Here is a 288,358-nt window from a genome sequence, read left to right as displayed (position 1 = left end):
GGTTACCGATTAAATTCAAATATATTGTGCTGATCTCTGTTGCTTTTGTCCTGTGCGAAGTATTCTTATCGCGTGATTAATATATTATAGATGTCGTTAATGGTGGGAGATGTTCTCTCCGTAATTGTTTTTAATCGTGTTGTAGCCAATACAGTCAAACAAATGTGCAGCAGAACACACGACAAAATTCAAGGCAGAGTGTAAAACGGACCGACATACGGAACCGCCAAAACCATAAATATTTTATCCGCACTATGTCGGATTTACGAATTTGGTCGGTATAGCTTGGAGATTAATTATCGCGCGCGATATCGATGTGTACTTCTCCTTATAAATATGTAATTGTATCACGATAAATTATTTCCTGTATGTTAAGTTGTTTCTTAATAATTTATCCAATCTATTTTTTACTCCATGTGCAATAATAAGCATTGTTCACGTATAACAAAATTAGTTATATCAAGAAATATGACAAGATCTTATAAGAATATTTAGCGATAATCTCACGAAAAAGATATTATAATACATCTTTTATATAGAGGAAAAAGGCCTATTTAAGAAACAATTTTGATTATACTTTAAATAAAAGCAAACATTTTCATAAAAAATATATTAGATTTTTTTGAATGCAACAATGTGTGTGTCATCATGAAGGAAATAAATACATTTTTAGTAGTTTGTCTTTATTGAAGGATTGATTCATTTATACATAATGTGTATGTGATTTAAATAGGATTACATTTTTATCTACAATTCGCGCGAACTTAATTATTTAATTACTACTAAATAACACTTCTATATTACACTTAATTATTATTAAGTGTAATACGAAATAATTACTTTTATTAATCCTGAAAAGTAACGATAGTTATTTGGCAGCTCGAGTTGTGCGTCTTTCAATATTCTATAATATTGTCGCTTATTGATGTAGCACGCCTACATATTTTTCATAATTATTTTCTAGCTTCCATTGTTTATGTCGCGAAAATATTAAAAACGCATTATAGCCGAAGTATTTTATAGTACATTCTGTCATATATCGATAAACTTTACACGAGTCTTCGCAGTGAGATGATATATTTATCCTAATAAATATTAATGAATATTTTATGAAGTACGTATTGAAACTTGATCTAAGAAAATTCGCAGAAAAATCTTCCCAGTCCATCATAAATTCGCATTATGATATGATAAAACATGATAAATATATACATGTGCTCTAAAAAGTATGGAATTGTTGTTTAATAGATAATTATTATGCTATTATATCACAGTTGCCTGCGCAACTCATTCATCCTAATGAGACTATTGTGTTTGCAGCAAACACCCTGACTAAATAAATAAGATTGCATATATTAAATATACCACTTATCTAGACTATCGGTCCTTGTCTTGAATTAAAAAGAAATGTTCTTGTACTCGCATATAACTATACGTTACATAACTATTCATCAATTAAAATGATCCCAAAAGGCAGTGTAATGATTTCGGTTTTTTCAAATCTCCAGTCTTAGAGTTACGTTAAAATGACATTTCGTCTAAAAATCGAAATAATTAAAATTGCACAAGTTTTCGATATTCTAAAAATACATTTAGCATGCGACACATTGCAATTATTATTTTTCTACTATATATTATTGAGATGTATTAATGTATTGATTCGATAATTTGCATTTCAAGAGATAGCAAACATTATTAGCATATAGTATAATAGATGAGGAATGACAACTATTATATTGAAAATCTTTTGTAAAATGTAAATTCCTGCCTACATGAATGCATCATTCGCAAAGTCTGACTCGTACGTACCTTAATTAAATTTCGCGCGCGCAATCGTAAGTGTTCTATTCTGTTATATGGTGTGTATTTTATTTGATTGATTTTCACAGACTTCATTATCGGATGATTGTTATGTGCGCAGTTCGGAAAACTTCGACAGAAGCTCAAGCACCGATCTAACTTAGCCCATAAATTGATAACTAGCCGACACCGGTTGTGGTGCCCTCGGTTGCGTGTGCGATATGCGTTGGATGTGACACGCACGACACATAAGCCTGCCATCGAGTGGGTAGCACCGTTTATCCGGCTCGTCGGTCAACTGCATACCGCAATCCTCGCAAACATAACAATCCACGTGGAAGTCTTTGTCCATGGAAACTACCCTGACCGTTTCCTCGGTTCCCTAAACAAACACAGAAAAGAATATAATTTATTGACTGTAATTAATATTGGTAAAAATGAGGTATGTCGATGCGTCAACATTTTTCTCTCGTAAATAATTACAATAGTGGAATATATCTATCAGAATTTTATATTCACTCTAATATATTTCAATACATATTATTATATAAGCGATGTTTTTTACAAACATCGCTCATATAATAATATGTATTGAAATATATTAGAGTGAATATAAAATTCTGATTATCGTTAGAACGTTAGAACACAATAATCTAATTAAATGGATTGATATTGCTAAGAGATAAGAATTTCCTGTTACATTTTGATAATATAATAAGTGAGTTAATTTTGAACGCGTATACCTCGACTGGTGTGATTCCTTTTCCACAAGACGCGCACTTAGGCGCGAACATTCTATGATAATCGTTTACGCAGTAGATCTTATTGTCGACATCGACCGTGAAGGGAACGCCATCAAGACATTCATTGCAAACGCAACACCTGAAGCAACCCGGGTGATATGACTTGCCCATCGCTTGCAATATCTGTGGAAGACAAAAGACGATGTTATTGAATTTACGGTGAGGTTCTTACACATGATAACGATTGAGCCTCGTCGCTTACCATTTCCATAATGAGATGACCACAAATCGCACATTTCTCGGCCGTCTGTTGGAAACCAGAATACTGCGAATACACAATGATTTTTAGCTAAATGAACGATTGGTCATTATTTCGATCATTGGCATTTGAATCGACTCACATACCAGGTAATCCTCCTCGCAATAAACCCTCCCGTGAACGTTGTAGAAAGCTTTGCCGCGTAGCGCCCTTCCGCAGGAACAGCATATGAAGCAATTGGTATGATAGAGATTGCCCATTGCTTGACAAGCTTGTCCGGCGCCGGTCACTTTCTCACCGCATGTGTGACAGATACCTATCATCAAAAGATGTCTCATGTGAAATTTTCATTACATCGCGCGAAATAATTCAGCGATTAATTCTTCCGTTTTAACATACAATACGTATCTAACATATGTATCTTTATAGAATAATGAATTACAAATTTGTAAATTAAAAATTGTTAATTTATATTGAAGTAGCGATAACGCAGACTAATTAGACTAACATTTTTATTTAAAATATAAATTACATTATAAAATCGCATATTATTTTATGGAATTGGAAGCTCATTCGTCGCGCGAGATACAAGCACGGAGTTCAAGAACACGAGATTCGAGGTTCATCGAAGGGTTAAAAATACACGCGTCGACAGATGCAAGAATGCACATTCACCAGGGGTCGATCGCTGTCAAAAACTACTCGAATCGTTGTGGAGGAACGTGAACAAATAAATAAACTCACATCTTTCGATGGGCAATCGCGATCCTGCCATCCCTTAACGGATGCTCTTCCTGTAATTCGCATGCACCACGCTGATAGTTTCAATTTCGCGATTTGATTTTGTTAGACTAGTTCTAGCCGAACTAGAATCCGACCAACGAGTCGAACTGGTCTATCTATAACGAGATTACTAGTTGCACGTATAGGACATATGTAACGGAGAACGCTGTCCGTCTGCAAGTACGAGTGCGACCAGGGCGACATTTACGTTCGCCTAAACGCCTGCCACTTCTCGACTGACATTACTTCACTCGACCGAGGTTCCTGTCCGCTCGGTTCCTTATTGTGCGCGTTAGGCTGCGTCCACATTTATTTTCCAAGAGCAAGTCGTATATTATTCTTTTTCGCTTTTCTTTACATTGTTTGTCATTTCAGAAAATAGCGAGACAAAGTATCTCTTTAAATATAAATATTAAATTTTTGAAGGAACACAAGAAGATGCAATGAAAAGCAGACGAGAAATTGCATAGACGTATACTAAATTGATTTATCATAGAATATTCTTGTTTTTCATGACGCAGTTAACATGATTAAGTGATAGGGAAAGAGAAAGAAAAAGATGAAAGACAATTTAATTTTCTCATTTAAGCATAATCCTGCAAGTTATATAATTGTTGAGTCTATCTCTTATTATCGTCCTCGACACGAAGCCAGGGAAATGATTATGTCAGTAAGATCATCGCGTCTATTGGCTTAGTATGAGCGTTACTTTAATGCTTTTAAAGAGCTGTATGTGACTGAAGAGAGGAAGAGAGAGGAGCGGCCTATTCGTTTATATATACACCTATGCATACGCGTGCATAGCGTATATTCGTCCCTTTACATAGGAGAGATGCCAAGAGATACGTGGGTGGAAGCTAACGTGGCGCGTGAGAGTGAATGCCAACGAAGTGTCGCGCTAAAAAGTACCCGAAACTCGACTCCGTTTTCCGAAACCGGTCTAACGCGGACTCGTTACCGTGGGAATTGGCACGAAAGTGTCACGTGTGCCCGCGTTCTTTTTATCGTTTCCCAGAAATATCTAAAATTATGGATTCGCTCGTGTTGATTATCGTGTCGTGCGAACCTGCGCACGATGATGACGTTCCGCTAATCTCTTTTTTTGTCACCACAGGATACATGGGAAACATAAAAACGAAATAAAAATATAGATAACGCCGAAGAATGAAAAATAGTCCAGTCCAAATAACCCTTGCGTCAGGATCGTTCGTTATCGCTCAGAAATATGGAATACCAAGTGCACCGATAAGCCTTTTCAAAGTGAAGCACGAGCAATCTTTTCTTACCGAAGTACTCTCCTTCCTCTTCCTGTTTTTCCATTTCCTCTTCGAGTTGCCTCGTCAATTCCTCTATCTTTCTCTCCGCCTCCGTTGGTCCCTGAAAAGTAATTTACATATAGAGAACATATTAATCAATAACGAGTACAAACAGTATCAAATGTTTTCAAGACTATTATTTTATATGTTATTTAATTAATATTGCAAAAATTGGTATTGTAAAAATTTAATTAATATTGAAAATTTTTAAATTTAATTAATATTGAAAAAATTAATATTGTAAAAAGCAGCGGCTACTATTACTTCTCTTATTTAGATTTATAAAGTAATAATATGTTTATGCACACGAACTTCTTAAACATTTAACATAATGTTTCATGCAAATATTGCGAAATGTTTTTACGCATTTGTTAATTTCCTGACAATAGATGGACAGAAAGGAAAAAACAAAGATAAAAAAAATAACAGAGATAAAAAGTGTGTTAAAGTAACACGCAGAAATACGAATGTCTCATGAATAAAATATCATTCAGCAAATGCAAGTTGCTTGTCAGCGGCAAACAATTTACTGACTATGATTCACCGAATGCGTGAAGAAAAGAATTCTTCGGACGGAATAGTAAGTGGTTATCGAAATTTTGTGGATTAGAGATTGTGGGCGGCAATGAAGAAAGGCACAAGCAAGAAAAATATTTATAAGTCGTTCAAAATGCGCATTAATCTTATCGTTACATAGGTCAAGTATGATGTAAAACGGGCGATTAATGAGATCATCGCTGGTACAACGCAAAAGAAGCATGTATAAAATTTATTCATAATTTTCGAGAAATGACTTTAAACAGTTAACATTGACGAGTATCAATAATTCATGTAAATCAGTTGCATTGTTTGCGATGAGAATGTAATTCAAGCGGGATAAGATTACGCTTCGATGAATTTGGGACGCGTCAGCGCATTGTTTATCCCGCTTGTACGAATTTTATATATAGTCTTTATGGCATTCAGCCAAGGTACAGCTTCACGTACATTATGGTCAATGCGTCTCCTTAACCCACTTAACGCGATGCATTAATTACGTTATTTTCGATTATTTTCTTAGCACGCAATAGCAAAAGAATGCGATATAAGTATAAGAGGTAGGAGACGAGAAAAGCATGTACTGGATTTTTGAGATAAGGTTTCTAGGAGATATAAAATTTTTAATAAAAGCATAAAATTTTTCAATAGAAATTTTACATACAATAGCGACAGACTTACCGAAGGTCTAGAAATAACATTGTAGGGAAGCAATCCCTTCCCAGATGCAGGTTTGATCGGCGGACTAACGGATTTTCTCTCTTCTGCCTCCGAATTGGAAGGTCTTTGTAGTACAGGTACACCGGCATTCAAAAGTACGGGCCCTGCAACTCCGCTAGTAACGCCAGGAGGGAGACTAGTGATCCTAGGACCAGTGTTGATGTCAGTTTCACCGGCTGTAGTCAAAGCACTAGTGACAGGAGCTTGTACTTGTCCACGCATAGGACTTCCAATGGAACTGTTGAATGAAGGATGCAATCCATGTCTAGGTGAATTGGTCATATTCTGTGAGGTAATATCTGATGACATCTGACCATGTGTTGGACTTGTTTTTGGAGATTCTCTTATCGCATTGTTGTTAGCAATAATGGCCCTAGTAGGATCACGATTCGGAGAATATAAAGGTGAATTCTTTGTAGCTGGCAGGTCCGATACATCTGAGACATAATTCCTATCATTTTGTTGCAGCGTACCTAATCTCAAGTGTTCCGTGGAGCGATTTGAAGAGTAAACAGGAGAATTTCTAGCAGGAAAATCTGGTCGATTTTCTTGGTGATGATAGTTCCTCTCATTCTGAGGCATTGTACGATTTGGAGAGTAACATGGAGAATTATGACATGCTGTCTGTTCCCCTGGGCGAATTCCATACACTGGCGAGTTTCTGGCTTGCGAATCCCCTGTGAAATTTGCATTTGCAGTTCTCGAAGAAGGATCAACATATTGCTTATAATTCTGTGGATTGTCCTGTCGAAATTGAGAAGATTGACCACTATCAATTTGATTCGTGGCACGAAATCCTTGTTGTCCACTTATAGTACTTTCCAATAAACCACGATAATGATGAGGTTCCGGTGGTAAACGTATCGGAGGAGATTCACTGTGGTACGGTAAACCAGATCTAGGAGATTGTTGTTGCTGTTGATCAGAGCTGTAACTATAGTTTCTATTTGGTTGTTGCAGTTCAGATGGAGGTACATAAGCGCTTCTTCCAGTCTGATGGTCTGAGGATGCAGAGGATGAGCTCTGTAAGTACCTAGAAGTAGATGAATCTATTGACCGCTGTAAACTTGAAGCATCATAACTTTGACCGCGTATACTTCCACTCCTTTGTTGATTATATGATAAATTTTGAGTCATCCCGCGTTGATTCTGAGATTGACCTACCTTTCCAGTCATAACAACGTAATCACCACCATTTATATTTGCTGGATGATAATAATTTGGCGGAACCTGGGGTCCTGGCTTATTTTGTAAATTCTCAGAGAAATGTACTTCCTGTATATTTTCATATACTGGTGGTGCTTCATATGGCGGTAATTCTTTCGCTGGCGATGTACTTTGATAGCGATTGCCAGTTGGCACTTGTGGTTGAGCTTTTCTATAATTTCCTTCATAGGTATCACCAACCAAGGAAGCTCTAGGGCTACTTTTTGGACTTTTCCGCGACTCTATTGGATGATAATAAGGAGGATGTGACTGACTCTGCTGCGGATAATAATCAATATTTTCATAAACAGGAGCTTGTTGATGACTTCCACGAGTTTGATTCTGTTGCTGCTGCTGCTGTAGCGCGTTAATTTGTTCCACTGGCTTGGGAGTAGCAAATCGTGAAGCAGCTATTATATTTTCACGCTCATATTTATAATCGGTGGTGGCTGCCTGTCTAGAAATGTCCGAGGAATTGCCTTCAATGAAGCTCTCGATAGCACCGACCGGTCTACCAGACGCTCTGGCGTCGTTTCTATTGATCACGTTCCTGGATACAGGTACCTGGGCCTCGGGCCTGGAACCCGAGACCCTGGTCGCACTCGTCGCCCCACCGGTGTCAGCGGAATCATCCCCGAGATGCAGATAACCTAACTTTTGCACGTACGAAGTGTCCGCCGAATTGCACATTGGCAGCGATTCTCGTTGGCACGTCGATCACACCGATCAGAATGTCGTCTAATTCCTCGCGTGCCCTCCAATTTCCAATTTCCAGACTCAAGATACCGTCGACGAGTTTGACTCGGAGCGATCTGACATCGTATACGTCAAACTGTGTCCTCGAACTCGCTCCTTCTTCCTCCTTGTCTTCCTTCTCCGTTGCTCCCTTTAAACGTGCGCGTCTCGTAATCTTCTCACGGGATAGCACTGACTCAACGCGAGATACGTATCGCGGGCCCTTTTTCCCTCCTGCGATTTCGGGGACTACGCCCCTCGACCAAGGCGCCTTGGACTTTACTTCTCGGGTCCTGACCGGCGCAGACCTCGGGGCTCGGGGCTCCTCTCGTTGCAACACCGAAAAATCACCACCTGCGAAAATTTATGCGACGACGCACACGCACGCAGCACGCACGAACGGGTCAGCGAACGGTGCATCGTCTTATGTCAAAACAGGGATCTACAGTATTATTATTCTGGCGGTAAGTCGTCGCGGCGCTAGAAGCGAGTTCATTCAGCAAGACGTCACTATCTGTCAATGGCAGATGTCTGTAGTAATCAATGGAGACTACCCATATGATAATCAGTGAATGGGATAGTACGTAACATGTGACAGTTGCCAGTGACTAGTGGTGCCATCAGTGGACGAAAGCTACAGTAGCTTGGTCCCATCGCTTGGTCGATTGTATAGAATATCGCGGATACCGACTAGACATTTTGCGTCCGGATTCGGCGAAGAAAGAATCTGTCTTCGGATATTTTTAAATTAATCGAGGTGAATATAATTATTATATTCTTTCTTTCATCGATGTCCGTAGCATTTTTTGGATACTTTATTCTTAAATTTTGGTAGTAATATATATGTGTATGTCTCGTATATGACCGCATATCTTATGTATAAAATATTTTATATTATATGAAAAAGTGTTTTTTTTAAACAGTTGATAATATTTTAAAACAGGAAAAATGTAGGCATTTTATCCGTATTTTTATTATCTCGAGTGATGCTTTATTATAATTCTTATCATTTGAACGTGTATGCATATGAATTATATGATAGTTTTTTCTAACAAGTAGATCCAGTTGTTTTTACTCCGAAAATATCGGGCGCAGGTAAGAGGTTAGGCTATTTTTTTCGACGCAACGATATCAGATAGACGAAATGCAAATGATGATAGTTTGAAACAGGTTTCTTAAACCTTGCCTAAGGTCGGAATGAGCCGGCGAAGACGGTATCTGGTACCTCGCGTGTCTTCGTGCAGTTCTAACTACTGTGCACGGAATAATAATGCGATGTAATTCCATGACGTTCTATGTATTGTATTTCACACTCAGTTTAATACAAGATTGCCTTGGCGAGAAAAAAACAGTGTATTTAAAAAAATGTTTCACCGAGTAAATTAAAAAAAAATGCTTCAACAAATATCATTTTCAATTAATTAATATGACACACAAGCAATTCTGTAAGTTCTGCCACATATTTTGCAAATGATTTATATCACAAATGTATCTTATATTTTAATCTCGGAAAGATTAATTTTATCTCATCCCTCTCATAAATCTGCTTTCATTCTAATTAAATTTAATTAGCTTTCGCGCATGACCTATAAAGATCGTGATTTCCAATGCAATGGGATTCGAGATTCAGGATAATCAGGGGTTTGTATGCAATAGCGCGGCTCATCTCATGATCGATGAATTCTGAGAAATGGGTCGGCGATGAAATTAATTGCACCTAATGTATGTGTGTATTTTATTCTTTATCTTCTTCTTTTCTTTACATTAAACTGTAACATTTTCAGATGAATGGATTACTTGTATCGCTCGCAATTCATTTATATCAATCGAATATGATCTACATAGCTCGTCGATTTCTCAAACTAGTTGCAGAGAAAATCGAATATTCTCTTTCTCTTTTGATAAATAGATAGCTAATAGATCCATGTAACTTGTACATAAATTAATGCGTATAGTTCATTGTATTTATTACATTCTTTTATCTGTGCATAAATCATAATAGTACATATGTCGTTGCAGGCTGTCATCCACTCGTGCCAAACTAGCGGCGAGAATTAACAATCGCGGTGGTGATTAAAAAATCTCGTCTACATCTGATCCGATCCGACGACGTCGCCGGTGTTACTTGCTGTAATCGCGTCTCACTGTCGTCCTACGCAGGAAAGGAATCAACTTTTCACCCATCGCAGATCGCAGCTGTTCGCCGTGCGGCGCGATAAGCGTGGGTGTCGTGACCTCGCTCAACGAAAACCTTATATTTCCGAAAGGTGAGTAAAAAACACGGGCCTCAAGCCCTCTCGTACCACCCACGAGACAGTCGGAACCCACGTTTCGCCAGGCACCTGCCTGCCTGGGCGACTAGCCGACTACGTTGGCCAATACCGGTTGATCGATCGATCGATATCGATGACGCAATTCCGCGTATTCAGAGTTCGATTCCTGATTAATTCGCGAATCTCGTAGAGGCATCTATCGCTGTCCATATGCTCCCTTCCTTTGTGTTGTGCCTACAGACAAATAAGTATCTTATTTTATAAAAAATATTAAATTATGTAAAATATACTAATGCTCTTCATTTCAATGATAGAATTTTAATATCGATCGATCGATAAAATATTATGTTCATATTATTTTAATTTTATTATTGAAAATTTTGAAAATTGTAGACAGATATCGCGAATTATAAATTATGTCCGCTAGATATCCTAATTTTTGGAGACGGAGACATATACGTGTGAGACATTTGCGTGTATGCAAATGCACTGCAAGACGCATTGCGTCTCGAACGGAAGTTCAGTGACCAACACGCACATCACGGCAGCGCATTCTTGTCGCGCGAAGCCTTGTATGTATGACATAAGATCTGATATACGTGTCACGTCGATGTGACAATAAATGAGACGAACACGCGTTGTATCGCGCGCAGATATAATGATTTAGGCAGGAAATACATCTTCATTCATACTTCGAACGTATATGGGATAGTCATTGTAGACAAGTGAAACAAATCGTATACTTCCAATTGCAAACACATACACGTATGTGTAATGTCTCATATAAATATTTGCTTTTATATATGACATTTATCTCTGGATATATGTAGATATTTTTTATGTACATATATAATGTATGTCGTATGCACGTGCATATATTTATTGAATTCCACTTGTGCGTTTACGCGTCAGACAAGTCACGGTATCTATACAACGCTACTACTTGTTTTTTTGATGCTGACTAAGCAAGGGGATTTCTATCACAGAAGGATATAAAGTTGGTATCGTGATGCAAAGATTACTTAATTTGCGTAATTACGTGAAAGATCAATGTTACTTGAAATTGAACTGATTAGCATCATTTCTCGATATCTTGCAATTACGAAAGATGAAAGATACATACATAAATATTTTCGATGGTAATAAATTAATGAGAATATCAAGAGTGTTTTAATATAGCTAAAAATCTAAAAACAATTATGAATATTTAATGAAAAATTGTAATAGAAAGGAAAGAAAAAGAATTATATCAAAATGCAAATATTTCTTAATTATTGCAATAAATCGCGAGCATACAAATTATGCAAAACAATATTATTAAATTGTTTAAACGAAAAAACAGAATGTAACGAAAAATAAAAAACTGTGAAGGACGTGCAATCTTAAAGCATGAATTATTTATCAGTTATACACGAAAAGTGCGCGATTTTTATTGGTAGGTCTTCCGCATCTGATAATCCATTTCCTCACTTGCAACGACGTTACATTCCACCGTCACTACTTTTTGTGCTGTCGAATCGAATTCCTGTACCTTGCAGGTTGTCCCGAGCAACGGAAGTGTCTGCGTATCAATAGTATATACATATATAATGTATATATGTATACTGTATAATGTGCATGTGCACACGTTTACTTTCCGCACTCATGAATATCTATATTGGTATTGTTTGACACATGTATGTCGATATATGTATAATCTAACCGTATCTTGGTTACCACCTTGACAAGAATTTGGCCCGAAAACCGGTTTACGTTCGTGAAACGCATTCCTCTTAGCGATCTCTTACGGGCTTCCGTTCTAGATTTTTTAATGCAATGAATGCAATCGACATTAAACCGTAAAGTAACTTCGAAAGTTACTTCAAAGATTCGATAATTGGGAGACAATATTGAGTTTCTTTTGATTGCGACAATAAAAAAAAATCCATCACATATTTGTGAAGATATATGAGAGGAAGGAAATGGTAAAATTGAATTTAATGGATATAATGATTGATAATGTGGCGAAATCTGCGTTTCCCTCCGGCTAAAAAAACGCTTAGTATGACAAGTCATATCTAGAATAGTTTTCTTGTAGAATGAATTGAAGGAAGAAGAAGGAAGAAAAATGAGAAATAACTCAAATATAGAAATCAATTATTAAAATGATATTAATTCTAATTCAAAAAATTATTCATTAAAGTTAAATTATTTAATTCGCAATTTATGTACGCGTTATTACATAATTTTCTCAGCCACAAGAAATATTTCTCCGCTTATTAAGGACTTATGCAAGCGGAAGGATATGCGCTTGAACTTTTGACCAAGTCAGTCAAGTGGCTTTAAATATAAAAAGGTGTGAACATATTTGAATGTGAGTGGTGAAATTTGCGACATGTTATTCATATTGCGAATAATGCGCAAAATAGCTTAGTCTTATGAGGAGATAGATGTAGCAATGTGTAAAAAGCAAAGTTTATGTATCCTGACTCTTTATAAATTTTTATTGATAAATCTCCCGCTACAAGTACCTGAAGAAATAATTCCAGTATCCGCGATCATGCTGTTCCCATCCATCCCCAGAAGGACAATAGACTCTCTTGACAAAGAGAGAAGGCCGCTTTCCTTTCTCAGAGTTTCTGTACGAACTAGAACCACGACCGGCTTGCTGGCTTTCGATCGCCGCGGTCTTGAAATCAAGAGCAATTCGGAGCAAAATATATAAAGAACAAGAAAAATAAAACGAGTGTTATCATCGATTTCTGTACCACAGAAAAATAATACTTTTGGAATACTATTTTAGATATTATTATATTTTGGATAAATTTTATAAAAAGTTATAATTTAGTTTAATGATTAAATATTGTAGACGAATTTATATAAAATCTGATATCTTGAAAATTTATTCCTTTAGAGTCGTTCGATTGTCATTTAAAATTAACAAACAACCCGGATGGCATAAAGAATAACAGAATCGGGAATTGTTTGAGAACGCGGAAAATAAAGAGAACATAACTTCGCGCTTCCAGAAAGACGCTGCATATATGCTACGAAGACTTAATTCGGTTCTCTCACGCGACTCAGGAAGGCCGTTATACGCGAAGGACGCTTCCCACGTTATATCGTGTGGCAGATGTGCGGTACCGTCTGCTTATTTCGTACGGGCGTGTGCATCGCACAAATACGGTCAAAATAGTACCGTACAAATATAAGCGAATCTTGATTTCATCAGCGAGAATGAATTGTTTCGCGTATGTGTGCTAAATTTTCTAGATATATTACACGAGATTGTTAACACATTAAGAAAATTAATTACGTATTAGGAATTTTTTATAATCCCGTTCTTCAAACACGGTAACCGTTAAAGAGTTCCGCGATGCAAGATAACTATTATCAACTTTCATCTGACTTACTTTTGACTATCACGATAAAAACTAGTTATTAAAAATCGGGATCTATTGGCGAGCGATATCGACAAATTTTGCATAGACATTCATGATACAGCGATAAAATCGTTGAAAATGGAATCACACAATTTGTAAGATTGGAAGAATGTCGGGGAATGAGAATCGATGAGACCAGTCTCGGTTCGTTGAGGTCACACGAGACAGTCACGCACCACCAACTCTACGGTATGAGTGTCGAAACACTCTTGGAAAGTCTGATATCTGTCGGCGACAGATTTGAGTTTTTGGATGTAACATAAAAGAAAAGTGAATATAATAAGAGTGTCATGAAATTAAATATAATTTTAGCATATTAAACTTATAGAAGAGAGAAAGAGTTTTTCTGTTTATTTAGTATTTAAGAAATTAAAAATTAAGAAATATATTATCTGTAATAATTTTTTAACAGTAGATGTGTGTGTGAAATATAAAGCAGTCGCATATTTATCCTAATAATGCATATCTTATATCTAGGTGCATTCTAATAAGCAGTCAAAAATGGTCTCACGGCGCTCTGCTTTCTCTTATCACGTATATATCATTACTAGGTAACAGGAACATTTAATGTCTTTTGATCGTTTTGCTGGAATATAAATCATAGGTCGCGTACGAAAGAAAATGCGTTAGAAAACTCACGTCCTGTCCACCGGAAATATTAACTTTATATGAAATGCACACAGGTGCGATATTTTCAGAATGCCGAGCAAATACTTTCGCCGGTTACTGTGTAATTGTACCATGATGAAAACTTGATCGTGGTATCCTGAAATTAAACGGCAGCAATTAATACATTCTCGCGAAAAATGCGGAGAACATATTTCAGAACCGCTTTAATACAGTCTGGAAATATCGATGCTCGATATCGATCGTTTATTATATTAGTTATGTCATGATTACATGTTACTCTGTGAAATAAATATCGAGTAATTACTTGCTCCCAAATGACGTAATGAGTAAAAAATGTATATTATCTTTCTTTTTTATATTAAGAAAATATTTTTAATATTTTCTTAATATTAAAAAGAAAAATAATATAAATAGCTACAAATTGTTACAAACTGTCAGACTTTCCACGAATTTATGAAAGAAGACCAACCATTCTGTAAAGAAAGATGAAAGTGGTAGCAATATTAGGAAGAAGAAAACCATTCTGTAAAGAAAGATAAAAGTGTCAGCAATATTAAAAGATACAATTTTAGAGATGTTAGAAACAGCAAAATTGTGATAAATTAATATTTGTGAAATATAATAATGAAATATAATTCCTGATCAATTTTGCAAATATATTTTAGATAATATTATTAAGAAAACAGTAAAAAAATAAAGGATGAATAAACAATTGATAATACAATAAAATAGAACACAGTAAAGTCGTAAAATATAAAAATATTATATTATTTAAATATATTTGGCCCAATAGAACGTTTTAAAATTTGATATAACTGTTTATAGATAAAAAAATTTTATTTAGATTTTCCTGTTTTCTTCCTCCCCTTCTTTCTTCCATCGGAAGGGACTGAATTAGTTCATTTACATGGAGATATCAAACGGAACTTGTTTTACGGGAACGAATCATCAAAGTGACTTTACACGCGATCGAGGCTTTAATCGAGGCCAACCTGAAAAATGTTTGATTCATCCCGAGAAAACAAGAATTTCCTGTACTTCCAACTTGTTGCACGGAATTGCTCAGTTTCAAACGTAAGATGTCAATGATGATTAAAGCTTTCCGGGAAGTTAGATGATACTAATACCTGCAAGTGAACATTATTACATTAAAAGTTAATTGTTATACGAATGTTGAAGTTTTGGTTTTCGAAATGTCTATCTACTATTTAATTAGAGTTATTACTTCTGTATGTGATTAATCTAGATATAACTGCAACTGATTCCCACGATTATGTAGATACACAATTTGCACGATTAAGTTTTAAATTGTGAAATACGAGATAAAAATCTTTCGATTATTTTGCGTTACTATCATAGAGACAAGCAAATTGCGGAAGTGAAACATGTCGATGATTAGATAATTTATATGCACTTATATACAGACATTTTTTTGTAACACATGTGTCGGAAGATTTGATGTTCTTCTGCTAGCATGTCTAATCTGTCACAAATTGCGCAAATTGTTCTGTGAGAAAATGAAATCTCTCGTCCTATGTCTTTAGAAACTTGCAAAGAGGTATACATTATTCACGATAGAAACCTTGTGATTCAGATTTAAATTATATTAACGTGATATAGAATAAATTAATGACACATAAGTCCTAGAAATTATTATAATATAATATGTTCTATTTATATATGTGTTATTTATTTATTATCATGTATATCTATATGTTCATATTTATTGCTGTATCGCTTTCGTCAATGAGGAAAGACCAAGTCCACTCATAGTATATTGCTGACAAGCGCGCGAAGACTTTAATCACTTGCAAAACAATGCTTCAGGATCTTGGAACAGTGATTTAAACAAGAGATTAGTTGAGAACTGCCCCGTGATTTATTGTCTATCAATGCATGTCCATTGTCCGTGGAGACACGATTAGAACGTTTATCAATCAATGATTGGATGTCCCTGAACGTGACAAAACTGCAACTTGACGCGATTCCGAATGTCGTCATACAAATCTAGCTCGTAAATCTAGCTTTGCAATGGATCGCCGATATTTGCTTTCCATTAGTTTTTACAAGCTACATAATTGTCCAGCAATAAATCGCAGCTATAACACTTATTTCGATGTTTATAACGTGTGAAACTCATGTTACCATTAATTCTTATATAATATTTTCCGTCCAAAATAAACGAAACGTGATGCATAAGGCAATTACGAATACCAAGCGTTAAATCGTTTTAATTAGCATACCGGTTCTTCATTTTCGACTTTCTCTTTGCAATTATCGCGATGAAAATTTTCTCACCGTTAATGTTAGATTAAATTAAGTTGAAATCGTAGATTGCTGCTCGGCAACGAAAAGTGCATTGTTCTAGTGCGTTTCTTCTTATTAATGTGCATCTTACATCAAGAGCGGATCATTAGTAGTGAACAATTATAATAACTGTATCTGCTAGCGTATTCGTTGTTGCAATTATTTCATTTGTCATTAGGTATGTATTATGTATCATGTATCAATTTTATCGATTGCTATTTTAATGTATTCCAAAACAATATTAATAACATTTTATCGACATTAGTTTCACTTTATTTGATAGATTTGGTAGAATAAAATTATTATAATATATATAATATTTCTTTTGACGTGAAATAGCAAGAATGATTTATGAGATTCATGTAGGATCTGAAAGGATGAAGAGAGAAAGAAAGGCGGAAAGAGAAAGAGAGAGATTCGCGGAAAATTGTATCATTGATTTGATTGCAAACCTGATTTCGCAACCCATGCTTTATGCAATTGAAATCGTTTTAATTGTTAATGCAATTTTTTAAGCTGTATTTGCTCAAGAAACGCACAATAGTATGCGTTAATTTATTTGCTTTTATTGTTTCATGTATTTCTTCTTATTATATCGTACCGTTACCTTTGGAAGTGATACAGCGCATCGCATGTTTTTTGGCTGTGAGTAACGCTACCGTTGCTAAAATTGTTTTTCCTTCTGCGGAAATTATGCTCCCGTTCGATGATATATACACGCGAGCCTCGCCTCGTACGTTGCACAATATTTCGTATCCTGCAGCCGTGTCGTTTGGCGCGGGCTATTACAATCGTGCGTGGGTACGCGAATACAATCCAGTAACGCAAGTGCGTAGACGCAACTCAGACGCTAGCGCAATTCTTGGTAGAGTATGAAACGACAGTAGGAAGTTGCGGCAACTCGTTGCGGTTCTGAGATTTGCGCTTTTTCGCATTAGCTGCAAGTGGAAATTATTTAGAATAAACTTGATGAATTTTTATTTCATTAATTTCTATCATACTTTTGAATTAGATTACTTAGATCGATTAAAAATATATTTTGTCTATTACGATTGAATTATTTTGATTATTTGAAGGACGCGAGTAAAATGATGTAGGCTACGTAATTGCACGTCGCGAAACTAGATCGAAGTCGTTCGAGAAAATAGCGAATTTCCATTTATTTCGTTACGGTTTGATAGGTGTGGTTCCGCCGGAAGTCGAAGTGAATTAAGCGTCGTCGTGCCGGAAATGCACGGCAAGACTACATGAAGCAGATCAGGCCGTCATTGTTTGCCACGAAATTGTAGCCGCGTTGCCCCGGAAGTAGCGGATCGTTTCCGGAAACGGGTGAAAATGTTTGACAAGAAGGCTCCAATCTTAATGAGATAGAAAGTAACTTTGTAAGATTATTCAATTAAAATTAAAACTCATTCGCGCTAATTAGATTGTTATACTAGATAATTTGTTCTTTCTATTCTTCTTCACATCTGATATTACATTTGTTGCTCTAGGAAGTAAAACTAGAAATCAAACATCTTTGGATATAATATAGTTATCTCAATAGAATACAATTATATATAGATATATATCAGGCATACAAACAAAGCAAAATCAGTACTTTCTTAATAAGAGGTAGATCTCGATAAGATTGAAAGATAAATTCACGCAGAAATAGATTAAAATTAAAATATTTCTACAGAGAGAAAGCGTATATTAAAAAAATTATAACTGCATCTTGGCAATCAAGCAAGACGTTCTAAGTTGAATTAAATGGGAGCGTATCAATGAACGAGTTTTACGCTAAAATCCAGTTGAATTCCATACACTGTTCTTACCGTAATATGCGTATAAAAGCAAAATGCAATGTAGCTATAAGTATGATATGTAATTAGCTTTATGGTTGATTATGTCACAAAATACGACACATTTATATGACTTTGCATGTTCTGCCTATGATACGCGATTCCGCTATTATTTCTTCTCTCTCATGAAGCTACAACTTTTTCCACGAACGTGACTATCAAATCATCGCTTCGTCTTTCATATAGCGGCTCGTTCCGTATAATCATATTGATGTGCTTTATCACGTGAAAATACAGATTAATGGTTCGTGTGTCGTTTGTAAGGGTGGAAAGTGCAATGTTCGGCCGCGCCTGGATAAGGGCGCGGCTTTTGAGGGTGTGGTGTTTGCTGCACGTGCAAGGCACCCTTATTCTTCATCTCTATGACAGCACGCGGTGAAGCTATTTAATTTAACGTCATTTCCTTAATAACTACCGACCGAAAATATTTCAGCCATGGAGCTTCTAATTATTAGCAGCCTATCCAAATTAGCTTTTATGTGCGCTCTTAAACGCTATTTCTAAAAGTGAAATTCTCAATTATTTTTTTATAATATATAATATATTATTTTATAATATATTATTAATCTTAGTATATAATATATTATATAATATATTATTAATCTTCTATTTATTGAAATATAATACAGTAGTGATTTATTTTTTTTCTTAATCTTTTTATTTATTATATTTATGTTTTACAGTATTATTTGTTACGAATGTATATGTATAAAATATTATGTGTGTGTGTAGAACGGATAAACTATATAAATCACTATATGTATAATGAAATATATGTATTGTAAAATCTATAAACTGCCATGATATACGACTCTTGACAATGATAGACTTCTATACGTAGATGATTTATGTTTCGCAGCATTCATTGTCTGAGAACACTTCGCGACTTGGGCACTCTGAACAGTTTACAATATGACTTCTCGTACTGTCATACTGTTAGTCATAACTTATTCGTCATCTCAGAACTGAAATATGTTTCCATGAGATATTTTTTCTTATTTTACGCATTTTTTTATGATTTGTAAATATTAAAAAATGCGGTCAACACATCTTATTTATAATTATATAATTATATAATAAATTGCAATAAAGTAGAATAAAACATACAATTACAACAATAATATTGAAATTAATTAAGAGAATAGAATGATATATAAGACAGTATTTAAAATTTTGTCTAGGAAATTTTATTTAGGAATAGGAAGTAATTTTTGAAATTTTAGTAAAAAACGCATTAGTATTTTCTTCAAGATATGATTTTTCCGACCTGCTAAGGATATCATCTGCTAGTTCGTTATCCCTCGTTGCCCTCTGTGTCTTAAGAAATTCAAAAGTTCACGAAGCGTGTAATGTAAGTCAATCATTCTAAAGATTATAAGAGCTGACCTACATGTGCCGAACCACTCCTAAATCACCAATTCGCTGTCAGAACGCGAAATAGGAAATAATTAATCAATTGCATAACCAAGAGGGAGAAGTAAGATATAACATTGTAAATTTTATACGGCTACAACAATTTACACAATATAATTTACATTTAGTTGTATTGTATTATGTTATATAATATTATTATCTATTTATATAATATAATTATGTTACATATTTAGTAAAAATAAGAAATAATTATATTATTTTAATTATATTATTTATAAATAACTTTTCAATTAAGCTTATACGATAATGTAATAATAAAATTATCGAATAATCTCTCGATATATATCGAAATGTTTTACATAGAAACGTTTTATATAAAAATATTAATACCAATAATTGCCAATTGACTGATAATTTTAATTAAAATCTTTAATTAAATTTCTAATGATGTGACAGGAATAATTTTTCATCTGTAATAAAATCAATCAATGCAGATAGTTAGGTTTTTGTGATGGCCTGAATATATCCAATAGCATCCGGTGACTTGAAAGAGTATCTCCAAAAAAATACATTTAACATTGTTACTTTTTTTATGCAACAGGCGCGGACTATACTCTTTATATTTTCTTTTTTTTTTTAAAAAGAGATTAGTGTTTAAAGTTATCGGAAATCAATAATTGATAGAGAACATCTGAGATGACTGTGCTATTTTTATCAGATGCGGAAGACCCTACCCTAAAACATAATGGAAATATAATTTAGCTAATAATGCACACCTGACGCATGTATGGTTCTACTTCGCTCTTCTTAAAAATTTGTAAATATAAAAGTAGACTCATAATCGAGATATATATGTGTCGAATTAATGTAAAATTTTTCGTTCTATTATATTATTTTTCTTTTTAAGAAACTATTTTAAATTTTAAAATAATGAAACACATATTTTATTAATATTTTATCTATATTATATCTATAATACTATTATATTTTAAAAATGTGATGATATTATGTACTTAATATATCACTTACTTATGTACTTGCTGGTTTTAGTACTAAAAAAAAGTATGATAGATAAATCCTTCATATAAAAGAGCCCTATATGTCCTAAGGAAAACAAGATAAATATCTATTTACAGTGTGATTAAGGTTTCATACAAGCGACTGTCGTACAAATTTGATTCTCAGGTTCCATAACGCTCCTTGTTGCCAGTTCTCGTGTTATCACATATGCAACGTGAGAAATCATAAGATTAGTTTTCATATTTATTTTTCTTTTCACCCAACAGAACGAGAGAAGGATTTTTTTGGATTCTCTTATTGCTTGCTAAATTTCAGCATAATAAATTTTAAATATAATTTTAGTGCTAGTATAAACATTATTAAACTTTTGTTTAAATATTATTTTATCATTTTATATGTGAATAATTTATATCTTCCATATTTTTCATCTGAATATATATCAACATTTTGACTTTATTATTAATTACTTAATCTTCAGAGATATATAAAAAAGACTTAAGAAGAGTGAATAATACCGAGGATTGAGATGCACTGTTTTATAGAGAATAGCTATTATTCTTCTTTGCAGAAATTGAAGTTACATTTTGGTTATGATTGATGTATATTTTAATGACAATTCATGATATGGCAAGGTTCAGCTTCCGCTTTGCGTGACGGAGCTCATTTCCAGGACTATTTCATGTTTCGTGTATATATTTGGAGGGGAATTCTAAACACATATTTTTTCCTTCCATGGTCATCGACGATTTTACCATGGATTTTACTATGGATATTATTTTTCATTAAGACGTAATTATATCAAAATATTCGCACAATAAAAGAATGCATTACTTATTATGTATTGTGATATTTAGGTAATTTTAATGTTAATAATCATTATGTTTATAAAATAATATTAATTAATATTAATTTATCTTACATATATACACACTTAACAATATTATTAATTTCAATTCTAATTATATTTTACATTTAAATTTACATTATATTTATTATTAAATTTTTTGCATTCTTTTTGTGCAATTAATTATTTTTTCTCCCAAAAATTTCAAGCACAACGAAACCTGTCAATATAACAATATAAATTCCGCTGTCGTTGCACGCATCGAAATTTGCAGTTATAGTAATACCATCTTTTCTCTTCCGGTTTGTTCATTTTCCTCCGTGAGACGTTTCGTTCCCAGCTTCCTACATCGTTGAAATTGATGGCTCCAGAAGGTGGAAATTATTTTTCAAGCGGTAACACTCGGTTACGTCCATCTTCAGATTCGGCGAACTGAGGGACAACAGGTTCGTCTCGCAAAAGATACATGTCCCTTTTCGTGTCCCCCTCGCTTCGTGCACTCATACACGCAAATCGGCGTGTGCAGGTGCATGATAGATGCATATGACTGGGAAGAATCGCACATACACAGAGGAAGAGCCTCGCCTGTGGGAAAGTAACGCTACACCATGGGATTCACCGGACTGGACCGTGCATCGTGCGCTCCACTAAAGTCTCATAGTATCCTGCGCATACTATAGTCCGTCATGCTCGTCCGTCGCTGCTCGATATACACGGTTAAACTGACCACCATGGTTCCGATTACTCCTCTCACACTTCCTCTCCTGTCGTCGGTGCCGGGTAACAAATTGACTTCGTGGAATTTGCATAGACGCTGATTTCCCTATTGTCGATCGTTTAATTCCTCGTAAATCAAAATTCATTAAATAATTACATACAATAGCAAAATCAAGAATAGCAGGTGATGCGAAAATTTTATAATACAAATTATAATCGTGAAACGAATGTCAGTGTTTTCAGAAGAACGTTTCGCTCATGTATTTTTGATTATTTTTAAATCTAAATGATGTAACGCAGATAAATTGTATAGCATTATCAGCGAGTACTTGTAAGCAGATTTCATAGGCTAAACTGGTAAACGCTAGGCACTTAACGATAATGCTATGTAATTTATTTAACTTTGTTACATCATACGTTGAAAATGATGAAAAATATGATTGCAGCTTTTCACTGAAACATCGTTGCAATGATTATACTTCCAGAATCCATCTTTAACGTTATAATCATTTAATTTATATACGATAATCATTTAATTTAATCTTGAATTTATGTGGAAACATTATTATATATTGAAATTAAATTTGAAAAAATTGAATGTTAAAAATAAATATGATTGAAAAACGATCAAGTACGAGAGAAAGAGAAAGAGATCGATTAATTTTTTGCAATATTTAAATATTATATATGTGCAAACGATCTTATATTATTTAACAGATATCGATATTCAAAATTTTTTCATTTTATAGATAGTTATAGATTTTTATATCAAATAATCAATCAAAATTAATTTCAATATAAATATTATTTTAAATATAAATATCCTATTTTGCACAACAGAAGGTAGTTCATGACGTATGAAAATTATTCGTCACAAAAGCTGCTCGACGCGCAAGATCGAGGGTCATAAGGTACGTACCTTTCGCGCGATAAATCTGTGCTGACTTAACGAGACTTAACATATATATGTGCGCACACGTTTCGCATTGTCGGCCGTGCACGCGTGCATTCACGAGACTTATCTACTGATTGCAGCTGCACCAGCGGCGATCTAGCTTGGCGCGGTTAATTGAATTTTCTCCTCGAGATCGTCGCGGACGAAGCTAGAGCTGATGGTGGAAAGACCTTTCACAGTGAGGTCCCTTGTGTTCGCGACAAAAGGCGTGTTGCACGACCGAATCGCGATAGTACGCGTGGCTGCAGCCGTGGAACTCTCTCATGCCGCCTCGAGACCAAAGTCATTCGCGCTTCTTACAAACATGCCGCCGTTAGATACGAGCAATGTTTTTTTACGACTGTCGGTCCTCGACCCCAGTAGAATCGAAGGAAAAAATTCGAAGAATTGAGCGCGGCGCGTGCGATGCGTAAGTCTTCGGAAAAATCGTTTACGAGTCAGATGCATTAAAAAAAATGATCTTGCAATTGCAACAGCAATTTTTTAATTTAAAAAAAATTAATTGAGATAAATAAAAGATTAGCAAATATTGTGATATTGCACATGAAAAGTTTAATTCATTAAATGAAAATTTAATAGAGAGATAAATTTTAGATAATCTGTACAATTTCAGTCCAGATTTATTATTTTCGAAGACATCCCTTATTTTCGGCGCGCCTACGCATTTGAGATTGGCCTCGAATTACATGTGTCGACCACCCCACATTGTACTTGGCTACATCGTGAATGCCACCCAGGTGCCTAATCGCGAGCTCCTTCCTTTCGAAACCTACACATTCACTATCTGTAGACTGATCGGCAAGTGCTTCTTTCAGATGGTTCTATTATAAATCACTTCAAAGGACCACTATCGGAAAGTGCAACGTATTTGTTATATTGGTTGGAAAATTCAATCGTGAGACGCAACACACCGGAAGATGAGGATTTATTTGTCCTTCCGGTGCGAGAATAAGCACGATTGCATCTAGACTGACGTAAATGCAAATGCAAACGATCGCGGAATATAATGGTGACTATGGTCCATATTCTGAATCCTCTTTTATCGATAAAAGTGTCTCTAAAAGTGGCTTATAGCCAATCAGAAGGCTTATAAGCCACTTTTAGAGGCACTTTTATCGATAAAAGAGGATTCAGAATATGGACCTATAAATATAAAGCTTCCACGAAATGACGAATTTCTCAGGTCACGAGTCATTGTTTTTCCTGGCGGGCGCCTGTATCGCGCGATATAACAAGTTTATTAAAAGGAATCGGGGAAGCGCACACGTATTACCATTCAGTGAATCGAGCCAACTCCCACGTATGTTTCTCGCTTTTCCCTCGCCGAGACGTAAACCTCTCTTTCCTCGGCATGAACTCGACGCCCATGCAGTCGGGCGATCACGTAGGACGCACCTCTCGCGTTTTATTTTTTTTCTTCTTCTTTTCGAATGTGGCAGGTACAGGCGTGTATGTAAAATATCGTCGTGAGGAGGTAGGGACGAAGATTTGTTGGTCGAGCACCAACCAGTCAAAGAGATAAGCAGTCTCTAACTCCACGAATGGCCCGATCGCTTGAATATCAGCTAGTTGGCCTTGTCGCGGAATCTGAATTTAACCTTTCTACGAACAGCACAAGAAAACGATCGATCAATTTTGTGCTGCACTGCGTGCGAGCGAGAAAATGGTATTTCATTCATTATTTCGCGGGATTTCCCGTTTCACGATTGCAGATAAAAAAGTAGGCAAGTTGTTGGCGAAAAAATGATTGCTGACAGGTGAAAGACTTATGTGTGGCGGATGTTAAATCGCAATCGCGACATTCTCGGATCCTGTGATGATGATTATCTTGACGAGAACGCGCTACCGCCATCACGTAATAGCTTCTTACACATGTCTCTTACCTCAGTTTCGAATCCGTGGGGTATTTTTGCGCGGAATTACTAATAAAATTGCCGGACGTGCTTATCCGTAACGACCGAGGGGTCTGTCGGATTCTTTCCCCACGATGCGAGACTCTGCGATATATTCTGTTTCAACAATACAACGCGGAACTTGCTATGTGTATCACGTAATATCTGAATCCTAATTTATTTTTATAGTAAGGACCATAAAGAATCATAAGGCAGGTCACGCTTTCGAACGCTTTCTCTTAGAGATCCTCGTCCTCGCAAATTATTTCGTGTGATAGCAATTAATAGTAATTTGCATATATGACATGATGATTTATAAACATATAAATACAATAAATATAATATATAAAAAAATCTCAAAATATATAAAAAAAGAATTATCAAAGATGTTGCATAATCTGATTTAGTAAAATAAAAATTTTATAAAAAATTAATACTTTTTTCAGTATCGTATCAGGTTTATATATTCAAAATATATAAACCTATAAATAATATAAATAATTAATATAAATAATTATATAATATAAATAAAATAATTAATATAATAATATAATATAAATAATATTAATAAATCAGACTATTATTAAAATTATATAATATTGTTGTATATATCCAAATTATTATAAAAATTGCAATTTAAAATCTTGCATAAAGATATTCAATTTACCATTGTCATTCATCTTTCTTCTTCATATTCTAGAGGGACGTTTTATATTCTCGCCGTGACAAGGAAGAGTCTTGGAGCTGAGAGTACGGCCTGGACCTCCTCAGGAGCGACTGGTTCCGTGGACATACGCCCTTCTCGTCGTCATGAACAACGCGAATAACGTCGTCACCCCCGCAATTTCTCGGCGCACATACAGATACACGAATGCACAGCGGCGTTACACAAACAAGAAGGTCGTTCTCTTTCCTCCACCTCATCCGCCGGCGCGCGGCTTACTATGTTGGCTTACTCGTGCGTTCTCGCCAGTCGCGTCAGAACGCTCGACGAGGGCACATCGTGGTGCATTCGCCGTGTTTCAAGCAAATCGACTTGGAACTCTGTTCGAATTCTCCTCGAGGGAAGGAGGAGACGTCTCGTTACATTCGATCATTCGATGACTCTCTGAATAACGATGTTTCGGTCGAAATGTGCGGAGCGATTTGCGCGAAACTGAATGTCATCGCGCGAAATGCCGGAAGTCTCTCCTCGTATAATCTCGCCGTCGAGATTGTGGTGAATTCGTTGGTGTATTGTGACTATCGCGTAAATTGCTTTCTAATTTAATTGTAAGACAGTGAACTTAGATGATCTCGATGTCGTATATTTATCGATTTTAAATTTCCGCCGCGTGTTGAGTGCGCGGGTCGCTAAGCTGATTAAATTCAGTCAAAGTAAGTATATAACTCATAGAAACTAACAACATTTGTATTTGATATTTTACAAAATCTTTCTCTTTCTTGAAAAATCGAAAGTATATATGCACAGTCTTCTTTTCTCCCACGACGCTCATATCCTTCGGATGCACGTGACCAAAACACGTCGATTTGTTGATGACGCATCCGGAAAGCATTAATATTTCCTATTACGATTACATGCAATTAAGAAATTCCATGGGGTGTATAATTAGAGTTTACTTAATATATGTTTGAAAATTGAATAGAAAAACTCAGCTTCTGAATTTTTGTTAAAAGTAATATTTGTGTGTAAAAATTAATATTTTTCCTACTTATTAACTCGCTTTTTAAGGGAAAAAATTCCTCAAAGGAATAAAAAATAATCGGTAATAATAGTATTAATAACGAAAGCGAAGGATGAGATTTTTTCTTCAGAGATTTAGTTTCATCTCAACATCTTTTTGGTGAGAACGTATGTATATATTTTGCATATGTGATTTGCGAGCTTCTGGCTTCCATCTGCGAATTTCTAGTATTTACCTCTATGTAGGGTTTCCTCGCTTTCGAAAAGGTAGGCGTATGTAAACGTCAGTTTGGATATTGCAACTGTCTGGTTTCACTCCGACATCAAATTACACGGACGCGTTTAAAATGTAACCGCCCGGTTTTTCTACCAGCGGGCTTCTCGCCACTTTCCACATTTGTTCAGTCCAGCAATCACAGTCGTTGGACACTACTTATCGAAAGGTCTCCGGACCAATTATAGTTTTTCTACGACCTTGCGAGAGGAAACGCACAAAGAGATTAATTGAAACGTTCTGCTATGCGACTTCCAGCAACCGCTGTTACGAATACATTGCCGGAAATCCATACCAAAGTGAAACTCACAATGGACAATTTCACTCGTGTTCTTTTTCAATGCTCTTCCAAAGTAGTTTTAAATTCAAATTTGCGATAAAAATCGTGAAATTATTATTGTCAATACGATCTTTTTACATTATAAAGTCAGTCTCTACAAGTCAGTGTCCGCTTGACCATAATTTTATTATTATTATAAGAGATTTCTGCGTAATTTCAATATAAATCAGCTGAGCATAATTATAAGTAAAAAAATAAAAAACATATATGCAGATAAATAGATTCTTGATACATGGGAACAAATAATTGATCGAATAGACAATTATAATTATATGTCCTTTCTCGCAGTTCAATGTTTGCGATTTAATGCGATTTAAACGATCCATGAATCCTGATTTCAGATAAGAATAAGGAGGAATGTTGAAACACGTGTCGGTCTCACCGTGGAGAGGACGGGCGGATAGCGTGAGCCTCTCATCCAGCGGCGGCGCGAGTAGTTGCGGAAGCGGAAGTCCTACCCCCGGTCACACACCACCACCCTCGAGAGCATCCTCATGCGCCTCCCTGGTACCCTTAACCGCCCTGTCGAGCTTCTCCCCGGCTGATACCGCACCCCAACAGGTGAGTACTTTGTGATTAGTTTCCCACATCCGCTTATAAAAGTTGTCGTTTACGGCGAACTCTTCCGCAAAATCATTTATCCGGAAATGGGAACAGAGGATTCCAGACCCCCAGCAATTTACGTGTTACAAAGAAAATCGATTCGAAATTAATATTTCCGCGACAAGTTTTTTATTTATTTTACATGGCAATATAAAATATTGCTTATATAAGACACAGTTATTTAGTAAATGAAGATTATTTAGAATTTTTTATATTTAATGACAAATGTATTTTAATTGTTATATAATGTGGTATAATAATGAAGGCATGATAGAGCTATTATTGTGGCAAAACGAGCGGGTGGTTTCGTGTTGTTCGCGGGAGATGATTAAGAACAACGCGGGAGAGTATAAAAAGTAGCGATGCTGCGTTTAATAAAGTAAAATAGGATAAAAAACGCTTTACAGCAGTTCACTGAGTGACGTAAAGCGGTTTAGCAAGAACGGGAGCAACACGTTTCCCGAGCACTTATTAACAGCTGTACCACGTGTGTATCTGCATGATGGCATTTGATGGATTTATCACATATTTAATCTATGATTATTCGTTGTAATTAACAATATATCGTATTTTTGTTTTATGCATGATCATAAAAATTAATATAATTATAAGAAATAATGCGATAGCGAGATTTTCTTTGAATTTTATAACTGTAAAATATTAAAGGAAATGTTTTATTGTAAATTTATTTAAGATTGTAATAATTAATGTGTTATCGAAGTAATAACTGTTCGACTTTGCGAGATAAGTATTTCAAATATTTATGACTTGTGCAACTGGGACCAGTTTTAATGACGGCCGCATAATTTCTCACGGCTTCTAAAGTCTGTGCTATAGTGTAACTGCACGACGTACTGTGTGGTTTCGCGTCTCTTTTTGCGCGGACAGAAACATGATTCTCTCTCTGAGGGCCTTCGTCCCAGGATGGCATTTAGGTAGGGCATATTTTTCTTCGCCATCTGCACAGACCGTAGCCAAACACATGGCACAAACGAATGACTTACTGTCATTCGAAATCTTGGCTTTTCAGAAACACTGGACATCCTTGAAAATGATTTCGTTGCTTTGAATTAATTTTTTTTTATCCAACATAATTCTTTTGGAGTCTAATGACGAATTTAATAAAAATGTATTACATATATATGTGTGTTAAAAAAATTATTTACGGTGATAAAGTAATATAATGGATTGCAAGTGGCAAATTGAAAGAATTTTCTAGGGTGAATAAGTGTTTTTGCAATTTCACACGCCTGATTACGATCAGGGTCGGTGTATTTAAAAATGTTATTGCACTCACACAAACACTATCCTCGTTTCCACTTGAGCTCTAGATATCACATTCGCGCGATTCTCCTCGATGCCTACACAACGAAGAATTTTCATTGTATTTGTGCTTGTCTGACCTGTTTCGCACGCGGGTTGCAAAGGTCGTTCGCAAAACGTATAATCGCTTCCGTTAGCCCGTCCGAGATATATCGACAATGTTCGTCTCTAGGATCAGATATTGTACGGATATTTTTGTAATTGGTAGAATATGCAAAATAGATATTTAATGAACACACATTCCGATTATAATTGCAATGATTCTATTTAATCCAAAAAGTATTGTAGGCAATGTTGAATACAATTTTATACATTGCCTGAGAATAAACTTTTAATTACGACATGTATAAATGTTGCGATAAATTTTGAAAGTGTCTTCATCGCGATAAGAAGTAGTTTTTTTATAGATAAGTAATAGAAAGCAGCGACGAGACCCTCGTTTTCAAAGCACAAGATACAAGCAGTCCCATAGTTTTTGTCGACGGGACGAGAATCCTCTGTAAGAACCCCGCATACTGAGATGTCACTCGTTGCAATCGCGTTCACAATACGCAATGAAAAACTAAATGCCGTGGTAACCATGGCGGATCCACTTAATCGCGCTGCCGATCTACGCAAGACTTTTTTGTCGTTCGTTCAGGATTAAGCGGTACGTTTTCAGAGAAGCTTCGGAGCCAATTACCGACTCGCGCGTGAGTTCCATATTTTTCGCAATTAACACTGTAATACTAGACACGTGAGAGATGACTTAAAAATCGTATATTTTATATTTTTTTTTATATCTTTTTTCAATATTTTTTTCAATATTTTTTATACTCTTTATTTGTTTAATTTTTGATATAATTATAATGATTATGATAATCAGAAAAATGACCGAATATATAATATATTATATTAAAACAACGAGCTGTGTACTTGTATGTAACACGAGATGAATTTTATATCTCGTTACGCCTTTGGTCCCACAGACCTGTCCTGACCCTTGCAATATCCGGCGCGGTAGGCCGTGTTTCCGGTTTCTTTACGATTCTACAATGCGCCGTTCGAATCCGATAAACCACATTTTATTGTCTCAGTTAAATGTCAAGTTTCCCTCTATCAAATTTTATATACATATATATTTGTTGCAATGCTGCAATGAATTTTTTATTAGTTATGTCTTTGCATCTATCATATATATTTAATTAATATTTGCGTTGCTTTTGCCATATTTTTTATCAATTTTATTTCTATGAATTGTTTTATAAAATAAATTTGTGTATTGTGTAAAGATGACAATCAGAAGTGACGAAATTATCATTGACGCGACATATATGATAGTGTTAGATTTCGAAACGTTCATTGTCCTGCGATTCCCTCGGAGCAAAAACGTTTCTCGCATCGGTGACTCGAGGAAGGTCGAATTCACGACATATCGGACCTTTCAGATTCGCATGGAGATGCTTGTGATCCAAGGACATGTGGTTACGGATTTTACTGCATGTCATATACCATCTCATACTTATTTTAAAGTGTCAAATGTGTCCATTTATAAAAATAGCGGTCAAAAATTTCAATAATTTATGTGTATAGCCTTTTTATTCATCTATATTTATGTAATAGTAATAACTTATGCAGCAAAAGTATTTTTTTCTTATGGTTAAGTACTTTGATTAATGTTGTTGCACTTTGTCCAAGACACGCAATTATATATATATATATATATATATATATATATATATATATATATATATATATATTTATTCGAGAATCATTAATCATTACTTTGCCATTTATATAACCAAATTAATGCTATCTTTATAGTATTTAAATATAATATAACAGTATTTAAATACGCATGACATTAAACACACAAATGCGTAAATTAGAACATTCATTTAGTACAGTTTCTGCCAATGTAAATTCACGGCCGACATTATTTGTTTTCTTCTCGCTCCGGTTTTCTTTATTCACGGAAGGCAGGATGGAAAGAACACACAATAAATTGTGCGTTGCGTTAATTAATACGTGTCGTCTCACCCGCATGATTGCGCGACACGAGGAAGAGATAGAAAAAAGCGGGCACGAAGCAACGTCTTCGTCAAGGCTTTTTCACCGTGGAAGAGACCCCGCATGATGACGAACGGCGGATACACAATAGCCCATAATCAGGATACAACTCATCCAAGATCTTTGCCCATATTCAAGGATATGTTCTTTTAATACAGAACGTGCGACAGAATACAATGGCCAAGGAAAAGACGGTCTTTCGAGTGGAAAATGAGAAGTCCATTTGTACTTCGATCCGATCGATCGCATATTCGGATACCTTCCATCAACTTGCCGATCCGGTTCTGCTCCCATTTTTAATAACTATTTACGAAGCACCGAATGCGCAGCGTGGCGTTCCTTCTGTTACGCCTAAGATAATTATAGATTATTATCCGCTTGCGTTCGGGGGGACGCAAGAGATGGACTCTTCTTCTCGGATGGATCGAAGGGAGGCTTGAGAGTCTTTACCGAATGGACGATCTTAAGCAAACATACTGTCGTCGTAACGAAAACACTTCGGCCATGTAAAAAGTAGAAACCTACCACTCCGTTTTTCATCATCGGTAGTATGGAATTCTTCATCGTTGACGTAACTGAAATGACGGACTCCGTAATCTTTTCGGATCAAGATCGACCTCGTTTACGCATGAAAACACATGCTGCCGAAATGACACTGCATGTGAGAGATTAAAACTTATTGAAAAAATATATTTCAGATAAATAATTTTGTTAAAGAATACATATCGCAATTACCTCTTTTTCGAAAACATGAAAATATTATCGTGCATACGAGATTTTATCGCAATCTCTTATCACAGACATTAGACAAAGAAACGGATGAGTGTGTGTTAAGTTCAAGATTACAGCCGGAAGTGTGGTATGTTAACTAGTAAGAACAACAGCTCAGTTGCAATCGTTGTGAACGTGATAAGCGCAAATCACATCGAATCAGGAAATGTCACTGTTAGAGTTGAAACGAGCTTACCTTCTTACAAAGAACAGTTAGGGAAGAGTTCGTGTGAATATGAAAAAATCTGTTTTATCAAATTCACACATACGCATATATTATATATATATTAAATATAATATTAATAAAGTACATAATAATAAAAAATTATAAATTAATTAATAAATATAGAGGAATTAGTAAAATATAAAATGGTGAATGAAGACATTTATTATCATCTATAAAAATTATTTTCTAACATCTAAAAATTTGGTATATTTGATATTCTTCAATACAATGACGTTGTTTTGACACAATACACTTTCTCAAGTTGGCAATTTAATCTTTCGTGGACGCAACGCCTGCGAGTACATCAATCGTTTCATTCATGTTTTGTAGATATCTATGAACGAAGAAAAAGATCGACGTCGCTTATCTTGTTCGACACGTGAATCTCGTTCTATTCTTACGAGCAACGCGCCAATCACTAGTTTTCTTTCTTCATGGATATGAAGATGATTCGTAGAAAAACGGACAAACGGATAAAATGGAGGAAAACCGTCGATATGTTTAAAACGCGGTAGATAAACAAAAAGAAGCATTTTACAATTTTATTTATAGAAGGATCAATGCTTGTCGCAACGAGCCGGACTACAAATTCTATTAATTGATGACCACCGGAAATCTCTAAAAACAATCATGATTTGACACTCTCTAAAATAAATTTAAATAAATGAAAATTATAAAAATAGCGAAAATAATAACAGAAAGAAATGCCATTTACTGTTTAAAACTGAAAATGTAGAATAAATGTAAGAAAAGTAAATAAAAGTAAAATTTTAGTTAAATTTACTTTAAAAGTAAATTTTATAAATCATGATCCATCTCTCAGATTTAATGGATATCAATCAGATATATTAGGTGCTTTCCATTTACATCAAAACTCAGATAAATCTCACTTCTGTCTTTCTTTAACATGAATGTTGAAGAAAGACAGAAGTGAGATTTATCTGAGTTTTGATGTAAATGGAAAGCACCTATTGACAGTTTGAAGTCTGCTAATTCTTCAGATGGAATTTTTCCACTTTGTGAAACTGATCCGACTTGTCCGATAAAGCATCGTCCTGCTCAATGCCACCGAATGATAATTCCTAATTGAAATGCTTGACCATTATCACGCGGGAATGGCGTAGCGCTACATCCGCGATTTAACACTCGAGTCGGCAGTGAACCGGAATTTGTTGCTTAACGCTCGAGATAATCGACGTATTACGCAATATAACGTTTATACACCTTCTAAGTACGTTTCAACAATTGCGTTTTACATGATCGAATTTCACATTGTTGCCTTGAAGGTGTGTGCAATGTACGAAAATATCGATATGTTTCACGAACAGATGATAAATGATTCATCGTGTGATCTGTCACGGATGAAATCATCATGTCGTAGAACAAACTCTCTCGGTTTCGTAAGAAAAAAATATATTAATGATTTGCATATTTAGATAGAATTTTTGTGATTTTTATTTTGTCTTTGAATTATTTTAATAGGCAATATCAGTGAAGAACTAATAAAAATGATAAGGAAATAATTTTATCCTTATTAATGTTTCAAGCATAAAATTTTAAGACGGAATTCTTGAGTTAATTACGAGTCGTATATAGCAAATCGAAAGCGAGTGGATTTCATTCATGAGTATTATCGTAAGAATTCCTGAGCTGTGAATGTCTTCGGGGATCGCTCACGGGCTACTGGTGAAAGCGCTCGCGAAGCCGGCTTCTCGCACACGCGAAAGTACTCATTCGCGAGTATACTCATTCACGCTTTACCGTGAATTATTACTTGGTTAAACTTGGACGATCCGAAAACGCAGTCCATGCACCGTTAAAGTCGATGCTTTACACGCTCGTAAAATGAACGAAGCTTCCATAACATGCAAGGACAAGAGAAACGGTGGAAACGATTGAATCGTAAATTATATAAGAGGGATGCAAAATTATAAAAGTTTTTCAATAAAGATTATAATCCTGTAAAAGCAAAATTATATTTCATTCATATATAATTTTACTATATTATTATTTATAGTAATTTATATATATATAAATATTTTTAGTATTTATTTTTAATATTTATTTATTTATTTATTTTTTATTTACTTTTTAGATTTGAAGATATCAATAATACTTTATATTTTCGTTATTTATTAATGAGCGCTCAGTGACTTTAAAATTTTAATAATTTTTTCTTATTTCTTTACAATTCTGGTAATAAATTGAACATCATATATACATTGTTTTTTTTAAGAATATTAATAAAATTAACAAATATTTATGATGTTATTTAGATTACTAATATATAACAAATTTATTTTAGAAGATTTATACTAATTTCAGAACTCAGTTGTTATAACATATTAATATTAATAACCGAACATAATAATATTAATAATCGGACACGGATGCGGACTGTCTACTTCGAAGAATATTCTTCAAGCTGTAACGTTGGCGTCTCCAGTATTGCATAGGATTACGTGCAAACACGTGCTAATGCAATTATAATACCATTGGCTATTTACCAATCAAGCGTCAAAGAGCTTTATGTCACTAGGAGTCTATGAAATATTCAATTGTGTTATTATGTGGGACGAGAAATTGCATTCTGGGAATCTGCTCGAACGTCCTTGATTGTTCATACAGAGAAAAAAAGATCGGAACCTGTCATATCTCGAAACGTTATCATTTATTTAATTATGCAGAAATATGTGTCATATACTCCAAACATGTATAATTATTTTTGGAGCACACTGTTTTTTGTAGGAGATTTAATACATTTCCCAACTTTCTAAATTTGCTTTTGAAAGCTAAAGAAATATAAAATATAAAAAAATATTAAATAAAGTTAATCAGAAATTATAATTTTATCAAAATATATAAAATTTCAAAACATACTCCTTTTCACCAGATTATAATCATTTCTTAAATAGGCGATGCATTGCAAGTCGCATTATGCAACAATTCATGAGTCACTCGTATCTGTGTCTTTGTTTCTATGACTATCGAGAATCCTTTCTTGGGTTTTTCCTGTTCAATGTACTTTCAACATCTGGCCGATCGACAATTGTGGTCCAGGTCTCCGGCGCAGATGGTCGAGTTTGTACGTTGCCAAATGATAATGATTGTTACACTTTACATTCTGCCATTTATAGACTTTTATAATGACGACTTAATATTGCGATACAATATCGTATAAATCGGAAGGGTTGGTACAAGGATTTTGAAGGAGTTAAAAAACATTTAAATTAAAAAAAAAAAATTAATAAATATAAGACTCGAAATATAAAATTAACAAAACAGTTATAATGGCAATACGAGTCTAGTGTCGATGTTATAACACATTTATTTATATTACAATCAAATAAATATTGATATTAAAGCATACAAAGAGAGGATAGCGAACGTTTCGACCCTATTTTTGGGTCATCTTCAGCGCGAAAGTATATAACAAAAGATAATATAATAACAATGTGTTTTATATCGGAGTCTGTTACAAAGGTTGCTGTTTAAAGCGATAATAAATGTCTCGGTATCTCATTATCTTGACGATGCCTACGTAAAAACAAAGGACAAAAGTAAAATAAGTTAAATAAATAATGTAATTAATATGAACAAAGAAAGAAAAAGTACTAAATTAAACATGAAATTCTGAGATTGGAATGTTAATTTATTAAAATTGATCTAAATATAAACTGAACATAAAGTCAAAGAAATAAATAAATAAGTTATAAATAAGTTAAATAAATAATATGACTAATATGAACATAGAAAGAACAAAGTACTAAGAATTACATGAAAATTACGAGATTGAAATTATTTTAATGTCAATTTATTAAAAATGATCTAAGTCAAGAAATAAAAATTAAAAGGTTAAACAGATAAGAAGTTAAAACTACGGAAATAAGACTTACTTCCAGGCATCGAAGATAATGACGCGCCGAGGAGATGAATAAAGAGAACTTAACATCCCCGAAGACAAAGATCGACTCGTCTTTAACGGATAAATGTGACTTATATATAAACGGTAAAGAGAGTCAAATAATGTATAAATATACACATACGCAAAGTCGCAGACCTATTTGTTATGATAGAAACTGTGTTAAATTTTTGGCAAGTTGTTGACAATATTTAAATAAATTTCTGGTAAACGTTCAGTATCCGTTTGCAAATTGAAAATAGGGTCGAAACGTTCGCTATCCTCTCTTTGTATGCTTTAATATCAATATTTATTTGATTGTAATATAAATAAATGTGTTATAACATCGACACTAGACTCGTATTGCCATTATAACTGTTTTGTTAATTTAAATTTTATTTTTCATATTTGAAACCCCCAATCTTTGCCCTCAGATATTCCAATTAGCAATTAATACTACCTTGGCGGTGCTAAAAATTAATTATTTTACATGTTTTATATATGTATATCATTTCTTCATTAGTAATAATTACATAATACATAAAACTTGTTATCTAGAAATTTTTAGATAAATTTCAGATACATTTCAGTACATTTACCCTATTTACAACCAGAAAGTGTGTTTTTAAAAGTCCAAGCGATTTCATAACGGTACATTTTTTCTCGCAATACACGAAAGAGAAAGAGAATACAACTGCGGACAGGTCTGTCGAAAGAAAAATTACACAGAGCGACGGGATGCAAGAAGAGATGATTAATTCCTGCGGTCGCGAGGAAGTAATGTGAGATCTCGGGATCGGATCCTCTCTCGCTTCGGCCAAAAGCATAATGATGTGCGAACAGGTTTCCCTCGTGACTCTGGGAAGTTGGCGCCCAGGACGAGCGGACGCGTGCGTGCATCTCGGCCACAGTGTGAAACCGCAGAAAGATCCTTCTTCTGTCGACGATACACGGCATAATGTGTCGCAGTGAAAGCGAACAATTGCAAATGCCGAATTGTACGAGCCATCGCGTGAGGAGGCGATATTAATCGGCGATCGACAAGGGCGTGAAAATTTGAGAATAGAGGGAACGTTCGGTATTGTCTCCCTCGAGTTTCGTGCGACTCCAGCCATCATCTTTTCAAGTCATTTATTTCGTTACAAATTCTCGTACCCGAGTTTGTGGTATTTCTTTATTCTGCTGCCTTATATCAAGAATCCATTAGTACTCTGCGTTACTTATGTGAGAGAACATTTTTACCTTTTACATTTCGACACTTTCCAAACGTGGTGCTTTGACCTAAACTTGGATTATACCTTCCACGTGCGCTTTAACTAGGAAACCAGGTAGCACAGAATTTTTTCACGTACTTGTATACTTCATATTTACATCTATATTCGCAACTCAGTATCCAACATTTTCATGCAAATAAAAGATTTGAAGCAAACGAAAGCTGCCTCACCTTTCGGTGTCTTTTATCGATCGCCTCTTCTCGCGCTGCGAGGGCCTAAACTTGGGTTATACCTTCCACGTGCGCTTTAACTAGGAAATCAGATAGCACAGAATTTTTTCACGTACTTGTATACTTCATATTTACATTTATATTTGCAACTCGGTATCCAACATTTTCATGCAAATAAAAGATTTGAAGCAAACGAAAGCTGCCTCACCTTTCGGTGTCTTTTATCGATCGTCTCTTCTCGCGCTGCGAGGGCCTAAACTTGGGTTATACCTTCCACGTGCGCTTTAACTAGGAAACCAGGTAGCACAGAATTTTTTCACGTACTTGTATACTTCATATTTACATTTATATTTGCAACTCAGTATCCAACATTTTCATGCAAATAAAAGATTTGAAGCAAACGAAAGCTGTTTCACCTTTCGGTGTCTTTTATCGATCGCCTCTTCTCGCGCTGCGAGGGCCTAAACTTGGGTTATACCTTCCACGTGCGCTTTAACTAGGAAATCAGGTAGCACAGAATTTTTTCACGTACTTGTACACTTTATATTTACATTTATATTTGCAACTCAGTATCTAACATTTTCATGCAAATAAAAGATTTGAAGCAAACGAAAGCTGCCTCACCTTTCGGTGTCTTTTATCGATCGTCTCTTCTTGCGAGGGGCAGCGTATGAAAACACCCCGAGAGACGTAAAGTTCTGCTCGCAATAATTCAACGCGACCGAGCGCAAACATGGTTATCGCCGGCGAGCGTTGATATCGTGCTGCGATATACGTACCGCGGTCGGCGCGTCGGCGAACGAGAAAGGGGAATCGGAATGAAGAAACTTACTACAACGAGAGAGAGCGGCGAGAGAGGGATGGTGTGCGTCGAAGAAAGAGTGAATGGGAGCACTGTGCGCCAGATGGCTCGGCTTCGTCGCCGCATCTCGACGCTATACCGCCGAGAGATCCGGTCCCATTGCTATTTCATAACCGGGAGGGACTGTATAATACGAAAGGCACGACGATAACTGTCATGCGACTGACCTCTGACAATTCACGGCGTTTTATGGACTCGGTCGGGTTTATCGCCATGAGATTTCGTAGAAATCTGAGGGAATTGGAAGCGTGGGCGTCATTTATTCCTTGATGATGTTGAAAATATTTTGAAGTTAGTTAAGTCCTGAGGAGGACAATGCATAATGAAGTGAGGGAAACGACAGAAACAATAATTTTTATTTGAACATTCGAAAAGTTGATATTAATAAGCAATAAAATGGAAGATTCATAGTCGAATAATTAAAAAAAAAAATCTATTTTAATAAAATATTCCTTATTCAAGTTTATAAGGGAACTTCTTGTGCGATTAATTGATACATAAATAAATGTAATAAAATTCTTTGTGAATTTAAATACAGCTGTGAAATGTATCCTTTCGAAGGTGATGAGGTGCACGTCAATGATCAAGCTGAATAGGATGTAAAGGGTTGATCCGGAGAACAGATCGGCTATTCGATGTTCAAAAGCTGACCGGATGAGACTCATACAAGGGCTTGAAACAACCGGAAGTTTTGCGTGTCTCGTACAAATATGATAGTACGCGAGTCCAAAGGATCAGCCGGAAGAGATGAGAATTGATAACTATATGATTTTTGTCGAAGAACTCAGAATATTTTCACATGTATCGTATAAAAATTTTAATCAAATTTTAAATTACAATTTTAAAAAATGGAGAAAGAAAAAAGCATGCATAAAAGAAATATAAGACATACACATCACATATCTTTTAAATTAATCAGTCATATTTAATTTGCAATGATTCATATTTAATTAATTCATATAATTTACGCTTTGTATTTATATATGTAACAAATAATTTAAAAAAATATAGTTATAATTACAATAATCAAAGAAGTAAACTCTTTGATCAGCTCTTGAGACAATTAAAGCGTCGATGCATTTAACGCATTACCCGGCATCAGACGGTCAGCGTACCGTGTCTCGTGCACACATGTGCACGTGTCGGCTTTATATGTACACGCACACGTGTAAGTTGGGTCGTTGAAACGCGTAAACGGTTGTAGTACACGGCGCGGTAGCGTACGTGTTACGGCGTATTACGAGTTAAACAACGTAATGATAGCCACGGCGCCAGTACCACAGTATCTGCGTCTGTGAACCCATATACATATATCACGAGGAGAAGATAAAGCATTCATAATACCTTGCAATATTAAACAACAAAATTATAAAAAAATTTTTAAATAAAATTATATATCTTTATATTTTCTTTTTCTAAAATTAAATCTCCTTTTTAAGAGTAATTCTTTATTCAAATTCTTTCTATATTCTTTCTATATTCTTTCATATTCTTTGAAAATCTTAATGATTTTAATGACAATTGTGTTGTATTGAGAGATATAAGCGACATAAAGTAATATTTTAATTATGGATGTGGCGCCAATATCACTTATTCCTTCTAATAACTATGAATAGGACGTTTAAACTTAATTAATGCAATCTCGCGGACTTGTAGGGGTGAATGAAAAGTGCGTTTGTTAAGTGCATTGTGATCAATGAAAGAATTAAAATAATATGACTAATGCGACGTCAGAACAATGTCGTGCATTGTCCTCTTAAGATGTAACGGATGATGTAACATAGATTACATTTATCAAATTACAGAGCGTATAACGAAGTGATCAATGAATTCGGCTCAATTGTAAATTTAAATACTAATGTTTCTATCGATTTTGAATACTTTGAGAAAGAAACAGGCTTTTATTATCCGTAACATTCAATGTTATAGAATATTATATATTTTTCAAGTAATAATCTTATCTATACCATTCATGATTAGACAATAGTAATGATAACGACTTTATGTGTAAAAGAATAAAGATTTCTTTAAGTGTGGCTTTTTTATCGTTGACGGATAAGCTGTTTCAATTCCAAAGTTCCCAATGATTTCACGACGAAAGAGTTAAAGCACGAACACGACGCTTCCGGTGCAACGAACTCGAAACACTCGCACTTCATTACGACACCAATATTAGTTTTACGACCTCTGGAAATAGTTCGGTAAGATATACGTCATCGAAGTCTTGCGCGGCGTTCGACAGCCTATACATAGGCTCTATTGCTATAACTGCACAAAAGGAATGCATCGAGCACAGGTACATGTTGCACCTGCATTTTCCGAACTGCAACTCCCAGTGACGACAAAACAGACGGGAAGTGATTATTCTCGTTTTTTACCAATAAACGTCTCGAATAATTGTCTATGATTCATAGGAAAGAAGTTTTATTTTGTTTCAGTTTGAAAAAAAAATCAAAGATAATGAATTTTTTATTTGTTTCGATTTTATTTATCGAACTGGAGGAAGAGATCATTACAATTTAAAAGATTAAATTTCTCGTGATGAATTTCGTTCTTCTCATAGCATACGACTTATTGACACTTGGTCAAGTGAAGTCAAGAGGATGGGTTAAATGAGACAGTGCTCCTCTGCTTCCTTATTTTTGACTTACAAGTAATAATCTCGAATTGCAATGATTTTTTGCAGAAAGGAAAATAGTTTCATTTGCATATAAATCAATATTTAAAATTTTTATTTAAAAACAGACTTGTAATCTCGGTTGTGGTCTAATAATCTCATGCAGTAACGATAATATTAAATACAATTAATCATATTTAAATATGCATAAATTTCTTTATGATAAATAATATTATTTCATCAGTATTATTTATTTTACTGTAGAACTGGGATGTGGAAGAGATTATGTTGCTGCCAAAAAGTGATATATTTCCTTGTATAAATTTCATGGCGTGCGGCTCTTCTGGGTACGATGTTGCATTATTCATGAAAACTCCCGTACCTTAACTCGCGATAATCCACCCTTGTCGGTGTTATCGTCGCCGGTTACGCCGCGCCAGTCGTCGTAGTCAGGTGTGCGTTCAACGGAAGACCTGGTCGGTGCATTGACTGGGAACAAGGGCGAATTGGCGTCCGAGATACGAAGCGTGGCGACGTGATTGTCGGGACGAAAGCCGAAGGAGTGCAGGACAAAGGAAAACGGTGACCATGACTGTGCGCGCGGATGCAAGACCGTGTTCCCTTTGAGCCCTTTCGTGACTCCCGCGAATTATCTCGCGCGTCCGTATCACTGCAAAAATGATATATCGCAAGTAAATTATATATCGTGGGGTTGAATATCGCTCCGAGATGTATATCGTAAGAAACAAATGAAGTTTCATTTTTTTCGCAACTAGTTATGCATACGTTTTGTTGATTTAATAGCAGTTTTTTTGCATTTCTAGCAAGTATATCTTCAATAAAAATGATGAAATTTTGTATATTCCAATTAATTTTGAGTATGCATTTGTATTACAAAGCGTTGTAATACGTTGTTATATTATAATATTTAATATTTAATAATTTTTAATATTATAATATAATAATTAATAGGATATATTATAATATTTAATATTTAATAATATTTAATATTATAATATAATATTTAATAGGATATATTATGCTTGTATCACTGCAAAAAATGATATATCGCGAATAAATTATACATCATGGGGTTGAATATCGAGATGTATATCGTAAGAAACAAATGAAGTTTCATTTTTTTGCAACTAGTTCTGCATATGCTTTGTTGATTTAATAGCAATTTCTTTGCATTTCTAGCAAATATATCTTCAATATTATAATATTTAATAGGATATATTATAAAGCAATAAATTGCAGAAGATTCTTCATGTCAACCACAAAATCTGCTACTGCTACTTTATGTTTTCAATACTTAAGAGTAGGCGGGAAGCTTTAATGGATGTTTCGGCACGCGTGTCGTGTACGTGAAGAACGCACCCGTTCAATAACGGGTGTCAGTCTGTACTGCTTTGCACACACATTATACACTTCAGAAGATATATTATCATTCAGCTGTCGGCGCCAAATAGAACAGAAAAACAGACCATCTAGGCTAGATTTAAGTAATGACGCAGCGTAGATAAATCAATGTCATAAAATGCTTATAAAATTCGCGATGCTAGTTTGTCGACGAGTCAACGAGTTTAATTTATTTTTTTTGTTCTCAAGGAAAATAAATTTAAAAAACCTTATCTTATAGGCAATTTATATGAAAAATAATATTAGCAATATGATATTTACGATAGAGAGTTTTACGAGAATTAAAAATGATTTTATCGTATATAAACATTTCTGATGATACCAACTAAATACTCTTAATTAACAAATTTAATAGTACGCCAACTTCCGTTCGTATAAACTAGGACCAATTATGAATCTAAATTTAAGCCATTAAATTGATTTATGTAACTGAGTGAGCCTAATTCGATTTAAACGAAACTTATATTTATATTGATTGAAGCCAAGCTTATGCTGCATAACGCATTTATTTTATATACATACATATATATAATTTTATAAATATATTATTAAAAATATTAAAATTAAGAATAAATATAGTAATGTTATTTGTCGAAAATGTTGTAGTAAAATTGTTTTCTTATAAAAATTTGTAATATATAAAGACCTCTTGATATAAAGAAAATTCAAGAGCAGAATGTATTATTTTAACAGAGATTATGCAATTTTAATAAATTAAAAAATATATATCTGATGACGCGCATCGATCGATCAAAGGTTAAATATGATGTAAACAGTACATAAGCCTCAAACAAGATATTACGCGATCTCCAATTACGCTTTAATTTGTCTTCCGCTCGGAAGGGCGTCAGATGAGTTGCAAGTACGATAACTATGCTCGTTTCCCTATTTCGAGAGATCGCTAGAATGACACGCTTGATGAGATTAGAGCCGTATCTACGTCCCCGGACCCCGGCATAGGATGTTTTGTCGCTCTTCCACACTCTACGAACCGGATGCGAGCGTTCCACGCACGGCTGTGTCGCTAATAATCGCGCGCGTGTTGGTGGTAACGGGGGACTTAAAGTTGGTCGAGTTGTTCTCGTTTAAAACAATCAGCAGGAGAGGAAGGACCAATTATACGGACCTGTGACTGTCTGTCACCGACCTCCTGTGGGCTCCTTAACATTACCGCACCGGGTTACAAGTATAAGCAATCAAAACAACATGTTTAAATGTGTATATAAATAATTCATTGTAATTGACAATCTATAGTAATTAATTTCATTTCTTGAAAAAAATCGGAAAAAAAGAAAGAATGATTTTGAACGTTTGAAATAATCATGGACCACTTCATGATACAAATATAATGTTGAATAAGGAATAAAAATATCAAGATCAAGTTAATTATATTTTATAATTGTTTAATATCTCATAATATTAATTATGTAATTTCTAATAAATAATATTTTGTAGATTTTCCTTTTTTAATTTTGGAGGGTGATTAGCCTCTTCCAGATTCTTGTAGGCAAACGAATTTTTAAAAAATACTTTCAATGGACTTTTGATGATACTCATTGTCAGTAGACTTGAACTTTTTTGCAGTTAATGAATGCAATAACGGTAATTGCGGCACATTTTCAATTCCGTTCATGTTAGATACAATTGAGTACGTACGCTATAAACGATCTTTTATCTAACTCGTTAATTATACGGACAATTCAGCCACGGATAACTGCACTGAGCTCGCTTTAAATATCCGTTTTAAGAAAGTTGCTAGGTTGCTGGGTTATTACATTAAGTGTATATAAAGCAACATTACATGTTCGCATAATTGTGCCGCTGGCAACATAGCGTTTCTCCAGGGAAGTGCCGCTTTCGCGCATCCTGTAAAAAGAAGCTATTCCGGTGCGCATACGTAATTATTTTTTATCGCAAGCTAATGATTTGAAGATCGCGATGGTGCTAATGTTTTTGTGAGTAATAACATATAAACTACGTTATAAAATGGAACATATTTTCTCGATAGGCCTTTCTTTTTTCTTTATATTCTAAGTCTTTATATCCTTCATAATTTTTTTTAATTTCTTTAATCACATATCTTTTTTATCTCTTGTGACAAAATATAAAATTGCTACCTTCCCGAAAAGGACATCCGTTTTCTCTGTAATAAAATACTTTTGGAATACTTTTCGAGGAGTGCTTTACATAAGAGTGGGCGGTATTTTCCTCGCAAAAGGGAGACTTCGCCAGCTGTCTTATTCTTTTAAAAACGCAAAGCCGGCACGCGCGACACCACGTCCGTTCCGCCTTTCGAGAGGCGACAGGATGTAAACTCGAAAACGATCCATATCCTGACGGACTACACAGTCTGTCCCCTGTAAAAAGTGATGGAAATAAAACGATTATCTCTGTTTCATTGGTCACGCTTACTCGACGGATGTCCTGTGTGAACAAATGCATTATATTGTATATATTTTCTTGACCAATAACATATTAATTTCTTCAAAAAAATATTAATGAAACTTTCTCATACGTTTTAGAAAAAAATTGTATCAAATCTTACATAATAAAATTCCACGAGTGGGAGACGGAAATTTCTTGCACTCGAAGAAATGTGCGTAATAATCCTTAACACGACCATTTGCGCTTCCGTGTAACTCATTGCATAACGCATTTATCCGATTTATCCACTGCATAATGCAGTTATTACGTCATTACCATCAATTCACTAAAGTAAATAATGACTTTTGTCATTATTGAAATAAATACGCCTCGGTATATATAGAAGTATCTTGTAGATTTTTAATATACCAATTAATTAATATATATCTTGGCATACGTGGAATTTAAATCATGTCTAATCTCTCATCGAGTGTATCAGAGGTATTAATGTAAATGTAATTGGTTGTCATATCTGGCAATCATCTGGCAACATAATAATTAAATTTGCGTGTCCTAATAACCGATATACGACGGAAGACAGTAACCAATGAAAGATTCGGTAATTACTAAAGAAAAAAATTGAAAAAAAATTGAAAAAAAATATTTAAATACAAGCATCTTTGTCTTTCCCTTTCTCTCGGGTAGTGTAAAGGGACGACTATTTGCGGCACGTCTATCACGCGAATTGCATCCTCGCAATGGCACGCGTATGCACTCGCCCGTGCAACGAGTAGTAACAACATGCGGTTTCGCTTTCATCTCGCGCGTAGAGAAAGAGAAGCCCCGATACCATATGGCTCCAGAAGAAGTTTACACACGGGGTGAAGTGTTCGCAGGAAGGAAGCTTTCCAGCATGACCGTGCGTATTATGTTCCATGTACTGAGAACACATCGCGAGGGACACGGGCCGCTGTGTAAAAGCGGGGCACGCGATGAGAGCACGTGCCCCCCTTTTCTTCTTTAGGCTGCTCCTTTGTATTGCTCGAAGGACCGGAAGCGGGTGTCAATTGTCAGCTACTCGAACGTCCGTGGCCGGACACGGGACGGATCCTCCCGAGGTAGCGTCTCCTCGCTCCTGTGTGGTCCTTCGCGAGAGGCTTCTTATCGAGTGTACGCGAGTGTAGTTTGCTGTCAGAGATGCAGCGCGTGCATAAATATGATATCGATGGGTATTGTCATATTTTATGCGTATCTTAGCTTCGCAGTGGTAATTTAAGGCCGCAGACTTCGATCAACAATTTTTAATCTCTATTGCATTTCAAATATATTTCTTTGTTTGCCACTTTATGATAAGATATGCTTGAATTGTCTTCAATTACTTATTGTGTTAATAATTTAAAAATAGAAAAATTATTATATATTTTCTTAAAATCGCGAGTGTAAGGAATTATTTAAACAAAGGTTGGCACGTAAGAAATAATAATTTCGATACTGGGTTATTATATAATATCAATATTGTCAGAGGCATATATTATCATGCAACTGTTGTTAATTAATACAAATATGACGTATAATTTAGATTAGTCATTCTCACCAGTTGTATTCTTTCCGGTTGCATGCAATCTTTTTAACAAATTTTTTCGAATATAAAAAAATAATGAAAGCATTATTATAAAATAAAAGTAGATAAATCTGCCGTTACAACGGTAAGCCACAAAAGAGGATCGCAAGATAATCTTGACCCACACTACATGTAGCATTGCCTCGTCATCATTATTACCGCCATCAATTTCATGCGATCTAGCATCCTCAATTTTATAACCCAAATGTAACAGTTTACTGTTCCGTGGAAATAGAACATAATTACGCACAACGTTACAATAACATCCTGGTTTTACTGGTTCTATTTCATGTAAATGATGAGTGTTAGACTACAAATGGAAGAGAAAAAAAATATCTTTTTAATAAAATCTTTTAATTTTCACAAAACATTCTAGCTTGAATAATATTACAAAATCGGTATCGAATGTATGGCACTACGCTTGTTGCAACTACATTTGATCAAGTTTAACGATACTTCTAAGAAATTGCGATCGGCTTGTTCAAAATATTTGATTCCGACAATGCAAACGAAAGTGATTGACCCTCGCGTGAAATTCCTGACCCCAGAACGATAGGTTCAAAGACTCGACACGCTCGATTTAACATCGTTTTCTTTCTGACAAGAGGAACCGTGAAAACTGGCGCTTTCATGCTAGCAGCAGATAGGGTGCCCTCAGTACAAGAAATAAGACATAAGAGTCCGTTATACGCAGCTTAAACTGCATATGCTAATTAAGATTAGGAAAAGGAAAAGAGCACTATTTTTAAATTAATTTCATGTGAATCCACGATAAAATAAAATATAAATCTCAACGCTCCTTTCCTAGAAAGAAATTAATATTTTTTAATTTTATGTAACATAATTTATATGAAACACAACGCACATACACGTATGAAACAATGCACATGCAATATGTAATATAATATAAAATTAAACAATATTAATAGAGAGATATTCTTTCTCTCTCTCTTTCTCTATTTAAGCAAATTACAAATTTAATATATTGTAATAGATAAAATAATCTTTTATTTAACAAAATCATATTTAACAAAAGTTCTTATGGAATAATTACTTTTCCAGATAAGATTATTTAAAACTTTTTGATTAGTAAGTAAACGTGTTCATTTCAAAACTCTTTGTTTGATAATGAATCAGCCGTGACAGAAATGATGTTCTGCGATCCGTTTTTCTCGCAGTAAAACGTCTCGCAATTTCCCATGAAATTTTTTTTCCCAGAACAATATAATTTCGCGTATACTCGTAGAAACTCCTTACCTAATCCGCGCGACAGTTATTCCTGTTATAGATTGACATTATGTAAACCGGGTCGTGTGACGATTTGCAGCAAAGGAAGGAGTCGCACGAACGACGTTCTGCCAGCCACCACGTCGAATTCTCATCTCGCGGTTTCCAGTCACATGGTGCTCTTTCATCGAGCGTGTGAAGTGTGCTCCGTTCGGCAACAATTAATTATCCCATGGCTTTCATTGTCTCGCGTCGGGAAAGTGGCGCGAAAGTAAGAATCCGCAGGAGATATCTGTCGAGAGGTTTCTCAACGGACCCACGTCGGGTCTTTTAATCTCGATCGCTAATCTGGATCGGCGAGCGATCCTGAAAGGACGAGGGATCACGTGGGATCCGGAGAGAGTGACGATTGTACGCGGATCAATCGCAAAGTACTGAATTTAATGACTGCATTCTGGATACATTGTGCGAGATTAATTAACATAACGAGCAGTTTGTCGAGACGTCGCAATTATAAGAAATTCTATGGCAACCGTTGATTTTAATTATAGTCTAATTAACTGTTTAATTAAATGTTATTATGACGATTACTGTGCACCGGGCAATGATTTCAATTATAATTATAATCGTCAACTGTCTCAGAACAGTGCCATCGATATCCCGCTCGCATGCTAACAACAGCGAAAGATCAGTCCGTTATCACTATGTCGAGTGTCGCATGATTGATATAAATTAATTAAAGTCGATGACACTTGAAATCCTATATTATCTGCTGACAATGTTCGAGGTGGCCGATGATGATTCCACGCGGCATACTGATCAAATTATATGCGATCAGCAAAGTCTTTGTTACTACGTGTCGCAGGTGTTGATGGATACCGTTTTCGTAAGTAATCGTGAAACTAAAAAGTTTAACAAAAATAAATTTTATAATTTTATAGATAAAAACTTCATAAACCTACGTGTGAGATTAGTTCTCCTTTATTTAATTATCTGCGAGAAATTAAATCGAATTTTTTACCAACGTATCAAAGAGAGCCTTAGAGATAATAAGAAAAATAAAATGAATAAAAAGAATTAGGAGAAAAACACCACATGAAACGAGACCATAATAGAACGCCCTATATAATAATTCTAAAAATGTTGATTGTACGCTTTTGAAACGCTATGATGTTCAATGGACCTTTTGCGGGGGGAGGATATAATTACTCCTGCAATATTCAGGATCTTTAAGCGAAGTATATGAGAGCAGAGCGTTTTTCTCTTCGTTAGAAACGAGTTTTTGTTTTACGCTATCCTCGAGGCCCTTCTCCGACCGGAAGCTGAGAAGAGGGAACACGTGCTCGAGCAACGATGGTACCTGAAGACTCCGTGAGGAAAAATGGTGATTGAGGGCCGAACAGCACGTGCCACGCATGTAAGAGGAGATGCAGGATTCAATGGAGTGTCAGGATAAGAAATTTATTATGCGGAGACTTCTTACCTGGGACTTCTCACCAATATATGACTGATTACCATTGGAACTACTGTTCACGTGGGGTAGCATGAAAATGAACGAACATATTGTCTCGAATATATCGAATCTACGTAGCCTGCGAGATATCCTAATATTTTTCATTTATGAGTAATATAAGTAAAATTTTTTTACTTGTTAAAAAAATCTGAAAATTATGATGGCTAATCTTTCAGTGAAGCTTTATAATCAAAATGTATTGTGGGAACAACACGCAAATTTTTTTCTGTTGTTTAAGCAATTAAATCTTATGTTATATTCGGTATCATGAAAAATTTAATGCGTAATAATATGTAATTAGTTGCATATAATTAATGAATTAATTTTTAAATAAAACACACGGCGGGTCTATTATCTTTGTATACAATTTTTTTCGCTATTTGACTTGATTGCCGCTCATGCGATATAGCGTCGACGTCGCCCATCTTATCAATTGGAGAATAAATATTATAAATAGACGGCGCCATGCAAGAGAAAACACGTATCAAGAATAATAAAACTTAGTGAGTCAATCCAGACTCACTCTCCCCTAGTTATATTTAATATGATATTTCACAGAATATAAATGGAAATTTACTTTAAAAAAATAATGCTTAAATTATCACAGATCACATATTAAAATTGATTACAAATAATTTATATGATTATAATTATATGATTATTGAGACAGATTAGTTGCAATTTTTTCGACATTTATAAGCATTTAAAGTAACTCTTCCTTTCAATATTTCCTTCGATGTAAAATGAATTTCAAAATGTTCATTATGCAAAAATGAGATTATTTATTAATTAGAAAAAAAGCGAACTAGTTTAAAAGAGCATTTCCGTTGAAAGGTGTCGCTTACCTTGTTCTGCAATGTTACATATATCAAGAAGCATATGATACATATACCGGGTGTCGTTTCGGAACAAGCGCTAGGAACCGAGCCATCGATAACGATAAGTTCGCGATAAAGGCGACTATATTTAGAACGCCAATGGGCTACTGGTAGAGTAGGACGAATAAATAGCAAGAGGCAAAAGTAGAAAAAAACAAGGCTGATTTAAATGTACAATTAATAACATAGAATCTGAAGAATCCTGAAGAGACTGTGCCTTGCTGTTCCGCTTCGCGAAGAGTAAGTTTGGGATTTTTATGGATTCCAGCTAAATTGGACCCCTCATTACGAGGGCATCCCGTGACATATGGCACCCACCATCCCATTTTACGTTTCATTTTTTTGCCGCATTGTGAGCTCGATATGGCGTATTAGCGGCTAGATTTTAAGACTTCTTCGAATTCCTCAATGTGGCTTCTTCATTAAAGCTTCGATTTACAGAACCAGTCTTTAGGGCGATATAAAAATACAACTACTTTTCCCATTTGGAATCAGCTATAAATTGTGTAATTAACGAATATATATAAAAAGCGAAGTCGTCGAACAATTCTTCCGACACAATTATAATTTATTATAAGAAGCAATGATAATATCATAAATCGAATGAATCTTTGACTAGTGAGACTGCTGAAATAATTATAATTTAAAAAATATCATGTTTTTCTATGAAATTTTATATAAATTATGCTGTTAAATAAATTATATAATTTATTGGTAAATTATTTGGTGTGCTAATTAATAATTTTATATTGTATATTGATATGGTGAAATTTTTCATTTACATTATTACCTGATCAATATCTGAAAACAAAAAACTATGCATAATATTAGTAAAAAATACAATATTTTTTTATCATTTTAATATATTTCTTATTGTATATATAGCATGTGATGCATACTGTAACAGCTGCTATCATCTCGATAGCAAAGAATCTTTCTGCAGCACTTTAATAATTGACTGTAACGTAAGATCAAGGGCACGAAAATCAGTCCGCATGTTATCAGAATCTCCTTTCTGTGCGCTTTTATAAATAGCGGCGGTGATATCATGTACATTATGCAAGGTGAGGTGTACGTCGATAACTTCGTTCGAGGTATGAATACATTTCGCAGAACAATGCATTCCGTCTAAAGTCCAATACATAAGTTGAGACATAACAAAACAGCTTAAGAAAAATAAGAAGATATTTAATAGTTTCGATTTTCTCAGTTTCTTTTCGATATTAAGTATCGATGTTGGATTTGCTTTATAGTTATTAAAATAGAGATAAAAATCATCGATGCTACGTTTTTGACAGTGATATCGATCGCACGTGCGCAAGTCAAACAATATTTTTAACTCGAAAAAAAAGTCGCACCGAAATATCCCAAGGTGTATTTCTGTTCTATATAACCGGGTGCGAGATATTGGAGCTTACCGTTCGTAACCGAGTGTCGTACGTCCTTTCTTGATCCTGACGAAGCGCAGACCTTGCTTTGACATTCGCATGCCTTCTAACTCCCGCATTTTCACTTTCATTAGCCGTTAGTCGGACGAAAGGTCGATCGTTTATACTCACGAGATGTGTGCTACTCCTGAAATGTGTGTTGGAAAATGGAGTAGCTCATAGGAGTTGTACAAATACAATATATATGTAAAGGTAGAAGAATGATTTACACATTCTTGTGTCGTTTTATTAATTTTTCTTATTATTTTATGAGTTTATTTTTTTAAATATAATTTTTTTTAAATTTACACTTTAATATGATTTACTTTGTTATTAGCGGATTAAAAAATTACTTATAAAGGATGAAAAATTATCTATGATGTGTTATTAAACTGCATACTAATTCCATACGCGTGATTTAATTATATTTAATTATATTTATTTTATTTCGAGATTTATTTTATAGTAAGATATAAATATCGATAAGAATAATATAAATACCTTAAGATATAGATACCTTATTTCTTCATTAACTTTACATACCATTTATTTAAGTAATATTAGAGAAAAAGTACTATTAAAAGTAATATTAGAGAAGAAGTAATTGATAAGATCAATGATTCATAATGATCTTTACACTTTGTCCGGTTGTGGTATAATTAAGGAAAAAATCTGTTCAAAAGATTGGTGCACACACACTAAAGCAACTTGCGTAAATGCCATTACGTAAGCGCATTGGAATTCCAATAGCTGAATCAGAAATTTCTCTGTATCCATGTACATAAAGATGCACTTCTGTGAAAACTTCTGCGAAGGCTCCACTTATCAAATAAAGTTCGATATTTTCTTCTCTCTCAATCGACTCTTAATTGTCATAAAATTCCGAAAATTTTACGGTAGGTTTATACGTTCAATTCGTGTGATTCTTTTATGAGAATATCTAGTTCATTAATTAACAATATAAATCGACATAAAAAAGTATTTATATCATTACACTTGATTAATAATAAGATATTTAATAATTTTCTTTTTAAAATGTAGCACTATGTTAAATTATAAATATTCAATTCTTTTTTATTTCCTTCCGATTCATTTCCTTTCAGCTTCGGAATTGTAAATTAGCATTTTGGTGTTTTTTCTCAAAAGACCCCTGACATTGCACAATAAGACGAAATGTAAGAATAATCTCGACGAATCTAACTTACATGCGATTGCGTCAGTACAGCAACGGATTCCATTGTTGATATTGTAATAAGCGTATTGAAGATATAATCCCATGATTGTCGTCGAAACGTGTTTATTTCACATGATAGGGGCTTGTCAGCCGGATCCGGACGGAGTCAACTGGATTTCGTAACACAGGTTCCGGTTTCACGCGATGATTTCAATTTATACTGGCTTTGGCGAAATCACCACGCGTGAATGAATGTGCAAGCACGTTCGAATCGTATGTCCGTATGTTTGTACCGGATCTGCATCAGAAAAACTTTCGACAAAGCTATAAAAGCGTACGACTGACTCGTAAAATCTCATCAACGATAACTCACGTCGAGAAGACATTGCATGGGAAACGAACACGTGTTTGCAACACCAAATTTGACGTTCCCTTTATTTGTGACACTGGTATACAAATGTTCTTAATATTGAAAATGTGTGAAAATTGCGAATTCTGGTTGCTACGAAGATAAAAGTGTGTATTATGACTTAAGAATAAGAATATTAATATTTTTATGCTTAAAAGTTAAAAAAATTTTTTAATGTTTTATAATCTAAAAATATATATATTCCGATAAGTTTTCTGCTTTGCATAAAATTACATCCATTAGCTCAAATCCGCATATATACAATAAGTCCAGAAAACGGATGTTAGCGTATGCATGAGTGAGGTGGCATCTGTGAAAGGGCGATCTGGTGTCTGGTTTATTTTCGGTGCACGCATCCCCTCATAACCAGTCGTATCGGAAGGGTTGATAGTGTTTTATGCCGCGTGCGTGGGCAACGCCTGTCTCCGAGTTAATTATGGACTAATTGTCAAGGCCCGCTCTTTGGAGGTTTTTGCCGCGCTGCAAAACAGGACGTCGTCTTCCTCTCTCTCTTTGTTGTTGCTGAAATTAACTTAAACTGAAAAGGAGATTTCTCTACTTATTCTCACATACTTTTCGACGAATGTCATTATGACTGATTAGACTAGTTTTATACCGTGACTAATTCGAATACTTAAACCTGTAATTCTTGTTGCAGACCACCATCAAGGTCTATGCCAATTGCTTGCGACCGGACATCGAATATAAGACCCTGAGTATCACTTACGAGACGACCTGTCGCGAGGTCGTGCAAAACCTTCTGAACAAATATCGCATGAGACATCGCGATCCTCGATTGTTTTACCTGATCATGGAGGTGACCGTAAGAAGAGCCAACGTGCGCACCGTTTTGCCGCTCGACGAGGATGCGCGGCCAGCTGTCCTGCAATCCTGCCATCCTCGCGGTGATTCCAGGTACGCTTGCTTGCCCTCCACTTTCGTACTTTATTCCCGACCCTTTCGGTTTCGGTCGGTTACGTGACGTAATTTCAGGGCTCGTGACCGTAAACACGTCTCGTGGACTACTGAGCATGAGTTATAACAACAGTCGACGTTCTTCACGTCGCTCGCCAATATAATTCTCGGGTACAAATGATCGCGTGGGTCGCTGCACATTCGCGGGGAATGTAAAATCGGCTATTCGGTTGCGAAACCGAATGGAATTCTTGATATTTTACGGTGGTCTCAGTCGTAAATGCTATGTGGATTAAGTTTTAAGGAAAACACGAGGATATTTTTAAGATTCCATGCGAACGTTTATGTTAAATGTATCTGTAATCCAGAAATTATGACACATTATTTTGATATGATACAATATTTTATCTGAAAAATGCTATGCACACTTTTGCATAACTTGACCAAAAAGAAGCTGTAGTTGTTTGACGATTAGAACGGTTTTCCGACACGGCTAATGTTTTCTTGGTAGTATAAGACTTCCGGTGCGACTTATACGTAATACAGGACGAGAGCGTTTGTCTTCCCGGCACAAACCGGTGCTTTAATACAGGAGTAATGCTTGTTCGTGTCCTTTGAACTCACCGACTTCTACCAGAGTCGCGGAATCTTCGGCACGTAAACTTGTATGCTTACATATGCCTCCTCCTTGTTTGCAGGTTCTCGTTGCAGACGCGTCGTGGCGGACTTGTCAAAATATACGACAGCGCACTCATGTCCGGGGTAAATAAATTTTCAGTCTTCTAAGCAAACAGAGATACATTTTAATATTAAGTATAATATTCAAGAATAAAAATATTTTTTCCTATACAAGAAACTTTTTAATGTTTCAATGTATTGTGAATTTTACAATTATATCATATAGTTTTTTTTAAACTAAATATATATTTTGCCATAAGAATTAAATACCATTAAGATGTAAATAATAAAAGACATTTCATCATTAAAAATAATTTAAAATATAAAGTTCATTCAGTTGTATTATATAGTTTGCTAAGTATTTTATGATAAAAAATTATATTCTTTTAAAAACAATTTTAATCTTTTGCAATAATTGGGGACTTAATATTCACAGTCGAAATACAAGAGCCTTTTGGTCTCGGAGCAGACCACCGTAGACGAGTTGATCCAGATGCTATTGAGTTGCTACAGCTCCAAGGAACCAGTGGAGCAGTTCTCTCTCTACGAGGTCTGTGAAGGTGAAGAGTACCAAAGGAAATTACACCCTGACGATTCTCCGCTTAAAGTCACACAACGGTGGACCAGCACAGATCGACACCTTCGCATTAGGCGTAATCCAGATTACAGGCGGAAGGTATTGTATTTGATTTATTGTGATATTCCGATAGAGCTCAGTTCGTTTAAATTTGTGCTTTATGAGCAAAAGTAATTATTATGATATTTATTTTAAAAAAATTGTTTTCTATCTTTTAAATTTTCTATTCTATAACTAGTGAAAATTTTTGAAAGTGCTTCTAAATAAAATATAACATATTTAATATAATAATCTTTTGAAAAATTTTTAAAAAAATTATATTACGAAGAAAACGTGTGAATAGTAGTTTATGATTGTTTTATTTATAAAGAGGAGACATCCATCTCGTGTAATAAATTAGATTCAATGAATCATCGATCTTTGAAGAATAGAGATTATGAAACATGTATACGCTCAAACAAAGATACTGTCGTCAAATTCAATCCGTATATAATTATGCTATTATCGGAATTATTCATAAGAGCTTAATAGAAAGTCAAATCTCTTACACAATCCGACATCGTCGTCGTTTCAGAGCATGTGGGCGTCGGACTCGAGTATCCTGGCAATGTCGAGGCTGGATCTCCACGACAGTCCTCCTATCCATTACAGTTCGAGAATCGACAACAACAATCATTTGAGTTTGCATCATCTCGCTGGAAAAACCGTTAATATTGCCACTAACAACAATAACAACATCATTCATCGAGATCAGCATCACTCGTCCTTAGGTTCCATTAATCAGGCGCCGCGAATCGTCGTACCTCATAGCGCGGATCTTCCGCAGGTACAGTTACCGCGAATGCAGCAACTTCCACAAAGCGTTCCGTCGACGCCGATCTCGGCAAAACATGTGACTGCCTCTTCTTATGCCGATTACGAGAATTATCTCTTTATATAAGAGCAAATCGCACACACGAGCTTGCGTAAACGTCATCGAAGTTGAGAGAAATTGCGTCAATCGCGAAAATTCGACTCGCGAAACGGTCAGAGTTACCAGAGACTTATTGGGGATACTAGAAAACATGCGTTGCGGCTATTCGATAGCACGATTGTCTTCGTATGTAATATGTAGACTTCAAATACTAAGAGCACTATGAGGCGTCAACAAATATGTACCTTCGAATTGTGTTAGAAAATTATTAATGCATCTTCTCGATGCAATTTGGATTTATTTAGTTCTTACTTGGGCTAATATATTATGATTTGACGAAGCTCGTTTCCTTGTTGAGGGAATTTAATTTGCATCAAAACAGATGTGATAATTTCTGACGGATATTGTGATGTTTAATTAATATTTCAACGAGCACATGAAAAATATTTGCAATAAAAAAATTATATTTTTAGCTTTATTTCTTTATATTTATATAAAAAAGTCATGGTTTTTTAAAGAAGTTCAAGAACAAGAAAATCGCAATGATTAAACGCTCGTTTGCTGCCTGTATTTCAGCTGATCGAAGGTTGATAACAAAGAGAATTTATTATTATATTAGTTATATATTAGTAGTGAGGGAAATTGTACCAAAGGTAGACGTATAAAATTATAGTGTATTTATATATGTACGTATAAATAATATATGCTGCATTCGTAAAATTATATGCGGCACTCATCAAGTCTGACACATACACTTAAGATTTTGATAATTTTTATAAATATTTGTTTATATAATTTCTTGCACATTCGAAAAAAAATATTGACTTGATGTCCGAAAAAATTTTTATATCTTTTTTTATTATAAATATAAAATTGTCAGATAAATTTTTTATCGGGTCAATATAAGATTATCAGATTAGTTTAATAATAAAATCATGTAACCGCATAGTTCAAAAATGAAACTCGTTTCGAGTGATTTAAAACGCGAGAAAAATTTCCGAAATGTATTATTATTTATTTATGTAAAATGTAAAAAGCGTTTAATTAAGCGTTCACCTGAAAGTAATTTTAAATTATTGTTATAAACCTCTCTCGTCTATCCAAAATTTCGTACGAGTCGGCCGAAACAGAACACATCTCCTACGTGTAAATATTACAGGCGGGAGAGAAAAATGTGTTCAAGTAACATTCATTGTTATCGCATTATTTAGCGAATTACCCCGTATAAGAATTTGTAACAATCATTTCTCTCTAGTTGCGTATATACATATATACATATCGTTCTTTCTAATCGCGTATAATTACGGAAATGTAATTTACAAAACGTCAGACTGCAGATTGCAAACATATTGCTCCCGTTATCGCAAAGGCAAACAACTTTATCGCATTGAAACTAATCAGCTGTCAAGCATTAATGCAACATCTGAGAAATTGCGCGAAACACTTCGAGAATTATTACACAAGATTAATGGCGATTTACGCGACTTCATTATTTCCATACCGTGGAAATGAATAAATGAAGGTCCGTTTTCTCGCCGCAGAGTACGTTCTAGATTTTATTGCCAAAGAGTCGATACAAGGCAGAGAGAGAAATACATATATAAAAACATATATAAAATAATCACGCGCGTCGAATACGGCAGCCGAATGTGCATTTATGTCTATACAAGAATCTTTGATGTATGTATGTCGTCCGTAGTAATGTGCGTCGATGGGACATGGTTTCATGTCGCACTTATATGTCGAATTAATGTATTTACGTAGAGTGTAAATATCTTTTTGTATTGTCCGTTTATGTTTTATAGGAGAGAATATCGAATAATATGATTTATGTGTCTTAAAACATTCTCCGTGTTTTTATTTCACTTTACGATTGAATTTTTCGCCATCGTGTTGCATTTTAAATATGCCCTTTCTTACATGTATCTATAATATTATAATATATCACATAAGGATTCATCGAATATGCATAGTCAAAATATGTAATTTCTGGGTAATTTGCAAAAGGGAACAATACAACGCGTCGATGTGTCATGTGATGATAAAAATTTTATTTACAAATGCGACAAATGTAGGAATTCGGGCACCAGTGACATGCGGGAGAGAATCGATGCGTTATCGTGACACTTCTTCGCGATAATCCTTCTTATTTTCGCTTTTCGTCTCTCCAAGACATCACCAGCGAAGGAGAGAATCACTGAGAGATGTAACAATAATAATCTTTACATTAAATATATACGATTAAAATCTAGTTATTTTAAGGGCTATGCGGGAGGGAATTACAATAATAGAAATATTTGGTTTCTCAAGGGGAAAAGTTGTCCTGTTATAGGATCTCTCAAGGGAGGAAGGGAGCAAGGGTAGGTAAATAGATGGGATGTGTCAAGGGGGAAAGGGGGGGCCTGGGAATATACTCCTCTCTTGCTTAAGTTTCAAAGGATAACATCACAGCATTGACATATCAACATCGAAACGATCAGAGCATCTCGTCCCTCGAAAGTCAGCTCGAGACTTTCGTTCGCTCGGAAAATGTTTCAATTTGATATCCAGAGAGCTAGATATCCTCGCTGAGCTCGCTCAAGGACTCACGAGGAGCGCGCTGCAACGATCGTAGCGCTTTTCATTTGCTATAGAACAATGTACAATATCTCATTAATTAGACGTCTCAATTCCGTCTCCAAACAACTGCGCGCATCATATGCAAGCTGTGTTCTCTCATTTGCTCGTTCGCTCGCTCACGCACGCACGCATACTCTCTCTCTCTTTCTCTCTTCTTTTCTTAATTCGCCTTGCACCCATCTTGCGATCATTACAATTAGATAATCGAATAGTAGCAATGTGATTGATACAATTCAACGCATAGCTTACAAATATTCTATCTTTCTCTCTCATTCTCTCTCTTTCTCTCTCTCTCTCGCTTCCTTCATTATCAGTGCAACAATAGTGAAATAAAGCTCTCTTCTCAAGGAAAACGAATGGATCGCGAGTGGATCACGTGGAACATATTGCCACATGCTGAAATATTTTTCGCGATACTGATCGCGCGCTTGTATGGTGTGTGACAGTAATATAGATAATATACAGAGAAAATCTTTGATCCGACGAACCAGCCACGAAAGGGAATTTTATCGAGGACGCTCGCGCGTGCACGAAAAGTCTATCATTTCTTTGACACAATTCCTACACACGCGACAGAATTGCGTCTAAGCGTTCATCGGCCCGAATTGACGATTGTCGCGTTACATGCATGATAAGTTTGAGCTTCCGCTAGAATACTTACTGACACTGAAGAAATTACAGTCTTGCCCTATCGATATTTATCGAAAAACGTTTTACTTTTTTAATGAACAACGTAGGTTTATGAAAAAATTATACCGCATTTTTAAATACTTATAGAAACATACGTCGTTGGACTATTTTTAATTACGGCTTAATAAAATTTATTATTGTAATTAGACATAATGCATATTTATTTAAGAGTAAAAACACATCGATTCGGGCCGATACATGACGCCGCAACAATCTTACATCGCATTTCCTCTCTTTTCGCTATACAGATATACTTTCGAAACCGCATTACATCGCCAACAATATTATTGCGAAAGCCATAAGCCTCGATACAAGGACAGGCATTTCGCAGATAGTTTAAGCATACCGAGGGGATTCGCATTGGCCGAATGTCTCCCTTGCGTCATATTCAATCGCTAGGGCACGTAAGGCCTGTGCTTTAATCCTCGTTTGGACCTTCCAACCATGTGGGGTTGCATTCAGTGAACACGTCGATGGGACGAACGAGGGAAATCGTCGTCGACGACTCGGCGCATTACTAGCATTGCAAGCGACTAATAAAAATTTACTACCCCAGCCAAGTTATCCTATCTTAAAAGGTACTTATAAAGACTTGCAATCCGTATAATGAAATCTTATTTTATGACTATCAGTTGTGTTCGGCATTAGAATTATTTTACAAATACGCTCTACGAGATTAATCAAATAATGAAGCAATTCAGAGTTACCTTCAAGCGTAATCTATCGGTAAAAATAATTTGTCATCCCGAAGAGATCGCTCGATCGATGAATCATCGTTTCGATAATGAAAGCTATCGTCGTCGACGATTTCGCTACAGCAAATTTGTTAAAATTTTACACTTCTTCGCACACGTTGTATAATGTCAAATTAGATCCGCGGGTAGCTTCGAGATTTTCGATCCGATCGCATTCGAAGCTAGACGTGGTCTCTTAACCCTATCATTTTATATCTTTCGCGTGCACACGGTGCGACAAAATACTTAATTAAACAAGTAATCATCGATAATTATCGATATAATCAAACAGCATCGTTCAATCTCGTTAGACTCTCTTCTCGTTTCAACAAATAAATATCTAAATCCGAAATGTCGCGAGTGAACGCATCGTTTGCGCGAGAGCGATCAAAGGCACCCGTCGACGATGCCGGAATCAATTAACAATTAAGCGAACAATTATCATTACGTGCACACAGTGCGAGCCAACGAATCAAATTCCATACAATTATCAGGTCAGTTCGCACCTTACACGCGCACAGTTCGTACAATATCGAAGGTTTATCCTCGTGACTCCTGCCTTCGTTTCACACGTCGATACTCGTTAGAATCATTTTAGTCTTCAGAAAATTCGTATGTTCCCAATTGGACTTTCAGTGTTTCGCCTTGCTTATGATCATCCACGATTAGTCAAAGCTTCTTATCTAGCATAACGCCTAGACGACGGGGCTCTCTATACATAAACTTATTCTGTACAAAATCGTCCAATCGAGTCGCCGAATTTCGAAAGAAATTGTGATAGATAAACATATGTTCTGTTTATGGAGAATAGTGTGCATTCAAGTTTAAATTGTTTCAAAATATAAACGGCTCTTGAATTGATTCGAAATAAATTTTATCGCGAAATGAAAGACATTCGAAATTTATTCTAAATACAATTCAGGAGAATGTTTTATAATTCATACTTTCGATGTGTCTTCGAAGGTGTTTGTATCAAAATTCGACAACGCGATTTTCCATTTCAACGAGCTTCTGAGTCAATCGTGTAGCTACAACGCAGAAACTATGAGCGTCGATTTAAGCACTTGTGATCGAAGGATATGGGTATTTTTAGGATCGCTTCCATCAAGCTATATACTGAATTTTTGACGCTACTTGAGCGCTATGTAGATCAAACATTACCAACGATACGGAAAATAAGAGCTGGATCAAAGCCACTCAAATCCTATAAGATATTTTCACCGCAGGTGAAATCCACTTCCTCCAAAGGAACATTTTCGTACGTGTATATGTATACATGTACTGAATAGGTGTACGCGAATGAGTCGATACACTCATGAATGTGTATGAATTTCCATCATTTCTTATCCCGAGGAGTTATAAAATATTATAAAAATTTCCATATATATCTCGACGATTATAAATTATTTATAAGATATACTTTGCACAACTATAACCATAGCGTACGGCTTTGCTCGGATCTGTGATCCACAAACAAGCAGACTGTTCAATTAATCAACAAAACGATATTCTCGATGTGCAGAAAAACGCTTCATTGATTTTTATTATAATATAAATTAGCGTTGCAATTAAATTTTCAAAATAATATTGAATATATTTTAAACTTATTTCGTGCATAACAACTTGCATATCTTTGTAACTAAAAAAAGAAAGTAACTATCAAATAAATGTAGATTTTGCGAAATTTCATTAAATCACTTTTCGCTTACAGGCATAAATTTGAAGATTAATGAAACGGATTTCTTTATATCGAGAATATCGTATTTACACTTCCTCGGACTGATCTCATTCGATGCGAATAGACGCGAATAAACGAACTTGTCGTACGGAAGCAAAAATAGCGTGAATATCTCTTATGTGGATTCACAGCGATCATGACGAAACCTATATTTACCTAATATGTACAAATCTGGGCTGCGCAAGGACCTCATGATTAATCATCTCCAAATGTATGAAAATTTCACGTTGAGATGACTCAGCGATGACTTTCAATCGATCGATTTGCTAAAGAACGAGACTTCCGCCGCTTTTGACTTTCTTATTCAAATGCGCAACATTAGAGATATTTATATCTATATCTCTTTTACAAAATTCTCCTCCCTAAAAGATAAAATTTATGTTTTCAACATTGATAAGCGATATTGGCGCGATAGTTCGCGTCGGCACGAAACCTCATGTGAAGCTTCAAGATGCTTCAGAGAGGATAATCAATAATATAAATATACCTATCTAAGGTTTAAACATTATAAAAGATAAACGAATGTTGCATACATGATCATAGCATGCACAAACCAATCATGTTTCACGATACGCTTTTTCCAACAAACAAATTCTTAATTAGTACCAATCATCGAATTTATAAAGTGTAATGCTTCAAAGAAATAAATTTTTTATACTGATAGCTTTCAAATTCATTTGTTCTCTCTGTCTTTCTGATTATGATTCAATCTCGTCTCGTGATTGAAATTAATTTCTGATTAATCTAATTATCTAGTGTTGCAATTTAAACTTTCAATAGATTTATAATGAAAGAAAAATTGAAATTCTTTATTGATATAACTCTATATTCTTTTCTAATAAATTAATTTATTTGATTATAAAAAATAATTTAGCGAGAAATGGGTACCAATTAAGGAAATGTATATTACATATTACCTAACCGTAAAAATCAGTTGCATTTTTTGCCCATCATATATGTCTATCTAATAGCGAACAATCAAACAAACAAATTGATCTATATGAGCTCAAATCACGACCTGACATTTCACAATCTTTGTAAATGCATCGAGATTCAATCGCAAAAGTGCAAAATGTACTCATACTTTAGATTAGATTATTAGAATATTATTATTATTACAATAAAATAAATAATTAATTCCAGATGACCAATGTTTCGAAAAAGAATAGCCGATTATGTTACTTGGTATTCGAAAAAAATAGGACGAAGAAAAAGATTGCGCTCGGAAACGTATAAAATTTTATAAAGAATAAAAACCCGAGATATTTTTGCCCGCCGCTTAGTTTATACTAGTTTATACAGCGACATACATTTAGTTTAGAACATCGCTAATTAAGAGCGCCTCAGCGCATACATTATTTCCTGCATGTAGGAAAAGTTTCCAATTAATTATATCCTAAATGATGGTTTATGCCCGATAGTCGTGATCTATTCCAAGCTACTTGGCTGCGAGAACGTCTTAAGATTTTCGTAAATTTTATATTTTTTGTTAAGTGTTACACATTTATTTCTTTTGCAAGGTGGATATATCGTTCTAGGCGGGAAATGTTTTGCGTATGTAATTGTAAAAAAGAGAGAAAATGATTCAACACGATCAATCTTTTCCTATTTTTTTTACCACAGTCGAATCATCCCACAGATTATAAAGTCAACAGATATTCGCAATGAGCATGTCACATACTAAGAGATTCCCGTAACATGATATATTTTTCGTATTTTATAATTTTAGAGAGAGCATAAAAACAAATCAAAAATCTAATTACACAAGTATCTTTTAGCTGAGTACCGATCCATGCGTTATCCATAGCATGTCGAAGTTGTATGAGTGAGTACTTGAACGGTACTCGTTAAAGGCTTCTTACAGTATTTACATAACGTTATAGGCGAGAAATGTGAATAAAAATAAGATCATTCCATGCCACAAACAATGTGAAATTTTTACAATTATTTCATTAAATATTTAAAAAGTGAATAAAATGTTTTAATATATATTGAAACGATAAATAACATATATTGAAAATTTCTCTATAATGAAAGTCATATAATTATTATATATTGAAAAATAGAGCTATATATGTATAACGATAGAGCGAGAACTAAAATTATATTTAAATTTAGCCTAGAATTTTTTGTGGGAAATTAAAATATTATAGATTTTATTCACATCTCCGCTGAACAGTTATATTCTTTAATGTTCTCATGTCTCGATTAAAATTCATCGAGCGATATAGATGGAATTCATTATATCATTTGCGTGTACAATTTATATGTATGTATGTATACTATGTACACAGAGCGTTTTCTTTGATGTAGAGTGTGTATCGGTGTGTATAGTCCTAATAAAACGTATAAACACATTACAGCGGGACGCGACCGGATGCGCCCGATCAGAATCGAAAACTTTCAAAGGATTTAATATCAACATCGATATTTTCTGGTTTCGAGTCATACTGTTCGTGCGTTTTCTCATAAATCAAAAACTCTCTCAAGAGAGTTCTATGTTACTTTGTCTAATTTAATTACGTGATTGATGGTAAGTATCACTACATTGATCGTTAAGTCATTGTCCAGCTACTTCTGCCGTCGCGATCGACGATGGATTTCAATTTCTACGATCAAATTCGAGATGGAGAGTCGCATCAATTGCAGATCGCTCCTAAGTAATCGCAAAATTATGATGGCTAATGGCTACATTCATTTTCATGATCGACGATCGAATTGAAATCTCTATAATTAGCTACGAAATTTCATTAAAGCTCTTCTGTTTCGGTTACTAGCAGAATTAGTTGTTAAAATTAGCTATTAAGATTAGCTGGTCATTTTTCTAAACGATCATAAACTTTCTTCAATTACGATTAATCATCATTATCACTTTCCCTATAATTAAACTCTAGAATAGAAGTCAAATGTACCTCTCTTAGATCTCAGTTTTTCTCGATCACAAGAAATATTCAGTTCTGCGTCGATCGTCGATCGTTATTCGACATAAAGGTTCGATTATGGGGCCCGGGAGAAGTCGGTGCAGGGATTAAGGCCCCAGGGCTCTCTTCACTCTCTTTCAAGTGCACTTTCTGTCTTGGTCTCCTCGTCCCACGCGATTATCTCGCGCGTCTACTAGTGTTGTTGAGCTGATTCCGCGAATGGAATTTGTCCTGCGTGTACTGCGATGGACAAGGAAGATTATTTCGATTCGATTAGAACTCTTGTTAGAAAGATCGTTTAATTAAACGATCGTTAAAATACGCTCGAACTCTTAACTAAGCATTCATGATGAATTTTTCCGACAATTGAAAAAGCGCGTGCAGATATCGAAGAGAAAAGTCCATCCTTATTGCGATAAATTTTGGAATTTGACAAACAATTCGTGTCCAAAAATAGAATTCATGCACATCAAATGTGGGAAATATCGTATGATGTAAAATGTACACATATGAAGATTTTCGATAATTACAATAATTGATTGATTCCGATAAATTTTAATAATTAATGTAGATAATATCATATAAGATTGAAATTGTTCAGATAATTTCTCGTACCATTTTTTGTTATCGTATATTTGTATTCAGTAATATATGTATATTTGTTCGAAAGTGAACATTTCGCATGAAAAATGTGTAGGGTCAATTTGATTATGCGAACGATTTTGTGTACTTAACGAGGAGTACCGGATGTAGTGTCAAGTATATATTTTTAAAAGATTATTTCACAACGCGTGTCATGTTTTCTTTGTGTAAAATAGCATAAGAGATGTCTCGAGAGAAGATGCCATGTATCGTGTGCATCTCGTCATGACCAACAATTATTATGGTGAGTGGTTGACACATTTGGCATAGTACATATGTTATATAATCGTTATGAGATGGACGTGTACGCTTTACGCAATAGCAGAGCTCTTAAGCATAACGTCATCGGACCAGTACATTTCAATGATGTTTGTGCGTGTAGATAGTTCGGTAATTGGTATTGTGGTTAACGATATAGCGTAACTCTGCAATCGCGTGGATGACATCACTAGAGTAGTACGCGACATTGAAACTGGGACATTGATCGGTGAGGCAAGACGCGACATACAAAGATGAAAATATGTTTCTAGATTTATATGTGTACGAATTGTGTGGAATTAGTATCATTCTGACGAAATTCCAGCAATGCCCAAGAACGGTGATTTTGGCATCGAATCATTGCTCGATAAAAGATATAAGTTATCGGTGTGAAGGGTCTTGATAATCACGTGCACGCTGCTGGTGATTGATGGCATATCAGAAGAAGAAGAAGAAGCAGAAGAAGAAAACATTGTCAATGCTTTATCATTAATCGTCTTTGATCCATTATTAATGAAGCGTAACCATACAATTGAGCTGAGATTGCAAATGCTATCGAAATCTCTGATGGTGCAAAAGAAGTAGTAGTCATGGTGAACATTATAATGCATTGTTATAGATGCAAGAGCTTTCGGAAGATAAGGATTCACGTTTCGATTGTGTTACAAAATTTCCCGGTTACAACACAACTGAATCGCATTCCCCAATTAAACAGCAATGAAATCTGACATTACTTTCTCTTGCAAGCAGCGCGAATGTAAAAAATGCAAGCCGGAATTATAGCGTGCACGCTGCTGGCGACTGATAGCGCATCAATAGCGAGGTTTTCTAGTTGTGAACAGGTACGCGAAGATAAATCGTCTCGAGAGATCGTCTCGAAAATGCGCCCGGATAGAATCGATATATGGTTAGCGTCTTTTAAACTTGATCGGTGGCGCGTGTCGATCTGCGGATTCCTATTCTCTTCTTTTTTTTTCATTCCCCTTTTTTTTAGCGCAACAGAAAACAGCCCCACTAACAGAGCGCAGCGATCTTATCGCGAGGTAGCGCACTTCCTAGCGTTCGGTAGCGTTACCGGGAGGCGAGCCCGCTATAGGGCGGTGGTGCGCAGATGGGGACAGCGCTGTAGCGACAGGCCCCGGGGCCCCAGCTCCTAAATAGCATTAAGAGCGCGCGAGTCCTGCTGCTGGCGACGTCTCGAGGCACTACCGTAATCGACGCCGTGCTCCTCCTCACCGTAATCGTGATCCATGCGATCGCCCCGATCGCGATCCATCCGCTCCAGCCGCGATCTTCTTGTTCCGCCGCTGACATCCCCGGCACCGTAACTGGTTCCTAAATTAGATACAGAAAGATTAAAAAGCTACTCGTAGAAAATTATGCTAAAATGCTCAAGCAGTTTCCGATTTTCACAAATTGTACAGTTTTATTATCACTCATTATTTAATTATTTTTAGTAAACTATCAATATTTTATTGATAAGAACGAAAAATCGATTATGCAAATGAGAATTTTTGTAGATATCTTTATGAATTATTTAGATAATAAAAGAAGAAATTATACATATATAATTATAGACTTTGAATTTTCGGAGTAAAATGGAATTTGATATATCAAAAAATAATTAATTATGACAATTACAAATTTTATTGCCAAGAAGCTATCTATATACTATATAATCACATTGTTGAAAACTCTATTCTAAAGAAAGAACGCCACTCGGAAGTAATTATTGTTATGAACCAGGATGAGATCAATTCCAGTCAATATTCATTCCAACATTCCACGCTACCTAGTCCATGCAAGCTCTAGAAGCAAAAAAAAAATTAAATAAAAAACGAGATACATCGCAAAGACTCCGACGTTCGAACTACCATTGCGCAGGTGCGCAGAAATCGAGAAGTAGAAGAGTGTACTGGTCGCAACGGTTAATGTAACCTCGGACATAAATTCTGCGAGATGATAGATCGCGTATGATCCGCGACGAGAATAAGGAAATTTCATAACTTCTGCCCTCTCGACTCACGCGGCTATGTCGTTAATATATTTCTTTCTACCGTTAGATAATGTCTAATCTATAATCCTATTCTATGTAAAGGGTTGGTGAAGGGCTTGCGAAACATATTAAGATGAAACAGAGGTGTTTGGCGGAAATAACGACTGAACTTCTGATTGTGATATGTTAGAATTTAAAAAATTTTTTTCATAATTAAAGAAATGAAAATGAAAATTATGTTATTAATTATAAATTATATCTAATTTTAATAATATACTTTTATTTTAGAATGAAAAAAATGTAAGGTATATCGAAGTCAAATTTCATAGTATAAAAAATAAAATGATCTTAACTGATATTTAGAAACATAAAATATATGATTTTATTAGTTTTACATAAAAATATATTTATCTATAATCTATATAGTATAGTAGTAAATAATATATATAGTAAAATATTATATATATTTTTTTAATAATTAAAAAGAATATTGAGTAATATGCATCTAAATAACAAGCAGATCGTAAATAGAAGTTCAACCGAAATAAAATTCTAAGTATTAGGACAAGGGAGCTGTTATCATAGGCAAGAAATGGAATTGAATAACAGTGGCGTAATTGCGCCAATACGTAATTGCAACAATAAAAAAATTTTTATAATATTCTAATAACATGTAAACTATGTTAAAAAAATATCTTGACACTAAAAAGAAATAAAATGACTTATGAATAAAATAAAATTGTGTGTAAAAATTTCGAAATTTTTTTAAAAGTAAATTGTGTATTCTTTGATGAAACTCGAGAATATGTATGATTTTAAAAATATTATTGCATAGGTACAAATCTATGTAAATAGCCACATCACAATTTTACGTTTGGAAATAATTTTTCAAGGTTTTCAATTTTTCAATTTTCAAGCAGAATGAAATTCATATATATATGTATAATAATTTATAAGTCGAAGAATTTTATAATATTTTAGAAAATCCCTGATTGTTTTTGGCGAACTTATAGTTACCCCACTGCTTACAAAGGAATATAATGATAGAGGAAATATAAATCATTTTTCTCTGCTCGAGAGAGACAAAATCGGGTCGGTTCCGTGTTTCCAGGCCCATGCACCAAACCCATTTGTACTTACTACGCGCGCTCTCACAAAGGTATTCCTATTACACAGTCTCTAATTCTCTCAATTTTATCCACACCCGGAATTAATATTCACAGGTCGGATGGCGTGTAAAATTCTCGGCCGCTTTTATGCCGCATAAAATTGCATCCGCGCGATGGAAGGAGGAAGTAGAAGCGACCGCACAACAGATAGATACGTCCCGCGTTCCGACCCTCTTAATTCGAGTGTTTCGTCTTGGTCTCTTGGTCACCATGACCATAGTTGTACTGGCTCTGTTTTCGGATGATGCCCGTGGCAGCCACCGCCTCCACTTTTACACGTAAACAAAGAGAACATCGGAGTCAAAGCTCGTTGCTGATAATAAAAGGGCCTATAATTTGGGCATAGTTTGCGACATCCTCGCAGATCAAACAATTCTCGCAGACTTTTTTTTGCACATTGATCTTTGTTACTGCAACGTAGAGAATTTAGAAATTGATGAGTATAATTGTGAAGGAGATATGTAAGAGATAACTCACAAATGGAGTATAGCTATCATTGCCTTGCGCAATTGCGCAATAATTTGGTTAATTTGGCGTAGCTTGAAAGCACCCGTGGATTTTGCAACTTCTTTCGAGTAATTATGATTTACGTAAAATACGAAGAATACATTTTAAAATGACTCGGAAAAATTAGTAAGTTCCATTTTATGTAATATATTTATAAAAAGAAAAGATAAAAAAATATTACAATTTTTTTACAATATTAAATTTTACAAATTGCAAATTTTGTATTTTTAAAAATTTTAAGGATCTCATATATATATATATATATATATCTAAAGAAAAAAAAATCTCTCTCATTGTTTACGAAAATTCGTATTGACTTATTCTCTCATATTTTCAATAAAATTTAAATAAGAGATCCATTTATAATCAACAAAATACAACATATACGAAATAAGTTGCAAATAAAGGTAATATTAAGATAAGCATGTATATTTAATAATTATTAAATATATTAAATTTATTATAGGAAAAGAAATTTTCTGATGACTGTACGAAAAGAGTTAGGGGAGTGATTGCACAAATAAAAAACGAAACGCAGAATTGTCCGCACTAACAGGGAAATAAACGCGCCCGGTCTTACTGCACTGGATACAAGTTCGTATCAATCCCTATGTTCGATCCGTACATTCCCGCTGAAAAGAAATATAATGTCAGGATAAGGTGGTATCAATTCGATGATAAGCGAATACGCGATAAATGCAGAGCAGCTTTAGCTGTCACTGAATTATTCTTGTAAAAGATAAATTGAGACAGAAAGTTGAAGTTGGAAGATTATTAGTTGTACGGTACTTTGATCAATAGAATCCTCTGCGATTTTTAAATTAATACATAATAAAACAAATTAATTTAAAATCAAATTATACTTAACATCAAAATGTCTCCATGTACATGCCTAAAGTATTTTACATAACTGTTTGTGCAATAAATACTTATTGATACATAAATAATTAATTCTCTCTTATATAATTAAAAGAAATTATGTCATAAAAGATAATATAAGAGAAAAATGTTACATAATTTTTTTACTACAACAATAATCTGGAATATCGATATAACAATTGTGTAAGATAAATTGCTATATTTTGTGTGTAGAATAGCATGCAACAATAAGATAATAAAAATTCTGAATATGTAATATATAAATCAATAATACCAGAAAGTATAAAAATATGTATAGATTTTGACAAAATGCAACGCCTATCTTTTAGCAGGTCTTTATAAAGATGGGATTCTATTTTCTAAGACGAATCCATATAATACGTCTACATGCAATTAACGATCCATATGCTAAATAAAGATAAAAACAAGAAGTACAAAAGTATGTGGAGATACATGCTCGAAGAGAATATTGATTTACCTCTTCGATGATAATAAGGCTCATGAGGGGCACCTGAGAGGACAAGAAGAAAGTATCGAGTGTTAATGGCGAAATTGGGTCTCGTTAAATTTTTGAGTGGGCTAGAAGGCACGAGCGAGGATCAGGATATCGAAAGAGGATATCACGAAACAATCAAGACAAAAAACGGCGCTTATGCTATATTAAATATTACTCGAGATATTTGAATAAATAGTTAATAACGTCTTCAAAATTATTTTCTCCGAGTAACATAATAAATCATTTCCGCGAAGTCAGTATTTCGGTCACTAGCCAGCTTTGTGCATTGCCAAATATGTTCATAAACGAGTCCTATTTCCGGTCGGCAGTGCCAAAGACGTCAATCGACGTATTACGCGTCGATTTGTGCTATGTATCACTGCCAAAAGCGATATATCGTTGTAAATTGTGTTGGTTGTACTTTGTTTCCTGTGCTTAACAATCTTGGATGGTTTCCACAGAACCATTACCAAATGACCGAAGTATTGGCTTTCGAGTAAATCTCTGCCTCCGCGCGCATGCTATTTAAAATCTTCCTACTATCTCAAGATCTGTTCGAAAAACATTCTTGCTCGACTAGAGATTTTCTGTATTTATCATCTTTTGAGAGGAAAATATTTCGTTATGATTTCCACAACTTAATAATGATGTTGAGAGAATCGTGGGCGGAAATCGATCGTCTTATTAAATCGAAGTATATGAAATATTTGAGTCTAGAATTTTTTTAAAATGATTTACAACTGAATGACTTAATGATCTTCGCCTGGTCTCGTGAAATAATGGCGTGTTACCTGATGGCACGCGTTGCGTGTATGTATCCGTCGGTGCATCAGGTGCAGGCACGGCGCGTGGCACCGAGGTAAAATCTGGCGGATGCGTCGCCCTCCAATATGCTTCCAGATACTCGGCCACGTGTTCGCACGCCTCCTCTAATTGATTTTCATCCAGGATGACGTCGAACATATCTGGCGGACATTGCGCCAGTTTTTCCGCGGCCACCATCTGCACATTGAGGTGACGTATCTGCGACTTTCCTCGGGTTTTAATCAGCCTTTGCAGAACTTTCGGCGAAGAAATTTTCAAGTAAACGATTGTGGGCGCCAGGCTGGTTTTTGCCAACTGCGATGGGTGGTTTATGGTATCGCAGTCCAAAACAACTAGCTAAAAGCGTATATTCAATTGATCGATTAATTATTTATTCTTAATTATTTATTCTTAATTTATTATTATTAATTTATTTATAATTAATTAATTTATTCTCCCGAAATGGATTAATTTTATTATCTAACTTACTTGCGTAAAAACTTTGTCTTTTATGAGTTCTCTCAATATCAGAATAAATATAATAAAAGAAAAAAAGATTTATACAGAAAAGTTGGTTTAAAATATTTGTTTACAAACCTGAAGAGTTCTGGCAAGCTCGAAGATCCTCTCGATCTCTTGCTGAACTTCCGCTAAACAGCTGCTCCTGCTAGTTGAGCGTTCCATGATTGCTCTTTTAGTTGGATTGTTCAGCAAGGATCTTTTCGCTAATGAAATATCTGCCATTACCCTCGTGATAATAATTCTGTAATAATTAACACTTTTTATGCAATTTATAATATAAGGGAAATACAAGTGAAATATTAACTTTTTATTGCTTAATAATTTGCATGGCACGTTAGTAATATACATGTTTTTACTTAAACTTAATTATGAAAGCGAATATAGAGAGCAAGCGATGTTTGTTTAAAAAATCGAGACAGACCTTCCTTCGAAGCGATGTTTGAGAAAATCGAAGAGCGCCTTCTGCATCATATCTGTCACTTGATAACCCTTGAGCGATGGCCCGACCAGTACCACAGGCCTCATGGATGGTACCACGTCGTAGGGGGTCGTAGTTTCCTGAAAATTCAAGTAAATGATCAGTCCAGCCAATCAAGACGAGCCCCGTTCGCCGGTATCGGCCCCAGGATAGTCTCACTTACGTAGGACTGCGTGTGAGCACGGTATGCAACATTGAAACATTGAAATCAGTTAATGGCCATGTCGATTTGACACATGCGACCTCCTGCACGACCAAAGCCCTTCCTTGAACGTCCGTTTACGGGACATCCTCTTCGAACACCGAAGGTACTTTGGCCAAGCAGCATGTTAGTAACTACTATATCGAACTAAGGTATTAACGGCCTCCTAATCGCATCGACTAAATCCTATCCTACGGCGGTGAACAATTTTCATCACGATGCGCGATTTCGAACAAAGATGATCATTGGACGCTGTATACGTGGCGAAAAAATTGACTAACACTTTCTTAAATGGAACCAATGTATTGTTACTGATAAGCAGTTATTTCAGTTATAAGTATAGCACTGCAAATAATGAAATCTCACTGAGAAGAATCAGTGGTATTGCCTGATGTTTTAGTAAAATTTTTCTTATACTGCAGTGAATTAAAAAGAGCAAAATGTGTTTTCACTGAAGATCAGTGAAATATTTATTAATTTTTGATAAAATCTTGTTACTGCTTTAATCAGTGACATTTTCATTAATTCAATTTAAGAGAGCAGAGTGTTATATATGTGAGTAAGAGTGTTATGTATGTGATAAAGTTTTTACCAGTCGTTCTCGGATTGTATACATTAAATGTATATTGATATAATATGTGACGTACTGTGAAGGAAAAGTATATGCGTATGATAATTCATGTGTATACTATAACAATAATAATTTAAATATAATGCATTTAATCTGTAGAAAGATTATAAAATATACGCGCTGAAAATACTTTAACGATATTTTTAAAATTGAATGCAAGATTTCAAAATATAATTGCAAATATATACTTATAGATACATAGAAGGATGTAATATTTTTTCAGCGTCGACTGGTAAATTCATTATCTTATTGTTAGAGGAACATTCTCTATATGAAAGCGTGTACTCATTAACCGAATGCTTAGTACTAACGTTATAACTTCAAATATATATGCGTCAAGCAGTGAAACTTAATGTTTCTTATCCAATATAATTATTTTCGCTAAAGAAATAAATATCTGACAATGTTATAAAATAATACTAGAGACAAAACGTTTCAATATGGACACAGTATAGATTTGCAAAATCGAGCAATTAGATAGGAATATTATTTGTACGCCTAACTAGTGTGAGAAAGAAATTGATGCATCGTGGCGTCTATCAGATATCTTCATTGTATAAAAATAATGTTAAATAAAAAGAATTAAATAATCTATTCTAAGGCAATAATTAGTATCGGAGCAAACAAACCTAAAGTTGTCGAATTTTCAGATTTTCTAACATCACAGGATGATATTCATTATTACTCATGATGCATCATTGAACATCACGCCAGTGTGCGTACATTTTATCTAAGTGTAAAAGCTCAAAAAGCGGCAAGATGTGCATGGTGCGTAGATAAATGTGACAATATGATCCGCCGAATGTTTACCGGCTTCTTGAAGAAGTTCTTCCGCTTTTCCTTAGCAGGTGGTGTCGTCAGGGTCGCCTTGCCGGGTCGTACGTTGCCGACACTGTCACTGTCGTCACCTGTTAAAAGAATATATTCGCAGTTATTCAAGATTTCATTTGATTCTCGAGTGAACGACAAGTCCCTCTTTCTCTCAAAGAAGCTATCAAGAAGCATTCAATTGATGTGATGCAGCGTAGATATAATTCACTAACTTATGCTCGTGTTTTGCTTATAGTAGCGGCTATCGAAGATCAGCAGCTAGCTACAGCAGTACTAAGAATCGCAAATGTGCTAACATGAGTGGCACGAATAAAGTGACTTACCTTAACAATTTTAGCAATGTAATAAAAACTAACTAGGGCGTGTAGATAATGAAGAGAAAGCGGTGAGCGATCTCTTCCGCGAGAGAGCAGAAATAAAGAAGCTCGCATCTCCGTGTAAACCGCAAGGAAAAAAAAATATTATACATTTAATAAGATTGAATTAAAGAAATAGCATATAAGAGCCAGCGCAATAATTGGAGCGCATATTTTTTAAGTAAACAATATTTTAACATGTAACGAATGTTTCGGTCTCTTTTTTTGGGCCATCCTCAGCATAATTCAAAACAATAAAAGAGAATGACTACAAAACGCAAATATTGTCACAATAGAAATGATTATATAAATTGTAAAATCAATGGGAATTATTAAATCAAAAACGGGCACGATATAATCTTTAAATCAAGTGTTGGTCAAACCTTCATCTCTCACATCATCAAGAGGTGCATAAAAACTTGTTATGTCCAGCATGAACCGCGCTCCTTCCCAGCTGACAGATCAGGAAATTTTTTAGTAGAAGTACATATGGTATATATGTGTATGTTTATGTATATAATAGTGCTACAAAGCATTTATATCAATATTTCCCAGAATTGGCTAGGTCGAAATAATGTAAATCACAAAATTAAAAATAGCTTGTGAATATAGATATTAAAAAGATGTAGGAAATTATATAAAAATTTTTATACATATCTAAATGTCCGTTCAATAATTATCGCAAAAAATTTGTCAAGCGTATAAGATAGATTAATCACTTCCTGACAAGGTAAAACAATTTAAAAGATATAATAAATATAAATATGTTATTTTTATAGTTGACATTTAAAATTTTGCCAACTTTTATCGATTATAATCATATAAGTATTGTTTAGGCATTCTATATTCTGATTTAATAAATTATAACGAAGAGATGTTTTTATGAACTTTGATATGAATGATTTGTCATGTTCCTGATATGACTATGATGTTTAGAAATCCTAGTAAATAACTGTCTTTAAGTCTGTCTTACATAGGATGCATCGCAGTTCATGCAGTTAATTTTATATAAAATATTATTGCAAACAGATTTAGGGATGTTTTTATGAATTTTGTGGTGAACTTAGGGATGAAATGTGGTAAAATTAGATGTCTTTATGAATTTTGATATATTTACGTAATTTATTAAAATAAGTTAATTTAATATTAAAGTCTTTAATAATATTAATAAATTGTTCAGCAAGAAAGGAATATACGTAATGGAAGAAATGTATGCAAAGTAAAGTGAGAGGATGCTTTTTCGTTGTGTTCAATAATATTCTTGGTATCTTTAAATTTGTTATATAATATTTTAAGACATTGGTGGAAATTTTGAAAAATGAAATTCAATAGATGACAATTGACCATTAAAATTATCTATCTTGGTTTATCACAATGTCTTTTTTGATAAGGTGAATATTAAGATAAACAGTTAAGATATCTGTCTGAAAAAATATTGTTTTATGAAATGAGTCACATAAATTATATTTTATAAAATCATAAGGATATCAAAAAAGTTTAATCTATTATTTGTCAAACTTTTACACTAAAGTTTTGCAATCGAGAGTAGAAAGAAATAAAGATATCTGATGCGTAATTTATCAAATCAGAAAGGATAGCAAGAACCATGTCATCTATATATATCTAAAACAAATGGAGGAAGTGAACTTTAACATTTCAAGGACTTCTTTTTCTACAAATTTTTGTAATACTATATTCATAATGTTGGGGAACAAAGGAGAGCTCACGAGAATACGTAAATTTATTGGTAAAGAATCCTATTGAGTATGAAAAATGTAGAATTTAAAACATAAAACTAACAACCGAAAGAAATTCCGCCTTAGGAATGTAATAATGATCAAAAATGTGACTCAGAATGTTTCATAATTATCAGATAAGTAATTATATTTCTCGGATATGTTATCTAGCGCATTTTTAAGGAAAGTATAATTTACAAGATAATTTATAAACAAAGAAATAATATTAAGTGAAATTAAATTAGATTTTTTTTTTATTATTAATGTGTATATATTTTTGAGTGTTTCTTACTAATTGAAAACTATTTCTCTGACGTGGCAATATATAAAAATTTTTAAATATAATTTACTGTAAATGAGAGACTAAGTAATAAAGGACTGTTTTAGGAAAAGAAACTATTATTCTAAATGGACAATTTAATTTATATATTTTTAAGAATCTGTGAGCCCTCGATAGCAACTCATCATTATAAAGTAACGATGTATAGATGAAAATGGAAATAAAATTTGAGTTCTTTCATCGTATTAGTATGTTTCTTAAGTATTTTTAAGGATTTTTCTTGAGGACAGTGTTTGTCTCCATATTATTAAGCAAATTCTCTTTCATGAGATTATTCAAAGTGATGTTGTCTTTATAAACTCGTGTAAAAATTAAATTGGGATTTTAGTTTAGAGATGTTTGTGTAATAATGGGTAAATGTTTTATATTATTATTGAAATTGTCACGAAAAGATGTGAATAGGAAGGAAGATGATTGATAATATGTGACAACCGGTTTTCAATGATTATTTGTATTTTAATAGATAATTTTCTTAGATTGTTCTCAAAGTTTTTCATAAAATCCATAGTTAATTTATCTGTGTTTGTCACAGGCAAACTAAAATTCTCACCCAATCGTATTAAACAGGGGTGTATGTAGTGGAGAGTGGCACAAACCCAGATACACCTGTAGGAATATATCCATGGCAGACGTAGTGACGTATCTGTGTGGGGCATTTACACATTTTTCAGCCCAATAAATGATTGCTAGAAATATGATTTAATATCGAGATCTGACAAAAATTGTAATAATATTAAAGAAAATCTACATGTTTCATTAAATGTTATAATATTAAATTAACATGATTTGCGTATGCGTTAGTACGCGTAGTTTTATTCACTTGCGGACTACACAGAAATTGCTTCGATCTAAAATTCGGGGCGATATAAGCGCTGAAAGCTGGTGTATGTGTATCTGAAATAGTGGGATACTTAGAATTTTTCAAGCGAACGTTTATTCGTCACATTTTTTTACTACCGGCCTGTGGCAATAATTCGTCCGCCTGTAATGCACTGTAATACACGTCGAGGATCAAGCTGAGAAATTTCCCGATCAGGTACATCGAATTGAGTACATCGTGAATTTTGGGGGAAAGAAAGAAGGACGTGCTAGGATACCTGGCGTAGGTGGTGTGGAACCACGTGAGGGCATACCACTCTCGCCAAGGTTCCCTGAAGACCCTCCTCGCGTGGAGTACAGGCCTTTCGTACCACGCGCGGCGCTCGCCTGTAACCTTAAGGCCTCCAGCTTCACCGGTGACGGGATGAAACCCACGTCGCAGTTTTCTTTCACGAGCCTGCCAATCCACCAGTTGTTGTCGTACTTCTCCTGGATGAAAGCGCATCATTCATGAGCGAAAAAAATTTCGGAATGCGTTGCGAGAAAAGATCTAAACATGCCCTGCTACCTTGATGTGAAGAAAGTCGCGGATGTCAAAGCTGACGGCGGAGCCGTGAACGGGTGAATCATCGTCGACGGATCCGTCATAGCTCACGTTGGTCCGCACTGCAAACGCTACCGGCTTTGACTGAAACGTAAATTGGAAAATTGTATAAAGAATTCATAAATACACTCCACATTATATTCGTTTAATCAATGTTACGGTATTTTTGACGTAAATCATAAAAAATATAAAAAGAAGATATATTTTATTTAACTAAATCAATTTCGTTTACATGATTTTTTTTGAATCCATCTGCTTTATAATGTAATCTGTAATCCATTTGCGATTACTCAGAGGAAAGAAAGCTGGGCTATGATTATCAACTTGGATGGCAAACAACGCGGTGTCGTCGCGTACCACCGCATTTAGTTACGTATCATCGCCCTCTTTCCGTGTTATCGACTTTTCTATCGGGTCACGGTGCAGCTTCTATATCGCGATATGTACACAAACACGGATAGCTATATCGCTTGTATGAAGTGGAAAATAAAAGCCGACTACATCGTCGCGTCGCGTCGGCAAGCTTCACGGCCGATCGACAACATTGTCAGCTTATGCGTGGACGCATTGCCAGTGACAACGTCGTCTCTTCAATAAAGAATAAAAGACTATTATAGCGATGTGAAAGAGCTTTTCATTTTTATTGCGACGAACTATCCCTCGAAGGTCGTCTCTCGCCAATCAATATCCGTTCATTGCTAAGCCGAAGAAGACTGAGTCGATCAGATCTTCATATTTGATGTTGCTATATTTCCTAGCTTTACTTGAAATGACGTTTGTCAGCTGATTCTACCATCTTCGTTCACTCAGTCACTTGTGTCTGCCTAGATATTTCCAAATGTAAAATTACAATTCACACAGAAAAGATATATTGTATTCTGAATATTTTATTTTACACTTCATAATTAAATTTAAATTGAGAGTATTTTTTTAGCAAGTTAATATATTTGTGATTATTTCATATTATTCTTTTTTATATTTGTTTCTATAAAAATTTTATCAGAAAAAAATAAAATAGAAATACAGGAAACATAACAGCATTTCAACAAATATTTGCCACGCATGTTTTTCTCTGTAAAATATCTCTCGAGCGACGTGAGTACCGACGTTATTGCCGCATGTAAGACATTCGCAGCACTCGTATGATTCTTAGATCGGATCATATTTTTCCATAAATTTTTCTTCATAACTTGGAGTATAAGCGCGAAAAGAAGTTGCGCGAAGCGTCTGATTGGTACTTCACTGAGCTGCGTTTTATTTCATTTTTTCTCATTTCCTATCTCGACACTGCGTTCCGTCGCGGACGGAATTTCACCTCCGTCGCTTTCCATGCAAATTCTCGATGTTTATGATGCCGTGATGAAATACGATGGATGTGATAAGATACGCCCGCTCAATCGATATGCGATGATCCAGCGTGAGAAGAGAAAAAAAAAAGATAAAACGTGTAGCTGTAAATGAACGAGGCAAACTGGAGCACGCGGGGGATTAATGACTTACTCTGGCTTTTTCGAGTTGATTGAGGGCCTGCCTCTCCTTCTCGCGTCGCAAGCTTTCCTTCTCTTCGTCCAGCGAGAGATCTGAGCTCGGCTGCGAGTAATTCGAGTCCGCCGAACCCTAAAATCAGACAAGTTATTCGTGAGATTCGTGTAATTTCACAGACAATTAAGTTTTAGGAAACATAGGAAAATTCTGTTATTGTATTTGTATTGAGTGTTAACTAAATAAATTTTATATATATCTCTTTTTCCATTTATGGCGAATTAATATTTTTTAGGGATAATATCTATAATATTGTTTTAAATCATCCCGCACAACATTTTTTATTGATATTGCCTTTCAACATGCAATTTAAAATTCTTTTTGATCGAGACTTAAATAAAGTTATCCAAGGAATAATCTTAAGAGAGAGAAAGAGAGAAATTAATTTCAAATATCAATTTATCTCTATTGCAATATATATAGTATTTTCAGGCAAATCGATTATAAGTATATGTGATACAAGTTTTTATTATAAATACATTATCACGCACATTAATTGCAATATTCTTTGATTAATTTGAAATTGCGTTCTTAAGATTATTTATAACAAAAATATATTAACATTAACACCACCTACGAACCCTTTCTAGGATAATTCAATAAATAAGGTAACATTGGCAACTATACGCATATAGCACATGTTTTGTTACTTTATTTATTAAATCGCCCTCATATATCGATATTTAAAGAGGAGTTTTATTCCTTGAATTCTGTATATTTAAGCAACATCTATTTATTCTGTGTAATCATGTAACGCTAACTATGACTTTGTCCGCGAGACCGTGACTGATAAAGTGCTGTGCGACGCAGTTCATTACGTCTATCACACCCTACAAGCATCGGCGTAGATTACCTTATAACAAAGGAAAGCAGTCTAGCAAGCGTTAATTAGTTCCTGTTAAAATTAAAAGAATCGATCGGGTATAGGGAAGAAGACCTACGTATATTTGATATTTGTCGTTGTAAACAAGAGATTGAGGCCAGCATGAACTTTAATTAGTGTATTAAGGGGATATGGAATATCAGTTATTTTATTAATTATCTCGATAAATTTAGTGCCATCTATGGATCCACGGATATTTAAATGCCAAACTCACTTATATGTATTACAAATTCATGTATTATATATGACAATTATATTATAGATATAAATATTACTTGGGGAGACATCTTTCTATGCATCTGTTAAACTCACTTTTCCCCCTATTAAAGAATAATTTACATGCTTTATTTAACATAATTGTTGGGGCGTATTTTCTAAATTAATTTTATTAATAGAAATTGTTTATCTTTTATAGATATGTTTACCTTAATAAATAATTATTATTTTAAAATAAAAATAGTAATAAATTTTTATATACTTAAGATAGAATTTGTATAGAACAAAGATTTCACTCAAAACCAGTAAAGGTCAGCTTTGCTCTTATTTTCAGGTAAAATCATAATGAGAATTTTTATGTTATAATAATATTATTTATTTATATATTTCAATTTTATTTTTATTTTATTATATTTCAATTTAATTATATCCAGCATTGGATTATCTTTCAAAATTTATCATATTTGATTTGCATCAATAAATTATAAAATCGTCAAGATTGTTTTTATAGGAGAAATTATCAGAATCATCTTTCTTTTAGAAAGACTTGTTGAAGAATAAATGTATTTATCCGGCAGGTCGTGGTCATGCTAACAATTTTTATTGGATGTATTATATCTTCAACACTTTTTTTTATAAATATATAAATACATGGATGCTTACGGTAAGAATATTTCGAGTGCCTGCAATTTGCATGATAAAAGCAAGAGAGAAAATTTAATCGATTCGAAATGTATATTATAATAATGTTCTAAAAATACTTAATAAATAATCCTTTAAAAAAAGTATTATTATTTCTATATTTTCTACTTCATTTTTTTCCTGAAAATCTGTATATAGAATGTATATATATTGTATATATTATATACTATCTATACCTGCAAATTGTAAGTGGTCAAGATAAAATATGTATGCATTTATATATTTATAGAAAGCATTTATATGTATAAATATATACTTCTAATTTAACATAGATATAATTATGATAGAATTTTAAATTTATCAGCTTAATTTCTTGAAATAATTGAAATTTTAATTAAAATTATTTGGAATAATTTAATTTTAGTTGAGAACTACAATTTTCTAGTAGTATTTATTTTTTCATTTATTTTTATTTCGAGCACATAAGTGACTGCAATGTATATATTTGTTTTGATTGCTTATTGAATCTGTGTGTGTGTGTGTTTATTCGATCTTTTCAAATCATATAAATAGACATTTGATGCTTCTTGTTATTTTGTGGAAAATGTCATGCAATGATCGCGAACTCTTCTGATAACTGATACTTTGAAAATTTTTTAAAAGCTTGCTACGTTTTCATTACTAAACAATGTCAGTTATCAGAAGAGCTTGTGATTATTGCATGACATTTTCCACAAAAAAAAAACAAGAAACTTCAATAATATCTATTTATATGATTTGAAACAACCGAGTAAATACTAGTTCAATAAACAATCAAAACAATCATGTTAAATATGTGCATTTCAGTCACTTATGTATTCAACATAAAAATAAATAAAAAATAATTACCTGTAATTAGAATTATAACTCATATAAAATTAAATTCCAAATATCAATTAAAATTTCAATTATTTCGAAACAAAGTTGATCAATTTAAAATTCTATCATAATTATATATAAAAATATTAATAATATTTAATAATATTAATAATACTACTAAAATGATGTTTACTATATATTTATCGATAAAACAAATTGTAAACTGTCAATCAAAATGAGATTGATTTAGAGTCCAATACTGGAGACTTTTGTACAGAATCTCAGTAGTAATGTCTTGGAAAATGTATAAAATGAGAAAAATATCAAGGACACAAAATCTGCAGTTCAAGGTCAATAAAGCATACCGTCCAAGCACGAAGCTCATGTTAAAAGAAAAGTTGACTTCGATCAAGCGCGCGATTGGCGTAAATTATTGCTGCAATGATGGCACGGATGATTGCTTTTGCTTTACGCCACGTTGCCTAATACGGACCTTAAACGATATGTTGTAGAAAATCCTATACGTCTACGAAGTGGCGCGTCTTTGATGTGATCGAACGTTTTTTCTTGCGCCTCCTTGCTCAAAGTGCGATTCCGATATAATCAGTTATTTTTATACGGAAACCTCTTTCACAATATGTAGACTCCTTTGTGTTTAATTACAATTATTTTTTGATAAGAAAAATAAAAAGGTAAACAATTTTGTATAAATATATTCTTGTTTATTACAGCTTGCGAAACGTGATCGGGGGGAAAAAGAAATGACCAACAATAAGATGAGAACAAATTTTAAAGAAAGATAAATTATATCGAAACAGTAAAACAAAATTCGTTATTAATGACAGATAAATAATGACGTTTAACGATGATGTTTGATTGATAACATTTTGTCAAAAAATAATAAAACATTTTCGATACTTTTTATGTTTGTTGAGTAAATGGAAGTTAAAGAAATTCGTGGTTCTCCTAATATACCTGGGTAAATAGCTTGTTGTAGCCAGAATTGTGTTGATTGTACCCGATCATCGCCGGGAATCATCACCATGGATGCCAGGGTTGTTGTTCTGATGGTGCTTAATCTGCCTTCGCCCCAATTCGGAGCCGAAATTTATCGGGTTGATACTCTAAGAGCTCTCGTTTAGTCCATGCTACCGCATGACTATTTTCATTCTCGTTAAAATGCTTGGTCTCTATGTTGCACAGATATTCGAGCTTGTGCCGCTACGCCATGTTGAATGGCGCAGTGGCACAGGATTTCAGAGAGCTTTCCTCAGACACGTGGTATCTCAATCATCTTTTTTCGTTTTCGTTTGCAAGCCATCCAAACATAAATTTTGATCTATTTTTGTGCAATCATTATCATCATCATTCCACGATGACAGGTTACGGTGCGTTTCGCGTTCATAGCGAATAATTAGGTCCGATTCAAAATATTAATTTCTTTAATATAGTAATCTGCAAGATACAGTAGAACTTCGATTTGAATCGACTGCAAAAAAGCACGTCATTGAAAAAGATAATTCTATAAAAAATTGTATGCGTATAAATTATATTGGACGAACGCAGTAATTTATTAATCTAATTGTGTATTAAATTTAGCACAATATTGATTTTCATGAACTAAATACACAGAATTGCGAAGTTTTAGGTTCTGTTAGTTACAAAAAGCAGAGTAGATGAATCTGATAGGTTTTCTGACGTTGAAAACAAATCTGGCTGCAGAATTTTTCCAGCACGTCAGATTTTTGAGTAAAATTTATGGTTAAATAATGCAAAAAATCCTTAAAATTTCAAGATGACGGATGTCATATGGCTCTGCCACATTGATGCTTAAAATTTTCTTTAACGTAAATTTTCCTATAACTTCATACTTAAATATCTCAGCGAAAAAAATCGTGCGACAATCGAAAATGGATTTGAAAGGTGAAGACTAGTACTATATGATGCCATTGACAGAAATTTCAAAAAATTAGGTTTCCCAAAATAAATTCATGAAATTGGCCGAATTAGCCATTTTTGAATTATTTGGTTAGATTCGTTTTTAGCATCAAAAAATCTGTCAGATCCACCTACTCTGCTTTTTGCAACTGACCCTCGTAGGCTTGTGATATCGTCGTGCTATTTTAAGAATGTATATAATATTATTTATATCATTATTTATATCATCATTATATAATATTATACAATTAAAATAAAAATAAAGATAGAAAAATAGAATGAAATTGAACCATTTCCTAAATCTATTCGTTCCATAATTGACCTGATTAAATTTGCGTGTATAAAAATATAAAGGAACTACGAAGAAGTTAATACCACTCCCTAAAATTGTCTGCCCCACATTGCCGAAAATGTACATGTAAGCACGAAGCATCAATAAATTATAAAGCAACGATACGAGATAAAGGATAAAAATATCTCATACGTCAACGCTGGTAATAATGAATAATGGATTCTACCACTAGCTTTTACACACATTTAGAACTAGATATTCTAGAGAATATAGAAGGTCCTAATTTTCTAATTATATATATACTCTCTGATAAATTGTAATTATTATCGAAAATTATACTTGCAACATTCTGCATTAAAGAGAAAAATTAAAGGTAACTGACGATAGAATAATCTTTATCAATTTCGTACGATCTTTATAAGGATTGATAAAACCATTACGTCTACTAAAATAATATCACATTACTAGCAGGCTTTCAATCATGAAATGCACGTAACAAATTTTCAATCCGCCACTTTCTGATTCATGACTCGATTGATATAAAGTTACGTTACTTGCACGCGATCTGTTCCACTAATCATTTGAAATATTCACCGCAATCACAGTTGATTGGAAATTTCATTGGCTATGCAATCCGATAATTCTATTAGATGTGACATGCGAGCATTGTGCTAATATAAATGTCGCAATGGATTTTATATAACGATCTCATTAGAATGTATTTTATTCTCCGCTCTCTTGTAAGAACCGTTTTCTTTCACTACAAAATATATTAAAGACATTGATAATGTACTGCTAGAAATGAAAAAGTAGAGTGTAAAAATTTCCAATCAACTAGAATATCTTTCATATTTTGTTTTTATACATATACTGCATATATTGTTTCCTTTGCTATATAATTCAAATTTAAATTTTCTTCCCTATAAAAATAATAAATAACTAAAAGCAACTTTTGAATAATCCTTTCATTTATTGAAAATAAAAACCATTAGTAATTAAGAGAAAACGCTTTTATTCATGGAAACTTATGATTTTGTAAATTTATTTGTCTGTTTTACTTTTTAAAGATTATGAATCGCCGAATTTTAGAACAATCGTGATAAGAATAAAGATTCCTTTTTCCATATCATATCGGTAACTTCTAATTAATTGAAAATCAGTAGTTCTATTTTATCTGACTCGTACGTCTATAGCTTTAACGACAAAACTTTTCTATTGATTATCCCCGTTATTAAAGAATTCTTGAATTAGAAAAGATCGGAAGTCACTATCGATAATCCTACTTATGTAAATTGAGTATGTTTACAAGCGTCGGATGCAATCTACGTTTTTCCAAAATCAATTTATTGGAAAATTTCGATCAATGCGATCAAAGGAAAACTATGCGCAATTAACGTTTGCTATAAGTAATAAAGAAGACAAACAATTTTCAAATTTCGCATTAATCAATAATCATTCAATATAATTTTCTAATCTTCTCTTAAAATTTTGCAAATCATAAAAATAAATTTTTCTTTATAATGTAAAAAATAAATTTTTTAAACAGAATTAAAGCACAAAATTTTTTTATAATGCAAAATTTTCCTGCCTTTAAAAATATTATAGAATTTAATATGTAAGATTAAAATTGAAGTTCTATTTAAGTAATTTGTAGTCGAGAAATAAATAATATGTAATATTCTTACGGTATTTAAAAAATTTTTTTTCTACCCGACATATGAAGTGCAGTAAAGTATATTGCAGAGCTAGGAATTTAATTCCCACTAGTAATATTCCAAAGGGAGAGACTCTCATTTACCTAACCTGTTCCGTCTCTGAAAAAAAGGGAAACTAAAAATGCTGATACGCGGTAAGAATGAAAAAGTAGAAATTGGACTAGAATACCAAAGTGAATTGAAATAGAGTAGAAAAGAATTACATGTCGACACGCAATTCCCTGATCACCTCATCTATCTGGATAATTAATTAATTCATTGCAGATATAACTTCACAAATAAGCTCGTTATTGGCCTCGGTAATCAATCGAAAGTACAGCAATTCGAAGAAACGCGAAATCGACTCTTGAATTATCAATTTCATTTCTGGATAATCGATATTGTTGACCCTTTTCAACGGAGAGATTACTTCGAACCTCGTTGCCTGAATTATCGAAATTTTGATATGCATTCAAAATTAAAATATCTAAGTAGCAAATTAATATGTGATTAATAAGAATCTTATAGTCAAGAAAAAAAATGAAATATGAGAGTAAAAGTTTTTTGTAAACATCAGAGAAGTTTGTTCTTTGTAAAAAAAAAACCTTGAAAAATATCGCAGAACTTATAAAGTCATTTTCATCAGCATGAGTGGTTTTAAAAGTATTAAATGCATGATGCATTATATATTTAATATAGATATCTCTTTTTCATAAAATTAATCTTTAATTAAACAAATAGGGGCAAATAATAATCTTTACGTTTGCTCATCTAATTCTTAGCTTTCTTTTATTGATGAACATTGCGCGAAATAGATCAGAATCAATAGGTCAGAATCAATCACAAAAAATCAATTAGCTTTTTCTATCATACTTTTACAGACTCATCCTTTCTGCAAAAGGATAATTCTCAAAAATAATTCCAAAAAGCGTCAATAAGTCAAGAAGTGTTAACAATATTGTATACATTCCTAATTATACCATAAATTGAATTCATTCGATAAATTAAAATTCTTCTTCGTAACCCATGCCAAAGCCGCTAAACCGATGGTACACCGCAGAATCGTGACGCCCGGAAGGAGGTCAACGACATCATGCAACCTCGAGTGCAGTTTCCACGTTCCAGCTCGCTAGTCGATCGACAAATAGCTTCGGCCGGTCTTACCAATTTTTCCCTACAAAAAACCTGCGTTCGTCCTATTATTCTCATCCACCGTACCTTTTTTCTCTTTCTCTCTCTCTCTTTTATACTAAAAAAAATCTCCTTCCAAGCACCAAATTATTCACGCTTTCATCTTGGAAACTTTCTTTTTCTCAACATGAGAGAGCATCTTGCTTTAGAGGTACCGAACGCCTTCCGTTTTCCCCACGTGCGTCACGTTTCTCCGACATAATCACTCGAAAATCCCACAGAGTATGCTCGAAAGATCGATATATCGATGTAGCGGCGATATCGAGGAAAAAAATCTGCTTTCAAGAGTCCTCTCGATCACGTTGTAATCGTCTCCGGGACGATCGTGATTCGCGTAGCGTCACGCATGTCCGCGATATGCGAGCTCTCACCACTACAAACTTTCACCCCTGCAAGCCCGCACAGGTGCAACGGTGAATGCACGGCCCGTAAGAGCGATTTGGCCGGCGGTGTCTCTGCGCGCACTGACACGACATGATCCTGGCAAATCACTGGCTGGGTCACCGTTACTCTGGCAATAGTGCCGTTTTCTGACTCGTCCGTATGCGGGCGCCACTGCGATGGTCGGTGGACGACACCCCCGTGACTATATCGATCCGAGGGGTGTTTCATTCCCGGCTCCTCTCCACCGCGTCCTCCTCTGCAAACCACCCGGAGCATGCGACCTGCACGACAACGGCAGGCCACTGCTCCCTGACGGCAACGTGTCCTATCAACCACTCGGTGTACACGTATATTCAGATACAACCGCCCGATCATGGGGAGAGGGCAGCGAAATTGTCGAAGAACTATGGGGATACAATTGCAAGAGACAAGCGAAAGTTATATAATATATATGAAGAAAATATGCAATTTTCTATTTTTTTTTTCCGAATATGTAAACATGTGGTGATTTTTTAACCTTTGCATATAAATTATTTTTATTGAAAATATTATTTTTTTTACTTAAATTAATTAAATTACTTTAAACATTAGTAAGTAATTATATAAGTCAATGAAAATGTGAACTATAATGTAAATCAGATTTATACTGCGTATAATTGCTGGATGATATAATTTTGAATTCCTTTTTATATAAAAAAGTATATGTGTATTTAGTATAAATATGAAATTTGCGCTGATAGAGTATATAAACATCATTGTAATGAGAATAACAGAATTCTCTTATCCAGGTCGATCCTAATATGTTGTCCTAATAAGTTGATTGCTTTTATCGTTAGCAATACAGTAAAATGAGACAACGCTGATTTCGTTTTAAATTCAGTCCACTTTTATTTACGATATGATTGTGTGAGTGTCCCATATGTCATAAATATAAGTAGAATCGCAGATAAAAAAAGTTGCCATTTTTACTTCAGGAGTACTGATTCAAAGCATTTTTTACATGTATTGCATATATGTATTGCTTATTATATTATTATTTGGCCATGATATATTATTTTATGTTATGATTTTTAAAAACAAATTTCGAATAAATATTATCGTTTCTATTATAAACTTTGGAAAATCAAATAAATTTTAAATAATAATTATTTTCGCCTTTTTATATATTGTTTATATATATTGTTTTTATGTTATTTATTTTATATTTTATATTTTTATTAAACTGTGTGATAAATAATTCTGTGATAACTTTGCCAAATAATAACAATAATTTTGATTGATTAAACTAAATTAAATAGAATTTATTAATGACAAGGTAATACAAAGGACTTAGTTATTTTCTGCAATTAGTTTCATCTTGAAATCTAGGTCACTTATGTAGGTCACGCAGGGTGCGTGCGCGTATCGTCTTCCACTCTTTCAATCTGTCACCTTTAGGTTCTGCAGTTTAAAATTGTAGTTTCTAAAGATTAAATATTACTTTATATTTCTTTATCATTATCTTTTATTAATTTAATAAATCTTTTATTAATTTATTCAAAGTTGGCTCTTTTGAGATCTTTATATATATATATATATATATATATATATATATATATATATATATTTACAAATTTTGATAAATTTAAAAATATTGAGTTCTATAGATTTATTATGTTATAAGAAGAGATATGTGAATGTATACAAAATCATTCGAATATTTTGCAGATACATCAAGTCAGAAATGTGAAAACTCTGGAATACGCTGTAGATATATAGAGATACCAGCTTCGATCTCAAGATCGCATCTCATAAATAAATGATTGGTGAACTATACGAGCATGACGGCAGCTTCTTTCATCGCGGTCACGTGGCGCAAAAATAAAATTTAAGAGCATTGTGCTCGTAAAGACAGAATGCGCATGCTCGAGATATATTATATAGTAGATTGCGGACGCAGATGATCGAATTGAAACTCGCTTTTATAAGCATATCTATTTTACAAGCGAATTTGTAAACCAATCTTACGAATAAGACATTTCGTCAATTGAAATATTATTATGAGTATGAAATAAAATACATTTTAGACAATATCGATCTGTTTCACATACATACACATCTCTTTTCTCTCCATATATATTTTATTATTATATAAAACCTTTAAACAGATATATTTATTAATGAGCTCAGCGATGTAGTAAATATTCCGGTCTCGATATTTTCGAGATGCAAGAAATCTGTCGCAGCCAAGGCGTTTGGCAGTTATTGCCAGGATTCTTAGTGGCCGAAGGACATAGTTATTATTTCGGTAAAGATTTTCGTTGCAACGGATCTATGACTGGTTATATTTTCGCAATTTGTCAGAGTTTTGTTAATTTATAACAAATGACATTATTTGGAAATGTTTGGATTTACCCTTCTTCCGAAAGATTTGTAGTCCCGCTTCACTGCCCGCCGTAGATGTGCCATATCGGAAAACGGAAGTTGATGTACGGAAGAGCAAGATAAATCAAAGATGATGCTCGTTGACACTGAGAATAGCAAATGGATCTAACGTCGATCAGTTCAGTTTTCGTCAGCTTTGCAAATCCGTCAACTTCCGGCTCGAAATATGTCGAGTTCTGGTTCGAAGCCACATTTATTACGTTCTACTGTTCTATTTTCTTTTAATCCGTCCGGCACAAATACACAGCATGCACATGTTTCACACGGAAAAGGAGCATCGAAACATTCAATTCATATATTCTAGAGTAAAGATTAAAAAAAACATACTATCACTTTTTGCAATGATCGAAAGCAGTTTCTGCAATTGTTGATTGCAGGTTTATCGTTTACTAGAATTGTTTACTGAATCCATAAATTTATTATGCATATATATATCAACAAAAGCTTGTGTATTCAAAATTGTAATAATATTTGCTTTTTTTTTATAAAATATATAAACAATTATTTTTATTTCTTTTTTCCTATATGATTTACATATGGCATATAATATTTTAAGCTCACATATAATATGATTTAGATAGATCCTGAGATAATCAGATTTCCTTTATTCTGCACCAAGTGCTAATTTTGACATTTAAAGATGATCCTGATTTTTACATTTTGATTTGATGTAAATTAACCAATTATATATTGTCTCACATGGCGCAATTATCCACATTTAATGATTTTATTGAATGATATTAACAAAAATTTGACAAAATAGATAATATCAAATATTACTATATCTTGTGAAAATTTGGAACTGCTGTTTCATCGTCCGATCTTTGGATCAATGCCGACAAGTTAATGTAACAGTCCGTGACGTCTTTAAGAGTATATCAGACGCATAAATCTCTAGCCCTGACCTTGACTCATCAGTATAATTTTTAGCATCAGGGATGAGATACGTTAAATGAAACAAATTTCATGATTATTATTGAAAAATTTTTCAAATAGTTCAATCAATTTTGGACATTTAATTGTATGAAACACAATATAATGTAAGATTAAATTAAATTAAGATGAGATATTATATATATATAGTTACATATGTAGTTATGTGTTCCAAATTATCTACTACATTATATTATTATATTATTATTAAATTATTATTATTATTATATATATATTTTTACATCAAATTTATTTAAAAATTATTTTGCTAAACAAGGCACTTAAAATTAAAAAGTATGCTTTTATAACAATTATCTCTCGGTTTCTAATTCTTAAAGAAGCTTGACCGTAAAATTAGTACGATCCAGTAAACAATCGCAAGAAACGTTAACTCTAACAAACGCGGTGATTAATCACCACGTTTCACACACCTGCAACCGGTTCGATTAATGTTCCTATCAATAAACCATAAAAACTTCACTATATTAACACCAAATCGATCACTTTGCTATCAAGCTGTGACGAATACAAAAGTCACGTGTTCGTTTCCCAAAGGGTTCTAGAACCCTGATCGCGAGACAACGAATTCAAATTATCGCATCGATGGAGAATCGGTTCGCTATTTTTAACAGAAGTTTTCTTTCCAAGTTACAAATCTATTGATGAATGAGGATTTCTAGGATTCGATGCGAGACGAGCTCGGTGTGGATGTGCTGGTGATACTGGTGAGTCGAGGAGCTTTTGGAACGCACCGCGACCTCCTCTGCTATAAATAAAACGGCGGCCGCCACATCGAAAAGTCTGCCAGCGAGACGTTTAGCGTCGATTCATCGTAAATTTCTTCGTAAAATTCGCAAATCGGAAAATTTTCCGAGTGACGAAAGTTAGTTGGAATAGATCGCGTCGATGTCCTCGAATTTATCGATTCACATGCCAAATGACGCTGATCAGCTTCTCTTTATTCAGAATCTTTTCCGTGCAAAATATCGACTTATAGACCGATTCAAAGAATCAACACTCACAATTCTTGCAAATCCTGTTTAATAATTTTATTTCTTTAGATATTTGTGAATGTGAACGTATTCCGACAAGTTCCGGGCATCGGAATATCAATTTGTTTCAAGCTTTGCTGAAAATTCCCAACAAATCTATTTTTAGAAGTTACATAGCTTGTTTTAGAGTTTTATTATTATTTTTGTCAAAAAAGTGAAATCTAAAACTCACATTTCCTAAAATTGTTTTAAATGATTTATTGTTAGCTGATTTATATATAACTGGCATTATTGGTTAATTTATATAGATATTTATACGTTTTGAATTATTTATAATTTATAAATTTTAATTTAATAAATTTTGTTCATGTACAAGTTTTAATAAATTTTATTAATATATTTTTTATTATATTTTTTTTATGTTTATTTATTATATTTTTGTATTATATTTTTTATTATATTATTAAAAGATATACCTATTAATGATTAAATAGTTATAGCTTTTTTCATTTTTAATGTTTTGAAATTGTAACTTGATGTATATATTATTTTGAAATATTATTTTAAAATATGATCTTAGATGGATAAATATAAAAAATTTTTAAGATAACAACGTACTAACAGTTAATAGTGTATGAAATGTAATCCAATCGTTATTCTTGTACTAAAAACGATGTAGAACCTTCTGTTTTATCGACGAACAGCAATACATAATATTCTCTTGAAACAGAGCTTTTCAGTGTATATGCCATAGATGTCCATACTATGGTTTTACAGCAGTTTAAATCAATATAAATTATTTACGTCAATAATAAATAAAATGTCTCATTATAAAGTGATTTTTAATGTAATTTTTTTAAATGAATCCAATTAGCAAAATAATATAATCGAATTACATTAATTTATTGTAAAGTAAGACTAAACTTTTAAACTAAGAAGAAAACAAATAATCTTCTTTTAATTATTCTCAAGATGCAAAACCTTTGTGATTAATAGAAGGGACAAGTTTTGCATTTTTTAAAACCAGTCAAGAAAGATTGTCATCGTTTATGCATGCAGTTCTATAAAGTCAGATGAAGGATAGCAATAGGAAACAGCTTCGTTAGTATTGTAAATTCGATACAATTTAAAAATACTGTTTTTTTTTATCGCGTATGCTTATTGAACCTGTCTCGTAAATAATAATTTCCTCTTTTCCTCATTTAAACCGCAAAGGAATCGTCTAGTTTTTCTTTCCGAGAAAACTTTGGATCTGTTTCAAAGAGGAGATCTGCTTCTGCACCGTGTTGTTTGAATAATGGGCGCTGTCGTCATGCAGGATGTCTCTCTTTAGGAAGAATCGATGTCGCGCTAAATATACAGAGGCAAAAGTCTTTGCTTAACAACCGAATGAACGGCCGCGCGTTCCTCTTAAGCGCGCTGTTACGTTTTCCCGCTTTAATTATTCAGCGCCTCGGCATTTCCGCTGGTATTTTCGTAGTCGTACACCAGCCTCATCGTGCGCGCACATTAAGCAAGACGCCGGGTATTATAGCGATAAGATTTACTGGTAACGCGGCGTCGTACTACACGAGCACGTCGGAATGTTCACGGCAAGTACCTGAGAAGATACCGTCGAGCAAGTGTAGGCAAAATGGACTCGCATTCCTCTTTATTATCAAACTTATACTTTAGCGTTCCTTCTATTTGCAGACGCAGATAAATTGCCTGAAAAAGATTTCAAACGAGAGAGACAGAGCTATACTTTTGATTTAAAATATAAATTCGATGTAATTAATATTTATTTTCAATATAATTAATAGTTGCCTATTAATAAGGCGAGAAAAAATGTTCAATTTCAAAAACTCGCGAATAGACATTTGACTACTGAATTTTTTGAATTTCTTTTTTATCATGGATCTCGTATCTAAGATTTATGAGTCCGAGGGAAAAAAGTCTGGGACTAATGAGCTTGTTCGTCTTCTCGCTGCACATGCTATTTGATCGCATGGCGAGCGTGCACCTGCTTCCCCGCTTCTTTCGCTTTTGCATCATCGTCGTCGTCGTCGTCGCTTCCGGAAATGTAGGCCGCTTTGACAAGTCGCTCGCGAGAGGACGGATTTAGAATCCTGTTTAGCCCTCCAACGCGCGTTTCGCACGTGCTTGTAAGCTCGTATTCTTTTCGAGTTTTTCCAAGACAAACGTACGCTTCGCACTTTCGTGACGCCCGCAGCTGCAGCAACACGCGTTAAGCGCCGCGCGAGAAAAAGGTCGAGCTGCAAATTGTTCTCTATTACCGCAAATTAGCGGACGATCACTATCGAGAACCTGGAATTATTTCTTTTATAATACTGACGGCTGCGTGTCTCTCTGGCGGCCGACAATGCGCGAATGACTCTGAGTTTTCTAGACCAAGGGAAATATATCTAACTCAATATCTATCTGTCCCACATTTGAGTTCTTATTGCTTAAAATTATAGGAATTAACGTACGTAAGGAATGATGCTTGTGACGATAAATTTCACTTGTTGTGTACCACAATTGCCGTATCTAGCTTCTTAATCTCCGCCCGAATGCAGCTTTAACGATAATCTACGATTGCCTTTGAAAGATTAAATCATAAAATAGAGGAATCAAAGAACGCGATGTCTTGTCTGCAACTTTTGTTTTATAATCGTTTTATAGCTAGAAAATACTGTGATATTTATAGTTCCATTTTTTGACATAAAGAAGAAATCAAATAAGCCAATGGTGAAGCGAAGAGTAAACTCATTCTTATGGTGAACCCAAGTAACGTAAAGTGCTAAGATCGCCGTAGGGCGGTGTATAGACGGCAGATGGTGGACACCTGAGTACTCCATGAAAATTTCGGCAGAGAGCCGATAAGATCGAGGGAATCTTCTTGGTATATTATGGGTTCAAAGAAAGATAGAAAGAGAGAGAGAGAAAGCCACACCATTATTACTTTACTTATGGTTCGGTCAAAGGATACACCGCGCGTAGAGAGGCGAATTAGACGCGCCTCGATATGATGGCCTTGAACCGACAACGAAGACGATGACATAGATAATCATGAAGGCGAATTAGATCCAATCGAACGATTAAGGACGATCGACGACTGCTCGAGGACTCGGTTACCTCGGAGATAGAGTAACTCGAGTCGGCAATACTCGACAAAATTGTAATCGGAGATGATCAGAACTCGATTATCGTTTCAAGCACGATGGTGAAATTAAAGGAGAGCTTGTCGTGTTTGCGGGAGGATCAGAAATGCATTGTGATGTAAATGAAACGACACGAGAGGACGCACGTTAATATTAAATTGCGCTGTGACTTCCATCGAGGAAATATTTCATATTCCATTCGTATTTCATATTCAGTACATAAAGCTAGAAAAATATGTGGAAAAGAGTTGGAGTATATTTTATACATGCGTTCAGAAAATTTGGAAAAGTAAATTAAAAGCTTGACAAATATGAGTAAAATAATCGCAGATGTCGATGCATCGAAATCAAATGGAGCTATTGTAATTATCCAATACTCCAGAAATAACTCATGATTTCATCAAGTAAATTTATGACTTCGATCAAAAGATAATATTCCAATTTTCTTCTTGGTTCATAGTCCTCACACCAAGCAGTTTAAATTCTTCTCGTAGTTTTAAAAATCTTGCTACAATATAAGATAAATGATCATGTTCTTCCAATATCCGTAACATATTATCACGAATGAGGAAATGATAGAAGTCAATTATTCATGATCACAGATCTCACGCCGTAGTTCGCTACGAGAGAAGTTATCTAGATAATTTCTCTTCCTCGCTAAGGCCCAATTTGTAGGTCACTGTTCATGCTATCGATGTATGGAGCCATGGTTTCGGCGTGGCATTGCCGTGGATAATGAAACTCGTGGAATCGAGGAAAGGTGAATGTGAACCCAATAATTACGTTGGTCGTTGCTTTAGGCGCAAGGTATGCCGGCCTGTTTAAAAGCGACGTGTGCACGCTCTTAGAAAAAAACGTGCCGTACATTAGCAGCTTTTTTTCTCCTTCTCTCTCTCATGATTCACCATTTACACGGCTCTAATAACATAATTTCGACAAAATAAGCGCGTGCATCAATTTCTGAAAAATCGTCCAATTCTTTTGCGACTTTCCTCGAAAAAGTTTGGCGATTTTTGCGAATTTTTAACATCATCAAATGAAGCGCAAAGCATTTTAAATCAATTTCCCTAAAATTATTATGCTAAACATGCAATTGAAAGGCTTTTCTTCAACTCTTTAAAAGAAGGAAATGCATGGGAACTAACATATAGTTAATATTACGCAACTGTAACATTACGATATGGAATTGAAAGAATCGTTTAGTTAAAGAGAGTGAAAATATCAAGACGGTTCATGCGTTTTACACGCCGCATTTATGCGCCAGTCGGCACTCCTCAGGTATACGCATGAAAGGTACATACGTGTAGTAGGATACCGTCCAGCTTTCTCTTTTTATAGCCCTCTAAGCACCGATCCCGCCTCCATGCGAGCTTCACACAAAAGCGAAGTCGTGAACCGCTGCTGCACGTATTGCGTACGTGCGTGGGTGTATAACGTTGACGCACTAATGCGACGCACACATAAATGTTTAGGTACAACCTCTGCTAGGATATTCGAAGATACGGACTCTCCTAAGAGGTTTGCCTGAATGTACCACGTTGATTAGATCTAAAAATATCGTCGACTAAGAAGTAGATTGTTTCTTAAATAAAATCTACCTGATTACTTTTTTTAATGTAGATATAAAAAATAATAGAATTAATAACTGTTGCTTTTATGCCGATTGATATTGGTAGCAGTAGATGCAAGTCAATAATTTTGTTTAAAAAATATCAATTAAAATTTATCAGTTATTAAAAAATTTATAATTGTGACCCTCGATAATACTTCAAAGATTTATTTCGTTTAATTCGAGAGAAGAGAATCTTTTTATATTTCATTAATTTAGCTTTAGACTCCAATCACCGAAGTTTTCACCGTGGAACACAAATCAGCACCTAAATTACACTAGTTGTCTAAGTTACCTAAGTTACGAATAGCACCGGTATATAATGATAAGTAGCAACTATTTCACTGGTCCTGACAGTATAATTAGGCAATGTTTCTATAACTTAAATGCTTACTTAATCAAATTTCGTTATTTTTGAAATAGTTCCTTCGTTTAAAACGCAATATTAAAGATTATATGGAAAATTACATAAAGGAACAAGTAATGGCAACGTTTCCCTTTTAACTTTCTTGGCATCCATAAAAAAAAGCATGACGCCCAATAATAATATTATTACCGGCACATCGAGCCTAAAAGCCACGTATGCGAAAAGCCATTCGGATATTCGGGATTCGTTCGATATCCGTTACTGTAAGCGATGCGAGAGTACTCGGACACGCGCACGATACAAATTACTCCGGTAACCGCCCCGGGTGTTTACAGTCATTGACACGTAAGTGCTCTACACGTGCCCGATCCGCTGCGTGTACGCATATATACGTACACGACGATTGCGTACATACATGTGTATGTACATACATGGGGCAGTTGCCGTTAGTACTCGCGTTGCGCAAGCGAAAACTTCGACTGTAATGCCTTTTAGGTTTTCCTTTTATCTCCTAGACGTTTCACTTCATATTCTCTATGATTAAAAATTCCCTTGATTAGAAAGTCAGTTCGAGAAAACGTCATTTGTTGCTCCAGATCATTTTGAATTTTTTCGTTTGTGATTAAAATTATGCGTAAAATTGTTTACCGACTTGTTGTAATAAAAAAGAGACATTGATCGAGCATATTTAAATTATTATTATGGCATCAGCTCAACATTTCATGAACGTCAATAAGGTGAAAAAATTTGTTTACGACGAGCAGTAAGAATATTAGCGCTGCTAATATTGCGCGTGTGCGATTATACGATAATAACATTTGCACTACTCATTCTTTTTTATAGCGATAGTATTTTTTACGAGTGAAGATTAATTTACATTATCTCGAAACGTATGCAAATCAAGTTCAAAAACACGACGCAAGACTTAAGTATATAGCGAAAAATATTTAATAAAAGATACGTCTCTCCTCATGACGCATACATAGACATACACATGATGTAATGGCATTAAAATATTTCTCTCTTTTGATTATTAATTGTGAAATTAAACAACTTCAAAATTTTTAAACTCTTTCCTTGAGTACAGATTTATTTTTATGAATCTTGATTGCTCGTCCACATTAACTATGCGACAACGTTATTTTCTACGTTTATTTCGCCGATCGACCGTAAATTCATTCGTATAGCGTGCGCAAATACGCGAATCAACCTTTAATAATAATTTAATCGAACGTCGCGTCCGCCTCTCGCGCACAAACGAACCTTGTTTGTCTGTCCGCCGTCATTATGCGCAACCTAATTACCGGCCAATGATTTCATGGAACGCCATTCGAAATCCAATTGACGAGATGTCCGCGCGATTGCCGATTCACCGACGAATTAAACGGTCGCGTTGCCGATCTCGCCTAGCATTTACATATTTAATGCCAAGGACTTGTTTTGAATTATGCTTGAAATGTGGGCAACGCCTACGGGTATGTTTTACATATTTTCTCGTAAAATTCAATCCGCCAAGTATAACTAAATAGACGAATCTAACAGTATTTTTCTGGAAAGTAGACACATACTCTGCTAAAATTTCGCGCTTCATGTTTCAGATGATTAATCGTTCAATATAATAATTTAATAATTAAGAGTAACTTTTTCATTTTGATGCAAGAAACATAAATTTTCATTACATTAAATTGCAGAATGCAATTAACAATATAAAGTTGCCGTGATTGAATGGGAGATCAACGACTTGAAAATCCTTGAGTGTATCATAAAAACATCGCACACGCGATGATACTAGTCAATGACGCCGGCAAAATCATTCTATCGTTAAGAATGATTAGGCGTTTTATCGATTCTATTTACAGGTTGACGAGCGTCAATCGATCTGTCCAACAATGCGGTTCGACTCTATCGTTTGTCAACAGAGCTGTCTCGATAACGTGACAGCTTCATTGGACAGACGCGAAATTTGTTAGATTTATTTTCGATAGCTGTTCATTACACGAGAAATCTGAAACAAAAGTTTCAGAGACAATTTGTTGCTTCGAATGCGTTGTAAAAATAGAAAAAGAATAGAATTTTCTTCTTATAATTAACTATTTTCTGAAACTTTTGTTAAAGAAAGAACCATCTGTATTCGCGGTGAAATCTATCGGTAATACATTGCGCGACAATGATTAGATACTTTCCACCTACTTACATCAGGTATGGAATACGTCGAGTATACGAGATACAACTTTCACGAGACGAATTACAGATACAGAGGTTGAGTGTGCCACCATATACAGAAAGTAAAAAATCGTTAACTTCTTCCTGGCATTTTTTCTTCTGGCATAAACTGCTCTACTTCTAAAGAATATAATTAATTATTATTGTATCAAATACATATGTGATGTATTATATATGTCATACGTGTTTCTTTTAAAGAAAAATTTTAATATTGTTAGATAAACACGAAATGGTTGTCATCGCTAAAGCAAAAAGATTTCGTATCATGCTATGTGTAAAATTATTATAAATATTTTGCACTCCAAAAAAATACTTATATTACCAATACATTTTTAATCTTTTAAATTATGAAATTTTTAAATAATTAGAAAGAAATATATCTAATTTCTAGTATACTTTTAAATAATTAGGAAGAAATAGTATATATACATATTATAATTTTATTATATAAAACAAATTGAAAAAAATGGCATTCCATTTTTCCGAAGAAAGAAAATACATATTTATATTCACGATGCAGTGCGCTACTTTTGATTTTAATGTATTCTATTTGGTCTTTGTAAATTGTAATATACACGAAATTACATTATGCGTTGCGCGTGTCGAGCAAGCTTACTGAATTACTCGGAAATATAAAGATGTATCAGGCCGCGTCATGAAGGTAACATTGGCGCGACGATGGACCGCCCATGTGCGATACAACATCAAGGTGGATAATAAATCTGTTGAGTCGCGCACAGAGAGATGATGCAAAGCATGTATAACTGCATCGGGTGGACTATGTACGTCGCAATCGCTGAGGTTTAATGGTCGCTTTGGAGAAAGCTTTAAGCGAGAACCAAACTCGGTGCCGTTTCCGTTGGTAAACGCGACGCTGCATCTCATCAAAATTACCGTGAATTACCCGTTACATGCGTTTAGATTTGTAAACGAGCGCGTTGCTCTACCTTTCAGATCTGAACATGATGATAAAGTGCGAAGAGAAACTGCAAATTATTCGCTCGTTTGCGAGGAATTAACGCGGCAAAACGTCAAACGTCAGAACGACTAAATGATTATGCGTTAATTTACAGGAGTCCTTTTTGATAAAGAGATGTTGCAATTTTTAAGAGGGCAGACGATTTTTAGGTAATTTAACATGGATAAAAATGTTGATCAATAATCTAGTATATTTTAATAATTTTTTTAATAAAGTATTCGCTCCTGCTTCTTCAAAAGATAAGTGTTAAAAGATAATTGGATGCTGCTTCTCAAAGTCAATAAATATGATTAAAATTTTCAGGATAATAATGATTGCATATTTAACGACGTAATAATGCATTGCATTACGAATCACGATTTTTACATTACTATTTTGTATATGTGTACGTGTGTACGTGTGTACGTGTGTATGTGTGTATGTGTGTACACACATGAAATTACGTGCTAAAATATATATTATGCACGTGGTTTGCGCACGATGCTTTTACTTTAGGCTCTAGTGTATGTGTCGGAGAGCGAGAAACGTAGCGGATAACGAAGAAAAGGTACGTCGCTTAAAGAGTCCAGTCATCTCTCGAGAGCTGACCTTGATCTTGAGAGAGTGAGTGGTGAGGTGCACTGTGAGGGTCAGAAGTAAAGGCGATAGTTAAGGCGCGTTTCGTCATCTTGTAATTTTCTAATTATGAATTAAATGCACGCCAATAGATTGTAAATGTATAATGTTGTAAATGCTGTGTTTTTATTATTTATATCCTGATAACATTTTTTGTTTTAAATTTTAATTCAAAGTTGAATTTAATCTAAAAAGTGATAAAATTTCTTTCGATAATTATTATAATAAAAAGAAATCTTTCTGATTTTGAGAGGAATCGGTTTGCTAGCTTACATATGAAGAATTTTTTACTCCTTCTTTTATCGCAAGTGAATCTCAACTTTCAAGGTTTGTACGGTCACCAACTATATACCTGACTCGCATGCCTATAATTTTATGTCTCTCGCGCGTAAATTTCGTCCCAACTTTATCTGGCATTGAATTTATGATTCCTCATTAATCAATATTTTGTATAATAACCGAAAAAACTAGCCAAATGATTGCGTCATAAAATAATATCAATTTCAATTTCTCATTTTACAATATTTATCTGCTTTATGTACGTGATGATTTATACACGCTAACATAATGAAATAAAGTATCAATAACATTACTATTAACAATAAATTATTCCATATTCAAAACGCAATACCACATCCGTTATTGATCAATCAATTTAATTTTTTAGACAAGATTAACTCTTCGCTTTGTCACAATTGCTCAATACATAATTTTCGCGTCTTTTAATCTTTATAAAAAAGATCCTACAAAAACTCTGATTGCACGAAGTAAATCTGGTTATCAGACTCGCCGTTCCTACTCGTTGATTTTGTGTGAAAATAACGCATCGGAGTCGCAAGCGCGACCTAATGCAGGCGTAGTCGTCGAGAGACAGGGGAGATGTCCGTGGGCCCCTTTTTGGCGGTGTTGCGGGGGCCCGAATGGCGGGCCGTCAGGCCTGCAGTGTCGGTGCACACCGGCCTTAGCAGACATAGCGTTTTCGCTCTCCTCTCTCGCGGTACGCCGCGGTATAATGGCAACGTGTTTTCGTCTAATGTACTTTTTGTGATGTCCTTGATGGAGGAGTCTGCGAATGCAGAACTACAGGGCAGACCCGGTGGGGCCCGCCGGTGCGCGCGGAGTGCCGCGGGGCACAGAAGGTAGAACCTCGGAAGGGCACGATGGCGATGAAGGAGGGGGTGAGGGGGAGCAAGAGGGGCGCGACAAGAGGGTCCGGCAGCATCTCAACCCACCTCAACTTCGGGTCTAGTCAAGGTCAGTACGGCAGGACCACCCGTCCCCCTCCGTCCACCTCTCTCCGTCACCTCGTCCGGTTTCTTTTTTTCTTGTTCGCGCATTCGATTCTCTCCGTCTCTCTTTTTCTCACCAGTTCGAGCCCCCCTTTTCCCCTTCGCCGCTTCCTCGACGGTGTTCGTACCGCATTATCGCGTCATACCGTGCTAGGACCCACGCCCTCTCCAGTGTGCCGCCGTATAAATGATTCTTTTCTTTTTTTCACGGACCATCTTGCGATCCTGCGAAATCCCAATTAGTGGAGATACCCGTGTGATAGGACGCCAGCGAGTAGCGTAGCGGGTTATCGTAGGACACGTGATAATTCGCACGACGAAGATTGAATCGCGCGAAAAGTGTGACTGACCGACGTAATGATCGCGAGAGTTTCGAGCGATCGCATGAAAATCCGCATAAATCGTCATGCGGTATCGCCATTCGACATCGAGCTCGACGAATTGTCGCGTGCACGAGATTATCGTTATCCTGCACACGACATATGTGCATGCTTTGCAGGCAGGAAAATTGCACTTTTTTTCTAAACCATTGCATTTTCTCATGTTTTAAACATTTATATAATTAACCCGCGATAAGGAAAGTATATCGTCAAAATGGCGCCGACTCCAAATGGTATTATTGTGTGTTTATTTATTGTATTATTAACAATTTTTCCAATCATGCAATTAGAATTTTAAAAAATACTTAATATTTTATAATTTTTAATATTTTTAATATTTTTTTTATTATTTTAATAATTTTTCATAATATATGAAAATTGTGTACTACTCGAATTCTCTGCTTTCATCATAATTTTCAAATAAAATTATTTTTCAATATTTTTTAATTGAACGAAAATTATCTCTTCAAGCTTGAGATCTCTCGAAAGCAAAGTCAAGGTCAGATATCATGTACCGATTTCGGCTGAAAGTTCGACTCCTTTGGAGGATCCAAAAGCGCACTCAACCCGGCCGTTCGATCTGGGCATATACCGGAGGCCGAATAACTGCCTCCGGTATATCAGGCGAAATAAAAAGGAGGATCTATTTATCTTGACGCCCGCGATCGTAAAGAAAGGCCTTTCGAGGATATCTGATTCATCAGCTTCATTCATCAACGTCGGCCGCTTCTGTTTCTTTCATTTCTTTGAAACCGTACACGGCTTCTCTAGTGCATGAGCAACGGTGCATCGGAAGCATCGATGTTGTTAGACGAGGCGGGCGGATAGAGCACTTCGAGTCGGCGATGATGAGGCCAGTCGGGAGTTCATTTTCAATCGATTTCGTTAGCACGGCCTGAGCGCAGCGCGAAGGATCATCTCGATCGAGACGATCGATCAACAATGACAGTAACGCCGAAAATTCACGGAACATTATTTTTTCGTATTCTTTCATGAATATATTAAGCAGTTTATAGTAGTCATGTGCGAAGTACATATGCAGGAAAAAAAGAAATGATGTCATGTTCATAAAATCCTTCATGAGGCAAAAAGAGAAATAAAATTTAATTATTGTGTACGTGTGAAAATTCATCAATTTTTATGTAAAATATTTCTTATTGTTATCTCTCTTTCTTTGTAGAATGAAATTTATTCGAAATTATCGTGAACGTTACTGCAATCAAATAAGAGAAGCGTCGATTCTCTCGAAGAAGTTGCAACCTTTCAACAGTAACAATCATTCGAGACTGCTTTTATTCGTATTGTTCTATTCTTTTTCAAATTACAAACGCTGATGCGAGATTGTTGCATTTAGTAATGCTGCATTTGCACTACGAAAGCACCTCGGAATGTCTGGCGATAATGATCAACGTCGAAGAGTGGGATGAGTATTAGGGAGAGACGGCTCTACGGAGCTGGGATGCTACAGGGACGAGAAATAGATAGAGAGACAGAGAGGGAGACAGGGAAAGAGAGAAAGAAGGCAGTAATTCGAGGCCCGGGAGGTGAGTGAGCAAGGCATGCTAGTACCAAATGAGATTGGATCCTCTGACCAAGACGACTTTCGGGTCCTGCTCACAAGACCCGCCTAAGTCCTTTACGCTCGGTAAGGCCCGTTCCACCGCAATCCCCCTTCTCCTTAACGTCACAGTCGACCTCGACGTTGTCCAAGTTCTATTACTGGCAACGCCCGATTCCGGGCCCTTCTCGCGCGAGTTTGAGAAGTTCGGCGATTCACATTTACTCCCCCGAGGTAAAATAAATTTTTATGCCTGCGGCGCGTCGCGGATAATCGTCATCGTTACGACAGGTGTGACCGTAAAGATTCGTTGGCTCGCGTTCTTTTACGCGACCACGATTTTAGTTAGATGCGACAAACGCGATTTTGAAATATTTAAGACAATTCGTTTATTATTACAAAATTGATTTAATTGGATTAAACTCTCAAAGGCGAAGATCAGATGGATGATCTATGAATTATTTGATTTATTGTTACTTGAAGATTTTTTTGTTCTAAAAGAAAGAAAAATAGTTTTCGATTTTACAGAAATAATTACGAGAAAGAAATTAAAAATGATTGATTATTTTTGAATATGTAGTGTTGGTTGGCCTATCTTACAAATACATGTAACGTAGAGACGAAATCTTTCTCACTTTACGACTTCAAATAAAATGGTTGCCAGATTTGCTATCAATAGCCAAATCGAGTTACCGATTTTCTTTTGATCTGTAAAAGAGTCCTACTTTAAATGTGCCAAATGTATTTCTTATTTGGCCAGAATATAAAAGTTATCTAACTGGTCACTTTTTTGTCTATCAGCGTAAAAACATTCTGTTGATTTTTATAAAATTACAAATATTTAACTCTATTCGCGTTTGTATCGAAAGTATTATATGCAATATATAATTATTTTATTAAAAAAATAATTAGCAGTAGATTCGTTTTCAAAAACTACATCTATTACTTATAATTGCTAAACAATTTTTATGTTATGTGCTAGTTATTATTCTGCAAAGTAAATTACATTTTATACAAGACACTTTTTCTTAATCGAAAAATTACTTTTTATTAATCCATTACATCGTTCATATTTTAATAAAAATTATTTTTAATAAAAAATAAAATTTTAATAAAATTTTTGAAACATCCTGCTGCATTTATTACTCGTTATTATTTTATAATCATAAAAGTAGCCTCGTGCTTTGATTTGGATCGCAAGATTCGCGACGCGATGTCCGCTCCTTCAGGACGTATCTAATTGCCCGCAATTCCCGTCTTCCGGGTACGACGTACGTGAGTCCGCATTAATTGCCCCTGGGCGACGCGCATCTGCGTTCGTCGTTGCGACGTGCGTGATACACCAAGCCCGAGTTGTCACAGCTGCAGGTACCGAGAAGAACGGTGTGCAACGGTTTCAATTGTTCGCATTATGGCCGCCGGCTTAGCTTCTCGACTAAGCTTCATAGTTGTTATCCTTGAGAGCGCGCCATGCATCTCCTTCGTTTTGTTTTAGCGTATGCGGACAGAGCGGGCGGAAAGGCGACGAAGAGAGAACGCGCGGAAGGAGAGACGGAAAGACGCGGTGGGAGAAAAAGAGAGACGAAAAGGAGAGGCCGAGGAACCACGCCACAATGAGGGTTCCGAATGTTGCAAAACCGCCTGTGACGATACGGTCGGCTCCTATAAGAAATGATAATTGCCCGGTATTCCCGTCCCACGTACCGCGCAGTTCGTCCCGGTCTATCTATTCCTCCTTTCATCGTATCAACCCCCCCTCTCCCCTGCTCGCTATTGCGGGAGCTACCCCTTTCCGCGAGAGCCACCGATTATTAAAAGGGAGTCCTTCCATAAGGGCATCCTTGAGGACTTGCCGTTCAACTATTCGGAAATGCAGACCGTTTTATTTCGTTTCGAGATGTTTTCATGTGTGATTATTGGTTTTGTTTCTCTCGTCTCGTCTTAACCCGGTTTAGTATTCAAACGAGAATCGCGTGAGGACGAACCAGCATTAGAAGAAGATGATTGAGATAGAAGAAAGATGGACTTGGATTTATGGACGCCATTGAGGAACCGTGAAGATAATAGGTAGTTGATTGGGGCGTAACTCGAATTTACTTGTTATTTGATTTTTTCTTTAAAAAAATAAATTTTTAAACAAAGTAAATTTCATTGCTGTATAAGAAAATATTAAAATATATTTAAAAAATAATCAACGAATGAAGAATCCCCCAAAAACATTGAAAGCTCAGATCATGCAGTCATTAGTTGCAGCGATTCCACGGCTTAGCTCGCTCTGAATTGAGCAGCCAGTTTTTGTGCGGTCCAGACCTAATTGCGGAACGGCGGTACATTTTTTGACATACCGCGCTCCCATGAAAAATCACTCGTCAGTTATACAATACTGCTCTCTGTAGAGCTCAGTCATCATGAATCAACGGGCAGAAGCATATGGTTTCTGGCCGACTTTGCTATGGAGTCATTGAGAAAACGGTTGCAATAAGAGACCACCCAATAAGAGCTTCGTGCCGATCGGCAAATCAACGAAAACTCGAGCCGAAAGCCCCTCATTATACATTTCATTATTTCGCAGGTGCAATCTACTCGCGTATAATCAATTCTATCGTATTTTTCCTCTTCAGGTATTCAGACACGCGCTGTTTGCACATCATATTTCTTTAAAGTCACTCTGACGTGTGAATTTCGTATACGTAATGTGTATACATATATGTAAAATTAATGGACAAAAATACAATTCAAATTGCTTACAATAATATGCTAATGAATATTTAATTGTATCTTTTCACATTAGATATTTAATGAAAAGAATACTCTTCCTTCAATTCGATTTTTTATTGTTTTTCAAAACCTTCAATCTGGTCTAGGATCTACTAGTCAAATTAGCGAAATTGTGTTGTGAAAGTGAAATAATTTATAAATTATTATCTTACATAAATATTATACGTGAATATAATTTTTGACAAGAGCACTTATACTTGCACTAGCATAGCTTTTTAAGTTACATAGGTCGGGCATGGAATTTTTACCTGACAGAAAAGAAGGTATATATAACTGAGCTATAAAGCACTAAAGTAAAACAACCGAATAGTTCTAAGGGCCCTACAGTCCCCGCACTGTAAGTGGACATTAGCGCTCGTATTGTGGATCGCCTTTAGGTACTAGTGGAGGCGCGAACAAAGAAAATATATATTGCTGGCCATTTTAAAATTGCAACATTATATATATATATATATATCTTGCAATTTTAATAATATTATTTACGTATTATAGACGAGTTACATGTATAAATTTTATGCACGTCATAATTGAGAATAATTCATTAAAATATGAATAGTATAATTATTGTATCTATGTGCACATACGCACTCAATGCACTCATACGTACTCACACATGCGCAATTTAACACACACTTATGTATTATAAATTATTATTATATACATATACATATATGTATATACATATATAAATTATTATTAATTATTTAGTTATTGAATATATAAATACTTTAATGATGTATATATACCTATATAGCATTAAGGATATATTTACATATTCAATAACTAGATAATTAATAATAATTTATTTTTAAATTAATATTTGACGGTTAATGCACGGTTTTTTATAACACTAACTACATAAATAATTAAAAATAAATACTAAATATAAATAATATAATTAATATAAATAATATAATAAATAATATAAATAATATAAATATTATAATGTACAATAACGAATATAATAAATATAATAAATAAAAAATAGAGAATTTTTATAAACAAATCGCGATCGTTAAAACTAGACATTCCGACCACTGAATTACTAACAATCAAACACATTCTGCATACCTCGACGCCTATGTTCTCAAGTATGTGTATGTAGAAGCCGCGTTTTATGTTTCGTGGATATTTTCGGGCCTTCTTAGCTCGTTGCCCCATTCGGTCTATAGTGGGGAGATCACCCGTCGACCAACAACGCTATTGGTTACTGAGATTGCGTTACTGCGTCTCTCGATGGGCGAAGGCATGAGAGGAATTTATCGTTGGTTTATTGAAGAAACGAAGAACTTCGAAATCTCGCGAGATCATGCTAGAGCACAAATAGAATCGAAATATGTAGGCAGTAATTCATGCACACAATTTTGGATTTTGATGCAAGAAAATAGTAGGTAAATCTCAATTTTAATTATATGTTTATCTTTAAATATTTTCTGAAAACAAAGCGTGACTTTTTTCCGAGAAATTTTATCTTAAATTTTTATTCGTCTAAAACTATTAAATCTAGTTTGCAATATATTTATTATTTTTTTGAAAAAAGTTTCAAAATGATGCAGCAGTGTTTATAATAACATACTTGCATAAAGACATATAAATAAAAAAAGTTGATGTCAAACAATCGCTATATATTATAAATTTAAGTACTATATTTTAATTAAAACACTATTTTAAATTTGTTGAAAAACTAAAAAATATACATATTTCTTACAAATATATGTATTATTCACATCCTTTGCTTACAAGTCTACGATCCGAAATTTCTACCCTTCACAAGAAAAGCAATTCACTTTCGTTTTCTTCGGAAAAGGAACAATAATTCTAACTGAATAATTTTCATGCATCGAATCCTCGGGCATCTTTCTCACGCTGATCCTACGTAAGGGTGGCACGTGATCGAGCGAGAGACTTGCGCGTTCACAGATCAAACAAGTGTAAAGAGGCAGCGAGAGAAAAAGATTCGTTGCACATTCATGCCGCACGCCCTGTCGCCCCTCGTCAAACATCGCCATGTTCGACGCGCGCGGGTGAGAGATCCTTATCTTGAATCAAAGATGCAAAATCTTAGCTCGAGAGGCGAAGAAGGATTTCTCAGGTAAGACGCGTTATTTTAAAAGATTTCAAGATTTATAACAATGTGATCAGCCCCTTGAAATGTCGAAAATTAACTTTACTAATCTAAGGCTATTGATCAATATCTCGACGATTCATGCATTTAAATTAATGTATAATTTAAAAAACAGAAAAAATTATTCCTCTCCCCATTTCGAGGATGGTCATGCGTGTAGTTAAAAAACAGAGAGGAAAAAAAAAGACAAAGAATAAAAGAATAAAAGAAAAATAAAGATTTTCAAGTAATCAAAAATTTGAGATCATTTACATATCGGTGGTTAAGAATCTATTCAATTGAATTAATAATGACAATTATTAATAGAGATTAAAAACGAAAACCATATTTTTTTGGTGAAAACTATGATCTAAAAACAGTTTTTAAACTAAGAAAGAATTTTGATATTAATTTCGAAAATAATTTTAGATTTTTTGAGAATAATTTCAGGGAAAGGATGAATTAATTATTTAATTATTTAATAATCACTTGTGGACATAGCAATATTAATCTAAAAAGAGAAAAGGAAAATATTGTAATATTAAGTAATTTCTCTCTTAACATAATAAAATAAACACATTTCTTTGTTTCACTCGCACAGAACCGAGATGGACGATAAAATTAATTAAAAATTTCACTTGTTCATTAATTGCGCAACATGTTCAAATAGAATCCAATATTTCACACGTCGCTTGTCATATGCCGAAAATCTGGCGGCGAAAGGCGTTCTAAAAAAGAAACATCGATCGATAATTTGGAAATAAGTAAGTTTTGCGCAGATACACTGACCGATCACATCGCGCAGTCGCATATGCGTTACCTACGATCCCTCTAAAAAACAGGTTCTAAAAGAACCTGACCGAAAGTAAGTGACTATTAACGGCGGAATAGCTTTATAAAAATTTATCATCCCCGAGCTTAATAGTCCGCTCGAAGAACGGAGTATCTCGGTTGACTACGATGCCGATAATAAAATACCAATGAACGGAGTGAAAGAGGTTCTCCCCTTCTTTACCCCAGACCCTCTCTGCCTAACTCGCGCTCGCGGCCCTGTAAAGAAGCGGCATACATGTTCTGATTTTACACGCTAATCCCTCCTACGTAGGAGGACGCGCGTTGGTACCTGTCAAAAAATAGCAATGGGGTGTAACAATACTTCAAGAGACGGAGTCGGAATCTGGCAGAAGTTAACCGCCACGCAGCGGGGCTGCGAGTGGCTAGTTCACCAGTTTCAAAGAGCAATGGCGTAAAATCGTTCTCATTTCTTTAAAATAAATTCGGGGAATTTTATATTAAGAAAAATGTGTGTATTCTTGAAATTAAAATGGAAATAAATAATAGATATTACGTGTTGTTAAATATTTGTTAATGTTGTAAATAAATGTCATATTTCGACTACCACAATTTATAATGGTATAAAATCAATTTAGTTGTACTTAAAAATTTTTATTTCGCTTTTGATTGTTATTGATATGATGCTTCTTTTATACATTATTGCGAATTTATTGATTAATATAAGTTTAGCAGCAAATAAGTCTAATTCAAACTAAAATTATTTTTCAAAAAATACTTATAATTATGATTATTTACATATAACTTTCTTTTCTATAAATTACTTTTGATTTTATATAAATGTTACATTATGAATAAATTTTATGCTACTATCTAAGGAGATAACAATAATTTGGTCGATCTCCTACGCCAATGAAAAATACTTTGCTGTAAGGATGTTGATGAGGACAAAGAGATCCTTTCCCTTTCTCATTCTTCTCTCTTACTTCAGGAACCTCCCCTTCTGCCATACCGTGGCAGCCCGTCATTGCACTAATGCAAGTCGCAGCCGTCCCACCACCGAACAACGGCGAACTGCAGCTGTCGGGGATACTCGGCCTTCACGTAGCTAATGCTTCTCCAAATACAACTCGGGGTACTTCGAGATACCATCAAAAAATTAACTTTAACGTAAGTTTAAATCTCAAATCTATCTGACTTGTATTCTTTCCAGATATTTGAAATAAATTATTTATTCGAAGACGAAATTTATAAATATGCAGCCATATATTTACTATTCCTTCAAATAAAAATTTAAATTTGTATTAGGACATTGAATTTTATATAATATTGCAAATTTTTTTTTGTAAAAATTTATTAATACATAAAATTGTAAAATTTATTGCAAAATTTATTAATAATAATAATTTTCCTTTGTCATTAGAGTTTAATTTATAATTTCCATTTCCTTTGAATAAAAAAAAATTTGTTAAAAATTAATACTTTATGCTTTACATGACAATAACATTATCGTTTCATATGACAATTGTTATTGCTTCATATGACATAAAAAAATGATTAATAAATTAAAAATATTCGATATGAAGAAATTGAAAATATTGCACAGTGAATTCTATAATATACTAAAAAAGAATTATTATAAAAATGACTGATTCAATAATTTGTAGTTCGAATCTTTTTGAACTACATAATGTACTTTCTGTCTTTCTAACGGTTACTATTTATTATCTGAGTGTCCTCCATTATGCACATAATAAATTATAAAACATTAGAGAGACAAAGAGAATCTCTTGCCACAATACACTAGATTGGCTATCTCCTTTCCATGTTATATTGCAATACTGAAAAGAAAACAGAATTTTCTTTATACTAAACTTTTTGTATTTTTTGTTTTTCCTTTTTCTCTTTTTAAATATGTATCTATCTTATTTTTACTACAGTGCAAGTCAAGAATAGGTAGAGATAAAGAATAAGGAACAAAAGAATAACTATTATCTGAAATATGCTATTTGTCCGTACGGTTTACTGTTCTTTTAGTTTAGACTTAGACTTCGGATTGTCTAGCACAGTCTAGCACGAGCTATCGAACTGTGAACAACGATCGGTTCTGCATAGAATTCGTGAATTTTAGTATCATAGAATACGTGAATTTCAGTATCATATGTGGCGCTTTAGTAATTCTTTCAGTTTTTATTTAAAGTGCTGTCATAGTGAACCAATCATTTGTATATTTTTTATTTAGCGTGCACCATTGGCAATTAAAATGCATTCTGTTAACAAGAAATAGCCATCAAGTTACTAAAAGCGAATTAAATCAATCAATTACATATAAGATGTTCGATAACAATCGCGACGGGTGAGACGATTATTACCGGACACCTTGCAAAATAATACAGTGTTTAATATAGTGTTTTTATTCACTGTGATATAAAGATTAATATGCAGAGTGAAATAAAAAGTTAAGAATGGCAAGACATGTGCTGCGTGATTTAATATTTTTACGAACATGTGTAACAATCTACAATGGTGAGTACAACATAAAGATAAATTCAAATATTGATTGACGCAGAGAGAGTGTGCAATTGCACATAAGAAATATGTGGATTTTTGTTATTTTGAAGCTTCAATTGCTTGTATCGAGCAGCATCACGATTGATCTACTTACAACAATCGCCGATCTTGTAGGTACGCACAAATTCACTAATTGTAGATCATTGCGACTCTCATGCAGCGTGACTCTTCCATTCAATCTTCCCTGAAAAGCCCATCAAATTTTTAATTCGAGAGAAAATGGTTAAACTGATAGCTAGCCATTAGCACTGAGAATTTTAATTGATAATGGCTTATTATGATAATTTATAAGTATTATATATTAAAATTAATTTATTCATATTGTAATTTATTCATATTGTAATTTAATTATTGCTCTTTCTACTCGCACAAATATAAGTCAATTAACAATATTAGTTTAGCTCTATATATTTTGTTATAAATGTTCCTTAATTATTTCACCATCATTTCACCAATAATTTTGATATGTGTATATTTCATTGAGGTTCACTTTTCTTTTTTTTTTTACTATGTATTCTGAATAAATCGGATAAGTTCTATAGATATGAGTGTCTACTGTGATCTACTTAATTTTAGACAAATTCTCGTCAAAAGACAGTAGAATAGTCACAGACCAAGTCGTCAATTAAAATTTCGATAATTATTTGCCATCAGTTGATTTGTGATACGAATAGAATAGAGACTATATACAATAACGAAAGAAAACTTGAATAAAGAATATTATCAATCAATTAAATATCAATTAAATATGAATATTATCAATCTTAAAAATACAAATGTAATTAATTTCCATTTAATAGGTTCCGATGTTGTCATCGGCATTGCGACAAAACATGAAATGAATTTTGTTAAATATAAAATAAATTAATTATATTTACAATTTCAGAGAATAGAATAATTTATTTATTGTTATGCCAAAAAATGTTTTGTAGAGAATATGTTTACATCACTTTTCAAGAATCATTTCTGAATACGTTTTAAACAATATATGTTTAGAAATAACAAATTATTTCAATTCCTTTGTTATATTGCTTTAAAAACTTAATTATTATTCATAAAAAAATTCTAATATCTAATATGAAAGTAAGAAGATTTTCTCGTAAGTAATATTTTTTAGATCAACATTATAATCACAGATAAAATTTAATGTAGATACGTGAATTTGACTAATTGTAAGTGAAAATGCGCAATTTTTTGGAGATACAAGCCTTATATTCCATTTCGTCCTTGTACAGTCCAAGTCTGTGAGAATACTAACTTAACATAATCCTTCAGGACCTGCCATAGATACACAATGTCCCATGTTTGCTCACAAGCGTCATCTACTTCACTACCTACCTGCGTTATAAAGAATGATTCAAAAATTCATAGATCGAAATACTACACACGGAAAAATTCTTTAACAATTAATATCTAATAAAATCTAATAAAATTAATTCTTTAAAAATTAAAATTTTGTGATTTTTTTCCAAGTAGAAATTTTGGAATACGGTTATAATTATTTAATTTCTATTTATATAGAAGTTTAAAGTTGAATAAACTCATATGTATATGCTTATTTATTCAAATAATTGTAGTTAATTGTATCTATGATAATGTTAAAGATCACATATTTTAAATAAAATATCATATTATCATAGTATCTTCTTATGCAATTCGTGATTAATTTGTAATTACATTTGAATAGATAGTACATTTTATTTTATAATAAGGTAGTTTACAATTACCTAGCTTTGAAAAACGGTCATTCAAAAATTAAAGTTGCAAAAATATATTTTTATTATATTTACTTTCATCGAAAGCTTTTATCATTATTTTGATTTATAAGTTTTAGGACATTTTCTACAGAAAATAAGCAAAATTCATAGCATTTTTAAGTTGTATAGTATGTCTAATCTTATTCCTGCTAACGTCTATAGGTTGCACATGATGAATAAAGATCTTCTATATTATTTGTAAGCAGCCAATTATATGAACGCAATAGTATTAATATTGCTTGCGTTTATGTGATTGGCTGCTTGCGTTCATGTGATTGGCTGCTTACGACTAATTCAAAACGATCTTAAAAGATGGTAGTCGCCAGGATTCTAGTGAGTATTTTATTTGAGCTAGCTGTGAGTGTATGTGTATGTGTATCTGTGTATATGTGTATATGTGTCTGCTATTCATTTATTTATTTACGATCATTACTAGCTTGTCCCTTTTCTGTGTAATATTGAGGTGGATACAAGGATATTTTCTCGAGCCGTTTTATGAAGAGTAATTTGGGGAAAAAGAAGTTTTATACCGATATCTCGGTTTCCTTCTCATCTTTTCTCATAATTCATAATTACGTAACAAACTCAATTCTTTCTTTTGATAAGAGCAAAAGATTTCATTGCAAGTACGAAATATAAATTTCTTATTTAATATAAAATATAAATATATTAAAGTTTAATATTTTAATTCTCTAAATTCTTAAGAAAATAATTCTATAAAAATTATTAAATTATGTATAGATATAAAAATTATATATTTATATAGTAAGAAATTTGAGGAAATATATTTGTAATAGCAATCACAAATATCGTCATAGATTCTAATTATTGTTTATAAAATGCAAAATAATTTAAAATCATTGTGTATCTTAGCCATGAGAATTAAGCGGATTATTGCTCTTAAACAGCAAGACAAAATAATGACACATTGTAATATCTTGAAAAGAAAAATTTCCGGATTTTGCGTAACATAGCATTTTCCTACTCTTTTCATATTTATGTTTTATGTCGACATCTCATAAATAAATTCTGAAAATAATAAGTTTTCTAAAAAGAATCCATTATAATTTCTTTAAGAAAAGACTCAAAGAATATAAATGAAACACAGTTACATGTACCTGAATATATTTAAAGGCGAATATATTATTAAAGAAGAAACCTTTGTAATTTTCTATTTTCCTTTCGACTTTCCTTTACATGTCTAATCGCTTTCCTTTTTCTCAAATTCCCTGCTGATTTTTACTTTCTTTTTCTGTTTTTTGGATATTCAATAGTTACATACAATAGATACAATAGTTATATTACTCTTTACATATATCTGATTTAAATGACTTTGAATTTTTATGCTGTATTTCATAGAATAGGACAAATACATACAATAGAACAAATTTCTTTTCAGATGCTTAATGAAATATTTTTATTCGTTTTTTTAAAAAAAATATATATTTAATATATATATTTTTCTATGAATATACATACATATATATGTATATATAGCTACAGATTATAATATAATATCTCTAAAACGTTAAAAAATTGGCTTATTAGAATATTAATCTCTTTGAATCGAACAATTTTCGATTCAAAGCTCTTTGATCTTTTTCGTATCGCTAAAGGAAATAGAAATATTCTAAGTGCTCTAGTTAGAAGAAACACTCTAAAGAATAAACTTGCAGAAATATTTTTTACTAAATAGTAAGAAAGAAAATACTACGAAAATGTAAGGAATTTTACCTGAGAAGCTTAGACGATTAAATCAAATATGAAAAGTAAAATCTGTTTAGAATATTTCCTTTCATCTTTCACTTTCATCTTTCATTTTTTTTTTGCTATTTATGGACAAATCCGTCTTCGGAAAATATCAAGTGCTTTGTAGAATAGTCGAACCAACTATTTTGAGTGAGGAAGATTTTTCTTTGATTGCAGATATTTATTTTTTAAACTGATGCGATAATGTAAATAATCTTTCACTAAGTTATAGTTTTGCAAAGTGGACTGTGAAACTGCGTTAAGCTGCATTAAAAAAATATTCCATTTGAGGACAAAAATACAGTCATAATTAAACTGTAGAAGTTTTGAATTTTGAAACTATGTTCATTATATTAAAAATAAATTATAAAAGAATCTGAATAACAAATGTTTCTATGTAAGAATACAAAAATAAAATTCTTTTTTTACGTAATATATAAAATAAAATTAACTGAAAAATATAGCTGTGTTAATTTTGTAACTTTTTACAAAATTCGCGAAAAATCTTTTTTTTAATCGTTTATAACATGACAATTATTGATATGTCAATATTTTTGCTGAGAAAAAATCGTCTCCAAATTCGCTAAAGAATTCGTTTAAAAAAATTCAGAGATTTTAGGGTGTTCTACTATATATCTTTCTATGTGCAAGATTAATATACGGTAATTACAATACAATCACACAATAGATTGCATCACGATGGACTCTTCAAATTACAATAGGGTGAGATGGAACACGTTTCGATTGCAGTCGCGCTCGCGGCCTAATCTCGCGTCCAATTAGTTTACTATAAGCATCGAAGTCACCAAAATAGCTCACGCCGCATCGCGTTAACTATGTTATCGTCAGCGAATGCTAGGTTCGTGAAACTTGTGCTTGAAATTTGTTGTCACTCGGTTGCATTTCAGTAATTCGACGACGTTTCAGTAATTGCACGTCTGCCTCATTACGATAATTGCCGCTGCAATCTGAGTCGCGGGATTCTCTGGTCAGCCAAGATCGGTTAACCGTATGTGCTGCGCATTCAATTTGGAAAATGTAATCGCCAACAGAGATACAAAGTACACAGTGAAAAGTAGTCAGTGAAAAGGGAACAAGTGGACGCGGCGTACAAGCCTAACACAGAAAGTAGGGCACAAAAGAGGAGTTCTGCACAGGTATCGCAAAGTTGCCTCATAGTAATAACAAGACTCATTCTCACATCACCCTCCGTTTCTTTTAATCTCCCTAGAAAGTTACAACATGTGGTGAACGGCGCACCTTTTTATGGTTTTCAAATTCCGCTATTTAAGGGCGTGTTTTGGTTTTCGACTTATTTCTATATTGACACTACAATGGATTTCATAATTAAAGATAAATTATTTAAAAGGAATTTGGGACAAAGCCGCAAATAGATTAAAGCGATATATCGATTGTAGTTTAAAGATTTTGCAGATTAAAATTGTTTTAATTTAAACAAGTTTATAATTTTTTATTTAAAGTTAGAATGGAATAAGGAGAGTTATTTTGGCAAAAATTTGTTAATATTATGCTAATCAATGCCATACGTACATGCACACATCTGTCTCCTTTCGAGATTTTATCTCAGTCAATCGTGGCATGATGATGTGTGCGTGACGTAACGTGCGCGTGCTCTTATATTTTTTTTTCGATACCTCTACCAGATGCGCACGTGCGTATGCACGTTTTCTTTGCATTTCACGTTGCACAAGTAAGCGTGAATCTAAGGGGTGATCAACAAAAAGAAAGAAAAGAGAAGAAGAGAGGAAGAGGAGAAAGAGAGAAGAAGTCACGCAACGAGTATGAATGTATCTACGTGACGCACAACCCCTGTCAGTAGATTATCACGATCAGATCGTACGTTCTTTCGAGAAAAATGAGATCATGCAAGCCGCAAAATAAAGTTTCGGCTATGGCAGTGGCTGAATAAAAGCGAAACGTGACTATGAAAGAAAGTTAGTGTATTGAAACGGAGTAACAGTGTATAAGATGACACATCGTTTGTATGAAATTTTCGCGAGATCTTTCCGAATACTTTTTTTTAGAATATTTCATTTTTGAAATATGCATTTATTCATAATTTTTGAATATGAAACACTTTTTATCACATATTTTTTTCATGTATTTTATTTATGAAACATTTATAAAATTTGACTTTAAGGTATAACGCCATAAAATATACTATTTAAGATTACAAAGAGATTATCTAAGAGAGTAATTTTAGAGAAAAGGCAATGCAGTGCTTTTTCAAGTTTTTTAAAAAATAATTTTTCTTCTAAATGTATTTTATTTCCACTGTCTTATAAAATTATTCCTAAATTTTAAAATTAAAGTTTACGCATTATTATCGCCGAAAAAAATTGAATATCAAAGTATGTATCTCTAATGAATTACCAAATAAAATTTGAAAAAGAGAAAAACTTGTTTGTTGCGTAAAAATGTGATGTTTTATACTCGCTCATATAATCCGCTGAGTGGTTAATTATAAAGTGGCAAGTGTGCAATATTTTACTATGATTAACTTAAAAGTGAAACAAGTTTCACACTTGGTGAATATCAACGTAACACGGCAACGTATCGTCGCAGATAACGCAAAATCGCGCTGAACGTCGATATATCAGTAACGAATGACGAAACTCGTTCTTCCGCGCTCAGACATATGTACTTAATTTAATTGACCCATAATTACACCTACCGATAAGACTCACTTCCCAAATGCCTCCGGCGATTCTCCGTACATTCGTGCAACTTGATTAAAGCTACGCCCCAATCGATATTATATACGTATTCAGTTATGGTCTTTGGACACATTAATTTCACCACTAAACATTTTAAATCAAAATAATATTTTAAAAATTGTAAAATATTTTTTCACCTTTCTTTTTTATTTCTCATGCTTCTTGAATTTATTAAAAAATATGCATCTCTTAGAAATTATTTCAGTCAACATATTATTACGAATCTTTCACTACAAAAATTAGCATGTAAATATAAAGACGCAAAATTAAAATAAATAGTCGCAATAATGTAGCTTACAATTAGATGTAATCTCTTGATATAGGCAATTTGGTCGGGCGGCCTGATTTATCATCGCAATATGTTTGAGAAAAATCAGCAAACAACGGCGACGGAAAAAGGAATTAAACGGGCGACGAATCGATGCGAAAGAAGCATTTAGTCGCGTTAGCAACGCAATGAAATCGCGACTCGCACGTTGGACCGCGTCACAATCAGCTGCGATCGGCGCAACAGTCCAATGCGCTCGCGCCCGCGCTGATCTTAATTACAATCGCAAATGAGACGGGGAGAGGATAATTGCCGCGCATGTCGCAAGTCGCTCTACAATGTCGTTCAGCGGGTGTCCCCTCTCACCACCTCCTTAATATAACCGTACACATGAAGAATATTATGTGTGTGCAGTTGGAAAGTGCATTCCAACGGAAACTTCGGCTGCTTGTTGGACCGATAACGATTTAATTGTGTACGGTATAATTAATTAGCACGCCGGTTTCCCTGCGTCTGGACATTAGAAATGTATTAGGAACATTGGTATGAATGTTGAATTTAAAAATTATATATATTATATAAATATTATATATATATATATATATATATATATATATATATATATATATTATATAAATTTTATTCGTCCCGACATAAGACATGTGAGGATATCGTAGCAATTTAAGTGAAATATGTTTATTTTAAATTCATTGCATCAATATCTTTATATACATATATTTATTTATTTATTTATTTATATAGCTTTTATATAAGTTATAAAGCTTTTTCTTATACTATATATAAATGTTTGTGCTTTATATATAATGTAATATATTATTAGCAAAGCAACCCTTCTCGTCTGGCACGGTATTATTTCTTAATTGGTTATAAGCAGTATAATATTTTTATATTATAGGTAATGAGAATATCTTCTTATAGCTTTCTATTGATCTATGAAACAAGATCCATTGACATTTCTTACAGTTTAGATAAATATACATTTAAAAAAAGTATATATACATGTTTATAATTATATCAAATATTGACCAAATACAATTAACAATATTTTGGCTTATTTGAAATATGAAAATGTCAGAAATTTTTGATTTTTAAAGTTAAAAAAAGTATTTGTTATCATTGCCTGACATATTCAGTCTTTAAACAGAAGTGAAGAATTGAAGATATGAGCTTTCTATAACACTAACGAGTTGCGGAAGTGAAATAAAGCAGAACTATATGAATAAATGTGGAATATTGTATCAGTTTTAGAATTTTATATTGGTAAATAAAAATTGCTGTTTTATTAAAATAATTTTCCCCCTTTTTCTTTTCTTTATAGCATTATTGAGAAAATAAATATAGCACTAATGGCCTATATATCGTGCAAATATTCAATGTTGATTCAATATACCGTTAACTTTTATTCTTAACAATCGCAAAATGCGTCACGTAGAAATTATGTAGGATCGAGCATAAACTTTTTACGGTCACATTTTATTATCACTTATGCGAGGTAGAGTTGCTACACGTAAAGTGCATTCTCGTTGTAGCCCATCGATCAATGCGTTTCCGTGGATACTCTGAGCGATGCTCTGTGTGTGTATGTGTGTAACTTCCGCGCTTAACTAGCATTTATATTTAGACATTTACCATGTTGTAAAGATTTCTCTTAGGCCGCCATAAATTTTATATAAACCGTAATTAGACACGCACGGCATTCGCGCAGCGATTTCACTCGCGACTGGATATTTGTACATTAATGTGCTCTCGATATTTGCATTTCGTTCCGCTAAATCTTTCGTCCTATTATATCGGTTTTTATTATTATCGCTGTTATTTATATTTAGATGCGACCGAACTAGATAAAATTTCGATATTTCACGTCATCGCTTACAATTCCTAATTAATCTCGAATACTTTGTGCTTTAGAATACCGACGTTCAATCGATCGCGTCGTAATGGATTTCTGTTAGCGCTTTTCTTCGCCATACAACTGCACTTGCATTTAATGTCTGTCGATATCTATTTCTATAGAATGACATGCTACAGCTTCTATAAAACACTATATACAAGATTTTTAAAGAATGTATTTACTTTGGAGCACAGTTATTGTAAAATTATATGTAAAACATGACGACAATTATAATAGAATAATTTAAAGTACAATATAAATTCCAATAATATAATTATAATTAATATTTAATTTATCATAATGATTTCTCCTGTAATGAGTCAACTAATGCATATATATACATATTTATATATGTATATATACACACATGCTTTATTTTTATCTTCATCTACATTTCTTCAATAGAAAAAGAAGAAAGAGGAAATAATAAATCGATTATATTATTTTCTGTTTTTTAATAGAGAAATAAAAATAATTAGTATATAGCCATTTCCCAGTAATCTTTTCCATATCATAAATTAAATACTTCTAATTAAATTGTTTATGAAATTATGCTATAATTGCACCTTTCATTATTTCATCATCATCGTTTTATCATTATTTTCTATATTGTCTAAAAGAGAGGAAGAAAGAAATTTAGGTTTTATATGATAAACGTATAAGAGAGTAAAAAAATAATATTGGCTTTGCAATTATCTGTTATTACAGAATAATTTAATAATATAAAAAATCCATCAATTGCATTTTAAATAAGTTTTAATGCAGTTTTAATTATCCATTTATGTGATCGAGATATGCGAATAATTGACTGATAATTTACTGATACTAATTTCTGTTAATATCTTTCTTCGGGATAAATTACTTCTGTATAGTATGCATACATATATTTATATTTTTATTAGAAATATTTTACTTGTCAGAATACTATATATCATTTCTGTAAAGTATATTTTTCTTTTCGTACTTTATCGCGTTTGCGTTGTCGAAATAATATTGATTTATTCGTATATTCTTAAATTAAGAAATATGCAGTGTTATGTGTTTTAAAAAATTTGATTTATAAAAACAGAAAAAATTATTTTGTAATTAACAGTATTCGATTATATAATATTATATTTTTTGGCTGCATATTATCAGGTATAATGTATGAACTTGAATAAAAAAAAATAAAAAAGGAAACTTATTCGTATATTTTTTATGCATATTTGCAAAATCACTCCATTCGTATTTATTGTGCGATGTTGTATAAGTTAGACATCTTCTGGCAAATTGAGATCACTAAAAAAAGCCGGAGTAAAGATGCGGCCAAATAATCCATCGGTTTTTACGCAGATACCTTCTGATGTCTACCATCATAAATCCTAAAGAGTTACACACGCACATGTATGGCCTATCAAAAACGATCCATGATTTCCGGGAATAACAGAAGACGAAGGTCTGGTCGTCTCGACCATTTTAAAACGAGGTTTATAGGAAGAGGAGCCGAAACTAGAGCAAGAGAAACGGAGAAGAAAAAGAGAGAAAAAGGATGAGAGAGCGACAAAGAGAGAGAGAAAGAGACCGAGCTTAGGTAGGGCCCGGGTAATGAGTATAATCAAAATGGTTTAGTAGAAAGGCAGCCGCGAGCTATACCTCACCTTACCTAAGTGTACGCGGCCGTGCATTTGAATTTGAATTTTGAGCCAACTTTTGCCATAATGTTCATTGGTCACGAGACGCCATCTGGTGGATGAACAAATTAGGGGTTACTATATCTGCCCTTTTCTCTATTCGTCTCTAGCTGCGTTATTGTTCGAAATAGGATCACGCTCTGGTCTAGCCGTTCTTATGTGTGTACACTGGGCGGACGGATAGCTATCTCTACCGGCATAAACCCGCGAACGTCCTCTTCGCAGATGTTTTGCCAACGTCTGTTGCTTTTCGATGGTCCTTTTGTTTCAGCTACCGGCAGACTTCCTTCCTTCTTGACGTGCCGATGTTGGCGGCGTCCTGCTTGACCTTCCGTCTCCGCAAGGTTCGACCCTTTTGAGGCCGCGGAGATTCATATGAAACTTGAAGCTTAAAGTAGTCCCCTTATTTAAAATAAAGAAGGTAAGTAGAAAGTATATTTTTCTTTTTGATTTTATTATATATATATTTCATTCAAATGTTGTTTGCTGGATTTGATACAAAGATTCTTCAACTTCGAAAGTTTATATTTATCAATGATAGCATCATATTAAACATTGCATCTTTAAACAAATAATTTTATTAAAAAAATATAAATTTGATGAAATTTTTTTCCATTATAAGATATATATATAAATACATAAGTTAATTATTATATTTATAGCAACACTTTAGGAAACTATTTATATACAATTATAACTATTGTATAATAAGTATTAAATTTTTGCAATATTAATTATTGTAATTTAATTATGTCCAAAAGTTTATTAATTGATGAGAATATTGAGCATATAATGATACATGATATTGATTAATTTAATTGTGTTTCATAACATCATATTTTATATAATGTAACATGGTTATATAGCATAATGTTTATCAATTAATAACAGATATTAAAATTATATTGTATTTATTTAAAATAAAATATATATATATAAATAAATCTTTATTTTAATTAAATTAATTCAAATTATTAATTATATATTTTAATATATGATACAGTTGCAGGGTATTCATATTACTCTAAGATACATTAAAATTTATGCCTGGGAAATAATCGTGTATAGAAAAGAATACGCAAAAAAATATTGTCAAGGAGGGACGCAGCGTCCCTTTATTTATTGTAAGCACCAATTCATAGTAGAATCTAAAAGAATACATTCCCGAGGAAAAAAAAATTATGGTGCATGCTGTGAATTTGAGAATAATGTCACAAAGCTTTTCCAAGTCAGTGGCGTATGCCCCATATGCTTGATCATCTCTTTTTTATTTTATTATACTAACGCAACTCTTTTAATCGCGTTAAAATTCTTGCAGCAATATCTATATCTATACTGTTTCTCAAACGTTAAAGATTTGATACTTTAAAAAATTATCTTGAATTAAAATTTAATCGTTCTTCTCTTTGATTATGATCGAAATTAACTCGCAGCATCTATAAGTAATTATATATTGTTTAGTCAAGCTTATACGAGTAATACATTTTTTTATTGAAAAGTATTAAAAATACGACACTTTTTCATGTATTTTATAACATGTACTCTAGATATGCTCCGCTATTATCAAATGAAGCGGATTTATCTTTTCAAGTTTTTTCCAACAATTTGCTTTGTAGTTCATCGAGGGTGAAAATGAGACGATAAGTAAGAAAGAATAATTGTCACAAAACTGGACCAGATAAAGTTAAATGATTAACTAAAAATAAAAAGTTTTCTTCTCTTTGAATTAACGTTCTGATTTTAGGACGCAGCATATATTCTTTACAATTCCTAATAAGAATTTATATTTTTTGTTTCCAGGATTTTTGTTCCAATTAAAATGAAATATGAATCCTGATCCTTATTTTCCGCTTATCAATTTTTCCACGGTGATTTTCTTTCGCAAGTACCCGACATTTTTCTTTATCACGGAAGGGACAGCGAAGTAATTCGAGCAGATGGTTAAACAACATCCATAGAGCGAGCCCTTATGCTCTTTCTAAATACTTAATAAGGCTCAACAAGCCCCCATAACCGCATGTTCCTTCGTACGGATTAAGACGCTTGACATGATGGAGAGAAAGGAAAAGTATGCTTGTTCCATCGAATGTCTTCGCTCTCTCTAGTAAATTCAAGTGGAAACATCAAATGGATGAGTGCATCAAAATAAAAATAAATATTCCATTATACGACAGTAATGCAAATTTAAATCAAATTTTTTTATTAAGAGTTAATGTTTCTAAAGATAAATTACAAAAATTGAATTTACTTTTTGCATAATCTCTCCGTACTCTCGACGTGTGTGTGTGTGTATGCGCGCGAAACGCTTTTAACTTAAGAATATCAAAATTATAAAAGTTTTCAAACTGTGATTCAATCTATTTTGCGCAACTTAAAAGAGCCAAGTGATGGAAGTGATTTTTTTTCTGTATTATTATTCTTCCTTTTTTGAAATGTTTTGTTCATTTGAGTTTTTGAAAGAATTTCTTTATAAAATTTATTTACTATCAGTACAAAATTTTTGTAGAATGAGTTTTTATTAATTAGACTGCATCGCTTTTAATATTGTAAATGTTACACTATCTATTACAATATGTAGTTTTTTTACTGACTTATTTTCATTTAATTGAATTAAATAATGATTAATTTAAGATAAAGATATATATTTTCTCTCTAATTTATTAAACATTCTTACAAATGATATTTTTAAATTTACATTTATAATAAGATTGTATTTTTTATCGTCCAGGTTTATTCATTGGATTAAATTTCTATAATCCATGAGTAATGAGCAAGAAGTACAATCTGATGGCCGTCGTTTACGGCGAATATTTTAATCGCATCGCCTCTTGGACCAATACTTCTAAAACTATCGTATCCCATCCGGACTGACCGCATTCTCATCCACGTGACGTCAGCATCGAAAAGTCTTTTTACCGCGTGTAGAGGAAGCTCATGAATTTGCGCCTGGCTACATGTCGGCGCGACGGCCTTAAAAATTCCCGGTGTTCGTTTATGGCTGGCTAATTAGATTTTTATCTTCATTAACGATCCGCCCGGCAAATCCAGTCCCATGAATCGCCGCGATTCACGCGTTACTCTCGCCCATCTATGTGTACCGGGTGTCTCGGAGATGGACCCGCATCATCAAGCGCGTCCTATGTGATGAGTATATATGCCCATTCGTTCGACCTTGAAACGCGAACGCGAAACGCGGTATCACATGTTGGATTTCCATTTTCGAGAAAAGGTTACGATTACGTCGGAGTCCCGGACATCTCGATTCTTTTATTGTCCGTCGTACTCGACTGCGTTCGCTGAATAGCGTTTGTCGACATAAAAGAAATGTAAGCACGAGGCGCTACATTCCACGTGTTTCTCAGCGTTGAATATTTCGTATATTTCGCAATTAATTTCCCTTCGAACTATAAATACATGTGGGCGCTAAATGAAGAGAACCAGTTATCCCCCTTTCGTTTCTCCGCGGTCGCTCCATTTCAAATCCTGGTTAATGCCATGGAGTGAACATAAGAAAAAAGATGAAGAAAAAAAAGGAAGTGGTTGCGTTTGAAATGTTTTACGATCGTTTGAGAGAAATCCAATTTTCGACCTTCTTGCGTGATTTATGTCACATGGCGCCGCGTTCTACAATTCTGCACGCAGTGCTTTACAATTAATTCGCATTAAAAATCATATTAAAAGACGCTCTTTTTGTCCAGTGGATTTTAGTAAAAAAAAAAGAAATATGACTATGGTTTCCTAACTTCCACTTTTTCTGCTCTAACACTGGAACAATAGAAACAGTAGCTCTTTATTCTAAAAAGAACCTGCAACTACAAAGAAAAAAACTAACCGAGACTTACGTAAAATTACAGGTAGCTGAAAAGAATAGAATTTGAAAAATTCCTTTAGTACTGAAAAGCATATATATATCATAAAGCATATATATATATATATATATATATATATATATATATATATATATATAGAACAGTAATAATGATATAGAATTATTATTCTAATTTATAAAAAGAATAAATAAATTTAAATTGTCATTAGATATTATTGTAATGTACATAAATCGAGAAAGAGTTTACAAAATTATTGTGTAAAAATCTTATGAAATTATATATCCAAATAGACAACGAGAACAATAAATTAAAAGAATATATTAAATTAGAATAATCAAAATTATGATAAGTTTTCTCTCTTTATACAAAAATTAAAATAATATATTAAGTACAAATTTTACATCAAACGAAAAAAGAATACGCTTGTCTATTTCTCTTATTCTTTCTCTCAGCACATGATATATAAATAGAAACATATAATATAAGCTAGCAAAACATCAAGATCCGGATCAGCTGTTTTGCGCTTGATGCGCTCAATATAAAATCAATTTCGAAAAATTAGTCTCATTACTTTTAACCCTTTCGCTCCTAACGCCGGCTATAGCCGGCATCCACGAAGTAGTTCGCGGAGACGAACGCCGGCTATAGCCGACATCCACGATGTGACCCGCAATAAAATTTCTCAGTTTCCTTAATTTTTATTTGCAGCATTACAGTTCGCGATAAGAATAATTTCAAATCGAAAGACTCAGATTCGATTCCTGATCCAGCCACTTGCACCTTGCACCTCGTATATTTTTCTAGTCCACGAATATTGTTTTCTAACAATTATTCGTTGGACTGAAAAGTGTCTGAATGCTCTCTTCACAGGATATGCGTCAGCGCCGCTGCCACGGATGGATTCTGCCGCTCGTTGACAGAAAAAAAAGCGTATAGACACGCCTGACCTCCTCCCTCACATACGTCTTTATCTTTACTGTACAAGTAAAGCATCAAGCAATCTTCAACAACCAGTTTGCAATTTTGATCCCACTAATTCTGTTGGCAGCCGTGAAGAAATTGATTACATTAGCTACAGTAAAATCAATCTTCAGCTATCATTTTCTGATACGAATATCAGAAAAATACTTCTTATATTATTATATTTTACTGTAGCTAATGTAGCTATCAATTCCTTGACGGCTGCCAACCGGAGCATTGGGATCAAAACTGTAAAATGGCTGTTGAAGATTGCTTGATGCGTTCAAGTAAAGACAGGGATGTGAGAGAGGAAGTCACAGGCATATCTATATGTTCATTTGGTCAACGAGCGGCAGAATCCGTGACAGCGGCACTGATGCATATCTTGTGACAAGAGCATTCAGACACTTTTCAGCCCAACGAATAATTAATAATTGCTAGAAAACAATATTCGTGGACTAGAAAAATATGTAAGGTGCAAGTGGCTAGATCGGGAATCGAACTCAAGTCTTTCCTTTTACGAGCAACTGCTCTAAACCATTGAGCTATCCAGATCTCACACCTAATGTCGCTATTTAATACAGTTATATGCGACTCCAGAACGATGTTGGAATCTCGATAGATAAATGCAATGCCAATTGCCAGGACCCCTAAATGGTCGCTCGCTGACCAAATAAGCTGACAATTAGCTAAAGTTAACATTACGCCAACGCTAAAACACTGTCCATAATTGTACTAGAAAAGTCAGATATAAGAAACTAACTAAAAAGGTCAGATACAATATCTCTTATCGTATAATTGCATCATGTCCAGCGATTATGCTTAAGGACCAGTCGATATCGCGTAAATCACCTTTTGAAACATCCATAAAACGTTAAATCTCTCTTTTGTATATGTCATGTAGCATATAAGTGTCTAAATAAAATGGAGCTCCCGAGACGATTCTCGCGGCTGTACTAAGGCGTGGTCGCCTGATTTTACGACTTTCATTTAATTTCTGTACGCGCGTTTTACAAGCAAATTAAAAGGATCCTATACGACGTCGTTGCCGTCGCCCAAGGGGATTTAAATGCGGGAGATTTTTCGAAATTTTGGAATTTAATTAACTTTTGTGCCTAACATATCTTGTAAATTTATTACAAAGCTAAAGGCAAGATAATTTTACTGTCTAAAAGTAGACAGTTTTGTGTCAATAAGAAGATCTATGAAATATAATATAGTATGTATGAAACGAACAGGTAATATATGATAATTCATTTTGATATTTACAAACATATACTCAGACACACACATACACACAGACACACATATACACACGTATGCACATACACGCGCGCGAACACACACACACACACACACATGCATTCACAGTTTATCTAATTACATAAATCGATATGTAAATAAATAATTTTAAAAGTAAAAGATATTTTTTAAAATGCCAAATGTGTGTGTTAAATGTCTATGCAGTAAATTTATTTTGGAAAAAGAATAATATTTTGTTCCATTTACTTGATATTTAATTCTGTATGTAATTACTATCATTTTTTTAGCTTTCATGTTCTTAATTAAAAAATGATGATCAATTTATATTTCGAAATATAAAGAGTTTTAGATCTGCACTTTATCTTGTTGTCCCGCGATATTATTTTACGTGGTGCAAGCTTTTTTTATAGGGATGTAATATCTAAGAAGTACCCTCATCACGCATTTCCATCAAATTTCAACATCAACGTTGTCAGTTTCGTCTAAATGAGTACATTACGAGGCCGGTACGAGCGACCCCAAAACTGTCACGTAGCCTGAGTAAGGAGATTAAGAAAGGAAGGAGAGAAGGGGGGGAGGCAGGTGTGTGTGAAATGTTCTTAAGTTATTCATGAATTCCTTTAATCGGTTTCTGCGCGTACCAAGCGTATCTCGTTTTCTGGGTTTTTACCACGCGGTGCGCGGCCAGGCCGATAATTAACGTTAATTCGTAGAAAACTATACTAGTAACAAGGACTATAAATTCTTTATTAGCCGGGAGCACTAAGACCCTCCTTCTTCATCTCTGTTACCTTCTTGTTATTTCCACGATTCCTCCGTTTCCTGCCTTGCGAATCCTCGATGCTCTCCGCGACAAATAGATACGGTATCTCCAAGCTTGAGATTTATACAGCGGATTTTGTGATCTACCGTAGAAGTTTATCTTGTTTCGGATTTCGAAGCGTGGGTGATTTATTTGCATTATCTGAGATAAAATTGATTCTTTTATTTAATTAATCACCTAAATTTCAGATGGGTACTAGTAAAACAACGCAGCAATATAATTGTCATTTGTTTGCATCTTGTATCAAATAGATCAATTGATAATATAACGTGCAGTTTTTTGACATTTAATTTGTGACGTTAAAACTAGATCACTTGCATAAAGGATTAGATTATATTTATATATTTATATCGCGATTATATATTTATATTTTTTTTATGTATAATTGTAGATTAATATAAAATCGCGAGATAATTTCAATAAATTTAACGTTACGGAGATACACGAAAATGATTTTTATTAATTAATTTTATTATTTTATATTTGATAATGAAAACTCAATGATTTAGATATTATTATATTTTTCCATTTTATCATTTAGGTAAAATTGAGTCGATTCAAATCTCCAAGATGCAATTAATATACTGCTGTTCGTAAGATAGATGAGGAGGAAGAAACAATAATCTAAGCTAACATTCAATAAAGCAACTGCGCTGGGAACGAACTGGATAATAATCAAGGCGGAGGGAACCAAATTTGAATCTTCGGTATTTGGCCGAATTCCATTAGTTCCGTAGAGAACTTGGTTACCGGTTTTCGGAGTAGGCTTTATGTGGGTCGGACTCGACGGAAGCGAGCTTGCGAGTGCAATCTGCCATCTAAACGGCCTGAAGGGGCGAATCCGTCCGCTCTTAGACCACGACCTACGCCAATATCCCGATAAGAAGCAATGTTGCTGTTCTGCATGGATATATATGACACATTCAATCGATAGACGGAAGGAAGTTATCGGTTTATATCACCGCACGCTCTCTATTTGGCGCATATATTTCTTTTAATCACGATACGATAGACAAAAATATATTTTCTCTACTAGCGTATGTTAAAATATATGTGTATATATATATTTGTTTAAATACAAATTTCACGTGTAATTTTCCCACATGTAATTATCAGAAAATGTTTGCAAAATCAGCTAGCAATCATTCAGTCTCAACTCCAATCAAAATTGGAATTGCTAATAATTTTCGATCTGACAATCGCGTAGTATCCTGCAGCGAGATACGTAACAAATGTATGTAACTTGTTATCCTGATAGCGGTTGTTGATTGAAAATATCGAAGAGAATTTGATATGATTTGAGATTTGATATGATGTGAAATAAGTTATATATTACAAATAAAAGTATGCAATAACTTGTATAGTAGTAACGATAAATAACAAATATATATACATATACATATTGTCATTCGCTAGTAAAACAGATGCATTTTTACTTGTTGTATGGTGAAAAAAAAGATTATATTGTGTCCAATAAGTTATACATAAATTATTTATGTATGTATTACATATGCTACTGCACAATATGTATTAAGAAAAAATTAATACTTTTATTTTAATTATTACGTAAGGAAATATAATTTTTACAGAGAGAATTTTTAAGATTAAGATTAATCCGAATGTACCGTACATTGTAAAATCATTGACAAAGGGACTAGAGAAACATCTTTCCAAAAAGGCAATGACGACAGTTTGTTGAAAAAAAATCAAGATAGGATGTCATCAACAATTAATCGTGGACCCTTTATACTCTAATTTATCGGTGCGTCTTTCAAGCGTTTCCTGGAAAGGGGAATATCTATCTCCTTGACAGCCTTCTGCGTGCAAAGTGCAGCTGCAACATAGACTAGTATCCACCCATAATTGTTAATTATTCCTTGGGTCTATATGCACGAGGAAGACAAGATCGCGATAGCGCGAGGAAGATAGGTGCTGTCTGTGTCCGAAATTGGTCGGTGACTAGCCGACGATGTGGATAGCTCGCGAGCAATTTGGCGGCCGGTAACGAAGGGCCTGCGAAAACAAAGGCTCTCCGACCAATTGTTGCATTATTCATGCGTTTCTAGTAAGAAGCGGTCGTAAGTCGGCCTCGAGACTCGTTCTCTTCCTTGGCCTTTCGAAGCCAGCGCTTAGCGCATCTCTGCTGATTCCGCCCTTCTTCAAAATTCATTTTGTGCGCCTTGAGCGTCTTAGACGCACCATTAGTGACCCGAGAGTGATCTTGATTATTGAGAAACCAGAGAATTGTGTCTACAATTCAGCTATTTTGATACGTTTAGTTTTACCAGATTTTAAAATATCGATTATCTTTTTCTAAACATTTAAATAAATTAGTAAAAATATTAAATAAGTTTTTGAGAGAAAAGAATATAATTGGTCTCTTTAACGAATCATAAACGGCAACAACGTTGCATGCTAAATATGAATCTATTTTTGTGCGGAAATATAAGCATCACGTTTTATCTCACGTATTGCTCCAATAAGTTTTTTCTTTCTCATTTAATCACAAGACTATTTAGTCACGGACTATTTATTCGAAAACCTGACGTGCTGGGAAATTCTGCGACCAGATTTTTAACTGACTGTGTAATTATCCATTTATTCTTTGATTAAAAATTTCTTAATCAAATAATTGCTCGATAACATTTTTGTTTATTTGCCAATCTTATTCCAATCTCTTAAATGTATAATTTTAGAAAAAATTTTGGTTAAATATATGCTTTGTAGAGTCAACAAACGTGTAAAGAGAATCTTAGGATTTCATGAGTCTCTCTGATAAAATGTGCGATCGTTACGTATATTTTTAGCACAGGTAGAATGTACAGGTAGAATATATAATCCATTTTCAAGAACGGTAAACAACCCGTAAAAAATAGACGTAGAAAACCGAAAATACCTTCATATCCTTCACATCCTGAAATTCTTCTACCTCATCATTTTCTATCCCTTCGACATTACTTAAAATGTTGATGGTTGGCTTTTACCTGTGAAGGATCTTACCTGTGCGTACAGAGAGAAGGTGTATATAGAAATATAGGGAATGTAGGAGGAGGAGAAGTTTTGGATGAGAGAGGTCAGCCCGGTTTTCGATCCCTTGTCATTTATTCGAAGTTTGAAACGCATATACTCAAGTACACAAACATACACCATCTACAGTCCACTCATACAGCTATATTTTTAATGGTGTGTCCATAAAGCACTGGCATACCTAAGGTAAAATACCTGCTTTCGTTTCTCCTCCTCTCGTCCCACCTTAATCTCCGCGCGCCACCCTACTTACTTTTATACCTGCCGTGCACCAGAGATACACACGTCATTAAATAATCCTGGTCCCGTGCTCTCATCAGAATCTTTACGAGGCGAAATAATATTCGACCGTCTCGCCGGATACCACTGCGATATTTTACGTAAGGATCCCTGGACCGACTTGATCCTTGTGGTCTCGTTGCGACCACCGCGTCGGCCACAAGAACAATATATTGTTTCGCTAGGTTCGCAGAATTGTTTTGAAACCTTTGGTCCTTAGTAAATAAAGAGCACATTAAATGTTTATAAAAAAATTTTTGAATTTAAAATTGTAGTCTTAAAAAATATTTTCTTTTAAAATTTTTAGATTTTCCTCAAATTTTTTAGAATTTTCCTATCCTTAACAGACAGTTAAAACCTGTGGTAAACTTGTGATTAATAATTTATAATGCAGTAACACGATTAAATAGAAATTCAACGAAATGTGACGATTATTTATAGCACGCGTCTTATTTGTGTATGGGACACGTATTTAGATAGGAAATTATTAAGCTCTTAAAAAGATAAAGTTGCAATAAATAGTTTCTTCATTAAATTTAAAATGCATATATATAACCGGCTCGTAAAGTGTGCATATGTGTTCATTGAATTGCAAAATACGATATTCAAACTTCAAAATCATTGCTTATATTTTGTCTATAATTGCAGTTGCGCATGATGAAATCGTAGATTCGCAAAAAAAGGAAAAAAAAGCCAAATTAGCTAAAAGTTCAACAATATGTGAAATGAATGACTTTGTTTATTTCAGCAAGAATTCTAAAAAATGAATAAATGTTGCGTTTATCACACATATATTTTCTTAATTTTAAATTTATAATTTAGCAATTAAGATTATATGAAAGAGAAAGAGGAAGAGAGAAAGAGAATGAGCAAGATAAATTAAGTTTTTTAAAACGAGGGAAGAAGAAAAAAGGAATGCGAAGAAAACATTGTGAACATTTAAAGAAATTGCAGAGAATGTTTGGTATGTTATTAAAGATATGTTATTAAAGATTGTACTGGATATTATACGGAAAAATAGTATGTTAACAACTAAACAAATATAATTCTACACTATAGGATTCGTAAAAAAAATAAAAAAGATTTCTCATGCAAAGAAAAAAAATTCAAACCAAAAGTGAAACTAATGTTTAATATAGATCGTAATTAGCACCTTTTCGCTAAAGTAATAAAATTTTAGATATCGTGCCAGAAACGCGGGAGAAATTCTGTCAATGAAATAAACTGTTAAAACAGATTTATAAAATACACACACACACACACACACACACACACACACACACACACACACATACACATACATACTTATAAAGCACATTTAAAAAGACAAACGAAAAACCGCTAGGTTTTAAATTATAAGCAGCTCAAACATTTTACATATGACGAAGTTATTATTCCAAAGTTTAGACGAGCGCGTTTAATTTCAACTAAATTATCATGCCAATACCATATATCACTATGGATTATTAAATACTAAGCAGCTACAAGCTTAATGAGAAAATATATTTATAGATGTATATATAAATGTATTTATATATGATATTCGGAAAGTAGATATACCTATTATTGTATAACTGTATTTAATAATATAAGAGCGTAAAATCTTTTTGCTATCAGAGATTTCATCAGAGAAATATCACCAGAAAAGTTAAAAACGGTTTTTAATAATTAAGATTTGTTTGATTGCTTGTAGAAGTAACTTGCAACATTTTTTATGAAGAAAGATTAATTTGTTAAATAATGTTTGATAAATATTTTTTTTTCAATATTTGAAATAGATGTATAGTTATATACTTTCTAAACACTTGTATGATGTATCGAGTTTAAAAAAAATTAAAAAGATAAAAAAAGCAAAAGTCATAGAAATATAATATCAAAATTGAAATATTGAGCTCTTATAGACAAACAGTCATTCATTACGCGATATTTCTAACCAATTAATATAAGACACAATCATTACAACCAATACATCAAAGATAAATCTTTATAAATTGATTCAATATGTTTTATTACTCGGTGTTGTTAGTAAGGTCACTGAAGATTTCAAAATTTTAGTAATTTATGATTGTAGCAAGGAATGAATAAAAAAATGATGTGTATATATATATATATATATATATATATATATATATGAAATAACAAATCTCTGATCACATAATTACTTGGAAAAGATTTTGTTAAAATTAAAAAAAAGTTGAATTAGAAAAATTATTAGCAATCAATAACTTTGCGTTTTATATTACTCTATGTAAAAAAATATAATTTTATAATATCTGCACGTAATTTTTCGAGATAACAACGTCATGATCATAAACATTATACGACTCGGTACTATCGAAAACAGTTAATCGTCTTGTAACCACGTGCTTCTCGGAGGCAACAAGAACAACTGGCGTGCGTTTAATCCTCTTAGGGGGCGGGTAAAGATGCAAAGAGTGTCTGATTGCCCGCGGATGCGGAAAAAAAGAATGTTACAACCTCTTCCATGGTATTAACTCATTACATAACACGCTTTGCCCACGAACGAGACAACTCTGGCAGTTAACGACCAAGCTAACGACCCGATGCACCTTGCGCCCCCGTCCGCTTATCGCGCCGCGAAAACCCCTCATCTCCCTGTCGAGCGTAGCGCTTCTATCAAGCTTAAGGCCGCGATCGTGCCACTTCCTTGCGTGTTTCACGCGACTCTTGTCCACGAACAATGCCCGATCCTCCTCGTGGATCTTTCCAATTAAGCGGCAGGAGCCCGATCAGGTGCATAAGAGGGTGCACGTTTGATTGTTCGCTCGTGCCCGTCTACTTGGCCACGAGGCATAACGCGATCACGTGAAAAGGGAAGTCCTAAGGCTCCCGTTGAGTCCGCTTCAATTCTCTTCTCCTTCCATCCTCGATTCGTCTCGCCCAACGTGTTTTCTCCCTTTCCCTCTCATCGTTCACCTTGTTCTCGGCGTCCTCTTTAATGCAACCAGGCGACACTCATGTCAGGGCATTCCGAGAAGAATAATAATTCCGCAATTTCGGAGGCACGCGGCCCACCGAAGGCTTTTTTTCGCGGCTAATTCCGCAGGTGTACCGGACAGAAGCGGCATCAGCCGCCGCCGTCGTGGTCGATGGCGACGACGTTTTGCGCGATGCTTAAAACGGCCTCTCGTCGATTTCTTGTTGAAAGTAGAGTTGGCTTTAAACCGCTACACGATATTTAAAACGCGACTCGAATAATATAATATTGACTAGTGCGTTTTGAAAAGATATTTTGTGCTACGATAGGGAAAAGAACGGACTGCGTTAGCAAAAATTAAAATGATAATAAGATAATAAATGAATAATTGTAAAATAATAATTGTAATTCGCAATTTTACAATTTCTTGAATATTCTTATTGAAACGATTTATCTATTCGACAACGATAAAATAATAATAATATAAATTATAATGTAACTTATTAATTGGGTAAACTTTAAAAAGTTTCTGTATCTTTTTAGATCTTTCCTTAATCCCATCACTGGCTGCGCACAACGCAGCGCATAATGCGTGCATAGACGCAGAGAGGATTGTATGTGTAAGTCTGGGGTGGCGCGGAGCGAAAGGATATGTGGCTTGAAACGTGTTTTAAGAACTGCAAGTCGAAAGAAGGAAAGAAAGAGTGTAACTATTGTGTGTGGTTGTGTGGGTGTGTGTATCTGTATGTGCTGTAACAAAACACAATCTAAATGAGCCGCGTGTAGCCAGACTAGGACAACAAAGACCCTGGGTGTTGCCTCGCGATCACGCCTGCTTTTTTTTATCTTTTCAAATTTTTTTTTCTTTTGCATCCTCCTTGCCGTAATCAATGTACAATCTATTATCTTATTTTATTTATTTGTGATATAGCTTGAATTCTTCATATTTATTTATATTTATAAAATTTATTTGTATTTTTTTATTAATTTATTATACTTTATATATTTATTATATTTATTATACATTATTTATATACACATTCATATTTTTTTATTTTTTTATACTTATAAAATTTACTTACATTTTTTAATATATATAATAAAAAATATAAGTAAATTTTATTTATCTACATATTTATTGCTTAATTAACCTTGTGTGCGATATGCAATAAAAAAATAATTAATTGAATCGATTAGGCAATTGGAACTCGGCTGAAAATATTGATGTTCATCTGGCGGTTGGATAATGAGAAATATTGCCATCATGAACTATATGGTCGGGATTGCTAATTTGAAAGTAGTGAGTTCTATAAATATGTTGCTAAGCGCTTCGGTTCCGCGTTGCGCCTACTGTCGACTTGATCGATTCTATTTATTGAAAACGTGTTATCGGCTGGAGCGCCCTGCTCCGAATCGAAAGCAGGAAATGCGAAGCATTAAATCAGTTATACCTTGGTATTTATACCAGTTGACGTGTGAAACGATACGCACTTTCTCATCATTTACACACTCGCAATCTCGGAATCTATACGCGCAAATAAGTCATGAATTAAATTATGCATAAAAGTGGATAGGATATAAAACGACGAGCTATTCTAGAGAGAATTCAAGATTTGTGAAATAAAAAAATCGCAGAAATCTTGCTTTAATTGCTCACCATGAAATTTCTATATAATTAGCGCATATTCTGTTTTTCCATAAATCTGATGATTTATTAAGCATTTCTATTCAAGTATTTTAATTTAAAAAAGTCAGAATTATGTCAAGTGTTTTACTAGTGTTGAGAAATAATGAATATAATTGCAATATTTTTCTACAATTTACGCGATAATAATTTTCATTATTTCATTATAACAAAAGACACATTGCTTTTGCAGATGTATCACGCACCTGAGGAATCAGAATGAAGGATCAGAATGCAACTGCGAATTCCAAATCTGGATTCATAGTCACAGAGGAGAAGGAGATGAGCATGATACAATCGAAGATCGATATACCGTTCTGACTTGATTCTTATTGGCCAACAAGTACTCAAGTGCTACGTCGCACCTTAATAGTATAGATTGCCTTTTGCCATTTAACAAGACGTGATATATTCGAAATCGCATTAATGTGACTTTGGATATTATAATGTTAAAATTAAATTATGATAAAAACTTGTTTTTAATCTTCGGTCAGCATCATAAGCTATTAATCACAATACATGCCATCCGTACTTGAAATTATTGTTCTCCTTCTCTCTCTCTTTCTTTCTCTCTCTTCTTATAATACATAGATTTCATTGCAGACAGTTAAAAATAATAGTGCAGATATTTATAAAAATGAATATCATATGAGAAAAAAACATATCGAAAGATCACAAGGACAGCACGGTAAAATTTGTAATGATAAATTTATAGTCAATCTTCTCGATTCGTCTACATCATTATTGGTCGTCGCAATCTTTGTTCGCCAGACAATCCATTTGAAACAAGATACGACACGAACGCGATCGAGAGCAATAAGTATTTAATTACTAAAGGCATTAAGATACAACACATTAGACGGATTCTTCGGGGTTCACAGATAGCCAGAGGCTCATGATATATCCGCGATACACTCGCAGCGACCTATTAACAGTAATTTCGATGGTGATCCCGTCGGTCCCGAGAGACACGGTTCTCTCGGAATCTTTTCTCGGTAGAAGAAAACGAGGGGAGTAGAGAGCCGGAAAGAAGGAAGGGAACGCTGGTGCAAACCCGTTTGGCCGTTAGCAGTCCCCGACACTAAACCAGACTTGGTCCAGAAGGATCGAGACATGCTCGCGGGCAAAAATCCAGCCGTTTTGCTCCTGCCCACTTGTACACTGACCTATATTCGCTGGAACCGGGTCCGGAGACCTGCCACAGCCACACAGAGACCCACTACCCTGAAGAACTCTTTGCTGGAGACGATGAAAGACTGTCTACCTACGGTTCTTTATCCGCTTTTTATCGATTTCTACTCGTTCTTTCGTCCATGATGTTTTTCACGCATACGCTTATCACGATTTTTAATTGCTGTAGAACCTATTCTTACAAAAATATTTTTATTTTTTTTATAGATACATATATTTTTAGTTTTGAGTTATACTATCCATATGATATATATTTGACATCTAAATAAATGCTCGATCACTAGTAATAATAAATTGCAAATCATCTTCTCGACAAATAACTTATTTTATGGACTTAAATTATTGTTTCATACATACATATATCTTTCATCGCATTTTTATTTTGATGTAACGCTAAGAAATGTGCTATCGGATGTTTGTGATCAAGAATCATGCTATTTTTCCTCTTCCTTTTCCATTACATTAAGTATAAAGAATGAATGTTGAAATATCAAGGTATTATCATCTTATAAATTTACAGGTATATACGACGATTGGATTATTCTCGCCAGAGAAAGAAACGAGCGTGAGTAGCTCGATACTTTAAAATCTTCGGCACGCTGCTGGTACATGTTTCGGGGCATTGAAGCTATTATAGGAGTAATAGCTCGCTTTTTAGCATGCAGATCAAAAGATATTAATTGCGTGCGGTAGCAGTAACAACGTTCTACTTTCGAGTTATACGTGCGCGCATTGCGCCAATTTGATGTTAATGTTAACGCAACCCTACATCAATCGAAATTTTTCACTGCGGACTTCATCATCATATTCCAGGTAAGTTTTATAAATTACATAACTCGCTAAAAATCTATGCAAAAAATACTTATTTAATTATAATCGTTGCAATACATTGTAGGCAAATTTGCACGAAAATATCCCTCAAATACAGTGCTGCATATCGCCAATTAATTTTGACACAGTTGAAAGTTTAAACTTTACAGTTACATTATTTCTGGGATTGTTCTATTTTAATTTTTGTATAATGTTTATATTTTATTTACAAGTTTATACTTTCACAATATAATATCTCGTAATGTATACAAACATATATAAAGTATATGTGTCTTAATAAACTTTCTTTTTTCGATACATAAAAATAATGAAAAACATTTCTAAAAATCTATATAAAAATTCTTATTTTATTATAATCGTTGCAACAAATTGTAAGCAAATTTGCACGAAAATATCCCTCAAATACAGTGCAAGACAAAATATCGCCAATTAATTTTGACACAGTTGAAAGTTTAAACTTTATGGTTACATTGTTTCTGAGTTTGTTCTATTTTAATTTTTATATAATGTTTATATTTTATTTTTTTACAAGTTTATACTTTCACAATATATCTCGTAATGTATGCAAACATATATAAAGTATATGTGTCTTAATAAACTTTCTTTTCTCGATACATGAAAATAATGAAAAACATTTCTAAAAATCTATGCAAAAAATACTTTAATTATAATCGTTGCAACAAATTATAGGCAAATTTGCACAAAAATATCCCTCAAATACAGTGCTGCATATCGCCAATTAATTTTGACACAGTTGAAAGTTTAAACTTTACAGTTACATTATTCTGAGATTGTTCTATTTTAATTTTTGTATAATGTTTATATTTTATTTACAAGTTTATACTTTCACAATATAATATCTCGTAATGTATGCAAACATATATAAAGTATATGTGTCTTAATCAACTTTCTTTTCTCGATACATAAAAATAATGAAAAATTTCTGATTGTTGTCTGTATACAACAAAGTTAGAAATATCTAACGTGATGAAATATCCAACTTTATAAAGTTTCTAGAGCACGACAGTATCATTAGTAGAAGGGTCATAGATTCGATTTCCGCTCGCTGCAGTGCAGTATATATGTCGCATAAACACACATTGTCACGTACACATATGTACACCGGTGTGCGCGCGCGTGATACACCGGAAACTTTGACAGTACACCAACAATCGAGCGCACGCGCAGGTATAATTACACATTCGGTATGATTTTCTGATGTTACGCACCGCCCTCACTCTCTTTCCCGACTGTGCGATTTTCACTTTCGAATGTGTTTATTGAATATCGCGCATTAATTGCCAGTCACGGTAATTCGAAAAGACAGCTGATCCAACTGATAAGCGATGACGATCGATCGTTTATCGCGGATCCGCGATCTCGTTTAAGTTCACGCACAATTATCACGATTATGCAGTGGTTATACGTTTCAAGTGTAATGCGTGTGCGGCCGGCATTTGCATAATTACAGACATACGATTATGAAGCATGCGGGATTCTTGAATCAGTGTAAGTGAGGGGTTTAATGATAAATGCGCGCAGTGATGGATGCGAACACGCCCGTGCCGTTACCTAACGATATCGATTAAAGGAGGCGCACGACTCTCGCGAATGGTCACGAGCGGAAGGCGTTACTGCAATTCGACAAGCTGATGCAGCGTAACATCTCAATAAGATGATCGAAGCGACTGGACTCTGACCATCTGATATCGGCATCAATAGAATTTTCTAAACGAGACATTATTAATGAATACATGTGAGCAATGAATATTTTGATTATGAACGTATAAGTTTCAAATAGTATCATCTCCGGAACATCTGAAATGTAGCATCACACATTTAAAAGAATCAAAGAACATGATTTATTAATTAAATATTAAATATTAATTAAATATTAAATATTAATTAAATATTAAGTATTAATTAAATATTAAATATTAAATATTAAAAAAAATAAAATTCTTAGTACAAAATTTATTTCAATTTTATCCATGAAGAAAAATGTAGCAATATTACATATATAAAAAGACTGAGCTACAAGTCAAATCTTCCTACAATTTTTGATTAGGACAAATCAAATGATAGCGAAATAATTTCTCACCATAATCGAACGATTTAAACGAACGACCGTGCAATAGTACGATTATACGAAGATATGCGTATATCAGCGTAATTGCGAACATCAGATTCAACGAGAAAACTCGTTTCACGAGTCACGAAGAAATTAATTAATCTCGCCATGAGGTACGGTTGCTCAAACAAAGACAATCTGAACATTTGGACTCGCGATAAATATGACAGCATCTCTTAAATGCTTAATATAAAAGTGAAGTTGTGTAATTATGAGATATTTATAATTGTTTATACAATATGAGGTAATAAAATTGAACGAATTATTTATCATATTGGAATTTTGATAAAAACTAAACGAATAATAATTAGCTTCTATTATATTCGAGCAAATTAATATATCGGTATCGCGTTATCGCGTAGAGAATTGACCCAGTTTTGCATATCGTGAATCATATTCGCTCGCTAAAAAAGCGTCGTCCGAGAGGGCAGATTCCATTTTCCACCTTGTCATCTCCGTCATCGCGAGTCCTCATCCCTCTCATTAGCGAGTCTGACTCTCGAGAAGCGAACAGCGGGAAAGAACGATGATGAATGCAGCTACAAATGAGAAGACACGACAAACGCGGTAGCGAGAACACATCCCCCACATCCTAAAGAATATAAGAACGCTAAATGAAGAGCGCTGATACCGGTTTCCGCGGATGCCAAAGAGAGTCTAAAGTGAGCACTATAATCAAACAGGTCGATCCTTCATTCTCAAAGACACCCTTGCCGTATCATTTCGTCCTGTGATACATTTGACCTCTTTTCAAGCTTAAGAAAACCTACGTGCATGAGCAAGTTCCGCACAAATAAAATTGTTTACGACTAAGTAAGACCCATCAACTACTTAAATAGACAAATAGCAGCTATAAAGAATAACTTCAAAGTATCCTATGTTAAATTTATCCAGTCCTGCAATTAGCTAGATTCGAATTAAACACATGTATATTTGCTTATAATTTATTCGATTCTATTTATAACTGTTAATTTTTTATATATTGTTAGTACTTTGATAGCAATTTTTTACATAATACAAAGTATCTCACGTTATAAATAAACAACAAATGAATATTAATATAATCATTTCGTATCCAGCATTTTTTAATCGTCGTTTCAATTTCTTTTTCTTTAATTAAAATGAAATTTATAATAAAATTCTATTTTTTATGTTTATCTCATCATGCATTCCTACAAGAATTTAAAAATATTATACAGAAAAAATGAAATGAAATTAAACACATGTATATTTGCTTATAATTTATTCGATTCTATTTATAACTGTTAATTTTTTATATATTGTTAGTACTTTGATAGCAAATTTTTCACATAATACAAAGTATCTCACGTTATAAATAAATAAACAATAAACGAATATTAATATAATCATTTCGTATCCAGCATTTTTTAACCGTCGTTTCAATTTCTCTTTCTTTAATTAAAATAAAATTTATAATAATTTATAATAAAATTCTATTTTTTATGTTTATCTCATCATGCATTCCTACAAGAATTTAAAAATATTATACAGAAATAATGTAGCATATTTGATTTATTAAATATAAAACACAAAAGTTTGTTTACGTAAAAAAATTAAATTAGCTTACGGGGTCCGAGCGAGTCCGTTTTGATTGTCCGTACGTAAAGCAATTACGATTGAGCGCATAAAAGCTTACGATAGTAATATCAACGAGCACGTGTTTCTTTGCGATGAAGCGAGTTATAGAACGATTATATGGAATTCCAGAATTAATATGTACGCGCACGTGGTAGCGGTATCGCCTAGTCTGCAGTAAATAGTTATTGCAGATCGTAACGATGATATTAATCAACAGTTAAGTTAATTCAAATTTATTGTTCGATAAGAAAGCACGGGGAATATATGGCTGAGGTGAAATCTCCATGTAACAAGATATAGAGTTCTAGAATAGATATACTGATGACCTCTCTCTCTCCGGGCGAAGCGCAATATTGTGCAATACGATATGCACGCAATATTATAAAGAGACTACTACAGCGATCCGTCTATCAATGAGAATATCGAGAAATCATTCTAATAATATATTCGCAGACAGAGGAATGTTATGTTTTGCATGCATTATACCATTCTAACGAGGTTTTTTTCAATCAATGAAGCTGCCGCTCCAGAAAATCAATCTTGTGACTCGAGTTGGCGCATCGAATGCAAATATGGCACACTTTCTTGCACAACACATTGTGATATAAAATATGCGTAAATAATTACAACGTTTTAAATAAAATGTAAAAAATTTTCTATTAATATTTAATTACATTTTCTATTAATATATTAATATTATTCGCGTATATATTTCTGAATTCTTATATAAAGGTCTGGTTCACGTTAAAGAAAGAATGTATGTACAAGTACATTATCGCGTTGAAGAACTAATATGCAAAGCGGAAACTGCCTACGATATAAATTTCGATGGGATTTCAAACTCCTGCTGATAGTCTAAGTTTGCAACTATTTCTCGTTCATAGCAAAGAGGAGGCTAACGCTATACAAATAACTGTTCAAGTTTTAAGTGGACTCATGGGAGCAAGTTTTTAATAGAAATGACCGCATTTTCCTTGCACAACGATGCAGTTACAAGAAACAATACTGGCGAGAAGGAGCCTTAGAGAGACGGACGTTATCACATTATGCAATGTTCTGTTTGGCCGGTAAGACAATAAATAAAATGTGTGTTAAAGTTATAATTACTCTGAGCTTATTATGTATTGTATACATTTTGCGCAGAGATTATTACTATGAAATGATACTTTTAATTAAAAAGTAATATCAAATTTAAGAGCATAAATATTAATATCAGAGAGTTTTGACTCTAGCATCTAAAAATATCATATGTATTATTTTTAAAAATTATGTAAACGATACACTTACAATTTGATATATATTTGACAAAAATGTTCTATCGTTATTGATCAAGATTGTTTCCTAATGATTCAGATAACACTTTTGCGCGATAGCGATTGAAAATTCCTGTCAAATATTGCATATGCAAATGTGTCGGTTAAAAAATTTTTTAAAAGAATACAATATTATTATTTTTTTAACAACAAAAATCGAAGCATCAATGATTTTTGTGATACTGGACATTAGAAAGAATAATCTTACGTGTGACATTTTTCGTAGAAAAGAGCAACTTACCGGATTGTTGGTGAGATTCGCCGAGGTAGATGCAACGGTGGGACGATGATCGTATTCTTCCGGATAGTCGTCCCGATAAGTCCTGCCGGGTCCTTCTCGGAGTCCCTGACTGTCCCGGTCGTCCCTGATGTCTCCGAGGGGATCTCGATGGAAGTCCCTGAAATCCCTGAGGTCGCGCAAGTCCCGAAAGTCACCGAGGTAGCCCTCTTGGTAGTCGCGGCTCACGTGGTCTCGTTCACCTCGAAGCTGCCTCGACATCGCCGTCGACTCCTCTTCCTCCGAGTCGGGCAGCAGCTGCTCGACTCCACCGCCACCTCCGCCACCTCCAGCACCACCTCCGCGTTGGGCGGGATGACGCCGGAGGTCACACCATCCTACCTCCTCCTCCGCCCGACCGGCGATCTCGCTTCGAGGCAACCGAGCCGTGCTTGTTGCCCTCACAACCGATCTTCCTCTGACCTCCTGCCCCCGTGGCCCCCCGGGGGGCTCCACCACATCACAATCAAAGGCTATCCCTCCCGGAACTCTCACAACCCGACTCTTCCGCGTCCACTGCTCGTTTCCGACTTCGAGTTCCTCCTTGGACCACTTGCGATTCTCGTTTTGAGAGATCCGCGTATCTTCACCGTTACTGTCGCAAGTGCGAGGAATGCCGTTGACTTTACGTATTATTGATGGCGAGGATGGTGCGCTAACTTTGGGAAAGTGAGACGCGCGGTGAGGTTGACACGGTTATCTGCGAACTGACAAGAGAAACAGAAATTCGATTAAGATTGAACGTGACATCTCTTTGAATGTATGCTCTCTTTACACTGCTGCATAGCGATGCGGGATAATTTTTGTTAATTGTAAAACATATTTCGTTCGAATAGAAATTATGGAAATAATTTTTTTATAATAAATTCTTATGGTATATTATAAGGTATTTACACACATTTTTAAGAAATTACACAGTTTGAAAAATATTATTATTTACAAACGCGATACTTTGCAAATTTTAAATATAACGATGCAATTATGTTGATATTTTTATTATTTTATGATCTTCTTTCATTATTTCACAATGGTAAATTGCATCTATATATTGCTGATAACAGTAAAGTATATATTGACATTATTGACCACGACTTCCTTTAACTGCACGTATCAATCGATAATTATTTATAAAGTTGTATAAGATAAGATAAAATATATTTAACACTATGTTTAAAACATAAAGAATACTTAACTAATGGAATTCTTTTGAACATAAAATTATATAAATATATAAATTATAAAAATCCGTCATTTAATTTTAATTAAAATTCAATTCTAACTTTTTAATGCATTTCAATTGATAAATCAAAAATTATGCATTTGTTATTTATTCAAAAATTATTATAGACGGAAATAGATACGTTAATTGAATTCAGATTTCAAGTAAAGTTTATTTTAATAGTCTCAATACAATAGTATCACAAATCATTGCGATAGCATTAAATGTAAATAATCTTCTATTTCTCTTTCACTTACGTATAATTTTATATTTTATATTCCTTGCGTTTCTACATATTCAAATTATAATAAATTATAATGGAAATTATTCATTACTCTTTCCACAATCTTTTTAATCCACAACTTTAATTAAAGAAATTATTTTTATTTCGTCATTGTTGTGTTTAAACAAGCAGAAAATTAAAATTATTCCATTAATTTAGCTACAAGTTAATCAATTATTTAAATAAAATTACTACATAATATTTCAACATGCATGATAAAGTGTTTCCTCGATTGTATACGATTAGTGGCACGTGTGTCGAATTTATTGCCGTTCTTTAGTAATTTAATTAGTAATTAGTAATTTAATATATCGCAATGATCTGTCGATCTCCGTTGTTATTTACACGTATTAAAAAAGCTGCCCTATTCTATGATATTGTCCTCGTCCTGTTTGCTTATCGTGAATTCAATTTTGTTGTTTACATCAAAGATAACTCAATTTTGTCGAATCGAGAGGAATTTAACGTTTTATGTGCTTTCTTCGTCGTATCGCACACTATTTACCTGATATTCTTTGAAGTTTGCTTTTTAGAACTATTTCTTTTTCTTCCTAGGATTTGTTTTCATTCGCGAAACTCTATTGATCTCGCGATTCGACCTTTATGATAAGAATTTCAAAAATGTAAATATTATTCGTAATACTTTGAGTTTATTCGAACGAAATTCATATTTACAATAAATGTACGTTATCGCTATTCTTGACAATTAAATAAATATAAAATTAAATATAATTTAATTAAATATAAAATTTAACATTAAACGAAATTTAACAAGAATTATAAACTTATTTTGTATAAGTCATATATTTTATATCATTGAATATCGATATATTTTGATATTGTCATACTCGACCAACATAAAATGCTAACACATTTTATGAGAGTCTCTAAAAGTCGAAAAAAATTACAGCTACCGATCGAGAAAATGGCTTTGGTGAGCTGTTAATCCGAAAGTGCATCTTTCTCTCTCTTTCTATCGCGCGGAAGTGCATCTTTCAGAGCAGCCACAGTGTCTCGGGTGAATATTAAAGTAGACGTTCTCATAAAGTCCTCGTATTCTGCAATACCGTATTATCATCGTAACGATCGTTACGATGATAACGAGGTCGATCTGCGGCCGTTAAATCGTTGTTCATTAATTAAAAGCGCTATCATCAGAAGGCGTTGTCCCTAGACTGTTGTTATGTGAATGATTGATTTCTCACCAAGGTCAGTTACATAATTAATTAAATTTATATCTCGTTAACAATCTAATCTAACTAATATTTCTCATTTAATTGCATATTTGAAACTGCAGAAAAAGTAAAAAAAAATACGAATATGTTTATTCCCACATCGTCTCTTTCTATTTAATTAAATAATTTCTGCGAGAAAAATTTAAAGATATAAAATGAAATTTTCAAACGCACAAGCTGTTAATAAAAGATATTGCAAGTGGCATACCCAAGAGAGAGAGAAAGAGAGAGAGAGAGAAAGCAGTCTTTTCTGAATAATAAAAATTTATTCCCGAAGTATAAAACGAACAGAAATAAGATAAAAAATAGATCGTGCACAACGTACTATTGATTGCAAAAGTGCGTGACTAACGAGAGGAGAATCTAATGTGTAAGATTCTGTGACAGTTCTCGGGAAGAGAGGGTGGTGACGAAGCTCGTCTAAGGTGGGGTGAGTTGAAGTTAGGTCACGCCGCAGACCGCGAATGTAGGGCTGTGGGTCGCGCCCGGTCGAGCTCAGCTGCGCCGCAACCCGAAGGGGTTGCAGCTCGCCTGTGATCAGACGAGAGCGCCGGCGAACGCGCTCTCCTTCGTCCGCTCTCCGCTGCGTGCACCGGCGAAAAGCGTACGCGCGCGGAAAGCGTTAAGTGGAAAGCGTCGGCGAGCTTGGGATCAGGGGAACGAACGCGGTGTATCGCGGCACGACAGAACATCTCGGCCGGTCGCGCTCGCTCCTCCGCGAAATCTGGACCGACTCCGATCGCTCGCCACGAAGGTCGTCGCGACCTTCGCAGGTATATCCGCATCGGTGAAAAATCGCTTGCCGAGGAAACGAATCGTCTCGAGCGTTAATTCGCGTTAAAACTTACAAGATTCTCCTCCGAGCGTCGTGTCCACCGACGTTCTCCAGGGACTGAAGCACACCACTTTCGGAGCTGTCACTTTCGCGCGCGGATGTCGTTGCGTCGCGACCGGAACTTGAACGAACTACTCACGAGGAATCGGAGGATCCGCGAACGCGACTAGGGCGAGCGACGCGAGAAAAATTTCGCGTGCAACTTTCGCGATGTAGTGTACGCACTACGTTAAAACGACGGCAATACTCGAGCCGTTCTCGCGTCGACGACTCGCTCGCTCACACCACCCGACTCACACCGTCTCGGCCACCCTCGGCAGGTTACGGCCCCTGTCGTCTTGGCTCGGTTCGCGCAATATGACGTCACGCGCACAGATGAAAACCCCGGCGGTTTGGAATATCGATCGCTTGCGCTGGCGCAGCCGAGGCTTCGCGCCGCGACGCTGGATAATCGGTGGCAGACGCGAGACACGTGGCTGAAATTCCGAAAGATGACAGTTTTGGGACTTAGAGCTCGCACACAGGTGATTTTCGGTTGTAAACATTGTCGAGTAATTGTGCAATAATTGTGCAATAATTGTGCTCTTCAATCCTTCTACTTGATAGATTTTTATAAAAATATGATACGATGCGTTTAGGTTATAAAGTATTTTATTTTGACCATTCATATATATATACACATACGTATATTAAATCTTGTCTCTATCGCATGATGATGAGTCATTTAATTATAACATTGCATGAAATTTTATTTGCCGATGCTTTACTGAAATGACTCTTTAAAACCTCTTTCAAAAATGTAATTATCGATAAAGATATTAAAATTTATTCGTAATTTGCATATTTAAAGGCATCTGGAATAATAATGCTACTGTTCATCGTATGATTGGCGTTGTATAGACAGTTAAAGCTCTTTCATTCTTAAAATATCCACGTATTGTCGTGTATACCTGTCGATACTCCGATACTTGATTATTCACATATGAAATTCGATTTATCGTAGTATCAACTAATGCTATTATGATGACAGGATGATTTTTTATTAATCCATTTATTCTTTAATTGCGTTTGAATAAAAAAATCAAAATATCGAATTAATAAACTTAATTGAGCGATAACGTGAACATTAAATTTAAGAGTGACTTTATAAATAAATATTGACTGAAATATTTATAATTAAATACAGTAATTATAAGAAATAAAATTAGGAAAGAAATTATATAATTGATCTTTAATTAAACAATGATGTTATTATTATTGCTCGCATAGTTCTATTTAGAAAATGGTTAAAAACATGGTTTCGCTTGAAATTATCGTGTTACCTGTCAATGCAAGATTTCTTTGCTCCTTTTATTCTAAAGCTTACGTGGCATTATCATCTCTCTCACAGCCCTTTATAAATTGCACGGCATACTGAGTATTTTAAAAAGCAAATAACAGAGATACATTACATTTAATATAAATTTAATATTTCTATTATATTTATTATATTTGTTAAAAGAGAAAAAATATTAAAGTAAATGTGTGTGTAAAAATATATAAATAAATCCATAATTTCAAAATTTACATTAAAATACAATTAACAGAACATTTTTATATTTGCTGATATCTTACAGCTATTATTAGATTTTAAATGTAGTCATGTTTTTTTTAAAGCAATAAGATATAATTTTTGAATTAATTGCTTTTAATTGCTTTTATTTATCACCGAATACACAGCGGAATGTTTACTGATGATTTTGAAACAATACTATCATCACGATTACATTAATTATTTTCCAAAAAACCACTCATTACAAATATCGTTTTTATCGAGATATTAAGTATTTTCATGAAACTATAAAATAATATAACAAACAGAATCCCAAATTTCTGACTAAATCTTGTTAATATAGAAAATTTATAATTATTAATGCAATATTAATAATTATTAGGCGCTGTTATTTACTTTACACTATCAAATACTATTTATATAAGATCGTTGTTAAAACATAATAATTAGAAAGAATAATTCTAAGATGTTAAAAGATGTTACAGTTACAACTAACTCTAGATACAGCACATTGCAGATCTATGTAAACAAATGTTACATGTATAAATATATAATTTAAATGAAAAGAGACAAGAAAGATAAAAATAAAGAATAAATATAATTCTAGATGTATTTGCATAAGCAATTCAGTAATTTTCCTATCAAGATTAATTAATTTTATATGATGTATGCAGATCAAGAAGAAGATAAAGAGCCTGCAAATTATTCCACTGGTGCAGTTTCGATTTTACAACCCTATTGTTGTGCAACGTTTGCGAACACTGACATCTATCGGAGGGAAAAGCAAGTGAAATGAAAGAAGTATTTGGTGAAAATGAAATGTAAGTACAGTGCTTTTCCGCGTAAACGCACCACCTCCGTCGTGCGACTTTTTCTATTGCAAGCTTACCGACCTTCAGCAATAACGACAATATCTGAGAATAGTGTCGGCTCACCACCTTCTGGTAAGCACGTTGTCGCGAATTGCGCCCGGGTGTGTCTTCAGTGCGGATTATCGATCGCACGACACTAAAGTTAAGGGTAGCAGCGAGAATTGCAACTTAGCGCGTTGCGTAGTGCTGCATGCTAGCGGCTACATGTAGAATGTATATTGTAAAATATTTGAGAACAGATTTTTTTTTTAAAAGAAGATATTCTATAATTCGATTTACAAATCTTTAATTATATATTTTTATTCTTTGCATTTCGATATGTAAGCTACATCGATGGTTTCCTATCTTGACCACTCACAGTGCAGGGTTAGAAGTAATTCCGAAGAGTTCTACGTGAATGGAGAGTTACAATGTAACACTACAAGAGGATCAAAGGGGAAGATCGGTTTTTGTACCTAAATTGAGGAAGGCTTGGTACAGGTAGAAAATGCTGTCGGTAACCAATTATTTAACAGTTTGAAGACGAGTTTGTAAAAATAACTTATGCATTAGCAATCTTCTTGTGATTGGTGAAGGCAAGAAAAATCTACCTGCTTTTTTTATGAACCGTTCCTATATAAAAATGTGCTAAAATAAAACTTAGAATCGTGGATAAAAAGAGAATTATGTGATAATTTTTTAAAAGTATCTATTTTTTTATCTTTATTTTATTGATTTATTGAAATAAAGCAACCTGTTAATTTTAAATTTTTTCTTCCTCATATTTGAATGGCATATATGTAATGTTAAAGATTTCCAAGAATTGTATTAAAATGCATATTTAGATTTAAAAAAATTTATTATACTTAATTATTATATAGCATTCTTCTTTAAATTAATTTTATTTCAATTTGCTTACTCAAATTTCTTTTTTACTACTGGAAATAATTTTTAAACTCCTTTTTTTTAATGTTGCTTAGTATGTTCTGCTTGAAGTTAAATTCTTTTCTTTTCATATTATTTATATATCCATTTATTATTAAGAAAAAATCATTCAACTGTCGATTCAACAGAGAAATTATAGTAATATATATTACATACTTTATATTTATGGAAATATACCAGAGGAATAGAAAAAATAATATTTGTCCGTAAATTATATATAAATTACATATATATATATATGTATGTATGTATGACTAATAACTCTCTAATTTATTTTTAGAATTGTTTCAATTGACATTCTATATACATTAGAAAAGCATTCAAGAATAATTAAGCAATATTATATTCAATGTGCCTGAAGTAAAATTGTCTGCGCAATACCATCTTTTAAATATTTATTAATGCTATTTCTTAATCTTTTTATTTTTGAAACATTATTAGAAATTTTATTATCGACTGTAATAAACTGCAAAGCGCATTTATGGAAAAATAAAATTATGATGAATAATACATTTGCGGCTGCAGAATTTAAATCTGCTTTAAGAACGCGATTGCTAATTGTGAGGGAATATTCTCGTTTTATTGCTATCGATTACTTTCTATTCCGAAACTGTGACACTAAAACCGTTTTTAGAAGCTACGTATTTTTACCATCTCAAAGATAATGTTATAATATTTAAGATCTTCCTGATGAAGATTTTAATCGCCGAAAATCTGGTCACTATGAATTAATTTAATTACGTCTATGGAAAGGAAATATTACAGAAAACTTATACTAGCACTTTTTATGTTTTATCAACTCAATTAATTTTTTTTCGTGGAATAAAAACATCTCAATTAAATAATATATCTGTGTAACTATTTTTGTTCAAAACGTTTTCCGGTTGATTTGTACAATTGAAATCATACATCAACATATATCGTTATATGTTTCTAATAAATAATATTTTCTCATTTATCGAATAAATTGCGATTGTAATTTTATACTTCGAAATTGATATTAGGATTAATAGGATTAAAGACATGTGGGAGGAGAATATGCGAGACGTCAGACAAGTAAAAACAGTATGTATCTCAACAAACTGCCAACATTGCCGACTTCCGCGCATACGTTTGCTCCGAAAATCATTCTCGCGCTAAAACCCCATACCGGAAGATGTATTTAAAGTATGCTCTCGCGCGTCGTTTCAGTATGTCGTATCAGTCATCATTCTCGCGGCTATGTAAGGTGGCAATGTTACATATCTCTCTCTTTCTCTTTTGCGTCTTTATTGACATTCTCTCTCTCTCTCTCTCTTTTTTCCTCTTCCTCCCCTTTCCTCCTCCCTCTTCTTCACCCTCTCCCTCTTTATACCCTCTCCCTCGTTATGTACCCTCTCCCTCTCTTTCTCCAGATTCAGTAGAGTATGGAAGTACCGCGCATACTTGGAGGGGACGTGACAGTAGATGGTAGGAGAACTATAAAGGCCTCCGTGCCGGCATGATCTGATGTAGAGTGGTGTGTGTACCCGGTTAGTGAATAGGTAGTGAAATATTCGATGTGGGATACAGCCACAATAAACTAGAGAGAGCGCTCATACAGAGGCATCTGAAAACAGGAGAGGGGATTGCTGCCAAAAGCGTACCAATAATTCGCCGGACCGCCCCTTGGTTAAATCAGTTTCGTTCCTAGTTCGCGGTGTTCGACATCAGCCGGAGGAGAGAGACAATAGTGTGTGCGCGTTTTATTTATTTACGTACTCGCCTCCGGTTGGTCTTCCGTAAACTTTCGCTACGCGGGAGCGGGGCGATGCGCGCGTTTTGAAACAATTCATTGATCTTTTGCATCTAGCGCGTCGCGCGTGGTTTCGCGATTCGTACGTCGCGCCTCTGAGGCGACACGCGACGTATGTCGTCGCGCGCGCGAGAGAAAGGGAGAAAGAGAGAAAGGGGAGCTTTACAGTGCCGAGCGAAAATAAGCGTTAATAAGCAAGAAAATGAAGAGGAACGCAGTGCTTTATCAGTAGCTTCGCGACGCTTTGCCATTCGGCCAATCGTCCAGTTGGTGTCAGTTCTTAATCACACACGAGCCACCGGGACCTCGTCAGCCGGTTTTCACACATCATTCGAACTCTAAGCCGAGGAATCTCTCTTTTTATTTTCATTTCCTAAGTGGAATTACAAGGGAAGACGCAAACAGTGTAGGTAACTATCGTTATATATTAATTTTACGGCGAATCGAAGGAAAACGTGCGAGTAAACATCAGTCGAGTGAGGGCATTTGTCATATCCTTTTATTAACTTTTTTTTTATTCATCTCTAATCGTTTTTGATTAGTGTTGAATGTGCGCTTTGATGGGTGCTTCTTGATTCGGTGTGAAAATCTTCTTCTAGCCATTCTTCAACATCGAAATCGTATAGCGTCATGCTCTTTTTCCTCACTAATCGTTGTAAAATATAAAGTCTACCCATACAAATTTATAAAAATGTAACGATTCACACATATAAACACGTACATGTATACATACACCCCCCCCCCCACACACACGCACACATACACACACACACGTGCACATACGTGTTTATAAAAGATTATTTGGAGAAAATGATGAGCGTTAAAAAGCTACGCTCTTATACACAGTTCTAATTATTAACGAGTTATTACTGCAATACTAATTAAGTTTAATCACAAGGCCGCTCGTTCGTTAAAGTTAATTGTGCGATCGACCACGGCCCACGCTATTAATTGTGCCGTTCTGTTCATTGCATGATGTGCGCGCTTTTATAGTAGAGCTTACGTGTTTGACGATCGAGACTTTGATATACGTGCAAAATTATACGATTCCTTGCAACAGTTCTCGTTTATCTAGCGAATTTTTTTTTTTTTTGGAATACTGAATAAGCTAGAAACATCTCATTCATATGTCGCGTCATAATTTTAATTGAAATTCAACTTGTAGAGTCGACGTTCACGTATCACGATACATCTTGTTTGTATCGAATATTATGCCCGATATCAGACGAAAAGATTTATTATGTTATGGAATTATATATACGATTTTGTTGTGGAATAAATATTCTTTCGCGATATATTTCTATTGGAATTCGTCGAAGCTGCTAACATGGAACGTACACAAGTTTTTCTCGATTTGACACGAAGTCTCATTGCAGGAATTTACTTTTGTGTACATTCTTTTTTATGAAACGTACGAGCGTTTCCATGAAATATTTACGAGCGTTTTCAGCACAATTGGGTAATGCGAAAACTATAAAACATATGGCATTTTGTGTTTATCCTATTTCTTAATATTCAAAATAATTGTTAAGGATAATATTATTTAATATTAGAAAAGCAATAGCTATCGGTTCTTTTATGAAATGCTTGTAAGGAGTACAATCCGTATTTTTCAATTTCGTAAGATGTTTTGATTGATATATCTTTATACTATTTCATTAATCGATTAAAGGAACATTATTAAAATTTATAATTACTTTTTTATGCGCTAAAACATAAAAAACACAAATAATCTAATCATTTCTCAGAAGAGATTCTGAGAAAATATTATCGGCGAATAATTGGTAGAATGAAAAATAGTTCACGTTAATTCGCGTTAATTTCAAATATTTGCAGAAATAAGTACATTATTGTGATTTTGATAATGTTTATTTGTGTATTGATAATCGGCAATGATAAATTGTACTATATGATGTGGCTGCAAATTCTTTTGTCTTATTTTGTCATTGTAATTTTACATTTTTTATCACCATCTTATACGATTGATCGATTTTTACATTTAAAGTTTATTTACATTACAACATTGTAATTTCCTACAATTTTTCTTTTTCACAATTTTATCCGATTATCTTTAATATTCAACTGTTAAAATGACTGCCTTCTCACATTGATAATCATTTCATTATCTTTTAACGATTACAATAGCGATTATGCTTATCAAAATTTAATTTATTTTGTTTAAAAGTAATAAAAGAAGTAATTAAAAAAATTTTTTTATCTATAATTTTTTATTTAAAAAGTATCTGTTAAAATATATATATATATATATATATATATATATATATATACATATATATGTATATCAAATTTATATATTATTTGTTTTATAGATAGTATTTCATTGGGATGAGATATTAATTATTATGAAAATAAATAATGATAAAAGTTAAATGTGAAATGAACAAAGTATATATATGTTATATAAAATGTTATATAAAATTTACAGAGAGAAAATATTATATTCTAATAATATATTAAATATTATCAGTGCATATTGTCCAAAATATTTATTAAATATATTAAATTTAATATATTCTCATGTGGGTTTATATGTGACCATTTCAGTCGCACATGTATGTAGAATCATAAAGGATGCCGATATTGAGTGATTTTTTAGAACGGTTGCCATCTTTTCTGTAAATAACCATGAAAAAATTCCACCAGCATTATTGACAGTAACAGAGATATGTCTTTAACCAACTCCAAATTTTTTCTAGTGTACCCACTGTTTCTTTTACAAAGGTCGAACAATTGAAAACAATTCTTAAAAATTTAGTGTTGGGAAATCTATTGGCATTTTCAAATGGTAGGGGGTTCATCTCTGAGATAGAAATGTTGTTGACCAATCACAGCAATTTCTGTGAAGAATCCATTACATTTTTTAGAAAAATGGTTGCCATTGGTCAATGAGATGTTTACGTATCCCAGAGCGATTAAATAAATCGTAAAACCAACATTCGAAAACGCCATGTACTGTGTACTTTACTCTAAAAAATCTATGGGTTTATAATCTCAATTTTTATTAGTAGTTGCCGCTCAGTATCGAAAAAATATAAATAAAAAATTAGTCATACAAAGTTTCAAGAAAGAATCAAATATGAAATGTTGCTTGTTCATTTTATTATTTCTTTTCTGACGAAATAAAATTTCTAATAATTTAATAATTAACAAAAGAAAAAGAATATGTTTCGTGCCAATCAATACGAGTTTTAGTTTTGAGATACTCCAATAATTGCTTCTATAATTGAAGTACTCCAATAAGCCACGTGATGATATAGATGATTAAAGCGATTTTTATTATTTATGATCAAAGCTTTTATGTATAATTAATTTTCGTATTTATTAACCCTTTGCAGACGCGTGTCTACGTGTCTGTAGACAAAAGCTCAAACACGTTCAAACTCAGACAGTCCTGTCCGCAAACGGTTGAATGTTTTATTGTTTGCAATAATATTGATTGTTTTTAATTTATTTTTTCTTTTGCTCTCGTACGGAAACTGAGATAACATTATAGTCAATGAAATCATAAAATAGAATTTTAGTCGGATATGGTTGCGAGACATAACAGGCACGCATTCGTCGTGTTGCGTGCGACGCGTGTGATCAATAAATCGGTCTGTGCAGCACAAATACAACGATAGTTATGTATGTGTTCACATGCATATGTGAATATACGTATAGACACTCACACACTCACGTGAATCCCTAGTCTAACTGAAGATCTTCAGACGCACTGTCTCATGGTACACTATGGTATATATATCGTATGCTTTTAACATCTTGATTTTTATTATAAAGATATAATGTGTTATATTTAATATTTTTATTTAATATCTTTAAGTGCAAATTTTTTTTAAAATACTATTTAATAATTTTCATCAATATTAGGAAATTATTAAAAGTTAATGCATAATATATACATAATATGTACATCATGTACATTTATATATCAAAGCTAACGTGATAATTATGTGGATATTTTATCCAATTTCATTTAATAAAATAATAATTATAATCGTTGATAGAATTTGTTAAATTGAAGTAGACGAGACAAAACAAAAAATGATTTGCATCTCAAAAAAATAGAATAATTTTATATAAGAGTATGTTTTTTTCCAGACAATCAGAGAAGTATTAATTAAGGGATATATATGAGAGAATTTTATTTAAAATCTGATTCATCCTCCACAATCTCACTCACTTGCTGTCATTCTATGTAATTAATTATTTGCCTTTCTATGTCGACACGTCAGTCAAAATATACTAAAATTTCGCATCAAAATGACAGTTGTTATCAATCATGCGTTTAACGGAAATCACGGATGATCGATATGATTCAAAAATTTCGAGAATTTATTGATCATCTATTTTACGTATGATCTTTACACATACGTGACATTTTAATTGATATGTAAGCAACTTTTTATAGAGTAGATTCGATTAATATGATTTCCACATACAATTTATGAGAATTGCATTGCGACATTTTCATTTCAGACGTGTTTCCGTACATCGACGAGAGAACAGCTGCAGCTGTATTACTATTATTACTCATGATAATAATAGTAGGTTATACTCGCTTTATACGCAAATTGCGTGCGCAAACAAAACAAGGTTTTCTAGAACTGGGTTGTTCTTCTCTTATAACTTACATTATCGTACGCACATTATATACTAAAATTGATTCTTACGCAATATTGTGTTTTTTATCAATATATATCAAATATGAGATATAATAATATAAGATATAATATATAATCCTTTTATTATTAGAAAAAGGTATTACTTTGTCTAATTACTCGATGAATAACTCATTTTTTTCTTTTTAACTCAACAAATATTTAGCTCAAATATGCTTATCTCTTGATTGTTTGAATTATTTGTTTTTGCATCAGACATCTCTGCATCTTACATGTTTATTTTTTTTATAAAAGAAACTCTTTGAGAGAAAAAGAGAAAGAGAGAGAGAAGAGGAAAAGAAAGAGATAGACATAATTTGTTTACAATTCTTACAGAAATAAGAGGCAAATAAGACGATATGTTTAAATTACTACCAAAAAGAATTTTAGATAGAAAATTTATTAATTTTAATTAAATCTGACACACACACACATATACAAACACATTATTCAGTCCTGGTAATTCGATGCGAATTGTAATGATATATTGTCGCTAGTTTCAACTATTTGCGTATCAGTTACGCCATACTTTACACGTGCGGTTGGGTCAATTGCGAGGGTTAAAGCCTTACATTCTTCTAACTTATACCAATATTAATGTTTATAGTCATATTGATACTTTTGATTACTTATGTATTCATGAACGAACTGCTGATCTTCAATACGGAAAATGGCGTACCGATAATACGAAAAACCAGTCGCACTAGAATTATGCCGATTTATATACGTGCTCGGATAAGCGAGTGAGCGATTCTCTCTCTCTCTCTCTTTCTTTCTCTTTTCCATTCTCTATTACAACGTTTGCCGCCACCGCCGCCGATTAATCTGTCCGGAATGAAATTCGTGGGAGTAATCGGGATTTCTAAACGTAATAATGAGAAACGCAGCATCATTCCGCATCATAGACACATGGGAGCTCCACCGCGTTCACTTTCTCTTCGTTTCTATCATCCCACGGGCTTCCCGTCGTGTTTTTGATAAATTCGATACGAGGCTTCCTGGGCAAGAGAGAGAAGAAGAGAGCAAGAAAAGTGAGAGAGCAAGAGAAAGAGAGAGAATCGGAGAGCGAGAGAGAGAAAGAGAACCCACGGCCTGTCCGACGCGTAATTAATGTACGCACGTGCATTATCCGGTAATGCATACGCGCATATCGGGGGGTCAAACGGATCGACCTGAGTTTTATAGCAATGTAGTCTCGCATTTATGCCCGGCCTCGCTTGTTAAAAATAGACACTTTCCCGGACTTGATCAGCATGGTATCTATTATCACGTACGTGACTATTTATTTATTCTATCGTCTTGCTTTGGAATACTTTAGTTGTTTTTTAAACGTGACGCGGATTTGTTGATCACCAAGTACGTTTACGTTACGCTTAAAGAGGATATCCTACAGAACGAGAGTTACAACGTTACAGAGACACGTATTTTAAAGGATACGAAATTTTGTCGCAATTTCAGATTCGAATAAACAAAATTTGCTTCATCGGTTTAATTTCAGTCTGCATTTACGCTATCAGTTTTAATATTGTTTGATACCATATAATATATATTTTTAGATAATTACAAGGCTATACGTAATTTTTTTCGTAATTTATTTAAAATATAATAATATATTGTAGTATTTATAATTTTTAAACAATTTTCATTTAAAAAGAATATTGCTTTACTATTTTCTTTGCGTAAATTCTTGCGTTATTTCACGCGTTATTAGAAATTTAACGAAAATTATCACGATACTAGTTGACAACTGAAATTCCTCGTTCTGTCTTCGTACATGGCGGCCCATGGTTATTTGATCGATACAAACCCTCTATGCTTTTCACGGTGTGCATGGCTACCCTTTTATTAATGACTGACTCACAGTCGCGATAAGCTGATAGTCATGACCGAATGTTCGTTATGTAGAAGGGAATAATCATTCTTTGAGATTACGTTCTCTCGTACAGTTGTGTGCAGGGAGTGTAACGGAAATACTAAGAAAATTTAGAAGTAATTTAAAAAATATAGCATTGTTTTGAAAAATAAATTACATCTATCTAATAATTTATTTAAAAAATGAAATATATTGAAAGAAATTGAAAAAATTTTGCTCAATAATGATAATTATATTATTGTAATTAAAGTTGTAAATTACATGAATTCAATAAAAATAGATAGAAAGAGACAGAAAAAGAAAAAGAGAAAAAAAGAAACTGAAAGATAATATTATAATAATATTTTATAGCAACTTTTAGTCAAATAAATCATTTGAATGATTGAAATGTAGTCTAACTACACAAGATTTTTGCAATATCGAGTAGATCTAGCAAATCCAGTTTCTAATATAAACTTTTTTTTTAATATACGTGTTTGTGATTATTTGTTCTTTGATGATACTGAATTCTTTTATCGATATAAGTAATGCCATGTTAGTTTGTTTTTCACATATCGCGTGATGAATTGTTTTTTAACGTACCTACATGTGCAAAGAGATTATACGTAATTTCGTGTTTTTCTAATATTCATATAAATTTAAAAATGAGTTTAAAAATTTAAAAATGAGTTCCAAAGATATTACGCATGATATTGTTCAGTATAAATAGTGATAAAGCATAGCATTGATGCAATATAAACTACGTTCTTTACACATGTAATTACGTTAAAAAACAATTCTTCGCGCGATATGCGAAAAACAAACCAACGTGGCATTACTTATATTGGTGAAAGTTAAGTCAGACAATTTATAATCTAATAATTATATTTTTTTAAATGGTATATTAATCAAAACGAGAGCGTTTGACGATTTGAAGCGCGTGTATTCATTATCCGTCCATTGCTTTATCTACAGATTATCGATGAACGTACACACAATTTAATCCCATTGTTATCAAAAGTGTAGTCAGAAAATGAGGAACAAATCATCGAAATTATTTCTTTGAGTCTCTGATATGAAGATTGCGTCTTCTCGAAATTTCTTTTATCTATCATAATTGAACACGTGTTTTAAGTGTTGTTGCATTTTCGTATTATCTCAATTATCATATGATTCGAATGAATTTTTCAAATTAATTTTGTTAAAATAATACCTACTTGATATTTTAATAACAATTTTTTTTAATTTTCCCGTTGAATGGATAATATATTTGTCAATTACTAAGTATAATTGTTCAAATGTAATTCTGTTGAATATCAAATGACGAAAGCAGCGAATTTAGTTACTCTAAACTGTAGGAGCTTTATATATCGTTTCTGATAAGATATCGATTTTATCATTTGCATGATTTAATTACGCGGCAAATGTAATTTAGTAACTTCCTTGTTTGGAATTTATTTAATAATATTTATTTAATAATATTTAATAATATCTATTTAATAATAGTAAAAAATAATTATATATAATATTTATTAAATGTATATTTACTAATTATTGGCATTAGAAAAGTGGGAATCAATTTTGAAAAATTTATTTATTGAACGTCAAATCGACATAAATAATGATTTGCATTGATTATTAATGTTATACAAATAATAATTTTTTTAATGATAATCAGCTGATTAATTTTTATTACTTTACACGCGAGAGAAAAGAGAGAGAGAGAGAGAAAGAGGGAGAGCAGGATAAAATATTGAATTATTATATCGAATTAATATATATCGATCTCTAAATAAAGTGCCATAAATAAATCGCTATAATAATTTATTGTTCAAAATCACGTCATAGCTAAAAAAAAGTTTCAACAAAATCACATCAATTTATTAGTTTAACTTGCCTCTAACATAATCGTTTGCTACATTATATTTGCATACATAAATTATTTAAATATCCAATTTAACTCTTGATATTATTAATATACCAGAGCATCTCGTTGAAATTTTGCGTAACGTCCATCAATCGTATCATTGTAATGCAAATTACGGCTGGCCTAAACAAGATAATTAAGATAAGAGAAAGCGCGTGGTGGGGAACATCGCGGCGCGTTACATGACGCCCAGCGTCGGCAAAAACATTGCAAATTAACCGAATTATGGAAGCGACGCGTTTGCTAATGATTTATGCGCGACAATGCGCCGGTAATTGCCACCGTGCGCGAACACGCGGTCTTTGTATGTGTGTCCAGCGATTAATTAATGAATCGACGGGTACGAGATTGCGGCCGCGAGATGATGTACATACATTCGTCACGGTCCGATGGTGGGAACGATGATGGGGGGGTAGTGGTGGTGGTGGGAGGAGGGGGAGGGGTAGTAGGAGGAACGGGAGGGCAATTGTCGGTGGGCAAACTTTGCCGGTGATATATGCCGAGCCGTTGTTGAGGGACTGCCGGATATCGAACTATAATCTGGCGTAAGTGGTGGAAGGGATGTGATAGCGTTGCGTGATTTGCAGCGGCAGGCATTATTTGAGTGATTTAATTGCAACCATTGAATTAGCAAATGCCAATATTGTTTATAATCGTGAGATAAATCGATAGACCCATATTGGAATTGCAGCACGCGAACTAACGCTGGAATTAGAATTTCATCGATTATACTTTTCATAATAGTATTCATCGAAGAGTATTAACATAAAAGGGATGAAATAGAGTTTAAAAATAGGTTTTGACAATTTTGCGAACTCTTTTCTCTAGCGTTGGAAGCTCATTAATATTATCAAAATTTGATGGAATGGTTGATCTTTTTTTTCACCAAATTATTTCATTTCCTTGTTTCCTTTGTTCGTGTTTGTCTTTTTGTTGCTTTTATTCTCAGTTTTATAACAAAGTACTTTTATTTAATTAACATAAAATAGGACAATTTATGAACACAGCGTTTTTAATTTTCATTTGACTGTGGTTTTCTCTTGGAAATATTGGTCTTTTTCATATATATGTAAAAAAATGTATCTATTCGTTATTCATAGAACTTGAAATTATTTATTAGAGTTAAGCATTTTATAGATTTTCATTAAAAATTAAAATATTTTATACATTATTTTAACGTATTTATATAGTGTATGATCAATCTTCCGTAGATTCCGTTGATTACTCTTTTATTTTTTTTATTGATGATAATTTTTTTTTATACAATCGGCTCTTAATCACTAATATAGCCAAAATGTTTTTTCATTATTCACATTTGCTCCATGATTGCTTGATTACATATTGATTATTTCCTTTTGTGCAAGAAGAGAAATGGTAACAAATAGAGAATCAGAGAATAACCAATACATAATCACATGATTATGGAGATGATTAGCGAAAAAGCCATTCAACTGTGTCATTATTAGCAATTCATAATATTTCTCATTTACTCTCATTTCTCATTTTAATGTTTTTAAAAAAAAATTAATTAAAAATTCTCATTTAAGTATAAATGATTGTACTAATGAGATTTGAATTGAAATAATATTATAATTCTAATAATTTATAAGTTGAAATATCAAAGAATATTTCTGAATTATTTTATGAATAATTTTTAATAATGCCAAAAAGCATTATGCTGTAAAAAAAATGTACGCCAAATATTCTCGCCACAAATATTCAGTATAAAATCTAGAGATATCTAGATTTTTATCTGAGAAGAATTTCGAGATGCGCGCGACTGGTTTTCCTCTCGTCTTTATAACCAGTACGGTTTTTTCAGAACATTAGGGCGGGCAAACGTAATGAGATAGGAAGATATATATCTTCCAGATCGTGTTGAATTCTAGACACGCAACGTACATAGATGGTGCTTACATACGCACACGCACTCATATGTTCTGTCTTGATACCTGCTTTGGTAAAAGGAACCCCAGGAAACGTAACAGCTGGTCTATAATTGCGTCAGCTTTAGCAATGGTCCCAAGATTTGCTTTGGGGTACACTCAGGTACACTTAGAAAATTCAGGGAACATACTTTTATATGCTTTTTAAACCGGGTCTATGGCAACGAGGAATACAATGCCGCTATTCTCAACACCGGATGCGTTCGCTGACTTAGCAATTAATTCCATCATGATGCTGCTGTAATGGATGCTGAATCTTTTTATTTAGTTACGGATTTATAAAGCGCGACACATCACCTTTGCGCAGATTTCGGTACCCGTTTACATTGATTATTTTTGCATCATACTGTTATGATGCAATATGGCTTCATGCTATTATGATTTCTGTTCTGTGAAGGAAATATTTAGCTTGTATTTCAATGTTAAACTGTGTTAAATTTTTATTTGTTAAATGTATTCTCTAGTGCTTTGAATGTTTTTTTCAAAGATTGAATAATAAATCTTAAATTTTAAGCAAAATCTGATATTGTTTAAAGATATTTATTTTAAGTAAAGTTTTTTATAATTAAACAATTATATTTTGACTATTAAACAACTTTAAACATTTTTTCGATCTTTTTTCTTATTTTCTTGAGAAACTATCTAAAGAAACTATCTAAAGAAAGAAGAATTGTGTATGTCTAAAATGCATACAGATACACACAGTATTTGTATTATTCTTTAAAATCCATGAATTAAACTTGCATCATTCTCCGTCATAGTTAGAAAACTCATTCAAATTTAACTGGAATGGTTCCGTTGAAATTATAATTATAAGTTTGTTTCGTTTTAACTATACAAATTATATTTTACATCAAACTATCTAAAACGATTCGACTATGTATATCTGCAACCGAGCTCCTTTTTCTACTTATTAATCAAGAATCCGTTGCATTAATAATTTGTAACTTCTGCATCAAATTTTAAAATTATTCTGCAAAAAAATAAATATTTATTTTTTGATGATAATATATATGCTTAATTACAACAATTTTATGTGTCATAAAATAGAGAATTGTCGCGAGACATGCACAATCTTTCAATATAATTTGAATTTCAATATAATTTTCTCGAGAATAACTATTTTATTTCACTACATAGTTTATACGAAAATTTTCAGACTTTCCAAAAGATTGTGAAGAATTTTTTGCAGACAAAGAAAGAATTACATTTACAGTGACAGTAAAGTAATCCAGGATATTTATTTTTTCCTCAGCAAAATTCATGCTTTATATATAGTAGTGTATGCCTTATTCCGTTTTCGTTACAATACGTTTCAAAAATAATCTGTTTAGTCGAAAAAGGTTGATTTTATTCGATTTTTGCTTTATTTTTTACGATACACTTTTTACGCACATATACACAAGTATATTTTTAGATAAATATGCTTATTAAGCATATTTTTATTCATTTAAATAATTTAAATAAATTTAATAAATATAATTTTTTTATTTATACTATACAAATGCGTAATGTAATTTTATTTGTTAGATATAATTTTATGTTAAATTGATTTTTAAATTAAAAACTTTTTTTAAATCAATGCATTTTTTGAATATATTTATATTACACTAACAATAAATCATTGTATATGCGAATGTAAATCTATAAACAATTGTCCTTAAATATTATATTTAATTTTTTCTGTTCTCCAAGATTAAATGAACCTTTGTTTTCAATTAAATAATAAAATCCATTCATTATAAGTATTTTATATTGATTTAAATAAATCAATATGGGGGAGAAGCGTATTATACTATACTTTAATCAATAAGAGGAGAAATAAGCATGAAAGACATGATATTAATTAACAATGTTATAATGTTAATGTTTTTGACAAAAAATAGAATGTACGTACATTAAAGAAGAATCTTATTACACATTTATCACCGAATATCAAATAGCAAAATTAAATAAATAATAGATAAATGGTACATTTATTCGGATTATTTACGGATGCAATTTTTCGGTATTAACACATATAACTAGCATTTAGGTAACAAATATGTTTGAAAATGCTTTAATTGATCAATATGTTTGAAAACGCGTGCTGATAATATGTTTCCACACGATTTCGGATTCTCGCGTTCTACGGTATCGGATTAAGAATAATCAATAATTATTCAAACGGATACAATTTTTTGAGATTTATGTTTCATGATAAGCTTTAGGATATCGTTTAAAGATATCTTCTCCGCAAAGAAAAAACGAAAAAGAAAGAAGAACCGTTAAAAGGACATTATAAGCAGCGAAATATTCGACTATAATATGATGTATACTACATATATGATAATTTATGCTCATCTATATTATCTAAATATTGAGTTTGAAGAAGAAAATCCAATATCATCGTTGTCAATACGACAGTACTTTTACATGTTGACAGTCTAAAGAATAATAAACTGCAAGAATAATTTATTAATTTTTACATCACTAACAAATTAATTAATTAATTAATTAATCTTTCTTATATTCTTTATTTTAGAAACAAATATAATCTTGTTACACATTTAAAAGAGATTAACGGAGTTTTTTTCTCAATAAGAAGTGTTTTCGGTATCATACGACGCTGTCGATTGTTCATGGAGAGCTCTGTAGATCTCCCTTGTAATATGAGTACGTCCTGCTTTTCCTCTCTCGACATTTTTCGTTTGTATCTTTCGTTACACTACCCTCAGAGATGTGTACATACACGCTCTCATACATATTGGCAAACGCAGATATGAAAGGACGTTTGTAATACGAGCCTCGTTATAGGATTTCCCGGCATGTGCGCCTGTAAAGTGCACTCACTGCATATACACCATATGAAAATGCGTTTTCACTTTCAATATAACCTAACCACGAAAACTTTTATCGATGAATTTCACGTCATTAACGCGTGCACATAAACCATTCTATCTTTTTTTCACGGCCAGTTAAAATGTCATGTATATCGCATACTTTGCAAAATGACTATATAATTTACAAAATGACTATATAATTTATAAAAGAGACTTATCGTAATAAATAAAATTAAACTTATGGAAATATATATTTTTATGATACTTTCTTCAAATTTTATTTTGAGAAGTGTTTTCGTCTTGCAATGTTTTCAGAAATTCTCTCTATTAAATTTTTTCTATAATTTTATTTTAACGATTTTATTAGAACAATTTTATGAAAAATTCCCTCTAAAATTTGTTTCAAGATAATTAAAGATTAATGTTATATTACTCTACACCGTTTACGTTAAAATATAACCAAGAATATATTATATTGAATGGTATATCACGAGGTTGATGATTCATTGCGACTACATTATTCGAAATGTACATTTGCTGTGGTGAGAGCAACATGTTCCTGAAGAATCTTCTGACATCCCTTCGCGTTTCTTTGTGTAACCTTCCTTTTTTGTTCGCCCCTATTTTCGACCTGCACCGCATTCTTTATTTCACACCTGCATCGTATATAGCGACATAGAAACGCGATGTAATGCGAAAATACATTTTGCAGAGGAAAAATTCAACACGTAAAATCACGCCAATTAATATCCGGTATTATTTCATATATAATAAGCGACTTTGTACTCTCTTTGCGCGCAAAGGCCACTTGCAAAAAAGCATTGACGCTTAAGTGAATGCAAATGACGATGTGCATATCGTGATACACGCGCCGTCCTCGGAATGAGGCAATTTCGATTTCCTTTATTATGCAATTATTACTTCGCATTAGCTTCCGCTCGTTTTCTCGTCAAAAAGATATCTTGTCACGCTCGGTTTTGTTTGAAGTAATCCAGAATTGGATAAAATTGTATAATACGTTCGATCACACACAAATCAAAACTTTTATATTGATAATACGAGCATATTAATTTAATTAAATTTGCAATAGCAGAAGGTGTATTTTAACTCTACTTTAATTTTTAATTTATGATATCTTTAGTGACATTATATATATATATTTTAGTCTCAATTCTCTCTCTCTCTCTCTCTCTCTCTCTCTCTCTCTCTCTCTTTTTTGTAAAGATTCATTTCAGAGAGACTAAAAAATGTTGGTGTAATGAAAATGATTTTCTCTCAAACTCATTATGACCACACAATTTTTTACATATGTAAGGCTTTACTTTCTCGTTCATTCGTGATTTCGTGACCAGACGTTCAGTCGGTTCGAAGGGAGAGCGACGAGAATGTCAGGAATGGAGACAGTGGCGTGTGTGCCGTCGATGAATCTATGTACGCGACTCTAATTGCCTCACAATACTACTCTCGTCGAGTGGGCAGTCAATGAGGACCCATGAGGAGGAGTAGGTTACCCTCGGGAGAGGCGAGGGAATAGAAGCGACTGCCACACCTCGAATTCGCGGCATACCTACTGCGATACGTACCCAATCTCAACTCGTCTTGATCTATTCCAGACATATCTACATCTCGCTTATATACGCAGATAATTGAGCATATGCGTGCATAAGTGAACGTTCGATTGAAATTCCAGAAATCAAATGTGATTTTCTTGCGATCTAAGAATTCTCTAAACTTGCAAATAAATTTGAAATCTTCCAAAACGAAAAATTTGTTTCTAATTTTGCGTTTACTTTTAAAAAAATACTATCGCAAAAAAGAATTACCGTATTTATTTTTGCAATTCAAAGATGATATATTCAATACGATTTAAAGATTTTTTAAAATATCGATCACATTTAAAGATAATAAATTTTTGGATATTTAATAGCAGAAAAAATGATAATTATATAAATATAATTTATATTAATTAGTTCTTTTTATTTTTATGCGTTTAATGTGTTTTTTATCAAGCAGCATTTTTATGTTTGTGATAAAGTTGTCATTATTCATATTACTTAACCGCTGAAATTAGCCGCTGAAATTACTTCACCTTGAGAGAATATCGTAACTATGATAAATTCATACTCGGTGAATAAACAAAAAATACTTTGACAGTAAACACATTCGCGATTACTGTGATCATCGATCTCAACTCGATATCCATTTCTTTGTAACAAATATTTAAAATTATGAAAACAATTACAATTACATCTATATATTTAAATACACAAATTTCTAACACAAATATTTATTTCAATTAAAATTATTTATTGAAAGAATTAATTCAAGTTTGTATTTTCATCTCTTTTGCAAATTTATACACACAATATTAGTTTTATCTTACAAAATATTTTTTATATTTCATTCGTAAACATTGACAAATTAACATCGAAATAAAAATAAGATATAATAATTTTTCTAAAGAATAACTCATTTTATAGATTGCATTGCATGATCATAGGTACATACACGAGAATTACTCTCGTCACATGCGCGCATTCCGATTCTCGTGAATAAAACACGTGCCGAGAATAACGAATATCGAACGTGGATTATTGGCGGCGAGGAGGGCGGAAGCGTACAGTTATCGTCGGCTTATAATATAATAAATACACGGTAAATACGATGACACGTAGCAAATGCGAAGTGTACGCGTCGTTACGGCCGCGCGTAAACACGCATCCGTTGATGAATTATTCGCGGCAACGCGCGTCGCGCGATAATCGATCTTAATTCAGATCCGTCATGCGTCCGCATCCTTCTCTTTTTTCTTCCTCTCCATCCCCATCAGTCTCGCTTTTTCGCAAATCTCTCCGTTTTGCGATAAAAATGCAACATTCTGCAGCAGACTGGCTGATAACGTGTCCCACATTATACAGCGAGCGAGCCGGCGAGATAAGAGTGGTCTCGCGTTATTTACGCTCGTGTGCGAGCCAATATGCTACGTCATGTGTGTTCCTCTATTTCATCGCGTCGACGTTTATTTTATCTGGACGTAATATCAAGATTTGAGGTAAAAACGGAACTATAAATGCTGCAACAATAATTTTTCGTATAAATGACATTTCCTGCGAATTACATGTATTTTTTTTTTAATTTCACTTTTCCCTGCCTTTCTCTTGCCATCAATTTCCACTCAAGTTTGTCTATTTTTATACACGGTTACTCCTTTTCGTCTTTGTGCTCTTGCCTTGCATATGCATATCTCGATAAGACTTTAATGCGCAAGAAACGAAATAAATAAATCTTTAGAACGTGATATTGGTTACTATGCCTTTAGACTGAAATTATAGACAAGCGTGTCGAGTAGCTGCTAAAGTTAACATTTCAAGTGTGATGCCGTATTTGATAATGTACGTCACGTCAAGGTTCGTCTTGTACGTGGAATATTTAAGATGTCCCTGCATTTACTTTGCTTGTGCTCGAAATGTACTTTATGCGTCGTTACGTATGTCGTTACATACGTACTTGACAGATAATATTAGAATAACGTTTTAACTGCTTTTTAAAAAAGAAACAAACGTTAATATTTATACAAAAAAAAAATCTGACTCTTTTACATAATAAATACTCATTGGACGCAGGTATCACTTGATGAATTTTAGTTTCTGCACCAGAGTATTCAGATCTTTCGCCGATAATCCGTTAATAGCAAATTATGCATCTCGTTTCTCTTCCGGAAGTAATACCGCGCGAAACGCGAATTCCTTTACAATGCTATTTCCGGCCATGTGACTTATCTTCGTCGAATATCAGTCGATCCATCGTCGGCTGATCCATCGGAATCTCATCAGCATCCTCATTACTAAACGTCTCCTAATTGGCCGATACGAGATCCATATCCGATCGCGGAGCGAGAACGCACGGAGTTATTAAAGGGTCGTCAACCTGGCATTTATACTGTGATGATCAGGAAACGTGCGCGGTCGCGTGTGCGTGAGCCGGTGCACGAGCGCGCGAACGCGCATGAAATAAATTAATACCGCGCCTATATGTGCCCTTAAGCACATAGGCGATATTTAAGGATCTGGCTTATCGTATGCGTAAACTTAAATTATTTTCCCAAACGAAAATTACGGTGCTCGTGCGTTTACGATAAAAATCTTCGAATAGATTCATTATCGATAAATTTTTACATTATCATTCTTTAAATATTTATTATATTATTAATATAATATAATAAAATAAAATATAATAAAATATAATATAATATAATATAATATAATATAATATAATATTAATATAATATAATAAAATATTATTAATGTATTTTGTTTAATGCCTTTGTTTTTTTTGTTTTTGCTATGCATTTTGTTTTGCATTTTCGGATTTGTCGTTAATTTAATTTTTTTTGCATTTTTTAATTCTCAAGAAAATGATGAGTGCATTAATTCGATTTATTCTTACATTTCTTTTAATCAGTGTCAATATTATTAATATTATCAAATCAAAAATTAAATACTTTTGAAATATCCTTGACGTTTCTTGTCGTATGAAGAGTGTTTATTTTTGTTGATGCTCTAATTATATATATCTGTAGCCAATCTCATGCAAGGAATTTCTCAAGATAATCATTACGATCTTTTCATATTCAATCGACACGCAAGATTCCAATTAATCATGCTGTTACCTCTCAAAATTGCCAAACGCTTACTTATTCCGATCTTCACATATATATGTACATATTCGTGCGTTAAAAGGTAAAGTCAGCTGTCTTGGTATCTTTGATAGTCATACTATTGTTGTCGATTGTGATAGTGATAATATTGGTTAACTTATTATACTAGTTGGGGACAACACTTGTTATTCAACTATAATTTTCGATGGTGCATCTCACCCATATAATGTTCAATGCATGAATTAAACGATCCGCTAAAGCGTCACATGAAATTTAACATATGCAAATCGGTTGCACGCTCGAGCGATTCATAAAACGAGGGTTGCAGAGCATCATAGGTTTCATTCTCTCGCAATATCAAACTACTGAAAAGTATCATTGACAAGTCTCGGTCGATTATTGATTGCAAATCTTTAACGATTTCTATTACACAATAATTGCTGATTTCTTCCGTGCACATAAATATTCTCTATAAAGATTAATGATGCCAAGGCATGTATCAAATATTTTTCTTTAATACATACGTATAAAAATAATTAAGAATATCGAGTTATGAATATATAATGACGTTTCTCTTGAGAAAAGTATAATAATGTTAAGGATAATATTATATAATAATAATATTATTAAAATATTCTACTATACTTATGTTGTGAAAGGCTTGATAATGAGAATTTATTTAAAAAATTATAAAGTCTTATAAGAGTCTTATAAGAGTGTGATAGGTGAATATATTTCTATAATTTTCCAACAATAGAAATTTAAAAATAAACTAAGTTATTTTATTTATTTATTTTTCTACTATCGATGTCGGGGAGTAGAACCGCAAAAACAGATTATCTTTTAAAAACTCGGGAGAAACAGCCATGATCGTTAAGGATGATAAATAATGTATGAAGAATTAAATTGCAAATGACTCGCACGGCGCTCATTCATACATTTTGTTATTTCTTACGCGGTGGATCAGCCGATTTTCGTCGGGCAGCCGTTAAATCGCACAAAAATTTGGCAAGGAGAATCCTTGGGAGCGTACTCGCCTGCAACCGCGAGCAAAAAGCGGCTGCGTTAATGACGGTTATCCGGGCTTCACCGATGGGTTCATCGATCATTCCTAACGACATATGCAGATTGCGCGCTTTTTGCGAGCACGAGATATTTCTTTGTATACGCACGTCGTACACAACGATATGCAAGGCACCGCTGCTTGGATAGAAAAAGTAGATGAGTACTTAAGGTTCTCGACTTTCCGGTTAAAAGTCATAAATTTATAATAATTGATTGTAAGCAGCGTTATTAATCAAGTTTATGTATTGCGCGTAATGTATAATTTAGTATATACGTTTCTTGAAATTAATCTTCTACGCAATATTCAAATAATCATAGTCATTGCCATTACTAGTAGAACTTCGTTTTACTAGTTTTCATTAAATTTCTTTCATTTTAAATATATTTAAATTAATAGAATATTAACACTTTATAAAAATAAAATTTATTAATTTTATATTTTTTTTCTTATAGTTATTTTATTAATTTTCTTTATATTTTATGTGCCTCGTGCAAGAAAAATCGATTGCATCGAATTATATGATATTTTTTTTTATAACGCTTACGATGTTGTATCGTTGACATAACTAAATAAGTTATTGTTCATTCATATCGTTCTTCTTTAAACGGCAGAATGATATTCTGAAAAATCAAGAAAGTTAGAATTACAATTTGCTTTCCAGCATGAATCAGTCATCAATTGGACCAACAATATAAAGCGACTAGCGATTTGGGGCACGTAATTCGCATTTTCCATTAACTGGCAAACGCTGAAATTATATTTGCGCCTCGATGACGTCGAACTGAGAACAGTTTGGGTGCTATCGATCAGTCGAAATATATTTCCGGACGGCATGGTTCATTCATACGATACAATGGAATGCTGATAGCTCACGCACACATGCCGTCGCGCGTGACACGCTCTGTTTTACGTTCCCGCGATTTTACACATTCACAAGCTTGGTAAACACCTGACCGAAAGGCAGACAAGCCAGATAGTGAGAGCATATGTTTTACTTCACCACTCGATTCAGATAAGCATATGATTTTCGCGACAGGAAAATTGCGCTTTTTCACAGAATAATGACAGTTAATAATTTTGTATAATTCTATGCACTTTAAATTAAAATATATTCCACGTTTGACTAAATAACTTTGAAAAATTTTACCTCTGTCAAATTTACACATTAAAGAGATTACGAATTGATGCAATTAATTAAGAGAAAGGCAAAAATTAATATTATCCTTTTTACATGGCAGTAATAAATCTTATGCATTAAAATTTTATTATATACATTTCCTGCACTTATATATTTTCTATTAGAATAATTACGTATTCGAGGTAACTGCTTAATTTCGAGAAATTGAATTCCTCGGCACTTAATAGTTCGCTGTTGTTTTCTTCCCGATTTTCACACATGGCTGCTCCGAATTGAACACATGATCGACGATGCGAATATAAATGTTTGCTTACAGTAATATCAGCAGTTGTTTTCGTGATTATGTAGCGCACCTGTCAGTTCATTTTACTATGGAAAGATGCAAGCCAGTCGAGTGAAATGTTCAGTTTGAGTTTGGTTGTAAAAGAAAACATAGATAGAAGGCACATTCCATAGATTGTAACGCTTTCTAAGTAGGCGCTTGCAAAACCGCAATCATTATGTCAGTTTTATAATATGTGATTCTTCATGAGTATATCAACTCTATTGAATACATCTATCGTTGCTTAAGTATAATATTAAAATGGTGCATCTTGTCACGAATTTATTCATTAGTTGACATTTTTTTTTATTTGTACAAGTTTTAATTTATACATTAATTTAAACGATCTCAAAGCATCTCAAGGCTTATACCTGTGTTTAATATTTTATCTTTTTTTCCGTACTTTAGACTTTTAATCAAGCACGTAATATTATGTTTGTTTTTTGCGAGAAATTAATGTGGTTTTTTTATAATTGATTAACATATACATATATATCATATAAATTGATTAATTGTAAATTATATAAATTTGAACTATATATGTATGTATATTTATATTTAAATAACAATATGAAATACACGTAATTTATTGATTATGTTCCGAAAGTTGTATTCGGTAGAATTTTGCGACTGATATTAAAATATCATTTGTTACATTTTTTTGGTCAATTAACATACATATGATTGACATTTTTTTCGGATAGATTTCCACTCGACGGCTAATAAATGCTTTCTAAAGCGAAAACGTTACGGCAGTTTCGTAATGCATAATTATTGCGGCATAAGCGCTTTTGATTTCCGATATATGCATCGTAATAGCATTACCTATAGGCGCATTGCTTTTTCTAGACCAAGTTACTCGTACGTTGCTCCACGATATCTTGGGTCGCTTGTTTACAAAGCGTTACCATCTATGCGGAAACACGAAACAACGCGGTCATTATCAGCGACGAAGAGCTATTTTCATAATTAAAGCCGGGAAGGCGATCACATATACACACACATTGTATCGTCAAGCTTTATATTCTCTTGATAATCGGCTTCTGATAAGTATCGCACGATGTCACGAGAAGAGAGTTCGCTTCTAATGGAAACTAAATTGGTGAAACTCGAGAAAGAGAGGAAGGTTCAGGAAATCATTGTATTTCATCGCGTCCCGTATATAAATTCTATTTATCTTTGCCTTATAAATAAATATCCATTTAAAAATAAATTGCTACATAAAGTTCAGTAGCAAGAATAATAATAGCATTGTTGTTGATGCTATTATTATTTTTTTAAATTTATTTTTTCTCTCGTTGTTTAATTTAATTTGCTATTTTGACGCGCGCTACGATTGTACAAGTAATTCAAATCTCAATTACAGATCACTAGTTATTTATTCTAATACTTTGTAAAAGAGAGAATTGTGTATACAATACCTATCAATATAATTATTTTATATTTTACTTAGATAGCCTTATTTTACTTTAGATAGCCTGAGTATAAATTGTACATTTTACATACTTTACGTGCTTCCTCTCTTTCTCTCTCTTTTTCTATTTCTTTTCTTCTCTATCTATTTATCTATTTATCTATTTATCTTTGTCTCTTGTATTATATGTTTATTATTATGTATTTAATATTTGCTTAAACTCTGAAATTTGTATTCCTAATTTATACATCTTTCACTGTGCTTGCACGAGCTTTTATCCATTCGCTAATTATTTATAAAATAAAAAAACAGATTGAACATAACATATATATATGTAAATCTATGCGTCGAAAGGAGCGGAAGTCGGATGTAAATGTCTTAAATTGATGACGTATGTAATCGTGAAGAAACATAGGAAGGATCTTGGAGAAAGCGATGCGACGGACATCATGCTTTCATCACAATAATCGATGTACGGTAGAAAGAAACGTTTACTACTAATCATAAAGTGAAATAATTTATAATTGAAAGCTGTTTGTAAACGAAAATAATATCAATAATCTTCCTATATACAACACACACAAGTGAAGTATTGTATAACCGCACAATTGTCCATGATATTGTGATTATAATATATACATATTTCTTTGTTAGAAATAGCTCTTTTTCCCCTAAATATATTTTAAAATTAATATAATAATTTTTAATCAGAATTTTTATTTATATAAAATTCTATATTACACGAAATTTAAACATTTAATTAGTAAAATATATACATAAAATGCAGGGATAAAATTGCGATAAAGCAGCCATGATTCATAAAAATTTGAGAGAGATATTTCATATTATAAATATATGCGCATTTATCTAAGTAATTTTTAATCGCGCAAATATCAAATTATGTAAAAAAATAAATGTGAAAATTATACGAATGTAATAATTTCCTTTATATATTTCACATAACATATTTGGTAAATGCAATGAATATACCGGTCGGTCAGCATCCAACATTAAATGATTTCTACAGAACTATTCTGGTGAAAGAATCTTTTAAAATCGTTTATTTAATTGATTACAAATCTACATTTTTACTCGACCCATTATATCGTATATTATCGAGAGAATGCATAACGAATGTGCATCCAGTCACGCATTAAGTGCCGCGACGCCAGTAAAAATGTTGCAAAATTGGAAGTCCGTCGGAACATTTCGGGCACACGAAGATACAGCATGCGGATAAAACGATCGTAAACCGGAGAAGGTTCGGGAGATTTCGTTGCAAGGGATTTTTACGAGCAGACAGGTTGATATCACTGTTATGTGCAAGTATGGTCGTTCGATATGACAAGAAACGGATACCAAACGCGCATCTCATCAACCAGCAATAGAATTCTTAATTTTTCTCACTATTTGCGACATTATAAACTGATTTCGCTTTAATTTGGATCAAAATTGAAATATTTGTTGGTCAAAAACTTGATATTAAATATTTTGATTCTAAGTTAATAATGCATTATGAATAAGAAATAATTTTAGACAATATCAAATTAAATGTCTTAGATAATTGATGAATACACAAACTTTTCCTTCGATCGCTGTTAATTCATCCGATTTTTAAATGAAACTGTTATTAATAATACAAGCAACAAAGAATCCTGAGAATCGTTGATATATTATCTCTTTATCCCTTCTCTTCTCATTTATATGTAATAAGAAATAAATCAAGAAAGAATGTCCAATTTAACTAATATCGAATTCTTTACTCGTTTTGTTATCAATAATTAATGATAAAGATCAGTGATTCTCAATCAGTCTCCTGAACAATTCAATCAAACTATTGCCTTTGTTGTTGATATTAACGTTTAAATACAGGCAAATCTATAAACTTAAAATTTAATTATTCCAGATTCATTGATATGTCCTTATCTTATCTCTCAACATTAAATGCGAATCATTTAGTTTATATCAGTTTATATCAGTTTGATAGATTATTGATTGCTGCATTGCAGGAAAAAGAAGAGTGTTTAACACTGCAAGAAGACTATACAAGAAATTGGGAAAAATAAAAAAGAAGAAAAAAAACAGTAAAAGGAAGGAACGAAGAATAGAACAAAGTGCTTCTATTGCTAGTATCTGAAAAGCCGAAGAAATATTTTACCATTTCTAAATATTATATACTAACGCATCTGCACTAACTGCACCATAGGGAAACTCGGTGCATTACAATGTAGTATGTGTGTGTGGCTGTACCTAGGATACTATTACATATTATCAGACGCTGAAGAACAAAAGGTAAATATTTCGGCATGCGTGAAAAAGAAATGTACCTCCAACATTTCCGAGGAAGAATCAGATATCAAGAGAGAAGGAGAAAACAAGGAGATACTTTCTATGGTAAGTTCTCTAAGAGAATTAAATTTTATATATATAATTATATATATACATATAAAAGATCATATTCAATATAACACAATTAAATGATAATATAAAAAATAAAATAAAAATTTATATACAAAAAATATTAATGTTTATAAACATAATAATAATAATATCGTCTTAATTTTATCAGATTTCGCACGCGCATCAAAATTCTTCAAGCATAGACTAAAACAAAGCCTTAATAATAAATAGAAATAACGAAGAGAATCTAAATATATACTCGTAGCAATCATCCGTGGCGGAAGCACAGATACATATATCTGTGAAGGGTATTTTCCACATTTCTCCCAACAAATAATTGCTAGAAAACAAGAGAAGAAGAGGGGCTATGCTTGAATTTAAGCATTGCAAAAGAGTATGAACGTACACATGTGAATTTATAACAACTAACACTCATACCACACAGAATACTCCCGTAATAATAATAATGTAATATTCTGTCAAATGCGCATGATGTTAATTTTGTTATTACATGTTATTATTATGTGTTATTAACAATTTATAATAATTATACTGATGCATAGACAGATATAATAAAGAAACATATGTACAAGCTTTTGAGATTAATTAAATTGCCAGTACAAGAGGAAAGAAGTCCAGAAGTTTGACAATATTACACCGAAAAATATAATGTAAGATATATTTTTTTTATTTATTTTTTATTTTATTTATTTTTATATTAATAAGTAAAAAAAGAAAAATTAAATTTTTTATGTTAAGATCTAGGGATAATTTTAGTAACATATAAATATATATATGTACTGGTAGGTAAAGGTAAGTTTTTTTTTTGTTTTTTTTTCGAATACATAGCATGCAATCGAGAGATTTGGTTTTCAAGTCTCAAACTTAAAACTCAAAACTCTTCTAAATTTTGCGGAAATCATATTAATTAGATTATTATTTATGAATTAATTTATTATTTACGAATTTAAGTTAATTATTTACGAATTTATCTTTGAACGCGCAAAATATAAGAAATCCCTCTTCTAATAAGTCAATATCCTGCATTAAATTTAAAATATTTTTTTTATATATACAAGATGTATGTAAAAAGAAAAAAGATTTGGAAAAATGTCTAATACATAGAGTAGGAAAACATGGACATAGGTCCTAAAACGCATCATTTCTTTAGAGTTTTTTTCAATAATTCTTTACAGTGTATGTATATTCGTTTGAAAAAGTCATTTATGGCTATTGTATGCACAATATCGACACCATAACGTTTCACTGTTCCTTCACTTCATTGCTTATACATAGCATCAAACAGGTAGTTTCAACTGTTCATCACAGACATAGTATATTCAAGTAAGCAGTTGGCGGATGTTCATTTCATTTATGGATTGGCAAATGGTAAAAGTAAAGATAGAGGCGATTGATAATGAATATGATTTATTGATAATTCAATGTTTCCGAAATAATTTCGCAAGGAAGCATTTTCGGATTTATGGTTATTATTTATTTTCATATATATAATAACATATTTTCATTTTCTATATATTGTATTGAGGAATATTTTCCCAGTTTAATTGTTTTTTAGTTATACATCTTATTTATTATATCTAAAGTATTTTTATCATGAAGAAAAGTTATCTCGCTAATTTTTTCACATATAATATAATATAACATAACATAATACAATATAATATAATATATCACATTTTTTTCTCAACACTTCTTAGGTTTAAGAGGTATACCGCGATGATATTCTGATTATCTGACTCTTTTCTTTCATGAAATATTATTTCTTCAATAGGATCATTTATTTCAATTATTAGTTTATTAATATTAATATTTTTAATCTGAGAAGCTTTATCTTCTAAACGTATAATTATTAATTTATTTTATCTAAATTCATCTTTAGAATGATTAAGATATATAATATAATATAATAATATAATATGTTATTTAAAAATTTAAAATAATTGAGATGCATGTAGACTATACAAAGGAAAAGATTGTATCTAATCCTTTAATTCTTATAAAATTAACATGAATGATACAAAGAAGTTCGATTCGTCACTCTAAATTTTCTTATCCTATTTTGCTATTATTATTAATACTATTAAGTTATTATTAAAATATATCGGATTGTATTAATTTTTTATATTCAATAACTAATTTTCTATCGAATAATTTAGTCTTTTATTTTTATTATTTTATTTCTTCACATTAGTGTAATAAATAATATCTTATTCTTCCTCACATCACGATGTTAATTTTCTTGTTTAAGCTGCTGCAAATTAAACACATTGATATATGAATATCATTGTGAATTATTGAATATTTTTTAATGGAGTTCTAGAATAAAATAAATGCAATCCGATTCTTCTAAATTTATTTGCATGTTTTTTTACAATAAATCATCTTTGAATATATTAAATTAATGTTTTTTTTTAATAACAGTAAATTTACGCTGCGGTGAGCGTAACAATATTAAATAGGTTATTTTTATCGAAATTTTCATGGCTTTTATGATTTTGACATAAACAATTTTAGATGGCGTTAACGAAATAAACATAAAAATATTTCATGCCAGACGATTGTGCATGTTAAGGTCGATTGCACAATTCCATTAGCAGCGAGTTTTACATTGGCAATACTTAATTTGTTCATTTACGAATATTAAAATTTAAATTTTAATCGTCTCCGATGAGCCCGGCATTAAAAATGTAATGCATAATGTGTCCGTTACGAATTACATATTTAAATTTTCATGAGCGATTGGTCAGTCAGTGACCATTAAAAATGTAATCTTCGATTCCCGAGTACTGCATAAAAATTTCAGCAACCCGTATGCATGAATTATCAAAAATATCATACATACGTAAATTATAATAAACTAGTCTACTTAACACCATTTTGAACGTATTTTCTCATATTAAAAGCTTACACATTTTTTGAAAAACAATTACGAAAACTCATAAATATGATATTCAACCGTACATATAGTAAATGATGATAATTAATTAAATATAAATTGTGATTTAAAGGAAGATTATAAATATAAATAAAAGATTTAAAAAGAACAGGACAGAGAAAATAAATAAGGACATTTTTCCTTTGTAGAGTAGATTATTTGTTTGAAACAAGACTTATTACTATATTAGAATGATGATCTCTCTCTCCCTCTCTCTCTCTCTCTCTCTGTCTCTCTTTGTCTTTTTCTCTTTCTCTCTCTCTTCAAGTAATCAAAAATGTCCTTTTTTATTTGCTCTGTACTGTACATATAATAACTAATTATTTTTTTGAACAAAGCACATTGTGTTACTTGCAGAAAACGGTAACGGATGGTTCTTCCTTCAATCAGGCCTGAATCGTGGTACGTAACAGTGCCTCGCGAGTGTAGTACATATAAATAATATACTTTCATACTAGAGACTGATAATCATAAAGAATTTTCCTGTGTGCGCTTCTTTAAGTGTACTTTGATCATGCCGCAAATATTATGAAACCCATTAACGTAGAACACTCGGAATTTCCCTTGTATCTGCTTTTATTTGGGAAATTGGCTTTTCTTTTTTATAACGATCATCGCAAAGAACACGATTCTTTGAGCATCATTGGCCCTCGTAACATTTCTGATCATTCAGCGTAACGAGCTTGACGCTCGTCCAGCACATTCAAGAAATTTAATTCGGAAACGAGTGAACTGAAAGACAGGCGAAGGTGTTTGAAGGTGGAGTGCCAAGGAGTGAACACGATAGCACCGCGGGTCGTGAGTCCTAAGGGGACGGACGCCATGGCGGCCTCTTCGTCCTCATCGAGCGGCGGCGAGCAGCAGTACTCGCTTAGGTGGAACGACTTCCACTTGAGCATTCTCAACTCATTCCGGAGTCTGAGAGACCACCAAGACTTTGTCGACGTCACCCTTGCCTGCGACAGCTGCACCTTCACCGCGCATAAAGTCGTTCTTTCGGCATGTAGTCCATACTTCCGCGATTTGCTCAAGGTTAGTATTCTTTTTATATTTCCCTCTTTAAATGTTTTCAAGCTCTAAGTTATAGATGATTGTAAAAATGAAACTGTTACCCGAGTAGAAATTCAATCATTTTGTAGCTACTAATTGGCCAGGAATCCTAGTTACTAGTTAGTTTTTGGCCAATTTAACTAGCCAGAAACTGACAGGCTTGGGAGACGCGCTCTTTGCCAACTGGACAGTAAAATTAGTCAGTTTCTGACCAGTTTCTGAATAGTTTATGAGCAGTTTCTGAATAGTTCGGGAAAAAAGTTTATATCTAATTATATGTAATTATGTAGATACAATTATGCGTGATTTTGACCTGGTCTAATCATACATATATAGATAAAATTATTAAAAAATTATAGCCAGTATTTTCAGAGTTTTCGCTGAACAGAAACTATCCAGTATTTACTTATCATTGTTTCTTGCCTAGTTTTAGGACAGTGAGTTTTAGAACTGGCCGAAACAATAGTCAGATATTTCTGGCTAATTTTTAAACAGTTACTGTCTAATCTTATTAATCTTATTAATCTAATTAATCTTAGCTAGTAAAAACTGGTCAATTTCTAAATAGTAACAAGTTTTTCCCAGAAATTTTTTTACTCGGGTATTTGGCGAGTTTTCTGATTAATTTTATGTTGTCAAATTTGATTTGACATTTCTAATTTACTTATTGTGTGATTTAACATAAACTAATATTTTTATGTATATAATATAATGTATATAATATTATGTATATAATATTATGGATATAATATTTTAATGTATATAATATAATGAGCATGATATATGATTAAAAATATGTGAACACATATCGAGAATTTCATCATGAAATCGCAATTTTGTAAAAAAGAAAATGTTTTAAAATTTAAAATTTTATACATAGAAATGCAATTTCTGTATGTTTTGGACCAGAAGGAAAGCATCAAGAATATAAATATTTTATTTAATCTTATTTTTAAAAATTTTGTAATATCTTAATATCTTATTTGAATCAATATCTTATTTTTCAAAAGAATTGAGGATGCTCCAAGTATTAAAGACCACTCTAAATATTAAAATCCTTATGAAATCTCTCGCTATGCCATTTTTGATGTTTGAAACCTGTACTAGATACATTAAAATGTATCTTACTACAGAGAGAGAAATATAATTCGGGATATGTGTCCTTACATTAATATTATTTCAATTGAAATATAAGTAAACAGGTGCATTACAAAATAGACTACTTAGAGAATTAGAAATATAATTATTTGGCTTAAAACTGACATTCTAATTGCTAATTTTAATACAAATGTGCAATACTTGTTGAAAATTTCGCAACGATGCATTATTAAATCACAGAGCTGAGGAATGTAATTTAGCGGTCACTGCGAGCTATGTGTAACTCGATCGTAAAGTAGGAAAGTCGAGTCAGGGTCGCACATGACACAATATGTGTAGGAATTCTAACATAACAAAATCATGGCTAATAATCGCGAACCGCACTCTACTTATACTCTTTACTCTACGAAAACTGATGTCTTTCTTCTCCAATTCAAGAATATTTATGCTATAATTTATTTGGCATAGCTTGAATTTAAAAATTATTTTAATGAACAAACATGTTATTGCAACACATATTAGGCAATATATAAATATTTAATTTTATTATTTTATCATAAGATTTTTTTGGAATTGCACTTTCTGTCATAATTTCTCAATAATGTATCTTGATAGAACGCAAATATCAAGTTTAAATATGATGCAGCATTTATTGATAACTACGAATGTGTCGCAGAATTTAAAGAACCGTACATTATTAATTTTAGCCGCTCTAGTAATAATTCATCTTTTCAGATTTGCCGCTAATCTTAGGTCGTAAATGGGGATAGTCAGAAACACTATTAGAAACATTATTGAGCTACTGTGCATTTTATTTCGAGTTTCAATTTTCTATAAAACTTCTTACGCGCGGATATTATATCTGAAAATTTACACATATTGCTATGAAGGTAATGATAAAAAGGAAAATTGAAAAATATTTAAAAGAAAATAGAGAGAAGATAAATAAATATATATTTTATTATATTTTTATTATACCTAGTTTAAAGATAAAATATTTTCCAAATTTTCAAAAATCAAGATTTTTTCCTTTGTCAGCAATTAAATCTTTTAAAAAACCAACACGTGTAATTTTTCAAATAATAATTAACTTTTTATATTAACATATAATTGACGCACGAATCGTATATATATATCTGTCGAATTTTTTGCATTAAAAAAATCATGTTTCTTAAATATTATATTTTTCGCGAATTATATACCTTATATCGAGGTTAACTTATAAATATTATAACTTTTATTATAACTTATTTTATATAAATAAGAAATAAATCAATAAAATTGTAAATCACTTGCCTCATGTTTCGCCATTGATCGATGTTTTTCAGGGTTTCCTCTTCCTTTCTTGACTAGTCTTCGCTGCTTCTTCATTGGCACTCACATGACACTCACTCGCGAAAACACGATTAATTACTATCGCGAATGTACTAATCATTAGAATACAACGACACTTTATACTCTTGATGAATCGCACGATGCACACTTTACTTATTTTAAGATGAGAAAATGCGTAAATTATATTTACACAAAGCTACGATTGGTACTGGAAAATTGCGCGAACATTAATTACTTATACTGATTTAGCACAAATATTAATTACTTATATTATCTATGACAATCTTTAATTACTCGTAAAGAATGATCGTTTCGCATCTTTTACTATTTTACGAGCATATTTTAAGAAATAAGATGATAATTTTTACGGAGCATCTCAAAAAACAGTCTTACTCGTTCCAACTTTTTCTCGCGAATGATAACAAGATCGAAAAAATTGTCACAAGTTCAGTGACGTCACAGCGCGCTATTGTTTACAAGCAGTTGCCTCTCTTTCATGCGTCGTCTCGTAGCGTCGCACGTCCTTGGTACGTATTTATTATACACGACTTTTATCAGTCACAAATTGAAAGCCGAACAAGAAAGATATATAATATGTCGTGTGCGCGTCGGATTAGTTTTATATAATTGTAATTTTTGCTATCGTTTAAATTTTCCTATTGCAATAAATAATTAAAGTACACGTGCTATTAATATCGGGACTATATATTGTGCAATCGTAATTAACTATATGTGAGCGAGTGTCTTACGAGTGCGATAGAGAAATAGTAGAAGATGAACGAGAGAGAAGAAGGATTTGAGAAAGACATTAGTCAACAGCCAAACAACAATGAAGTAAGTAGTTTATAATTTATTATTTATTTGTAATATTCAAGATTAATTGTAATATATAAAATCTACTGCTGTTAATGATGTGATGTTATCCTTTGTGAAAAACTAAAATATTTTTTGCAAAATTAGCGATTAAAGTAATAAATTTTATGTTTCTATTGATTCTATATTTTCTCGAGTTTTTCGAGAGGAATTAGTTCGTGACTCCCTTCTAATTAGACTCAAATAGTGTATAAATAAAGAGATAACGCAAGAGTCTTATTTCGCGCATTACTGCAATCGCTAATTATAATAACTGTAGTAGTACATAATTGCATATTCTAATTGATTCAAACAAACGCGTAGAAATCAGACCGGTTCTTACCTTTATGAATCTCGAACGTTACAAATCAACATAAAATGATCAAGAATTATTGCAACCTTTTCTCGAGTGCTACGATTCTCTCAGAATTATATATATATACATATATATATATATATATATATATATATATATATATATACGGGGTGTTCTGTAGAAAAATCGACAAATCTCTAGAATATGTTCTAGAGATTATTATAAGCAAAAAAGTTTAAGTACATTAAATGATAACTGAGTCAAATTGATCTATAATATATCTGAACTTTTTTGCTTACAATTAGAATGAATCCTAAAATACATTCTAGAAGTTTATCGGTTTCCTCATGGAACCGATTCTATATACATGACTGCAGAACACGTGTAACATTGGTTATGAAAGAAACAACAATTAATTTTTTTTAAATGCAATGCTGTTTATTAGATTTTTCTTGATAAATCGTTGACATCAAAAGCACAAGAATAAAAATAACATTACGCGGGAATAACAATTACATGTAATAATTAAATATAATTATTGAGATGAAATAAAACAGCATTAAAATATATATTTTAATAAAGTTATATTTCTGTATCAAAGGATTTCATATTATAAATACGGTAATAAAATTTCTGAAATTTCGTTTCTCAGACATTTCGTTAAAAATCTATTACATTCTATCATTTATCTATCGATGCATTCTATTCATTAATTCAAGATCTCATTGAGATAAACCACTCAATAGAATTATCGGTAGAAAAAGCAATCTCATGGTATATTCTTATGTAGTAAAGTCCACAAAGAGCTTCCGGTTTCATATGCATAATAATTCATTGCTAGCATTCGAGTCATCGCTAATAGAGATCCACCCTTTACTTCTACGCAAGACATCATCGATCACTTTGACATGTCGTCGCGATGTTGTCAACACTTCGCGTTCGTCTATCTTTTCGAGAACCTGTTTCCTTCTCATGCACTCTTGATGAAGTTTCGTTGCTTTTTCTTGAAGCAGTCTTTTATAAATCCCAGATAGAACTTCTTTGAGACGTTGAGACGAAAATTTAAGAGGAAATTAGGTAAAATCTTATTTGGCTATCGCTAATTTCAATATATAAAAAATCATACAATTTTATCGAAAGGACGAAATATGATAGATAGAGCGCTTCTTCTAAAATCACGGTGTTTAGCATGCTAGATCTTGTCCTCGACCATTATTTTGCGTCGGAACGATTGGTCGTCGCCCGAAGAACGACTCAGACTCGGATGAAGCGACCGACTTTCTAATTGACGCGTACCACTAATTGATTTTAAGTGTCGGGCATAGTACTCGAGGCGAGTTAATAAAGCTTACACGCTGGTCGAGCCATGCTTACGTCACACGTTGGCTACGTGGACGATGGCGCAGGATTTTATGCTGTATCGCTTGAACCTCCGAACACAATTACATTAAGGCCAACCGGCCACGTTGTAATGACGTTGGCAAGACAGGGAGAAAGAGAGAGAACGAAGGAGGGAGAGAGCGAGAGAAAGAGAGCCAGTCTGTATTAACAACCTTCTTACAACGAGGCGGCAACAAGAGTTACCATTATGCCGGCATTAATAGCAGACGCTCCACTGTATTACCCGCTTTTTGTTTGCTCACTTGCGCGATGACGTAGGATTCCATATTGGTTTCGACGATCGCCTACTTATTGTTAGCGTATAAACAGCTCCGCGCGTAACGCTTATGGCCAATGTGACCTCGATCACAGGCGTAATCATCGCTCTAGCGGCTATAACGAGGTATTTTGACGTGAGAAATTCGGTAATATCGTGACTAATAGTAAAAGTAAAAATAAGAGGGAATGTTTTTCTCTCCGCAGCATTAAAGCGTGAAGAACCTCCTCATTGGAAATTACAATAATAAACTATCGCATCGTAAAAACGGGACGGATAAGCATTATCCTGGGGCTATTTTTTCCAGGGATATTTACCGCTACACTGGACGCTTTATTGTATATCATTTTCATTTTATTTTCCGTATTATTGTGTGGCATTAATCGGTATTCCGTTTGCTCGACAAATAACACGGTCCGATAAGCGTCCACGCTCTTCCATTCGCTAGCTCGCTCGTCCGCTTCGCGATTGTATCCTTCTGGAAATATTTTCCAATTTGATTCGACGCGATACGCAACGATAACGAAACCATCCAAAAGCTCTGATAAAGGTGCATCTCAACGACAGATGATTTACGCGTCGATGTATCGGCATCGATTTACGACGAACTCGTTCATTTGACTATCGGCCAGAAGTCGATGACGAATCGCCCAGTTATCGAACCGAATCCACAATGATATTTGCCAAAATACGAGTAACGATTGTATACACGAATTCTGACGATAACAAATGTTCCCCGTTATACGTGTCCTACGCGACATCCTGTAAATCGCAATAACACAGAATCGATCGTACTCGATAGGACATACTTTGGCTGCCGATTTATCTTCGTGGAATAAATTCATCGGCAAAGATAAATTATCGCCGAGTGTCACGAAATATAAATTTAATGCGACATATTTTACAACTTTTGTACATATCATCAATTTTTTTATTATTTTCTATAGAAATTACAGTTTTTGCATTAAAGGAAAATGTGCATTGAGAAAGTTTGATTTACAGCGAAGATCGCAAGTGACACTAATTGCGCGCACTCTAATCTGTTAATTAAATCGGAACTATGTTGGAGCTCGAGCGAACCGAGAGATTAAAGCAAAAAGTAACGGAGAGCAAATCAGATGATTAAAACGTGGACTAGATCAACTGACATTTACGGTGCTGCAAAGTCGAGGGAATGCGAGCGAGTCATGTTAATTTCTGCGCACTAACACAAAGTATTTCATTTCCTTCAAACGGTCATCGTCGCCCGTGGATATTAATGGAACGTTAACGGAGTTATCTAGTGACGTGACGGCCTCTGAAAAGCGTGCTCCGCTTTGTTAGACGTTGATCAGCGAATTAATATCGAAGTGTCCTGAAAACAGGCTTAACGAGTTTTCGCAGCTTCTTTAGAACGCCGCGTATCTTTTAATAAATGGCCGAATATACTCCATTGCGTCAGAGATCCTTAACATAACTATAAATAAAATATTTTCGAATATTATTGATATATTTTATTTACAAATTTTTCAATTAATTTGAGATTAATTTGATTTACAAAAGAAAGATATTGAAATAAATCATTTTTATAAATTATAAATAAATTTTAATTATCGCAAATTATAAACATAACAAAAAATGATTTGCTCTTATTCACAATAATATATAAATTATTAATATATAATATTAATAATGTATTAATATATAAATTTTACGCAATCATATCTTTGAATTTACAATATTATATTCTCTAAATTGGCATCGTGACATTTTCCAATAGAATATAGCACCTAATGATTTCTCCAATGTATTACTTTGTTCATTGATACCGGAAGGAAAGTCTCGCGCTTCTTTTCTCTTCTCTCTTCGCGAAACTCGGTATAATAAACGCGAAGTTACAAGTGCGGTGGATTCATTTTATTCAAATACAATTCGATTATTTTCACGCGACTCCTTCGTTCGAGACAGCAAAAAACGCATAGGTCATTATCACTCTCATCTTAGGCGGTGGACCCACGCGTGTTACACGAGCACAGCTATATTAATTGCGGCGCTCGCTCGCGTGCATCGCCGACGACGTCCCACGCGACGCGTGCGCGCGCGCGCGTGAAAATAATAAGAGTACGCCGGAGACGCGTAGATAAAGACGCGGGCAACAAAAGTCCGTTATCTCGGCCCGACAGTTTTTTTCAGTCGTAATTAACGAATGTACAAGCGTTAAAGATATGCAGGGCTTGGGAAAAAAAAAGAATAAGAGACGAGAAAGGGTCGACAAAAACAATCTATGCTTTTATGTCAGAGATTTTTTGTCTTACATTGTACATGTGCATATGATATAAAGAATTGAAATTTTTTAATAATAAAGTAATTTAAAATGCGATTAAAAAAAATATATATATTTTAATTATCTATACTTTCGATACGTCAGTTATTTTGTTGACAGGACATTAGCTCGGAAGAGAGCCTACGTCGGTAGATGACAATACGGGAGGGACGTGAGTGTCTGTGATCTAGAAATAAATCGTAAAGATATATAAATGAAGGGGGGATAAAAGCGGAATGGGAGTGAGGGGGATATAGAAAGAGAAGAGTCCTCGCGTACGTCGCGGGAAATGCTAGAAACAACGCGTGTCGAGTGCAGGGCAGAGAAAATCACGCGCTTGCACAATCCCATCGTCGGGAGCAAGGTGCTCCATATTCTATATTTAAAGGCATCCCCCCTTCCCTCCCCCGTAGGGCAACTGAGATATCGCACGCGTGTGCGTATCCGTTCCTTCTCGCTGTTCGTCTCTCCTTCTCTCCCTCTCGTGACCGGTCGTATTTAAATTTACCATCGATGCGAGCCGTCTCGGGGCGTTCTTACGAGTCCGCACGCGTGTGTATGTGCGTGTGTGCGTGCGTGTACAGCTGGAAATATATGAGACGTGCGAGCCCGTTTGTTTCCGGCTGTGCGTGCTTGATGCGACTCTACGGCAAGAATCTTAACGCCTGGCGTGTAGCATCTATTTCTACTCGAAGAGCTTCGCTCGCCGGATCGACATTAATATCACCGAAATTTCGATCGTTTCGGAGAGATAACATCAATTTACGAAAGTTAAATGGCATTTCCACCGGTAAATTTTGCCGGGCGAGATAATTAATTACTAAATTTGGTAGGAAAAATTAAGTGTTTTGATAATTCAAAGCTAGAGATATATATTGTTCAATTTTTATTAGATTTTTATTGCTTTAAGAGGATTTTATTTAAACGAAATTTTAAAGGTCGAGAAGATCGATTCCATCTTTGTATTAATTAATCAATATTTGGAAGAAACTTACTATAGATTTATACTTACTATAAGTTTATACATACAATGTATAAATTTATACTTACTATAAATTATACATTACGATTTTTTAATCATAATATATATTTGCCTCAAGATGAAAAACTTCAAATATATATCTTGCTATGCATAATTGCTATAACTATATATAATTGCGAAATTTATGGCTCACGATTAGGCTGCGCATGAAGGGAAAGTATCCGAAGAATTTTTTGCGGCATAAAAGGCAATGAAAGTCTCTTCTTGTTTCGTTTAATTTCTTCTAGAGTCGCGACGCGCTTCCTCAGATAATGTTTTTAGTCTGTATCTCTCTTTAATTATCCGCTTCAACGTGTTGCCGTTTCTTCCGATCCGAAGATCTAAGGTGCACACGCTTTCGATCATTTACACGTGCGAGGGCGGCTAATGCAGACTTAAACGACCGCGTCATCCCGTACATTACTCATCGAAGAGAGTCTCCTTTTGTCTCTCCCTTCTTACTTTGTGTCCCGTATATTATTCTCTCCTTCTCTCTCTCTCGTATCGCGTTTCGCCGTTACGTATGGCGCTTATGAACACTGTAATTCATCGTTAATGAAGGGGAAAACCCGCTGTGAGAGTGGTACCGGCGATCGCTCGAAAACTAATCGTAATAAGGAAAATAAACCGCTTTTCTTTCAGCCCATTCGTCATGACGACAGATGGCAATCGTTGAAATAATTACGCGCAAGTCTAGATCCCCTGATATATATTTCGCGATTAATTCTCCGTAAAAATAATCCCTAATACATTCTCTCTTCTTCTCTCTCTCCCTCTTATTTTGAATAGAGTGCAAACGCTCTCTCTCGAATCCGGTTTCGCAATATGGCACGTCTGCATCGTGCGCAATAACACGTTGCGCGATTGCGAATTGCGCCTAGTTGCGCGATCGAATAAGCACGTGGGCGTACCGAGTATGACGCACATAATCGTAAACAGCGGCATGACGCGTCGAGAGGCGGAAGAATGGAGCTTTGATTGGGCAGCACTCGACGTTAAAGCGATCGTCCAGCACGACTTGATTCCAAGAATAATACGCGACGAACGAGACTATTTCGAACGCACTGGATAAATGTTTCAAGTCTCGTTGTTAGGTGTAGGTATCAGCGCTGGAGCTATATTTGACCGGGCAATAACGGTTACGACAACAACTCTCTCCCCCGTCAGGTTTTGCGTGACGATGTCACGGGTGACGGATATATATACGTATGTATCTCTTTTACACAGAATTCAATGATTCGTAGCCACGCGTTATTTTACGAATCGATAAATTATCGAGAGAAGACGCAGCGGCTCTCCAAAGCGTATACAAGAAGGTTGAAAACGTTATTTCGATGATAAGTGTGCGTCCAGTTTTCAAATATAGCAAGCTCAAGTTATTCTCTTCCTCCATTCGCTCCAGTTTCTCATTTCCGTTCCACGGAAATGTCGTTTATCCGATAATTAATTTTTAATTTACTTTCCCGATATTTAATGAACGTTCAATCTTCGTTATTTGTTGAACTGTAAATAGAATAGATAATTTAGTCGCCACATTTATATCATGATTTTTCTTCCGATAATAATTTAAAGTTATCAAATATTTCTATTTATCCCAAAATTAATTTTTAAATTAATTATTGTAAGATAATTAAGCGCGTACATATGATTAATTAGTAAAAATCCAAAATACACCTAATCATACGTTTATTATTAGATGAAAGAGGCGATAGCGTTCGCGCAGGATATAATAATAACGATTGTTATATCAAACGATTGTCTATCAATTTATTGTGCGATATGTAATGAGGATGGCATTAATCGTCGCAAATTATACACAATAATTTATCACCTACGTTTTATTTTCGAGCCAATTTCCAAAGCGCCTTGAACACCAAATGTCACGTGAAAATATCGTAGCGCACGCTATTGCTGCTACCATAAATTAATTATATTTCCTTTCGAGCCATACAAAAAAACGCAATTAAGCTTTATCGAAACAAACTGTGTACACACTATAATATTTACTCATTTTCTCGGAGCATATTGCACACATGGGCATATCAAAGGACGCAAGAAAAGTTACTCTTGCATCTCAGACTTATGGAAAAGTTAGATTAAAAATTTTTTAATGAAATAAATATATAATTAATAAATAACTAAATAAATATATAATTTTAAATACTTTTGTTAGAACATCCTCGTTCTTAATATCTAATATTTTCTTTCTAATGATATACATTTTTATGTAAGTCACGTATTACATCGTTATGCACGCTCTCGTGTAAGATACGCTTGTTTCTTATTCGCGCTGCCAATTATTTCGCAGACGGCGGCGGATTTCGGTCTCGTCTCGGGCTGCCGATCGAGGGCGGCCCCGCATCGAATTTAGGCGGACGTAGTACATCTGTCGACCATAACGCCGTCCGTCCACCGGATCGTCGCCATAAGTACCCTGAGCGCGTACACGAGCAAGCACACCATAGACGGGACGTGCGCGCGGCGGATCTTAAAATAAGATCCGGCTACCGCGCGCCTCGCGCCGTAATAAATTTCTCCGCGTGTCTCTCCTCCCGCTCTCATCGCGCGCATCCGCGCTCTTCGCTCCTTCGTCAAGTGCCATCGGGAGCGAGAGCGGGGCGAGAGGTGACGGAAGAGAGAGAGAGAGAAAGAGAGAAAAAAAACGTACAAAGCACGAGTTACTGGGCTCCAAAGAACGGGGAACGACGGAGCCTCCCCCCTCAACCCCTGTCTCCCCCTTGGTACGCGCTCCATCGCGCGTTGCTATATATGTTACGATGTAATTCAAGAATTTGACCGCTCGTCCGCGATGACACTCGGGCGGGAATTAAAGGCGCGAGCTGGCTACGATTGAGAGCTTAAAAGCATCACGCGTCGAGTAGAGAGGAATATTTAAGATCTCGAATTTTTCTGACAGAGAATCTTCGCTTGATATTTATTTAAATAATATTACTCGAATGAAAATTAAGATTTTGTATAAATAATAATTTTTATTATATATTTATTTTATATATTTTTATATATTTTATATATTTGTAATTATGAGGCGCATTTAATTCCATTACCTTCAACTTGAGACAGTCTATCGAGTGGTACAATGGCAATCTTTTCGCAAGGACGTTCCATTCGAGTTGATTCACGAATTCGCTAAAATGCGCGCTTCTTCCTTTCGCCTGGACTGAAAGCACTCTCAGTTTTCGGAACGTTACCTGAATCATTCCGAGCTAACAAACTCCTGTTCTTCTCCTTCGATTCGTCTGTCCGCAATTATTTTCCGAAGACACTTGCAGTGTCATTCTGCAAGAATGCACGTTTGTTTTTTTCGTTTTGCGTGAGTCTTGCGCGACGCATTTGATTTCAGGGATTTCATCTGAATCATACGCGGCAGCGACCTACTCGCGACTTTCGTCAATCTCCTCAAACGCGATCTTTCTCGGAAACTCTTGTTGATCGCGGCAGTTAAATTGCGTTACTTGTTAATTAGCTTGCTTCTTGAATCATGATCATGCGTGCTGAATCATGTACGGCGCAGAACTTTGTATAATTTCGCAGCAAGATATGCAATTAGTGTCATCGATATTTAAATTAAAGAGGTTTCCGTTACTCCTCTATCAGTGATGAAAAAAATATTTAAAGTCAAACATAAAGTTTCGATATTTCCTCGATGTAATAAGCGCATCTCGAGTTTATTACTTGGTTTGAGTGACTTTTATAAGATCGAGTTAAAAATAAAATTATTAATAAGATTAATCTCTTTTTATTTTCACGTCTCTGTGATAGTTGCTGTGATTCAAGTTCAAAGTTGAAGTAAATACATTCGTTTCGGAAAAAACACTCTTTACTTCCAATGCTAAAATAGACATTGCCGAGACGAGATTAGTATCACATGGCCTTTCGGGCATCCAATATCACCATCAGCATGTATCAGCAGTATTCCGCAAAATTTCTATATTCATCCTCACATTTACAAGTTACACTCTTATCTCAACCTCTCGATAAACGCTTCCTGTTCGAATCATGTGTTTCCGTAAATACCCGTCATTTCACTCGTGTTTCGCCAATCGCGATGCACATTTGCAGTGACCACGTATATTCCAGCATTATTCAGTTCATTGCGTCTACGCGAACAATAAATCGCTTCATGGCGTCGTTTAATTGCTCATTATCATCAATTTATTAATTACCCATCGCTACCACTATTCTGCCGATATTCAACTTTTAATTGTATTCGCATTTCTCCCTCTCCTTACGTATCGTTTTACCGATAAATTCCCACGGATCTTCCGCGATTTTTTTTCGAGAACATCAATGGTGCCGTACATATATATATTCACGCATATCTTATTCTCCGTACGCATACACTCGCGCACGCACATTCTCCGGACATCGTGTAACGATCCGTTAATAACGTTACCGTTAACCGCGCATTAGTGGTCACAGCGGCTATTTGCATATCGGATCGGTAATTTCCAACCAGCGCGATGGAAACGTGTGCGTGTATCCGTCATTTGCTCGTGCATGCGGGTCTAGATACACGCGCGGATTCCGCTGGCTGCGAGGCACCTCGCCGGGCCACCAACGGCTATTACGGTGATTTATCCGTCGTCGGATCGAAGGCGTCGCTGCCGAAATGGACGTCGTGAATTTTAAATGCGCAAAGATCAGCCGGACCTGATAATGTAACATAACAGTACGCGCTGAGCTAACTATCAATTATCTTGACCTCGAGCAGAAAGGTGGGAGGACTTTGGGAAGATATCGGGCTTTCTCTCTCTCTCCCTCTCTGAGCGGATCTGGTCTGGAACCGTGATTTCTCGCGTTAATGTCTCCGGTGCATTAAGGATTTGGCACGGTACAACGCGCGGCGGAGATTAATGAGATTGGCTAATAACGTGGGTGGACGGAGATCGTGATTATTTATTATTGCATGTACGCGGAAACATGTTTAAATAACTCGGACGACGTTATATAAAATGTCGAATAGCGTTTCTCAGTGTCATTAGTAAATCCAACAATATGTAAAAGAGTTCGGAGCACCGGGCACTTATTCTGGCGCTGATTAGAAAATTTGAGAGACGCACGATGCCGGACGTAGATAACAAATACCAGATATGTATTATTAATGGATATCTCGAATTTTATACATGTACATCCGTGCGCAAACGATGTTCTAAATAAAAAGAGCAACAATAAAATTCCTCGCGCAAGACTATTGTATTTGCACTTTGCATCGCCGTCCTCTCTTCGTCTTTTAAAATATCCCGTCTGCTTCGAATGCGGCATATCTAAATATATCATGTGACTCGTACCGTATCAATTCTAAATAGCAGTACGAACCGTGGCAAGGTCGATAAAAGAACTGCCAAATGTATATTACTCCGTTAAAAGCGTAGATATTTTTTCATTATTCTCGATGCCTGATTTATCACAGAACTTTAAATCTTTTGATATCTAGGCTTTTCAATCCTCGCATTTAATGCTTATCTGACCCCGAGTTTGATTTGTCACTTGATTCAATGCTAATGCGGCTAAAGAATTGCATTTATAAATGCTAAATGCACGGTGCGAATATGTGAGTTTCTTTAATCACTTCAAGACACGTGTTAGATTTTTATATTTAATTCAGAAGTCTCCTTCAAAACTCGTTATAGTACAATAGTAGTAATAATGTCTTTTCAATTTAACTTTCGACATTGAAAAGGACCTGGATGAGGTCGAAACGTTTGTCATAATAATATTTTGTACATTGAATTGGATATTTGTAATATTGCGATGAATTGTATATAATTATATATTTTTAATACAATTTATATTTATTAAAAATTCTTCTCTAATGTTTTTCCTTCACTGCAGCTAAAGTAAACTTATAAATTTTATTTATTCCACCATATCGATTAGGATTATCTGATGAAATTTAACATTTTATTAGGATTTTTTTATGAAATAAAGGGATTTTGAATTTTTACGCTATATTTTGAGTCAACAAAATAATACTTATTTTCTGTTCCAATCTCAGGAGGATAGATATTTATTTTCAGAAATGCGTCCGATTTTATGAGTGCAATATGTTTATTCGCGGGAAGAGTATCCACATTAATTTGCACCGCTCGCTAGCTCGGGATTCTCATTTTTCGTTAGTGCTCGCGGATGTAGTCGCATTACGCTTAATGTCACGCGTCTAAGCGACGCACATGCGGCCAAGCAAATTATCGCCGGTATATAATTGTGCTGTGTGTGCGTATGCGCTCCGTCTTTTCTGTCTGGAGAGCGACGCAGCGAAATCAACGTCGTACAGAGAATCGCTGCGCAGCATGCCGTCGTATCTGCGAAATTATACTTCATTTGTATTGCCGTTGCGTTCTGTTAATAGAATCGCGAACAAGTACCTCTTGCATTATGTTGAAGCGATCGAGCGACATGTATGTTAAATGGATAGTCTTTAAAAATAAACCCGGCGATTATGAATATAAATCTCATTGTGTCAGCTGCAAAAAAGAAATATATATATTTTTCGTACAGTTTATCTTTTTTATTATCAGTTGATGCAAGATGTAAATTGATTTCTTGCGGTATAAAATTTCGGATTTTAAGAGTTTATACTCGCTCAATTTTAATTTCCTCTTTTTGCGCGGCATTATCTTTCGCGTATATATGCGCATATTTATGTGGGATTTCATATACGCGGAACATCGCCCGTGCGCAGCAATTTTTTTTCTTTTTTTTTTCTCTTTCACTCGCAACAAAGACGGACGCGCCTCGCCTTTCGCGGTGTCCTGTTCTCTTCCTCCTGTTCTGTGCTCGTATAACGAAGCGAAATGTCGACGCGCGTACCGAGACGCATTATGCCGCATGTATTTTTATCAACGGAAGTGCGTCGTTGTACGTGCGCGCATTCCTGACCGCGGCTGCCTGGAAAAGGCGATGCTGGAGAGAAGAGCGCGCGATGCACATTTATTATCCTCTCCGCCGTCGCGTCGGGTCGCCGATCCAGAATCTCTCGGTGAATCAATAACGAGGAAATCGATAGCGTCGCGATGGTGACGGTTACATCGTTATCTCGCGAATGAAATATCTCGCAATAGTGATGTTTGTGCGAATGTGATGCGTCTATCCAGAGGTATACGCATAGACCCAACGGTTCATTAATGCTTAATTGGCATAATTGTATGATGGCATTAATGCTACCGTGCCTATGATCCAGAGAACGTCGGAACTGGAAACGTCGAAAAATCGCTTATACATTATGTAGCATCTTCATAAGCGCAAAATTAATTAAGTGATAAATTCTGGAAACTTTAAAAAAAAATGATTATGTGTATTGGTTTTCGATTTGCGGTTATTTTCTCGTTATTTTCGAGTCTAGTGCAATGTTAATAAAATATTCATTAAATAATTTTGAAATGTTATTTGAATGTATATTGTACAGATATACACTATGAATCTATATTTCGAGTTGAAATTTTTCCTCTACCTTCGACGATAATCTTTAACCCATATTTACTTGGATACTTTAAATAGTCAAATCAATTCTATTTTAAAATTATTTAATCTACAGTTTATATCGAAAGCTTTTCTTTTAAATCTTTAATTATAAAAGTGTTCATTTGAAGTAAAGTTGGAATTCAATACAATACAATTTCTAATATAAATGAAATCTGTCAAAATTCTCTAGATAAATATGAAAAAATAGAGATTGAAAATAGGAGCAAAATTCGATTCGGGATATATGAATTATTTTTATAAATATATTTATCTTGACACGGATAAAAGATAATAAATCTACCTAATTCAGTCACACACACAATAAAATTTCAATAGATTAAAATTTCAGATCAATCTCGATAGTTGGAGATCCAATGACTAATCCCGTTATCTGTCATTGTGTCTCGTGAATCTAATTTATCGCCGCCATTGAGTCGGTAACATGCCTAAGAAAAAAAAGCAGGAAGTCGGTAACTATGCGAAGTTTGATCGATACCCACGTCGCCATTATCTCGCAAATTGAACGGATAATGCGAGGAAAGTTTAATACGTGTGTCAGTGAAACATCAGACATCGAGATAAGCAGATAACAGAAGCGCACATGTGTAACATGTATGTATGTGTGTCTACATATGCATACATACTCATCTATATGAATTCCTGTGAAGTAATAGCCTCGAATCGAAACGAGTACGTTTTAGTATAAAAAAAAAATAAAATTATTTACAAATATCTATTTTCAAGACTATTTAAATGTTAAAACATTCGAATATTTTAATGAGCAATATAATTAATGCAAATGAATATTCAAGAATATAATGGGAATTTTTTTCGCATTTATAATGCTAAGCTATTATAAGTAACTGTTGTACATTACTTATCACGAATGAAAATAATATTAAAATATTAAGTATCCGCGCTCATAAGAATAATTATCGAGCAAAATATATTCATTAAGGAATTAATATAAGCTGCAGGAGAAACTATGCTGTTTTAATACTTAAGTGTGTGTATGCGCGACACCGACAGGTTTAAAAGTCCTAATCACCTTCGCAATCAAATATCGCAAATAATTCGATTATGGGGCGCGCTCAAATAATTTAAGCAATTTTCCGTTCGAATGAAGCACACGCGTGGCAATGTGTATTATAATTCTGCATTCAGTTAAAGCGAAATTTCCAACGCGTTGAAATTCTGCTGCATACAATTCACGCTATTTCGCGCGGTGCTATTCTCAATGATTGATTATGCACGCTCGTTTCACTCGTATCGATCTTTGACAAACGAAACGTCGAACCCATCGCTACTTATGCGTACCTACGTACGTGATGTCGGCGATTTGTTTTGCGAAGCCACGACTGCTGGCGTGCACGCCGTATAACCGGATCAGAAACCATGCAATCGTATCTACTTTTCTACTTACGGTTTAGTAAAGGTGCTTCGTGCACATGCGATATCGCGATATATAGTCTGTTATATGCGATTACGTACTAGGGCGTTCGTGACACTCAGCGTTCTTTGTACATATAATATGCAAGCTATAAACGGTGTATAATAATGTCTTTAGCTTTTAAAATTTAAAGCAATTTAAAATTTCGTCGAGAACAATACAATTTTTCTCCCCTTCCAGTTAATTATTTAATGAGCAATCTTGGCGATTTTCAAGACAAATTTATGCATATTATTAAAAAAGAAAGGAAAGACTGGAATTTTTTCACGAATTATTTTCATAGATTTGTAAATCATTAAAATATATTAAATAATTAAAAATAATTATATTAAATAATTAAAATATATTAAAATATTTCAAGAATTTTTTAATAGTCACATATGGATAAAATAATTGAAATTATTTTTATGCTTAAATATATATATATTTTTTCCTTTTATATAATTGATTGCTATATTTTCAAATAAATCACTTTCTTGACTATGATTAGTAATTCTTTTAGTTGAACATAAGATACTATTGCTTGCGTTTCCCCTGTTCATTATTTCACTTCAAGCAGACTGTGCTAAATAATGTAAATCATAACTCACGGCATGTTCATAAACTGAGACAACAATACCATGTGTCTTTGAAAATAGATGCTTTCACGTATTACAAATAAAAATGATATATGGCCCGTTATAATGAAGGCGCCCAGACTTGAAGGAGTTAAGGACCGCAAGCACCGTAGTGTGTCTTGCGACACACTCGGGTACAGGTCTGCTCGTTTTCTACGGCGTATCGTTGATCTCCACCGCCCCCTTCATTGTATGCCTCACGCATGCTCTCCCCCTTTATTTCCATTAATCAATTATCGGTGCCGCTCGATCACGCACCCGATTCTTAATCGCGCGCCACGATCTTCATCGCGCTGCTGCTTTACGGATTTTAGAAAGCGGACGCTCTGGATTCCGCGGCGCGATCGCTCACAGGTGGCTGGATATAATTATGGTCGAGCGACGTCGGCGATAGAGAGGAAAAATCGCGCATGCACGCGTGTGCACGACGGCTCGCAAGGAGTCGTTAATAAGGCTGCTAGCGCAAGGCTTTCCCACGTCTCGAGCCATGCGAGCCGATGCTCGAAAAATTGCGACGGAAGCTAATCGCCTAACCACTAGACAAATGGGAGTAGACAATAATAATGGATAGATCGGTATCTTATTTACATTCACTTCTCGGTAGAGATATTTGCACGCATGGCTTCCGCTTCGCAAATGTAGGATTGATATACGCAAAAACGTGTATCGATTTTGCATTTGTTACGATTGAATTCCAAGGAACGGATGAATGGGTTACATATCGCTAAATATTGTATTATCCGGCGACCATTTTGATGATTGAGATAAATTGTTCGTTGGATGAAGTATACGAGCAATTTATCAATTAGATTTCATTTGATAACAAGGTATTATATATATAACAACGATACGATACTGCAATATAATCTTTCGTGATAGATTACATTAATGCGCTCTCTGTACAATTCTTTGCGTAATTAAATATAATCATTTAGCGAGCTACATATTTTATAAAGGTATGTAATTAGAAATTACGTGAAGCTATCCTTGCATACATAGTCGCAATCGAGCAAATATTATTCGCTAGGGAATCATGATAAGTAGATCGATACATGTATCTCGCGAATTAATCGGGGTCTCTTTGATTATTCGCCTATTCTGCTCTGACGCACACGCAATCATACAATTAATTATTGACCCATTTTAATCCCGTTAGATCTAATTAGAGACGATGGTGTCTCGTCTCAAAGTTGTTAATTGAGTTGGTTAATGCGATAAAGGAGTTCATAGTTTGATTCTCTTTCCCTTCTTTTCGTGCACCATTCATTATCTCTCCTCTTCTATTCCTCTATTTCGCTTTTGTCTCTTTCTAGTGGCGAGTTTTAAAGGTGTGCAGATACCTTCAGGCAGAGGTTATTTCCATTATTTCAATTATTTCAGTTATTCCCATCACCGAGCTTTCTAGCACCCGATGGAGTTAGAGAGTATCAAAGAATCGGATATAATATTCGTAGGACTTCGTAGGATTAAAACAAACTTTGTTGCTTCCAAGTTGAAACATTTTATTTTCTTCTTAAAAATCATAACAAATCGAAAAAGAAGACTTACTCATATCTTTTATTTTAAAGGTAATGTACTACTAATTTTTCTTTATTGATTAATATTACTTTTTCGATCACCTTTAATAACAAATGTGATACAATAAATACAATGATAAAAGTACTTACAATGGTAAAAGTGCTACAGTAACGAAACTTACTTTATCGTTCACATCGGATTTTCCTATATTTTTTTATCGTTATAATAAAAATCATTTATTCAATCGTATAATTATTATTAAAAAGTCGTGCTTTCACAACTGCGGAGGATTATCGGTAAAAATATTTCTCTTCTACGCGTTGTAGAAATTACCTTGGTCGAGAGATGAATCTCAATGCGTTCGATTGATTAAGTCGTACTTTTGTACGAGATAAAAAGCTCGACCAACGCGGAATTTTTCTTTTATTGCGGAGCGACCATCGGCATTTAATGAAATGTATTTCTCCAATTACGAAACTGCATCATGCAACGACTGATTCATTTGCAGACTGTGGAAAAAAAAGCTATTATCAAATGCAATTTTATGTTATTACATTTAACGGATTATCTACTAAAACAACTTTCCTGTTATGTAGGTTATGTGTTAATAAAAAATATGTTTATGTTTCTCTTTAATTTTAATTTTAAGTTCAGTTCAAAGCTATTATACATATTATATTAATTTAAACATATGACTAATATATATAATTTCTTTTTTTTAAAGCATGTAGTGTTGTTCTCCAATTATATACTTTATAAATTTTGCGTTAATTTATTCTTACTACATTAGCTACATATCGTTCTTATGGGATATACGACTTGGTTCTACCTCAAGAAGCATTTTCCACGATCACGATATACCTTCGTTGCAGTTCAATAAATCGAGACGCCGCACCTCGTTGCATCGCATACACGGACATTAAGTCGATACCGGCCAATAATAAATGTCTCTGCACATGACAACGTCTGGTTTTCACGTACCGACATTAAATTTGGGACATGGATAATCGAAGCCGGAAATGGCTCTCCGCCGAGATTGCGGCATTGTAATACGTCTCAGCGGAGTAGTGTATATAGCGTGTTGTATGCATATGTACGTATGTATGCAGCATCACGTCGTCTCGATATAACCGTACAGGCAGACGCACGGAAAGCCACGCCACCCCGTGAGGCTCATTAATTATAATTAATATCGCTGTCGATAATGGCACCGGCATTTCGTGTAATGTTGCCACGGCATATATACCTCGTCATGAAACGCCTTTGCTTTATGCATGAGGAAGGCGGTTTACTCTCGCGGTCTTTTTGCAAGAATGATCGTGATTGATACTAGTACATCGATGTAACTTCTCTGCTTAGCTGGGGGCACATTGTATGTTTGTTAAATTTGCATTAGAAATGTAAGTATACATATATAGAAACTATTGATTTATATAATATCATTTGGATGGATTCGTCTACAAGAACAAATAAGTCGTTAAATACATAATTAACTGATTAATGAGAATTAATAGATATCTATGTGTGATTATAATTTGATAATTATCTTCCGTAAACATAATTATTGAATAATATAATCTTCCAAATATAAATAGTGCTATATGATATAACAAAGCAAGTGCAAATTCTTATTTAAACATATAATTAAAAACGGTGTTAATTATAAGTTGCACTAAAAGCCAACATTACATTTGTGTTGAGAATTGTAATTATTTAATAATATAATCTTCCAGATATAAACAGTGTTACGTGATATAATAAAATACAAATATTTAAATATGTATATAAATTTAATATTTAAATATATAATTAAAAATGGTAAGTTCATTACAAATTACATTAAAAAGATCAATTCTGCATTTGTTGAAAATGCTGTCGTTTAATAATTTTAAGAATTGTTCAATATTAAGAGTTAATTCTTCGATTTGACAAGCGCGAGAATTAATGCCTAAGGGATACAGGAACATCCCGACATAGATCGAGTATCGATCATTATACGCGTCGTGGTTATTAATCGTCGTTACGAATCAATTGGTCGTTGAGCGTGACTATTCGCAGATGCAATTAAAGGTCGGCAGAAAGCGATTTTATATATTCGGTCAATCCATTGATAAAAAAGTCCCTGCAACATTTTTGGTACCGCGTAGATAATTTAACTAGTCATACCTTGTAAAATTCCTTTTTCTTACAATTAACCAATTTATATTTTACCTTATTATTTTATATTTTTTAGCTATATCGTCGCACCTACTAATAAAAAATTCAGCGATATTATTTATTTTTATTTATTTATTTATTTATTTTTATTATTATTTATTTATTTTTATTATATAAGTAAAAAGATTGTCGTGATGCATTATTTTGGTTATTTATTTGTATGTGATATATTATTTTACAGATAAAATTGAAAAGGAGAATTAAAAATATAACGTCAGTATCTAAGAAGAAGAAGAAGCAAGAAAGATAAAATAGAAGAAAAAAAAAGAAAAAAAGGAGAGAAAAAAACGGAAAAATTACATGATGATAATGATTATATGAATTTATTTTTTAAATGTATAAATCAGTGCAGCAATGTAGCAAAATGAAGAGTAGGTTCAACGTGGATTAAGCGATGCTGATTATATGCATCTCGGTAGTAAATCGTTACAAATTAATCTGCCGTCAAACTCCCCCTGCGCAGTAGATGGGATTAAGCACTTCGAAAGAAGGATCGATTTGCTGGTATCGATCAGAATTCTCGTATACCTCTTAACCTTTAACCGATGTTAAATCATTTACTCTGAAAAGAGTAAGTTTTCTTTTTGTATGAGATTGATATCGAAGGATGCATGATTTACTGAATTTTAACATATGTGAAAAACATTTTGTTCAATACATAAAGGAAAGAAGAAGATTCGATCATCAAACCTCTTGACCTCTCGCTGATATAAAGGATAGATATGTTTCTCCTGATTTTCGATCTCCGCACACGAATTTGCGATTAGAAATATTATACGCTTTCTATGGATCGATTACTTAGATCGATCGAACGTTAAAGTGTTTTGCTTTTTATAACTGCCACTATAGATGCAAGCTGACTATCAAAGAAATAACTGTACTAATAACTGCCTGGAAAGGGCTGATAATTAATAACTGTGATTAACTTGACGCTGATATCTTATATCAAACTTCGTCATTTTGATATATTTAATATAATAAATAATTGAAGAATAATTGAAGACAGTTAAGTATAAAGATTAAGGATTACGAAGCATACAATTTTATATATATATGTATATGCACTCTTTTTAATATCATTTTTATGTATGATTTGTAACATTTTATTGTTAACAGTTACCGAAGAACCGAAGATGACTTAAAATGAAACCGAAATATCTAATTTATTAAAGTATGATTTGTAACATTTTATTGTTAACAATTACCGAAGATGACTTGAAATAAAACCGAAATATCTAATTTATTAAAAGTATTTTTTATAAAGATTTGAGGCTTTTTATTTTTCGCACTCTGTTTTCTCTGTGCTAGACTTTTAATCTGTTTTTCCGTTGTCAAAATTATAATTAATTAATTTTATTTTTATATTTTTTATAATAAATAATATTATGCGATATTATACATGTATATATATTATGCATATATATATGTATATACATATGTATAATATATATCAGACCGAAATAGTCTGAATTTTATATATATTATAAGTTATCTTTTATAATAAAATACAAGATTATCATAATTTTATATATTTTTTTTGTAAATTTATATAAAAACTAGTATATAGTGTGCAATTTTATAAATATAAATTTAAATATATATAATCAGAAAAATAAAATCATTGATCTGTCAACAACGATATAATATAATGATTATTTACTGATAAAAAATTTCGTCGTTAATACACGTTGAATTTCATCATTAATAATAGAAATAATATTTCTTTTTCTACCATTTATTAAATACTTAGCATTTCCGAGTTGTGTGCATATTCTTTTTTTACATTTAATTTCAAATTTTGTGCTCTTCGTCTATTCTCACTATGTTTATTGTTTCCGTGAGTTGAGATTAGGAGAGTTCGATTAGAGGATTTACTCGATAGCAATGGGATGAGATTAAAGGACTACATATATCTCCTAACTATTATCACAGTATAATACAGCTGAATATAATGCAGTACAAGTCCGTGTCGGAAACTTTGATATTATTAAAGCAAAGTTATCTACGATTATGCAATGATATGTAAACGATAATGACATTTATAATGTTCAATAATCAGCATTATCATATTTACATAATGGCGTTATTTTCAATAATTTTATTCAACCAAAGAATTAGAAAAATTATATGAATGCAGTAAACTGTTTCTTAAAATTATACTTTATTCATTATACTAACAAATTATAATTTTATATGATACAAAATTCATACGAATATTTCGTATAATATAAAAATAATTTACAAATCGATTTAATTTTTTATTCAGCTACAAATTCTATAATTTAATAATTAGGTTTTAATTTATTTTCGAATTTACTACTATTGAAATATTTACGATTTTTATTCGCTACCGGATCTTTATTATTAAAGACTTAGCTGTGTCGGCTTTGAAATCGAAATATAAAACAAAGTTACGGCTTGAACCCTCCTCTATACATATGATCATGACTCATTATATTCTATTCAGTTCCGCTGAGACCCCTAAAATGTTGTGTTTGCGTCGATCTTGAAATATGTTGAAGCAAGCAACGTAACTGTTCAAAATTCGCGAAGCACTATTTTCTTCGTACGCCCGAGAAAATAAAGGAATATATAATTAAGTAGGTATAGTAAAAACATTATTAAACGAACATAACGCTCAAGTAAGCAAAAATATTTAAATATATTTTAAAAAACAGCGTTGTCCCCTCTAAATATGATCATATTATTTGAAGCTGGTTTGAATTTAATATGTCTGCCGTTGTTCGCACATAAACCCCTCGATTTTTCAGAGATGAATTTTTCAGAGATAAATTTTTCGATGAAACCCAGAGACGCAAGAATAAAAGAGAGAGAGAGAGAGCTATAATTATAGAAATATCGGATTATTTAAAGTTAGATCATCTAAAATATAGTAAAATTCAGAAAGTATAAACTTTACAGGCGAATCCATGTCAGCATCCGATTGTAATCCTGAGGGACGTAGCGTCGTCAGACATGGAGTCCTTGCTACGCTTTATGTATAACGGAGAAGTGCACGTGGGTCAGGAGCAGCTGCCTGCCTTCTTGAAGACAGCGCAGATGCTTCAGGTACGAGGATTGGCAGACGTTAACAGTGGCGTTTCCAATACGAAAATTCCAGCGTCGTCGTCGTCGGCCGGCAACAACGGTAGCGCGCCTGTAAGTTGTCCCCACGGCTGGTTAATATGGAGAAGTTGGAAAATTAATTATAGGAATTATACGGCTGGTTTCAAACTTTTAATTAATTTAGCCTTAATTAAAACGAATTTTAATTAATGTGCTTTTAACACTACGCCATCGCTGTTACCGTGACAGGCGAAATCTCGACTAGGATTTCCCGCTTCGTCCTTTAGCTTTTAATTTCGCGATTTATATTATAATAGATGTTAGACAAATATTAAAAAAAAACTTTAATAAATGAATGAATATTCGCTGTTATATATAACATACAAATATACTTGCACATGCACACATAAATGTACATACATACGTATGTATATACACATATAAATTATATTTTATTTTTTCATACAATTAAAATATAATTAAAGAAAGAAAAGATGTTGTAAAGATCATCATATTAGGAACTATAGTCATAGAAATATGAGATTGTTTAAAGTTAGATCATCTAAAATATATTCTTCTATGAGTAAAAATATCCAACGATTTAATCGATAATCAAGAAATAAATTTTACACAGCGAATCCATGTTAGCAAAGTATGATTTTAAGAGCATCGTAAGACGTTCTATAAAAATCATATGTCTATATTATTCATCTTTTATAAGATACATTATATTTTATAAGATATAATAGGACATATATATATAATACATTAACATAATGTATTTTATATTCCACTATATATATATATATATATATATATATATATATATATATATATATATATATATAGTAGAATATAAAATACATTATGTTAATGTATTAAATATTAAATATTAGTTATACATGTGTATTATGTGAAGGATGATTATCTGTCTTAATTATATTTTATTTAATTCTTCATATTTTGTATTTAACTTTGTCAGGCAACACCACGCAATCCTTGGCAGGATAACGGCAGAGGGGATCTTAATGAAAGTGACATGAGCCCCCCAGAAAAGCGAGCGAGAAGTTGCAGCCCGCCGTTAGACAACCATGTTGTGGAACAAAAATCGGATCTACAAGAATCTTTGCTAGGTCAGGCTCTAGAAGGTGGGCCTACGATACATACGATACCTACAAATAATGTACAGGTGAGAAAGAAAATATCTCGTTATATTTAACTGAAAATGATTTATAAGTATGGAACAAAGTCCCCTCCCCTATATATTTTTGAAAAATTATAAAACTGATAAATTTTTATCAAAAAAAATTTCGTGTGAAATTAGTTAACGTTGTTACAAAAATTAGAATTATTGTATGACTGTATATTTTATTAAAAAAATGGAAATTTTTGGATTTATGTTTAGTCAACTGGGGAGGATTCGAATTCTATGTCGGAAAATGAGGAGGACATATCGAATAATGGCAGTATCCTGAACACAGTGAAGACTGAACCGAGTGATATTCTAAACGACTCTATAGAACATCATCGCAACAGTTTTCCTGCGGCATTGTTGGGCCTTCAAGGTTATTATTTAACACTTTTCTTTCATTCATTTCATAATATATTTTATATCTTTTATTATGCATATTAAAGCTTTCATTTTGTTAATGACTAAATTAATTATTGCATGTTCTCGGAAAAAAGAAAAATATTAATTTATTAAAAGAAATATTATTTGTTTCACACATGCTGATATTTGTTTATGTAAACAACCGTCGATTCGTTATTTATAAGGCAAAATTAAATTTACGATGAATCAAAGAAATCCTAATTTGATTGAGAGAATGCAAATTAGTTTTTTAATTAATGGCACATTTAATTATTAATTACATTTGTAATTAATAATTAATTCCTCGTTCAGTTACTAATTACTTTGATAATTAGCAATTAGTACGACTTAATTACTAATTACGGCTTCAATTAAAATTAATTATTGTGTAATTATAATTATTTTTATTTGTGTATATAATTTTATTGTGTTTCTTGACTTGCGAAAATTTATTGATATTAAATATATTATTAAATGCAATAAAGTAATATTAACATAATTTGATTTTATTTACTTGTATTATTATATATTTATTTATTTGTTAATATTATTTATTTGTATATTAGTTAATTGGGTGATATAAATTTCGTACTTTTTCTTTATACAAAATTTATGTTTCTTAAAATAGTTAAATTCATTGATATATATATATATATATATATATATATATATATATATATATATATAGACTTTTAAATATTTTAATTTTAGTAGCGTTTAATATCAGAACATATATAATTAGTGTTCTGTGCATTAAAAAATGGATTATGTTTTTAATATGTTGTACTAATCGAATGATCGATAAATCTGTATTATAAAAGTCATACTGAACTATCTAAATATATCTGAAAAGTAGCATCATACATGAGATAATGAGTTAAAAGACAAACAGTATTTTAATTAATACTTATGCAACATATTAACTTTTCTTATTTTATAATTAATTTTTTGATTTTATTTCTCATATGTATCATGATATAAAATAATTCCTTTTCAAAGTTGAAAATTTTGGTGTTTAATTTTAAATGCAATAAAACTTTTCTAACACGTAGCGTACCGTAGCTACAATATTCTAAAATGTTAAAGTAGCCTTTTTTCGCAGCTTTAATCGTAAATTTCTTAAATTATGATACATAATTGTGCCATTTAAGAAATAAAATCATATTCAGCATCAATAAAACTACGAAAAATGATTAATTTTTTTCTTTTATTCGAGAAAAGCTCTTACCTTTTGTTGAACTGTAAGTTATTTGATTTACAAATTGCAGGGATGGGCTTGCCAGGACCGTCAGGTATTCATCAGGTGGCGAATCAGGATCCTAATTATGGTAAGTGTGCTAAATCAACGATTCGATCTCACCCTTTTAAACGTTCTCGAAGCCCAGACTAGTATCCTTCCGTCGTTTCCTAAGATTCTGGTCTCTTGTTGTTGCGTTGAATGCATGAAAACTCTCGTACCTCTCACAACCTTGCATCCCCTGCCAGCTACCCTTCTTATCACACGGTAAGCAGGAGCGTATTACGGAGTCGCATTTTGATGGCTCTTCGACGTATTTCGTGCGGCGTATTTTACTGTATCTGCAGCGTATCTTACTCTATCTGCCAGTAATGTGAACTCTTTTATAATCATGCAATTATTTTTCAATTCGAAAACGAAATTTTATCGTCGTATCTTTTTTTTATTTTTGTCTTTACATCTGTAATGTGGAGCATTTTTTTTGGTATGACTATTGCCTTAAGAAATTATGCAAATTTTGTAAAATAATTTTCTACTTATTACATTAACAAAATCTTGTCAGGATTATTTTTTATATAAATTAAATTTAAATTTAAAATTAAAATTGTGATAATTTGCCCATCGAATGATCGCTCTTGCTTAAAGAAATTCGAATAAAAACTGTGATTGGAAGGCAATTGCAAAGAAGAAGCAAACAGTAGGTCGCAAAGGAACGCCAGAAATGATGAATGCATGAAAACTCTCGTATACCGTATTAATTCGTACGAAGAATCGATCCTAGATTTAGAGAGAGGCTTGGGGGAGGGACCGAGCAAAAGTTATTGAGGGCAAGCTATATTTAAGACTGGAAATGCACTTTCAGAAAAGAGAAAGTCGAAAAAGAAGGGCTGCGAAAAGCAAAAAAGAGCGATTAAATAGTGTTTAAGGGATCGTACGAGGTTGGCTGAGGACTGACATTGGCTGGTGGTTCCAGGGCGGTGGCAGCCCTCTGGAGGAGATGGTTCAAGTTCGAGTTCCGGTTGGCTGCCGGGTTCGTCCTCCACGAGAAACGAGCACGCCGGGTCTGGAACTTACCAGAGTGGCGGAGGTCACAACTCAAAAGGGCAGGATTTCTCGACCCTACTTCAGCATCATCATCATCAGCATCATCATCAGCATACCACCAGCCAACAGTCGTCGCAGCAACACGCCCTTAATGCTCTCAACTCCCTCAGCCTGAACAGTGAGCAACTCACGATGATGCATCAAAAACTGCAGAATAATCTCCAAAGTCTCCAGCAGAACACTGCTGCCAAGGGCGACCAACTGAATCTGATGCTGCAGTCTTGCGCGAAGGACAAGATTGAGAGTATTGCGATGTTACATCAGCAAACTCAGAGGCGGTTCCATCAGCAGCAGATGGATAACAACGGTATCAATCACAACGGTAAACCCAAGTGTCCCGAATGTGGCAAGATATATTCGAACAATTCCAATTTGAAGCAACACATTGTCAACGTTCATACTGTGCAAACTGAATACATCTCGTGTCACGTGTGCAACAAGCAATTCAAGACCAAGCAGTATCTACAGATCCACTTGCTTTCCATGCACGGTATCAGAAAGCGAAAGAGTTACCCTTTGTATCAGATGCAGACACACATGCAAAATCAACAACAATCTGCCTTGCAGCCTGCTGGCTCGCAAGGTCCCGCGGGTCAACAACAACAATATTCCGGGTCGGAAAGATGGTCCGAAGACAAGCAGTGATTTGGAAATAGTCCAGAATAAATTGATTATAATTTATGCAAAAAATTCTGAAGGGACTTTTTGATGTAGAAGAATCGTTCGCCAAGGAGGCTCTTCGGATAATTTGTGATAAATACAGACATTGATAAACAAAGACAGAGTTATTAGGTGATTCTCGTGAGACTGACAATTTTATAATGACGTATTCGCGCGCGTTATTATCATATTATAAAAGACTCAAATATGCAAAATACACTATGTGTATTTTTGCACGTCATAGAGATGACGAAATGTGTGCTCGTGTCTTTTAACGGAAGTGAGTTGATGATATACAATCGCAGATGTGTTAATGTGTTTACATATATATATATATATATATATATATATATAGATTTTCTCTCTGTGCGATGCGCTGGAGGAAGGTGTATAAATTCAACATAAATTATAATATTATTTTGATAATAGAGCATCGAATATGTGAAGTTAAAAGTACACGCAATCATACAGTTCAATAATTAATAATATTTTATACTTTAATTTGTGTTGAGACGATCTCATAACTAGTTCACTTCGATTAGGTCAATGACGAGGAGTTTTTGCTCTGATTTATATATTATTATTTAAATTTTTATTATTATATTTTCTTATATAGAGCTAAAGAATTCTTATATAGATCTAAAGAAATAATAGGGATTTAAGTTAAAGTACAAGAAAGTTACAACTTTTTCTTGTAAATTTAGTTATATTTATATTAAGAAATTTAATAAAGAGTAAAATTTAATACTTTTATATAAGATTGATGGCATTTTTTGAATTTTATTATTTGCCATCATGGACAAATTTTATTTATTATAAATACATTGGCTATGCTTTTTCATGTTGTAATATTCTTGAAGCATAAGTAATATTTTCAAAGTTACATTGCATTTAAAAACACTTAATATTTAAAATTACAAATTTATTTACAATTTTGCATCTGTTCCAAGACATTAATTGTTAATGTAACACTTTAGATAAATTTAGTATGTTACCTCCCTCTCAGCGCATTGGCGGTGTTTAAGTTTGACACTGAATGCGCATTGAAAAGACCGCGCCTAAATGCTCACGTCGATGCTCACTCGCAAATATCCGTTTTTTTAGAGCTTGGATGAGGGTGCGGAGGTGTCGATAGGTGTTGGCCAAAGAGGGTGCTGGTACACGAGAATTGGCCGACCTATTTTCGTCCTATACCGCAGTGCGCAGTTCACCCTTCGCGATGACGATAAGCAAGCTTCCTCGATTGGTCGGGAAAGGAAGAACGGGGATAGATAAGAGAAGGCTAGAAAGAGATTTGCAAATGCTCACTCGTGAAATTCTTTTCGGTATAACTAATGTATTAAGTAAAGTGGTATGACCAGCCTAGTTTCTTGAAAGATAGGTTTGCATCATGAAGCCATCCTTTTACAGTGTATTCGGCCTTCGTAAAATGGGTTTTATAAAAGAGAGGTAGAATGAAGGATTATATACGCGTAAAAATGGGTGGCAAAGTCTGAGATATAAACCCCACCTCGAAAAATGTAATTAATTTTATTTTGCTTGTTTCTTTCGCGTGAAAAAAATTGTTTGAAAATCCCGTGAAAAAGTCTTTTAAATTTTTACATATAAAGCATATATTAATGAGGCTTGACGAGAATCCAAACAGGAATTTCTATTTAAAATATCGATCACATCATAGAGGACCTCGTACTAAAAAATACACAGATAGCATTTTTTTAAAAGATCAATCAATTTTTAAAAATTGGGAAGTTTTTATTTTACCGTAAAAATAGAACTTTGCTAAGTTATTTTGTATGCATATCAGAAACGGGAATATGGTATTGCAATCTCATGATAATTTATCATAATTGGCATGAATGATATATACATACACAGACACTCACAACATGATGATCGTATGATTAATTATTAAATATTTCTCGTTTATTATTGATGCTGTTAATTTATCTTATGAAGGAAAACGAATTGATAATGGAGCAAATTGTAATTTCCTTAAAAACACAAAAGGAAATTAATTGTTTTAAAAAACAAAAAGATTGACAAATAGTTTCGTAAAAAATTCGGAATCAATCAACATCTCATCTCGCCTTTCGTGATATGATATTAGGAATATGACCACGTACGTGTGTTACACATCCTATCGCTCGCAATATTATGAGGGACAAAGAGATAGGGTACGTCGTATTGATCTCGAGGATTCAACAAACAGCACCTAGTACCTCCCGCTCGTTCCTCTCTAACTCTATCTTGCTTCTCCACCCAGTGCCAGTCCCCTCCTCACCCTTCCGTTTTCTCCTTTCTTCGTCGATACCTCTCCCTGTCTCTCATCGTGTTCCATACCATTCGATTCGCCCTCGCGTATATAGGGGTTTGATGAGGGCAAGCAACCCTGCTCGGACGATAATCGCAATTCCATTGTCGGGCTTTCGATCGCCGTCGGTCTCGTTTTGACGATACTTCACGTAAAGATTCGTCTCCTTTCGTACTTTCGATACGATAGGAAATAAGGCGGACAAATCGTATCATGGAAGGATATTGAGAAAAATAAATTGCGGCCGCGAAATTTACTTCATTTTATTGCTATTTTGGATATTATGGGTCACTAGTACTAGAAAAAATACAAAAAATGAATAACGAAATAGTAAAATAGTCAATTATGATACTAATAACATCTTATAAATTTTCTAGAGATTTTGCTATCAAGAAATAAAATATCAATTTATATTTGGTATGACTGGAAAAGAAATAAGTTGTATTAAATTTTGAGATCAAAAAACAATATACAGAAAGATAATGTATTAACTTATTCTTTGTAAATTAATGCAAAACTTCAGTTTATCTTTGTGAAATAGCATTTCAATTCCAAATCAATTCACGCAATAGCTAAACGACTTCTTAGAAGATACTAGCGATGGAAATCCACGCGGATTGTAATTTAGTCGTTCGTGAAAAATAAGGGATTTCGAAGGGAATATTAATTTAACTAGCAAAGCCATTTCAACCCATCGATCCAGCGGCGCTTGTTAACAGCGCGAGTGCCGGTCTCGGACTAGCAGATTGCCGATTTCCGCGCAGACGGGCGACCGAACGAGCGAGCGAGCTTGCAAGCAAGCAAAAGGAAGTTTGCCAAGACACGCGATGGTCGGGTCTATGACCATCGACCACGCGATGCCACAGTTGCGCTTACCCTCGTTGCGAACCCCTGACAAAACAAACCCTGTCTGCTTATCCAATTTCGCGGCGTTTCCACGAATTTCTTCCATCTCGTGTCTCGTGCCAACCCCTGACACAACGCAACCCCCGTAAATGGAGGAAGAGTCTAGCATTTGTTCTCTGCAACCCCCGACTTACCTTGTCCCTTCCTCATCTACGCGCGTTCTTCTTCCTCTAACTCTCTTTTTTTCCCTTCTCTGTTTTGTCGCGTTTTTCTTATTTCGTATTGTCGGCATAAAGTTTCATCGCTTACATGTGCAGCTTTACTCTCAAAGCACTTATGCAGTACTTCAGCGATGGGAGATGCGAACAATATCCATGCCTGAACATACGATAAGTCAATGACATGAAACTTTATACGATCATGGTGCAAGAATGGATAAGAATTATACAAATTATACACATAATAAGAATTATATATATTAATAACTTTATCATAATAATTAACAATTACTATTTGTATACTTTCGAGTACCTTAAAGGTGGTTAGGTAGTTTCTGGATCTTTGAGATGAGATTTTACGAAGGCTTCAATTTTGAATGATAATGCTTTAATAAGAGTAAAATTTTTCTTCTTCATTTTCTATTCATGTTCTGCTTAGTGATGAATTACACGCATGTTGGAAGTAAATAAATTATAATGAAATTACGCTGACAATAGTCAATGAGAAAAAGAATAATATAGATTTAGATTAGATGTGCTACGCAAAGAGATCTAGATTTTCAGATAGTTAATTTTTAATTCAAGAAGGTTTGAGTAAAAATCGAAATAATTCAAAAATACTAAAGAATTGTAAGCAATGTATATGGCAAGAATATCTGTTTCTAACGACTTTCTTTTGATCTTTAGATTTTCTAAAGTAACAAGATAAAAAATCTTTTTTAATTGTACAATTTATCTATACAGGGTGTCCCGAAACTAACGCTTGATATTTTAAAGGCAGATTCTCTGGCTAATTTAAAAACGATTTTTCCTCAGCGAAAATGTCGAGGGAGATCATTATTTTTTGCATATTCCCAATTTTTGTCATCATGTATCTTTCTAACTAAACCTTAAATTAAAATTCTGTTAAAGTAAACTCTACCTAAAATTAACTAAAGAATGTGACTTTATTAATATTTTATTCCCATAAGCCTTAGTTTGCGAAAAACCCTTTATTTTCAATCGTTTATAACTCGAAAACTATTAGTGCCGCGACATTTTCGCTGAAGAAAAATCATTTTTAAATTGGAGAATCTCCTTTAAAATATCAAGCGTTAGTTTCGGGACACCCTGTATGTCAATTGCGAAGAACATTAATCTCAAAAGCTAATTAAAAATATATACAATATTTTTTTCAGAAATATATAAGCCATCCTTTAAAAGGAGGTAGCAGATTGAAGACAGTAGTATCGTAACAAGATATGCTGAATCTGAATAGATTTTTTTCTCTCTATAATGCATACATTTAGAGGAATAAAAATTTATTTAAGAAATATGATGTTCATCGCATGTCAATTAGGGTGTCTGTATTTGGTCAAAACGTACAGTTGCAGTTGTGTTAGAATTATTAAGTGATAAACTTGATAAGTAAGAGTCAAGGCGCGATAATTGGAGCGTAGGTAAGAAAATGAAAAAATCTTTTTTTTAATTTTTTTTCCTTTATTTATTTTTCTTTATACATTTGTCTTCATATATTTCAAAATGTTCGCTTTCGTTACGATATATACATTAAATATAAACGTTTCGGATCATTTTTTGACCCATCTCCATCAGCGTGACTTTAATATTGATTGTATTAGATTGCGCCATTTTTCTCTTTTCTTGTTTTTATATATATTTTCTTCCTTTTATATATTATCTTATTTTTTTAGTTATTTTATTTTTACACTTAATTTTTATCAGAAGTTAAATTACTTTATTCTGTACAGAAATTTCTATTTTTTGTTTTGACTCACTTTTGTTTGTTTTATTTGTTTACAAAATATATCGATTCTATATATCGATATATATAGATTGATATATCGATTTATCGATATAATTAACATTCCACCGCTTTGAAATTTTATAAATACAATGACAAAAGCAATATATGGTCCGGAAAGATAACAAAACGCAATAAAAAGGAAGGCTAAAAGACCGTGGCGCAGGATGTTAGCGCGTATAGAAAAAAATAAAAATAATAATCAAGACTCTAAGTACGAGACATAATATATTAATAATCAGTTAGGTATAAAAATACAAAAATATGTCTGAAAAAATTAATTCATACGTACGTTTCGATCTTTTCAAGATTCTTTTCAATGTTTGGTATGTCGTTGGAAAATAAATAAAATTAAAATTTTAATATAAAAATAAAAATAACAGAGCGCGATTAGACAAGGACAAGCGCGATAGGAAACGGATAGACCTTGTGTACAATACTAACGGACGCAAAATTTAAAAACGCAAACAAATTTTCTAAGTCGCAAGAAATTTTATAAGTTTGGTGCATTTATTAAAAAATCGCTCAGCTAAATATTTGTGACATATTTATATTTCTAAGGTAGTTGAATTAAAAATTTGAGACATTTTACTTTAATAATCCTGAAAGTTCTACGAACATATGTTCTTCGCTTGGCAGTGACATCTGAGACAATTACGCGTATCATTCCGGCCACCGAAATTACATGTCAGTGTGACTTATGTTCTTTTTGCGCCGGTCTTTATCTCGATCTCTCGAGCTGGATTCCAGCAGCCTACTATGGATTCGTGTTCTCTACTGCAAGATCGATCCTCGATCGCGCACTCTCGGCAGATTAGAGTCATCTATCACCGGATCCGATTCGGATAACTTCGTTTCGACCGAGTTTAGTTAGATTCTTATCAGCGCCAGCGAGCTTTCTTCCTCTTGTCCGTCCCACCCTTCAAAAGCCATGGTAGTTTTGCTAGTATTTTACTATCGTTGCTCGATATTCTGCGCGATATTTTTTGATATGTATGACGTGAAGAAAAAGAAAAGATCCTGATGGATCTCAATGTGGCGGAGGCACATAGGGATCGCGCATATAGGGTTGCTCACGCCCGGAAATCTTGATAGTACTATGCATGTGTGTGTGCCCGCACGTGCGGAACATTCATATAGCATGTGGATGGAGAGATAGGGAGAAAAGATTCCTCTTCGTTTTCTCAATCTTTACTGACCGCCCACGTGTCCGAATCTTTACTTTTTCAGAGTATCATATTTACTTTTTCAGACTATTCGGACATGGAAAGGGAAAAGAAAGAAAAAACATTTTATTATACTTCGTTTCGTCAAAGCAAAAATCGAAGATATCAAAAAATATCGTGTTTTCAAAATGTAATAAGTGTTGATATGTTATGTAATATCAAAACATGGGCAAAAGTATTTACATTAGTGTATGCATATTTTATTTATTTTATTTATTTTAATCAATTATTTTCTCAGTTAAAGGAATGTGTTGTAAAGATTATGAGGATCTATAATAAGGATCGGTGATCGGATTATCTTATTGTTAATTTAACTGTTTGAAATAAACAAATCGCAAAAGAAAAATCACTGAAAAAGGAAGGATTTGGGAAATAAATGTGGGATGGGTACACAATAGCCTATTTTAAGAGATGCCAGATATATTCTAGAAGTGGAAACCGTAGGTGGCCTACATGAGATCTAAACGAAGGCACAGAAAACATTGCTGGGAATATAAAAATAAGGTTCTTATTATAAGCAAAGCAACGAGACAAATGCACCATATTCCAACCGTTTTTACATCTCTCTTCTTCCGTCACCGATACTTTTTATCTATCTGTCCTTCGATACCCTTGCTTCATTCGACCTTATTTCGCCTATTTCTTCCCTTGCCTCTCTAATGTCTTGGATGTTCCTTTTCTCCGTCTCTGCGAGCAGGCCTTTTCACCACATGTTGCCACGAGCGCATGGGTGTGGACAACTTGGTTAGGTCGAAGGGTAGTTCGTCCGTATATTATTTTGTGCTCCCTAGACAAATGACAATTGGAATTCTCTCTCGGAACCTATCGCATTATTTTTTGCAATATTATTTGGTGAATAATCGATTATAAATATAATTCTATCATGACTCTAAAGTATTCGCGCAATACGAATAAAGGAATATTGTCAAGTAATTGCACAATGTCATAAAACATATTTGAACATTGCGACAATTTATATATTTCATTTTATAGAAATTAAATTTTATTTTTCTATCTTATTGGTACGATGGGTTGAATTCTTTCTAAGGTCAGCAATGGAAAAAACACGAGGGTGAATGGCTTACCGTACATTGTTATAGATTGTAGACTAGGGACTACTTCTTTCTTAACCTCAAGCAACCTGCGGGGAGTTGTAGAGGAATGTTTTCAATTTGAGTAACATTGAAAACTGACCACCTATCTTTCTTATTACCACTAATGTTATTGTTATTAATTTTTTAGGTATTTTAGTTTGCGCAATAAAGTTTCGGAATTATGTTAGTTTGATAAAGCCACAACCGACAAAAAACAGACAATAGATGATGCTCGGTTTCCCGTTGTGCATCTAAAATCTTTCAAATTCTATTTTTTGTGTTCCTATTCTATTGGTTCAATGAGAGAAACGAAAATGTCAATGAGAGGAAAATGAAATTTCATGGTACTGCATGGTCAGTGCGCAGTCTGTCGGAAAAAAATTACCTCCGAAATTCACTTAGCGCAATAAAAACGGTGGACATCAAAGGTGAAATCTCATAAACAATGAAATATGCTTTTATCTGAAAAAAGCACGAGCTCTTAAACAAATTGACAATAATAAATGGATGTTTGTGCTTCGAAAAATAACGCCTGCAATGTCCGCGCACGATAATTAAGAGGAATAAATTGCGTTACAACTATAATATGTATGTGGACTTCCCAATTTTTTTGCACAATCAGAGATTTAAATAGTAGAAAAAATGAAATGGTTAATATGGCTGATAAAATATTAAGTAAAACGTTTAATGCAAATATATTAGCTTTTCTATACATCAGTATTACAATCATAAATTTTAATTCAGTAAATATAACTAATCATAATAATATCATATAATAATATTATATATATAATAATCATAAAAATTGTATAACGCAAAATTATTCGTAATCTGAGAATATTCTTTCCATTTAAGGTACAAAAATGATCCATTGTGTTGATCGAAATTACCTTGTTTATGATATTGGTAACTTTCGTGAGAAAAACAAACAAAAATTCGTGAAGGATGAACTCCAAAGCTAGCTATAACTTGTTCATTTTCTGATGTCGGCAACGCTGCCGGAATTTAATCAAACTTGCAAAGCTTTCGAGCACTCGTTCCCGGATTACTCGCGAGTAAACAGCGGCTCCATAGCTTTCAGCGGGACATTTGGACGATAAGAAAACACCGAAGAAGAACTCGCGGATACTTGTTTATATCCCGTTTGCGGGGCATACTCTTTTACGAAAGAGAGTTTGCGGAGAGTAAATTAGCGGACAGAGAGGGAGGGACGCGAGCTAAGGGTGGAGTACAGTAGAAAATCAATGTGATCATAGAGGAAAGACGGGTGGAAGAAAGAGATAGATAGGAACCGAAGACAAGGAACCTTTATGTCGGGTCACGTCTTTAATATAACTCGCGTGGGCGACGGTGTGGTTGCGGGCGTAATCAATCTTCACAGCCGTGTTACGCCGCATGGGTGCTGCATCCGTGAGAAATGCACGACACCATTTCGATCAAGACTAATCGTGGAGCTGTAAATTTGCAGAGAAGACTCGAAGATGTACTTTAACAATAGTCACCTTTCAATACACTCGAAGAAGAATTTCTTGTTTAACCCTTGCAAGGCAAATTACCCCAAAAAATTTTAAGAGTCACTTTTCAATACACTCGAAGGAGAATTTCTTGTTTAACCCTTGCAAGGTAAATTGTCCTGAAAAGTTTTAAGAGTAATAAATTACTCTTTATCTTCTTGTGTGTCTGTACAAATACTAAATCTTTTGAATTTTTCCTTAATCTTACATGCTTTTCTGCTATCGTATAAAATTTTACAATTCTGTAGTATCTTAGAAACTACCATTGAAAGTTGGTACGTAAAGATCTCTGTCAAATTCGTTTTTTCCCTTTTTGTTTTCTATAATATATATCTTTCGATGAATAACATGCCGAGATTATAAGAAACTGAATATGTCTTTTAAATTGTCTGCCAGAATTTTAACGTTCCTTAAATCTTTTTTGGCGATATGCGGACCTTAGAAAATGTTTCTTTAGAAATGGGCGTTACCTCCCATTGAAACTTTTGCTAAAAAGAATTTCTATTTCAAGAATTGTCATTGTGTGATGTTGAAAACCGGTGTTTTAGATTTTTGAAACCTGTATTTTCGTATTCTTAAAAAAATGAATATACAAGCTATGCTATTTGAACTTAAACACGTAATGACGTCCCGAAAACAACAATGCGTTTTTAAAGGAAATGTTTCAAATAAAAGTTGTAAGATTTGGAGGGGAAAAATAGATAAGAATATTAGTTTGATCATGTAAAGACTTAGTTTTTTTTAAATGGAACTACTCTAATTTTTTTATAAATCGATTCCTAACAGTATTCCACTAAAAATGGAATCAAGATAGGATAGCCAAAAATTGAATAGTTTACGAAATATTTTATACTTTAAGATGACATAATTTTATATAAACTATAAAAAGTATCTCATAAAATATTTATTTTTTAATTATCTTATTTCGATACCTTTATCCACATATATGAAAATTAGGGTAGTCCTATTTAAAAAAAATTACGTTAACCTTTACATAGTATCTACAATCAAGGTCAAACTAATATCCTTATCTATCTTTCCTCTCCAAATCCTACAATTTTTATCCAAAACATTTATTTAAGTGTATTATTTTCGAGATACTATAGTATCTGTTAAAATGAGACAGCATATATATGAATATATAGAGTTCATGAGAAAATATATTCGAATATACAAAATATTCCAAAATCATCTGATGCTTTTTAGATAATAGATTCTTTGACCAAGCTTCCAATTTTTGCCATTATATAACTTTATAAATAATCGTAAAAGCCTTAAAGTAAACTATTGAAGCAAACTCCGTTTGAAATTAACTAAAGAATGTAGTTGTATTAACATTTTAACTCTCTATAAAGTTAAGTTTGCGAAAGGTTCTTTTTTTCCAATCATTTATAACTTGGAATTATTGTCTCGACATTTTCCCTGAGAACAAATCGTCTTTAAATTGGCGAGAGAATCTTTTTTTTAAAGAGACATCTGGTAGTTTTGGGATACTCATGTGTCTATTTAATCTAATTTGTTCTAATAACATTACATTTTATAAAGAAATATAAAATATATATTCCATTAATAGTAATATATAACTTCATTGCTTTTTTCAAAAGTTCTTCTAAAAAATTTGAATTAATTAATCAATTTATTATCAATAATATTAGTCAATTTAATCAATATAGATTATCAATAATATTAATAAATGAGAAACTTGTCGATCGAAAGAGGGAGATATTTCACAAAAAAACGAGACAAAATCCGCGTGAAAGAACAAGAAGAAAAAAAGGAGAAAGACGAAGACAGAGAGAAACAAAATGAGAGATAGAGTAGATGGAGGCAGAGAGGGTACATAGCGGGTTGCGAGAGAGGGAGTGACAGAGAAAAACATAGAGGCCGCGCTTTCCCCGAGGGTCCTGGGATCGATCCCTGTGCAATTTCCCGCACATGTTCGCATTGATCTGCCCTCACTTGCCCCCGGTACCCACTCCTTGCCGCCACTCAACCACCACTACCACTACCATCTCCGCCACCGCCGCCACCACCACCACCATCGTCACCGCCACCAGCCACCCTAAGCTTCTTCGCTGATACCTCCGATCGCCCAAACGCCTACCCCTAACTCTCGCCTCCACCCTTCGCTGCTCCCTTCGCGGACCAAAGTCATTCCAACTACGTCAATTCACCTTCTACTTTTTTTTTTCTTAACGTGTCTGTGTTTCACGCATCCGCGATTTAACGCACGCATGTCACGCGCGCCACAGATATTATTTCCTTTGACAGTCGCCGATATCGTTTGAGTTTCTTTTTATGAGTTTGACCGTGATCCAAGCAATCGTATCTATAGACGTATACAATTTTCGAAATGATTAATGCGCACATTATAGATAACGTTCTTTTATAAATATTAAATATTCTTTTCCTTTAAATTAAGCTAATGACTGAGACTGTCTCTTGAAGCTTGCATTTCAAAAAGTTTTATTTTGTTTCTTTGTGCATTCCAAGATTAATTTTTTATTGAGAACTTATTGAGAGAGAGAGAAAATTCTTGTTTTATGCATTTTTCAACACAATCCTTCTTTTTCAAAGCTTTTTTGAACTTTTGTTATCCCACGTGATTCTGGCAATCTTCTCAGGCGAAATTCACTCCGAATACGTAAATCCACCCTTTATTTTCTTCTAACGTGCCTGGAAACGTACGCACTCACGTCTTAACACACGCGCGTCACGCACGGTGATATCCATCCCCTTCAATGTCTTCCAATATTTTTTCTTATCCTTTCTCCGTACCTCTTGTATCCGTACGATTCATATCATGTGTCCGTTCCAATCTTTTATTATCTCATATATCTTTTTCCTGACACATATTTTGAAAATATATATTCCTAGATAATTTACGTTTATACTTTATATATATATATATATATATATATATATATATATATATATATATTGTAAATACATTTACTTTTGAATCAATTATTTAAAATATTTAAAAGATTATTAAGATATTTATTATTTAATTTAGATATCTTGGAATATAAAATCAATTCTTGTTTCAAGCAGGCCTGTAAAAACTTGATATTACGGATTAACGTAATATAATATATAACTAGAAATTTTTTTATTCAACCTTAAAATGATTAATTCTAAAGAACAGAACTTCTTTTCGCTATGAAATAAAAACTAAGTTTCAGATATTTTATCGTAATTTTCTCGTCTGCTATGTTTTATGTTTATATATATAGTTCTACGTTTTTCGTTATTACTGTCATTGCCAAGCAATCTCAGTTTCATCCGAGCGGTTCCGGCCATCCCGTCGCTTCATTTCAACCCTCGCATTTGCAAATCCAACCCACTAGAACGAAAGTCGTTTCAACTATGCGTCTCTTCTTCCTTCCCTAAATATGCCTTCTCATGTCACGCACGATGCGTCATATCCCGGTGGTCGGATAAAACTTTGAATGACAGACATGGTTTTTCAATTCAAGACATCTTATTCTGTCTCGTTTTACGGACTTTACCAGGAAAAAACCTTAAAAAGCATTATCGTTTTTTCGTGTCGTTCTGGAAACTTTTTTAAATACAAAAATCTATCTTATAAAAAATAATATTATGGAAAACTCTTTGAAAACAAGATTGCTTTTAATAATTTTGACTATATAATACTATGTCTTATATAATTTTGCATATTTTATACATATGTATAATAAATTGCATATAAATTGCGGAAATTAATATGATATAAAATTAAATTAAATTAAATAATGATTTTTGATTTATAAAACATAAGTAAACAGTAATCTGGATAAATCGAAAAAATGATAAATCGAAGAATCACAATAAAATTAACAAATTTTATTTAAAATACGCAAAAATTTAAATTTCTCTCACTTTGTTTAAAAATATATATGTATTCTGAAAGATTGAATGCTAATTAAATTTGAATGCCAAGAGATCATATAAAGATGCCAAGGTCAGAGATTTAAATGCCTCGATCAATTATTTACAGAAGCGATGCAGTTCATGCAATGTGAAACGTTACGCCCTTTACATTCCCGCTCCGCACGCAAACGAATGAGCGAAAGTTGAATAAAAGTACTTTCATCGTAATGCGCGGTGATTTCTTTTTAACCCCGAAGAAACAAAAAATTAGGATCGCGTTGAGGGGAAGAGAGCGAGTCTGTAGGTAACCACGTCAGCTATCTAAATTAAACTTTTCTATCCCTTCGGACTTCTTCCTTTCCACTCGACGATTGCAATATATCAAACCGCCTGTCATAAATCTAAAGCTTGGATCGTGCCGAATGCTGACGTAACCGATCGTTAACAAACCTGGCATTGGAAGCCAGGTGTGATCGTAGTTCCATGAAGGGAGATAATAGAACAATAAAAATTTTCTATATTGCCGGGCGTCGTAAATACGTTATGAAAAAGTTTTTATAAATATTGTCATTTTCGCGAAAAATTAATATGATAAACAATAACTACGTTTTATTCTCGAGATAATTCACAAAAATTTATTTACAATTCAAAAAAGAAAAAACAATTTAATTGAAATTTAAAACTCTATGCGAAGTATCAAGATTTAAACTCCATTTCTGATTTAATTCCCGCGAGATGCTGTGGAAAACTTGGTTGATGATTGTTTCGCACTTCGCTGCTATAACATTCAATCGGATTTTGTTGTAGCACATCAAGGCTCGTTTCTCATTTCGGTAATACTTCCTGGAATAGAAATTGCACCGCCATATATCGATTCCCGTTTATCTCTCTCTTTCTCTCTTTCTCTCTCTCTCTCTTTCCTCCCTCAACGGGATCGACGTTTTCGGGTTGCTCGCCCTTGCGGTAACGCGAGGCAGACGCGGAAGGACTTTCCCGGAAACCCGAAGACATCGATCTTCGGGCTCCCTTCGGCCAATCAGCGTGCTGACTGCTCCTCGAGAAGCAGGTCCTCGTTAATGCAGCGCAATTCGTCGGAGCGACGCCGCTAATGGACTCGCGCAATCATCCTGGCTTGCTACCGAATTTCCCTTCCTGTCGACAACACTAGTGTGTCCACCCCCTACATCTCTTCCTTTTACTTGAAGTTCCTCGCAAAAATTTCGTGTCATTTACCTACAATTCTCTCTGTATTATCTTTTAATATTTCATTCTCTCTCTCTCTCTTTTCCTCCCTTCAGAATTTTTTTGATGGACTATCTGTAGTTCATTTTCCTATGTGCTCTTGTGTTGATATACAGTGTAAAACAGTGAAGATTCCAATTAATTTTGATCAAATAACGAATTTGCTCATGCTAAGAATAATTAGCCAAATAATAGAATTTATTGCTGTTGGAAGAAGAAAATATATTATTATAATTCTAATAATTCTTGTAATATGATTTATAATTTGCGGGATTGTATCAGAATAATTTTGACAAAATACTATGATTTGTATTGATTAATGTAAAAAGATTTTGTAATGAGATAAGCTGAAATCTTGAGGGTACTCGTGACGAATTGATGTTGAATTTTTTAAGAACAGTTGCTTTTTCTGACATTTCATCATAACGAAAATACATTGGATCTTAATTTTATCTTTTCATAAGATCTTTTCACTTTAAGATCGTTAAATTCTTCCAATTTAGAGACGTACGTCCATATACCTTTTCTTTAATAAAATTAAATTATTATCTTCAATTTTATTCGCTTTGAGATCAAGTTAAGCAAAGAAGCAAATTTTTATTTTTTTAACTGTCTCGCAGAACTTTTTACATTTTCTCGAGAGGTAATTTCATTTTAGAGGAAGAATTTCTTATAAAAGAAATCACGTCCCTTCGTTTATCTTCTCTAAATCTCTTAGCATCTTTCCCTATTTCTCAGATCCTTTATCATGCCGATTATTCTTCTTCTGTTCTTTTCCACTTTTCTCTTCTACTTCCTTCATCTATTTCCTTATTTCGTCTTTCCGCTCATCGCTCTTTTTCGCATCCCACATCCATCTTTCTATCATTCTCTTCCATCCGATCGGTTTAAAGGTTAGCTGTAATCAGACGGATACGCACGTCTTTCACCCTAATCGATTAAATCTAAACTTTCAAGAATTTTCGATTAATCACTATCTTACTTGAATGTATTTTACATCTAAAAATTAATCATGTAACAAACAATAATATTTCGAATCTAATATGATATACAATCTCAACATTTGGAAATTTAATAAATAATCAAGTTAATTTGATAATTTTATTTGATAATATTTGCTCAAGCGAAAGTTTTGACTTTTATCAGCTTTACAACTTGCAAATATTATAAAAGTTTCTTATAAACTAATGATTAAATAAATTAAACTGGATAGCATTCAAAATTTAATTAAATTCTGGGCATTTTTTTGATAAAAAAATTAAATGATAGGATCGCGTAAGAGAGATTTTTTACATATTTCATTTATACATTTTCACGAATACACACAGACTTTGAAAATTGTATGATAAAAGATGAAAATGAGAAGAGGAAAGAACACATCGTGACCTTAATGCTTTAGAAGCGATGTGACCTTAATTCCATCCGAATTTTGGTGTAACCCGATTGATACATAAATCATCGCGATTTCCCGCGGTTCGCGTTATATATGCGACTGTAATTCTAATAAATTGGTTTGTCATCCACCATAAATCAAAAAGTAGTCTACATACTGCGCTTTTCTTTTTTACATGTTGTTCATGATGGGTCGACAAAACTCACAATCAGTTTTGAAGAATGGAATACTACAGTCATATAAATATCGTTGATCGAATTTTGGTTCAAAGTTATTTTTGCTAGGGTATAAAAAAATATTTTTCCTTTATATTGGAAAGCAAATATTTTTAATATAAAAATAATATTTTTCGGTGGAGGAAGAAAGAAGTATGCTACAACATTTGCTGTTTTCCTCAATCGTTATAAATTTCGCTCGTTATAAATAAAAGAAAATAAAAAATATTCATAAAGTGTATCTTTTGTGATCAGAAATTGTTTTCAGAAATATAAAACGGATTTTACTTTAGCAAAAGAATAATGATTTCTTGTCATAAAATATTAGAATTTTTTAAAAATGAAATATCTGCGATATATACGCGATAATCGTAAAAAGAGAAATCTTTATGTAAAACGAATATCCATTACACGCGGTGGATTTACATATCCTTCCCTTTTACGTAATGAGACGTACATGAAAGTGGGAGAGGCCTTATGCTTAGAGATTCGTAGGAAAGATAGTCGTAACGAGGCGTAGAGAATGGATCAATACGAGGGTTCTTACGTAGTTCGCTTACTCTTGCTCTGTCTCTCTCTTTTACACTTAACTTTTCTGCTCTTTCTTATCTCTTTCTTTCGTCCGGATCCTCTATTTCTCTTGGCTTCATCCTCTCGATTTTCTGTCTCTCTCCCTCTTTGCCAATTTATCTTTCTCTCCTCCACTTTCTTTTTCCTTTTCTCTTTCTCTATCTCTCTCAATCTCTCTCTTCGAGAACTCGATGTGCACGAAGACGAAGGCGGATGACGATGTTTATCGATAGATTGAGGACGATGATCTTCCGTTTACTCCCCGAATTTCCCATCCCTTTGCAAGACGTGAAAGAAACGCGTCACGGCGGCGGCAGCTATTCCGAAATGCGAGAATAACATTGCGAAACTGTATTATGGCGTTGAATTACGATGTACCGGAAGTCATCTGTATTTTCACGTGAACATGTTGCCGAAATTAAGAGGAATAAACGAACAACAAATACGGAAACGTCCTGCGTATGCGACTCATTTAAGCTAGGCCGCCAAATTACATTTTGGATAAGAAACAACATCAACAACTACAACAACAACAACACACTAAAAATCCTACAACCGGGCATGCCCTGAGAGTACGAGAGTAGTACGCGTGCAAATATGCCTACGCTAAGGAGTGAATGAGTGAGTGAATGAGAGAGAGAGAGAGAGAGAGAGAGAGAAAGCGAAAGAAAACGAGCATTTGTGTGTATGTGTGTAAAGGGAGACAGACGGATCGAGCGCGAAAGTGCGCTCGAGGGTGCGGAACGAATGAGAGAGAGAGAGAGAGAGAGAGACAAGAGTATGTAAAAGACAGAGAAAAAGGAATCATGTGTGACTGGTCACATGTGCTCAGATACGAAGTGAGCCAAAGAGAGCGAGAGTGACAGAAAGAAAGGTTTAACATGTGTGATTCTATATACTCGTGCGAATGTATACTATGTACGTGACTTTGCGTGTATGATAGAGAAAGAAAGCATGATTATGGAAGAAGAAGAGAGACAGAGAGTGTGAAAGAGGGAGTGCAAATGCTCGTGCAATAGAGCATGCTTGAGAAAGAGAGCGAGAGAGAGAGAGAGAGAGAGAGAGAGAGAGAGAGAAAGAGAGAGAGAGCTAGCGAGAGAAAGAGAGAGAGAGAGAGAGAGAGCAGATGTGAGAGGAAAGATGGGAGAGTCGGGGCGAGAGAAAGAGCAAGGAAGGAAATAGTATCAACTGATGGGCACGTCCTGGTTGTAGGATCGGCGGTGCCGAAGAGGGAAGAAGCCGCGATGACGGCCTCCGCCACCGATACCACACAGGCGGTGGAGAATTTCGCGAGGCTCTACACGGCACTGCGCCACGACGATACTAGACCCCTATGCCGTTACTGCGGTCGTAGCTACTCGTCGCCGAGCAACCTGCGGCAGCACGTGAAAAACGTCCACTCGAACTGGCCGCCGCCGGACACGTGGCCGCAATGTAACGTATGTGGCAAGCGGTGCAAGACCAAACACTATCTGATCAATCATCAGCTGCAGGCGCATGGCATTCATCAGAGACCTAGCATGAACAATCCTGCCGTTCAACAGCAGCAGCAGCAGCAACAGCATCAATCGCCGTCTTCATCCTCACTGCCATGAGTACGTTCGGTGTCCGCTGATCGTCTGGAAACGCGACGGGACCCGATCAAGTTTTCGCCGCTTGTCGAGAGACTTTAGTCGATATCGCGCGGTCGAAAACGCGAGGGTTGCTACCCGCTCGATACCCCTGGCTGTCGAAAGTCGTGATGACGGGGATTCCTGTCGCCACCGCGGCTGCCGCCGTTGCGCCGGTTGCTTGTCTCCGAAATTTATTTAATCCGTTTGAAGCTTCGCGCGTAATAAAACATGAAGCTTTGCAGGTAATGATGGTCGATACAGAGCAGCGAGAAATATTTGAATGTATTTCCAATACGCGATCGTTTGGGTATTATTAGTGAAAGTTAATAATTGATATCGTTTTTGCAGACATACTGTAGCTTTTATAATGTGAGAATCAAATATGCAGTGGTAGCTTTTGACAAAAATTATTTATTCTACAATTTTATTTATATATGATTATATTAATCAAGTTAAATTATGTTTTGTTGAAAATAATGGAAAAATTTTTGCTTTTATTTCTTTCATATAAATTGCATATAAATTTACAATTTATCCATTATAATATGATATATTGTTTATTAATGTCATGGCCAGATATGATTTATCTCTGTGATATGACTTTGAGATGTGATTCGATGCTGATAACATTGCAATCGTATCTTTAAAGTTTACTGGAAAATGAGAATTGCCAATTAATAGGAATTGCGTGATGAATGAAAATAAAATCTGCAACAAAGGATTTAAACTCCTCTGTATAAAATTACTCCGACCGTGACAAACGAATTAACGTAATCGAGCTGCGTGTTTTGCATGAATCTCTGGGCGGCAAACGAAACGCATGCTCAAACGCAATGCAAAAATAACACTACTTAAATACTGATTTTTATATGACACGAGAAAAAATAATTAATTGTCCGATCTTGACAATTATTTCGCTCAAAGTCATGTGTTAGGTGCAATGATAAGTATACGAGACCAAATGAGTATACGAAAGTTAACCGAATGCATAATTTTACATAATTACAAACTAATTAGATGAATGCATAATTATAATTAATCACGTGATAGGAGATTTAGTAAAAATTTAACAAAAAATTCGATTGTTTGCGAATTTATCGACAAGCCTTGTTGATAAGACCTTGAACACCTCCGCTACCTTTCGCCGAAAATCCAGATACTCTTAGTGTAAAAGATATTCAATCTGAAAAGTATCCTGATTTTCCCATTCAAAAAACATAATTAAATGGCAATGTTGATTGTTCATATTTTCTTGCACGATACAGACTCCTTCCAACCATATTTAAAAAATAATTATATCCCGTACAAAATTTTGACATGCGCGCATATATTGTATTTTTATTTTGGTAGAATTTTCTTTGAATCGAGCTCATTATAACCCGATTATCCTAGCTATGTGTCAACATCTGCCATGCTCTTAATTATATGATATGTATTCATTTATTATAAATGTCTATTATTATGATGAAAGTATGAAAGTTATAATGTATATTTTCATGACTTTGCAATTTTTTTTTAATTGAAGACTATTTCATACAAGATTATTTTAAATACATATAGTATAACAAGTAATTTAAAAAACACATAAATTAGTATAATAAACATTTAAAAAAATAATATACATAATTTAGAAAAAAATTTGAATATTGATCATAATTTATATTAATTTTTCTGAAAACAAAATAATAGAATAGTTAGTTATGTTTAAAGAACATATGCTTGAAGCTAATTATACAGATAGTTTTCACTCATAATAACGAGTAACAATTAGTTCGATTAATATCAAAGTAAGAGCGCGGTATAATTTCGCTGCGGGAAATATTCCTAGATGTTGAACATCGTTGGGCCGAGGTTGGGCGCGTAACATTATCGTGTATAGCTCGGGGTGGGATTACGGTGGTGGTGGCTGGTGGTAATGTTGGTGTGGTGGTGGTTGCAGATCACGGGCTTGATGAGGCAGAGGGTGCGGCTTACCACCACCACCACAGCCATCACCAGCAACATCATCGGCATCGCCATCATCATCCACTATCCGTCCCTCCTCCTCACCACCGTCATCAGGCGCCACTGGAAGACGACACATCAATTAATCAATCTTCCACCACGGCCACCACGACGATCACGACTACCAGCAAGTATCAGCGCGGCCAACCGGACTTCAGGCAACAGAGATTACTACGGGAGCATCATCGACAGCATGGTTACAGATGTCCCCTTTGCTGCAGAACGTTCCAAGATATCAGCGCGATGAGGGCGCATCTGGATCATCATTACCCCAGAGACTCGCCTACCTGTCCAGTTGCCTCCTGTGCCAAAACCTTCTCCCATCCCAATAGTGTTAGAAATCATATGCGACTGAAGCATCCTGTGCAGTGGGATCAGATTAAGACCTTAAGATGGACCTATGTCTGATTAACAAGCGAAAGTTGCTATAAGTATAATTACATGTCGTAATTTTAATTTTTTTTGTGAGGCTCTTGCCAAAGAAATTTCTTTTGTTTTTTAATATAGCCACTGCGCGGCGATAAATATCTAATAGATTAGAATCAGACTTTACGGTTCGGAAAATGTTGGAATTATTATGAGTATATCTTATTAGAATTATTGTCGTAAAAATAGTTCGATAAAAATATTTACATTTAATTAAAAATGTTGCTTTGAAAATATTGTCATTAATATATAATTTAGTATTACAAAAATTTCTACACATATGATAGAATTAAATCAATAATTACGTATGAGAAAATAATGTGTTTAATTAAATGAATATAATATATATTTAAATGTATATCAATCGACAATCATTTTTGTATACAAAAAGATTCAGATTTATGTTCGTTTACTACTTTCAGTAAGAACAAATTTCAAATTAAAACGGAGTATGTTATCTCCGCGCAAAAGCTATTTGCAATTATGAAAGTTGGAAGAGAGTCTGGTCGATATGTAGATTGGATACTTTATAATACTATGTGCAGAGTATCGAAAGATATGAGCGAAATACGAATATGTGGAATTAGCTAAAAATAAGTATAATATAGTCTTTTCGCGTGATAGGAGATGCACAAAAGAAAATCGAACTATTCAGTGCTTTATCTCGAAACTGTCACATATGCACCCACCGTAAAATTTATCCCTGACGAAAAACGCACATTGTACATATTGCGAGAGATTATAACGACAAAGGAGAAAATCTATAAATATATAAAGAGCTATTATATAGAGTATACATATATATGTACACATGAGAGATACACAAGAGAGATATACACATATATATATATATATATATATATATATATATATATATATATAGAATTGATTTTGTATAAAATGTACGAAGAACAGTATTTCCTTAGAATCCGAAGCGTAGACCAGACCGTAGGATCAAGCGATACATATAAACACACAGCGACGTTCGGTGTTGAGTGTACGCAGACGCCGACATCGAGATATAATGATTAGATATTACGTATCTAAAAGAGAAAACAATGTTCCTCTAAGCTGAGTAAGCCAGCCTTATGTTAAATAACGTAGCATTAAGAATGTAGAAATCGAACGCATGCCGAAAACGGCAGCGACAATCGCGCCGAAATCGAGCGGGTCGATTGGCTCTAAAGATTCATTTGCTCCAGTGACGAGAGAGAAACGTGGACAAAGTTCGATGTGAAATGTTAGAGAAAAAGAGAGAAAGAGAAATATGTTGGTATGTGATTATTAGATCGCAAAATTGCGTGAAAATGCACAGATTTTTGTGAGCGACTGAATCGTGAGTGAATATGTCGACTAGAAGTAAGTTCGCTCGACAACACGCCTTATTTTTCTACAGTCTTACGTTTATCAGTATTCCCTAAATAAAAAGTTCTCTAATAGACATTACATTCGAGATCATATATATTAGAACACGCCGCAAATTATTTGCGGCGTATTCTAGAATACAAAAATGTGTGTGTGTGTGTGTGTGTGTGTGTGTCTGTGTATGAATATATGTATATATGTATATATATATACAGAGTGTCTGGAAAATCGCCCGCAGTACTTCGGGAAGTGATTCGGGACCCAAAAAGAAGGAAAGAACTATATAAACATAGGTCCGGAAATAAGTCGTTTCCGAGTTATAGCCACTTTTATGTTAAAAAAATTATAATTTATAGTCCGCTTGACATCCCCTTTTTTAAAATTTTTTTTTAAATTTAAAATTTTTAAATTTAAAATTTAAATTAGAAAATTTAAATTTAAATTTAAATTTAAATTTAAATTTAAATTTTTAAATTTAAAATTTAAATTAAAAAATTTAAAATTTGATAAAGAGGGATGCCAAGCGGATAAATTATAATTTTTTTTAACAAAAAAGTGGCTATAACTCGAAAACGACTTATTTCCTATATTTAGCTTTTTTTCCTTTTTTTTGAGTCCCGAATCATTTCCCGAAGTACTGCAGGCGATTTTCCAGATACCTTGTATATATAAAAAAATATATATATATGTATGTATGTATGTATGTATGTATGTATGTATGTATGTATGTATGTATGTATGTACGTATGTATATACGTATGTATGTATGAACGAGTTGTTAGTTGTGATCTCGAAAGGAAATGTCATTAAATACGAGGAATACTAGAGTGTGTGTACTCATAATTATAATAATTTTTGAAATGATGTAGAAACGCATAAGGAATGCATTATATCGATATATACAGAACATCGGTGGCTGCAAAGCATGATTGCGATTTTTTTTTTCGTTATGTATTATTTATTGTCAATTGTTATTATCATGACTGACAGTTCGTATGGTGAATAATGTATAGAGTATTATATGCACTATTTTAGCAAGTATTAGCTTATACATATATATATATATACATATAAGACATACGAAATGAAATCTATATATTATTTAAGTAATGCTTTGTATAATAAAAAGTATTCAGAAAAATCTAAAGTATTCTATTTTAGCTACAGTTTTTAACGATCATAGCACATTAATGCTACCATTAACATTAATGTATCACTAACATTAATCTGAGGATAATACAGCTTAATACGGCTAATACAGTTAATAGGGCAAGTATGCATTTTATATTAAGAATAACTAAACATAAGTAAAAATAAATGAATATAATTCACTATATTTTAAACTTAAAAATTAAACTAAAAATTAAACTAAAATTTGTAGATCTCTTTTATTTTTCAAAATAAAAGAGTAAAATAATAAAATAAGTAAAATAAACCAAAGAACAATATGCCAGATATTTGTGTTAACACTTCATATATTAATAAATAAATAAATATATATTATTTATATATATATATATATATATATATATATTTATTTATTTATTATTTATTCATTTATTTATTAATATATGAAGAAAAATTTTAGAAAAATGTCAAATTTGTTCAATCGAGTAAGTAGCGTGCGATCAATTAATTGATATATACAAATAGTTTACATGTATAATTATCTTTATTTTATTCAAAATATGATCTATGTTAAAACTATTTGTATCAGGTAACTGTTAATTGATTTTATGCTATTTATCGATCAAAGAAATTTTCCATTTTTCTAAAAATGAAGTATTTCTTTCACATATTTATTTATCCTTTATTTTCAGTCAGTCGACGAGGTGTGGACTTGATACGAGTACGTGCAACGGATCCACGACCTTGCCCAAAATGCGGAAAGATGTATCGCTCGGCACATACCTTACGCACTCACTTGGAAGACAAACACACAGTTTGTCCGGGTTATCGGTGCGTCCTATGCGGTACAGTAGCGAAATCTCGGAATTCTCTACACTCACATATGTCGAGACAGCATCGTGGCATCAGCACAAAGGATCTTCCAGTCTTGCAGATGCCTAGTCAGTTTGATCCTGAATTGGCATCCCGGTTGTTGGCAAAGGCTGGGGTCAAGGTGAGTCCAGCTGAACTTCGTGCTCGAGCCAGCCCGACAGCGCCACGAAGAAGTGAAGTAAGACTAGAACTACCTCGTGGAGGCGCTCCGTCCGAGGCTGGCAGCAGCATTTGCGGCGGCGATGATCCTGAAGATCTCACTTTACCTCTCGCCTTCAAGTCTCTCAACAGTCCATCTATGAAACTATCTAACTCTATCGCCAGTGTAATCACTAGGGTAAGCGGCAGTAATGGTAGCACCAATGCCAAGAGTTCGACAACAACGGGAGCGATCGCCGCCAAATCTCTCGATACGATGCATGATAGTCGTGAGCCCAACATGGCGCCATTGCATTCGTCCGGTCCTCATCCGAGTCATAATACTAGCGCAATTTCTGGCTCGGCGCTTCTAAATACTTATCTGCAACTTATTGTAGAAAACTCGGATCTTGGACCGGCAATAGGTATAAATCCTACAGATCATGCCATTCGTATGACTCGAATGGCCCGAGAGTTTGGCTCCAAGGCGCAGATGGGCGTCGTAGAGGAACACGGCGCTCGTAGCTTGGAAGATCCCTATCCTTTAATCGGTAAAGAAGAAGAACGAGTATCTGGTATTCACGAGGATAGGGATGAGATGATGCATGATAGACATGCCGGGCTCGCGGACGAAGGAGTAATATCGGGGGTAGAAGATGAGGATGAGGAGGAGGAGTACAGCGAGAACGAGGAACCGGAAGTAATCAAATCTGAATAGGTTCTCGTTATTCGTTGCAACCATGGTAACTCAGGGCAATGTTGAGGATGTCGTTCAGCATGATTGTACAGCCGCAACAGCGTCAACTGTCTGATCCAATGCGATCTCGTTGGGAAGGGAAGTAGAAAGCGAGATAGAAGGTCAGCCATCGAAGTCGATCGATGTTTTTGTTTGTTATTATCGCGCGGAGAATCGCAAAAATATTATACTTCGGATGTTACCTCGTTATGTTATCGGATGTGATTGCAGAGTGATTGAAAAAGAAAACATCTCGATCATTTTAACGCCAATTTTATAGATGACGCGCGAACGAACTTGCTAATCGTATCCAATTAGAATCGCAAAGGCAAGTACACGCATATGTATATGCATATGCACATGTATGCGCGAACACACACACATATATCCACAAATATTCCAACTATCTACCTCAACGCATATGATAGAACGATAGATGATAGAGCAGGCAAAGACGAATCTCAGTAGAAAAAGAGGATATGAAGTAGGATCCATGTTTAACGACGATTTAATTGGAAGCAAGTTGCCAATGATGATGTTGTGCTTGCAAGTTTAAATATCGAAATTGACGACTGAGCAAAAACTCATACAGTCCGCAATATTAACATAAATAATTTTATTATTACATTAATATTTACTGCAAATTACGACTTCAATTTATCTTAAAAAATGCAACAAAATACGACAAAAAAGCGCTTTAAAAATTAGGTTATAAATTTTAATATGCATAAATAAACTTGGAATTTATTCAGATTTAAAATAAAAAATAATAATTTGAAGAAGTAATTTTGCAAATTAGAAAAAAGCTATATAAATCTATATAATCTATAACAAATACATTACCGGATAAAACTAAATATTATTATTATTATTATCTATGAAACAAATTTTTTGTGACACTTTTTGATGACAGATTTTTGAATTCAACAACAGAAATTTAAATATCAAAATATGTCAAGACTATAATAATTCATAAATAGGAAAGTTTAAATATTGATTGAATAAATGTTGAAAAGTTGATCAACTAGATTGTTCCAAATTCATGCACTTAATAAACACACACATGTATGTATGTATATATATATATATATATATATATATATATATATATATATATATGTTGTGTTGAATCACCGGCTTCAAGAAACATTTGCCTTTGGAGATAAGAAATCTTACATCAAGTAGAGGTTTTTAAGACTAACATAAACAAAGTTATGAAGGATATTCTGAGCCGTTTCAAGGAGCTGCAATTTTTCACCGGTGTTTCAATGGACATTGACGGCATTATAGGCCTCATGGAGTACCGCCGACGGCAAGTCTGTGCCTGTACTCATGTGCCTATATTTATTATATATATATATATATCTATATAAAATAAAAAAATTGAAAGTATTTTTACTATTATGCAATATATATATATATATATATATTGCATAATAGTAAAAATACTTTCAATTTTTTTATTTTATTATTGATTATTGATTTATAATTTCTATATTGATTAATTTTCTGTTATACTCAGAGTTGATACGAAATATTTCTCTTAGATACGAAAGGTCGTGAGAAATCTGGAAAGGATAGACACTAGCTGCAGCTGGCAAACAAGAGATATTCATAGAAAATAGAATACGCGTTGACTTTATATTTGAAAAATTCGAGAGCGTTTGATCTATCCAGAGCTCTATTATACACACAGTTATTAAGAAAAACTACTGTTCAGAAAAATCGCTTTTTAATTTATCTTATTTGTACGTAAATAATTATTTCATCGAACTTACTTTAGTAACGCAATAGCAGCTTAAAAATCTTGTACCATTTATCAGGTATAAGAATGCATTTCAGATTAAACTATCAAAATTCTTGCGTAAAGTGTAACCGATTGATAATATCTTTTATATGATAAAATCTACATTGATGCGACTTTATTAGAAATTATTAAGATACAATAATAATATATTATTATTTTTATTATTAAATTCTTATTTAATAATAAAAATAATAATAATTAAATAACGCATTATTATTATTTTTATTATTAAACTTTATTTAATAATAAAAATAAATAATGTATAACTTATATGACTTATATTCAAAATTATATTCAGGAGATTTTTATTTATCATTTCTATTTATACTTTTCAAATTTCAATGTTTCATAATTTCTCAATAAAGCATGATCGCTGTATAATTTTGCATCAGCATGACTCAGAACGATGACTTTACAACATACTAACAACATATATTAAGGTCAAGATCATTCAGCTTTTTAGTAAGGATAATATTCATTTCTATAAAAAAATGTTTAAAATGTGTCTTAATTTTTAAATCGCTAAAAATCTTTTTCATATACTTTTTTTTTATCTAAAAGAAATCTATTTGCAAAATTTCATCTAAATCGGAGTATGATCATTTTCGGAACAGCTCAAAAATTATATATATTCTTACATATAGGAAACAATTTAATTAGTTTTTATTTTAAATATTTCTTATTTAGGAATTATTATAATCTTTTCATTTTGGTATTAAAATTTTTGTCCCCAAATAATTTCAAACATCTGTCAGTATAATTGATGTGTCATAAAATCTGTCTTATAATATATTGTATATGCAATATTGAATACATATATATCGCTTATAAATCTATGAACTGATTAAATACTTAGACATTTGTAACAATTTTTCTATAATGTTTGACATGGCAAATACGCATAACAATAGTGTCTTGTTGTATATATTACAAGTAGAAATTATTATTTTATTGCAATTTTTATGGACAATAATAATTTCCTAAAATATATTTGGAATCCATTGTATCGTGCTTTGATGATTCTTGTCGATTTTAGTAGATTTTATTTCTCATGTTCAGTTTGAGATCATGAATTAATATGTAAATTACAAGATTGAGCAATTAAAATAACAGAAACAAACGTAATATAACAATTTATTAATAATTAATTTGAAATTCAAAAACTATGAAATGCTATAAAAGCAAATTTTTTTTGTAGCGTGTTAAATGGTTTGTGATGTCAACTATTGTATAGTATTTGGAATTTTGGAATATTTTGCGGCACGTATCGCGCTATTGTTTACATCCAGTCGTCTTGTCATTCGCGCGGCGCCTTGTTATTCGCACGGCGAAGGTCGAGCTGGCAAGCAACGGCATGAACTACTTCTTGTGTTATCGCATTATTCTTCAAAAATGATCGTGAGAAGTGATATCGGAAGATACTAATTGTACGCACAGAAGTATGTACAATTGGATGGTACAACGTGGCATACATATGAACTGCAAAACTGCGCAATTTTCTGCAAATTCGCAGGTATTTCTAAATTTTTTTACGTTTCCTTTAACTCAGGGCTTTTGTTAGAATGTTGTTATATATGCCTAATGAGAAATCAGTAGTTTGATGTTTTTTCAATGATCATTCTTGCATTAAATGTACAATCAAATATGTTACTGATTTTTGATGCGCTTATTTTATGAAAATTTTTGTCTTTGTCATTTCAAAAATATTTCTCTTCATCTCCTTTTACCTGTTTATTTAAACTATACATAATTAATTATATAGATTAATTGCTTTATGCTTGAAAAAATAAAAAAGAATTAGTAAATCATGTGACATAAAATATAACGTTATAAATGGAGATGCACTGAATATCATTAATATACTCGATTGTACATACGCATGATTTTGGATACATCCGATATCTAACTTAGAATCTATCTATAAAAATCACATACTTCTATATAATATACTAGACTACGTACTGCGGCTTATCAGACGTACCCTTTGTTTATGTATCTATCTTGTACATAAGTTAGAGTGCATGCGCGAAATAAGGGATCACCTACTATTGTCGTCTGTAACTTGAACTTTTGATTATATTCATTCCATGATCCTCTATTTCGTGCATGCGCTGTATCTTAATTTTGATACGTACTTTTAGGGTACGCGTAAGGTTAATATACAGGGTGTCCGTCGTATCATCCGTCCGCAAAAAAAAAAAAGCATAAGTAGATCTCGTTAAATCGAACAAAAAAATCATGCATTTTTTATTAAAAAAAGAGGTAAATGTTTACTTTAGGTTACACCGCCGCAAAATTCAAACGGTGTATTACTTAGGAATGTATTCTCTACAACATATGTGAAAATAAAAATTTTTCGAGCTGTGTAACCTAAAGTAAACATTTACCAAAAAAGAATATTTTAATCTTAAATGGAAAATTCTTAAATCTAGCATGAAATGATCCTGATACTAATCCATTTACATCAAAACTGTAACGATGCACCCCCAAATGCATCGTTTCCCGGCGAACACCGGCCGGAAGGTGCCGCCCGACGATCACCGGTCGGGCTGAGGCGGAGGCGCGATGCGCCCATTTTTTAATACTTAGATTAACAACCGGGTAGGAACCGATAGATCGATTATCGCGACGCTGCCATCGAGAGTCGATACCAAACCTCTTCGAATATTTTTATCGCCGCCCGGTGGGAGTAATTACCGAATATGCCGGCGCGAGTAATTAGCCGTGTATAAAATGGACTCTCGGCGGTACAGACGGACAGATCCTACCGATCCTTCTAGAGGAGCAAAGCTAGTCCGAAGGCAAGCAAAGTGAATCATAGAAAATCCTAGCGAGAGTAAAAAGGCCAGAAGGTAGTGCGAACGCTGCCTCTACTGATTGATATCGGTGCCTAAGAAATCGTCTTCGCACCATCAAGCGAATATCAGGCGTCGCGCCTGTCACGAAGTGGAACTTGAGCCGCCTCCGACGCTTGCTAGCATCGCGACGCCTTTCGCAATCCTCCATCTATCCAGGAGCATACGCTCGTTTAAAGATCCGATCGAGCAACCGAACTTTAAATCCTCGTACGAACAGCTGACGGACGAGACGTAAATACCGAGCAAAAACGCGGCCGACTATCCGCAAAAACACCAGCGCGCCGAATAATCGTGCAATCGATTATTGCACGCGCTACTATATTGCGTAATTCCGCGCCGCTAATTATCTGCATCCGCGGAAGATCCGTGACACGTCCACGGTTCGATTTTGTTTCCAGATTATAAAGGCAATCTTATTTAATTCGAGAGAAAAGAATAAGAATTATTGTTTTAGTTTTAAAATTGTTTCATTTTTATACTACATAAGATTGTGACCGGATTAAATGTGTCAAGAATATTGCGTAATTCCGCGCCGCTAATTATCTGCATCCGCGGAAGATCCGTGACACGTCTACGGTTCAATTTTGTTTCCAGATTATAAAGACAATCTTATTTAATTCGAGAGAAAAGAATAAGAATTATTGTTTTAGTTTTAAAATTGTTTCATTTTTATACTACATAAGATTGTGACCGGATTAAATGTATCAAGAATATTTTTCGTCTTGTTATCAGAAATCCTTTCTGAGAGGGAAGTCATATACCATTTTGAAATGCACCACATAAAATTCGAGATATTAATTAAAAAAGATCGGCCAACGCGCGTGGCTAGAAGCGTGCGGCGAAGGCGGTCTCACTGTAACATAATTGTTAATTGCAAATTACATATTTTTTCTTAGAAACAAGTATGTGTTTTCTTTAGCCATTTTTGCTTTTAGTTACGCCGATCCTTTTTAATTAATATCTCGAATTTTACGTGGTGCATTTCAAAATGGTATATAGTACTTTTACTTCGGTTTAAGCAGATCTACTTATGGTTTTTTTGAGGGCATGTGATACGACGAACACCCTGTATAAGAACCACGCAGTCTAATTATTATATAGAAGTTTGTGATAAAAATTTATTCCTCCTAAAAAAATCAGATACCAGATGTACATACATTATTGAAAAAAAACGCGCTTTAACTTTATGTCACTTATAGACTATACAGATTGAATTGCTTAAAATAACACGCAATTAAATTCGGTTAATTGCGATTGACAATTTATTACTTAGTTTTAGTTTTTTTTTAATAATAATTTGAACAATAATTTGAACAAGGATGGAAATAATAATAATAATACTAACAATAACAATAACATGAAAATAATAATAAAAAAAGGAGAATTAATAGAGTCAGATGCGGTTGATATTGCATATATTAATTAATTTTCTTTAGAGAAAGAAAGGAAAATTTGAGAAATACAGAGAATCAATCTGTATTTGATGAATTTCCATTTTAATTTTCCTGTAGCATGTCCCTTTTTCGCTCTATCATCTACTGTATCCGATACGCTGTTATAGAAAAGCTATTTTAGGACTTGCCATGACATAGTACTTAAGTTCGGAATATTGACTACTCCTGTGAACAGCGGAAAAAATGACAACGGTTAATATACGTCAATATTAGAAATAACGTAATCTTTGCGCGATTTTCGAAGTCACAGTTGTACGAAAGATGGAGTAGGTTAACATCCGTGGCAAACTATACGATGAGAAGCGATTAAATTTATTCCGCGATCTCGCGACGAAAAGGCACCACATTTAAACATCGTAAATTTTTAACATTTAACAAGTAGATGCTTTCTGAAACAAAGCATGTATTTGTTTGTCGTTATTGTGCGCGTATTTATCTAATACTGCAAAAACTTCCACTTTTTCGAAACGTAGGAAGAAGTTAACGATCGGAAAACTTGCCTACGAACATGCATATGCAATGCAGTAATTGTTCGTGAAATTGTTCCTACTAATATACAAAATAAGACACTAATTGACAACATAAATTGTAGGTTACATATACGATAGTAATAGCAGATATATTATAAGAGAAATATATATTATGTAATAATTAGCACGAAATATTAAATTCAACCGGGAAATGTTAAAAAATAGGCACCTTTGTTCTCTAGATGATATTATTAAACTTTTCATCTTTGTAGCCAATTATTTGACCGATTACTGGTTGAATATCTCGATTCTTATATTGCGCATTAGCGCATTAAATTTACGAAGTAATAATACAAAGTAAAACTTATAAAATAATTAAAAGTAAAATAATTAATACTACACGTTATTATTATTAAATTATTAGTGAATATTTTACTGATTTTCAATAAAAACTAATATTTTACTTTTCTTATATTTCATTGATTATGGTAGTTTTATAGAAAAATCAATTATTACCATTAATAGATTCTTTTTAATAAAATTTTACTCATTTTTTTCTGTAAGAATTTCACTGAAAAATTACCGTAACTGATTCTTTTCAATGACATTTCATTGAGAATATAAGCATTACTTACAGTGCTATAGTGATAATTAAAACTCACTTTCGCGTTTTTTGGCATAGGCCATTAATAATCGACTTCTATAAGGGTTTTGTGAAAAAAACGAAATGTTAAACGAAACTCGATACTACACTGGGGGTTTATTTTAGAAAAACTATATAATATATGTTTATGTGTCCTGCAATTCACAAGTTAACGCACAATTCGCGTGATCCATCGTTCAGGGTAAAACTATAATTATATCTTTATATAATTTTAGAAAAAAGGCTTTAAGGAGCAAATTATGATTGAACGCGCATATATTAAATATCGTATGTCGCAACAAAAGTATACATTTTTGTTCTCGACCAGACTCTCTTCAATAAAGTAAAGCGTAGAAATTTGCCAGTGGCATTCGGTCAAAATATAAAATATGTCTTAAAATTGTTTGGTATTACTAGTAGACATCCAATAATTCATTATTAAAATCTATCATTCACCACAAAATGTTTCTTAGAACTTGTAAAAGAAATTAAAATTGAAGTAAAAAAATCACCTAAAAATGACCGTAATTGTAGAGGATGAAAATAAATGCTATATCTGTTCAGTGCCAGAAATAATAGTATGACCGGAATATAAAACAATTTAAAATTTATAAATTTTGCACGAGAAATTGATCATCAAATAAGAAATAAGAAATAAAGAAAAAAGATTTACAGAAAATTTAGAGAAAAGAGAGTTAAATTTTTACAAGTTAATTTGTTAATTTGTAATAATAATTGTCACATATAAATAACAGAATAAAGTAGAAGCTACTTGCTAAACGCAGAGCCGAATTGTTCAACATTAAAGATCGACAGAACTAATTCAATCTCGATTCATACTATTCTATATATAGGTTGAAGTTAATTTGACTGGGAATATATATCCTGTACACGATCATGAGCATCTCGTATCAAATATAGATTCCTTGATAAGAGCTCGCCCACAATACAACACTAATATGAAATAGTTTCAGCTACAAATATTCGAATAATAATCCTTACTTTGACGAAAACGAGCTGATTAAACTTATCTTAATTTGTATCTATTTGAGTTATATCACTAATATACATAAATGTGAGAAACAAATTGAGAATCAAGCATGTTAATTAAAGCATAAATTAATCTTTTTTACTAATATTAAGATATCAAAGGCGATAAGAGCCAAACGCGGGTGATCGTGCGACAAGTAAAATTTATAATCTCGATTCGAGATTCTTATAATATCTCAATTCGAGATTCTTATAATACCCTTCTAACCCCCCAAATTTTACTTGGTTTAACCAAGATAAATCCGTGCCCTGTGCACAAATATTAGTTTCACAGAAAAATTATTTTTCTGTGAAACTGTCGCACGATCACCAGCGTTTGGCTCTTATCGCCTTTGATATCTTAATATTAGTATATTTACAAATTAGAGCCTTTCTATCTTCTTAATTATTTGTTAATCTTTTTTCTTTCAATGAGATTTATTAATTATTCAAAATCTTTTTTCTTATTTGGATCATCATCAATAGATAAATTCATGTTAAAACATACGTCTTCTATGACTCTTATATCTTGGAGCAAATATAGCACGTGTCATAATCATCAATTGATGTAATTGAACCGAACAATAAGCTTAGTTCAGCACAGAAATTATAGACCATATCGCTCATTCAAAGAGCTACGCATTATTTTGCAAATTCTAGTTTAAATTCTACCAAGTGCCAACAATAGCAGAAAATTCAGAAGACTATACTTTAGAAATTATATTTATCATTTGAGTGCCACGCAACGCCGTTCTTATTTCATATCGAAAAGTGCCATTACATCATCTTAGTAGACTCAATTAATATTCACAAATTGATTGATTATTAGATGATTGTCATAAGCATAAGAAATGCTATCGCGCTGCTTGACATTTTTCGAGCGTATTGCTACAATAACACGTGATACTAAAACGATTAACACGAGACTATTAACGAAAGACAATTACAGCTTTGATATTGAAGAATGCACTTGATTGTATGTCTGGTCGATTACACCATTTGATAAATTTAATCCAACAGAGATGAAATTTTTAAGATACAAAAATTTGATGCGCAGAGAAATTGACGAAAAACAATTATGTCGTAACTGAATCTGTTTCTTTCGGATCAATCTCGTATACGACGATCCGTCATATTCGAACTGAAAAGAAACTCATAAAAATGGATTTTTGATATACGATGTACGATATATGAATATGATATACGATATATAAAATACGATACACAAAGTCAGAATCTATAAAAAAAATTCAGAGCAATAAACTTTTGAAAGACTTTTTGATAAATAATTGATAAATAATTTCGGTAAATAATAATTGGTAAATAATTTGATAAATAATTTTGATTAGATTTTACTTTGATTAGATTTTAGATTTCTATATTTAAAAAAGAATTGTCCAATAAAGAAAAACGAAATTATCTATTCATTACGATCCACTAAAAAAAGTAGGCTAGAAAGATCCACATTATGTTGTATAATTTTTAATATTTAAGGAAAATTATCACGGAAAGCGAATATGGAAACAAATATAAAGCGAAAATGGAAAGTTTAATATTGATGTGACTGTAAATACTGACAATATATCAGTATACTTAATTGCAGTCAATACAATTGTATCTTTTAATTTCGTTGAAAAATCGCTTCGCCGGCGAATCAGCGCGAATGACGAATTATATTTGCAAATTTGACGAATTTTCTTTCTATATTATTCACAAACTATACACAATATCCCAAATGATGCATCACGTATCACAAATCACTGCGTAATATGTTATGATTATATGTTTATATCATTATATTTTAATGATATCTTTTTGTCTTGACACGATTTATAATTTGCGATAAAATTCAAGATGGAATTCTATATTTATAAATTTTATGTGTTGTGTAATGCAGAAAACATTTGAATATGTAAAATTCATACAATATGTAAAATACTTACAAATTAAAATATATGTCAAGATCATTGATATCTGAATAGATAGACGAAGCAATAGCTATCGATTAAGATGAGCTTTGATATTCGCGGTAAGGAGGCACCCTGGAGGATGAACTTCGGTTGAATTCGGTTATTCCCAATAATGATCGGTTAATAATTCGACTTCAATCATTGACATCAAAGTTTAGCTCACATGTATTGTGTGAAGTTGTGTTGTGACTAATGTCATATTATTTTTATATTTATTATATTGTTTAATATTATTCAATATATTATATATATATATATATATATATATATATATATATATATATTATTTAATATTATTATTTTCATATTATTTTTATATTTAGCGGCGTTAGCGATTTTCTCTAAATAAACACTCTTTAAACATTTCTGTGAAAATTTAGTTGAGAATCGATAATGTCAATGGTCAAGAATTATAGGGTTTTACTAACGGTCTTATTCTGGCCCAAAACTGGTTGCCAAGTCACCAATATTGGAGCGATAATGGCGCCTATGACTGGTCCAGCATGGGACTTTTCTGGAATGATAACTTCGGTCTAACAATAGGTAACAATGTACGGCCAAACATGGTAACCAATGATGGGCCATTAATAGTCAATATATCTTGCCAATATTTAGCCATTAATGGCTAATCTATTATGCCAATACTTGGCTAATAATAGCGTTCTTACGATGCTCGACTTAGCCGAATTATTTTTTTTTTTATTGCTTTATCGCGATAATACATTTTTACAAATATACATTTATCAAAATATATTTTACTAGAAATTTTTTCCCTTTTTATTAAGAATACTTATATATAATTATTATATGTAATGTATTTTTAATAAAAATTCGAAAAATATTCAATAAACTATTTTATAAGTATATATTTATAATAATTTATTTCTGCAACAAAGCAATAAAAAACGTTTACTCGGACTCGAGCGATTGCTGAAAAATTGCTGCGAAAAAAGAGATATGCTGTGCGATAACGAATTTAGAGCGGTTATGCGCAGAGGATTTCTTTCGTTGGCTATTTTATACCCACCAAGTTTCTAGAATTTTCTGCAAATTTGAAAATGCCAGGCATGGGCGAATATAGTAAGCCAAGTATTGGCCAATCATTGGTCACCGTATATCGGGCCAAGCATTGGCGTTATAGCAAAGTGTAGCGTTTTCTTATGTAAATGGCACCCAATTATTCTCCAAGCATGGGCCAATATAGAATGCCAAGTATCGACTAACCATTGTTGTTAAGTCTGGCTATTCCTATATGGGAATATAATCGAACGTTGACGGAATTAACCGAAGTTCATGCACTCCCCCCTTACTGCATTTATCAGTTACCCCTCTCAAAAGGCTCCGTCTATTCAGATGTCAATGGTCAAAATACATACACACACTCTAAAATATATGACACATAAAATTATAAGGATTAAAACATATGATGCATAAAATTATAAATAGAAATCTATCTTGAGAATTTAGTCACGAATTATAAAGAGGCCTTTATTATATAAAACATTACTTTGTACACTTCGTCAAATAACAATCTTAATTTTGAATTTTACTTATCAAATTGCTTCATAATTTGTCAAATCGATCATACACATAAATGAGTATTTTATACATTTATCGACAATTTTTGAGTCACGGATAACAGATTACGATATATATGTCTATGATAAATTTTGAGTCACGAGTAACAGATCACATTTATCGACAATTTTTGAGTCACGGATAACAGATTACGATATATATGTCTATGATAAATTTTGAGTCACGAGTAACAGATTACATTTATCGACAATTTTTGAGTCACGGATAACAGATTACGATATATATGTCTATGATAAATTTTGAGTCACGAGTAACAGATTACATTTATCGACAATTTTTGAGTCACGGATAACAGATTACGATATATATGTCTATGATAAATTTTGAGTCACGAGTAACAGATCACGATATATATGTAGTTTAGTGTGTCAGCTTAAGTAGAATTAGATATTACATATTGAAGATACATAATAGTATATATATGGCATAATAATAGATATTAGGCATATAAGTTTTGTAGATTAGATATATAATACTCGAAGTATATTTCGAACTAATTTTTAAAGTAGATTTATCAATTCGACACAATTAGATATTTAAGTTAGATTTGTCGATTGTGAGACGCCAAACATGACTGTCTGCGAGGAATTTTGCAGAAAGCAATGATGGTATGATCTATTATGACGATATGGTTTATTATGATTACGATACTAGTGAAATCTTTTAAGTAGAATTGGTGCTTTTATTATGGCTGGATGATTGATCCTCCTTTAGTGGGGTTAAACGTGATTATAATAAGCGAAAATAGAGGGGATCGTGGAAGAGCGCGAAGAAAATGATGCTTTCAAATAATTACAATTAACATCAAATTTGCAAAAAATCACGCAAAAGACATTTAGCAAATTGCAGTTACTGACGTTAACTATTTAAAAGACGCTAATAAAAGCGTCATAAAATTAATCGAGATCTTTGTGGAATAGGAAAGAATAATAATTTCTAAATGACTTCATACATGTGACATATAATACATTTCTAAGCTACTTAATAACTTCATTTTCAACATTTAAAGATTGTTGCTTTGTCAGTAAAAGGCAAGCAAAATAAATGTCATATATTGATCGCGTGTTTGATATATTAAATTTTGAATTTGAAATTTAACACTTTGAATTGTATACGAATTGTTGTCATTGTATACGAATACAACTGTATACGATCGTGACACTTGTATACGATGCACACGCGCAAGAACTTAAAAGAAGGGATGGGGTACGTGATAAAATCGTGCGTACTTGCTCGTGCCATGCTACAAAAGCATATATCGAATATTTGATATTTTACTATGGGCATTTTTATCAGGCATTATATTCTTTTTATAGCGCTTACTTGTCAAACGCGTCCACAATCCGCTATCTATCAAATTCGAAGAGAGAAAAGATATTTAAACACGCGGTAATTCTCTATAAAAATCTATACATTTTTAATAAATCTAGATATAAAATACTTCGCGTTTTTATTTTATACATTGGATAATCGATAATCGATGATGGATAATCGTGTCCATAGATAATTTCTTTACGTGAAATCAGAGTGCGAGAGACATCATCAAAGATATTCACATCATCAAAGATATTCACAGATAGTCTTTAAATGTAAGAAAGAAAAAGAAGGAAAATCATGAAAATAATACGCGATTGAGAGGGTAGCTAATCAATATAATCAATCCAGGTTTAATTGGTACAAAGATACCACTTCTTGCCTTGAAGCTCTCTATTATGAAAGAAAGCAGGTCATCGTGCGCAAAGTACAAATTTATCCGCGGAATTGAAACTTTTAAAATCATTATAAAATTAAAAAAATAAGTCAAGGAGAAAAAGAAACGCGAATATTTGCATCTTCCGTCATACGTTAATAGAGTCGCTTATAATAATCAAAACTTAAAAATTTATCTCTGAAAAAGAGACTTTTCCGACTGAATATCAGCGATAAATGCACATTTCAGCGTCTATTTCTTTTTAAAATTTTCATAGTTTTCTCGCGTTTACGTTACTAAATAAATTTTCATAAAGAATCAAATATTTGCTATCTATAGATTAGAACTTCAAATCTAATACGGATGAATCACATTTGACATTTTATTTTTAAAAAAAGATTGTGTGTCTGGAAAGTTAGGAAATTATCTTGGAAAGCTGAATTTATTTATAATCACAAAAATATAATATTTTTTTACAAAGGGTCGTGAGAATAAATCATATAAAATAATAATAAGTAAAGGCTTAAACGAGGGAGAGGATGCAAATAAATGAACGCAGTAAAACGCAATCCCAATACACTCGATTAATGAATACTCTCCTCGCCAAAAGCCTTCATAAGGCATGTGATGCCCATGTTCTATCCCTTATTATGTAGTATGACGTTCTCATCAGGAGTGTGGCAAGCGAAATTTGCATAAAGCTGCCACCGCTAAAAATCCATCAAAATCGATGAAAATGAAAAAAGAGAAGGATAACAAGATCCGCAAAATCTTCGATGATAGCCAAAGCGAGAAGCGAAGCAACAAGGCAAGACCTAAAAATTAAAAAACAGACAGAGTACCACACACCACAAAAAGCACGAAGCAAATAGCGAAAAAAGAAATTTATACAATAATAATAAGAATATGTGAAAAAATAGAAAGAAAAAATAATTACAGAAAACGGAAGGAAAAGCAAAAATTCGTAAAGAAAGGAAGCGTGGTAAAAACAAGATGTTGTGCTGCGGAAAGGCTTCGAACGACTGCGTGGGTACATATGTAAGAAGGAGAGGGATTGCGATGGGAGAAAAAAGAGAAATGCGTCACACCTAGGGGCAACGCTAAGGTGGAAATATGAAGATTGTGAGCATTTTTTGATGATCGGAAGATATATATTATCCAAAGCATCGGTATCACTTTGGATGTTTAAACTATTATCTTGTAAAGAAATATGTATCATTTCGGATATAATTCTTTTATAGTAAGACGGTTCTTCGTCAAGAATCGTAGTATTATCTCAATCAAACTCGTATCCATCTAATCCTCGTTGTTCTTCCTCTCTTTCTTTGTCTTCTCCACGTCCTTCCTTTTTCGTTATCCCCTTTATTAAAGGAATTTCTAATCATCTTATTCCTTCTGTTAATAATATTAATAAAAATTTAGCGTTTTTGGTCGGAAATAAATTAAACAAATTTATTAAGATACATAAAGATCCATTATCACGTGATTGCCATTCCAATGTTGTCTATAAAATCGCTTGCAATAGTTGCAATGCTTCCTATGTAGGACAAACGGGCAGACAATTAGCCACAAGGATTAAGGAACATCAGGCTAATATCAATAATCCTTTAGATTCCCTTTCAGTCTGTCCATAGATGAACAACAGGATGCTGAGAAAAATAATTTAAAAATCTCCCAAAAAAAGTAGGCTTATGAAACCAATCAAATTCCAAATAACCCTCCTTCAGATGAGCATCACATGCCTTATGAAGGCTTTTGGCGAGGAGAGTACTCATTAATCGAGTGTATTGGGATTGCGTTTTACTGCGTTCATTTATTTAACATTCACGTCGGGATTTAAGCCTTTATTTATTATTATTTTATTTATAATATAAAAAATTTTATTATACAAAATTCAATATAAAAACATTCAATAAGTACGAAATAAAAATTAATAGTTAGGAATTTGACTAAAATAAATAAAAAATTAAATCAAAATCTTATTTATTGTTGGTTTATCGTGCTGAAGAAGGATCAAAAGATGATTCGAAACATTCGCTCATTATTTTTGTAATTTTAAGTTGAAAATAAACCAACAATAAGAAGGAAGTGTTGTTTCTTCTCTGCGCTCCAACTACCGTGCTGTGGCTCTTATGTGCAAATTTTGATTTAATTTTTTATTTTGTAAAAAATTAAATAAGAAATTAACATAAAAATCGCTGCTTGTTAAAATCATTTTAAATTATGAGTTATTTTGAGATTTTCTAACGTTTTTAATTTTTTTACGGTTGATGCAAATATCGCAATAAATCTAATGATTAGAGAGATGCTAATGATTTAACAGAAAAACTTTAACTTCGAAAGCATATAAAAAGAGAGAAAAGAAAAAAAAATCTGCTGGCGCAACAAATATTATTAGTTACGAACCGCAAAAAACTTGTTAAATATAGTAATTTTATTTAACGATAATGTTGTTAAATCTGCAAAAAAATTTTATTTTAACTATTATATTTTTGCAATAGAAAAGTATATTTCCTGAAAATAATTATTTTGTTTTAACAGTGCTGTGAAAAAAAAGTAAAAATGAAATAGAAAATATATTTTTTAATTTCTGCAATTCATAAATCTAAAGAGCAGATTGAGCAACAAATTAATATTTCTATAAATAAATTTACTCAGTAAAGTTTTTCAACACAAGTTTTGCTAATATTAAACAATCAATCATACGTAACAAAGTTTAAATGTTCTTAGAACATCAAGCAGCAGCTCTATGATTATTACTACAATAAATTTTTTCTCTCTAATAATAATTACATAAATCGAGAGAAAATAAGAAAACCAGAAAAACAGCAATCACAAATAGAACGCAATCTATCATTTTGTACAATTGCAAACTCACAAAAGTGTCGATAATTTGAATTGAAATCAATGCTTAATGTTCGTCCTTGTTTAGTTATACGTTGTAGAATGATTACAAAAGGAAAGTTCTTCATATGTTGATGAGCAAGTAAATAAGCGCGCCGGAAAAATGGGTTAAAATATACGACTATAATCGACGGATCTGCATAATGTCATTGTTGATAATTAATAGTGATCTCGTCGATAATTTTCACTCACTTCTTCTTAATCTTGATAATAAAGCGGGAATTCGCACGCGCGAAATTTGCCCATAAAATATAGACAAATATAAATACATGACAGATTATTGTTCGTAAATGTTAAACACAACACACATATAATAAAAACAACTAATCAATATGGATCAAAAAATTAACTGAGTTTATATATATAATTATTTTGACATAAATATATCTTTTTAGTCATTTTGTGCATATAAAAATATTAAGGTAAAATTATCGTAAAAAAATAAATATATTATAAAACACAGTTTATAATGAAAATGAAATATTTTATCTGATATATTTTGACAAAATATGAAATTTTCGTAATGTTTATTTTTTATCTTACTTTATTATTTTTATACGTATAATGACAAAAGGAATCGTTTTATACAAAGACAAAAATATATGTTCCATGCAAAAATGCAAACAAGTCGCTCATAATACCAAAAAAAAACTTTCTACCTCTGAAAAAGTTAATTTTTCGATCTACATATTGATTAAGCATTTTTTTATTTAGTTTAATGAATACTATCTGTCCTCTAAGTCTTGAACTATTTCTTTAACATCATGTGTGTATGTATATATTCTTATATATACTTATCTATATAGTTACAAGAGATTGGCGGGATCAGCTTCATTTATACATGAAGAGATGAAAGCTCGCTTTTATTCCCCCCCTCCAATTATAGTTTTCTACAACAGTATTTATATAGTTATCTATATATAAAAGAGGTTATATGTATATATACATGTACATATATATATTTTTACACAGATGATCCCCAGCTTGATCTCGTCAATCTCTCTTAACCCGTTCGCCAAGTCAGTCCTTATATTGTCATAGTCCATTGAACATAGTCTGCAATAGTCATTTCGAATAATAATACCACCAATTACAGTATTGCAATAGTTATTAGAGACAATCGTATGCGTAAATTATATAACGCGCCCGGCCGGCGCTTTTCTTGTTGATATCTCGGCAAAATTACGATTGTTACGCAAGAGAACTCATTGATTTTCCATCGATATAAATTTTACTGCAAATGAAAGGTGTACGAAAATATTTGAAGGATACATGACTGTATATTCCTCTTGTGAGAGAATTTATAATCCCCGCAAGAGTATATATATAATATCGATCCTTGAGAGCACAGTAATTAAAAATATATTTTGCATAAATCTTATCAAATCTATTATGAATAAATCTTTATATTTCACATCAAAAGTCAATAATATCTTTTTGTGTTGTATAAAAGATTTATGAATATTTATTAAAAAATCTGTGGAAAAATATTTGATCTGTGAAATCAAAGGAATTAAACTATTACAACAATTAATGCATTAATTAATTGTCACAATGCAAATTATTTAACTGTCTGCTACAATTTTAATTATTTTTTCATTAAATCTTGAATATTAAAGATGCACAATGTGCGATATTACAAGATATATTTGTACATCATAATATATACATATTTTCTCAGAATAAATTTTTAATTTCAGCTTGTCATGATATTTCAACTTTGCTGAAGAGTGGTATATTTAATTCAGTAGTTATGCAAATAGCTGACTCTTGCACGCTGTAGCTTTCAAGGATCGATTGTTCCCAAAATGGCCGCGTAAAAACATCATAGCAGCCTTGTCACTGGTTCCTTTCGGTCTCTTCCAAGGAATAACAGTAACTTGTCACAGGATTTTCGCGTAAGTAGAAGGTTAAAGCACGAACGTAGTTAACCCACGGCAGAACGACGATATCGATAACGACCGCGGTCTCACGCTTATAAGAGTTATCAGAGATATAATGCGCGCGAGTTGAAAGCTCATAAAAGCCTTCGAATCGGCTGAATGTTCTTGGACGGTTCGCTTCGTGATTATAAAGGCGGATTTAACGATGCTATAAACGCGTTGAGTCTTTTATGAACTGTCTGGCCACGGTCATTCCAACTCGGATAAGAATGAGATGCAAATGCAAAGCTGCGACATTCGAAATTTCTGAGAGCCAACATTCGCGCATTAATATTTGAACGAAAGCTGATGTCCTTCGTAAATTTTCGGAGCATCGAATTAGCTTGTTCTTATGAAAAACTAATTAAATCTTCTTGAATATGATTGTTAAATCTTTTACAAAGAAAAATAATAAATTCAAATTGCAGCTTTTCTTAAAAAATATAAAATATGCGTTTACTTAGTTTTTTTCATAGACATCATTATTGCAATAAATTTCTTGGCATTTTAATAGCAATCATTCTAAGATATATTCAATGAGTTCACTGTCGTGTGTTTCTATGTTTTGCCGTTAAACTACACTGGATAGTAACTTCTTTACTGAGAAAATTTAGATCAGAAAAAATAATCGAATTAGGAGAAGATTGCGCAATTGCGATGATATCGGAATCGTTCTCGCGCCAAATAGTGAGCAATTATTTCATAATCTTTGTCGTTTCGTTTATTGCACCCTTTCGACGTTTTCTCTCCTTAAATAAGGTATCGTCGATCGGGAATCAGACGATCAATGCACAGTTAAGTCATTGCGATGTTCACGCATACAGTTGAGACACGCCGTCCTGTACTGCCTTCAGAAGGCCTTTTCATAATTATTAAAAAATTTGAATAAATTAGTTAAGGACATCGGTGAACCCGAGGCCTGATCTTGTCACAAGCCCTTCAAATGTGTCGTCATATGCGTTGTGCTATACTGCAGGCAGCCACAGGACAGGCAAAAAGGGCACGCGAATGCATATATACGTGCGCATGGCCGGGAGCGAGACGTCTCAGGTACTTAATAACCGACATGATGTGTAATAAATGCATATAAATGTAATAACAAACTCAGGAAATCTGAAGCAGCCAGGCCGTGATATTATACTTATAGAAACTATACTACATACTACTACTACTATTACTGCTACTACTACTACTACTACTACTACTACTACTACTACTGCTACTACTACTACTAATACTACTATTAATACTACTACTACTACTATTACAACAGGTGTGATTTATACGTTATAATTCAATGTAGGCGACATACAGCCTACTGTATTGTTTCGTTTGTTTATTTGTTTCTTGTTTATTACGAGATTTTACACTAGTAAGACGAGACACATATATATTACGTACACGTATATTTCGGCGCGCGTGTAAATCCGTTTTCAAAATTATGCTTTTACATTAGAACATGCAGAAAAAGATTATATCGCTTCAACAAAGCAAAGTATAATAAGGAATAAATTATCATTATTATCTGATGATAATATTTCGTAAAAAATTCGTATTAAAAATTTCGTATTAAAATTCTAAAATACTTGATTATCATTTACATATCAATTTTTAGAAAATAATGGAAGGATTAATAATGAAATAGTTTTGGATGTTTAAAACCTCGCCAGAAGTTGTTTTTTGACATAATATACCTTTACTAATTTTATGGTTCTTCGTCAGAAACAAATTTTCATATAATATACTTTATATATTAAATATATTTAGTATATCTTAATTGCCAAATATGCGTTTAATTATAAAATAAAGTTGAACTTAACAGAAAATATTTTACAAGTGATAGATAGCGAAATCAGTACATTTTTTGAACTAATACATTATAACATTTTTTTACAGAGGTTTTGGTCAGTGCGCCAATAACATTTTTAATCCTTCAATAATGCTCTAAAATTTGATATAATTTTGTCCTATATAGATGAAATCTATATTAAAGCGATTTAATTTTTTTTTTTGTTGAAGTTCCTTCTCGATTCTTTTTATTATCTTTTTTCAGAATTGATCTGATCGTAAAAAAAATTAAATTCAAAATTAAATGAAGAAGATATTTATTTTTTCTTGACTTAATGTTTTAAAAAGAAAGTTTTAATTTGCATATAAATGTAAGTCTGTGTAATGTCTGATAGCATTTGGACTGTTAAAGAATACATGCAAGACAGTTAAGAAACAGTAACAGCCTTTAGCAATTTACATACTTCTACAATAATTAAAAATTATTTTACATTTTGTGGAGAAACTTTGAAACGAATTTTCGCGTGCGCACTTACTGCAGGAAAGAAATAATTGTGAAATCACCATAGCTACCTCCATATTATTATATATAAATATCAATGTTTTTCTTACATACTACAATATATTCATGCTCACACACATACACGGTATATATTATGAAAATTCGCATTAACCGCGAGTCGTCTTTTCAATGTGTAATATATACAAGATACATATATATATTATATATACACGCTATATTTTACACATAGTCATGCGCGAAGTAATATAGCTTTCATGGATTTATAATAGATTAAGGGATTGCCTCCTTGCACGGAACAGTCGAGCGAGCATAAATAAAAAATAATGTCAAACAAATAAATTAGTGATTTATAAGTTTCTGCGATCAATTTAAGTGGGTTAAAAAATTTTGTGATAAATCGATAGATATGAACGAATATCATTTTTTTAATTGAAAATGCATCTTATTATGTGTACCTGATCTGTAATCTAATTTTATTATAATTTTTTTTTCTATGTTTAATTACTTAGCCATTTATGCATTTGCCATTTATTATTTGTGCTTCGTATTTTCTTATAATTGTCACAAATTATCTAAACATTGCTATCAAGCACACATACAAAATGATCTCCTCATATTTTATATGCGTTTATTATTGTTGCAGTTTTATCATTTATTATTGCAATTTCTGTCAGTTAATGATCAACATACATTGTTGATACATTTTATTTGTTTTTATTCATTGACTGTGTGTATAATCCTTCGGCATTACGTACGTAAAATCGTTAATATTAATTGGCAATTATATTTCATGATATCTTCGGAGAATTAAACGAGCATTTTCTTTGATCTTAAAATGTTACATATTTCGGTATTAATGATTAATATATATCTAAATTTTTCCTGTCTACGACATTATTAAAATTCCTTGCAGAGAATATAAACAACATGAATTTAAATTAGTGCAATCTCAATTTTTTAATTCATAAATTTCTTTTAATATACTCTACATTTCGTATAATACATTCTATTTTCAATACTAAAAACAACAGATGTGAATAATCAAAGCACTATTCGCATTCTTAAAACAATTGTCTTGCGATGCGATCATTTATTATACAACTGCTAACGATTCCAATGAGAAACATGATTTTTAACTTTATAATGTTAATATCAAGCTCTTGTTTGATATATGCGACAAACAGTAGCAATTTTTTTATAGTGTTAAAACATCTACATTTTTTTATTGGAACCGCAAGTTTCTTTTTCTCTTGAAGTATCCTAAACTTTCCGTATGTTTCAGATACTATCAGATACTATCTAAATAAAAGAATCTAGATAAAAGAATAACTGATAAAAAACAGAATTATTGGGAATCTTCCCGAATTGACGAAATTTTTCATTCGATACACAGCCTCAATTATATTTTATGAAAGAAGAAATGATAACGAACTACCTCAAATCCGCGATAAGTTTATTATGGGAATGTTGGATGCTTGTTGGATAAGATGTAGTAAATCAAATCTTTAGAAATATCTTCACCGAAAAAATTGTATTCTCAAGTTAAGAATGTGCCACTTATTTTTAGAAATAGCGCCAAGAGGATTTCTTTTTTTTAGTATATATTCTAAAGATAAGTGGCATATACTTGGGTTTTTTTTTCGGTGTTTGCTTAAAGATTTTCATTCTCCGGAACAATCATTTTCAATACGTAAGTCCTTTTTAAATTTGTATTGTTGCTATAATTTTCTTTAAACACATTATTAATCCTTTAGCTGCACGTAATACCATCTTTTTAAATATTTTTAATAAATAAAACATAGAAATACTATTTACTACATATTGTCCAATTTATTATTCTAACATTAGTCGATATAAAATATGACATTAAGTAAATGACAACATTAAGTAAATAAGCAATTATTCAATATTAATTCAATTCAAAATTTTAATTTATTATTCGATATTTCCAATTCTAGCTAGACTTATATATGTATATCTCAGAAGTACTGCTCACGCGGTTTCCCTTATCGTACTGAACAGCACAAAAAAATATAAAGAAACAAGACTTATATACAGCCTTCTCTCTCGCAGGATTAATAAGTCTCATTTCTTTAAGAATGATATTTGTAGTTACTGTATAATGCTGTTTGATATAAATGATAGCAGACATTTATCTGAGATATTTTCACGATGGCTTACTACTCTTTGTTCAGTTGTGTATATTTATACATACATTCATACATCTCGCTCCGAGATGCATAATGATACACTGCCAAACGCTCGACTGCTCTGTGATTGACAGTGCTGAATTCCAAAATCGCAATGCAATACATTGTACTTACAGTAATTTTTCACAGATCGTGACACCGGTTAGTGATTTTTACTGCTGCATTCATATAGAACAAAGAGATCGTGTGAATGTGCATGATGAGATGCGATGGAGAGAGCGAAAAAGTGAAAGAGAGAATGAAAGAAAGAAATGTATGGATAAAATTGGTTAGAATAAATCGTGCATATGAAATTTGCGTATGCGTAAATACATTATACGTTCGAAGGGCAATTTAAATGGAACAATTAAACTATATTATATATAGACACATATAGACACATATATACATGCATATATATATATATATATATATATATATATATATATATATATACATATACATATATATACATATACAGATATATGTATATATAAATATAAATATAACATATTAGCATATAAATATAGCATATTAGATTATATATATATATATATATATATATATATATTAAAAAGTAACAAATATAGTTATATTTATAAGTGATATTTTAATGCGATAAATATAAGTGATATTTTAATGCGGTAAACATAACTGCATATGAATGCATAAAGGTTCATAAAGAAGCATTATGTAATAACAAGATCTACATATATTACATTCATTTTGGGAGTAGAGATACATGAGAATTTCAAAACAATTAACTTATGTTGTAAATTGTGTCCTGGATATAAAAGTCAATCCTATACATCGCGAAAATAATGAGTATGCAATCTCGACGTACTCGGCGTCATTAAAACTTTGCAAAGTCGATAGAGCAAAGATTAATATTTAGTAATTTTGAGTAAATTTTTTATCTACTTAACGTTAAACTGATATTATACACTAGAACCTCGTAATAAAGAACCTCGAAATAGTTCGCAAAATCCCATGCGTGCTAGAGTAAAGTGAGTGGGAGTAATGGTGCAACGCGCAATAATGCGTTTCTGTTTCTTGATAGTGTACTGGAAAATAATGTGTGGGCAAAACTATTGCTATGATAACTACTCCTAAGTTTCACGATTTGGGAGTAGAGTAGGGAGAATGATCTCTGTTTTATATTTATAGCTCCGAATCGCGTGCTATTAAGAAGTTCTAATTTAATTAATATTTCATAAATTCGACAGTTTCTTTGCGAAACGAACAAACTCGTGATTTAAATCATCGTATATTATTCAAATATTATTATTACATATATTATTATATTATTTAATTAGGCAAAACCAAAACAGAACCCCCAAAGTACAGTGCTCCTGTCCTAAGGCGTAGAAGTATAAACGTGCATCATCAGCCGATAGCGGCTGATCGGCCAGTTTTACGCTCCCCTTGCCCCGCGTAGGACAATAGAATATTCGTCCTATTTTTATTGTACAATGATGCAATTTGACAAAACATTAAGATACTATCAAAAATATTAAATATGAAGCCATTAGCACCAGTATTTGCATTCTTACTGTTCGTTTTCTTCGTTGAAGGCAAAGCTTCAATAATCTCACAGATTCTTTCAGCCATATTATACTAATGAATATAAACACTAAATCTCACAATTTATTTAAAAACAGTATATTTTCAATAGAAAAAATTTTTGCATTTTTAATATCCTTCACTTTGGGATTGAAAAGTTATTATAAAATGGGGGAAAATAAAGAAGACGGAGATGATGATGAAGATAAAAAAAAAGTATCGTTCCAATTTTAGTATATGTATACTGCCGAATTTTAGTATATGTATACTGCCGAAGCAGGCAGAAGAAGATAAAAAAGTAGCTGAAATTATGTAGTACGGATTTATTATTATTATTATTATTATTATTATTATTAAAGCTACATATTTATTATTATTATTATTATTATTATTATACACATTATATTCGAGCCTTCGATACGATCGATCCAAATAATTGACATTTATTTACCGATCAATTTATTACGCAGTCGGTAATCTCCTGCATAATAAAATGATTGACACAAGCAATAAAACCTGTATATATATATATATATATATATATATATATATATATATATATATATATATATATATATATATATACAGGGTGTCCCGAAACTAACGCTTGATATTTTAAAGGCAGATTCTCTGGCCAATTTAAAAACGATTTTTCCTCAGCGAAAATGTCGCGGCACTAATAGTTTTCGAGTTATAAACGATTGAAAATAAAGGGTTTTTCGCAAACTAAGGCTTATGGGAATAAAATATTAATAAAGTCACATTCTTTAGTTAATTTTAGGTAGAGTTTACTTTAATAGAATTTTAATTTAAGGCTTAGTTAGAAAGATACATGACAAAAATTGGGAATATGCAAAAAATAATGATCTCCCTTAAAATTTCAAATGGGAGCCCCTATATGAAAATGTGTTTTTTAAAATGTGGAAAAAAACAATTTATTTATTTTTAAGCCGGGAGCATATACTTTTATATAAGCGCATAACCATAAGCATAAAGAAATTGATTGGTCTACAAGCATATGCATAAGAAAATGAATCTTTATTGGTACGTGGTCCGATTCTGTCCTACTTCCTTCTCTTATCATTTTAACTTCTTCTATAGCTTATATATATATATATAAGCTATAGAAGAAGTTAAAATGATAAGAGAAGGAAATAGGACAGAATCGGACCACGTACCAATAAAGGTGAAATTAACGGGGATGGAAAGAATATATATGTATATATGTGCAATATAATAACTCGTATAATAACTCGTGTATAATAACTCGTAAAATTAATTATTTTACTTATTTTAGATATTTATGCTATTGTAGATTTATATACTTCCTTTAAATATGCACCATAAGATGTCACTATTTTTCTATAGAAACATCTGACAAAAAGTGTTTCGAATAAAGCGGGGAGCACAGACTTTTGGTTCATTTTCTTATGCATATGATTACGTACCAATAGAGGTGGAATCAACGGGGATGGAAAGAAAAGAAGGGAAAAAAAATGATATGATAATAAAAGAGAAGAGCGTATGGATGGAAGAAGTAGTGATGCAATATCACGGAAAATGCGAAGGATGGCAATGCGCACAAGAAGAGAATGGGCGGATATGGAAAGAATTAGAAGAGAAAGTAAATAATTCAACTATGAAAATCAAGAAAAATATAATATCATGGAAGCTTGTAACAAGTAATTATAATATTTGAACGACCGCCTTTAAAGGCAAGGTTTCCCTCAATTTGACGCGAATATTCGACGGATACGACGCGCATGCCTATCGATCTATAATGATCGAGGTGTGAGAGCCTCGTCTCTGCTCGTCCTCTTTCGTTCTGGGGCGCTCGCACAGTCAACATCGAGGAATCGACTATCCCATTGATCTGCCCGATCTGGAAAGAAGAAGGAAATAGGAGAAGTGCGAATACCTAGGAAGTGAAGTCTGGCCAACCCTTTCTGAATTCTCATCGTCTTCTTCACAAAATAGAAGGAATTTGAGGCTCCGGAACAGGTGAGAGAGCCAACGAGGGACATCAGACAAGACGTCTCGAAAAGCAAGGAGATAAGTGATTTGGCAAGAGATCTAACGAATTATTATTATATATTTTGTAATTCATTTCCGATTGATTCGACTGAACCTCTATCTATTGTCAGCATTACGAAGAAAAAATTAAGATTGTTATAAGCTCGAAAAAAGAGAATGGCATAGCAAGGAATGGAAGAAAAGAAAGCTGAGAAAGATAGGAAAGTGAAAAGAGACAAGATGGATGGGAAGAATGTACGAGTATTTGAAAGAGGAAGAATTAAACATAATGTAAAGAAGAAAAGGAGAAAGATGAAAGAAAGAAGGAAAAAGAATATACATATATACAGAATAGCAAATTCGATTGAATGCATTAAGGAGCACTAATGTACATACATTAAAAATTACCGTATATAAATTTACAGTAGTATAATTAAAATAATAAGATAATTAATACTATAAGTTATTATATATAGTTATTCAATATAAATAATTATATATATATATATATATATATATATATATAGTATTAATTATCTTATTATTTTAATTATACTACTGTGAATTTATATACGGCAATTTTTAATGTATGTACACTAGTGCTCCTTAATGCATCCAATCAAATTTGCTATTCTTATTATAAGTATTGTTTATTAAGATGTTCCAGATACACACTAGGTATGTAATATATGTATAATAATAAGATATAAAGAAAGTAGAATATATATAAATATGTATAGTGTAATCACAGGATTGAGAAAGTTATTTTATGAAAATAACTCGTTACTATGTGCGTTACTATGTGCATTACTATGTGCGTTACTATGTGCGTTACTATGTGCGTTACTAGTGCGTGCGTGTGTGTGTGTGTGTGTATATATATATATATATATATTTTTACTGTTTCTTTTCTGAAAAATAACTTGTTACCATTACTTATCAATTTTTTAAAGTAACTCGTTACTCTTACTCAAATAGTAACAAATCATTATTTTTACTTTTTTAAAGTTAATATAAAAAAATCAAGTTAAACACTCAAAATTTATATTTTCAAATATTATTTTATATTTTAATATATAGCAAAGGCGCAATATAATTTTGATAATAATTATTAATTTTGAATTAAAAAAAAAGTTTAAACAAAGTTGCATAAAAACTATTTTAAAAGTTTTAAATGTTAATAATAAATATAAATAAAATAATTAATAAATATAAATAAAAAGAAAAATTTGTCAAAAATTATAATAAATATTGTCAAAATCAATTTTTTATGTCTGTAATCTAATGCAATTATAAAATCTTGATATTAAAATGCTAATTTTCATAATTTCGAACTTTTTATTAATCACTGAATTATCTGTTTATTTAAATATAGTTTTACGAAATAGAAACGAGATATTAAAAAAAAGCGTCAAACAGTTTCAATATCGCATTTCAGCTCTTGATTTGATTAATATGTTTCTCTTTGCATAAAAATTATATTGAAAAGATTCAAAAAAGAACGGTAAAAAATAAAACTGTTAAATAACGGTAAAAATAAAACTGTTAAATAACGGTAAAAATAAAACTGTTAAATAACGGTAAAAATAAAACTGTTAAATAACGGTACAAATAAAACTGTTAAATAACGGTAAAAATAAAACTGTTAAATAACGGTAAAAATAAAACTGTTAAATTTATTATTTGTAACAATATAACATCTTTCTTTTTTTGTTACAAGCGAAATTTGTAACGCTATTACCGTTACAATTATCGAAAAAACAAGTAACGCATTATTTCTCAATCCTGTATGCACATAGTTTAAGTAGTTTAGTAAAATATACCCAGCACAAGTAGTAAAATATACCCTGCATGTATACACAGGGTGATCTTAGAAAATACTAGAAAATATAAAAATAGTAATAGATCTCGTTAAATTATAAACAAATGAAACAAAATTTAAAATTGATATTGATGCGGATTGATATTGATACTTTTTAATCGCGAAAATTCGCTAAAAATTTTTTTTTATTATTACATAGGCAAAAAAGGATATCTTATACAAAAAAAGTGGCTTCGGCCAAATTAGCTGAAATTGAAATAAGTTGTAGTTTAAGTGGTGCTGATCAAAAATTTCCTCGGGCAAAAAGTTCGAAAATCAAAAGTATAAAAGATACGATGATTTGAAGTGGGTGGTATTGAAGTTCAAAAATCGCCTGTTTCTTAATACATAAATTAATATGTTAAATATCTAAATTTGAAAAAAATATATAAAAGGCGTCCCGGTTTCTGGGAAGGAGAACAGGGGGAATGTGATGATTCTTACTCAGTAAAAATCTCATGCCCTTTCTCCACCAGCAAACTTTCTCGGAGATGCCGTTGTTGATTCCCCGATTCTGCTTGGAATAAAAAATCACAAATATTTTTACTATCTAATTTTTTGAAAACTTTTCTGCTAGTAGTTCTGATATTTATTTTGATTCCCTAATTTCAAGATGTTGAAATCTAAATACTAAAACGGAAAAATTCTTGAAATATTAAGTAAAAAGAATATTTACATGCATTTTTTTATTCGAGCCACTTTTTGAAATATAAGAGAGAGATAGCTAACTATAGGATACGATAAATAAATAAAACGATAAATAGATAGATAGATAGATAGATAGAGTTAGATAAAAATGTAAATAGATTTAGTAAAATTAGTATAATATGATGGATTTATATATTTTCGTTTATTGATCTAGCAGTGTTTCTTTTTGCAAACTTTCTCAAATTTTCTCAAACAACACAGTTTTTTCTTTTATTGCAATTATAGTTATATATATATATATATACATATATATATATATATATATATATATATATATATATGAACATTTTTAGAAAAATATAAGTTGTAAAATATATCTGGTAATTAATTATTATGCTTAATTATATTATGGTGAGGATAAGGAAGAGGATAAAGCGCATGTAAAAATGTGTGTAGGGATATCTGAAACGATAGATTTAGATAGTAAAATTAGTATAGTTTTTACATTACATTATACATTATATTATATTATATATACATTGAGAATAGTTCGAGAAGTTCTCTGACACAAAGATAACGTTAAAAGTATCAAACAGCTATAAGCTTTGACAAGTTTGATTCTACAGAGGGCTATTGTCAAATTTCAGACAGATGCGTTCAGATGTATTCATTTCTTTGTTTCGATCGTGCGAAATAAATAACCTTTGGTTTTTTTAAAGAAATAGATAAAGTCGAATATCGCGCACTGATAAAGTACTTCGTTTGAAAAGGTTTAATACCAATAGAAATAAAATACGAGCTTGATTTAGCGGTATAAAAAAGTTAGAATATCGTTGAAATATGTGTATTGAGCTGAGAGGACATTGAAAAAAGATATTGAAAAATTAAAAATAATTTTACTAAAAATCATTTGTTTTCTTTGTCAAACTGAGAACTTTTCGACTACTCTCATACATATTCATTAGAGAAAAAAAAGAAAGAAAGAAAGAAAGAATAAAAGAAAAATGAAGAGCAGGGAAAAGAAAAAGAAAGGAAGAGACAGAACAGAAAAAACCTACTACGTAGAGTTGAGAAAAGATCACAAATTATATTTCCCACCACAAAAGGTCGTCGCATTACCTACTAATATCGAGGCATTAATAATTTGCGAATTTTAAGCAATTAAAAAAGATAGACCTTTTTATAATCTTTGTGAAAACTTAAAGGATTAACAAATCTACATTCTTCAATTAATATCAGGTGGAAAAGTAGCATTAGATGTGAGGTCTCAGTGGTCTTCTTCTTTTTCAACGTAGAATGTATTAATATTAATTTTTTGGGCGGGTGCCATTTAAAAAAACGGAGCTTGGTGCCCCCACCTCACGAAGGGGCGGTTACAGAAAATGAAAATAAGTCCACGTGAAAAGACACATCGACGAAATGAATGAGAAAATCGAATCCAAGAAATTAAGATATATCCAGCAACCTGCAACACGAAAGATCAGCCGGAGCTTCCCTTCTTTTCGTGAGATGGCGGAGGCTGATGGTGTTTAATCCACGGCACTTCCTTCCATGAGTCCAGGGATCTTCCTCAGAGCTGTAAGAGTTACTAGGAACTCGAGTGTAGCTCCGCGGTGTTAACCCAGAGAATCTCTCCATAATTAATATATATTATATTATTAATATAAGATCTAATTATATTAATATATTATATTAATATAAGATCTAATTATATGTTAATTGTAAGTAATATAATAAGATATTTAATATACTACATATTAATGCTACGTATTGATGGGTACATATTTTATTTTTAACAATGATTATATTAAGGATTAATAAAATATTTGATGAATCATATTCGACATCACATTTAATAGATAACAATTTGAATTAAAAAAGATATCATGATAGAATAGAAGGCGTTATAATAATACAATGAGCTCTATTTTAATTCTTCAATTTTATATGAATGTATTATTTTTTCTAAAGCTTTCTATTTCTATACAAAAATGATTCAAATTAATATGATACAAGTTTAATAAACACATAGAGTTCTTGATATATCATTTACACATTAATTAGTGAACAAAATATAAAAATATTTACAATTTTTCGTTTTGTATAATTATCGTTAAAAATAAAATATGTACCCATTAATATATGTGTAAAATATATAAAATATCTTATTATATTATTTATATAACTTATTATATTTAGATATTATATTAATAATATAATATATATTAATTGATAACATATGTATGTATATATCTATAATATTGTTATAGGATATTAATACTGCTATATTCGGAAATCAATCTCCGGCATCTTGCAAAATAAAACAACATAAACATGGTGTCGTCAAACTGAAATTTAGCCACACTTTCATGCGTGTAAATAGATAAAAGTCACTCAATGCAAGATCCGGATTGTAAGATGCAAAAATTTTAAACTTTTGCAAATAGAAAACGTGAATCAGAGTAACATTCATCGTTAAATGAATCATTAATGAATGTTTACGATCAGAATGTTTTAAGAAAAGATTTGTGCATATCAATTTGTGCAACATCCAAATGCAAAGAAAATTTCAAACAAATTTGCCGGCATTATCGAACGGCATATGCCAATAACATTACAAAGCTATTTTATGCTCTAATATTATCGGAAATAAAATTTAAATAGAAAAATGCTTATTTTTAAAGAAAAAAATTTATTTAAGCTGAAAAATTACAAAAATTGATCATTTGTTTCAATACATATTACAATATCTATATATTTTGTATCAGTTAGTTACTAACCATTGGCTGAAGAGAATCTGAGTAAAGTGAAGCTAATATGTACCATTTGATAATACAAGAGGTATATTTTATAATATATCTATTATTAGTGGTTCCTTGATCACCATCATCGCTTATATTTTTATACATATTTTGCGTTTTCGCATATTTTGTGAACATTATAAACCCGTTCTGAAAACGAAGAAACGAACAAGTAAGACAAAGGAAAGCATGATAATTGCAAGAAGAAAATTTGATAATTATTAGTCAAATTGCTATCTATTACAAGTACAATCTGTATTTATGCCCTAAATTAATTATTAAGGTGTTCGATATAATATCGCAAATCATTGTGTGACTATTCGCCAAATCACAACGGCATGAAGATCTATCAAAAAGATCTGTTCAAGACCGTACAACTTTTTATACTTTTATATATTGTTTAAAGGGGTTATACATTCTGTTTTGGCTTCGCTTGATTACTATTGAAGTTAGGTAAATTACGTTCAAACGTAAATTTTATTCGTAAAATCCTGCGTATCATCATACTTTTATTATTTAATATTATTTACTACAATTATAAATCTTATTAAGATTCGAATTAATTATCTGTGGAATATTTCGATTTGTTTACTATTAGTAAATTTTGTTACCCACACTATATCGTATTAGTGCATATTGAAATACAATATGTTATATAGAACTTACCTAAATATGAAAAAATAATATAATTATCTGAAATAATTAAAACATAATAATGATATTGTCACGTTATTTAACAGATTGTATATTAATTATTTTATTATGAAAGTGATTGGATATTATGCGATTGCAATTCGATACTTTATATAGCAATTTTTGATATGCACTAGTGCAATGTTGTACGGGTGACCGAATTCGTCATATTAATAATCACTTTATTAATAATTCATATAACCCACTATTGTTTTGATATTAGTTTTCGATATAGTTTGAATATTGATTGTATACAAAACAACATAAGAAAAGAGAAAAAGAAGGAGATAAGAGAACGAAAGAGATAGAGTGAATTGAGAAAAAATATTATAGTATAGAATAAATATTAAAAAGAATTAAGAGAGCGAGAGAATATGGGGAGAAAGGAAATATGAGAGGAAAAAATTATTAATAATTACGCGAAAAGTAATTTCGATTGCGATTTCTTCGGAGTGCTTGTTCGAAAGGATTCCAACATCTTTTTTTATTATATAAGTAATTATCAGCGTATTATTGGCGTACATTAAGATTTTTAAATTAGTTAAGAATATTAGTTTATTTTATCCTAGTTTATTTGTTATGTTTACGTTTTTCTTAAGATTAATCATTATTATTGTCATACTTATTATTGTCAAACTTGCGTTTCATTTATTTTTTAGTTTTTAGCAATTTCGATATAAAGCGTATAAGAAAATATGTCTGTCTCGTCGAGGAAAATGTTTGGAACGTTATTATTTGTACGGAAAATCGGATTTTTTCTTTCCTCATGTTGCCAATATCGACTTTCTACAGCGTTTTTGCTCACAGAGACAGATGTAATCGTTAGGTTTATTATATTTCTCTATACTAAAGGTGCCAGTTTTTCTTTCATATTGTGTATTTCTCATTTCCTCTGGAATTCTATTCCGTTCTTATCTTTCGAATCTTCTATCTGTAAATATCATACATTCTATTTAAGTCAAATGTCTCTCGAGAGAAACTGTTTTTGTTTTCTTTGATAAGTATCTTGATAAATGTCTCATTATTTTGCCATTGTATTCCTCATATTATGTTATTATTAGTTAAGTTTTGCGCAGCTCGATCAAATTAGTATGTAAGGCATTATGCTGAATTCACTTGCCACTTTATGTTACGATTTTAAATAAATATGTTAGGAAAGAATAAGAATAGAAAAAAGGGAAAGAGCAATGTCTATTTGTGTATTTTCTATCTTTATTTTATTACCTTTTCTGTTTGAATCCTGTATACATTAGTATGCGGATGTTTCTATTTTCACAAATATCTTATAAAATAATTTTTTTTTAATAGGAATTTATTTAAGAAAAAATGCATATATGCAAAGGTAATTTCATTTAAATTTTTTTAAATTTTATATATATGATTTTATATTAAAAGTTAATTTATATTTAAAGTTTATTTTACAGAGAGGAGGAGAAAGAAAAAAAGAGACAGAGGAAGAGAGAGGGAGAGAGAGAGAAAGAGAGATAGGCTGTCGATATTAATAATCAGTAAAAATAATTTGTTTATTATTTTCTTTTTTTATATACATATATATATACATTGGAAACAATTTTTGTTTACAATGATTGTTTTAACCTGCGCTGTACGTACGTTGAGATTTGCAATTCTCCGTATCTTTTACAATCAGGGATTCACCGAAATCTTATACGGAAGTCTCGACCAAAGTACAAAAATTAACATAGAAATATATACATAACATCAAACAAATGTAGCACTTACTTGTGCTCGAAAAGTGTTTTATTCATGAAATCTCCATGAATGCATGCAATTCGAGATTTGATATCTAACAATAAGAGTGAAAAGTAGGAGATGAGAAAAAAATTGCGTCGGACTTCATCAGTGAAGAAAATAAATCTTCAATATGCTGAGGCTGCTAATTCAGAGATACGGTTGAATTAAATTTAAGCGCTTTCGAAAGTAGTCGTGATGTGAACGAAAAGCGTCAACATGTTTTCGCCATTAAAAATTTATCGATGCCATGGCGTCACGAGGGAAAAAAATGATTTAAGAATAAATTGCTCGGCACTTTCCCTCTACGCATAGTCAAACGTCAAACTGATGTATACCATAAAATACTTCACATTTAAAGGAAAAAAGGTATATAAATTATATATCTTATAGCTGTAAGTAGATCTTATGTAACATTATTGTTAATTACGTCCAACATATGTGTTGAGTTAGTCGTAGATTAACCAACATAAATGGAAGATAGAATTGGCGCGTGCAAAATTAAGATACATATAAGAGAAAGTCATTTCTCTTTTAAACAATTTTTCTTAACAGTGTATTTCAAAATATATGTAAATTAATAAATTGATAAAACTAAATACATTATCGAGATATTTATCAATATTCAAGATAAATATACTTTGAAAAAAATTTGTTTAATAAAAGATTAATATCCAAGGAAATTTTGATGAATAATAATTCTATATTATTTTAATAATAATAATAATTTTATATTTTTCTACATTTTTTCTGAGCTTCAGTTAAAATTGAAATTCATGAAAATTGCGTACGAATGATTGATGAGTGATTTTAATATCTGATATGAATTTATTGGCAAAAAAGATATTTCGGAGATTCGAGTATCCGGTGCTGCGAAAGAAAAGCTCAGCTTTAATACGGATGCGCGCGACGTTTCCATCGATTCGACGTCGCGCATTTTACGTACAGCGCGAGCAAGCATTTCCTTGGTGGCAACGAATCATCCCGAATTGCTACAGCGCCGACGAGGACAAAGCCTTGTACAAATGATAACAATTTTCCCATTGACGCAAAATCATTTGCGTATTTTTTTTATTTTAGATAGAGTTAATTAATTTCCTTTTTCTCCGAAATAAATATATCGATAGATAAAATTCTGTAAAGTATCTATCTTTTGCACGTCGCCATTCTCACAATCGTTGTCCAAGATTTAGGGAGCTCGTGTGTTACGTTGCTCGGTGCCTTCTTGCGGCCTGTTTGTACGCAAATTGCACCATATATTCGTCCAAGTGTTTTACTCGCCGATGACAGCTCCGTTTATGCGATCATACATTAAAAATTCCATATCTATATTTTATATTAATATTGAAAAGATAATCTTTTTACGTTTATTGAAGACATTAACTGCCTATTAAATAACATCTTCATCCGTTTCTTCGATCATGTGTCTTTTAAATGTAATATATTGAGGAGTAATTAATATTGGAGTATTTAATATTGACTCCAAAAAGTATTAACATAATAAGATTTCTTATGTAAATAAGAATTCTTATCGGTATTAAGTGACAAGTATATTAACTTTTCCTACCATTTACAGTTCGTAATTACTATGATATGACATATATTCTTTGTAGCATTTTTTTATATTTTCAAAATTTTACAATTTTCTACAAAGATATAGTAACAAAATACTGTGTCGTTTAAATTCTTTTAAATTTTTATATATCTCAATAGCAAAAATTAATTAAAAGATTTGATATTTCTACAATTATAATTGTAGTGAGAACTTACAATAAAAAGAATAAGAATAATAGGACGGGGCATAATTGGGGTGTTCAAAAAAATGGACGAACAAGGTACATCAGGCGATCACAGTTCCTATTTTGCCCCCTTGCATACATTAATAAAGGGCACTACATATGTATACACGGAAATTAATAAGTAAAGAAAGATATATAACTATATTTATAGATGTTAAGCGCCGATGAGTATACAATAAATTTAAAGTATTATATATATCACATTGTAAACGGAAATAGTATACGTTATGTTAAATCGTATATGTATACATGTGTATGATGTAGACGAGTAACTAAGTAGTGTGAAAAAATTCATTTTTAATAACGAAATATCATGCGTACGAATGAAATAATTTTGAGAATCTTGATAAAAAACTTTTATCGATTTTTTTTGTGCTTTCTAAAATTTATTTTTATGTTTTTATTTTAGTGGATATCCGTTTTTTGTGGAGCCAAATTTTAACTTTTGTTGCTGTAGTTATTTTGGTAAAGTATATTATACTGGTAGTATAGTTTTAAATAGAACTTTGTATATATACGAATTATATTGTAGAAAAGAGAGAACATGATAATTAATAAAAATTATAGAATATAACTGCAGCTTGTTATTATCCTATAACACAATGCACAATTATATATAATATAATTTTAATACTAATAAAGTAATAAGAATAATGAATTGATTAATTACTGTTTGTAGATATTTATATTATTTATAATTAAGTCACAGAATTATTATTTAGTTTAATGTATTAGTTTATTCATAACTTTAATACATGCATACAAATATATAATTTTTTAAAATAATGAATTTATATTTTCTTTTAGAAAGTGTCAATAATTCATTACCGGTAGAGATGGTGTATCGATTGGATAGTACCAGGGACGAAGTAGATTCCTCTTGATGCTGCCCAATAACACTTTGTCCTCCTGAAGTGATTTATACAAAGTAAAGTATACATTTATTATATGATAAAATAAATTTTATTCTAATATTTAATATTGTTTTTTCTATTATTAGATGTTATCAAATTGAATGATGTTATCAACATGATTTCTTCAATATCAATTGCTGATATGTTTCTATACTTATTAACTGTTGGCATAAAAGGAAAAGTAATAGTTTTCTGTTGATATATTATCATAATTAATATTCTTCCAATTTCTCTCACAATCTTGAATTCCTTGAAATAACTTTCGAGTGTATTTTTCAAATAAAATGATTTAAAAATAAATTTAATTTAGGTTTAAAATAAATTTTAAACTAAAGTAAAGGAAGAAATAGAGAGAAATTATAGTTTAACACGTAATTTTCATTAACAATTACATTGAGCAAGACACTATTTTATCTTATAAATTTTTATAGTAGCAAAATTATATTACTTTTATTTTATTGCTATGCACTAATAGTAACAATCGTAAAAGGTAAGAAGTTAAAAAATGATAATATAGCACACCAAATAACGAAACTTACATATGATAAAAATTATTGGAAAATATGAGTTATCTATAAAATTTATGCACACTTTGCAACCTTCGACCATTGATAAAGTCACTCGTAAAACGCGCCTTTTCTCTTTAGGTATAGTACATCACGTACATGCAAATTTTAGCCCACTTAACCCTTTGCATAGGGAGATCGTGTTATATTCGTGACATGCAAGTTAATAATTATACTAGAGAGATAATCTTATTGTACAATAATGTACAATAAGATTTTTTTACAATGATTCATAAATCAATTCTAATTAATTCATTAAAGAGAGAGAGAGAAAGAAGAAAATTTGTTGTTTCTGTTGTGTATTTATTATATATTTATTTTTTATAATTTTGAAAACATTTTTAATTATTATGTATACTTATTCTTATATTGATTCTCGTTCTTAATTTTATAATTTTATTATCTCTCTCTTTCCATCCACATATAAAATATTTGCAACAGCAAAAAATGCATTTATATATCAATAAACCGCAAATTCTATTTCTTGACAAATATTATAATTATAATGTTTATATTAAAATAATATATGTATTAAAGTTTTATTCATTTATTATGTTAATATGCAACTGCATTTTGAATCTTATTGTCAATGTCGTAACGCTTGCGTCACTATGAATTTATTGCAACAATTTTATCCCAAAGGGACAATTGACATCACGGATTTATTCTAGTAAAAAGTGCGAGCACGCGCGATTTTCCACTTGGCCGATTTTTTATTTTCACGCACGACTTCGTCGTCGATCCATCGCGAATAATGAAGAGCCGTTACGAAATTGTTTGTTCGGTTCTAGGCACAACAATGCTCCTTCTGTGATATTTGTACAAAGCAAAACGCGCGGTGCTCTTTAACGATGATATTCGAAGAAAGCGCGGAAAACACGTTTCCACTTTAGGATGCTTGCTAATGAGTGCGAGCAGAATCATGGCGTCTTTTGAACTCTTACGTTGATGCATAAACAAATTATGCAAATTTGTGGAGGAAATATGGTTATTAAGATCGGAGTGAAATCAAGTGAAATATTTGTTGCATAAAATTAATGGAGTGAAAATTAATGTAAGTAAGAAAAAAATATAGTTGATATCAATAAAAATAGTATAATATATATTTTGATTTTTTCATGTAAATTTTACATGTATAAAACTAATCTAAAATAATTAATATTATAATTAAGTTACCTTATAATTAGTTACCTTATAAATTAGTGTTATAAAATTAACATTATAATTAAATAAAGCAAATGTTATTTTTCAGTTAATTCAATTCTATGCAACTTTCTATAAGAAGGCACATGTAATTCGCTCGAATCGGTACAATTAATGTCATTATACTAAAACATAAATAATGACATTGTTGTATTGACTGTCGAGAGAGGAAAAAGGCATGAACAAGAGGAGAATGCATTTTCGGATCGATACAATAGCTCATTATTCGTATCCACCAGGTTTACTTTAAACTGGCGGCGCATCGTCAATACGCCGCCATTAGCGAACATGTGTGTACACATGTGCATTGTATTTACTTTGTCGACGCATCTTTACGTACTGCTTGTATTGTGCGAAAAGTGTCCATTAACTGCGTAATAAATGGAGAGATTTTTAAAAGACCGATTATTACCGTGAGACCCCTTGCAAAATCCATAGACACCGACACGAATCAAATGTGATCGATTGGAAAAACATGAAATATCACAATTAATGTTCTAAACTACGTTGAAAACACCCATACGAGTTTTCAAATTAAAATTTGTACAAAAAAGTCCTTTATATATTTTCTATCAAAGTTTAAATTTTTCATAAAACGTAAAACAAATATTATCAAGTTATATCTTTTTGATCTTATACATATATATATATATTGATTGTAAATTCCGGGATCTTTCTGACTGACAGAACATTCATTTTCGATGAATGCGTTTGTGTGCGGAATTTCTTCCTCGCGAGCGCGATCGCGGAACGAGCTAAAAAAAATAGGTCGGCTTTTATGGTTGACCGACATCACGTAATTACCGGTGACGACACGTTTCCGCATTGAACAAAGGCATCTCTATGTGCTCTATGTGCGAAAGTATCTTCCTGAAACGCGTTTTCTCGGAAAACACATAACGGAAATAACGGCAATTATAATGGACTGTAATCGGAAGTTTACGAAATTAGGCAGGGGTTGCCACCCTTTCTTATACTGGGCGAGGATCGTACGTCATCCGCAGTGACTCATAGTAATGTGAAAGGAGTAGTATATATATTTTTTCATTTATTTTCTCTGTTGTTCATTTAATATGCTTTTGGAACAAATAATTATTATATATATAAGTGTTTATAAATTATATGATTCAAAATATATTTATGTAACAAATTTTACGATATGGAATTTAAATATTTGCGTTACAAACTTTACACTTTATTTTAATCGACATGACATACAAGCATTTATTTTCGTTTCATTTGAATGCGTGAATAGTTAAGCGTCAATATATGATACAATGAAAAGTAATGATTTCTCGGTGAGGATAACTTAACTTTCTCAGTGACACATCTCTCCTTCAGCCTCTTGTCCTTTCGATCACCGAGATCTCAACAGGAAGCGATGATAATAGCGAGACATGCAGCGCACACTTCTCGTCCCACGCATCGAACGAACTTTCGCGGAATCGTAAATCGTACGTGTGCGCGCTGAAAACGACTTCGATTGTTCATTAGGCGGAATAAAAGTGGCGGCATTTCGCCGACACAAATCCGTTCCTGGAAGATCCATCAGCCAACCCCTTCACGATCAATTACCGGCGTATTGTGCCGGCCCGCTTTACCGCACGCGTGTGTGCACTATTGCGTAGAGGTCAATTTTTCCGCGAGCTTTCTGTAAAAACGTCCGCATCCCGTTCCACGCGAAACTTCCGGTCGTCGTCTTTGTCCACCGGTGATCACGTTGGCGGCGTGAGAGCGCCGGAAAAAAGCCGCTCTCTCTCTGAAAGGCGCAGGTCGTGCGTGTCATAGTCGACGCGTCGGGCGTGCTTCGATGCTACGCACATCGATGATGCATAGCATGTCGTGTGGTGAAAACGAAATAGGAAAGCGAATAGGAGAAATCGATCGAACGCGAATGATTGTAATCGATGTCAACAATCGCGAGAATTATGTACATATTTTACAAGCTCGATATCACGATTGAAACGAAAATTATTTATCACGGAAACATTAGAAGATTATATTAAAAGAATATTTCAAAAATTAAACTGTTTTAAATTAAAAAGGTCTTTGAAAATGTTTTGGAAATTTTGGAAAGTAATTTGAATATATTTGCATGGATTCTATATGAAAATCGTATATATATATTTGAGGGTAATATGTAAAGAATTTGATATCTATTTTGACTTTGTTAAAATCTTTGCATTAATATCGCGAGAGAAATGAAAACGGTAATCTTGAAATAATCGTTTTAGCCTTTATAAAAGATTTTTTATTATAACAGGCATTAATTGTATCAACGTCAGTTTTTAATATTTATGTTTCTCTAATACTCTTAATCTATTTCTGTTCAATTAACTTTTACGTCCTGTCATACAGGATCTTAGGAAAATTACCATATGTAATTAACAGCGTCGGCTAATAAATCTAACACGCGTGCGATAAGAACCGCTCATGCGTGAACGCATGATACACGCACGCATGTCCCAAGGGACAGATTGATTTCCATTATCATCATTTAAAGCCGTTGACAGTGACTTCCATCAGGCCCACTTCTTCCCTCGGCCTCTGTTCGTACCTGGACAGCAGATGGGCCTGTTAAGTCATTATCGTTATTGTTTGTGCGCGACGCGCGCAACGGGGGCACCCATCGTTCTCCGTGTCTGGATTAATATACCGGGTGGCGGAAATAGATCGCCGATGACACGTGGAAAAGGTGGTGAGTCACACCGGTGCCAATTCTTGCGATTGCTTCACCAGCGGTTCGTGACCTGAACTATTTCGAAGAAATAAATGACTTGGGGGCAAAAAAGGTAGGTGTGCGATCATCTGAAGCTTTTAAGAATAATTATTTCATTTTTTAAATAAATATCACACGTACATTAAATTCTCACTATATTTTTTAATACATAATAAAATATATTATTATAACTATATTTTTAATACATAATAAAAATCATGACATAATAAAAAAAATGATTTTTTAAAAGATATTTTTATTACCGTATATGAAGTATATTAATATTAATGTGTACCATAATATTGTAGATATTAATAAATTTTTTTTATGACGCAAGATAAAAGAATATCAAATTTGAATCTGCATATAGCTGCACGTGTCTAGTATTTTAAATTATATTGTATTACAAGTAACTGTTTCTTTTCTAGCTTTGCCATATTGAGCTCACATAGCGTGCGATTGGCATACGCAAACAAAAGCGGATTGTTTCATCAAAGAAAAATTCTCTTAACCTATTTCCACCAAGTCCAAACGTGGCAACCTAACTTCAATTTACCGTTCAATCTTCTATCAATTCATTTTTTATACTTGTGATTGTTTCTACACTCGAATAGATCTCAATTAAGTTGATTTAAGATAAATTCAATAGCTTTTTCAGATACAAATATTTAATTTGATCAATTAAATTTTAAGAGATAATTATTTTATATATTATTAACGATAAAAGAATATTTAAAATATAATATTGCATGAAAAATTGAATAAAAACTTTCTATTACAACAGACAAAAGAGCACGCTAGGTTTTAAAAATTTCTGCATAGTTTATCTTTAAAAAAAAATAATAGTTAAATAATGCGTCATTGACGATAAAACTTCACAACATATTCATGCGTACGTAATTCCGACTATATTTTCTGAACACGCGTGCGGACACACTCGCCAACGCGAAGCGCGTATTTAGCATAGACAATTTTATTTATGCGTGAGACGGACTAGTTGTGAACGCACATGGCGAGACATCGCTACGCAGTCATCTCTATTTCGATCGACGAACGGCAGCGTGAACCATAAGAAACTTCAAAGAGTTCATTCCTATGCCATGACTTATATATAGGCGGAATTTCTGCGTTCGGAAGTCAATAGAGAGAGAGAAAACAGACTTCATTCGCAAAGTTTCTAAATCTAAACAAGTAAGTGCAGAAACTGCTGCTTCGAAATCAAACCAAGAATTATGCCATCTTTAAATATCATCTACAAATGTCTTTTGAAAACTGTATTACGAGACGCGAAAAAGTTGCTGTAAGAATAATTACTTATTCGCATGTTTCCAAAATGCACGCTTAATTTGTATAATATTTACATATGCATGTGTTAAAAGTATATGAGTCATCGTGCTGAATGTACACTCGTCTTAAAATAAACGGTATTGAGAATGCTGAGCGTGCAATCTGCGATTATAATTTTGGATATCGAAAATTGGACATGGAGGCTTCATTCTGATATCACCGAACGTGATTCACACCTATTAAACTTACTTAGCTTATAGTTATGGCACTCCATGTATGTAGAAGACATTAAACGTGAATCAATAAAAAATGAGCAATTAAATTTAAATTACTTATTTAAAAAAGTCATTCCCTTGTCATGTAACAGAAATGACAATAATTTTTCGAAGAAATTATTTTGATGATAATTCTTTTTCGTCCATAGCTTTTTGAGATTGGTTTAGTTCATTGCAATGGAGTTTAAAATTTAAATTTTTTCTATAAAAAATATTTCTTCTATGAAAAATATTTTTTTATATAATATATAATATATTGATAACATTATTTTATAAAAAAAATTACATTATATATATTTAATTATATAAATTTTGTATAATTTATAATTTCACTACAAATATTGATTATATTCCCTTAAGGTTTTTACAAAATACGTTTGCAATAAAATTCATAAAATATTTATTCATAATTTAAATAATATGTAGTTATAGATATATAAATGTAACATTCTTAAGTATAATATTGTTGCGGATAAAGCTGAAAGAGATAGAAAATAAAAACGAGAGCCTCCGCAAAAGAATCCTCTCTACGAAACATTCAAATATTTGTCCTTCATGTACTATACACGAAAGTATAGGATGATCAAATGCATGCACTTTGAATGAAATATATCCGTTTGTATTTTGCCCAGAGAACGTACATTCGGTTGTTCCATTACACGTTCGAATAATAGTGTACACAAGCAAGAAATATTCGTGGATTTTATTACAGATAAAATTGAGACTTTCGTTTTTTTCTATTTTTGCTTTCAACAATAACGTTTCACGTATTTGTGTGCTGCATCTGTATTTTGCAAAATACTCTCAAAATAAAGAGCAAAATTTGCTTATTTACATTTATATTAAAATAAGCAAATGAATAAAATAATCTGCAGATTAAAAAAAGAATTATTTGTACGCCAGAAATTTCCCAAAGTTTTATATAAAGTTATTTAGGTTTTGCAGAAAAGAAAACAAATATACAATACGGAACAAATGGTGAAGATACCGGATGGTTATGACCTGGAAAATACATCGATTCGTGAAAAGAGGACTCGCGAAATAGCGAGAACGCACAGATGTCGGAAGCAGAATAGCCAGGTGTGGCTGGGCACACGTCGTGTCTGTCGAAAATAGATTAAAAGGCGGCCCAACATTCTAACTTGAATAGATTGAAAAACCATGAATGGGTGATCTCGTTACGAGCCAAGGTAAGAATACAATGTTAAAGAACGATTGCGGCGACAAAGAAGAGACGCGTAGGAAGCAAGTTTTCGAACAGCACTTTTATTTATTCAAGGGAAAACGTTAGACACAATCGAAGGATACTGTTACTTGATTCTCGAAACACTGTCGTTGAATAGAATGTTGTTAAAATTTGAAAAAATAGTTATGCATTATTATTTATTTTAATAATATTTATTTATGTGTATATAATTATTGAAAATTAGAAAAAACTATAAAAAATGTTTTATTTCTTAATATTAAATCATTTTATTATTAATGCTTTCTCGATTGCAATTAATAATGTGCTATTTTACATTCTCATCAAAATTTTAAATACTTAGCACATATAAAATCGATTTCTATAATATAATTAAATAATAATAATAATAATTTAATAATATATTATTTTAGAATTTATTTTGAATATGATGTATTTCTTTAAGAATATATATTTAACTAAATAAATTAAAAGCAAAAATAGAATAATCAGGAAATTTCTCTGAATAATATCTCAACTGAAAAACAATAATTGTTATTATTAGTTTCGACAATATATGTATATGTATATAAGTCGCATATATATTTCTCGTATTCAAATATATTTCGATTAGCATCGCAATTAACAATCAATGTGATCTAAATAATGAAGCAGACGAATGTATCGATCATTTATTAATAATTAATTTATAATGCATTAAGCAATACACGTTTGACATTTTATATTGTACAATTTTACAATCTAATATATGTGTATCTCATAATTTTATAAATAAGAAAATATATTTTGTAATGAGACAAGAGAGTTGATTAATAAAAACGGATGCAATAAAATATGCTCATTTTTTGCACATTTATATTGCATCGTCAGCTTTTTTAATACCCTCCCAACGGGTACACCTTGACGTTGGTGGGAGGGCTCAGTACCTGGAAGGTTACTCCTGAAGGGGAAGCTAAGTACCTATAAAACATATTGCATTCGATTTTCAGTAGTACAGATTATTTGTCGCGTTTTTCCGCGATATCCCGATTTCGCATTTATAATTATTACCGAAGATCATATATATATATATATATATATATATATATATATATATATATATATATATATCTTTCATAATAATTATAAGTGCAAAATTGAGATATCGCAGAAAAACGCGACGAAGAATTAGCAGCACGTTGAAAATGGACAATGCAATGTGTTAAGTATGTCGATATCCGATGTTGAATTAGAAATCTCATTGAACATTACTAGACAATGCTCAATGAAATCTCTGCTCCGATAAGTAGTTCGGCCTGAATCGGTTAAAATTCGGTCGATTGCTCGATAAAAATAGGTGAGATCATTGTTTCGTATCTTTTGTCCCATGCATTATACATTGGTGGTGCCATCATACATGTATAGCCTACTGAACATTACGGCTTCCTTTTTCCCCACATTTGTTTCGCCTTGATGAAATAGCTAGGACAACTTAACAATTAGATTTTCGCATGCAACGAAAAAAGTTGACTACTAGATTGTCTAGATGATCGGAAATGAGGACCTTCCCCTTTATGATAATAAATCGTATTTAAACGAATTCGAGTTTCTCTGAAATCCAAATATGTTTTGACACAAGAATCGTATCAATCCTTTCCGTTTTTTTTTGCTTCGGACTTACTCCTTACTCGAAGTTACCTCGTCGACTCGAAATACGGAACAGCATATTGCTTTGATCATAGAATTCGGGAATGCAAAATGTCGCGTATTTACGTGCGGAATTTTCCCCTAATGATGAGAAGGAGGAAATTTAGAAAAGACACCGGATACTAGCGGAGCAATCCTGGCAGTAGGGAGGTATTTATTATTTTATATTTATATATTATTATATAAATCGCATTCATACATTAATGCAATTGGTTTATTTGAATGATTTAAGCAAAAGAGAATAAAAAAATTTGTTATGTAAAATTTGTAGATTCTATTTAAGATTCTATTTAATAAAAAAATAATTTTATATAGTTTTATATATAGTTATAGGTTTTTCAAAATTTATAAAATTAATCCATTAAATATCTGCTTATTACTGGACACATCAAGTATAAGATTTAATGCGTATAATAATAATTTTTGAATTAATTATTTTAGACGCGCTACTATAATTTGGATCTACAATTTACATGTTATAGATCAACGTAGCTGCAATATCATCAATTCTGTTCTTGCATGAAAGTTTATCAGTGAGTGATAAACTTTCATTTCATTTTAAAAGGTAATGAATTTTTTTGTAGATTTATAGAATTTATAGATTCAGACTGATTGCCGTAAAATGGATGGGTTAAAACAGATTTTTCAAATTTTTTTCATATGTATACATTTCACATTGCAAAAATAAAAAAATCAAAGTATAAATTAGAGGAAGATATAAAATATTTTTTCAGTTATTTGAAATAATTTTTAATAAAAGAATACGTTTCTAATTAAAGAAGACGTAATAAAGAAGATATTAGTAATTTTTTTACACATATTCATTATTTTCATATGTTAATGTTTGTATTATGGTAATGACTCATGCTTACATGATGCCGATTTTATTCTATTTTATATAATCCATCCGTCTATGTTATCAGAAAATTATGCTTAAAATTATGCTTTACTAATTATTCTTTACTAATGTAGAGCCAAGTTATCAATTAATTGAATGATATAATATATTGATATAAATGTTTTAATTTTATTATAAATTATATTGTATTATAATTAATGTTATATATAAATATTATAAAAATTGTAATTAATTAATTTTGATTTATGACTTGGCAAAACGAAGTTATTATATTAAAATGATGTATAACAAACAATCATAACGTCTTGCAATTGTTACATAATGCGCGTTATAAACGTTTATATACGAGTAATGATAATTAGCCGGAAAGAATTGCTATCCTTTATTGACTTGTGATAAAAGTCAAAAACACATATTTACATTTCTGGCTAGATATAGTCAGACTGAATGCGACCAGAAAAAATAGGTTCAATATTGATTGGAAACATAAATTATTTAAGCTAAATAAAAAAATTTTAATAATAAAAAAATATAAAAAATGTAGTTGAAGAGAAAATTGAAAATTGAAAATTTTGAATATTTTGTTAAATTTTTATATACACTATATGTAATTTATATAAAATAAACAAATACGCGTAAAATAAACGGAGAAACGTTATGTTCATTAAAGTTAGATCGTGCATCCTCAAACCTCGAGTAATCCCAAGTTCGCTGGCTTTGTTTAAGTTTGTAAGTAGAAGAAAATAATATATAAAGAAAAAGCAAAAACTGCTTTTCGCGACTGTTTCGCATTTTGCACTGGAGTTATATACTGGCGAATAGATGAAAAATGAGAACAGAGCGCAAGTTCGCTTTGTTCAATGAATATCGTGATTTTGTATATTTAACAAAGAAAAGTAAGATATGAGAACTCCTTTGTTTTTAATTTCTCTCTTTCTTTTAGATTTGCGCTTTTTATGCCACTTTAAAAAATTTTGAAGAGTTGGTTTAATGAATTTTGTAATGATAGAGAAACGTACGCTCAACAAAATGTTTGTGAAATATTGAATATACAAAATTATTAAAATAACAGAGTATGTATACAAAAGTATTAATAATTTCGTAAAAATTTAAAAGTTAGAGAGCTATGTATATACAGGGTGTTGAAAAAAAAGGGTCACATATTTTGATAGCAGGTAGTATTGATCAAAACAAGAAGAAAAGGTCTAATTAACATGGGTCCTAAGACTAATATCTTCAAAGATACAAGCTATTTTGTTATTTGAGCTCTTTGTCATTTTCTTATTAGTCGTGTCATCTTCAGAATGTAATGAACAAGTGCGTGATTCTCTAAGACGTAGGGCTGAAAGATGCGTGAGAGTGAATGGCAATCACATAGAGCACCTCCTCTAATGCTGAGTCAGCATTAAAATTTTTTGTTTTTTGTAAAAAAAGAGTTTTTATTTTGTTATCATACATTCAGTTTCTTTACTTCAGTTTTTTTATGGAAGATAAATGATTACATTTCATATTAAAATAAAAATTGTTTCTTTATCTCTCTTTGTTTATTTTTTATTTTTTAAGGCACCTAGAAAAAAGATATCCCCATTGTACCCCACTCTCCCCTACTCCTTTGTTCATTACATTCTAAAGATGACACGACTAATAAGAAAATGACAAAGAGCTCAAATAACAAAATAGCTTGTATCTTTGAAGATATTAGTCTTAGGACCCATGTTAATTAGACCTTTTCTTCTTGTTTTGATCAATACTACCTGCTATCAAAATATGTGACCCTTTTTTTTCAACACCCTGTATAATTGAAGCTAAAATGAAACATTTTTCATTGTGACAATATTACATCAAATAGTAAAGCAATTGCAAAAGAATACAGAATAAAAATAATAAATTTTAACAATAGCTTGTCAGCCGCTCTCGCTGCGTGGCAAATTTTATTGCTATCCTTATATCCCATCTATCTTTGTCGCTATCGCAGACACAGGTCGCTATTGTAGCAGGCAATGAAACACGATTAAAAAAAGGTGCAAAAATCGTGTAAATAGTTGCGCGTCTCATTTGTTCGTTTTCTGATGACAATTCACCAGCGTGTGCGCTACGTTACATAAGACACGAATTATATCACAAGCGCAGCGAAAAAGAATCAAACGTTGAATATTTTTAATAATCAGGGAAAAAAACGAAAAATTCATTTTGACATAAATCCTATGCACAATGCGACAGTTCGTATTATTTCTCACTTGTCTGCTGCATCGATCTTCGTCAACGAATTGCCATTAATCAAAATTTATCAATTCTGTGTATTTATTTTTATATTTGTTTCGTTTTGAAACATTTTTCACGTACTTGTTTTCTCGCATTTGTAAAATGCACGAGAAAAGTTTTTATTACGAAATTGTCAATTCGGTTGCACGAAGTTGCATGAAAAAAAATAATTATACACTCTTTTTATTTAGTTTTTTTTATATTATTTAAAAAGTTTTAATGCACTGGAGTTTTAGTGGAATATATCAGAGAAAATTTAATTGCACGAGTTGTAGAATCACGCGAAATAAAATTTTTCGTATCGTTTTCACTCCAGATTGAGCAAGTATTCGCGTGATACCGTGGTACCATGCATGTACCATATTACAGACGCCGTATTATCACGCTTAATCCTAGTGTGTGGCCTCCGATGTGTTCCAAGAGCGATACACTTTAACATTAAGCTCAGCCGTTCTCAAGCGCTACACACGCGTACACGCTTGTGCGTCGATCAGTGGCGTAATGATCGCTTCTGCGGCCGCTTGTAAAGAACATTGAAGGAGTGGCACGTGAATCAGACGATCAGAGGATCTCTCTCAGGGCTAATAATATCGGGAGATTAATGAAGCTATTCGCGGAACCGATGTTTTTTAGCTTGCTAATTCGCTAAGACAGCTCTCAAGTTGCTGTGCGGAATTCTTTTCTCAAATACTGAGCGTCCTTTTTAAGCGTAAAGGATCGTCCTAGAAACTCGAGATGTAATTATCGTTTGTTAAAAAGAATTGTGTTAAACATATCCTATTTTTCTCCATCACTTTTTCCTATTTTTTAGATAATCTTAACTATTTATATAAAAAATGTATACATCTATATAATTCTCTCAAAAGTTATTATTAAAATAATCATGGAAAATGTTCGGAATAATTCCCGTAATATATCTTTAGCACGGAAGAAGTAAATACTCCAAAATTTAGTCATACATATGCGTGATCACATGAAGCCATGCAAGCATTAAAGATATTAATAATCATACGTCGGCGGACATTAAATCAATTTAGATTCATAGCAAAATTTTTCCTATATATTTCACAAAAGAACTTTATAATAAATTTTAATTTTATATATATAATATATATTTCTTTAAATTATTTTTTCTAAAAAAACTATTTGTGCTTGATAATTAAAAACAAAAAAATTATTTTCAAATTAAAAATTGGTATTTATTTGTATATTAATATTTATTACAACACTTAAATATGTGTTTTGTTTATCGCATGAGTTCTATAAAGGATGTTGAAGAGATGAGTTATAGACGACTTGGCGTCCATCGGCGAAGATGATAACTTTAACAGAAATAGAACAAAGTGGTTCTGAAATTGGCCGATCCTACCTCCATTCTACAGCATCGGATTGAGTTGCAACTTCTCTCTTTGCATACGCCATTGGCATCATCGACATATACGTAGGTGCACTTCAGAGCACTTCGATATTGCATTTTGCCAGAGAGAGAGGGTGCGCACTCGCGTTACGTCAAGCTGTGTTGTGTCTCACATTAATAGCGAAACGCAACTTTGTTGTGTTCGGCGGAGAGCTAAGCGAGAAAGATGAGCAGAACATGCAACTTCCGGTCAATGCATCGATTTACACAATATTGCAGTTTCGCGTATAACACGAAATTTCATGTAATTCTTGGTGCATTAATCGTTACAGAGATAACTGTACGACGCATTATTTCAATGCCAATTTTCGCGTAACCGGAAACGATACAAGATTATGGAAACATATCCCGTAAATTATTTACGACTTGCAGTCTCGTGTATTTAAATCCCTATCTCCTCTTCCTCCCTCCCTCTCTCTTTCTCTCTCTGTGTTTGTCTGTTTCTGAGAGAACGTTAAATGAAAAACTTTAATCTTTGAATTATGCAAATACACAAGAAAGGATTTAACGTAATGATATTAAATGAATCACCCTGTATAACGCGCGTACATACTTATATAAGTATAGTGGCTTACGCGCTCGATATTAAGTATTCTACTCGCATTACCTCCCTCTGAACTCAGAAAGTTACATACTTTTCCGCCTTATACGCGACGGCAGTGCTGTGCAAACCTAATTAGGGACTCCGGCAACGGACATCGCAAAGAAAGACGAGAAAAGTCGACGGCGTGCGCGTAAAGGATTTGCTCCGTCCGGAAAGTTGGATGCCTGATTTCCTCTCGGTGCGACAAGATGGGAGTCCTTAAATCTTGCAGTCCTACAGATGAAAGTTTAGCGATTCTTTAATGCAACGAGCGTTCGTGACAATTATAACCGAGATTGTGAAATTGGATTGCGTTTCGTTAATGCGTCTAGTGCGAGAGCGACACTTTATCACCGGTTCTCGAAAATTCGTATGATATAAATGGATTAACTAAAATTCCACGACCAACCCGTAACTCGTTTAGTTGGAACCGAAAAGGCGCTCTTGGAGCCGATTAATTCCAGTACCAATTAGCCAAACTAATATAGTAGAAAGTTTTGGATATGCAGCTATTCTGTTGGAAATTTCACAAATCAACTTCCATACAAATTACTTAAACTATCGATTTTATATTACATTACGATTTTATAAATGTACTCCTTTTTACTTTATCATAAAATATAAAATTATATGCAATTTGAATATAAATATAATTTCTTTAAATTACATAAATGAATTCTTGATAGATTATTAATTTTATTTTAAAGAATTTAATATATTTATAAATTGATATTTTTTTATTTAATTTATTTTTAAAATATAATAATGATATTATAAAGATTTACATAAATCTGTCTCATTACATTAAAATTACCATTAATTTTACTTTGGCTTCAGATAAATTTATCTTCAAAATAGATTGCTTTTTTCAAATTTCATCCTTATTCCTCGTTCGTTATTTTATCATCTTTATGTCATACGACAAAAGCATAAAGATAAAAGTACGGCACTGACTTTACAACCGCCTATCGTAAAGTACACCGCTCGTCGTTGCACCAGAACGAGATGTAAACATGTTTCTCGTTGATACCCTTTTGTAACACAGTTTACACGAAATACTGCGTGGAACATTCAATTTTATTATCGATTCATACATTTTTTTATCACTGGAAATAAGAAGATATGCACGAGACGTGCAGCAGATATGTTCTAAACTTAACATTTTTGCGATATGGAAAAA

At 32.9% G+C, this 288,358-nt stretch overlaps 6 protein-coding genes and 2 long non-coding RNA genes across 36 annotated transcripts in view; 5 read left to right on the top strand and 3 right to left on the bottom strand.

The window, feature by feature from the left end:
- LOC145970756 (uncharacterized) overlaps nucleotides 1-375 on the top strand; it is a 1,681-nt gene extending 1,306 nt beyond the window's left edge. For 2 of the 3 annotated variants that reach the window (XM_083097692.1, XM_083097693.1), the window contains one exon: nucleotides 146-375. In XM_083097692.1, the coding sequence (XP_082953818.1) occupies nucleotides 146-238 (93 nt within the window). In that variant the 3' untranslated portion in view covers nucleotides 239-375. Of the gene's footprint in view, nucleotides 115-145 lie in introns of those variants that run through there. The other variant, XM_083097691.1, reaches the window with a different exon arrangement.
- A 289-nt stretch (nucleotides 376-664) lies between these two features.
- On the bottom strand, nucleotides 665-8,526 carry Jub (LIM domain-containing protein jub). Its single transcript, XM_083097675.1, has 6 exons — nucleotides 6,120-8,526; nucleotides 4,872-4,962; nucleotides 2,949-3,118; nucleotides 2,806-2,868; nucleotides 2,544-2,726; nucleotides 665-2,182 (listed from the first exon to the last, which is right to left on the bottom strand). The coding sequence occupies exons 1-6, from the start codon at nucleotides 8,052-8,054 to the stop codon at nucleotides 1,961-1,963; spliced, it is 2,664 nt and encodes an 887-aa protein (XP_082953801.1). The 5' UTR covers nucleotides 8,055-8,526; the 3' UTR covers nucleotides 665-1,960.
- Rau (RA domain-containing protein rau) lies at nucleotides 4,343-58,434 on the top strand. 9 transcript variants are annotated; one of them, XM_083097687.1, is made up of 13 exons: nucleotides 4,343-5,481; nucleotides 6,221-6,562; nucleotides 6,627-7,040; nucleotides 7,119-7,183; nucleotides 7,331-7,471; nucleotides 7,555-8,856; nucleotides 10,119-10,366; nucleotides 26,078-26,754; nucleotides 28,017-28,236; nucleotides 54,165-54,421; nucleotides 55,120-55,183; nucleotides 55,536-55,775; nucleotides 56,251-58,434. In XM_083097687.1, the coding sequence occupies exons 9-13, from the start codon at nucleotides 28,033-28,035 to the stop codon at nucleotides 56,614-56,616; spliced, it is 1,131 nt and encodes a 376-aa protein (XP_082953813.1). In that variant the 5' UTR covers nucleotides 4,343-5,481; nucleotides 6,221-6,562; nucleotides 6,627-7,040; nucleotides 7,119-7,183; nucleotides 7,331-7,471; nucleotides 7,555-8,856; nucleotides 10,119-10,366; nucleotides 26,078-26,754; nucleotides 28,017-28,032; the 3' UTR covers nucleotides 56,617-58,434. The 9 variants fall into 9 exon arrangements, with proteins under 9 accessions (XP_082953813.1, XP_082953811.1, XP_082953809.1 ...); XM_083097685.1 differs by having other exon boundaries at nucleotides 4,343-5,661; XM_083097683.1 differs by having other exon boundaries at nucleotides 4,343-6,562; nucleotides 7,124-7,183.
- A 184-nt stretch (nucleotides 58,435-58,618) lies between these two features.
- Nucleotides 58,619-92,269, bottom strand: LOC145970754 (voltage-dependent L-type calcium channel subunit beta-2-like). Of its 4 annotated transcripts, none has more exons than XM_083097676.1 (11): nucleotides 91,990-92,269; nucleotides 90,596-90,925; nucleotides 80,062-80,178; nucleotides 78,526-78,645; nucleotides 78,236-78,446; nucleotides 74,686-74,783; nucleotides 72,986-73,122; nucleotides 72,640-72,805; nucleotides 72,030-72,399; nucleotides 71,221-71,253; nucleotides 58,619-67,526 (listed from the first exon to the last, which is right to left on the bottom strand). In XM_083097676.1, the coding sequence occupies exons 2-11, from the start codon at nucleotides 90,647-90,649 to the stop codon at nucleotides 67,345-67,347; spliced, it is 1,488 nt and encodes a 495-aa protein (XP_082953802.1). In that variant the 5' UTR covers nucleotides 90,650-90,925; nucleotides 91,990-92,269; the 3' UTR covers nucleotides 58,619-67,344. The 4 variants fall into 4 exon arrangements, with proteins under 4 accessions (XP_082953802.1, XP_082953803.1, XP_082953804.1 ...); XM_083097677.1 differs by lacking the exons at nucleotides 90,596-90,925; nucleotides 91,990-92,269 and adding exons at nucleotides 83,678-84,191; nucleotides 87,845-88,430; XM_083097678.1 differs by lacking the exons at nucleotides 90,596-90,925; nucleotides 91,990-92,269 and adding exons at nucleotides 83,678-84,157; nucleotides 87,845-88,430.
- A 10,193-nt stretch (nucleotides 92,270-102,462) lies between these two features.
- On the top strand, nucleotides 102,463-151,847 carry LOC145970758 (uncharacterized). The gene is made up of 7 exons (XR_014438592.1): nucleotides 102,463-102,740; nucleotides 111,379-111,557; nucleotides 123,324-123,473; nucleotides 138,050-139,125; nucleotides 139,568-139,860; nucleotides 150,997-151,143; nucleotides 151,520-151,847. It is a non-coding gene; the product is annotated as an uncharacterized LOC145970758 (long non-coding RNA).
- Nucleotides 141,115-149,091, bottom strand: LOC145970757 (uncharacterized). The gene is made up of 3 exons (XM_083097694.1): nucleotides 148,784-149,091; nucleotides 145,163-145,905; nucleotides 141,115-141,606 (listed from the first exon to the last, which is right to left on the bottom strand). Exons 2-3 carry the CDS (start codon nucleotides 145,418-145,420, stop codon nucleotides 141,451-141,453), a joined length of 414 nt encoding a protein of 137 aa, XP_082953820.1. The 5' UTR covers nucleotides 145,421-145,905; nucleotides 148,784-149,091; the 3' UTR covers nucleotides 141,115-141,450.
- Nucleotides 151,848-153,597: 1,750 nt separating the features above from the next.
- On the top strand, nucleotides 153,598-237,092 carry LOC145971282 (protein abrupt). Of its 16 annotated transcripts, none has more exons than XR_014438833.1 (9): nucleotides 177,968-178,109; nucleotides 181,429-181,473; nucleotides 181,821-182,103; nucleotides 206,909-207,145; nucleotides 208,035-208,241; nucleotides 208,458-208,617; nucleotides 209,912-209,971; nucleotides 210,854-211,924; nucleotides 231,500-231,542. XR_014438833.1 is itself a non-coding variant. In XM_083098803.1 (9 exons), exons 2-8 carry the CDS (start codon nucleotides 181,442-181,444, stop codon nucleotides 229,540-229,542), a joined length of 1,362 nt encoding a protein of 453 aa, XP_082954929.1. In that variant the 5' UTR covers nucleotides 177,968-178,109; nucleotides 181,429-181,441; the 3' UTR covers nucleotides 231,500-231,579. The 16 variants fall into 16 exon arrangements, 14 of the variants coding, with proteins under 14 accessions (XP_082954923.1, XP_082954922.1, XP_082954929.1 ...); XR_014438834.1 differs by lacking the exon at nucleotides 231,500-231,542 and adding an exon at nucleotides 212,749-217,018; XM_083098803.1 differs by lacking the exon at nucleotides 210,854-211,924 and adding an exon at nucleotides 229,160-229,542 and having other exon boundaries at nucleotides 231,500-231,579.
- A 1,673-nt stretch (nucleotides 237,093-238,765) lies between these two features.
- LOC145969883 (uncharacterized) lies at nucleotides 238,766-274,736 on the top strand. Its single transcript, XR_014438262.1, has 3 exons — nucleotides 238,766-239,550; nucleotides 273,011-273,131; nucleotides 274,475-274,736. It is a non-coding gene; the product is annotated as an uncharacterized LOC145969883 (long non-coding RNA).
- Nucleotides 274,737-288,358: the final 13,622 nt, after the last annotated feature.

Source organism: Camponotus vicinus, unplaced genomic scaffold (assembly GCF_025532165.1).
Source record: "Camponotus vicinus isolate PSW18456_S1 unplaced genomic scaffold, iyCamVici1.0 SCAF_4, whole genome shotgun sequence".
Lineage (NCBI taxonomy): Eukaryota > Metazoa > Arthropoda > Insecta > Hymenoptera > Formicidae > Camponotus > Camponotus vicinus.
The sequence above is the reverse complement of the archived record's forward strand: the minus strand, read 5'-3'. Positions and strand labels throughout refer to the sequence as shown.

Bases quoted from the DNA above. Each gene is read 5' to 3' on its own strand.
- LOC145970757 (XM_083097694.1), bottom strand. From the start codon at position 145,420: ATGTCGAGGCAGCTTCGAGGTGAACGAGACCACGTGAGCCGCGACTAC. The intron at 141,607-145,162 runs GTAAGTTGCTCT...TGTCTCGTTTAG, and splicing joins CGAATCTCACCAACAATCCG to AAAATTCTATTGATGCCGAT.
- Rau (XM_083097687.1), top strand. From the start codon at position 28,033: ATGTTGAAACACGTGTCGGTCTCACCGTGGAGAGGACGGGCGGATAGC. The intron at 55,184-55,535 runs GTAAATAAATTT...TAATATTCACAG, and splicing joins ACAGCGCACTCATGTCCGGG to TCGAAATACAAGAGCCTTTT. The intron at 55,776-56,250 runs GTATTGTATTTG...TCGTCGTTTCAG, and splicing joins ATCCAGATTACAGGCGGAAG to AGCATGTGGGCGTCGGACTC.
- LOC145971282 (XM_083098789.1), top strand. From the start codon at position 181,442: ATGGTTCTTCCTTCAATCAGGCCTGAATCGTG. The intron at 207,146-208,034 runs GTAAGTTGTCCC...TAACTTTGTCAG, and splicing joins GCAACAACGGTAGCGCGCCT to GCAACACCACGCAATCCTTG. The intron at 209,972-235,175 runs GTAAGTGTGCTA...CTTTATTTTCAG, and splicing joins GAATCAGGATCCTAATTATG to TCAGTCGACGAGGTGTGGAC.
- Jub (XM_083097675.1), bottom strand. From the start codon at position 8,054: ATGTGCAATTCGGCGGACACTTCGTACGTGCAAAAGTTAGGTTATCTG. The intron at 4,963-6,119 runs GTAAGTCTGTCG...ATTACTTTTCAG, and splicing joins ATGTTATTTCTAGACCTTCG to GGACCAACGGAGGCGGAGAG. The intron at 3,119-4,871 runs GTAAGAAAAGAT...TTTTGATGATAG, and splicing joins AGAGGAAGGAGAGTACTTCG to GTATCTGTCACACATGCGGT.
- LOC145970754 (XM_083097676.1), bottom strand. From the start codon at position 90,649: ATGGCACATCTACGGCGGGCAGTGAAGCGGGACTACAAATCTTTCGGA. The intron at 78,646-80,061 runs GTAAGTCATTAA...TTTACGTTTCAG, and splicing joins ATCAACTCGAAAAAGCCAGA to TCAAAGCCGGTAGCGTTTGC. The intron at 72,400-72,639 runs GTTTGTAAACAA...ATACGCTTTTAG, and splicing joins AGCTTGCCAGAACTCTTCAG to CTAGTTGTTTTGGACTGCGA.